The sequence below is a fragment of the Oncorhynchus clarkii genome, chromosome 5 (genome assembly GCF_045791955.1).
Source record: "Oncorhynchus clarkii lewisi isolate Uvic-CL-2024 chromosome 5, UVic_Ocla_1.0, whole genome shotgun sequence".
In the NCBI taxonomy this organism is placed as follows: domain Eukaryota; kingdom Metazoa; phylum Chordata; class Actinopteri; order Salmoniformes; family Salmonidae; genus Oncorhynchus; species Oncorhynchus clarkii.
The window spans coordinates 13,701,587-13,917,830 of NC_092151.1; the positions used below are offsets into that span (position 1 = coordinate 13,701,587).

Sequence of the window (216,244 nt, forward strand, 5' to 3'; positions counted from 1 at the left end):
TAGGGAGTCCCATTGAAGGGGTCGAAGGGTCCACGTGATGTCAGACTAGGGGACACACTCACTTCAAGCCACTTTGATATAAAGTGATTTTGAGAGCATTTTCCTAAACTTAATTTAAGTCTCCTAACCTGCTATGTTAATTATCTTAGCCTGCTGTGTAAATTTCTTCTAACCTGATACGAAAAAGTCACTTCGGTATCAGTGTTTCATGTCAGACTAGATGAGCCGGAGAGCAGTTCAGCCAGTTGGCGACTTGGCAGAAGTGGACAGAGAGGGACAAGAGTCAGCACCGACAGGACAGGTGGCACTGACTTCGTGCAGAAGGGATGAATGAATAGGCCTACCCACATTATCTGCTTCAAAGGCAAAGACTGTCCAAAGCCTAAAAAGTTCCTCTTTTTTTTTATTAATGAAGAGGTGAGCCTGATGAGGTGAACAGCAAGTGAGGTAAACATTTGACAACAACAAAAACATGTTTTTGAAAATGACACTTTTTGGCGGGGTCCATAGGCTAGGCCTACAGAATAGAGCGCAGTCTAGCACAAAGATAATTTTGAAATAATAATGTTTACATTTCTTTCTTATATTATGTCTATAATGTGGTGTGGGGGCTGTGCTTTGGCAAAGTGGGTGGGGTTATATCCTTCCTGTTTGGCCCTGTCCGGGAGTATCATCGGATGCGTCCACAGTGTCTCCTGACCCCTCCTGTCTCAGCCTCCAGTATTTATGCTGCAGTAGTTTATGTGTCGGGGGGCTAGAGTCAGTTTGTTATATCTGGAGTACTTCTCCTGTCTTATCCGGTGTCCTGTGTGAATTTAAGTATGCTCTCTCTAATTCTCTCTTTCTTTCTCTCTCTCGGAGGACCTGAGCCGTAGGACCATGCCACAGGACTACCTGGCATGATGACTCCTTGCTGTCCCCAGTCCACCTGGCCGTGCTGCTGCTCCAGTTTCAACTGTTCTGCCTGCGGCTATGGAATCCTGACCTGTTCACCGGACGTGCTACCTGTCCCAGACCTATTATTTAAGAACATTTCAACATCTTGGCCATGTTCTGTTATAATCTCAACCCAGCACAGCCAGAAGAGGACTGGCCTCCCCTCATAGCCTGGTTCCTCTCTAGGTTTCTTCCTAGGTTTTGGCCTTTCTAGGGAGTTTTTCCTAGCCAACGTGCTTCAACACCTGCATTGCTTGCTGTTTGGGGTTTTAGGCTGGGTTTCTGTACAGCACTTTGAGATATTAGCTGATGTATGAAGGGCTTTATAAATACATTTGATTTGGATTTGATTTGAATGGATTGGAACTTCAATATTTCTCCAAGCTTGCTATGCAGTCAAATGTACTAGTTTTGACCACCTTGACCAACATGCAGCCTACATTCTCTTGTAGGTCTATTTTGGTTCAATTACATTTTTATTACATAATCGCATTCATATTTAGTATAGAGCCCTTGATAGACTTCTCATGATTTTCATTTAATCTCTTGAAATAACTGAATTAAAATGCATTCCCAAACATACTCAAGACTTGCCTCTTGTATTAGGCTATTTACCCATTAAACAGGCAAAAATATGCCATCATATAATATGCATTTTGTTTTTACATCAACCCAACATTTAATGCCCCCCCCCACCTCCCTCCCCCCACAAACTCTATTTCAAGATGAGCATGTCTATTCTCGGATTACCCTACTTTGCTCATCTCTCTTTCTGTTCAAAGTGTGTGTACCCATCTTCTTAAGGCACACTAATTGTGTGGTAGGCTGCTTAACCAGCTCAGACCACAGCAAAGTAGTGTCAATTGTCAGCTGTGCCTCTTTCCTGGCCAGGCTGGATTAAAGGGTTGGCTGGATTAAAGTAGCATAAACATAACCACATGTAACATATGGATTTGCATTAGTATACACATCAAAAGTCCCAATACAAAGTTACACCTCACATTTCTATTTTTGGAGTTACTTAAAACCGATCATAATTCCCGAAGAATGTGTGATGTAATAGGGAGGACCCGGCAAGCCAGCCAGTTCCCTATAATGGTATAATGTAAACTCTAGCAAAAATGACTCCAAATTAAACCAAATTGTTTGCACTCATGACTACTGGTTTCAATAACATTTTCAGCCAATTTATAAGCAAATACTTTATGAATTTGTTACAAATTGACTTGCAAGGTTAAATACAAAATAGATAGATTTCAGATGTCAGTCAACTCTAGCACTTAGCCAAGATGGAAAAAGTTACAAAAGTCCCATAGCCTACTTCACAGAGAACTTGCCGAAAAGTTGACAAAACAAAAAGGAGAACCTACGAGGTACGTTACACAATTAGAGCAAGCAGGTATGAATTGTATTTAATTTGTTTTGAGCCCACGGCAAGAACGTACCAAAGGGTTCCCACTAGATAATACAGCCACAAAGTCTGTGAAGCGCATGAGGTGTGGCTAATGTTAGCCTGCTTGAGCTAGCCACAGAGGTAGCATACAAACTCAATAGCACAGAGTAGATCCTCCATATGACGTTGAGAAATACTGCAATGTTGGTAGTTCGGAAGATATCCGGGAAATAAGTTAATAAATAGGTAAAAAATAAACATAACTATGTTTGTAGTGTTAGGGCAAAAACCAAATCGTGCACCCCTTGCGATCCCGAGGACCGAGTTTGGGAAACGCTGATCTAAGACATTGGTTGCTCCCGTGGGAGACCCGGGTCTATATTCCACGTGTTACACATGCAAGCCAGGTCCCTTGGAGAGGGCGATTAGTAGATTTGAGGCTTCTCCACGGGTAAGTGGTTCAATGGCAAAGATGGACTGTCCCTCTCGTCATATCGCGTGGTGAGGACTGTGTTCCTGCCATGAAACATGCAAAGCTTCATCAGTTCAGTTCCGAGCCGTAAAGCCTCTCCCCAATGATAAGAACCTCTGCAGCAATAACCGGTTGGCTTTGACAGGCAGCTGTTTGTCAGATGTATCATGGTCTATCGCTGGAATCTGCCAGTGTAAACAGAAATTCAATCTGGCAACAATCTGCAGCGAATCCATACAACATAAGCACATTTTTATTTTTATTTATTTCACCTTTATTTAACCAGGTAGGCAAGTTGAGAACAAGTTCTCATTTACAACTGCGACCTGGCCAAGATAAAGCAAAAAACTTTGTGACATCTGCTGATGTCAAAAGGGCTTTATAAATAAATTTGAACAACATATGACATTATACGATACAACATAGGCCTATGCCAAACGTAAAATGCCCATATGCCCATTCCTAAAAAATCTGAGCGTGTCTAGTAGCATGATACACAATGACCCCCATAAGGTGTCACTGTAGCTTTAAGTCTCTTTCATAACCCCTTTAAATCATTGTTCTATCAGTGACCTACTTACAAAGGTGGAACATTTTTTAAATACAGTGAGCTTCAAAGGTATTGGGACAGGGACACATTTGTTGTTGTCTTGGTTCTGTACTCCAGCACTTTGGATTTGAAATGAAACAATGACTGAGGTTAAAGTGCAGACTGTCAGCTTTAATTTGAGGGTATTTCATCCATATCGGGTGAATCGTTTAGTAACGACTGCACTTTTTGTACACAGTCTCTCCATTTTAGGGGACCAAAAGTATTGAGACAAATTCACTTATGTGTATTAAAGTAGTCAAAAGTTTAGCATTTGGTCCCATATTCCTAGCATGCAATGATAATATTAAGTGTATGTTTCTACAAACTTGTTGGATGCATTTCTATGTTTGTCTCTGTAACTTTCTCACGCATCATTATTTCTCACTGTCCCAATACTTTTGGAGCTCACTGTAGTCTACCGTGTATAACAACAAAGTCCTTCTGTTATAGATTAATCTGGGAGGGATAGAGACAGGTGGGATGGGCTTTAGCCAACCGGGGCTTTTTTGTTCTGATGATTTTCTGCATGGTTTAGTTATACATAGAACCTCAAAGGTACAAACCTCAGAGTTACGGAGACACTGAAGCCCTGTGCCCAGGTAGTAGGAGAAGCACTTGGATTAGCACTTGGAGAAGCACTGGATTATTCCTTTGAGATGTACCCTGCCAGTCAATATCTTATTAAAATGGGTACCATGCAAACATTTTATTTCTCATAGGCCTATACTCTTGTTGAAGTCAACTGGAAAATCTAAAGGTTTTCTTTCAATAGCCACACACATCCCTGGTGTTTATTGGAAGATACTTTAGTGCACATTTTGTCAAGCTCAATTACCCCCTTGTTTTCAAGCATGGTGGCGGATGCATCATGTTATGGGTATGCATGTCATTGGCAAGAACTAGGAAGTTTTTTAGGATAAAAAGAAACCGAATAGAGCTAAGCACAGGCAAAATCCTAGAGGATAATTTGGTTCAGTCTGCTTTTTAACAGACACTGGGAGACAAATTCAACTTTCAGCAGGACAATAACCTAAAAGACAACGACAAATATACACTGGAGTTGCTTACTAAGTCAACATTGAATGTTCCTGAGTGGCCGAGTTACAGTTTTGACTTAAATCGGCTTGAAATTGATGGCAAGACTTGAAAATGGCTGTCTAGCTATGACCAACAACCAACTTGACAGAGCTAGAAGAATTTTAACAAGAATAATGTGAAAATATTTTACAATCCAGGTGTGCAAAGCTCTTAGAGACTTACCAAGAAAGACTGCAATCATTGCCAAAGGTGATTCTAACATGTATTGACTCAGGTGGTTGAATACTTATCTAACCAATATATATTAGTGTTTTATTTCATTTTTTTTTTACAATGTTAGAATTTTTCTTCATTTTTGATATTACAGATACTTTTGTGTAGATTGTTGACAAAAAATGACAAATCCATTTGAATCCCAGTTTGTAACACAACAAAATGTAGAAAAAGTCAAGGGGTGTGAATACTTTCTGAAGGCACTGTATATAGAGAGAGAGAGAGAGTACACGAGGAGGAGTGGCTCCTGTTGCCAGGGGTGAACAGTATCAACACATTCCCGGCTGGCCACACACACATACTGTATACACACACTCCCTCCTCTCTTCCACCCTATTCCCAGTAGGGTGTTCCAGCAGCAGCAAGCCAGGATTGCAGGAAGCAGGAGTAACACGGCTGAGTGGTTTACAGGCTACAGCCCTCCTCTCTCCAGACTCATCCTGCTACGCCGAGAGGAGAGACTAACGCTACTGCTGCTCTTTCATAGTATTCTTTGCCTTTTCCTGATCGTTTTTTCCCTTATTTTTCTATAATTCCACGTAATTTTATGTCTGCTACTTGAAGGGCAAGACTTCAATAAGTATTTTTTTGATTATATATATATATATATTTTTTAAATGGTAATGAAGGTGGCAGAACTGGGAGTCTTTTAAAGCACGTGGAGAAAGGCTTAAAGGCATATGCTTAAACTATGGGGAAGTCCAACAGCAAACTAAAGCCTGAAATGGTGGAGGAGCTGACCAGGAAAACCTACTGTAAGTATAGCACTCTCTTTCGATATCTTTAAGTTAGACTCCTTTTATTTATCCCTTTCTTTTCTGCCAGTCTGTCTTGATATAGCAGACCGTTTTCCTTTTTTTTAACACTAATTTATTTTTAGACTTTCTTATTCCCTCTCCAACCGCCACTAGTAGTGTGTGCTGTCTTTGATGGCCCAACCTTAAAAACATTAACATTTGATTGCTACAGAAGAGGATGCCTTGAAATTAATCTAGCATTTTACAATAGAGCCTTAGGTAAAATTACATGACTTACACGTTGGTTGCGATCCTTGACTTTAAAACAGGCTATCAGCACACTGTTGTTGAGAGACAGCCAAGTGATCATCAGGTAAAGTGCTTTGTCCAAGTCTTGGATAGTGATTAATTGTATGCAAAAGCCAAATAAATAGAAAGAAAGACACATTTGTAATGGCGATCCTATGGTGGGAGACAATTATGCAACTTTCTTTGCTATGTAAACTTTTCAGCTACTCCTGTCATACAACATTTGGACATTAAGATGTTAACGAGCAAATCTCAAATCCCCAACTAAAGAGAGACTCATTAAATCATATATATTGAATATCTGAAAAGTATTTCAGTTTATTACACTGTTGTAAATTGGTCGTCCAGCCTTTGGAAGGTGATAGCCATTCGGTAATGTGGTTTGAAGACATGGACACAGCAACCATTGTAGTACATCTTCCTCTCAGATTGAATGGCTTTCCCTCAGGTGGGCTAATACACGTTAGAGACTCAGTAGTCACTCGAAATCCGTTTAGCGCTTGATGCAATACTTCTAATGAAGATTATGAAGCCATGCTCTAGAACAATGTCGACCAAATAATATGCTGCACTAAATCAGAGTAGGCTAAATTGTAATCAAGTAAAGCAATAACTAAATAGCTGTATCTGTCCTTTTGAGAAACCTTTACAGGCTATAGATATGTCTACATGGTGTCCGTGGAATGATTTCCCCTACAGTAGTGTGTGTGGCTTATTTATCAATCACCACCATACTAACAGAGATAAACTCTGACCTTTAGCAGGGTCAAAGGTTGAACCAGACCTCGAGGAACACCCCCACGGAGTGAAGGTAAACTCTTGCGGATAACGATAAAAGCCGACTACCATGTCTGTTATGTCTCACTGTTTCTCTGGTCAAGAACACTCAATGAGATGGCTGAAATTCTCAAAAGCTACCTTCTTTTGTATCTTCTGAAAAAACACAATATTTAAAGCTGCAATATGTAACTTTTTGGGTGACCTGACCAAATTCATTCAGAAATGTGTGATGTGTGTTATAGATCTGTCACTCTCATTGCAAGCAAGTCTAAGAAGCAGTATATCTGGCCTATGTGCGCTATTTCTATGCTTCCCATTATTAAAGAGCTGTTTAGATACAATCATTCTCTACAGCAGGGTTATTCAACTCTTAACCTACGAGGTCCAGAGCCTGCTAGTTTTCTGTTCTACGTTAATTTTTTTTGTCTTTATTTAACTATGCAAATCAGTTAACAACAAATTCTTATTTTCAATGACAGCCTAGGAACAGTGGGTTAACTTGTTCAGGGGCAGAACAACAGATTTTTTAACCTTGTCAGCTCGGGGATTCAATGCTAGTCCAACGCTCTAACCACTAGGCTACCTGCCGCCCCAATTAATAGCACACACCTGGTGTCCCAGATCCAAATCAGTCCCTGATTAAAGGGGGAAAATGAAAAAATGCAGTGGAACCAGTTTCGAGGTCCAGAGATGAGTTTAAAGGCGCCCTAAGTTTTCTGAGCAAAATAAAAAAATATGTACAGTGCCTTGCGAAAGTATTCGGCCCCCTTGAACTTTGCGACCTTTTGCCACATTTCAGGCTTCAAACATAAAGATATAAAACTGTATGTTTTTGTGAAGAATCAACAACAAGTGGGACACAATCATGAAGTGGAACAACATTTATTGGATATTTCAAACTTTTTTAACAAATCAAAAACTGAAAAATTGGGCGTGCAAAATTATTCAGCCCCCTTAAGTTAATACTTTGTAGCGCCACCTTTTGCTGCGATTACAGCTGTAAGTCGCTTGGGGTATGTCTCTATCAGTTTTGCACATCGAGAGACTGACATTTTTTCCCATTCCTCCTTGCAAAACAGCTCGAGCTCAGTGAGGTTGGATGGAGAGCATTTGTGAACAGCAGTTTTCAATTCTTTCCACAGATTCTCGATTGGATTCAGGTCTGGACTTTGACTTGGCCATTCTAACACCTGGATATGTTTATTTTTGAACCATTCCATTGTAGATTTTGCTTTATGTTTTGGATCATTGTCTTGTTGGAAGACAAATCTCCGTCCCAGTCTCAGGTCTTTTGCAGACTCCATCAGGTTTTCTTCCAGAATTGTCCTGTATTTGGCTCCATCCATCTTCCTATCAATTTTAACCATCTTCCCTGTCCCTGCTGAAGAAAAGCAGGCCCAAACCATGATGCTGCCACCACCATGTTTGACAGTGGGGATGGTGTGTTGCTTTTACGCCAAACATAACGTTTAGCATTGTTGCCAAAAAGTTCAATTTTGGTTTCATCTGACCAGAGCACCTTCTTCCACATGTTTGGTGTGTCTCACAGGTGGCTTGTGGCAAACTTTAAACAACACTTTTTATGGATATCTTTAAGAAATGGCTTTCTTCTTGCCGCTCTTCCATAAAGGCCAGATTTGTGCAATATACGACTGATTGTTGTCCTATGGACAGAGTCTCCCACCTCAGCTGTACATCTCTGCAGTTCATCCAGGGGCCTCTTGGCTGCATCTCTGATCAGTCTTCTCCTTGTATGAGCTGAAAGTTTAGAGGGACGGCCAGGTCTTGGTAGATTTGCAGTGGTCTGATACTCCTTCCATTTCAATATTATCGCTTGCACAGTGCTCCTTGGGATGTTTAAAGCTTGGGAAATCTTTTTATATCCAAATCCGGCTTTAAACTTCTTCACAACAGTATCTCGGACCTGCCTGGCGTGTCCCTTGTTCTTCATGATGCTCTCTGCGCTTTTAACGGACCTCTGAGACTATCACAGTGCAGGTGCATTTATACGGAGACTTGATTACACACAGGTGGATTGTATTTATCATCATTAGTCATTTAGGTCAACATTGGATCATTCAGAGATCCTCACTGAACTTCTGGAGAGAGTTTGCTGCACTGAAAGTAAAGGGGCTGAATAATTTTGCACGGCCAATTTTTCAGTTTTTGATTTGTTAAAAAAGTTTGAAATATCCAATAAATGTCGTTCCACTTCATGATTGTGTCCCACTTGTTGTTGATTCTTCACAAAAAAATACAGTTTTATATCTTTATGTTTGAAGCCTGAAATGTGGCAAAAGGTCGCAAAGTTCAAGGGGGCCGAATACTTTCGCAAGGCACTGTATATATATTTTTGTTTGTTCAATTTTCATTGTTGGACATAAAAAATGTTAAAATCACTAGGAAATCAGCATCAAGTGATTTTAATTTGGCAAATCTGTTCCCATGTATTTCCACGAATAATAGAAACACACATGATCATAAACAAATGTAAGTAAGGTTTGAAATTATTATGTTTTATTCCAATATTATATCTGTTTGGGCTTCTTGCGCTTCATTTGCAGTCTACAAATTATTTGTAATTATGTTCCGGCCCCCCGACCATTTGCTCAAGAAAAAAAAAATTGCCCGCAGCTGAATCTAGTTGATGATCCCTGCTCTACACTATACTTCCTTGTTTTGTCACTAAACTGAAATTAGTCAAATTATTCTAATTTTAAGAACCAGGAAATGACGGTGCGATTTCTGCATAGTGCATCTTTAAAGGTGCTGTATGCAACAATTTCACCTGACAATAGTAATACATTGGGCGGTAAGGATGTCACCATAATCGTTGTTGTTATGAAAAGTGCTTTTTAAATCAAATATATTATTGTCATAATTAACTATTTGGAGTTTACATTTATTACCAGACAATTACTGATGTACAGTATATGTCCTGCTAGTAGTGATAGATATTAAAGCTGAAATATGTCCCTTTTTGTGCAACCCAACCAAATTCACATAGAAATGTGTGTTATAGACCTGTCATTCTCATTGAAAGCAAGTCTAAGAAGCTTTTCTGGTTAAATAAAGGTGAAAAAATAAAAGTCTAAAAACGGTAGATCTGTTCTTTGTGCACTATTTCTATCCTTCCCGTTATTTCATTTTTGCATTTACATTAGGTTTTTAACACCAGCTTCAAACAGCTGAAAATAAAATGACTTTGGTTATGGAAAAGATATTTCACAGCAGTTTAGATGGTACAATGATTCTCTAAATTGAGCGAACTATACACATTTTTGCAACCAGGAAATGGAGGAGCGATTTCCGCATAGTGCATATTTAAGCTTCTCTACTCAGCCTTGATAATTTGTTAGCTAATTAGAATTCAGAAGAGATTTCACAGAAATAAATCAGAATATTATGTTCCTGTGTTTGAATGTGTGTAATGGCAAGATACATCTTTCATGGTGAGGTGTAGTGTGTGAACTAGTGTGTGTGTGTGTATGTGTGGATGAAGACGCCCCCCATTGAGAAGGGAAGTGAGCATGTCAAACGGGCTAATTTCATGCTCTCACACGGGGTCTCGCGTTTCCTAATTATAGCAGTATGTGTGCCAACCTAAAGTGCTGTCGAGGAGAGGGTGCGGTTGAGACATCACTCTTTGGTTCTGAATGCAACTTCATCGCAGGGAGATAGATCACTTCCATTTAGTCTCATTGCCTCAGCAATTAGCATTCACCACAGTCAATGTTTCAGTTTTAATACAGGGTGATAGCGATATGACGAGAAGCACTTAAGATGGCTCTCATATACTCTGGAGAGTGAATGTGTCATGGAAGTCTATTCAGTCCTGAGGAGGAAAGGGCTGGGCATGCAAAAAGGAATGACGAGAAAGCAGCTTTTGTTTACTACACATCTCTCACTGAGGTAATTTAGTCTAGGGTTTCCCAAACTCGGTCCTGGGGTCAGTACCAAATCAATGTGCAGGGTTACTGGTGATAACCTAGGGGGCTGGCGTAAATGCGTTTTGAGTTAGCTGATTTAGTTGGTTGACTTGTTGAAATCAGTGAAATGTATTTATAAAGCCCTTTTTTGCAGCCTTGCATGATCTTGCTGTTGTCAGATTATGCAAGCTTCTCCTGTTTTCTGCTCTGTTTCTTTTTACTCTGTAATTGTTTTTCCTTGAGAAATGGAAGGGTATAATTAGGTTCTCATTGGCATAGCTCTAAGAGCCAGCCTCCGCTAAAGCCATTAACACGCCCACCCACACACACAGTACACACACTCTCTCCATACTGCACACACACAGTACACACATTCTCTCCATACTGCACACACACAGTCACACACATTGGCTCAAATGATCATATTGCCTCAATCCATCAGCACAAGCAACAGTCAAACTCACTATACCATGCACACGTGCACACACTCATCCACAAAGCTTTCGATAGCTCTGCACTATGCAGGTTCTAGGTCTAGTCCTCCTTCCTGCTTCTAACTCCCCTTCTCCCCTTTCCATCTAGCTCTTCCTTTGTTCTTCCCTTTTTCTCTGTCTGCCTCTTTGTTGTTGCTTCCTCTCCCTACTCTCTTCCACTCTGTCCTCTTCTTCTTTTCAGCATGACTGCAGCTCGTCTTATTGCTCTGCCCTTCGCTTGGAGAGGCTCACTCCATATCTTTTCTCCTTTTAAACCCTCCCTCTTTCTTTGTTTCCCCCTACTGTCCTCTTCCCTTCCTCCTCCCCCTATTTTCCTCCTCCCAGTACTCTCCTCCTCCCAGTACTCTCCTCCTCCCAGTACTCTCCTCCTCCCAGTACTCTCCTCCTGCCAGTACTCTCCTCCTCCCAGTACTCTCCTCCTCCCAGTACTCTCCTCCTCCCAGTACTCTCCTCCTCCCAGTACTCTCCTCCTCCCAGTACTCTCCTCCTGCCAGTACTCTCCTCCTCCCAGTACTCTCCTCCTCCCAGTACTCTCCTCCTCCCAGTACTCTCCTCCTCCCAGTACTCTCCTCCTCCCAGTACTCTCCTCCTCCCAGTACTCTCCTCCTCCCAGTACTCTCCTCCTCCCAGTACTCTCCTCCTCCTACACTCTTAGGGAAAAAAGGAGCTATTTAGAACCTAAAAGAACCCTTTTTGGTTGCAGGTAGAATATATATATATATTTGACCATAAACAGTGAGTATTGTTTAACAACAGCATAACATCCCACTGCTGCCACCAATTGCACTCAATACTCTCTCACTCATATACGTTCTGCACTCACTCACAGTCAGAATATTTATTATTGTCTACTACAGCTCTACCTTTTGTTCCCCCTGGTATGTATATGTTCTCTGGTTTCCATGGAGATGAATTGCTTCCGAGAGCCCACAAGGCTTTTTTTCCCCGGACCCAAGGTAGTAGATTTTATTTAATGAAGTTGGATGTTTTTTTTCTTCCACCCGTACGTACGACTGAGTAAAGGAAATTAGGGAGTATGGAGATCTGTTATTTTAAGGTAGATCTCGCATCTCTATGAAATCATGTCAGAAATGTTCACATTTGAACTGTAGTGTATCCAATGGCAGTGGGTTTCTGTTTTTTGGGGGAGGGGGCAATGAAGTTCCTGTTCCACTGTTCTTGATCCACTATTAGCTCAAGTGCTGTCTCAATATCTCTCTTGAGTTTTAAACACTCTGATGCTATGCAAACTGGCATCTGCCTCTTTCTGAAGAACAGAGGCAGCCCATTAAGTTGATTTCATCACGATCGTTATAAGAAGTAGACCAAGATGCAGGTATGTTTCCATCCTTTATTTTGGAATAGAAAACAACAAAACGAACAAACAAAACGTGACGCTAATATAATGCTCACAGGCAACTATACATAGACAAGATCCCACAAAGCACAATGGGAAAATGGCTACCTAAATATGATCCCCAATCAGAGACAACGATAAACAGCTGCCTCTGATTGGGAACCATACTAGGCCAACATAGAAATATAATTCACCTAGATAACCCACCCTTAAATCACACCCGACCTAACCAACATAGAGAATGAAAGCTCTCTATGGTCAGGGCGTGACAGTACCCCCCCCAAAGGTGCGGACTCCGGCCGCAAAACCTGACTCAATAGGGGAGGGTCCGGGTGGGCATCTAACGTCGGGGGCAGTTCCGGTGCAGGGCGAAGTACCCACTCCGCTCGTGGACACGTCATCGGAGGAACTGGACCGTGGCTCGTTGCCGGAAGAACCGGACTGTGGATCGTCTCCAGAGAAACTGGACAGTAGATCGTCGCCGGGGACTCCAGACCGTAGATTGTCGCCGGAGACTCCGGACCGTGGTTCTTTGCCGGGGACTCCAGACCGTAGATTGTCGCCGGAGGCTCCGGACTGGGAACCCTCACAGGAGGCTCCTGCCTGAGAACCCCCGCTGGAGGCCCTGGACCGCAGATCGTCTCAGGAGGTTCCGGACCGCGGACCGTCTCAGGAGGTTCCGGACCGCGGACCGTCTCAGGAGATTCCGGACCGCGGACCGTCTCAGGAGGTTCCGGACCGCGGACCGTCTCAGGAGGTTCCGGACCGCGGACCGTCTCAGGAGGTTCCGGACCGCGGACCGTCTCAGGAAGTTCCGGACCGCGGACCATCGTAAGAGGTTCCGGACCGTGGACCGTCGTAGGAGGTTTCGTACCGTGGACCGTCGTAGGAGGTTCCGGACCGTGGACCGTCTCAGGAGGTTCCGGACCGTGGACCGTCTCAGGAGGTTCCGGACCGTGGACCGTCTCAGGAGGTTCCGGACCGTGGACTGTCTCAGGAGGTTCCGGACCGCGGACCGTCTCAGGAAGTTCCGGACCGCGGACCATCGTAAGAGGTTCCGGACCGTGGACCGTCGTAGGAGGTTTCGGACCGTGGACCGTCGTAGGAGGTTCCGGACCGTGGACCGTCTCAGGAGGTTCCGGACCGTGGACCGTCTCAGGAGGTTCCGGACCGTGGACCGTCTCAGGAGGTTCCGGACCGTGGACTGTCTCAGGAGGTTCCGGACCGTAGACCGTCTCAGGAGGTTCCGGACCGTGGACCGTCTCAGGAGGTTCCGGACCGTGGACCGTCGTAGGAGGTTCCGGACCGTGGACCGTCGTAGGAGGTTCCGGACTCATGGCGAGTGCGGGGAGGAGGCACAGGACGTACTGGACTGTGGAGGCGCACTGGAGACACAGTACGTATGGCCGGCGCAGGATATACTGGGCCGTGGAGGCGCATAGGAGGTCTGGAGCGTAGAGCTGGCACAACGCGTCCTGGCTGGATGCTCACTTTAGCCCGGCAAGTGCGGGGCGCTGGCACAGGACGCACTGGGCTGTGAAGGCGCACTGGCGACACAGTGCATAGAGCAGGCACAGGATATCCTGAATCAAGGAGACGTACTGGAGACCAGGAGCGCTGAACCAACCCAGCCCGTCCTGGCTGGATGCTCACTTTCGCACGGGAAGTGCGAGGAGCTGGCACAGAACGCACCGGGCTGTGGATGCGCACTGGAGACACATTGCGTATCTCCGCAAAACTGGTCCCTGACTGGTCCCACGCTAGTTTCCATCCTTTATTTTGGAATAGAAAACTTTAAACAACAAAACAACAAAACGAACAAACAAAACGTGACGCTAATATAATGCTCACAGGCAACTATACATAGCCAACATAGAAATATAATTCACCTAGATAACCCACCCTTAAATCACACCCCAACCTAACCAACATAGAAAATAAAAGCTCTCTATGGTCAGGGCGTGACAGCTGCCTGTGCTGTCAACAGAATGGTGATGGAGGCCCGTGCAAGCCCATCCAAATAGTGGACTTGTGGTGCTGTTGCTTCGCCATTTGTCAGGAACTAATAGTTTGTCAGAAAATACCTATGTTTTAACAAATGCAGTTGACTCCTGATAAATACAATTGGTGCACGCTGATATCTGGAGTAATAACAGAATAATAACAGAATATACACTTGTTGACAGTGCACATGGTGTTAACATTTATGATGTATTGATGTTCGTTCTTATAGGGGGGAAACACAGCTATGGTAAACCAGGATGGTATAGAGATGTATGGATGGTATGTATGTATGGATGGTATAGAGATGTATGGATGGTATAGAGATGTATGGATGGTATGTATGTATGGATGGTATGTATGTATGGATGGTATAGAGATGTATGGATGGTATAGAGATGTATGGATGGTATAGAGGTGTATGGATGGTATGTATGTATGGATGGTATAGAGATGTATGGATGGTATAGAGATGTATGGATGGTATGTATGTATGGATGGTATAGAGATGTATGGATGGTATAGAGATGTATGGATGGTATAGAGATGTATTGATGGTATAGAGATGTATGGATGGTATGTATGTATGGATGGTATAGAGATGTATGGATGGTATAGAGATGTATGGATGGTATAGAGGTGTATGGATGGTATGTATGTATGGATGGTATAGAGATGTATGGATGGTATAGAGGTGTATGGATGGTATGTATGTATGGATGGTATAGAGATGTATGGATGGTATAGAGATGTATGGATGGTATGTATGTATGGATGGTATAGAGATGTATGGAGTTATATTAGTTGCACCAGAAATCAAATCTGAATTTCTTCATTTTGAATTTGTGTTAAGAAATAGACTTTCTGTTGGCACTAAAATCACTCCATAGGGGGGTTTCATTATTCATACATTCTCTACCTTTTATTTTGGCTTTTTATGTTTATATATTATCTTTAAATTATTAAGATGAGCAGGGTTACACACAGCATTTCACTCCCAGCAGATGTAAGTTATTTCAGCGACTGAATAACATATGAAGCCGCCATCAGTGAAAACCTCCTGTCGGTCTTGTGTGTTGTCTTTATGTCAATTATTTTTCTTCTAACAATCTCCTTTTCTCTGTTTTCTGTCTGCAGTCACAGAAAAAGAGGTACAACAATGGTAAGTTCCTCTTATTGTCTCAGCTAACAACTAAGTCAACCCCGTATTGCAAATGCTCCATTATACTTGTGTACTGTCAGTCAACAACAATGCAACACATCTGTGAAAACCTCCGGTTCAACTGCAAAGCTGCAATGCACCCCTGGAGCAGGTTAGGGGTTAAGTGCCTTGCTCAAGGGCACAACAGCTGTAGGTGGTGAGTCAGCTGGCATTATAGTCGGCACCAGAACTCAGTGACACTCTGTTTTGTCGATTTTGCATCAACCATATTTGTGGAACACTAAAAACTTCAGCAAACTCCTACAGTGTTTATGTTACAGCAACCTTCCTGTTCAGCCCTCGTTACCATGGACACCCAATGCATCACCGGGCTTTCATAACCACATCTTGAAATAGAAGGCTCTTTGTAAGGCGTTACAGCTTTCAAAGTATTGTAGCTGATGCCTCGAGTTGAATTTGGACAGACACCGTCCTTCGAATGAAACGTTAAATTGAGGTGGTTGGTAAAGATCCTGTGACATCTCAAGACAATGGGTGTCCTTTCTACATTTCATACCTGGCCTGTCACAGTAATGTAGTAGCAATACCCTATAACTATCCCCTGCCTGCGAAATCACTGCTTTCTCCTCCACTATAAAGTGTGGTGAGCGCTCGGGCACAAAATGGCTGCCGTGTTTTAAAAGAACACTGTGAAGCCTAGTGAAAAGGGCTTGATGAAAACAATCTATTATTGGCCATCCTCTGAGGAATGGTGGTGGGCTGGCCAGGCTCTGTGCCCAGACTCAGTGTGTTGGCTGAGGTGTCAGGCCACACACATATGTACGTGGGCCAGGTACCACAACAGAGCCCAGTGGCACAGCTCTCCTGCCTGAGACTTTGCTGGCACCGCCACTAGTTGTGGCAGCTGCAGACATAACCTCGCTAGACCAGCCTGGCCCTCAGCCTGTAGCCAGAGGTCCACACCCTGAGAAGCTGCTGCCTTGGTAGCCGTATACAACCCTGTTGTTATCTCCTCATAGTCATTATAACCTCTGGCTAGTCTCTGGGGTTACGAAGGTGGTGCCGTGTTCTGATGTTGCGGCTAGCTTCCGATTGGTTACCCATTTTGCCGGTCGCCAGATTCATTACTATATTTAGGCAGAACTCACTGTTTAAAAAAAAAAAAAAAACATGCACGATTGGCCGTAGGACAACGTAAATAAGTAAAAATATCAACGAGTATTGAGTGAAGTTTACAGACACCTGCAATGCGTTGAAACTGCCCATAAGAGCAGAATATAAGAGATGTGGTGTCGCAAAAGCAGCTAAACATTTATGTTCGACATAGCCAATCAAAACAAAGGACGTTTCTGTCACAACGCATCACCTCAGACCAGTGCTAGGTTATTTTGACCTCATAACCTTTCTGTGCCAAGTTCCGTGGCTCCCCCTCTTGTGGCTCCCCGTACACACCACAGATGGAGAGCTGTTGACACTGGGTCGAGTTCCCACTCTGATAAGAAACTTATCGAGAACCGCGGAGAGACATGTTACTGAACGACATGACATGTAGACTCAAAGAAGGAAGAGCAGTCAGAAGGAGGAGAGAGAAAATGACCCCTCACAGCTTTTACTCTGATGCTTCCCAGTCCCCACTCATGCCCCCATCCCCAGGCATGCCCCCATCCCAACTCATGCCCCCATCCCCAGTCATGCCCCAGTCCCAGTCAAGCCCCCATCCCCAGTCATGCCCCCATCCCCACTCATGCCCCCATCCCCGGTCATGCCCCCGTCCCCACTCATGCCCCCATCCCCGGTCATGCCCCCGTCCCCAGTCATGCCCCTGTCCCCAGTCATGCCCCAGTCCCAGTCAAGCCCCCATCCCCAGTCATGCCCCCATCCCCACTCATGCCCCCATCCCCGGTCATGCACCCGTCCCCAGTCATGCCCCTGTCCCCAGTCATGCCCCAGTCCCAGTCATGCCCCATCCCCGGTCATGCCCCCGTCCCCAGTCATGCCCCTGTCCCCAGTCATGCCCCAGTCCCAGTCATGCCCCATCCCAAGTCATGCCCCCATCCCCAGTCATGCCCCAGTCCCCAGTCATGCCCCAGTCCCCAGTCATGCCCCTGTCCCCAGTCATGCCCCTGTCCCAAGTCCCCAGTCATGCCCCTGTCCCAAGTCCCCAGTCATGCCCCATCCCCAGTCATGCCCCAGTCCCAGTCATGCCCCCGTCCCCAGTCATGCCCCAGTCCCAGTCATGCCCCAGTCCCAGTCATGCCCCAGTCCCAGTCATGCCCCGTCCCCAGTCATGCCCCATCCCCAGTCATGCCCCTGTCCCCACTCATGCCCCATCCCCAGTCATGCCCCATTCATGCCCCCGTCCCCAGTCATGCCCCTGTCCCCAATCATGCCCCTGTCCCCAGTCATGCCCCAGTCGCAGTCATGCCCCAGTCCCAGTCATGCCCCATCCCCAGTCATGCCCCATCCCCAGTCATGCCCCAGTCATGCCCCTGTCCCCACTCATGCCCCATCCCCAGTCATGCCCCAGTCATGCCCCCGTCCCCAGTCATGCCCCAGTCATGCCCCTGTCCCCAATCATGCCCCTGTCCCCAGTCATGCCCCAGTCCCGTCCCTGTCCCCAGGCATGCCCCTGTACCCAGTACCCATTCATGCCCCTGTCCCCAGTACCCATTCATGCCCCTGTCCCCAGTCATATCTTTGTGAGTTGGGCTAGACTGAAATGTGTTTGTCTCTGTCTATAGCTGCAAAAAGGCCTACGAGAGCTTCTATCTCAGCTCACAGATCATACTGTGAGAGGAAGCCATTGGAAAGAGACAACACACCCACACACAAACTTCTCTGCCTGCCACCAACCACAATACCCTGCCGATCCCTATTTTGCCTTGCTTGTCTTTGAAGTGATTTTGCATCACCCCGTGCTGTGAAGTCAGTGCTGGAAGAAGAAGACTCTCACCCAAAGTGTTTACAGTGCTAGCTAGCTGACATGAATAGAGCCGAGCGAGAGATTACAAATCACAATGCCAGGGGATCGTTCTGTCTGCCGAGTAGGCAAACAACACATCAAACGGTAATAAAACAGGGGCTGTCGCTGTCATCCACTAGTGAGCCTACTGCTTACACCCTTGTGTGGGAGCAGTGTCAGTCCCTCATCTCTTCCTCGTTCAGATACAGTGTGGGAAAGTAAAAGAACTGAACAGTGTGGTTTTGGATGAAAGACTGGTCTTTCTCAAGGCTGGGGGTAGTTTTGTTTGAGTAGCAGTAAGGTAAGAGCGCCGGGAGTTTGATCAACTGCATTGGCACTTGGTTTAGAACCAGTGCAAGGGTGACATGAACATAGAGCTCTTTGGCCAAGCACACCAGTGGTGGGTTTGGCGTTGAAAAATAGAAGCTTATGCAGAAAAGTACCTCACTCTAGGTTCGAGCCCAGGCTCTGTCGCAGCCGGCCGCGACCGGGAGGTCCATGGGGTGACGCACAATTGGCCTAGCATCGTCCTGTTTGGCCGGTAGGGATATCATTGTCTCATCGTGCACTAGCAACTCCTGTGGCGGGCCGGGCACAGTGCACGCTAACCAGGTCACCAGGTGCACGGTGTTTCCTCCGACACATTGGTGCGGCTGGCATGGCTTTCGACCTTCGTCTCTCCCGAGCCCGTACGGGAGTTGTAGCGATGAGACAAGATAGTAACTACTAACAATTGGATACCACGAAATTGGGGAGAAAAGGGGGGGGGAGAATTACAATTCTAAAAAAATCTGGTGGTGGATCTTTGATGTAATGGGGCTATTTTGCATCCACTGGTTCTGGGGGTCCTTGTTAAGGTCAACGGCACAATGGACTTTACCAAGTACCAGGACATTTTAGCCCACAACCTGGTTGCCTTTGCGAGGAGGCTGAAACTACCAGCAAGATAATAACCCCAAGCACCAATCAAAATCCACAAAGAAATTGTTAATTGACCATAAAATCTGCATTTTGCAATGGCCATATCAGTCTCTGGACTTGAACCCCATTGAAAACCTGTGGTTTGAATTGAGGAGGACAGTCCATAAGAACAAACAAACGATGAAGGATCTGAAAGTATTCAGGATGGAGGAATGGTCTAAGATCCCTCCCAATGTGTTCTCCAATCTCAAAACATTTTAGAAAAGGGCTCAGTATCATGCTAGAGGAGTGGTTCTCAATCCTGGGCCTGGGGACCCAAAGGGGTGCACATTTTTGTTTTTGCCCTCGCACTACACACCTGATTCAAATCATCAAAGCCTGATGAGGAGTTGTTGATTTTAATCATGTGAATCACTAGGGTCCCCAGGCCCAGGATTGAGAACCACTGTGCTAGAGTATTGAAAAAAGGGGTGCAGTACAGTATTTCTTTAATCATTTTATTTTAAATGCTATTTCTTCGTAGTGAATTTCAGAAAAATTCAAAATATCAAATATTTTTGGGATATTTGATTTGTTTATTATGCCTCCTTTCATGCAGACAACACTCTTATCATTGTGCTACTTGATAGCAGGACGTTCTTTATCCGATCTTTCTAGCAGGCCTCAGGGATCCTTACTTTAGGAATGAGTTTCATCAGTCACACTGAATGCAGTAATTGTTCCATTCATCGATTCACCGCTCACCACCTCTCTCTTTTCTCTCCTCCCTCCCCTCTTCTTCCTTTCCTCATTCCTCCCTCCATCCACCCCCAGGTATAAGGGTTTTATTAAGGACTGTCCTAGTGGTCAGTTGGATTCAGCTGGCTTCCAGAAGATCTACAAGCAATTCTTCCCCTTCGGTGACCCCACCAAGTTCGCCAGCTTCGTTTTCAATGTGTTTGACGAGAACAAGGTAACAGGCTGCCTGCGGAACGCATTTATGTTCACTTTATTTTCTTAGAAACTAGGACAACAGTAAACCAATTAACAACCTTACTGGCTTAGTGTATGAAAGGACATCACTTAACATCCCTTATAAAATGCTTGGATTGGGTTCCATTGCATAACTGAAATGTTTATGTCATGGCTAATGTACTGGTCCTCTGTAGCGCAGTTGGTTGAGCATGCCGCTTGCACTATGGGTTTGATTCCTGGGACCACCCAAAAGTAAATGCTGTATGCACGCAAGACTAAGTCTCTTTGGATAAAAGCGTTTGCTAAATGGCTTACATTTTTTTTGCTTGCTTTAAGTGTCTTCTCAGTCTACAGTCATTTCCATTGAGAAGCCAGACTAGTTCTTTCCTAGAGATTGAATGGTTGGTCTCTCTCACTCTTCTGTGGAGAAAATAGCCTGTTTCTGTGTCTGGTCGATTATTTTCTCCTGTCTGGCTGTAACTGTTTCTTTGGTTATGCGTCTATCACTTTCATGTTCTTCTCTCTATATCCTTCTTCCCTCTTTCAAACATGCTTTACCATAGTCGGGGGGGGGGGGGGCTATATCGGTCCACTAAAACAGGACTATTAAAGACCCAGTTTACTGCTTTTTGAACAATTTCATTGTGTTTTTTTTGGAGAGGGGGTGCACCCTGAGCTCCCCTACTTCTTCCCTCCACGGTCTCTCTCCTTCCCTCCACTTTTCTTGTACTAACTCTTTATCTCCCTCTTTCCTTCGGTTTCTCTGCAGGATGGACGTATTGAGTTTGCCGAGTTCATCCAGGCCCTGTCGGTCACCTCCAGAGGGACCCTGGACGAGAAGCTCAGATGTAAGCCTGGAGAAAATATCCTAGGGCCTAAGCTTTAGCTCAGCAGGCTAGCACAGTCTTGAGGTGCGCAATCGACCCAGGTTCAAACCCAGTCAGCCACAGCATTAAAAATAACACACCAATTCACACTCTTTCTCTTTCTCTCTCCCTATCCCATTCTCTCACTGCTTTGCATTACCATTTCCTCACACTGACCTTTGACCTAGTCATGTTGGCTCCTGCATCAACAAGGTGATCTCTAATCTTCCCAGACGCCTGTATGTGGTCACAGCTGTCGTTGTAGATGAACGGCAGGGATAACAGGAATAAACGCTATGTATGCAGTGTCGAGATATACTGACACACACCCTGTTTCACACATGCTGATACTGTCACACACCCCTGCACGCCTCAGGTCATTAGCAGGAGTTGATCAACTGCTGACAATTGTTGATGCAGTAATTGGCTAACAGGTAGAGAGGTATTAGAATGCATTTCAATCGTAGTGAAATTAGGTGTCACCTTACTGTATATATTAGCAGTCCTAAGGAATATATAACAAGTTTCCTCTGGGCCTCCCGAGTGGCGCAGTGGTCTAAGACACTGCATCGCTGTGCCACTAGATTCTAGGTTTGAGTCCAGGCTCTGTCGCAGCCAGCCGCGACCAGGGGGCGGCGCACAATTGGCCCAGTGTCGTCCGGGTTAGGGGAGGGTTTGGCCGGCAGGGATGTCCTCGTCCCATCGCGCACTAGTGACTCCTGTGGTGGGCCGTGTGCCGTACATGGTCGCCAGGTGCAATGTGTTTCCTCTGACACATTGGTGCTTCCGGGTTAAGTGGGAATTGTGTCAAGAGGCAGTGCGGCTTGGCTGGGTTGTGTTTTGGGGGATACACGGCTCTCGACCTTTGCCGAGTCTGTACGGGAGTTGCAGCGATGAGACAAGACTGATACTACCAATTGGATACCACGAAACTGGGGAGAAAAACGGGGTTAAAAAAAAGTTTCCTCCATGTGCTGTTTATGGCTTTTGCAGGGGCCTTCAAGCTTTACGACCTGGATAACGACGGTTACATAACTCGGGACGAGATGCTGAATATTGTGGACGCCATTTACCAGATGGTGGTAAGTTCTTCCTCGGTTGTCTCAAATTCAAATATTCAGCTTTGATCTATTCTCGTAATTTAGTTGATGGGTACGGAGCATCATAATCAGTATTTCAACATTTCAATGGGAACGTCTGGTTGTTGCTCTTAAGTGAGCCATTTTGAGACAGTTTAGATGATACCTTGTCCCGTGTAGTGTTTAGCATTTAAAGAAATATTCCGTAATTTCATGCAGGTAACAGGCATTTATGTGTGTGTGTGTGTTTGTTTGTTTGCGCGCAGCCGCGCGTACAGGGGAACACGGTGGGTACAACGTCAACATAATTTACCAGGGACCTCTTTTTGTTTATTTGCAGCTATGGGCAGCGCTCCGGGCTTATGGTGCACCATGGGGAACAGAGCTAACTACGAATCCTGTAACAAAAAACTATACTTGATCAACTGCTCATTGGATTCAGTTCGATCTCACTTTGTCAATTATGCACCTTTTAAAGGCAATGTTTCCGGATTTGCGGAGACTACATTCAGGTAAATGCTGCATAGGTCGGCTCAATTGGAAATTAGGACTACCTTTAAAATGTCAAGCGTTCTATAACACAGCTCTTCCTCTGATCGGATTGAATCCCAGCCTTAGTCTATAAATTATATACATACTTTCTGACAGCTGCAAATAAACCTCTATCCCTTAACACACAATGGTGTAGGGCTCTATCCTTACCAGACTGCCATCAACTGCTGCTCGGTCTGTTCCAACATCTCATTATCATCAAGAAATCACAATCATCAGATGACGGATTTTTATTTCATACATCGACTATACACCACACCACGTAAAATATTTCAAATTAAAATCATTCCCGTACCAAATTGTTTGCTCTTTCCCCCATGGTCCCCAAGGCACTTTCTTGCATATGGTTTCATGAATGTCCAGAGGTCTCCTCATTTTCGAATCAGGTTTTGATGTCTTTATCCACCATTGTTGCAAAAAAATATTCCCTTTTCACCAACACCACTACTGTCAATCACTGTTCTTCCGTGGCTCTTACTGTTTGTGAAAAGCGAATATGTCTTGCCAGAATTACAGCAGCGCAAAAAATGATTGCTTTACGTTGGCAGGAACTTTACTCTCTGCCATTATGTCAATGTGTGCTTTCATTTCTGAACATTGCAAACTGGATCTTTCTGTGTCCTGCATGCATGGTGCTAAAGAGGCAAATGTAGAGTTATTAACTTCTGTTGTTAAAAAAATAGAATTGTTATGACCTGCAATTTGTGATATTTTCTGTAAATGAGGGCCTGTGGGGGGGGGGGGGGGGTTGTCTGTTGTCTGTGTTACCATGCATATGTTAAATGAAATAAAATGTAACATTTGGTCACAAAAAGGGGAACACGGTGGAATTGCCTGAGGAAGAAAACACACCAGAGAAAAGAGTGGACCGAATCTTTGCCATGATGGACAAGGTAGAGTAAACCAATCACACACACCTGTCTAATGCATGTGAAAGATAGGCCAATGGCTCCAATGTATCTTCCTAGCCTCCTCAGTAGGATACATGTGCCCTGTGCGGCTGGCACTGCTCACATAGAAGGCCTGTTTTCAGTCGGAAAACTCTGATGCCCCCCTCAAGGAGGCACTAGCTAGCCCAAGCCCCGAGGCTTTTTGTCAGAGAGACTCCTTATCAAACCCAATGGAGAGTTAGATACTCTCTCAAGAGGCATTCGGAACTGGGCCAGACCAACGCTGACTGATTGGGTTGTATAAGGGTGCATTAAATAGGCTGAGACTATGCTACACTATACAGAGACTGACGAAGAGTGCCCTCTACTGGCTTAAATATTGAACAGCAGTCCAGCCATTATCCATTCGGTAATATGTAATAAAGTATTATTCAAATGTGAGGATTTGTCGTTTTTCAGAACGCAGACGGATTGTTGACCCTGAAGGAATTCCAGGAGGGCTCCAAAGCAGACCCGTCCATCGTCCAGGCTCTATCGCTGTACGACGGGCTGGTTTAGCAGTGAGTACACTCCCCACAGTGAGTACCGCATCCTCTCAAATGATGATTTACATGAACATTTTACAGTTTCTCCTCGAATACATGTATCTCTTTTCTTCCCACGACAGTTGTCCGTGATGGCCTGTTAACGTGGTGTTACCCTGCTAAGTGAGTGATGGAGTCTGCTACCTGTCTCGTCCTCTGACTCCTGCTCAGCCTTTTAGGGAAGCTGACAATGGTGGGCCGCTGCTGTCAATCATTCATCATCATCATGGTTTCCAGGATTAGAGTAAATTCAACAACCACAAACTCGTTTGCCTTCGCAGAAGCTAGTGCCGTCGATGTGCTTACAAGACATTTCTCTGAGAGACAGAAGGAAGTTAGGTACTTTTCTGTGGGAGGAAGAAGGGCCAGGGTTCATTAGGCACCAAACAGGAAAAGTAGACAAACAGGGCGGGACTACCTGGACTTTGTCCAATAAGAAATGTTCATTTTGTTGCGAAACATCTTTTTAAAAATTCCATTGCAAAGCCTAATGAACATTGAACAACATGGGACTGAACACAGGCTACTAGTCTACGGACCATGGATCTAAGCAGTTACCATCTTTATATATTTATGTTCTGTGATACAGATCATCAGTTTAATATGCTGCAGCCAACGACAAGAAACTGCTAATGACACGCTGACTGTCTTTTAGAACGCTTGGGAAAGTCAACCTTATTTATTTAATTGGATTTAAATAACAGCAGCTCATGTTTGACATCAGCATGAATTAATATTGATTCTGTGTTCCTGCCGCACAAAGCTTTAATTGTTGAAGTACGTTTTTGATTTCAACACCAACTAAAAACTGCAAAGCGAACAGGGCCCAATTACAGATGCTGTATGAGTTTGAGCCAACTATTACATAGAGATGCATAGAAATTAAATGCTGAGCAGTTGCTTATCTATGAGCAGTCCTAGAGGCTTACACTACTGAATTACGGACACTATAATCAGTGTATTCTCTCAAATTCCCATCATAACTGAACCGTTGTGTGGTCATGCGACATACAATATAAATTTATGAGATGGAAAAGGGTGGAACGGCACGGATTGTGGATCATTTGAAACTTGATTGAAATCTTGAACGCTAGGTCAACAAGTACGATGCAAAATAAGTGTTCAAATAGATGACTTCAAATGCATGTTAGACGCATTATGTTTGTGTGTAAATACTAAGGTGATGCACTGTCGCCATAATCGTCAGGTTGGTTATTTTAAGTCAGTACCCTGATATGTAAAACATCCTCTGTGGTAGAAAAGCATTTTGCGACCCTTTTCCTTATCACTCCATTGAACTAGACAATGCACCGACAATGAACATTTCACAACAAAGAAAATGATTTCCCTCCCTCTATAATGGGTGTTGTTCATCGCTCTGTGGTAATGACTGGGGCACCATTTGCTTGTCATTCCATCGCTACTGCTTCAGTGAAATAGATTTTCCTTTGATTTTTTTTGTACTGGGCACAAACTGTTCTCTCACAAATATCAATTGAATAGGTGTTTTTAAGAGTTTGAGAGAAGTTGCAACTGCTGTAGTCGAGGGAATGGTGAGAGAAGTGTTTAAATTAGCTGTATAAAAACTAATCTTACCTGTACATAGATAAACCTGTTGGCAAATTTAAGGTCTTTTGATTGGCCTTGTATGTTGATATCCTCAAATTGCAGATTTCATTCAGTATTTTTCACCATGATGCATCTCGAGTGACCCAATGTACAGTATGTGGCATGCTGTGTGATTAGAAACAAGCTGCAAGTCATGTAGGCTTAATCAGTATGAATTTTAGTTTATCGCTGTTGACAAATTTTTCAATTAAATTCAGTATCATATGATTAGACAGGGTTTGTCTTGGTATCAATTGCCTTGGTATCAAACCAATTCTCACAGCATTTAAGGACACTATACTGTAAATAATATAAACTGTTAACCTCACAGTATACATAAAAGTGCTCATTGTTGACAAGACTATGAACAGACTATTCTTAATATTGAAAGTGAAAACATTGACTGACCATCCCAAATCCAAATGGCATACAAATGTAAATGTCAGTTGGTCTCCTTACTCAGTACATGACAGAGGTAGTTGTTTTTGTCTTCAGTGCTTTTGAAATAAAAGAGCTGCTTTCCTTCATTTGCCCCATGCTTTTGAATGCACCACTAGCTGATTCCGTTTCCACTAGCATTGCTGTAAAAATGCGACCCAGAAGATTTTGGACGTTGCTAAATAACCAGCAAACTTTAAAAAATAAAAAACGTTCAAAAACCTGGGTGTCAGAAATAAGCTACAACTTCAAAAATGTGAACACAAAATCCATATTTTAAAGTTACCACCCAAACCTCGAAAAGGAATTCTGTGAGACACTAAGAAAATAAATGAACAGTATGGACACATACTTTTATTTTGGTAGGTTACATTAGCTGTACACGGCGTAGCCTATTGAACAGAAAAATAGTCTAAAAAAACTCAGCACATCTGCTACTATGGAATAATTATTAGAATGTTTCAGTGGGAAGAGTTCAACCAATCGGACTAATGCAATATGAAGAATACCCACAATGTCCCAATTGGCCTGGATGTCAAACTAACTCAGATAAAAAAAAATGTTTTAATTTTATTTAACTAGGCAAGTCAGTTAAGAACCTATTTTTATTTACAATGGTGGCCTAGGAACAGTGGGTTAACTGCCTATTTCGGTTACTGGCCCAACGCACTAACCTACCTGCCGCCCCAAAGAGAAGAGGCCCAGAATTCCCAAAGTTATGAAAATAGTTCACCCTCTCCTATCTACAATAGTAGCTTCCTATTTACAACCAATCTGTACATCATGTTCATTTTTACAATGAGCAGGACGGTACCTGAGGGAGTAAGAGCACATAATCTCTCTAGGTGGAAGGATGGAAAGATATGTATTGCAGTGATAACTGATGTGATGAAACCGTTCTCTCGTACTGTGTAAATAGAAATCTCATAATTCAAACCAGTTTGTGGTGCATTCAAAAGCATTGGGGAAGAGCTCTGCCTTCCATATCCGTATGCTTTTGAAGGCACCGCTAAAGTTGTGGCTAGGAGTCCAGCTACCGATAGGTTTACCATTAAACTACCGCAAGAGTTTGAACTGAGTTTGAAGCCAGATGTTAAGTCGGAGTGGATTTCACTGTTAGTTTTATTCCAAATAGTTGCAGTTTTAAAACTGACGATTGTTTATTTTTGATGAATGTCAGTGTACTGTTGCTTGTATGCGCCTGTTTGTTGTCGTCCTGGCTATAATAGCTACGATACGCGCCTCGGCGTAACTGAACTGCGGGAAAGCAGTATTTGGCAAACGGTAGCTGTAAACAGTTCGCTTTTACAACATTGTTACTACATCCTATTTTAAATACATGTGAAATGATCTTATGATGATGCTCCAGCTGTCTTCCCAATATTCACTTAGGTAATCAGGGCTCTAATGGTTTTCAGTTTGCGTTACAAGCAAAAGCACAGAATAATGACATTAATAAAATAAATGATATCACACACTGTTGAAAGATATTTGGAAATGTTTTGAGTTGAGACAGAGTCATCTTAGCTGAATCAAACACATGCTTTTTGATTCAGAGCGTTGTAGTCACCAATCCTGTACCTTTGTTGCGGTAGCCAACATGACAGTTAGCCTTGTCTGGTTTTAAATATGTTCCCAACACCATTGCTGCGGTCACTAGAAGACAGAAAACGAGGATATGATGAGAACAGTGAAAACATGACCTATCACCTCAAATATGACAACCATGGTAAAATGTTCAAATTCAAAATCTGATCTAGTGGCTAACACTACCGCATTTCAGAAATTATCTGCCTGTTTCCGCTTGGGAACGAATCATGGACCAGCCGCTATTTTGGCACAAACTCTCCTCAGTTATAATAACCTAACTGGTCAATAAAACATCTTTAAAATAATAGTTGGAAACAGATGAGCTGTCACTCCGTATACACCGGCACACATAGGTCTCGACAGTCGACCACCGTGCAGAGTTCCGCACTTCACAGTTTTGCTGGTTGGCTCGCCCTTGACCCACTCCACCCTTTACTGCCACATAGATCCACAAGAACCTGCAGACAGAAGCTACTGAATCAGCCCAAATAATGGTAGTTCTTCTTTTGTTCCTTTACTAGCTCTAAACAGGGGTTGGATTTATGATGTATAAAAATCCTAGATTGCATATGTTATCTATTGGACAATGCGAGGCATTTAAACTACCGTCCACCATACTGCTACTCAGTCCTCCATAAGAATTTGTATTTATTTTATTAAACCTTTATTTAACTAGGCAAGTCAGTTCTTACTTACAATGACGGCCAACCCCGGCCAAATGTGCGCCGCCCTATGGGGACGCCCGATCACGGCTGGTTGTGATACAGCCCGGAATCAAACCAGGGTCTGTAGTGATGCATTAGACCGCTGTGCCACTCGGGAGCCAAATTAATGGCATTCTACAGTATTTCAATTAAATATTTCAAAGGACACGATTACATGTATTAAAGTTTTGTTTTTTTGTCGTGGGGAAACTAACATTAGTACTTCCAAAAAAGTATATTTTAAGGAACATTTAAATATATATATATATTTTTTAAACATTTTATAATAAAAATAAATTAAGACTTCTAATGGAATATACCAGATCTCTATATTCCATTAGAAGCCTTAATTTTTTTTATTTATTATAAAATGTGAAAAAAAACCATTAAAATAAAAATAAAAAAATGTTCCTTTAAAATATAATTTTTTGGAAGTACAAAACTTTAATACATGTAATCGTGTCCTTTGAAATATTTAATTGAAATACTGTAGAATGCCATTAATTTGGCTCCCGAGTGGCACAGCGGTCAAAAACAAATGTAGACATAAATAAATGCATTTATATAGCTTTAAAAAAAAAATTGTGGTGGAGTACAAAAATGCTGGCGCAGTGGCTTCAAAACAGCGCCACCACCAGTCATCTCAAATCAAATCAAATTGTATTGGTCACATGGCTAACAGATGTTATTGCGAGTGTAGCGAAATATTTTTCTAGGGTTTGTATACAGTACCTTCGGAATTCAGCCCTGTTGACTTTTTCCACATTTTGTAACGTTACAGGCTTATTCTAAAATCGATTAAATAAATACAAATTCTAAATCTACACGCAATACCCCATAATGACAAAGCAAACAGGTTGACATTTTTGTATTTAAAAACAAAACAAAAATAAACGTATTTACATAACTATTCAGACCCTTTGCTATGAGACTCCAAATTGAGCTCAGGTGCATCCTGTTTCCATTGATCCTCCTTGAGATGTTGGACTTGGAGTCCACCTGTGGTAAATTCAATTGATTGGACAGGATTTGGAAAGGCACACACCTGTCTATATAAAATCCCACAGTTGACAGCGCATGTCAGAGCAAAAATCAAGCCATGAGGTCGAAGGAATTGTCCGTCGGCTCTGAGACAGGATTGTGTCTGAACTTTTCAGATGCACTGTATATAAGATATAAAAAAGTACAAGCAATTCAATGCAGACCAGTCTACACGTTTTAAAGTTTGAATGTCGTTTCTAACTTAAACGGTCTAAGAGGAGTTGAATACTAAATAATAATAATAAGTACTTAGAAGATTTAAGTGGGGGTCTTGTTTTACAAGCCCACAATAATAATAATATGAGTATGTAAGAAATCTAGAGTTGTGCATTGCTATGCAAAACTACATTGCTTTGCATCCACACCTAATTGGTATTTTGATTCACATGATTCAATTCACCGCGAATGACTCAAATCACTATTAATACTATGGGCAAAGTTCATTTTTAGTTTCCTAAAAAATAACTGTTTAAATGAATCGTCAGAATAAGTTAAACTTTATGGCCTTATTCGTGCGTGTCGGTGGAAAGTTTTTTTGGGACATGACGAAAACATGAATACACACTAATAATAGCGTAACAGTTAACTACAGTGTACAAGATACAGTATGTTTTGAATTGGCTACCAAGTTATTACATGCTGACCACATCGCTCGCGTCACGTTCAAGGATTAAAAAATAAATGCACACATACATGTTATTCAATCATTGCACCTACACTGCTCGCGAACGTCTGCGTAGCCAGGCGCTAAAATAGAACTTTATTCTATTTGTGATGCTTAACACGCTGCAAGTCCCGCCTCTCCCGTCTCCTCATTGGTTTTTAGGAGCATATACCCACGTGGGTGATTGAAAGATGAACTGAGGTCCAGACTCCAGTCCAGTCGGTAGTGGTAATGCAGCTTAAAGTTGGTTGCCAACCACCATATAAAGTCCAAAGACGAAGAAGTCTGAAGTAGGAGAGATTACTAGAAACTCGGTTTACCATATTATCTGTGGATTAATTTTCAGATTAGAGGACCTTGTACATTTCTGGTAAAATAACAACTCAATGTTAATATCCCAGGACAAATTAGCTAGCAACATCAAGCTAGCTAGCTAAATGGCCATAAATGTTTGCTTATCGACCTGTCCCCAAATTAATACAATTAGTTCAGAGTTCATTTTGATATTTCAACCTGCGTGTCCTGATCGCATCGGGTGTGGGGGGACAAAATCAATCTGCGCGTGCGGTCTAGTCTGTTTTATTATATTTTCTAGGCTAAATTACATGCTACTGCAATGTCCGACTGTCTCTCTCTCCTTGAGCAACGGCTCACTCATCTCGCACACATGCAAGTGATGCGCACAAACACAGATACAGTATGTTGATTTTTATTTGGTTGATCAAATATTTTTTAATAAATTACATTAATTCCCCCAGGTCTTCTGAGCAAAAAAAGTCATGTGGAATTTTCAGTGTGAACATAAGACTAAAAACACCAGGAAATCAGCTCAAAGGGATTTTAATTTAAGAAATCTGTCCAAATATTCTCACACATAACAGAGACACGTGATTGTATACAAATGTAAGGAAGGTTTGAAATGATTATGTTTTAGTCAAACATATCTGATGGTCTTCTTGCGGTCAATTTTCAGTATACAAATGATTTGTAATTATGTTCTGGCCCCCAGACCATCCGCTCCAGAACAAAATCGTCCCGTGGCTGCCACACCCTTTGCTGACAGGTGTATAAGATCGAGCACATAGCCATGCAATCTCCATAGACAAACACTGGCAGTAGAATGGTCTTACTGAAGAGCTCAGTGACTTTCAACGTGGCACCGTCATATGATGCCACCTTTCCAACAAGTCAATTCATCAAATTTCTGCCCGGCTAGAGCTGCCCCGATTAACTATAAGTGCTGTTATTGTGAATTGGAAACGTCTAGGAGCAACAACAGCTCAGCCGCGAAGTGGTAGGCCACACAAGCTCACAGAACGGGGTCGCTGAGTGCTGAAGTGCATAGTGTAAAATTGTGTCTGTCCTCGGTTGAAACACCCACTACCGAGTTCCAAACTGTCTTTGGAAGCAACGTCAGCACAATAACTGTTTGTCAGGAGCTTCATGAAATGGGTTTCCATGGCCAAGCAGCCACACACAAGCTTAAGATCACCATGCACAATGCCAAGCGTAGGCTGGAGTGGTTTAAAGTTTGCCGCCATTGGACTCTGGAATAGTATAAACGCGTTCTCTGGAGTGATGAATCACGCTTTACCATCTGGCAGTCCAAAGGACGAAATCTGGGTATGGCGGATGACAGGAGAACGCTACATGCCCGAATGCATAGTGCCAACTGTAAAGTTTGGTGTAGGAGGAATAATGTCTGGGGCTGTTTTTACATGGTTTGGGCCCCTTAATTCCAGTGAAGGGAAATCTTAACACTACAGCATACAATGACATTCTAGACGATTCTGTTTGGGGAAGGCCCTTTCCTGTTTCAGAATGACAATGCTCCCATGCACAAAGCGAGGTCCATACAAAAATGGTTTGTGTGGAAGAACTTGACTGGCCTGCACAGAGCCCTGACCTCAACCCGATCGAACACTTTTGGGATGAATTGGAACGCCGACTGCGAGCCAGGCCTAATCGCCCAACATCAGTGCCCGACCTCACTAATGTTCGTGGCTGAATGGAAGCAAGTCCCTGCAGCAATGCTTCAAATTCTAGTGGAAAGCCTTCCCAGAAGAGTGGAGGCTGTTATAGTAGCAAAGGGGGGACCAACTCCATATTAAGTGAGAAGTGGTAGATCTGTTCTACGTGTGTGTTCTATTTCTATGCTTCCCGTTCTTAAGTTTGGTTTTTGCATCTTTACTTTAGGTTTTGTCCACCAGCTTCAAACTGAAAATACAATTTCACTGTGCTTTAGATGGTACACAATGACTGCTTGTTTTGTCATAAACTGAAATTTGGCAAACAATTCGAATTTTATCAAACAGGAAATGCCGGAGCAATTTCTGCATATTGAACCATTTATATAATAAATTAACAACACTGACACAAAAATTAAACAAAAACAGAGTTTAATTTTGGTAGGTTACATTAGCTGTGGTATGTACAAGGTGTATCGGACAGAAAAGGCATCTGGTAAATCTCAGCACCTATGCTTCTATGGAAGAATTAAGGTTGGTATGTCGTTTCAATGGGAAGAGATCAGAGTTGAGAATACTCCTAATATGCCTGGATGTCAAAACAACCCAGAGAAGAGGCCCAGAAAATCCCAGTCCTGAAAAGAATTCACCCTCCTATCTACAATAGTAGCTTCTTATTTACAACAAATCTGTACATCATGTTCATATTTACAATGAGCAGGACAGTACCTGATGGAGTAATAGCACATGATCTCTAGGTGGAAAGATGGGGAGAAATGTACTGCAGGGAAATGGGGTGGGGTGGGGAGGGGTTTCAGAGCTTCAGATCCGTTGAGCAGCTTGAAGGAAGGTAAGAACCATTATTGATAACTGAAACTAGACATTTGATATACACTGAGTGCATCCCTTCAGGGCAGCAGTGTATCCATCTGCGAATTGATTATTTCAGCAGGAAAATGACCCATGCTACAAGGCTAGGATTGTCCAGGAATGGTTCCACAAACAGTGGCCTGTCCAGTCACCAGATCTAAATCCAATTGAGCATCTGTGGGATGAGATGGAGCTATTCAGAGCAGAGATCCACTACCAGCCAACTTGACATAACTGTGGAAAGCATTGGCGTCAACATGGGCCAGCATCCCTGTGGAACGCTTTGGACACCTTGTAGAGTCTATGCACTAAATAAATGAGGCTGTTCTGAGAGCTAAAGAGGGTTCAACTCAATATTAGGAAGGTGTTCCTAATGTTTTGTACACTCGGTGCACGTGGGAATTGTTAGGTAATTACAATTTCAAAGAAACCTGGTATGGTGACAATAGTTCTCCCAAATCTCAGAATTCAAACCAGTTTGCGTTGCATTCAAAATAATTGGGAAAGAGCTCTGCCCTCCCTATTTTCGCATGCTTTTGAATTCACCGCTAAATGGTTTCATCCTTTTCCATAAGTATTACTAGCTATGCTCCAAAAAAGTAGCAAGAGTATGGGTGTTGTTAAACCCTGCTGTCCTGGCTAAATTCCCAGTCAGGCCTTCAGACAATCATGCCCACATAATCCCCCGATTCTTAATTTGTATGATGCACTTCCTCATCTGTCCACTGTGACAGCTGGGTCATGTTCAGTAGGTAACACGGGTGGTAAAATGTTTTGAAACAGAAAACAAGTCTAGGTAGTGTCTCCACGTTTCAGTCTTTTTCTTCTGTTTCATGCCTACTGAACTCGAGCGTCATCATCCAGGTGGAAGTAGTGGATAATAGTAAAACCATTTGAACACTTGCTACACAAATCCAGTTCATTATTATTATTATTATGAATAAAATAAGAAACCATGAAAATGACTTCTCCTGCCTTAACTTCAGTTTCAGCCGTAAACCAATACATTTTCTGTAATGGGCCTTCTGGCATCTGCATGGCTAAAATCTGGCTGTGCAACACATTAGCAGAAAGCTTATTGAGGAAAACAGAAAGCAATAAATTATCAAATAACATAAACAAAAACACTTGTTTAAAAATTGGAGCCTCTTGTTTTGTCCAAGTGAAATAGATGCCCTAGACTTAACAGTGTACCAGAACCCTGCAATCGTTTCATTTTAGTGTCAAAACATACCAAAATGGCCCCACAGCAGTGTTGTATGAATCATAATCGTTGCAAAACTTTGTCCATTTTCTCTCTCATTATACAATGTAAATAAACAATTTTGAAGCAAGTTATCCTCCATTAAAACCAACCAGGACAATACACGCTCTCTTTATTTTGTGTGTATGTGTTTTATTATGGTACAAGGTCTGCATGTGTGTGTGTTTTATTTAGTGCTTGTGCATGTGTGTGCAGTACTCTATGTGCAAACATAGTGTTTGAGGATGTGTATTTGAAGAGGTGCACATACTGTCAATATTCAGTATGTTTTTGATTGTGTGATGCAGCGTTTCAGAGTGGGCTTCAGTTAACTGGTTTCATAGGCCTGGCTGGACACTCAGCCTTCACGGACCTCCACATGCTCATCTTCACTCTCTTCTTAGGTCAATGTGGTTCCCTGTGGCTCAAAGGTTGAATCATGAATGGCACAAAGACTCCCAGGCCCTTCTGAAGCATTCAAACTCCCAGGCCCTTCTGAAGCATTCAAACTCCCAGGCCCTTCTGAACCATTCAAACTCCCAGGCCCTTCTGAACCATTCAAACTCCCAGGCCCTTCTGAACCATTCAAACTCCCAGGCCCTTCTGAGGCATTCAAACTCCCAGGCCCTTCTGAACCATTCAAACTCCCAGGCCCTTCTGAACCATTCAAACTCCCAGGCCCTTCTGAACCATTCAAACTCCCAGGCCCTTCTGAACCATTCAAACTCCCAGGCCCTTCTGAACCATTCAAACTCAGGTTGTTTTCTCCCAGTCTGGGTGACTCAGAAGTCACTTGATTTCTGATTCTGTAGTTAGTCCATCCTTCCAGCTCCTCCTCATTTTAGTAACCGCAACAAGCAGATAATTTATTATTAAAATCCTGAGGACTGGATGATAAACCTCCCCCCATCTCTGCCTCTCCCAGTCAGAGACCTTCCTCCCCACTCTCTGCCTCTCCCAGTCAGAGACCTTCCTCCCCCCTCTCTGCCTCTCCCAGTCAGAGACCTTCCTCCCCCCTCTCTGCCTCTCCCAGTCAGAGACCTTCCTCCCCCCTCTCTGCCTCTCCCAGTCAGAGACCTTCCTCCCCCCTCTCTGTCTCTCCCAGTCAGAGACATCCCTCCCCCAGTCAGAGTTCCATGGTGGGTGTGACCACCACGGGTGGGGTTGGTGGGTGTGGTAGAGATGGGACAGAATACAGTTTCCCGGAGGATGAGTCTTTACCACACTAGTCCAGAAGGCTGCGGTAACACCAATAAACATTAGCTTGCACACCGCCGTTAAAACACCAAAGAAGAAGAAGCATCCCCGCCCATGGCCCATCATCACGCCTTGTACATGTTGATGGGGCTGCTAAGCGCCAGCTGGCCGTTGGGCGCCACCTCCATGCTGGCCTCTTCCTCCAGCAGGCCCGACACGTCCCCCATGTTAGGCAGGCTGTCGTGGTAGCTACTGATGCTGATGTTATCCTCTTTAAGTTCGATGGTCCAGAACGGAGCGTTCAGCTTGCGGTTGCGGTACTCGCGGTAGGTATAGACACCGCCCGCCACGCCCATCAGCACCACCACTGCCACGATGATCACCGCGAGGACGATGACATTGAACTGGGTCCAGGAGACCTCGGAGATGGCGGCCGTGGTGTTGGCGAGGAGACCTGGTGTGGTGCTGGAGGCTGTGGTGGTCAGCTGAGTGGTGGTGGCGTTGGAGGTGGAAGTCATAGTGTGGCCACTAGAGGGGGTGGAGCGCAGGGTCAGGGTGGTGGTGGTGGTTGTTGTCGTGTTCTGCTCAGGGGTGGGAGTGACTATAGCTGGGGAAGAGAGGCAAGTGTGTCTGCTTAGCACAAGGAACACTTCACTGTCTTGTCTCTTGATAAAGGTCAGTGCTAATTGTTTTACTATTATGCATCCTCAGCTTTGTTTGTTGATTTTATTATACATCTTTAATATTACAGTGGAATTATTCAATGGTGATTACAGGAGAATATCAGTCATAGAAACGTTGTTAATGTATATTTAAGTCCATGTGAAATTCAACACTTTCACAGTGTACATATGAAGCCATTGTTATAATCTAGTATTATATTACGCTTACAAGCGTGATGACAAAATAACACTGAATTAGAGATACATTGTCAGAATGTTAATTTAACACAGACAGTAAGCAAGATGAAATGTAACACTACCAAAGTTCATTCCTTTGAAGCGCTTGTCATCCACATGAAAGATTGTTCTACTGACTAAGATTAGGATTATTATTGAATGATTCTGACCTTTGCAGCTGTGGATGATGGCACTACCCACGTATCCTTCAGCGCAGCGCTCGCAGTGTTTCCCCGACGTGTTGTTGACGCAGCTCAGGCAGTGACCCGTCTCAGGGTTGCAGATGCGGGGCGAGGTCCCGGGGTCGGCGTTCCCGCTGCAGTTGCAAGGAAGGCAGATGCTGTCCGCATTGTAGAAGCCGCCCCTGCACTGGTCACAGTGGGGCCCCTGGTACTCTGGCTTACACTGGTCACACACAGATTGTCCTCTGGGGTCTGGGAGGAAGATATAAACATCACAGCAAGGTTCAGTGTGGGGAGTCAAGAAGAGCTTCTACCACTAGGTGGTGGTAGCAATCTATGGGATAAACATTTTGGAACACTTGACTGTAGCATGGGTTGTGCTTGTATGATAGACAATTGAACACTTCAAACGGAAAAATAGAAATTATGCTTTACACACCACAATAAGAGCTTTTTTGTGAGAACAAAACGCTAATATTACGACGTCCTTTTATTTATTTTTTGGACGGCAAATCTCTGCACAAAACAACTTTTCTCAGGATGCATAAGCACAGTGGCAGAGATGTAACATTACAGTTCCACCAGAGACAACTTCAAATGTGAAACATTCAGGAATGTGCAGGGTAAAGTTATATTGACGGGTTTCATTTACTCTCTCTGTGGATAAGAAGTCAACACACAGTACGTCATGGTCTTGCTCAGTTGGTAGAGCATGGCGTTTGCAAAGCCAGGATAGTGGGTTCAGTTCCCAGGACTGTCCATATGTAAAATGTATGCACTCATGACTAAGTCACTTTGGAATAAAAGCATCTGCTAAATTACATATATTATTGACAAAGATGCTAGGATACCATCAAGAAGCTGAGTACACTAGCTTTCAATGCCAATCCCGTCACACCAAGATCCCGTCACACCAAGATCCCGTCACACCAAGATCCCGTCACACCAAGATCCCGTCACACCAAGATCCCGTCACACCAAGATCCCGTCACACCAAGATCCCGTCACACTAAGATCCCGTCACACCAAGATCCCGTCACACCAAGATCCCGTCACACCAAGATCCCGTCACACCAAGATCCCGTCACACCAAGATCCCGTCACACCAAGATCCCGTCACACCAAGATCCCGTCACACCAAGATCCCGTCACACTAAGATCCCGTCACACCAAGATCCCGTCACACCAAGATCCCGTCACACCAAGATCCCGTCACACCAAGATCCCGTCACACCAAGATCCCGTCACACCAAGATCCCGTCACACTAAGATAGTGATTTGTCCTCTGCACATACTGTACACCTAGTTGACCAGAAACATCCAATGTCCCTCTGTGGCTACAATAGTATCACCAGATGCATTTTTACAACCAGAAGTACACAGGGCCAAACAGTCTAGAACAAATAATATCAGAAAGAGAGGTGTTGTGTCCATTCTCTCATTCATGCACCTCCTAAATGGTGGAATTGCATGAGCAGCGTGTCCTGTACTATTAAACTGAATCCCCTACATATGACTGACACATTTCTGTTCTACATCGGAGCTCCACAATCTGTGCGGTTGGTTCCACTCTTGCCTTTGTTTCTGTGCCATCTTTACTCCGAATCTAATGAAAAGAGGATTAACAGAAGTCGCTGTTATCCGCCAGAGGCGAGTCGTGTTCAAACTAACTGTGAAAACAAACCATAACAAGATTTCCTCAAAATGCATCGTCTTTGTTTTTTATGCCCTGAATTTTAAATCCCTAAGCTCAAAATGGATGTGTCGTGGCCAGAGAGACTGTGCGTACAGTAATCTCGTTCCCAGACACTTCTGCCCACTGGGGGTACTGTATTTTAATAGCTTTCAGTAAGAGTGAGTACTGACTTCAAATGTATTGTCAGATATCAATTCATCGATCAGTCACTTGCTCTTATGGCAACGAGAGGTAATTAAAGAATGCAAAAGCACCATTTCTTCTACTGTTTTACTATTTGAGTTAACTTTACCTTATGATTGTTCAATTGTGAGGAAGATAAACAAAAAGGTGTGAAATTTGCTCTGGTGCAAAGGCTTGGTGAACGGTGACATATAAATCTAAAGCTAAGCACTAGAACCCCTCTCTGTACCTTCTCTCACTTTGCCTTCTGCAATGGACTGCCAACAGAATGTAAACCAAGCAGATCAAAGAACCTCGACTCCTCAGATGATTGCCACTCAGGAGGAACACACTTTGAGCTAAACCAATTTCACAGGTAATGTGCAGAGTAACAGGCTAGGAGGATAATGACCATCATCAGTCACAGCAGGGAAATAGAAGGCGGTGACAATTAGTGAAATATTAGAGGGGCTCATTTAAAAGCATTTACTGTTGGCAGCAGAGAGGCTGAAAATTAATTTCACACACACGCTTATGCACACAATGACAGGTTAGTGACGCATGCTGGAAGTATTCAGGTTCCTCAGACACTCCTTGAAACCTGTGTGGTACATGCCAGACAATTAAAACCTGTGTGGTACATGCCAGACAATTAAAACCTGTGTGGTACATGCCAGACAATTAAAACCTGTGTGGTACATGCCAGACAATTAAAAACCTGTGTGGTACATGCCAGACAATTAAAACCTGTGTGGTGCGTAGGGAGCCTAATGACACTACATTCTCTAGTGAAAAAGTGTCATATGACAGAAAGAGAAACGGTTTCCTCTTTTAGCATGGGCCCTTTTACCTTTCGCCTAATAAACATCCAGCCTCAGTGTATTGGTGAACCAGAGTGTAAAATGATTTGCATTGCAAATGTGATAAATCCTTCATGGGCAATTCATTTGACCTTTGCCACAGGGGAGTCCCATTTTAAACATACAGAACTGCTGTATTCATGTTGGTCAAAACACAGACTTGTTTCTGTCTGCAGAAATTGCCTACAAGGTCATGGCCATAACTAAAGCAAAACTGGAACCTCTGACGCCCCCTTGTCCCACCATACCTTATTTATCTCGGTGTGCAGCTTCCAGTGAACAGCAGAGGGGAAATTGTGTTACTTCGATTTTGACCTTACATCGATTAGGATAAGCAGAGTAAGGTGTTTTTTACATGACTAATGCCATACTCAGCCTACTGCCATAATCAGTTTGATATCAAATGATTAATGTGCATGTAAACGTACTCAGTGTTTCATATACACTGGTTGTTAATACTTTTTGGGGATATAGAGTGGCCCTGGAGGGGGAAACAAAGCAGGGGAACCTCTGGTCTGAAAACTACAGGATGACAGGACGTTGTACTGTTGGTCTGCTCCTGTGTTGTGGACGGAAACAGCAGGGTGGCTGCCAGCTGGACGCGTGGCCCCTTAATAAACTCATCTGTCAGCACCACTGACAAGGAACTAACAAACATATACAGGAAACACAGCATGCGGAGTCTACCTTTCAAAACAAGGACAAACCATTGTACATTACATGTATGTACAGTACCATGTTGATAATTTATCTAGTGAATTGTTTAATTATTAACTGAGTACCAGTGTAGAGGCTTCTTCCCAAAAGACATTCAAAGGCCTTCGAGTAGTTAATTAAAACCTCAAAGTGACATATTCATAGATTTGGGTCATGTGTACACAGGATGGCCCAATTTCTGACCCGTTAGCAAATTAATGGAGGAAGGATCCTTCCCTAGATGGCAAACGCTCACAAAACTACAAGAGTTAGCATTGGTCTGAAATCTATGAGGTTCTGTATTTATTGTATATTGAAATTCAGCATTTAGCAGCATATGAATAAACTAAAAATGTTTTTTTTTGTTGCAGTTTCCTTCTATCACATCATATTAAAAATGGCTTTGGATTTCCATGGGTCCGGGGTGTTGTGAGGTGACTGATAGAGACCTCAACCCACACAACCCTTATATTATACATCTCCAAGCCTGTTTGCTTGATAGTGTTATACTGTAGCCTAGTCTATCGCTTACAATTCTCTCAGCGTCTTGGCCAGTGACGCTATGACCAATGCTACCCATGCTAGACAGAGCATGTGAAACGAAATCAAGATCTGGGACACACGAGCGAGGAGGCATGTGGTAGCTAGGGGGCTCCCCCCAGTTTCCTTCACTGCTTAGTGGATGACAAGAATCTCAACTCCCTCCCCTCTCATCCTTCTCTCCTCCACAGCAAACACATACACTTCAATCTTCTGAGTCAGTGGAGAATGAGATGAGACGTGCCGAAGCACATTTATTTTATTTTTAAAAATGTTTTAGTCATTTAGCAGACGCTCTTATCCAGAGCGACTTAAAAGAGCAATTAGGGTTGCCTTGCTCAAGGGCACAGACATATTTTTCACCCGGTTGGCTGAGGGATTCGAACCAGCGACCTTTAAGTTACTGGACCAACGCTATTAAAAGCTAGGATACCTTCCACCCAAAACACGCTCAAGGGGTCAAGCTGTTGCCCCCACTGCACATCCAAATCTAGGGACCAGGTTGTAAGTTTAACAGGAGAAGACATGCTCCTAAACGTGCTGAAGAAGCAGTTATGCATAAGTTTGTTGTAAAAATGTGAATGGGGCATGAAATACCCATCCAATATCGGCATAGCCATATAATTAGATTTTATGATTGGTAGGCGATAAAATGCAATAAAATGCTACATTATCCTTCTTGGATTTACTAACTCAAATAAACAAACATAACACGCAGAATTCCATTCAGTATGCTGCTGTCGTATACAGTCAGTGAAGTATTGGATGAATGGATGCAATAATCTCTGGAACAAGCAAACCAAACTAATTCTAAACGCTTTAACAAGAGCAGGGTATTTTGTTTCATTTGAAACAGCATAACATTTTATTAAAGAAGATACTAGCCTATTTCATAGTCAGCAGCCAGGCGTTGCTCAGTTGACAATAGCCCCCCAGGACGCACTGTATCTGATTGACCCTCCATTTGTATGCATTGGACTGCAGGAGCATTTATCCCCATCATCAACTTAGCCAGAGGGGCTTTCACAGCCCTCCCAGCCTCCCAGTGCATTATCAGGGGTACAGGCATTTTAACACTTGTTGGCGTTGCCAGGGCAACCAGTCTCCTTCTCTGTGGTCCCTTCAGTTTGGCTGTCAATCATTCTTACTGTGCATTAAACACTGTGTGAGTGAGTGAATAGTAGTAGTAGTAGTAGTAGTAGTAGTAGTAGTAGTAGTAGTGTGTGTAGTTAAATGACAGACAGACGGGGAGTTGGATCCATCAATAGATACTAAAAGGATTGAATGAAGACTGAACGGTGCTAAAACAGCTGTGACGTTTCCACATCAAGGACAATCTAGGTACATCTAATATATTGTGCCATTATATAGGTAGAGTATGAAGGACAAGAGTGAATCAATTGCCATTAAAGGTGGTGGTAAGTAATTAAACAATTTGATGGTATACTGTTACATGCAATAACTTTTAAAAAGGTCCAATGCAGCCGTTTTTATCTCAATGTCAAATCATTTCTGGGTAGCAATTAAGTATCTTACTGTGACTTTAAAAAAATAAAAAATAAATACATTTTAATTAAATGTTTAATATGTGGTTCTTAGTCAAGAGCAATTTCTCAAGCAAGAATTTAGCTAGGACTGTCTGGGAGTGGTCTGACTGGGGAGGGGGAGTGGTCTGACTGGGGAGGGGGAGTGGTCTGACTGGGGAGGGGGAGTGGTCTGACTGGGGAGGGGGAGTGGTCTGACTGGGGAGGGGGAGTGGTCAGACTGGGGAGGGGGAGTGGTCAGACTGGGGAGGGGGAGTGGTCTGACTGGGGAAGGAAAAACTGAAAACTAGCTGTTATTGGCAGAGGTTTGGAACTCTCTTTCTTATTGATCTATTAACTAATTTACAGCCTGGTGATGTCACCACGCAGGGCAAGACTTCATCCCACTAAAACCGGCTTAAATTTCAGGTGGTCTTTTCAAACAGCTCTTACACTAAAAGGGCATTATCATCCTTTCCACAATTTCACAGTATTATTTCAAAATCAAGTTTTTGACTGCACCTTGCCTTCAAATATACCATTGTAATTCCCCCCCCCAAAATGTAGGCTAAAATCATCATAATACCTTCAAACCAAGTTGTTTAATGACACAATCCCTGGCAGAGTTGCTATTCCTCAAAGTGATTGTGTAATAACTTGGTTTGAATTCATTGAGAGATGGCACGCCTACAGTCTGAACAGCATTCCAGGGCAGTGACTAAGTAACACATTGGAACTGTCTCTCCTTGCCCATAGACTCATTTTAAGGTATGACATTTGTTAAATATTTTATCATGTGTGAACTATCCCTTTAATCCTGAGTTCATATGCAAACTCTCATAACCCAGATTAGGCAAACTCCTGCACTAAAAAGCCTGCTCAATGGAAAATTTAAATCTCCAATGAAAATGCTTTTCAAGTCATTCCATGAATGGCCTTATGAGCAGGGGCGCAACTTTGGTTTTAGAAGTGGGGGGGACATAGTATTTTTTTCCTCTCGGATAAACACTCCAAAACAGCCTATCTGACCGTCCAGAGGCGTTCGCATGGTCCTAAAGCACACAGTAGCCTCATTTTGTATCACATTCCAATGATAAAACTGGTAGGGGGCACAAAAATGCAATTTCAGAATATGGAGGGGCCTGGTGAAAGTTGCACCCCTGCTTATGAGCACAACCTGTGTTTATTTAATCCACTTTTTATCCTTGTGAAGGTCACTAATTGCCTACTTACCCTGCAGTCCAAACAGAGCGCTTAATCACTGTGAAATGGCTGCTTTTGCAGTCTCTCCTTCACAAGAAGGAAGCATCAGGAGTAATTTCAAGGAGGATAGGATGTATATTGGATGCATGTATCACTTTGATAGATGACTTAAGCCTGCTTGTAAGAGAATTGTTCTGCAGGGCATTGATCCCTATAGAGTGCCATCTCCTTCTAGAGAAAACTACTTTAAATCAGGGATTGCTAAATAAACCTTGCGGGTTAATTGGGGCTAACGTTATAAGGCTTCATAAAATGAAACAAACCCCCAAAGGCTATGGTGGGAAAGGCTATTTGATTGGTAGGTGGTAGATTATGGTGAGAAGATGGCCTGGGATCACCAGACAGAATTTTGCTTCGCTAAATATCAGTCTAGAATAGGTCTTAAAGAGAAGCCTTTTTTTTTAAAACAGATCAGAAAACACCCGGTCTGATCAGTGTCCTCTAAAGAGCCTTTATATCAAGTATGTTATGCAACGTGGAACCCCCCCCCCCACAGAGAGAGAGAGAGAGAGAGAGAGAGAGAGAGAGAGAGAGAGAGAGAGAGAGAGAGAGAGAGAGAGAGAGAGAGAGAGAGAGAGAGAGAGAGAGAGAGAGAGAGAGAGAGAGAGAGAGAGAGAGAGAGAGAGAGAGAGAGAGAGAGAGAGAGAGAGAGAGAGAGCGCGAGAGAGAGAGAGAGAGAGAGAGAGAGAAGAAATTATAAAATATACACAGACTTAAACACAAACATCATCCTCAGTTCTGGAACCAAGGACTGATCATTCCAATCCACAAAAGTGAAGACAAATTTGACCCCAATACCTACCATGGGATATGAGTCAACAGCAACCTTGGGAATATCCTCTACATCATCATTAGCAACAGACTCGTACATTTCCTCAGTGAAAACAATGTACTGAGAAAATGTCAAAAGTATGTGGAGGTCAAGGTTCTGTGCAGGCCAGTCAAGATTTCCCTTCACTGGAACTAAGGGGGATAGCCCAAACCATTATTCATTCCTCTTCCACCAAACTTTACAGTTGACACTATGCATTCGGGGAGGTAGTGTTCTCGTGGCATCCGCCTAACACAGATTCGGCAGTCGGACTGCCAGACGGTGAAGCATAATTCATCACTCCAGAGAATGCGTTTCCACTGCTCCAATGGAGGCGAGTCCAATGGCGGCGAGTCCAATGGCGGCGAGCTTTACACCACTCCAGCCGTTGCTTGGCATAGCGCATGGTGATCTTAGGCTTGTGTGCGGCTGCTCGGCATTGGAAACCCATTTCATGAAGCTCCTAACGTTGCTTCCAGGGGCATTTTCGTAGTGAGTGTGCGCTTCAGCACTTGGCAGTCCCGTTCTGTGAGCTTGTGTGGCCTACCACTTCGTAGCTGAGCAGTTACAGCTCTAGCAGGGCAGAAATTTGATGAACTGACTTGTTGGAAAGGTGGCATCCTATGACTGTGCCACGTTGAAAGTCACTGAGCTCTTCAGTATGGCCATTCTACTGCCAATGTTTGTCTATGGAGACTGTATGGCTGTGTGCTAGATTTTATACACCTGTCAGCAACGGAGTGGCTGAAATAGCCAAATCCACTAATTTGAAGGGGTGTCCACATACTTTTGTATTTATAGTGTATCAATGAATTGGCGAGGGCACTAGAACAGCATGCAGCACCCGGCATCAACCTACTAGAATCTGAAGTCAAAAGTCTTCTGTTTGCTGATGATCTGGTGCTTGGTCTGCAACCAAGGAGGGCCTACAGCAGCACTTAGATCTTCTGAACAGATTCTGCCAGACCTGAGCCCTGACAGTAGATCTCAGTAAGACAAAAATAATGGTGTTCCAAAAAAAGGTCCAGTTTCCAGGACCACAAATACAAATTCCATCTAGACACCGTTGCCCTAGAGCATACAAAAAACTATACATACCTCGGCCTAAACATCAGCACCACAGGTAACTTCCACAAAGCTGTGAACGATCTGAGAGACAAGGCAAGAAGGGCCTTCTACGTCAACAAAAGGAAAATAAAATTTGACATCCCAATTAGGATTTGGCTAAAAATACTTGAATCAGTTATAGAACCCATTGACCTTTATGGTTGTGAGGTTTGGGGTCCGCTCACCAACCAAGAATTAACACAAATATGACAAACACCAAATTGAGACTGCATGCAGTATTCTGCAACAACATCCTCCATGTACAATGTCAAACATCAAATCATGCATGCAGAGCAGAATTAGGCCGATACCCGCTAATTATCAAAATCCAGAAAAAAGTAGTTCCAATTTTACATCCACCTAAAAGGAAGCGATTCCCAAACCTTCCATAACAAAGCCATAACCTACAGAGAGATGAACCTGGAGAAGAGTCCCCTAAGCAATCTGGTCCTGGGGCTCTGTTCACAAACACAAACAGACCCCACAGAGCCCTAGGACAGCAACACATTGGAATTAACCAAAAACACTGAGCCAACTGGAATGCTATTTGGCCCTAAACAGAGTACACAGTGGCAGAATACCTGAACACTGTGACTGACCCAAAATTAAGGAAGGCTTTGACTATATTTAGAGACTCTGTGAGCCTTGCTATTGAGAAAGGCCGTCGAAGGCAGACCTGGCTCTCAACAGAAGACAGGATATGTTCACATTGCTCACAAAATGAGGTGGAAACTGAGCTGTACTTCCTAACCTCCTGCGAAATGTATGACCATATTAGCAACACTTATTACCCTCAGATTACACAGACCCACAATTTTGATAAACTCCCAGATCTATTAGGTGAAATACCACAGCAGCAAGATTTGTGACCTGTTGCCTCAAGAAAAGGGCAACCAGTGAAGAACAAACCCCATTGTAAATACAACCCATATTTATGTTTATTTATTGTCCCTTTTGTACTTTAACTATTTACACATCGTTACAACACTGTACATAGCCATAATATGACATTTGAAACATCTCTATTCCTTTGAAACTTTTGTGAGTGTAATGTTTACTGTTAATTTCTGATTGTTTATTTCACTTTTGTTTATTATCTATTAAAAATAATAATAAAGCCTGTTGAATTGAATTGAGAGGGGGGGTGATAGAGGGAGGGGAGAGTGGGTGAGAGCGAGAAGGTGAGAGAGAGATCTCCACTGAGATAAAAACACACCACTCTGGCATGGAACAACTGACTGCACTGACAGACAACAAGCTATTACAACCGGGGCTATTACAACACTTGCGAACATGATGAAACATTGAAAATGTTGAAATTGTTCTCATAGACGTGGTTTGTTAACAAATCTCAATAGGAAACAGAAAATGGACTAAGAGGGAGATAGAACATTGGTCCTTTACTGAATCCTAAACCTTCTCTAGTCAAAAGGATCTAAACTCTGCTGTTTGTTAGTACAAGATGTCTGTCGAAAATTATAATGGCTGCTTCTTGGCAGCTACTATTACATAATTAAGCCAGTTAGTCAGTCTTGTAAACCAAAACAAATGTAGGAGCACTTCCCGCTTTGGCCTCCCTGCTTCCTGCCCACAAAGGGGAGAGACACAGCCAGCCAGAGTTGGCAGAGTTATTAAATGAGGTGGTGGTCAGTGGCGCAGTAGATTCGGAGACTCACCAAGGTGGCAGCTGCCAGAAGAGGTGACGCTGGAGCAGGGGCAGGGGACGCAGACTTCAGTAAGGGCAGCGCTGGGCCTCCGGTAGAAATTATACTTGCATTCCTCACAGCCGGGTCCTTTGGTGTTCCCTTGGCAGTTCAAGCAGATGCCTGAGAGAAAAAGAGGAGGGACAAGGGGTTAAGTAAACAGTTGACTGTGCTGTCACAGTGTTGAGCGACTGAGGTAGAGTCACAACGGTAGAAGGGCGGAAGTGGCGCTAGTGCGCAGGGCAGTGGAGAGTGAGTTTCTGACTGAGTTGGAAAAAGACAGGCAGAGGGCTGTAAAAAAACTCAGCCGGGTAACTGGAAGTGCAAAAGAGTTCATGTGACTGCAAAGCTCAGAGGACCAGGAAGTGACTCTATAGGGGGAGGAACAGTGTTCAAACTGTGTATGCTTTATAGGGCTGACCCCATTTAGTAAACTGGTCGATTGTTTGGTCAAGAGGCTTTAAAAAAAATTCAAAATAAAAATGATAATAATACATTTAAAAATTGTGCAGTTGTAAATATATCATAGCACAAGAGACACCTGTTTGAGCCTGTCTCAGTGGACTAATCCATTGAGGAGGCTGCGGGGATGACACAGTCCAAGAATAATGGCAGTGTGGCTCAGATGCAGAATGGACTTCTCCCTCCAGAATGCGCTCTCTCCCGCCATTTCCTGTGTATTCATTGTTTCATAACTTAATTGTGTGCATGGTTTGCTGTGTCTATCAATTCCCCATAGCATATATCACCAGTAGTAGCCTACATTTACTGTTAATTCCAATAATTTCTAATCTGCAATGTTTGGATACGATAATTTGTTAATGCATTCAATATATTATTATTATTATTACAGTCGTTTACCGTTGTCATTGTCAGAGTGGACATTATGTTTGCAGAACTCACAACCTATGCTACTCAAGTTTTTTTTAAATGTCATTCCATTTACAAGTCATAAATGTATTCATGGTCTTTTGTTTGAAATGCTCCTGTCAATGTTGAGTAAGGACTCACACCTGATTACGCATATAGATGTAGGACTAGTATACCTGGCCTGCGTGCAAATGTAGGCCTATACATGAGCTGATTTGGGGTTGTCTGATAGTATTTGCGATTGTCTTAACTTACCACCAATAATAAACTGTGGAGCTTCTCAAAGAAAGGTTTTCTTCACCTCAAAGAGCAAGTAAACAAAGTCTGTTTTTAGAATCAATTGAGAATGTCAATACTTCCTCAAAGTATTTAAAACATATTTTCAGCTCTCTCCCTTTCTAAAACCACTCAGCATGAAAGGGCAAAATGTAATGCTCTGATCCAGTGGAAACGTCATAAAATACCTGATTACTTCTTATCCCTTGCATAAATAGCCTACAGTTGTCTATCCAAAGCTCACTGGTGCAGGAAACTCTTCAGGGCCCATTTATACAATGTTGCAAGTTTGCTCATGTCAGTCTCTGGCCACCTAGTTGACACAATGTTTCAAGTTCATTGCAGACAGGCCATGGGTAGCCAATGTGATTGATAGGATATTCATTTTTATCAGGACGTTTTTATTTGTTGGCTTTATGTAGGCTATTTTTACATAGTTGGCAATGGCAATAAAAGTTACGTTTAGATTTGTATAATTTTCATTTAGATATAATGTAAATTAACCATAGAAAATGATTGAGATACAAAGATTATTATACATTTAATGAAACTGTTCCGTGAAAAGTTGCATATGAAAATCATAACTGGCATGCAGAAGGGTAGAAATATTTAGCTAAATTGGCAATCCAAATGGAAAAGGTTGTTGACGGCTGGTGTAGCCTATTACCAGCAACTTCAAGATCTTAATCTCTGGTTTCCTCAAGTAATTTGTGGGTCTTAATTATTTAATCAAACAGTGTGGTTATTAAAGCATCAGAAAAGTTCAGTAGCCTACATATAGTTGATTTTATTAAAAACACCTAGGATGTGTAAAAATAGGTAGGATATGGAAAAATACGTTTTCATTTTGACCAATCGATTGTCGTTGAAAGAAAAGACACGGGGACAGCCCTAGTGCTTTCATTAGGATCCCAACAGGAGAACTTCTATAATGTTACATACAGTCTGAACATAAACTAGCCTACGGAATATGGCAAGTATAGGCAGTACTAAGTAACAAGAATTTTCCCACAAAGTAACAGTCATTTTCAAGGTGAAATCGAATTTCTTGGGAAAAACTGGATTTTTGCATACTTTCCCCCCTTCATAAGAGACGGTGAATTAATAAGTGAACCTAATCAAATTAACATAATCACTTAGTGATGAGCTGTTGAAACAAGCCCGCCCTGCTATAGGCCTGATATTCCCCTCACAGGCATTCCACTACAACTCAAATCTAAATTTGATCTATTGTTTAGTTCTAAGGACCCCATTAAACTTAAAACTGTAAAATTACATTATTTTCTAGAAGCAAGAAAGCATCTCAACTACGAGGAGCAAGTATCATGCTAAATTAGCATTGTTAGCAGTAGCGGGTTTAGGTTACTCGCCACGCCGACGGCGGTTCAGTGCTTAAGCACCTTTTTCACCACAACAAATCCCTCTGCTAATATATATCTATTTAACACCTGATTGCTTCGTGACAGTTGGCCTTATCTGACTGACCTAATTGTGGACAGGATGACTTCATTGTAGACAGGTATATTGATTTGGACAGAGGCTTGGCAACAGCCACATGATTTCATGCTACTCAATCAGGCCACTGCTTTCAGCATAGGGCTAAGCCTCACAGCAGTGGCTGGTGAGGTGGTGGGATTACAATTTTCTGTTGCTCTTGAAAGTGAATGAATGCCAATAGAAAAACCCACATCAGTTGAAGTCGTAAAGCTGACCAGCTGGCTCGGAAAAAGTTTTGCTCTTTGGGCCCTATGGACCCCCTAAACGAATAGCAGTCGTTTTTAGTGTCAGACTTTGCTGTTAGTTTACTCAGTTGAGCTCTGTATATATCAGAGCATTTTATTTCACCTGGTGTGCCAGGGGACAGGGTTTGCATGTGAGGGACTTATTAATTGGTTCCATTGCAACATGCAAGCTCAATCAAGCACCACTGAAGTAGACTACATATACAAAAGTATGTGGACACGCCTTCAAATTAGCGGATTTGGCTATTTCAGTCAAACCTGTTGCTGACAGTTGCAAAAAATAATAATAATAATAAAAAAATCGAGCACACAGCCATGCAATCTCCATAGACAAACATTGGCAGTAGAATGTCCTTACCGAAGAGCTCAGTGACTTTCAACATGGCACCGTCATAGGATGCCACCTTTCCAACAAGTTGGTTTGTCAAATTTCTGCCCTGCTAGAGCTGCCCTGGTCAACTGTAAGTGCTGTTATTGTGAAGTGGAAACGTCTTGGAGCAACAACGGCTAAGCCGTGAAGTGGTATGCCATACAAGCTCCCAGAACGGGACCACCGAGTGCTGAAGAGCATAGAACATAGAAATGGTCGGTCCTCGGCTGCAACATTCACTAGAGTTCCAAATTGACTCCGGAAGCAATGTCAGCACAAGAGCTTCATGAAATGGGTTTCCATGGAAGAGCAGCCGCAGGCAAGCCTAAGATCACCATGCGCATCGCCAAGAGTCGGCTGGAGTGGTGTAAAGCTCGCCGCCATTGGACTCTAAAGCAGTGGAAACGCGTTCCCTGGCAGTCAGACAGGAGAACACTACATGGCCAAATGCATAGTGTCAACTGTAAAGTTTGGTGGATGAGGAATAATGGTCTGGGGCTGTTTTTCATGGTTTGGGCTAGGACCCTTAATTCCAGTGGAGGGAAATCTTAACGCTACAGCATACAATTACTTTTAAGAAGATTCTGTGCTTCCAACTTTGTGGAAACAGTTTGGGGAAGGTCCTTTCCGGTTTCAGCATGACAATGCCCCCATGCACAAAGTGAGGTCCATACAAAAATGGTTTGTCGAGATCGGTGTGGAAGAACTTGACTGGCCGGCACAGAGCCCTGACCTCAACATCATTGAAACCTTTGGGATGAATTGGAACATGGACTGCAAGCCAGGCTTAATCACTCAAAATCAGTGCACAACCTTACTAATGCTCTTCTGGCTGAATGGAAGCAAGCCCCGCAGCAATATTCCAACATCTAGCGGAAAGCCTTCCCAGAAGAGTGGAGGCTGTTATAGCAGCAAAAACTCCATATTAATGCCCAGGATTTTGCAATGAGATGTCCGACGAGCACGTGGTCCACATCCTTTTGGTCATGTAGTGTATTTGAAATTATTTCAAATAAACTCAGCAAAAAAAAAACGTCCCTTTTTTAGGACCCTGTCTTTCAAAGATAATTCGTAAAAAATGTAAATAACTTCACAGATCTTCATTGTAAAGGGTTTAAAATCTGTTTCCCATGCTTGTTCAATGAACCATAAACAATTAATGAACATGCACCTGTGGAACGGTCGTTCAGACACTAACAGCTTACAGACTATAGGCAATTAAGGTCACAGTAATGAAAACTTAGGACACTAAAGAGGCCTTTCTACTGACTCTAAAAAACACCAAAAGAAAGATGCCCAGGGTCACTGTTCATCTGCCTGAACGTGCCTTAGGCATGCTGTAAGGAGGCATGCGGACTGCAGATGTGGCCAGGGCAATAAATTGCAAAGTCCGTACAGCGCTACAGGGAGACAGGATGGACAGCTGATCGTCCTCGCAGTGGCAGACCAAGTGTAACAACACCTGCACAGGATCGGTACATCCAAACATCACACCTGCGGGACAGGTACAGGATGGCAACAACAACTGCCCGAGTTATACATGGAAAGCACAATCCCTCCATCAGTGCTCAGACTGTCCGCAATAGGCGAACCCACCGCCGTTGGACCAGAAAGGACTGTCAAAAAGTGCTCTTCACTGACGAGTCACAGTTTTGTCTCACCAGGGGTGATGGTCGGATTCGCGTCTATCGTCGAAGGAATGAGCATTACACCGAGGCATGTACTCTGGAGCGGGATAGATTTGGAGGTGGAGGGTCCGTCATGGTCTGGGGCAATGTGTCACAGCATCATCGGACTGAGCTTGTTGTCATTGCAGTTAATCTCAACGCTGTGCGTTACAGGGAAGACATCCTCCTCCCTCATGTGGTACCCTTCCTGCAGGCTCATCCTGACATGACCCTCCAGCATGACAATGCCACCAGCCATACTGCTCGCTCTGTGCATGATTTCCTGCAAAACAGGAATGTCAGTGTTCTGCCATGACCAGCGAAGAGCCCGGATCTCAATTCCATTGAGCACGTCTAGGACCTGTTGGATCGGAGGGTGAGGGCTAGGGCCATTCCCCCCAGAAATGTCCGGGAACTTGCAGGTGCCTTGGTGGAAGAGTGGTGTAACATCTCACAGCAAGAACTGGAAAATCTGGTTCACTCCATGAGTAGGAGATGCACTGCAGTACTTAATGCAGCTGGTGGCCACACCAGATACTGACTGTTACTTTTGATTTTGACCCCCCCTTTGTTCAGGGACGCATTATTCAATTTCTGTTAGTGACATGTCTATGGAACTTGTTCAGTTTATGTCTCAGTTGTTGAATATTGTTATGTTCATACAAATATTTACACATATTAAGTTTCCTGAAAATAAACGCAGTTGACAGTGAGAGGATGTTTCTTTTTTTGCAGAGTTTAGTAGTTGAACCCACATCTGGTATTTTGGCTTACATAGTAGGACTAACTATGCCGATGTCATTGCATGTGGTGATGGGGACGACAGGTTATAGTTGTGGTATATTTAAAGTACAGTAGTGGGAGTACATTATACCGCTGTGCAACCTCCTTCCCTGGTCTCCACCACCAGGTTTTAATATTTTTAAGGGAAATGCTCTGAGTCCATAAATTGTTAAGAATAACATTATATTACTATTATTATCGCAGTGTCTTGTTCACATCTGCCCACCTGTCATTCTGATATTGTCCTCCATGGTAGGCTCTAACTGGTAGCATCAGTTGGGTGGCAGGTGGCCTAGTGATCAATGAGTTGAGCCAGCAACCGGAGGTTTGCCAGTTCAAATCCCGGGAAAAATCTGGCGGGACGTGAGCTGGCAACCAGAGGGTTTCTGGTATCAAATCCTAGATGCCATTGCCTGCCATTGTTTCATTGAGAAAGGCACTTAACCCCCCACAACAGCCCCCAGCAACTCTCAAAAAACCTGTATGTGTTTGCATGTGTGCCTTTCGGAAGGGTTGAATTACAAGCGGAAGTCAAATTACAGTTTGACCTTGAGTGCAATTGACCAATAAAGTGATCTTAAAATCAGTAGGTTTTTACAATGGCAAACCATTCTGAGATTTTGTTTGATCATGGCAAGAAAATGCCTGTGTAAATACCGCAATGGAGGTTCGATTGCTTTGAGCTTTCAGTCTTGACATCCAATTTTTCTTATACATTGGCCTCAAACTGCTTCTCCGTAGTAGTAGCAGCACACCAGATGAAGAGCATATTTCCCCGACAGTCTGACACACAAAGAGACATAATGGTATGAGCTTAGGAGGCACTAGGCAAGGGTGTCTTTTATTCCAATCCGTCTTTGAAGGCAGGGATCAAAGGGGCTGTGTCTACCAAGACAAACCCCCTTGTAAGACACCTCCGCTGGGGATTTTCCTACACAAGGCCCCCTGGCATCCCCTGGGACCCAGAACAAAGATGGCGATGGATCATTAGGTCTCCTGTTCATGTCCTGTATTCAAAGATGGTGACTGCCCTAGGCCCACTGAGGCAACCAGCTCTCCGGAGAGTTCTGCTATTCTGACCTGTGCTCAGAAGGCCTGGTGTGTTTGTACTGTATAGCCAACTCCCATGGCATCAGATCTGGGACCAGGCTAGAGGTCACGGGTGATCTGAGAGTGAGAAAGATGAGTAACTGGACCGTACAGTACACACCCTATTCTAAGGCTGGGGCGGCAAGCAGTCGAAATTCTGGTGAGAGGAGGAGTCCCTCCCTTCTTACTCCCTCCTCATTCCAGGAATCCTCCATCTAGGATTTCTAGATTTTTCAACCCTCGTGAAGAATATTGATTGTATGACTCAAGACTAGCATTCAAGCATTGAAAAGCATTGCATAAGCTTGAAATGTATGCTACTTCATGGTAGTCAACATGAGCTGGGAGGGTATCGGTTCTACTTCCTCTTCTGTATAGATGCAGTTATCGTTGTCCAGATCAACACTCACAAAACAGTATCGTTACCATGGCATTAACTTGGCTACTGTCTCTAAATTGACGCATTTCTCTATTTGACAACACTGTGTGTGGCCAATGCCCAATATACACAGAAAGTCAAAACAGGTCCATAATAGTCGTAGACCAGTGATGTGTTATAAAGGGCGTTATGAATGACACTGCAACACTCACATGACTGGTATTATGAGTGCCTTGTGTATACCGTAGGGCTGGGTGATACAGTATGGCCGAAATATCAGAGTTTTTTTTAACTTATGGGCGATTCATGATATACAGTACCTTCGGAAAGTATTCGAACCCCTTGACTTTTTATATGTTTTGTTAGGTTACTGCCTTATTCTAAAATGGATTAAATTGTTTTCCCCTGTCATCAATCTACACACAATAATGACAAAGCAAAAAAAAAAAAAAAAAAAAAAAAAAAAAAAAAAAACTTTGGGTAATTTATAAAAAAACTGAAAAATCACATTTACATAAGAATTCAGACCCTTTACTCAGTACTTTGTTGAAGCACCTTTGGCAGCGATTACAGCCTCGAGTCTTCTTGGGTAGGACGCTTACAAGCTTCGCATAGCTGTATTTTGGGAGTTTCTCCCATTCTTCTCTGCAGATCCTCAAGCTCTGTCAGGTTGGATGGGGACCGTAGCTGCACAGCTATTTTCAGGTCTCTGCAGAGATGTTCGATCGGGTTCAAGTCCAGGCTCTGGCTGGGCCACTCAAGGGCATTCAGAGACTTGTCCCGAAGCCACTCCTGCAGTGTCTTGGCTGTGTGCTTAGGGTCGTTGTCCTGTTGGAAGGTGAACATTTGCCCTAATCTGAAGTCCTGAGCGCTCTGGAGCAGGTTTTCTTCAAGGATCTCTGTACATTGCCCCGTTAATCTTTGCCTCGACCTTGAGTAGTCTCCCAGTCCCTGCAGCTGAAAAACATCCCCACAGCATGATGCTGCCACCATGCTTCACCAAGGGGAAGGTGCCAAGTTTCCTCCAGACGTGACGTGACGCTTGGCATTCAATCTTGGTTTCATCAGACCAGAGAATCTTGTTTCTCATGGTCTGAGAGTCTTTAGGTGCCTTTTTGGCAAACTCCAAGCAGGCTCTCATGTGCCTTTTACTGAGGAGTGGCTTATGTCTGGCCACTCTACCATAAAGGCTGGTGGTGGAGTGCTGCAGGGATGGTTGTCCTTCTGGAAGGTTCTCCCATCTCCACAGAGAAACTCTAGAGCTCTGTCAGAATGACCATCGGGAACTTGGTCACCTCCCTGACCAAGGCCCTTCTCCCCTGATTGCTCCGTTTTGCCAGGCAACCAGCTCTAGGAAGAGTCTTGGTGGTTCCAAACTTCTTCCATTTAAGAATGGAGGCCACTGTGTTCTTGGGAACCTTCAATGCTGCAGAAATATTTTGGTACCCTTCCCTAGATCTGTGCCTCGACACAATCCTGTCTCAGAGCGCTACGGACAATTCCTTTGACCTCATGGCTTGGTTTTTGGCCTGTGTCCAATCAATTGAATTTACAACAGGTGGACTCCAATCAAGTTGTAGAAACATCTCAAGGATTATTAATGGAAACAGGATGCAGCTGAGCTCAATTTCGAGTCTCATAGCAAAGGGTCTGAATACTTATGTAAATAAGGAATGTTTTTTATTTTTAATAAATGTGCAAACATTTCCAAAAACCTGTTTTTGCTTTGTCATTATGGGGCATTGTGTGTAGCTTGCTGTGGAAATTGTTTTATTCAATCCATTTCAGAATAAGGCTGTAACGTAACGAAATGTAGAAAAAGGCAAGGGTTTTGAATACTTCCCGAAGGCAATGTATATCTCGATAAAAAAAAAAGTTCTATATATTAGCTTTGTTGTACAACTAAAAGTCAAATACACTGCATTTAAAACAGTCGTCAATAATCTAATGAATTCAGGGCTTGTGAAATTATACCTAGGCTTAATATAAGCCTTCCACAACCATAAGACCCACTAATAATTGAATTATACTGAACAAAAATATAAAAACAACATGCAACAATTTCAATGATTTTACTGAATTACAGTTCATATGAGGATATCAGTAAATTGAAATAGATGAATAAGGCCCTAATCTATGGACTTCACATGACTGGGCAGGGGCGTAGCCATGGGTGGGCCTGGGAGGGCATAGACATACCCACTTGGAAGCCAGGCCCACCCACTGCCTGGTTACACGTGGTCTACGGTTGTGAGGCCTGTTGGACATAATGCCAAATTCTGTAAAACTACGTTTTATTGAGCATTCAGTTTTCTGGCAACAGCTCTGGTGATAATCCTGCAGTCAGCATGCCAACTGCACGCTCCCTCAAAACTTGAGACATCTGTGGCATTGGGTTGTGTGACAAACTGCACATTTTAGAGTGGCCTTTTATTGTCCCTGATTATAAACTGGGTGGTTCGAGCCCTGAATACTGATTGGCTGACAGCCATGGTATATCAGACCGTATACCATATGGGTATGATAAAACATTTAGTTTTACTGCTCTAATTACATTGGTGACCATGCGTTGCGTTGTGCCTAAGAACAGCCCTTAGCCATGGTATATTGGCCACATACCACACCGCCTCTGACATTATTGCTTAATTAAATCATGCTGTTTAATCAGCTTAATATTCTTGATATTCCACACCTGTCAGGTGTGCACAACATTTGAAATATGCTTCTTGAGCGTATGGAACATGTCTGGGATATTTCAGCTCATGGGACCAACACTTTACATGTTGCATTTATATTTATGTTCAGTATATTTTATCAAAATAGTTTAAGCTGCTTTTTTGAACCAAGCATAATGCACATTCTCTAACAGCCCAATTCTAACTTCTTGTGGAAGGCATTATAGGAAATTAACACAGGTCTCAAACAATATCTGAAGCACAAGCCCACGTGATAGCGAGTAGCCAAATAATATTTATATTTCTAGTTTAGCCAACTTTGATCCATTTGATAGCTAACAAGGCAGAACAGTTGAATGGTTATGAACACACCCTTCTGTCCGTCTCAAAGTGTTTAAAAGGATGCTAACCTGTACACTTTGTTCAGATGTTGAAATCAAGTGGCCTACCTTATTTCTCAGAATGAGAACGAGTTGCCAATTCCTTATATAATTGTGTTTAAAACACAGACTAGACAGCTAGTATAACGGGTACGTGGTACCGCAAAGCCGTGCGCGACAAAGTGAGCATTCATTTTCGAAAATCAAAGTTGTTTGATACTCCCGTTTTAGTAGTGTCTGCTCGGCATGTAATCTGATGAGTTGAGACGTAAACATTCGTTAGAAAGGTTAACTCTAATACAGTAAAATAATGACAATGTGTTTGGGTCTCCATATGACCGATTCTGTTCGACCAAATCTCAAATGCAAATAGTGAACTGAAACCATTTGTCAGAGGGGAAGAAGTGATCTCTCATCTTTGTTGCTGTGAGTGGCGGGGGTAGGGGCTCGGCATGTGTGTGTAAACAGAGAAGATGTGTGTGTGATTTCACTCTCGCCAAAATCTGTCCAAAAATATGCCCAATGCGTTTCTATGGGCTTATTTTGGCCCTACAATTGTCACCTGCCTTTCCGCCTTTGGGACAACCACTCCCATTGTTAGGGCATCGGCATCTCGTCATTATATACAGATCTATACTCATTAATGTGTGTAGGAGGAAAGGTGCGTAATTTGCTTATCATGCTGCACGTACTTAGGCCTGCCATTCTGCCCAGCTGTGAACCATGGAAAAGCGAAAGGGAACAGGCGAAAATGCTTATCACAGTGATTGCAGCGGAGTGATGACTCTGGCATTTCCTCATTAGCGGAATGGGAGCTACGTTGGCTGTGGTCGACAAACTCATTTTAACAGCCGACAGATTTTTTCTTTTTTCTTTTAAGGCCAAGGCAATATCACACAGTGTGAATACAAATCAAATCACTGCAACTCCCCAAACAGTCTGTCAGCAGGCAGCATGGGAGTGAATCTCTCCGGAGGAGAAGTCAATATGGCAGTTTTTTTTACCGTTACATTACAACTAATGCTGTTTCGTGTTAACTGCATAAACAGCTCTGTTGGGGACATGTTACGAATATGATTTCATGGAAAATGCTTACCTAGAGTTAATTTGATTAATAAAAGTTAGTTTGCTTAATGCATTTCTGCATCTGTGCAAATGTGTGGCTTCTCTGCAGTCTGCACAGCCCTGGCATAGAGTAGAGGCCATGGCAGACATTTGTTTCAACCTTGGGCACAGCGAGGGTGACTCACCTGATTGTGGGTGGCAGTAGCTGGAGTGATTATTGCACTGGCATGGCTGGCAACCCGTGCTGCTGAACCGGAAGAAACCTGGGTGGCAATCGTCACACTTGTCACCGTATACGCCTGTCTTACACACGCACATCCCAGAGCTGTGGAAAGAACAGAACGCTGGTGACACTTCAGTCAGGACCCCTGGGTTCTCATAATGCCTGCTTAAAATATACACTACAATGGTGTAGCCAAATTGAGCATGTCACAGTTACAGACACACACTTAAGCACATTACTCACATTTAATGAGAACACTGGTTGAATTCCTGAAGTAACAGTGAGTCCGGGGTCCCATATAGAAGGACTGAAGCTTAGTTCTGGTGACTTTTTAAACAGACATTCTACTCAAAATGTATGAAAATAAAATTATGATAACACTTAAAACATAATGATCAGCTCCAGAAATGAGCCCAAAAACATATGGGTAAAAATTACTTTAACTTCTTGATGCACCCATCCCGTTAGCAGGATCATTTTCGTCAACATCCGCCGAATTGCAGAGCACCAAATTAAAATAAAATGACTAAAAATATTTAATTTTCATGAAATTACAAGTGCAATATAGCAAAACACAGTTTAGCTTGTTGTTAACCTCTTTGATCTCTAGGGGCGCTATTTCATTTTTGGATAAAAAACGTTCCTGTTTTAAGCGCGATATTTTGTCACGAAAAGATGCTCGACTATGCATATTCTTGACAGTTTTTGAAAGAAAACACTCTGAAGTTTCAGAATCTGCAAAGATATTGTCTGTAAGTGCCCCAGAACTCATTCTACAGGCGAAACCAAGATGATGCGTCAACCAGGAAATGAGCAGAATTTCTGAAGCTGTTTTCCATTGTCTCCTTATATGGCTGTGATTGCGCAAGGAATGAGCCTACACTTTCTGTCGTTCCCCCAAGGTGTTAGCAGCATTGTGACGTATTTGTAGGCATATCATTGGAAGATTGACCATAAGAGACTACATTTTCCAAGTGTCCGCCTGGTGTCCTGCGTGGAATTCGGTGCGCAATTGCCAGCTGCTTGTACTTTTCCATTTGATTGAGGGGAGAAACCATGCTTCCAAGAACGATATATCAATGAAGAGATATGTGAAAAACACCTTGAGGATTGATTCTAAACAACGTTTGCCATGTTTTCAGTCGATATTATGGAGTTAATTTGGAAAAAAGTTTGCGTTTTGAGGACTGAATTTTCGGGTTTTTTTGGTAGCCAAATGTGATGTATAAAACGGAGCTATTTCTAATACACAAAGAATCTTTTTGGAAAAACTGAGCATCTGCTATCTAACTGAGAGTATCCTCATTGAAAACATCAGAAGTTCTTCAAAGGTAAATTATTTTATTTGAAGGCTTTTATGTTTTTGTTGAAATGTTGCGTGCAGGATGCTAACGCTAATGCTAATGCTAAATGCTACGCTAGCTAGCTACTTTTACACAAATTATTGTTTTCCTATGGTTGAGAAGCATATTTTGAAAATCTGAGATGACAGTGTTGTTTACAAAAGGCTAAGCTTGAGAGATGGCATATTTATTTCATTTCATTTGCGTTTTTCATGAATAGTTAACGTTGTGTTATGGTAATGAGCTTGAGTCTGTATTCCTGATACCGGATCCGGGATGGGGAGATCAGAGAGGTTAATCCACCTGGCGTGTCAGATTTCAAAAAAGCTTTGCGGCAAAAGCATACCAAGCGTTTATTTAAGGATATCTCTCTCAGCAGACAAAACATTACAAACAGCTAGCAGCCAAGTAGATTGGTCACAAAAGTAAGAAAAGCAATAAAATGAATAGCTTACCTTTGATGATCTTCGGATGTTTGCACTCACGAGACTCCCAGTTACACAATAAATGTTCCTTTTGTTGCATAAAGATTATTTTTATATCCAAAATAACTCCATTTGGTTGGCGCGTTATGTTCAGAAATCCACAGGCTCGAGCGGTCACGACCGGGCAGTTGAAAATTCCAAATAGTATCCGTAAAGTTAGAAACATGTCAAACGTTTTTTATAATCAATCCTCGGGTTGTTTTTACAATATATAATTGATAATATTTCAACCGGACGATAGCTTCTTCAATAGGAGAGAGAGAAAATGTCTGCTCCACTTCTGTTGGCGCATGCAAAACGCTGCTGGCACCCAGCCATCCAATGACGCGATGTGATCTTTCTCTTTGGTTCCTACCCTGTCACAATAACTCCTCCCTGGCATTTTCATTCGTTGTCATGTCAAAGACTGTATTCAAAGTGCCCACTATTAAATTAATTATATAATTATAATAATTATTATATTTTTATGATTCCAACAGTTCACCTAAGTGTCAAATCGCAACTGCAACATTTGGTTAAAAATAAGGCCTAGATTGTTTGCCCCATATCTTGCAGCCCTACATCGCAGTGTGGAAATTACCATAAATGAGCACAGGAAATTCAGAAATGTATTTAAAAAAATTGGGTTGAACAGTATAAAGAATGGAGAAAGACCCATTGAAAATCACTTAGAATGTATGTATGTACAGTTGAAGATGGAAGTTTACATACACTTAGGTTGGAGTCATTAAAACTCGTTTTTCAACCACTCCACAAATCTATTGTTAAAAAACAATAGTTTGGCAAGTCAGTTAGGACATCTACTTTGTGCATGACTCAAGTCATTTTTACAACAACTGTTTACAGACAGATTATTTCACTTATAATTCACTGTATCACAATTCCAGTGGGTCAGAAGTTTACATACACTAAGTTGACTGTGTTCATCTGTACAAACAGTAGTACGCAAGTATAAACACCATGTGACCACACAGCCATCATACTGCTCAGGAAGGAGACGCATTCTGCATCCTAGAGATGAACGTACTTTGGTGCGAAAAGTGCAAATCAATCCCAGAACAACAGCAAAGGACCTTGTGAAGATACTGGAGGAAACGGGTACAAAAGTATTTATATCCACAGTAAAACAAGCCCTACATCGACATAACCTGAAAGGCCGCTCAGCAAGGAAGAAGCCACTGCTCCAAAACCGCCATAAAAAAGCCAGACTACGGTTTGCAATTGCACATGGGGACAAAGATCGTATTCTTTGGAGAAATGTCCTCTGGTCTGATGAAACAAAAAATAGAACTGCTTGGCCATAATGACCATCGTTATGTTTGGAGGAAAAAGGGGGAGGCTTGCAAGCAGAAGAACACCATCCTAACCGTGAAGCACGAGGGTGGCAGCATCATGTTGTGGGGGTGCTTTGCTGCAGGAGGGACTGGTGCACTTCACAAAATACATGAGGGGGGGAAATGATGTGGATATATTGAAGCAACATCTCAAGACATCAGTCAAGAAGTTAAAGCTTGGACGCAAATGGGTCTTCCAAATGGACAATGACCCCAAGCCTTCTTCCAAAGTTGTGGCAAAATGGCTTAAGGACAACAAAGTCAAGGTATTGGAGTGGCCATCAGAAAGCCCTGACCTCAATCCTACAGAAAATTATTTGTGGGCAGATCTGAAAAAACTTGTGCGAGCAAGGAGGCCTTACATACCTGACTCAGTTACACCAGCTCTGTCAGGAGGAACGGGCCAAAATTTACCCAACTTATTGTGGGAAGCTCGTGGAAGGCTAGCCGAAACATTTGACCCAAGTTAAACAATTCAAAGGCAATGCTACAAAATACTAATTGAGTGCTTGTAAACTTCTGACCCACTGGGAATGTCATGAAAGAAATAAAAGCTGAAATAAATCATTCTCTCTAATATTATTCTGACATTTCACATTCTTAAAATAAAGTGGTGATCCTAACTGACCTAAAACAGGGAATTTTTACTTGGATTAAATGTCAGGAACTGTGAAAAATTTAGTTTAAATGTATTTGGCTAAGGTGTATGTAAACTTCCGACTTCAACTGTATGTGGTGTCACCCTAGGTTCACGTACTACTCATAAAACAAATGTAGAACTTTTATCAATTCAAAAAGATAAAATACCATCAAACCGTCATTTAAAAAAAATCCCCTTCATCTGAACATCGGAGTGTCAGCAACAATCATGCATGTCAGTTCAGTGCACACAGCTTAACAGACAAAATCAAATAGTTGATCATATATTTCGTAGATTAGACATGCTTCTGTCTACTCGGCTGTCATCTCCAAACCATAGGCTATAAAGATGTGATATAACAGCACTGTAGAGATAGTAGCTTGTAACAAGCATTTTGGTCTGATTACCCTACCACACTATAGCAAAGGGGCAGAGAAGTGATGCATTTTGTCCTATACTACACTACATGACCAAAGGTATGTGGACACCTGCTCGTCAAGGATCTCATTCCAAAATCATGGACATTAATATGGAGTTGGTCCCCGCTTTGCTGCTATAACAGCCTCCACTCTTCCTGGGAAGGCTTTCCACTAGGTGTTAGAATATTGCTGCAGGGACTTGCTTCCATTCAGCCACAAGAGCATTAGTGAGGTCGGGCACTGATGTAGGGTGATTAGGTCTGGCTCGCAGTCAGCGCTCCAATTCATCCCAAAGGTGTTCGATGTGGTTGAGGTCTTCCACACCGATCTCGACAAACCATTTCTGTATGGACCTTGCTTTGTGGGCTCCCAAGTGGCGCAGCGGTCTAAGGCACTGCATCTCAGTGCAAGAGGCATCACTACAGCACCTGGTTCGAATCCAGGCTGCATCACATCCGGCCGTGATTGAGAGTCCCATAGGACGGCGCACAACTGGGGTAGGACGTCATGACGATATGGGTTTAGCCGCCCTATTCCCATATTCCCACGGCCGGATGTGATGCAGCCTGGATTCAAACCAGGTGCTGTAGTAATGCAGTGCCTTAGACCGCTGCGCCACTTGGGAGCCCACAAAGCGAGGTCCATGCAGAATTAGTTCTTAACTGACTTTCCTAGTTAAATAAAAGGTTAAATAAAAAAAATACAAATATTTTGTCATGCTGAAACAGGAAAGGACCTTCCCCAAACTCTTGCCACAAGGTTGGAAGCACAGAATCGTCTATAATTTCCTACTGGAACTAGCCCAGCCTGAACCATGAAAACAACCCCACCAAACTTTACAGTTGGCACTATGCATTGGGGCAGGTTCTTAAATCTGCTTGGGGTGAAAGGAAAGCTCCAGATATGCAGACATGTAATATAACATAGGAGTGACGTATGCTACTACATGCATGTGCTAGTAATGACATTATACAGATCAAAATAAAGCAAGACGACCCAGAAACGGTAAGTGGTTGCGTAATCAAGGTCATGCCATTTCTTCATTAAAGGATCTTCTTCAGGCCTCATTACACATTACTGAAAAAGCCCTCTTCACCGCAAGCAAAAGGCACAAAGAGGTTTAAGATTTCAAGGTTCCTCCATGTCGCTGATCCTTAGCTGACAAAACAGGCAATGAAAAGGGAACAAAAATAAGGTTCCTGTCTCAAGTGCACTCTAAACTGAGAGCTGCAGTAGGCATGATCAATGCAAAGGGAAGAGACATGGGCCGCGTTCCAGGCTGACTACATTGCAGTCGCCTGCCAGATCGAAACATTGGTTGACGTGTGCAACGCCTGGAACGCCAACCGTATGATATTTTGATGCTGTTTAAATTGACCTTATGTCTTTTCTAGTGATACTACATTTTTGGCCGATACCCGATATTTTCCTTGCCAAAAAAAAACTATTCCGATAACCGATATTTACAATTTTAGCTGACTTTTAGCATTCTAGTGAAGTGAAATAGTTACACACGGACACAGAGGTCTAATGCACTGCATCTCAGTGCAAGAGGCATCACTACAGTCCCTGGTTCGAATCCAGGCTGTATCACATCCGGCCGTGATTGGGAGTCTCATAGGGCGCACAATTGGCCCAGCGTGGTCCGGGTTTGGTCGGGGTAGGACGTCATTGTAAATAATAAATTGTTCTTAACCGACTTGCCTAGCTAAATAAAGGTTTTAAACACACACACCACAAAAAGTTATGTTGTTGGCATTCGCAGATGTCCCCATTACCAGTAAAACATCATCAAAACGTATTTCTTTCACTTACTTGCAGTGCTGTTTTGTTCATTTGTTCAGTCGTTTTATTCTCAACCAGGATTTCATCATCAAATCAATGTGTCACATGCGCCAAATACAACAAGAGTACACCTTACCATGAAATGCTCACTACAAGCCCTTAACTCTTCTTGAACTGCAGTTGGTTAAGAAAAGATTTACAAAATAAACTAAAGTAAAAAAAAATTTTTAAAGTAACAATGAAATAACAATAATGAGGCTATATTATATATAGGGGTACCGGTACCGAGTCAGTGTGCAGGGGTACAGGTTAGTTGAGGTAATAAACAGCGAGTAGAAGCAGTGTACAAAACAAATGGAAGGGGGGGGTGTCAATGTAAGTAGTCCGGTGGCCACTTGATTAATTGTTTAGCAGTCTTATGGCTTGGGGGTAGAAGCTGTTAAGGAGCCTTTTGGTCCTAGACTTGGTGCTTCAGTACCGCGGTAGCAGAGAAAACAGTCTATGATTTGGGTGACTGGAGTCTGACAATTTTATAGGCTTTCCTCTGACACCACCTATTATATAGGTTCTGGATTGCAGGAAGCTTGGCCCCAGTGATGTACTGGGCTGTACGCACTACCCTCTGTAGTGCCTTACGGTCAGATGCCGAGCAGTTGCCATACCAGGCGGTGATGCTCTCGATGGTGCAGCTGTAGAACTTTTTGAAGATCTGACAAATCTTTTCAGTCACCTGAGGAGGAATAGGTTTTGTCGTGCCCTCTTCATGACTGTCTTGGTGTGCTTAGACCATGAAAGTTCGTTGGTGATGTGGACACCAAGGAACTTGAAACTCTAGACCCGCACCACTACAGCCCCTTCGATGTTAATGGGGACCTGTTCGGGCCCGCCTTTTCCTGTAGTCCACGATCAGCTTCTTGGTCTTGCTCACATTGAGGGAGAGGTTGTTGTCCTGACACCACACAGCCAGTTCTATGACCACCTCCCTATAGGCTGTCTCATCGTTGTCGGTGATCAGGCCAACCACTATTGTGTCGTCAGAAAACTTAATGACGGTGTTGGAGTCGTGTTTGCCTACCCTTACCACCTGGGGGCGGCCCGTCAGGAAGTCCAGGATCCAGTTTTAGAGGGAGGTGTTTAGTTCCAGGGTCCTTAGCTTAGTGATGAGCTACGTGGGCACAAATGTGTTGAACGCTGAGCTGTAGTCAATGAACAGCATTCTCACATAGGTGTTCCTTTTGTCCAGGTGGGAAAGGCCAGTGTGGAGTGCATGTCATACATGTCAAGCAGTGAAGTTTCAGCTCTGTCTGTCTGTGGTCTCTCTTCCTCTGTGCACACTGTCACTGTGTCTGTTTCCATCTTGTCCTGCTGTGTCTGTAACATTTCACTTTAACCCTGTTTCTTGTCTGCATCAAAGTAGCAGTCCTTGTACCTAGCATCGAGCATGGTAGCGACACAGTAAAGAGAGAATGCCACCGAATCGCTTGTTCACAGCCTGTGTCGGCAGTTTTGTTGAGCAGGCGTTTCAATGCCATGACAGAAGCTATCACATCTGCTGCAGGTGCAGTTAATGAGCTTATTTCTCGAGTCAGTTGTTCGAAAGGAGCTCGCTAGTGTGTTTCCAAGTTTCAAACATGTTCTCAAATGCCATTGAAATGGCAGCAGCGGTATGACAACCAGCACATTCATAAGCATGCAATATTACTTTTTTACTCTTTTAAATGACTGCTCGATCCACACAGCAGACATTGTGGGCTAGTTTAGGAATGCTGTGTTGCACGTGTAGCGCAACATTTTACGTGGTGTCATTACGTCATGTGAAAATAAAAGAGAGCCGCACACTCTTGGAGCTCAGATGCAAAAATGTAATACCAACGTTTCGACAGCCAAGCTGTCTTCATCAGGGTATAATCACAAACGTAGTGATGACAGTGTGCACACCTGTGTCTTTTGACACTATATAAATGAGTCATCCCGTAGTGATGACAGTGTGCACACCTGTGTCTTTTGACACTATATAAATGAGTCATCCCGTAGTGTTTGTGTGATTATACCCTGATGAATACGTTGAAACGTTGGTATTCAATTTTTGCATCTGAGCTCCAAGAGTGTGCGGCTCTCTTTTATTTTCTAGTTTCTACTCCGCTAGCCAGCACCTCGTCTTAATAGGTGTGCGTTTCTTTTTCTTCTAGATCGTCATTACGTCATGTACCTACGTTATATAGGTCTGCACATCAGCTTTGACATCCATTTTGCACGTCAGCGTTAAACTAGACATCGGGTCGATACCGATGTTGGCAATTTAAGCTAATATCAGACTATTCCGAAATGTTCACCGATATATTGTGCATGAACTGCCTGTAGAGAGTACACTTTTATTAGGCCTAGTTATATGGTTCGTCTCTGCATTGTCCTCATATATTATGTACTTTGTCTATTGCAGCATTCACCCAGTATAATGGAATTGCTCTTTCTGTGTAAATATGGAATACAGTCTTGGGACCAGGCTACAAGGTCAGTGGTCAGAGCTGAGCCAGATGAGCCTCATTAGGAGTGTTTGAAACCAGACTAAACTAACTGCTCCCAGTCTCAGATAGCCTGTCTTGAGTTTTACCTCCTCACTTCACCAGACAAATGTGTTCTACTACTACTACTACAGACTCATGCATAAAAGAGGGTGGGTTGGCCCACAAACACAGACATATACACACAAACACGGTGGAGACAGACCTTCAATTAATAAAGGGATCATAAATTATGTATGGGGCATCCTAGAGCGAGGAAGGAGATTCCCCCTCATTCAAGGAAAAGAGAGGAAGAGGAGAGGGAGAGGAAGAGGAAATGTGTTTGGCATCTTAATCCATCTTAAACTACAAAGTGCAGTGTTCTCACTAAACAGTAGTGTGGCTGTCACTGCAGTAGTCTTCATGGGCTAGGATACTAAGTACACAGAGCTGGTTTAAAATCAAGGTGCATCACTCTCTCCATATAAAAATACTACGCTAGCTCTAGTAGATTAAGTCTAGTAATTTACGTGGAGATTTCCACACCTTGTGTTTACTTGCAGTATTCACTTAAGTTAGGCCAGCACTTCCACTCCAGATGTTTGAGCAGTGAGTACACCTAGGCAGTTCAAAATATTTGGAGATACTATTTCAGATACAATATCTATTCATTAACATTTCAACATGGTCAAATCTATTCATATGAAGGTGTTAATGAAATAGCTTTGTCCTGTATTGTTGGTGTTTGTATGGAGTGAGTCCACAGTGGTAGAACAGAGGGGTGTTCAGCTTATTATTACAGGTCTGCTGCTCTGACACTGATCTGTCACAGGCACCGCCAGTCCTTTGATCCTTTTCTCTCTCAGCCATGTTAAATATGTAGGGAGCTGCAGAGCACAACGTGTCATGGTGATAATGTAAACAGATGCAATGTTTGGCACAACCCCCAGCAAAACATTATGTTCCTACATTCTGATGCTTACGCAAGTCTTCGCTGGTACACACGGTGAGATATTTCACTTTTATGTGGAGAGAACAGACCCTATTTTAATGTGGGGAGAGCAGACCCTATTGTAATGTGGGGAGAGCAGACCCTATTTTAATGTGGAGAGAACAGACCCTATTTTAATGTGGAGAGAACAGACCCTATTTTAATGTGGAGAGAACAGACCCTATTTTAATAAGGGGAGAACAGACCCTATTTTAATGTGGAGAGAACAGACCCTATTTTAATGTGGGGAGAACAGACCCTATTTCAATGTGGGGAGAACAGACCCTATTTTAATAAGGGGAGAACATACCCTATTTTAATAAGGGGAGAACAGACCCTATTTTAATGCATCTTGGGCATAATCCCCAAACCCTGCAGAGCCACAACTCACTCCATCCTATCCCCACAGGAGCAATAGGGGTTGGGGTTTCCATGGCAACAACACCATGGCCGGCGCTGGTCGCCCTGCACTGTGATGGCGGCTGAGAGCGGAGACTGATTGGGGGATGGACACAGGGATACGGGGGCGAGCAACATGGCCAATGGCCAGCCATAGGTTGTTATTCAATTGGGAGACCATGGTGTAGTGTAGGGTATACGCCACATACCCACTTATTTTTCAGTGGGCATTCAATGTACTCACTTCTTAATCCCCACGATGTGTATCAAAGTAGTGCAGTGGAGGTATACGCTGTATCAATTAATAGGGCTGATGGAACAGATCAGAATTTTTAGCTTCAAATGTTGATAAACTATTATTTCTTCACATTTAAAGTGCAGCAATGTGCACACAGCGTTAGGCCTACGCGTGAATGTTCCCAAATGCAATTTGGGGGAAAACATCTTTCTAAAATGCTCACCACACAACCACACACGGTTTAGAAATATCCGTAAGGAATTTAGAAAGAGGTGAGATCTAAAGATGCAACAACTATTATCGGTTGCTAATATGACTAGGATGCCTTTGGCTGATAGACAATAAAAAAGGAAGTTGGAAGAAAACCAATAGAACAGCAGTACGCATACGAGGAAGTCTTTATAAAACAATTGCCTCCATGTTGCTATGGTGGGATTTTGGCTATAGGCTACTTTGAAGCAAGGTAAGACATGCCTCATAATATGAAGTAAAATGTCAGTTTCAAGCAGGAAAAATAAAACCATGTTAATGATAGGCCTACAGTGCCTTCAGAAAGTCTTCACACCGCTTGACGTTTTCAATTTTTTTTTGAGTTAGACTGAATTTAAAATTGATTTAATTTAGATTACATTTTTTACATTGGCCTACACACAATACCCCATAATGTCAAAATTGAATTATGTTTTTACACATTTTTACAAATGAATACAAAATGAAAAGCTGAAATGTATTGAGTCAATAAGTATTCAACTCCTTTGTTATGGCAAGCCTATATAAGTTCAGGAGTAAATATTTTCTTAACAAGTCACATAATAAGTTGCATGGACTCACTGTGTATAATAATAGGGATTAACATGATTGTTGAATGACTACCTCATCTCTGTACCCCACACACATCTGTAAGGTCCCCCAGCCGAGCAGTGAATTTCCAACACAGATTCAACCACAAAGTCCAAGGTGGTTTTCCAATGCCTCGCAAAGAAGGGCACCCATTGGTAGATGGGTAAACAAAACAGAAACATTGAATATCCCTTTCAGTATGGTGAAGTTATTAATTACACTGAATGATGTATCAATATACCCAATCACTACAAAGATATAGGCATCCTTCCTAACTCAGTTGCCAGAGAGGAAGGAAACCACTCAGGGATTTCACCATGAGGCCAATGGTGACTTAAACAGCTAGAGTTGAATCCCTGTGATAGGAGAAAACTGAAGATGGATCAACAACATTGTAGTTACTCCACAATACTAAAAAGAATGAAGCCTGTACAGAATAAATATATTCCAAAACATGCATCCTGTTTGCAACAAGGCACTAAAGTAATACTGCAAAAAATGTAGCAAAGCAATTCACTCTCTGTCCTGAATACAAAGTGTTGTATTGGATATGCCCCAAACATATTACTGAGTACCACTCTCCATATTTTCAGACACTTACCCAGAAAAACACATTTGACAGTTGAAATTGCTGTATTGACTCAGGGGGTTGAATACTTACCTAAAGATAATATATTTATGAAAAATAAAACACTACAAATGTTTGAATATTTCATCCACTTTGACAGAGTATTTTGTGTAGATTGTTGACAAACAAAATGACAAATTAATTTTAATCCCATTTTATAACAAAATGTAGAAAAAGTCAAGAGGTGTGAATACTTTCTGAAGGCACTATAACAGTCTTCTGGTAGATGGAAAGGCTTTCCCCCAAAAACATCTCTATTAAATGTTAACTACCTACAGTCATCTTCCACTGGGAACAGATGTCAATTCAACGTCTAATCCACGTGGGTTCACGTAATTCCATTGAAATGACATGGAAACAACACTGATTTAACCAGTGTGTACCCAAGTGAGAAATGTATACCTGGAAGAATGATATCAGGATTATTTGCATCAATACAGTGACCATTTGTTTTGCAAATGTGTTACAGAAACACTGCTAACCAAACAGTGCTAGGGGTCTGCTTTGGAATTAAAGGACACCTACACTAAAAACAAATGTACATTTCTAAAACTTCCCAGACTTCCAAAGTTGTCTCCTGATGTGGTTTAAGTATTGTTGTGACCTTAGAAAAACAACAAAATTGGATGTTCTATTAAAAACGTGTGACTGAGTGAAAACCCGAACATAATGGAAAAAATCTGAAACCTGTGAATTTCTGAGTCATTTGACAGCCTCGTTTATCTGTTTCAAAAGTAGGCCTACTATTAGCCTACTAGCACAGTACAGCTTAGATTGGCCTGACTGTGAAAGACCAACATGGGAGTTCTCATTGTAGATCATTCAGAGTGTATGTCACGGTGTTCTCATAGAATTTTTCCACACCTTTTCTTCGTTGGGTGGGCCGTTTGGGAAATTTGGGGCAAATTAAAAGTATACGCAGTTTTCCAGACACCACTAAACCACTGATGGGAGAGGTCTACGGAGGGAGCAGACGAACAAAGGCACCTCGGATAACGTATAAGCTGCCCCCCCCCCCAATCATCACCATGGGATAAGAGTACACCGTAACTCAGAGCTCTCCACATGCGTTTTATTACTTCAGTGTTCACACTGGTCCCAGAATTCAGGATCTTAGTGAGCAATCTGTCCAGCATCGAATGTGCAATTAAAATAATTATAAGAGTTGGCAATGTTATTTGCCTTTTGGTAGGCAGTTGGTCCTTTTCAACAAAGATCACAGATAAACGAACCGTATGCACATAAAAGGGCCCTATTAAACCAAAACAGTTCACTGAGGTTTCTAGGGTAAAGACTATGAGAAATTGTATTTGCAATTACATTAAAATTTCTCCACAGAAATATAATAATTTTTCTACTACGTTTTAAGGAAATCAGTCCAAACATATTCTAGTCATATGCCAGAAGCCTATAAGCTAGCCACAGACACAGTGAGGCATAATTAATGATTGATGTCCATGGAACCGACATGCAGCTGGCACGTAACCCACCTACTCACTTGGACAGAAATTGGACAACCCTGAAATGAAACGGACTGCTTTGAAAGCAGAGGACTGAAAGTATCCAGGAGGAGAGGATACATCTCTGTTCTATTTATTATTCACATCAGGTTTTGTGAACCCACAGCACCGGCAGTCAGGCCGCCAAGTGAATTTCACCTCAGACTGACGGAGAGTTCTTTATCTAACAGTTATTTTCTAAGCGATAATGATGCAAGTCCAGTTAAGATTAAGTCTACTGCCTACCCTCTATGGTATTTCACAAAAAAACAGATTTGTTAAAATTCTTTATAAACCAAGGGGCATGAATCCTAACATTCCCAACGGGGGGGGGGGGGGGGGGGGGGGGGGGGGGGGACAAGCCAGCCGACACAGAGAAGTCTGAGTTTTGGCCTTTAAATGTTACCAGCATATCCACCAACGCAGCAGAGCCTCAGTGGATGAACACAACAGTAGTCTGTCGGGAGGAGGGGGTAGAGAATGATGTGCCTGTCCTAATACTGTAGTGTACACCCACCAGCTCCAGTGTACTGCATAATTGATGCTGCATCTGGCAGCAAACAGTGGAACTTGTTTCTTCCAATCCCTATGATGAAGAGAAATGTCCTCCCTTCCCCATCTACTAAGAGTCAGTTTCCATTAGCCAAAGTAGCTGAGGGGCTGACGTTTGTCAGGGGCTCTGACAGGAGTATGGGTGGTGATGGGTAGAAGAGGGATGAGGGGAGAGACTGCACCATGCATGCACTAGTCCAGAGTCCAGACAGAGAGGCTTCATCATGAACTTATTGATCGGAGCCCCATCAGACGTAACAGCGTTCTGCCCACCTTAGCGTAGAGGAGAATGAAAGCACTGAGGGTAGAGGAGAATGAAAGCACTGAGGGTAGAGGAGAATGAAAGCACCGAGGGTAGAGGAGAATGAAAGCACCGAGGGTAGAGGAGAATGAAAGCACCGAGGGTAGAGTAGAGGAGAATGAAAGCACCGAGGGTAGAGGAGAATGAAAGCACTGAGGGTAGCGTAGAGGAGAATGAAAGCACCGAGGGTAGAGGAGAGCGTAGAGGAGAATGAAAGCACCGAGGGTAGAGGAGAATGAAAGCACTGAGGGTAGAGTAGAGGAGAATGAAAGCACTGAGGGTAGAATAGAGGAGAATGAAAGCACTGAGGGTAGCGTAGAGGAGAATGAAAGCACTGAGGGTAGCGTAGACGAGAATGAAAGCACTGAGAGTAGAGAAGAATGAAAGCACTGAGGGCAGCGTAGAGGAGAATGAAAGCACTGAGGGTAGCGTAGACGAGAATGAAAGCACTGAGAGTAGAGAAGAATGAAAGCACTGAGGGCAGCGTAGAGGAGAATGAAAGCACTGAGGGCAGCGTAGAGGAGAATGAAAGCACCGAGGGTAGCGTAGAGGAGAATGAAAGCACCGAGGGTAGCGTAGAGGAGAATGAAAGCACCGAGGGTAGAGGAGAATGAAAGCACCGAGAGTAGCGTAGAGGAGAATGAAAGCACCGAGGGTAGCGTAGAGGAGAATGAAAGCACCGAGGGTAGAGGAGAATGAAAGCACTGAGGGTAGCGTAGAGGAGAATGAAAACACTGAGGGTAGAGGAGAATGAAAGCACTGAGGGTAGAGTAGAGGAGAATGAAAGCACTGAGGGTAGAGTAGAGGAGAATGAAAGCACTGAGGGTAGAGTAGAGGAGAATGAAAGCACTGAGGGTAGAGTAGAGGAGAATGAAAGCACCGAGGGTAGCGTAGAGGAGAATGAAAGCGCTGAGGGTAGCTAAGAGGAGAATGAAAGCGCAGAGGGTAGCGTAGAGGAGAATGAAAGCGCCGAGGGCAGCGTAGAGGAGAATGAAAGCGCCGAGGGTAGAGGAGAATGAAAGCGCCGAGGGTAGAGGAGAATGAAAGCACCGAGGGTAGAGGAGAATGAAAGCACCGAGGGTAGAGGAGAATGAAAGCACTGAGGGTAGAGGAGAATGAAAGCACCGAGGGTAGAGGAGAATGAAAGCACTGAGGGTAGAGGAGAATGATAGCACCAAGGGTAGAGGAGAATGAAAGCACCGAGGGTAGAGTAGAGGAGAATGAAAGCACTGAGGGTAGAGTAGAGGAGAATGAAAGCACTGAGGGTAGAGGAGAATGAAAGCACTGAGGGTAGAGGAGAATGAAAGCACTGAGGGTATAGTAGAGGAGAATGAAAGTACTGAGGGTAGAGGAGAATGAAAGCACTGAGGGTAGAGGAGAATGAAAGCACTGTGGGTAGAGGAGAATGAAAGCACTGTGGGTAGAGGAGAATGAAAGCACTGAGGGTAGAGGAGAATGAAAGCACTGAGGGTAGAGGAGAATGAAAGCACTGAGGGTAGAGGAGAATGAAAGCACTGAGGGTAGCGTAGAGGAGAATGAAAGCACTGAGGGTAGAGGAGAATAAAAGCACTGAGGGTAGAGGAGAATGAAAGCACTGAGGGTAGCGTAGAGGAGAATGAAAGCACTGCAGGTAGAGTAGAGGAGAATGAAAGCACTGCGGGTAGAGTAGAGGAGAATGAAAGCACTGAGGCTAGAGGAGAATGAAAGCACTGAGGCTAGAGGAGAATGAAAGCACTGCGGGTAGCGTAGAGGAGAATGAAAGCACTGAGGGTAGAGGAGAGGAGAATGAAAGCACCATGGGTAGAGTAGAGGAGAATGAAAGCACTGAGGAGTTCATGGTAGTGTCCCTAGTGGCGCTATTTAAAGGCTGATAAAAATTATGCAAATTTTTCTACACTACATGCAGAATATACTGTATCATACAATGCATACAGTAAGCCCATTGATCAACATGTTCTACCACCACAACCCAACACACAAACTAAGAAATGAACATTTCTATCCACAAAGATCAAACCTCATATCATTACAAACAGAAATCAAGTATTTGCAGTACACAACTATGTTGGTCCGAATATGTGTCCTTGGACAAGTGTCTGGTGTGGAGTGTCTGATTGTGGGGGTGGGGGCACACAGAGGTCTTGGCAGCAGGCTTGAATCGTGTCCAACAGCCACAGCACAACAGGCCATCCACTGCTGGGACACCAGTGATAAAACACTGACAACATTCACACTGACATATTTGAAGATAAAATGTGTGTATAGTGTTTATTTTTAACATGTATACTTAATGTTTAAAGGGGAATGTCTGTGTGTAAGTGATGCACGATATGCATACCCAGATGCATGTCATGTGTACGACAATCCATAGAAATACTGTTTTCCAGCACAACATAAAAACCTATAATATTTTTCAAAGCAATAGACCATTATGAAAATATACATTAATATTTGACGATTTAAAAACAAAATAGCCTACCATTTAAAAACAGGCCTGAAACTCTGCCCTGCTTTGAATTGTAAATGACACATTCAGTGTGGATGCCCTGAAGGAAGCCTATGCTGAATTAACCAGGGGAGGTTAACTCCAGTAGCAGGCAGACCTGGGTTCGAATACCATTTCAAATCTTTCAAATTCTTTAAGTGTTTACTTTAGCCTACCTGGAATGCCATTTTCCAACTATCTATTGGTTCCATTAAGTCAGTCAAGCTCAACCAAGCAACGATAAAGTATATGAAATTATTTCAAATAGTATTTAAATTCAGGTCTGCTTTTGGCAGGCTGGAAGTGAATGTGTGCACTGGATCTAAGACATCACTGCATAACTGCCAGACCGGATTAGCCGCAGAGGCACTTAGCATTGGCCCGCTTCTGGGAGGACAAATCTGCTCACCATAAATACCTTCAACTTTAAAAAGAGTATTTACATTTTAAGCCATTTGAAAAAATACTTTGAATAGGAAGCAATGCTTTGCAGAATCGTTTTATATATAGGCTGATGACTAAGAGTTTCCGTTGGTAGAAATAATCCCAAGTGCCTGCCCACACACATATCTCTGAAGTTAAATCTGAAGTCTTGAATGGTCTCGGATTACATGTCTTTCCCTCTTTCCTTGAAAGTTGACAGCTGCTTTGGACTCCTAGATGGGGGTTTAGACCATATTTTTCTCTAATCTCACATCCTTTAAAAGCAGTGAAAAGGTATTGACGACCAGCCGAACCACTCAACCACTAAATTGATGCAAACGTGGGGACATCCATTTCAGTCCAATATGAAGCTCTTATCTCAATCCCTGCAAGTTCAGTGGCTATTTCAAAAGGGGCAAAAAGGCATCAACGACCACTCAACCACTAATTCAATACAAACAAGAGGACATCCATTTCAGAATTTCAGAGCAGTATCAAGCTTTAGTCATTGTAATTCCACATCACACAGCCAAAAAAGCAAAACATACTCAACAGGGCTGCGATCTTGAGCCACTCTCTCCATAGGTCTCTCTCTATGGGGACCCTGCAGGCTGATTTTGACATTTTCCATCTGGCCATAATGAAATTCTAGTTGACACGATTAGTAGCCGTGACTGGGGGCTACAGTGCACACAGGCAGTGTGACGGAAGGCTGCAGTGCAACACAGGCAGTGTGACGGAAGGCTGCAGTGCAACACAGGCAGCGTGACGGAAGGCTGCAGTGCAACACAGACGGCGTGTCGGAAGGCTGCAGTGCAACACATAAACCTTTTACCTTATCATAAGTAGACATAATTACATCCTTCCAATAGAAATAAAAAATATATATTTAGTGTCCACCTCTTGAACATCAGAGGCCTCATCTTCACTGTCACTTTCCAACCTTATTGAGGATGGCTCGTTGTCAGGCTCAAAAAGCCTCAAATTTGCCCGGATGGCCAACAACATTTCAACCCTTGTATTGGTCAGCATGTTGCGTGCTCCCAAACAAGGACCAGTTGCAGTCTGAGGCTGCTGATGTTGGTGGGATTTGGAGGATGATGGGGGCAACAGGGGAAAGAGCCTCAGATCCACAAAGTCCCTTCCACCAGGTGGCTGATGAGATATGTTGGCACGACTGCCATATTGCATCTCCAGCCCAAAGCCCTTGCTTGGAAGTGTACTTCGCGTCACACCAATAACCTTGCCCTCATCCAGGCCAAGGTGGAGAGACATGGTAGTGATGACACCATAGGCCTTGTTGATCTCTGCACCAGACAGGATGCTCTTGCCAGCATACTTGGGGTCCAACAACATGTACGCTGCGGCGTGTATGGGCTTCAGGCGGAAGTCTTCACGCTTTTTGATGCATTTCAGAACTGCAGTTTCCTCTGCTTGAAACAACAGTTAAGTGGGCAGGGAAGTACGGATTTCATCTCTTACATCTGCAAGCAGAGTCTGAACATCAGACAGGATGGCGTTGTCATCCCTCAATCCGTGCAATGGCTACAGCTATAGGTTTCAGGAGTCTCAGGCTGCTTACCACTGTCTCCCAAAATACACAATCCAGGACGATTCTCTTGATGGGGCTGTCCATATCAGCAGACTGTGATATGGCCATTTCTTGGAGAGACCTCTTCTCCTCCAGGAGATTGTAAAACATGACAACACCACCCCAACGGGTGTTGCTGGGCAGCTTCAATGTGGTGCTCTTATTCTTCTCACTTTGCTTGGTGAGGTAGATTGCTGCTATAACTTGATGACCCTTCACATACCTAACCATTTCCTTGGCTCTCTTGTCTTCAATGCATGAGCAGCACAGCCAATGGGTGTGATGTGAGGAAGGATTCCTCCACTTAAGACCAAGCAGCATTCATGTTCGCAGCATTGTCTGTCACCAGTGCAAATACCCTCTGTGGTCCAAGGTCATTGATGACAGCCTTCAGCTCGTCAACAAAGTAGAGACCAGTGTGTCTGTTGTCCCTTGTGTCTGTGCTCTTGTAGAATACTGGTTGAGGGGTGGAGATGATGTAGTTAATTATTCCTTGCCCACGAACATTCGACCACCCATGACAGATGATTGCAATGCAGTCTGCTTTCTCTATGATTTGCTTGACCTTCACTTGAACTCTGTTGAACCAGCAAATAAGTAGATAAAGCATGTCTGGTTGGAGGGGTGTATACTGGACGAAGAACATTCAGAAATCTCTTCCAATACACATTGCCTGTGAGCATCAGAGGTGAACTATTTGCATACACAGCTCGAGCAAGACATTCATCAGCATTTCTCTGAATACGTTCCTCCATTGAGCCAAACTTCTGATTGCAGGAGGACCATGAGCTGTTGCTATCGATAAGGTGTCTGATTCATCATTTTCACCTCAAATAGAAGCAGAGGGACTATTGTTAGAGGTTGCTTGTTGTGAGCACTGAAGGAACTTTATGCACTTGGCCAGATGATTCTGCATCTTTGTTGCATTCTTCACATATGATTTGGCACAGTATTTGCAAATGTACACAGCTTTTCCTTCTACATTAGCTGCAGTGAAATGTCTCCACACATCACATAGTGCCCGTGGCATTTTCCTGTAAAGATTTTTTTTAAATAAGTAAAAATAAAAACAAATACAATTCCACGTACAGATAAATAGTTAAGCAGTTAGATTAAACAACTCCTTGTGAGATAAATGTTTTAAAATGAAACATGTATGGAAACAGGTGAATTAACACTCAGTTAGCAGCAAGCAAGCTAAAACCCACATGCTAGAAAAAAACTAACTAGCAGAAATTGTTAACAAGTTAGAAATGATTTAAATCACACTTTGCTGTAGGCTACTATTTACTAGTTAACAAAAAATTATGTCATAAATATGTTCAGCCCACCCAGTATTGTAATCAAAACTTACCAGAAAGCATGTAGTCCCTGGCTCAGACAGAGTAGTAGTGTGGGCTCAATAGCATCTCATTAGTGTGCAAGATCTTGAGAATCAGCTGTACATGTGATGGAAAAGTACACTGCGCATGTGATGGAAGAACGCACTGTGCATGCAGAGGGTTGCAATTCCATTGAATTGGGGATAGTTTAACCAAAATATGACACACAACCTAGAATTGCCTTGTGTGTATCCCACAAAAAAAGGTTCACTGTTATAAGCTACGTTTTTTTATGAATTTAAGCAAAATTCCCCAAATATCCGGGCTTACCTTCCCATGGAAAATTTACCGGAAAGTTTCCGACCCTTTGCAACCTAGTCCGAGGTCCCACGCTGCTCAGCCTGTGACAAAAGCTTTTTTGGATGCAGAAACAGTGCGCTGGCCTGATGTCCACTTGAGCAAGCCCTTTGTTCTCTACAGAATGGATGTTTTATTTTCCTCCAAGCAGCAGGCTCAGAGATCTCCTCTTTTTGAAAAAGGAATTGTGACTAGTACTTGGAGAGGCAGCTTGAGACAGGGCTCCAGTCAACCATGAGAACCCAGGAACAGGGCTGAGATCAATTCCATTTCAATTGAGCAGATTTTCTGCAACAAACAGGGTGACATTTTGATCGTGCCTGCTGAAATGGCACCATAGTCAAAACAAACAGAATCAATTAAAAAATGCAGTGAAGCACTTATGCTACTTCAAAGAAAGTCTGCAATGAATCAGATTCAACTGCATTGCACGCATCACTTATCCAACTTCAAGCCTGGTGAATTATTGCTACCTGCTTGTGGACATAGTTTGTAAATAAACACAGGGAAAAATATTGACTAATTGTATCTTTGGACCGCTTGTTTTACATTATCAAACCGGACCAAAGAGGTCAACAGGTCAATGAGAGCATTGTGACCGTCAGTCAGTGGGTATACAACTAATTTAAAAAGAAGCCAGAGCAAAGTGTCACTTGGCAGCAGATACGCCCTTAAATCAGCGAACTCCAAACATGGAATTTGCCGCAGGTCTTTAAAAGCCAACCGCAGACACCTGCCTAACATTGCCCAGTGACTGAATAACATTTGAATAATATAATAGTTAAATCCCATTTCATACTGCCTTAAACCTAAAATATTCATGAGCCAGCAGTGCTAGGAGCTTCTAGCACCTGACGGTTTCTGGGCTAATTCATCCCCCTGACTTCCCTGTCCCTCCCCCTATTGTCTGGCTTTTCCACTTAATGAGAATGGTGGCCATTTTCACTGAACTGTGAAGCTCAAAAGCAGCGAGCGACAAGAATTTGAATGACAAGATAAGAGGGGAAGGAACCGTTGAAAAGTAAAACCTTTCTGCTAACTAATTAAGACACCCTGTTGAGGAACCATGAAGCAGATCCAAGGAAAAGAAAAAGGCCATGATTCTCTGATGAAGGTACAGATCACATTTTTTCCCACCCAAATGTCAAGCAGTGACATGAAATCATACAGCTAGATATGCTGTAAACAGATAATCAGTTAATGGAGAACAACAGAGTTCGACAGGGCCCAACGAGTAACTGGTTGAAAGGACGTCTTACAACCAAACTGGTTAGTTATGCCCGCAGGGGAAACAATCATGAGCTGCACTCCCACTGACACACCCTTTTCACAGTACTATTCTGATCTCGGCATTATGAGAGAAAGCTACTACAAACCTAATCTGTCCCGACAGCTGGATCCCTCTCTCTCTCTCTCTCTCTCTCTGTCGAGAAGTCTGATTTCAGAGAGCCTCAGAACGGGACTTGAAATGGTAGGAGCTGCTAAAATACAGCCACAGGTTTAAATTGGCTGATCTCTCAGTCCATCACCATCTAGCACCTCACCCTCTTTGTGAATTTCAAAGGGAGAGCAGCATAAGTAATGGGCTAAACAAGTGAGTGAGTTCAGGGAAATCAGAAAGTATGCATCTAAGAAATAGTTCACTTTATATGCCTGAACTCAGAATCAAAAACACATTGTCGCTGTGTTAGAACATTTATTTTGATTATCGATATCCACCATTTTTTAAAGTCCCATCTAACACAGCTGTAGCAGGCTTGCTCCCTCTCCTGTCTCGATTTTAACCACACCCCTTTCAAGTCCCACTTTGTTGCACAGCGTTACCAGGCACTATGCAACCACCGATTCAAGCCTTGGGACAAGGTTACTACAACCCTGACAGGTGGACTCCCATGTCCCACTCAGAGTCCTATAATCAATGTCATTATCAATCCCTTGAAACCTTTCTTTGCTGCACTTACTTACCAGGATCAATGAGTAGCCCTAGGAGGTCAGATATTGACCTATGTCCACTGACCTCCCTTTGTCCCCTTCATGGATGAAAGTCTTCATAAAATTCCCCCACAGCCAGTCTCCACAAGGCCCAGACCTAGGCTACAGCCTGTGGGTTGGTGGTGGCCAACCATACTGGTGCTGTTTTGAAGAAGCAGGCTATTCCTCACCATCCTCACTAACAGAAATGAATGGACTCCTCAAAGCTTCATGCAGATGGAACACACACAAGTGATGGGGTAAAAAAAAATGAGAGTTACATATTGCAATATTATTTTGGGACGATATATTGATTTGTCAAAAAATGCAATACAATTAAAAAGTTACTGTAGCTAGAGTTAAACTCCAGTATTTTTTTATCCTATAACTTATTCCCCATCTTCTTCTGAAATAGTGAGACAACACGTTTTCAGCACTTGTATTTCCCTGACTGATCAAAACTTCACGCTCTCTCGTCTCTGAGTGTACAAAAAACTAAGAACACCTGCTCTTTCCATGACAGACTGGCCAGGTGAAAGCCTTAATTCCTTATTGATGTCACTTGTTAAATCCATTTCAAATCAGTGTAGATAAAAGGGAAGGAGACAGGTTAAAGGATTTTTAAGCCTTCAGACACGTGAGACATGGATTGTGTATGTGTACCATTCAAGTGCCTTTGAACGGGGTATGGTAGTAGGTGCCAGGTGCACCGGTTTGTGTCAAGAACTGCAACGCTGCTGGGTTTTTCACACTCAACAGTTAATAAATTCAAAATAAATGTCCCTTTCTCTCTAAAATATTTCGTAAAAATCCAAATAACTTCACAGATCTTCATTGTAAAGGGTTTAAACACTGTTTCCCATGCTTGTTCAATGAACCATAAACAATTAATGAACATGCACCTGTGGAACGGTCGTTAAGACTAACAGCTTACAGACGGTAGGCAATTAAGGTCACAGTTATGAAAACATAGGACACTAAAGAGACCTTTCTACTGACTCTGAAAAACACCAAAAGAAATATGCCCAAGCTCATCTATGTGAAGGTTCCTTAGGCATGCTGCAAGGAGGCATGAGGACTGCTGATGTGGCCAGGACAATAAATTGCAATGTCTGTACTCTGAGATGCCTAAGACAGCACTACAGGGAGACAGGACGGACAGCTGATCGTCCTCGCAGTGGCAGACCACGTGTAACAACACCTGCACAGGATCGGTACATCCGAACATCACACCTGCGGGACAGGTACAGGATGGCAACAACTGCCCGAGTTACACCAGGAATGCACAATCCCTCCATCAGTGCTCAGACTGTCCACAATAGGCTGAGAGAGGCTGGACTAAGGGCTTGTATGCCTGTTGTAAGGCAGGTCCTCACCAGACAGCACCGGCAACAATGTCACCGATGGGCAAACCCACCATCGTTGGACCAGACAGAACTGGCAAAAAGTGCTCTTCACTGACGAGTCACAGTTTTGTCTCACCAGGGGTGATGGTTAGATTCTCGTATATCGTTGAAGGAATGATCATTACACCGAGGTCTGTACACTGGAGCGGGATCGATTTGGAGGTGGAGGGTCCGTCATGGTCTGGGGCCAGGTGTTACAGCATCATCGGACTGAGCTTGTTGTCATTGCAGGCAATCTCCACGCTGTGCGTTACAGGGAAGACATCTTCCTCCCTCATGTGGTAACCTTCCTGCAGGCTCATCCTGACATGACCCTCCAGCATGACAATGCCACCAGCTATACTGCTCGTTCTGTGCGTGATTTCCAGCAAGATAGGAATGTCAGTGTTCTGCCATGGCCAACAAAGAGCCCGGATCTCAATCCCATTGAGCACGTCTGGGACCTGTTGGATCGGAGGGTGAGGGCTAGGGCCATTCCCCCCAGAAATGTCTGTGAACTTGCAGATGCCTTGGTGGAAGAGTGGTGTAACATCTCACAGCAAGAACTGGAAAATTTGGTGCAGTCCATGAGGAGATGCACTGCAGTACTTAATGCAGCTGGTGGCCACACCAGATACTGACTGTTACTTTTGATTTTGACCCCCCCCCCCCCTTTGTTCAGGGACACATTATTCAATTTCTGTTAGTCACATGTCTGTGGAACTTGTTAAATTTATGTCTCAGCTGTTGAATCTTGTTATGTTCATACAAATATTTACACGTTAAGTTTGCTGAAAATAAATGCAGTTGACGGTGAGAGGACGTTTCTGTTTTTGCTGAGTTTATGTATATGTAGGTAGAGTTAAAGTGACTATGCATAGATAATAAACAGAGTAGCAGCAGCTTAAAAGAGAGAGTGGGCGGGAGGGGACAATTTGATTAGCTGTTCAGGAGTCTTATGGCTTGGGGGTAGAAGCTGTTAGGAAGCCTTTCGAACCTAGACTTGGCACAGAAAGAACAGTCTATGACTAGGGTGGGGGGGAATAGGTTTTGTCGTGCCCTCTTCACAACTGTCTAGGTGTGTTTGGATTAGCGGTCGATCGATTAATCGGAATGGCTGGTTAATTAGGGCCGATTTCAAGTTTTCATAACAATCGGAAATCTGTATTTTTGGGCTCCGATTTGCCTATTTTTTTACCTTTATGTAACTAGGCAAGTCAGTTAAGAACACATTCTTACTTACCAATGATGGCCTAGGAACGGTGGGTTAACTGCCTTGTTCAGGGGCAGGATGACAGATTTTCACATTGTCAGCTCGGGGGATCCAATCTTGCAACCTCAGTTAACTAGTCCAACGCAATAACGACCTGCCTCTCTCTCGTTGCACTCCACAAGGAGACAGCCTGTTACGCAAATGCAGTAAGACAAGGTAAGTTGCTAGCTAGCATTAACTTATCTTATAAAAAACAATCATAATCACGAGTTAACTACACATGGTTGATGATATTACTAGATATTATCTAGCGTGCCCTGCGTTGCATATAATCTGACTGAGCATACAAGTACCTAAGTATCTGACTGAGCGGTGGTAGGCAGAAGCAGGCGCGTAAACATTCATTCAAACAGCACTTTCGTGCGTTTTGCCAGCAGCTCTTCGTTGTGCATCAAGCATTGGCACTGTTTATGACTTCAAGCCTATCAACTCCCGAGATGAGGCTGGTGTAACCGAAGTGAAATGGCTAGCTAGTTAGCGCACGCTAATAGCATTTCAAACGTCACTCGCTCTGAGCCTTCTAGTAGTAGTTTCCTTTGCTCTGCATGGGTAACGCTGCTTCGATGGCGGCTGTTGTCGTTGTGTTGCTGGTTCGAGCCCAGGGAGGAGCGAGGAGAGGGACGGAGGCTATACTGTTACACTGGCAATACTAAAGTGCCTATAAGAACATCCAATAGTGAAAGGTTAATGAAATACAAATGGTATAGAAGGAAATATTATATATTCCTATAATAACTACAACCTAAAACTTCTTACCTTGGAATATTGAAGTCTCATGTTAAAAGGAACCACCAGCTTTCATATGTTCTCATGTTCTGAGCAAGGAACTGAAACGTTAGCTTTCTTACATAGCATATATTGCACTTTTACTTTCTTCTCCAACACTTTGTTTTTGCATTATTTAAACCAAATTGAACATGTTCCATTATTTACTTGAGGCTAAATTGATTTTATTGATGTATTATATTAAGTTAAAATAAGTTTTCATTCAGTATTGTTGTAATTGTCATTATGACACGTTTTTTTTTTAAAGAATCGGCCGATTAATCGGTATCGGCTTTTTTGGTCCTCCAATAATCGGTATCGGCATAGAAAAATCATAATCGGTCGACCTCTAGTTTGGATCATGATAGTTTGTTGGTGATGTGGACACCAAGGAACTTGAAGCTCTCAACCTGCTCCACTACAGTCCCGTTGATGAGAATGGGGATGTGCTCGATCCTCCTTTTCCTGTAGTCCACAATCATCTCCTTTGTCTGGATCACATTGTGGGAGAGGTGGTTATCCTGGCACTACATGGCCAGGTCTCTGACCTCCTTCCTATAGGCTGTCTCATCGTTGTCGGTGATCAGGCATACCACTGTTGTGTCGTCGGCAAACTTAATGATGGTGTTGGAGTCGTGCCTGGCCACTAGACCAAGGGTGAACAGGGAGCACAGGAGGGGACTGAGCACGCATCCCTGAGGGGAACCCGTGTTGAGGATGAGCGTGGCGGAGGTGATGTTACCTACCCTCACTACCTGGGGTCGTCCTTTTCAGGAAGTCCAGGATCCAGTTGCAGAAGGAGGTGTTAGGTCCCAGGGTCCTTAGCTTAGTGATGAGCTTTGAGGGCACTATGGTGTTGAACACTGAGCTGTAGTCAATGAATAGCATTCTCACGTAGGTGTTCCTTTTGTCCAGGTGGAAAAGGGCAGTGTGGAGTGCAATAGAGAATGCATCATCTGTGGATCTGTTTGGGCGGTATGCAAATTGGAGTGGGTCTCGGGTTTCTGGGATATTGGTGTTGATGTGAGCCATGACCAGCATTTCAAAACATTTGAAAAAATCGTGAGCCCCCTGGCAATTCCCATCCCTAACGTGTGTACACACACACACACACACACACACACACACACACACACACACACACACACACACACACACACACACACACACACACACACACACACACACACACACACACACACACACACACACACACACACAATCTGTTCAGCAAAGAAACAATCTCAGCCAACTGAACCCAGTCTGAATTATAAAAAGATAGAGTCAGACAAAGAACAAATGAAAGTGTGAAAAGATGTGGACATTCTGATGCCTCGTGTTAAAAATGGAAAGATTGAGTTTGGCTCAATTTCACCCTCTCCTTCATCCAATTGTGACTAAAGGAAAACCCATTGTGAAAATTCCTACTGAGGCACCATCTGAAATTCCCTCTGTTTTGTCTTGGAGACTCCAACCTCTCGCTCCATGACCAGGGGGAGGAATGCGAGTGGGTTCTCGCTCTCTCACTGGAATTTCCTCCCGGGTTATAAGTAGCCTCTAGCTCTATATGCAAGTCTCCCGGGCCAGCACTGTGGTCGGCAGGAATAGTTTGCTGTAACAGCTACTTAGCCCACTAGACTACAGACAGTCACAGATCTAGAGACGGCGAGCACACATGTATTGTATTTTAGAATACGTTCTAGACAAAGTCAATTGGTACAGTATATGTAGCCAGTCCTGGACTCACATACTTGGTGTTGACTGCATCATGCTGGAGTTACTACTATGCTCCATCCAACTCATCTGGGGTTAGACATGCGGACCAGAGTACAGAGGGTTGCTGGTTCGAAACCTGTGTCTGACAAGGAAAAGTCTGGCTGTAGTGTGAACCAGCAGCTGTAATGTTACTGATTACGGTTTCAGACGCTACCTATATTACAATCGTCGTGACCTTGAGTGTAGCAGGCCCTATGTACATCTGTACTGTATCCGAATCTCTAAACAGAAATCACTTACTCAGCCAAAGAAATAGCCTGATAGAACTGAATGTTACACAACAGTGCTTGTTCTATATGACTCCAAAGCATAACATAACAGAACTACCAAACAATAGACTGTAAAGTGTAGTAACAGAGGTCCACCTCCTCCCTGACCTCCCTAGACACCTACAATATAGTAGCGCCCCGAGATCCCAACGCAGCCTCACGTTCCTACTCAACCCTCCTTCTCGCCCCTCCTCCCCCACCTCACTGGAGACATGAACTCATATCGGAGAATACGAGCTGCTGCCGACAGAGCCGCAGAGCCGCCCCACAGCTTGCTGACCTGATAAAAACCAAACCCACAGACTCGGCATGTTCATTTCTCCCCCATCCGCAGAGAGAGAGGGAAGGAGCGAGGGAGCGAGGGAGGGAGGGAGGGAGAGAGCTGGGAAGAGCAAACAAAGCAAAAAACTAGGGGAGCGACAGCCATTGTCAGCAAATGTAGAGTTCTAGCACAGACAGAACACATGCTGTAAGGTGTAGGTCAGTTGGCACAGGCATGTGGTGTGCTGACACATATTGCGTGATGATAATCAATTTTCTTTGAGTGTATGGATGGCGGATGTGCCAGCGGACAAATGAATTAGTGTAATACGGGACCACAGGAAACACAGGATGCAAAGATTTACAGGAGGAGAGCAAGAGTAGCTAGAGATAACATGATTTATCTGTTGCAAACCTGTAAGCAACTAGCAGCACAGAGATGAATGCCCCAAACCCAAACCCCTTCTGTGTTTGAAGATCAGATATGTATTTGGGCCGTGTCTAGACATGACAGTTCATGCAGCGTTAGTATTCTGATCACAGAGTTCTGATCATGGAATTCAGAACGCGTCATGAGTGCACACCTACAATTAAATGGGTTTACCGTGTCCACACTGTGTCTGGATTCCCTTTTCCTGCACAATTTTCAAATGCCAGTATACAAATGGTGGAACAGGCAAAATATGATAACACAACAACTGATGGCAGTAGCTAACTACTGTAGCTAACTAGCCAGTTAAACCTTGTAGCAAATCTAGACACAACCTTGCTCTAGCTAGCTAGCTCATTAAATGCACAGTGAAAATGTGTAGATCATTTATAAAACATAGCACTAATTGTCTAACTTTTTAGTCCATTTGAGTCCACCTGAAAATATTGAGGAGGGGAGAAAACAGAGGATAGATGGCTACACTTCTAACACAGTTCAATTCATCTTCCAAGTTACTACAGGAGAGGGTGGTACCTGCAATCATCACAGCTGATTAATGACAGTGTCTTTAATTAAAATAGTGGAAAAAGATGAGTCAGTTCAAGGACACACCAGTGGGTGGGTTTGTGTACCACGACAGAGGGCACTGTACGTGCCAGAGCCACGGACGACCATGACACCATGTAGCCTCTCCACAGGACCTCCTGCTAAATATACACAGGGATGTGGAGACAGCCATCAGTTACATCTGCTTGCTGCCGCTAAGCAACAGCCTGATCTGCATCATTCACTCACTCCAGAGGTCAAATACATGAAAGACAAACAGGAGTACTGTAAGCCCACGCACGCGCAAAGCAAATACAGCCAACGGTCAATAACTGCACACCGGATAATTGCAAACTCAGTTTAATTTCTAGGCCAAACTGCTGCTGTCTAGTGGTGCTGCCTTCTGAGGACATAGTGATTAGAGATTATGGTGTCACTGTTCATCTCCAATCTCCTTCACAGCCACTTGGAAGTGCCACAGATTGGAAGGGTGCCGGCTGGTCTGACAGTGCCTGGCTGGCACACAGTGGTGTGTTAGAGAGGGTGCCATATGATTTGAGGTAGCAGCGTCCTCAATATTTGATACGGAGATAGTATTTTGTTAACATGTTGACCACACGGCGATATTAAGTCTTGGACAAGAAAACAACACTGAGAAGGACCAATGAAGAGATAAGGAAGCCAGGAACCACCTGGAATGAAGTCAAGAAAACTGCCCAGAAAAAGGATTCACTGGAGGTGTACCGTTGTACTTTGCTCAACTAGGAGCTGACAGAGGAGACTAGCTAGACAGGAGAATGTGTTCAACAACTAAGCAAATCTACTTTCACTGTTTTCACTCCCTCTCCAGGTGTTTGACATATGGGTAGATGCTAACACGGCATGCTGAAAGAATATCCTCGCCTGCTGAAAAGTATTTATGAATAGGAGTACGTCATGGCAAAACAACATTTCCTTTTTTCAGTAGAAACCGTTGATGGGAGGTTTCTGGGGAATTTTCTGGAAAGAGCCATTATGAGCTACAGGGAATAACAGAACATCACCTAGTCTGAGAACTTAAAGGGATAGTTCAGTAAAATATATAATACATAATTTCACTGAATTATACATTTAATTAGGCAGGCATGAATTATCTTTATTACCCCTGAAGTTTCCATCTACCAGGGTGGGCAAGGAAGGTGACATTTGAGATGGAGACCACCAAATACCCTGTAATAGCCGCTTCAATTTCAGTATAAATATTATATCTCAGTGCAGGAAGTGAGCAATCGGGAAAGGTTGCAGAATTCTGTAGGGAGATCGAATTCTTGGTGAAACAACCTTGGGAGTTGGGAAGGATGTTGGGATCACCTGGAATTAATTTGCCACCAACTGGGAACAGATGAGGGGGTGAGGCTGGGAGTCACACGACTACAGCATCTCCCATGTGCGTGCACTCACGCTCTTAATCACACACACACACACACACACACACACACACACACACACACACACACACACACACACACACACACACACACACACACACACACACACACACACGCACACACACACAGCGTGCATGCAAGGTGACACGCACACAGACACACAACAGCCGCACATCAAAGACGTGCACAACCATAGGCTCCTGGATAAGATCAATGTTTTCTCTTCAAAATGTCCTCCATTCGTCTTCAACAGTTTGGGCCCACTGAGCTCCTTGTGCATTGACTGGTCCATACAGGAAAGCCTGGACACCACTTTATTCGGGTGCCTGAAAGAATTACTCCCTTTGTCAAAGTGCCGTCACCACTGTCAGCATTTAGCTGGCTCGAGTATTAAGGGAGATGCAGTGCTAGAGTGGAGAGAGACAGCAAAAAAACACAGAAGGACAAAGAAAAAAAGATGGATGGAGATTGGAGGTCGACCGATTAATCGGAATGGCCGATTAATTAGGGCCGATTTCAAGTTTTCATAACAATCGGAAATCGGTATATTTGGGCGCCGATTAAATTTTTATATTTTTTTATTTATTAAACCTTTATTTAACTAGGCAAGTCAGTTAAGAACATTCTTATTTTCAATGACGGCCTAGGAACGGTGGGTTAATTGCCTTGTTCATGGGCAGAACGACAGATTTTCACCTTGTCAGCTCGGGGGAACCAACCTTGCAACCTTACAGTTAACCAGTCCGACGCTCTAACCACCTGCCTCTCATTGGACTCCACGAGGAGCCTGCCTGTTACACGAATGCAGTAGAAGCCAAGGTAAGTTGCTAGCTAGCATTAAACTTATCTTATAAAAAACAATCAATCATAATCACTAGTTATAACTACACATGGTTGATGATATTACTAGTTTATCTAGCGTGTCCTGCGTTGCATATAATCGATGCAACGCTGGGGGATGATTTAAGAAAAGCGCATTTGCGAAAAAAACACAATCGTTGGACGACTGTACCTAACCATAAACACCAATGCCTTTCTTAATCAATACACAGAAGTACAGTGCCTTGCGAAAGTATTCGGCCCCCTTGAACTTTGCGACCTTTTGCCACATTTCAGGCTTCAAACATAAAGATATAAAACTGTATTTTTTTGTGAAGAATCAACAACAAGTGGGACACAATCATGAAGTGGAACGACATTTATTGTATATTTCAAACTTTTTTAACAAATCCAAAACTGAAAAATTGGGCGTGCAAAATTATTCAGCCCCTTTACTTTCAGTGCAGCAAACTCTCTCCAGAAGTTCAGTGAGGATCTCTGAATGATCCAATGTTGACCTAAAAGACTAATGATGATAAATACAATCCACCTGTGTGTAATCAAGTCTCCGTATAAATGCACCTGCACTGTGATAGTCTCAGAGGTCCGTCAAAAGCGCAGAGAGCATCATGAAGAACAAGGAACACACCAGGCAGGTCCGAGATACTGTTGTGAAGAAGTTTAAAGCCGGATTTGGATACAAAAAGATTTCCCAAGCTTTAAATATCCCAAGGAGCACTGTGCAAGCGATAATATTGAAATGGAAGGAGTATCAGACCACTGCAAATCTACCAAGACCTGGCCGTCCCTCTAAACTTTCAGCTCATACAAGGAGAAGACTGATCAGAGATGCAGCCAAGAGGCCCATGATCACTCTGGATGAACTGCAGAGATCTACAGCTGAGGTGGGAGACTCTGTCCACAGGACAACAATCAGTCGTATATTGCACAAATCTGGCCTGTACGGAAGAGTGGCAAGAAGAAAGCCATTTCTTAAAGATATCCATAAAAAGTGTCGTTTAAAGTTTGCCACAAGCCACCTGGGAGACACACCAAACATGTGGAAGAAGGTGCTCTGGTCAGATGAAACCAAAATTGAACTTTTTGGCAACAATGCAAAACGTTATGTTTGGCGTAAAAGCAACACAGCTGAACACACCATCCCCACTGTCAAACATGGTGGTGGCAGCATCATGGTTTGGGCCTGCTTTTCTTCAGCAGGGACAGGGAAGATGGTTAAAATTGATGGGAAGATGGATGGAGCCAAATACAGGACCATTCTGGAAGAAAACCTGATGGAGTCTGCAAAAGACCTGAGACTGGGACGGAGATTTGTCTTCCAACAAGACAATGATCCAAAACATAAAGCAAAATCTACAATGGAATGGTTCAAAAATAAGCATATCCAGGTGTTAGAATGGCCAAGTCAAAGTCCAGACCTGAATCCAATCGAGAATCTGTGGAAAGAACTGAAAACTGCTGTTCACAAATGCTCTCCATCCAACCTCACTGAGCTCGAGCTGTTTTGCAAGGAGGAATGGGAAAAAATGTCAGTCTCTCGATGTGCAAAACTGATAGAGACATACCCCAAGCGACTTACAGCTGTAATCGCAGCAAAAGGTGGCGCTACAAAGTATTAACTTAAGGGGGCTGAATAATTTTGCACGCCCAATTCTTCAGTTTTTGATTTGTTAAAAAAGTTTGAAATATCCAATAAATGTCGTTCCACTTCATGATTGTGTCCCACTTGTTGTTGATTCTTCAAAAAAATACAGTTTTATATCTTTATATGTTTGAAGCCTGAAATGTGGCAAAAGGTCGCAAAGTTCAAGGGGGCCGAATACTTTCGCAAGGCACTGTATATATTTTTAAACCTGCATATTTAGCTAAAATAAATCCTGGTTAGCAGGCAATATTAACCAGGTGAAATTGTGTCACTTCTCTTGCGTTCATTGCACGCAGAGTAAGGGTATATGCAACAGTTTGGGCAGCCTGGCTCATTGCGAACTAATTTTCCAGAATTTTACGTAATTATGACATAACATTGAAGATTGTGCAATGTAATAATAATATTTAGACTTAGGGATGCCGCCCGTTAGATAAAATACCGAACGGTTCCGTATTTCACTGAAATAATAAACGTTTTGTTTTTGAAATGATAGTTTCCGGATTCGACCATATTAATGACGAAAGGCTTGTATTTCTGTGTGTTATGTTATAACACACAGCAGCAGGCTCGTTAGCATTCATTCAAACAGCACTTTTGTGGGATTTGCCAGCAACTCTTCGCAAGCACAGCGCTGTTTATGTCTTCAAGCCTATCAGCCTAATGGCTGGTTTAACCGATGTGAAATGGCTAGCTAGTTAGCGGGGTGCACGCTAATAGCGTTTCAAACGTCACTCGCTCTGAGACTTGGAGTAGTTGTTCCCCTTGCTCTGCAAGGGCCGCGGCTTTTGTGGAGCGCTGGGTAACGCTGCTTCGAGTGTGGCTGTTGTCGATGTGTTCCTGGTTCGAGCCCAGGTAGGGGCGAGGAGAGGGACGGAAGCTATACTGTTACACTGGCAATACTATAGTGCCTATAAGAACATCCAATAGTCAAAGGTATATGAAATACAAATGGTATAGAGAGAAATAGTCCTATAAACACTATATCAACTACAACCTAAAACCTCTTACCTTGGAATATTGAAGTCTCATGTTAAAAGGAACCACCAACTTTCATATGTTCTCATGTTCTGAGCAAGGAACTCAAACGTTAGCTTTTTTACATGGCACATATTGCACTTTTACTTCTCTAACACTTTGTTTTTGCATTATTTAAACCAAATTGAACATGTTTTATTATTTATTTGTGGCTAAATAGATTTGTATTTATGTATTATTATTTAAGTTAAAATAAGTGTTCATTCAGTATTGTTGTAATTGTCATTATTACAAATAAATAAATGTAAAAAAATATATTTAACATTTTTTAAAAAGAAAAGAAAATGTAAAAAGAAAAAAAAGAAAATAATAATAATAAAATAAAAATCGGCCGATTAATCCGTATCCGCTTTTTTTGGGGTCCTCCAATAATCGGTATCGGCGTTGAAAAATCATAATCGGTCGACCTCTAATGGAGATACAGGGTTCCCTGGTTCAGTTGCCTTGTTGTTCAAGTTAGAATATTTCAGCTAAAGTTGAGACTTTTGATATAAGAAAGAGTATTAAAACTAAGAAACTAAGAGTGGTAAAACTGGAATAATGCCCACGAGGCAGAGGGGGAGGACGTGACCCGTTCAAGGTTGACCCCGTTCAGAGTTGACGTTACCCCGGTCAAGGGTTGAGACGTGACCTGTAGGCTTGGGCGGTATACCGTATACCGAGGTATGATGGTTTGTCCAATAGTTATATTTTTTTAATAAATGTTAATATTTGCAGCTACTTTTTAAGTAAATACCTGCAGTTAACTTGTGCAATACATTATGTGATAAAGATTGCGTTGTTCATTTCACCTGTCAAAAAATGTTGCATTATGAAGCTTACCACTTGTCCCAGTCATCTGGTGTTTGTTTACAAGCACACGAGAGACCGGAGCCTTGTGAGTCACTCACTGTTGTGCAGCTCGCGCTAGGTGATCTAGTTACAGTATGGAATTCACAACTTAATGTTTGCCAGCTAGTTCTCTTATAACTATTAAGTTAACTGTTTAAAATGTGCTAAATGCTCTGCAGTTGTGCATTTGGTTTGCTAATTTAGTAGCTAGTTAGCCATCTAGAGTAAAGCTTCTTCCAAAATCAAACTTCGCTTGTTGTTACTTGTAACTTTATGAGCTGGGATGCCTGTCCTGCAAACACTGAACAAAAATATAAACGCAACATGTAAAGTGTTGGTCTCATGTCTCATGAGATTAAATAAAAGATCCCAGAAATGTTCCATATACACAAAAGGTTAATTTCATTCAAATTTTGGGTACAAATTTGTTTAGATACATGTTAGTGAGCATTTCTCCTTTGCCAAGATAATCCATTGACCTGGCAGGTGTGGCATATCAAGAATATGATTAAACAGCATGATCCCCAGCACAGGTGCACCATGTGCTGGCGAAAATAAAAGGCCACTCTAAAATGTGCAGTTTTGTCACACAATGCCACAGACGTCTCAAGTTTTCTATGGCGCGTGCAATAATCATGGAGACTGCAGGAATGTCCACTAGAGCTATTGCCAGAGAATTTAAATGCTAATTTCTCTTCCATAAGGCGTCTCCAACATCGTTTTACAGAATTTGGCAGTTCGTCCAACCGGCCTCACAACCGTATGGCGTCGTTTGGGTGAGCGGTTTGCTGATGTCAACGTTGTGAACAGAGTGCCCCATGGTGGCGGCGGGTTACGGTATGGGCAGGCATAAGCTACGGACAACGAACACAATTGCATTTTAAAATCGATGGTAATTTTAATGCATGGAGACCCGTGACGAAATCCTGAGGACCATTGTTGTGCCATTCATCCAACGCCATCACCTCATGTTTCAGCATGATAATGCATGGAAGCTGAAAATGCCCCAGTTCTTCCCTGGCCTGCATACTCACCAGACATGTCAACCATTGAGCATGTTTGAGATGCTCTGGATTGACATGTACGACAAGGTCAGTATGAAGGTATGACAATCTGGATACCACCCAAGCCTATTGACCTGTTTCTGGTGTCTTGTATTTTACACCATATCCAGTCTAGAGTTCAAAAGGGCAGCAGACAGCTGCTCCCGTCCCATTCGGGGCACATTTCACACAAAAAAAGTAAGTTTATTTAGAAAGATTTCTCACTTAGGTCAACAGGTCTACTGCATACTGTGCTCTGTTGAATGTAGCCCTCTGCCAAAAGTAGAAAACATTATGCAGTGAAGCACTTGACAAGAACTGTTCAGTCACCGTTCAACTGCATTGCTTGCATTATGTATTCTCCTTTCTTCAAATCTCCCCACCACTTCAATGGCAAAGAGGAAAAACAGCTCCGTCTCAATGCGCCACCACTGACCAGAGAAGAAGCCTTTGTTTTGGGGTTTGTGCCTTGAAGCAACAAAACCTTCAGAGGGAACTGAGTGGTGCTGAAGACTACTGCGCGGCCACGAGGAGAGAGGGAGCAGACAGTAAGCAACAGGGGGCCCATCTCAAAAGTGGGGAGCAATGATTTATATGGTAATATGATATTCTGGACTCAGCACGTCCCATCATCACTGCACTCCCCGTGACGCCAGCAGTCAAGACCTTGAGATGGAGATTTCTGAAGCACCATGGGCGTTATAGGTCCAGTTATGAGAGTAGGCATTTGTAATGGGCTTCCATGGTAATAGAGAGGTGAGTGGATATGCACTGGCGTGAACACATACCCGTTTTTTTTTAAAGAGGTAAGGGTCTATGTTAAAAGTGTTTAACAAAGTACACAGTTGTGCTAAGAGACCCATATGTTAACATGAATTCTGGTTGTTTCCAGGGATATACAACATCCTGAAATATATGTAGATATCTTTGATAGAAAGAAGAGTATATTTCCCTTGACAAGTGATGCCGAATGTAACAAAAGGCTCAACTCTCACCTACCCTTGATTCATGAAAACATTATTTTTTGTACACACCACATTATATTATGAATACCAAAGCCTTTCGCCTGCTTCCCAGTCTAAACAGTTTGTGCATATATTATGACGAAATGTTGATGTTTTTATTGCATTTGTGTTCGGCAAGATTTTTTTCTGGCTGTTTGAGCAAACATTTTTCTTGAAGTCAAAGTTCGGTAGCCGATACCTACGTCCCTTCGTCGGTGATTGTTCAACAGAACTACTCCTAGTAAGAGTAGGAATTATGGACAGGACTCTTCAATTAAATGTTTGTTGTCATTCAACGAGAGACTAATAGTTTTCATGCACATTTTTTCACTTGACAAATACTGCACCAAACATCGTAGTTAGATGTAAAATTCTGCGAGGTAAGACCTCTGTAAAAAGGTCCAAATTAATTACAGATTTCTTGATTTATCTTAAGATTCATTCTGAAAATTTTGAGGAAGTAATATTGGCATTTTTCAAGCGAAGGTCTTTTGGGAGTAAGCGAGCGGACATTCGTGCTGCCTACCCGAGTTCTGCTAGGAGCAAACCAAACCTATGTATGTGGACGCCTTTATTGACGATGAAGCAATTCACCTACACAGGCTAATACTTTCCTCTAATGCAAAGCTAGATGACAAGCAAACAAACATTTGAGCTTTCCTAAAAAGGACAAATGACATCTACACCCAAAGATGACAGCAGCTAAATCCAATTCAATTCAGCTGATTGGGCACCATTATTAAAAAGGACTAGTGCCACAGTTTCAGTCATTGTTGTTCAACCTTCCATCAGAGCCATATTCCCCATCTCTCTCCCCACAGACCCTCCCACTTCTGGAAACATGCACTGAGACAAACTAATGTGGGTCAGGGAAGCCTGCATGCTTGCCTAGCTGCCAGTCAGCCCGCCACATGAACCGCATACGTGGAGGAAAGGCCAATTGTGTGTGTGGGAGGGGGCTATAAGGAGCTTGGCTGTGTGTCTGGTTGTGGTGTTCTCACAATATGACCCACTGCTCAGAATGTGATACCCAGACTAAATATGTGCACGGGGTGCAAGACACTAAACACAATCTAGCTATGCTTTAATGTAGGGGTCAACAACCACAGGCATCCAATGGGGGATGAAACTTCTAACAAGAGTTTAATTGGCATTTTATTATTGAACAAAATATAAAAACACAACATGTAACAATTTCAAAGACATTGCTGAGTTACAGTTCATATAAGGAAATCAGTCAATTGAAGTAAATTTGTTAGGCCCTAATCTATAGATTCCACATGACTGGGCAGGGGCCTGGGAGGGCATAGACCCACCCACTTAAGAGCGAGGCCACCCTCTGGGTGCCAGGCCCAGTCAATCCGAATATTTATTACAGACAGAAATACTCCTCAGCACCCACCCCTTGACAATCCCGTAGGTGAAGAAGCTGGATGTGGAGGTCCTGGGCTGGCGTGGTTACAAGTGGTCTGCGGTTGTGAGGCCGGTTGGACGGGCTGCCAAATTCTCTAAAACGACGTCGAAGGCGGCTTATGGAAGAGAAATTAACAAATTCTCTGGCAACAGCTCTGGTGGACATTCCAGCAGTCAGCATGCCAATTGCAAACTCCCTCAGGGATGTAAACAAATTTGTGCACAAAATTTGAGAGAAATAATATTTTTGTGAAACATAGGACCAACACTTTACATGTTGCATTTATATTTATATTTTTGTTCAGTGTACATGTTACATTCCAACATACTATGGTGGTATTTGAGCTGAGGCCATTGTAAATGTACTGCAATACTGCCCACTGTGTTCAATGCAAAGCCATGTGCATTAACCGATTGTTCAATGACCTAATTCTGATTGACCCTGGTGGTGTTCGAACCCCACCCCCAATACACACACACTTTCACTCTCTCTCCCAATACAGAGACAGTGGGCTTTGGCTCACAGATGGTGGTCTACTGCAACCCCCATACCCCTCCTCCTTCACAGTCCTTCCCACTTTCTTGCTTCCCTGGACAAATTTCCTCATCTGCTTGTCACATTAACACTTTACTGGGGATGGGGATTGTCGGGGGGGGGGGGGTTCCATCCACGCTGCAGTTGCTAAGCAACCTCTCACATTTCCATTATGTGTCCCAACACTCCGCGGTAGGTATCTCTAATGAACAGAGAGAGCTTCCTGCTCCTAAGTCCCTCAGAGAGTTAACTCAAGGGCGCCAGCCACTGCATCCAGCTAAATAACATCTTCCTCAAGAGTCGTTATCATTATTTTTTAAATTTGTTTTGGGGGGGTTATAAAGTTAAAAGGGGGATGTAATTCCCTCCTGCGTTCTTGGCCCAGAGTATTAAAGTGGCTTTGACAGGGTAACCAACATCCCATTATCAAACTGTCAAAAGGTTACTTGATTTACAACCAGATAAAGATGGATTTGAATGATAGGAGATAATTGCGCATCTTATTCAGATAAATTGCTGCGTGTGTGTGTGTGTGCTGTCGTGCGCGTGTGTGCAGGCGTGTGTGTGTCTGCAGGTGTGTGTGTGTGCGCGTGTGTGAGAGCAAGAGAGGGAGTTTATGCATGATTGTGTGAATGTCTGTTTATATACAGTTGAAGTCTGAAGTTTACATACACCTTAGCCAAATACATTTAAACTCTGTTTAAATTCCTGACACTTAATCCCAGTAAAAATTCCCTCTCTTAGGTCTGTTAGGATCACCACTTTATTTTAAGAATGTGAAATGTCAGAATAATAGTAGAGAGAATAATTTATTTCAGCTTTTATTTCTTTCATCACATTCCCAGTGGGTCAGAAGTTTACATACACTCAATTAGTATTTGGTAGCATTGCCTTTAAAGTGTTTAACTTGGGTCAAACATTTTGGGTAGCCTTCCACAAGCTTCCCACAATAAGTTGGGTGAATTTTGGCCCATTCCTCCTGACAGAGCTGGTGTAACTGAGTCAGGTATGTAGGCCTCCTTGCTCACACGCTTTCTGTTCTGCCCACAAATTTTCTATAGGATTGAGGGTTTGTGATGGCCACTCCAATACCTTGACTTTGTTGTCCTTAAGCCATTTTGCCACAACTTTGGAAGTAGGCTTGGAGTCATTGTCCATTTGGAAGACCCATTTGCGTCCAAGCTTTAACTTCCTGACTGATGTCTTGAGATGTTGCTTCAATATATCCACATAATTTTCCCCCCTCGTGATGCCATCTAGTTTGTGAAGTGCACCAGTCCCTCCTGCATCAAAACATCCCCACAACATGATGCTGCCACCACCGTGCTACACGGTTGGGATGGTGTTCTTCGGCTTGAGAGTCTCGCAATTTTTCCTCCAAACATAACAATGGTCATTATGGCCAAACAGTTCTATTTCTGTTTCATCGGACCAGAGCACATTTCTCAAAAAAGTATGTTCTTTGTCCCTGTCTCAAGTTGAAGACCATAGTCTGGCTTTTTTATGGCAGTTTTGGAGCAGTGGCTTCTTCCTTGCTGAGCGGCTTTTGAGGTTATGTCGATATAGGACTTGTTTTACTGTGGATATAGATATGTTTGTACCTGTTTCCTCCAGCATCTTCACAAGGTCCTTTGCTGTTGTTCTGGGATTGATTTGCACTTTTCGCACCAAAGTAGTTGTCTCCTTCCTCAGCGGTATGACGGCTGCGTGGTCACATGGTGTTTGCGTACTATCGTTTGTGTACTATCGTTTGTACAGATGAACTTGGTACCTTCAGGCATTTGGAAATTGCTCCCAAGGATGAAACAGACTTGTGGAGGTCTACAATTGTTTTTCTGAGGTCTTGACTGATTTCTTTTGATTTTCCCATGATGTCAAGCAAAGAGGCGGAAGTTAGGCCTTGAAATACATCCACAGGTACACCTCCAATTGACTCAAATTATGTCAATTAGCCTATCAGAAGCTTCTAAAGCCATGACATAATTTTCTGGAATTTCCAAGCTGTTTAAAGGCACAGTCAACTTAGTACATCTAAACTTCTGACCCACTGGAATTGTGATACAGTGAATTATAAGTGAAATAATCTGTCTGTAAACAATTGTTGGAAAAATTACTTGTGTCATGCACAAAGTAGATGTCCTAACCAACTTTCCAAAACTATAGTTGGTTAATTAACAAGAAATTTGTGGAGTGGTTGAAAAACAAGTTTTAATGTCTCTGACCTAAGTGTATGTAAACTTCCGAATTCAACTGTAGGTTGATTAGTCTTTACGAATGTTGCAGCAGTTGTCCCGGGTTTCAGGTCTTCCATTTTTATTGGCTCTGTCAAACCAAGGTCATACCCATTCCATGTCAATGAGCTCAGTACATCAGGAGTCCAAGCCCCCCTTTTCCCACTGCAGATAGATAGAGGAAGGGTTGCAGACAGTACACAGTATCCAGAAAGATGCCACGGTACTTTTTCATCCCTCCTACCCTATTGCCTGGTTGAAAAACAGAAATATCCGAGGTACAGAGAATGCGGATGGAATTCAGACAAAACGGAATTCAGCAATATATTTTTTTAAATTATCAAACTTAATAGGGAACCAACTAAATATATTGAAAATGAAATAGTTTGCCCAGGTTTATCATAAGACAACGCGTCAGTGATTCGTATTTCCTGTAACTTAATGAAGAGGCAACGAGAATTCCACCTGTATGTGTGGTGCACGGAGCAGCTACCAGTTCGTGTAGTCGTTAGTGATGATGCTAATGAAAAATCTTCTGGTAGATGGAAAGGCTTTCCCAAAAACCTTCTCAATTAAAATGATAACTATGAAGTAGCCTATGCTTACCTGGCAGAAGGATATGATTATCAATCCAATGGATATTTGTTTTGCTAACTCATCATATGTGCACTACAAAAACACCACTAACCAACAGTCTTTTGCTTGGTGCAGAATGGAATTAAAGGGTAACAAGACCCCAAATTCTAAATATTTTTTCAAAAGTGGTCCCCAGATGTGGTTTAAGCATTGTTGTGGACTTAGAAAAACAATTAAATTGGATGTTCCACTTTTAAAGGCATGATTTAGAGAGCAAAAAATATATACATAAAAAAAATAAAAATAATAATAAAATGGAATTTGGGAAGACATTGGGAATACATTTAAAAGGATTTTATAGGGCCTTATAAACCCCAACTACTATGGTTGTTGGCCAATCTGAAGTCCCCTGAGATGGTTCATCTTGAGGCTGGATGGAGAAGTTCTCAGTTGCAGTGAAAAAAGCCAGAACTGTAAAGAGGAACCATTTCAGGACAGCAGGAATACTTCCCCATAAACACTATAGTCATTTTTGCAAACCCTCTTTTCCAGTTTACCTAGTACAACAAAAATATGTTGATAAGCCAATAGACAAAAGCAACAGAGTATGAGTGTGTCAGGGAGGGATCCCCTGGGAAACCGAGACAGGGTATGGGGGTGGTCGACATTGAAAGGTCCCGAGAGTACAGTAGTACTGGAGTGAACACAGTCGCTCGCTGGGGGCATAGCGATAGTGTTATGGGGCAGCTGATCGATGGATACAGATACAATACGATGCAGGCTCCTGTTTGAACTTGGTCTACATATTTTTCCATTCTATGTGTCACAAAGGTTGAGCCTTGACTTTTGGGGTCTTGACTTGCACTGTACTTATATAACATACTGCTGACTGCCTTCCCACTTTGGCTGTCAATTTGTTGCCATTCATTGTTCAACTCTGTGGTATAGTGATGTTGCTTGGTATAGGGAGGTTCTGTGGTATGGTGAGGTTCTGTGGTATAGTAATGTTCTGTGGTATAGTGAGGTTCTTTGGTATCGTAATGTTCTGTGGTATAGTGGGGTTCTGTGGTATAGTGGGGTTCTGTGGTATAGTCATGTTCTGTTGTATAGGAATGTTCTGTGGTATAGTGAGGATCTGTGGTATAGTGAGGTTCTGTGGTATAGTAAGGTTCTGTGGTATAGTGAGGTTCTTTGGTATCGTAATGTTCTGTGGTATAGTGGGGTTCTGTGGTATAGTGGGGTTCTGTGGTATAGTGGGGTTCTGTGGTATAGTAATGTTCTGTGGTATAGTGAGGTTCTGTGGTATAGTGATGTTCTGTGGTATAGTGAGGTTCTGTGGTATAGTGAGGTTCTGTGGTATAGTAATGTTCTGTGGTATAGTGGGGTTCTGTGGTATAGTGAGGTTCTGTGGTATAGTAAGGTTCTGTGGTATAGTAATGTTCTGTGGTATAATGAGGTTCTGTGGTATAGTAATGTTCTGTGGTATAGTGAGGTTCTGTGGTATAGTAATGTTCTGTGGTATGGTAAGGTTCTGTGGTATAGTGAGGTTCTGTGGTATAGTAATGTTCTGTGGTATAGTGAGGTTCTGTGGAGCTCAGCCACTCTCTGGTCTCATCGACATTCCTTTACCGTGCAGGCGGGTCAGCCAGGAATGTAGGAGAGTACCAATTTCAACAGTTTCCCAACTTTGTCCACCGCTGAGGAAAGCTGAGGATTTTTCTTTTCACTTTGGCACAACAGCAAGGTTATGAAAACAGTTTACTTCTGAGTTGCTGTTGCTACACAGAGACTAGCTGTTTTCTTGGCAGGGAATGACTGAATCCTGAACTTTCCTGCCATCATTGAGTTTTCCAATCATGACTACAGTGGCATCTTCCGAAAGTGACAACCTATTCTTCACAGGCCTTGAGATAGAACCTGAGATTGCTTGGGCAGGGAAAAGGATATGCTACTGTTTGTGTGTGTGTGTGTTTCACCTGCACTGAGGGATTTTTTTATCCTGCGGTTGCATTTAGGCAGGAATCCTAGAACATCCTCAGGAGATGAACTCACAATCTGTCCACAATCCAGAGACAAAATAGTCAGCGCAAAAACGCTGACAGATGCACTGGCATTTATAAATATAACAGCGGGAGAAGGTCACTGAAAGCACAGCAGGGGGATTGATGTCTGCCGCTGATGGCCACTCTTTCCAAACAAACTCAATATTGCACTATTTTACTGATAGATCCGTAAAGATGCCTGTCAGTAAGTCATAGACCAGGGATTCAAGCTTTATTATAAACTGGGTGGTTCGAGCCCTGAACTGTGATTGGCTGACAGACGTAGTATATCAGACCGTCTACCGTGGATATGACAAAACATTTATTTTTACTGCTCTAAATTAAGTTACGAACCAGTTTATAATAGCAATAAGGCACCTCTGGGGTTTGTGGTATATGGCCAATATACCACGTCTAAGGGCTGTTCTTAGGCACAGCCCTTAGAGGTGTTATATTGGCCATATACCACATCTCCTCGCACCTTATTGATTAAGTCTTTCATGTCTACATTAACCAGGTCTTCATTTCATGCTACATTAACCTGGGAGAGAAGTGTCACATGACAATGCATCATACACGGTCCATCAGCAATGGGGGTAGTAAGGGACAAGAACTGAAGACGTATGAAACAGCTACTCTAAAGAGATAAACAAAAACATTGAAAGAGTGTATGGTCATGGGCTTGAACACCATCTGATATTATGCTATATTATCAATGTATAGAATGCACACATCCATTGCATGCTCTCCCTCCGAAATACACACTTAAGCATGTACTGTATGTAGGAATGGTATGTCATCCCAACCCGACACACACACCACAAAAATACATGTTTGTAGGAGGGTATAAAGACTCAGGAAACTTGGTGGAATTGGTTATGATTGTAATAGTGATCCCAGGGATAATACTAAAGGGATGTGATTAAATTAATGTTAGAATCTCTGGCTACCGCACAATTCCTATAAGCAGTGAATGGAACTGGAACACCATTCATTCATCCGGACTGCTGATCTTCTCTTCACAGCCCCACTAGAATGGTGGGGTGTGTTACACTCTAACTACAGCTTCAGAGTCCTCAGTAGTTACGCTGTACACAGTTTCCCCAGTGTCAATACCAATCGGATAAACAACAACCCCTACAAGCATAGACTTTAAACAAAACTTTCTATAGGAGCCAGGGAAGTCAAACTGAAACTCCCAAAAGACCAACCATTGTGTCAGACTTACAGAGAAATTAGAGTTGTTATGAAAATTACACATCGTCTTCTGCCTTTCAGGTGAAAAATGACAGTTGAAACCAAGCAGAGGTCAATAGCCCCGGGGACACACAATTACTGCACTCTAAGGCACAACAACTTTGGACATTCTCGAGGGAGTATTTTCTCACACAAGTGAAGAGACAGAGACAGAACTCCCTGCCTCGTTGTGACTTTGCAGTGACATCATTGCGCTTATTTAACCTCTATTTTACCAGGGAATGTCTTGGGGTTGGTACCTCTTCCTTGGAGTTCATAAAGCACCAAATTAAAGAAAACAGACTGAAACAGGGAGGGACTTCCTGGACACGTCCAATAAACACTCAAATCCGGTTTCCGATGCAAAAACGTTTTCAGATGTGTGCCCTAAAGAACACAACCCTGGGTTCAGGTGAGTGAGTCACCAGTCTAACAGGTAGAGCAGGAGCACACAAAAGACAATATAGTACTGCAGACAATGTGATGTCAGATGACGCACCTTTTAGTTATCATACCTGTAAAAACATCTAAAGCGTTGTCCCATGAGACCAGACTGCTGGTCTGGTCCAACCGGGGAACTTTCACACGCTAACCTAACGTCTTACCCATAGATACCTCCACTACATTGGCAATCATTTGTAAACCATGAAGACACTGCTATGGAATACATTTTGCCTTTTGTCTGGAATACCTGGTAAACACTGATAACGCACACATTAATGAAAAGTCTCACCTGTCGCAGAGGGGTCCAAGAGCACCGTAGGAGTCGCAGCTACAGGGGATGCAGCCGGTGGTGCCGTTGTTGAAGTGGGCCTCCTGGCAGTCAGCACACCGCAGTCCCATGTAGCCCAACAGGCAGACACACTGCCCTGTGCTGCGGTCGCAGCGGTCTAGATCCAGAGATCCCTCGCTGCTACAGTTACACAGGAACTCAGCTGGGGACAGAACAGGTAGTGGGTTATTCAGATGAGGTTACTGTTGATATCACATAAAGGTGCTCTAGTGTTTGTGCGACATTTATATTCTGCCCTCAACCCGACCAACAGCTTTAAGACACTGCTGAAGTGGCTCAGTTGGTACGAGCGTGGGTTCAATCCCGGCAGGGATCATTTGTAAAAATTGTCACATCACATGTAGGCTGCCTGTTGTGTGTCACATACTTTACAAAGAAACTATGCAAACTTTCAATATCCTAATCAGCTAATTCCCAGTATCTCTTATGAAGAATCCTAATTGAGAAGCCAAGATACATATCAAATTGAGGTTCATCTCATTAACAGCCTGTTTAAATATTTAAAAAGGCCTGTATTACAAAGATCTCCCTCAGAAGAGCCTGGTTGATCATTATCTCTGCACTAGAGCCGGATGACCTTGATGTGCTGGGTTGTGTCGAGCAGATATCATTTTTCACCCGCTCCGCAGAAGACCAGAGCATATTTCATTAGCCATGGGATCCGTGTGATGCTTAACAAGACTGACTTGCAGATGCCTGGACAGAGAAGATCAGAGGAAATTTGGTAGCGAGCTTTGAGACTTACTCTCCCCCTCACTCTACCCAATTACTTTCTGTATAAAACAAAATGTCATGGAAGCCTGGAAGATTCCAGAGGCTTTGCCTTTCTTTAAACTCAGTGGGGAAAATAGCAACTTCAGAGAACACAAACAAACGATGTCCTGGAAGAAGGTACTTTGGTGAGAGGATAGCCCTAGTATATATTTAACACTGCAGTACAGGGAAAGGAGAGAATACATGCTCAGTGAGGGAAGAAAAATACACTGGGAGAACAGTCGTGTGTCCTGGGAGACACTCACTCGCTCTGTGAGGGGACTATAGGTCTATTGCCCATTGTGTTACAAGGTACATGGGTAAAACGTTGGGTTTGCTGCAATCTCTATTTAACTCTTTCATCCTCGGGTGTCTTTGTGAGCACACAGTGCTACCGTTGTCTGCAAGTGTGTCGTTCTACTATCATTATGAATGTAATATAGTGAGTGAGTGATTCAGCGTGAAAATTGTGTATGAAGTGATCCAGATTAAATCCAGGTGACCATGGCATGTGGATAAGTCCATTAAAAAGACTGCTAACTGAAAGTGACCACAGGCATCATATTGCACATCACAAGTGGACATATCGGTGACACGTTACTTGAACCCACTGTCGTCACACCAACAGGCTTACAAAAGTACCAACCTCTTTTAAATTGGATCAAATTCTGATTTTCTATGAAAACTGAGTTCTTAAATGGAACACATTGAAAGTAGTTTATGGACGACAACTTGTTGCTCTCTGCACATCAAAAACAGTCATATTTTTCTTCTCCCTCTCTGGCGACATGATTTTTAAAATGTTTCCTTTATTTAACTAGGCAAGTCAGTTAAGGAAAAGTGGGTTAACTGCCTGTTCAGGGGCAGAACGACAGATTTGTACATTGTCAGCTTGGGGATTTGAACTTGCAACCTTTCGGTTATTAGTCCAATGCTCTAACCACTAGGCTACCCTGCCGCATGATGAATGGTTAGCTGCACTCATTATTACATAATCAACTGAATGAATAGGAAGACACAAACAAAGGACGTCATGGACTGCAGTGACTGGGATGGCAGTTATTCTGCAATTGTTATACAATTACGTCAGTCAGCAGCGAACATGGCCCGGCGACGCAGTGAGAAAAATAGAGATGCATCAGGCAGATATCTAGCACCAGCTAACAGCACCGTTCGGCTGGAGAAACAGGAGCCTCTATCAGAGGTGACCTTGTTGCCACAGAGAAGATTACACAATGTGAAAATCTACCAGTGTGCACCTTTTTCCATCATTGCCTCGGACTGCTCAATCGTCCCGATGGTGGTAGATACAGGACCCTTGACTGACTGACTGTACATAAGCACTTTCTCCTCCTGTCAACGGCATGGCTTCATCAGGAGGACTATGATAAAGGATGGGTTTGGAGTTCTATACAAAATGCGAAAGGGGTATCCTGCTCTTTGTAGCAGAGTGTGATTATCATTATGTAATGTTGAACACAAGGCTCTTTCACTCTCCAAACAGCCACAACAGTGTGGGACTTATAAAGACATCCAAACAGGGGTATGAACTATTTCAGGGAACATAACTGAAAACCGTAAAATAAAAATTGAGGAACAGAAGCAGAACAGAAGTGATCTATACTGTTCCGGAACATAACACTGTACAATGTCCAATGTGCTTGAGGCTCTGGCATTGGAGGATGTGGACATTACCACCCATTTTTACATGAAACATATCAAGTTCCCCATTCAGCAGTGTTCTTTAGATAGAGCATGGTATGTACATTAGTACATCCAGGGACAGCACAGCAGTCACTGAAGCAGTAAGCTGGCAGTTCAGGTGGTGGCCTGGGAACGTTCATGAGGAGGCCTAGTGGCTTCCCAGTGTTACGTAAGAGAATGACTGCATGAATAGGACAAAGGAGAAAGAGGTCAGAACTAACTGTGCCTCCCACACTCCAAAGCCTGGTTCCTCTCAAAGTGTTCCCTTGTGCCCCCTGATCAAAAGAAACATTGGCTTTGTTGTGCAAAGTACTCTTTGACCAGTGGTTCTACATTCCAATAGAATTTGACAGGAGTTACGCAACCAGCCTGAGCAGTCAGAGAGTGTGAGACATGTCCCCGCTCCTGGCAGCAGAGCCGCTGACCCCCGGAGTTTGCTGTGCCACTGTCACCTTGCATTGCCCGACACTTTCATGATCCCCCTCACAGCTTACATCTCACGTGACCCTTACAGACAGAGCAGAGAATCTCCAATCCAGCTCAGTGTGGTTTAGGTCACTTTATTGTTCTTACTGGTTTCGGGAATTTGTCTTGCATCTCGAGCTCTTGAACTCTTAAGCACGCAAGTCAAAAATATCTTGAGAATATGGATTAAATCGTTGACATAATGCAAGAATGGAACTTCTGTTATCACTTTTCACAGTAGACATGAAGATACACAAAGCCCACAGGCACTCAGCACAGACATATCAGGGAGAACAAGGGAGACTGTATACTGCAGACACCCACAGCCCCACACGAAAAAAATGTATCTGAGAAGCAAAACAGTCTTGTGCTGTACAAGACACTGCTGCTGTGTCCACCAACTTTCCAGCTGGGGAGCTTGAACGGCGCACTACACTTTCTCCTGACCTGCGAAGCTCATTAAGGGGGACCTGCCAGAGGGGCTGCCAGGAGATGCTTGAAGAGCAACGCTGCTGTCTTACACGCAGACCTCTGCTGAGGTCATCCCTGGCCAACTGGCCGCTCTAAGCTCATTTTACAGCCGGTAGAACCATTACATATTCCCACGGATTCACAGCGTCACAAAATTGGATCGCATTCTTCTCCGAGAGAAACAAATCCTCTGGTTCAGCACAATTTCTGACCCTAAAAAGACACGCTTTCCGTTTGTCACCACACTGCTTGTTTAAGAGTAAAATACAGTAGATGAATATCCTAAAGGAGATCATTCTTCTCACAGTAATAGTTTAAACAAACCCAACACAATGTCAAACAGAATATACAGCGTTCATAAACTGAAAAGGCCAGATAAACATAATGGTGGACAAGAAGACAGGCACAGTAGACAAATTGGTTTCTCTCAGCAGTTCAGTGTGTTTATGGCAAGAGGGCTGTCCAAGGGTCTACTCTACAGCCTGGCTGCAGGTCGAGGGAAGTTTGACCAAGCAACCAATGCTAGTCTAACGGGTGGTCAGGGTCAGCAACTACCATGGAGCCTTTTCAAGTAAGGCACATCGAATGGCTTCCCAACGTCTAGGTAGAGCGAGGGGAAACGTCATCTTACTGCATCTGTGCGACATCACGGCAGATTCAGCAATGTCACCTCGTTTATTTTTATTTAACTCTTATTTTACCAGGTTGACTGAGAACACATTCTCATTTAAAGCAACAACCTGGGGAATAAGAGGGGAGGGGGGGTGAATGAGCCAATTGGAAACTGTTTGGGATTCTTGTTTTTGTTGTTATGGTGACCATTGGCACTGCATCTCTGTAGCCTCTATCTACTCGGTACAACTGAATGTGGCATATCTGTGGTGTGATAACAGCGACACGGTCAGATGCTTTTCATCTGGACAGGACGCCCTGAAGGCTTGGCTATCGATCAAATACAGCCCCATTACAGTAGCCCTCTAGTTACTGCCTATTGTGTCCCTGTGCATGGGAAAGGGAACAAATCAAAAACCAGGGAAAATAAATCCACCCGTAGCTGCAGTGGTAGTCCATCTACTGTAACACAAAAGCAACTCCAACCATATCTTGAATGAAACGTAGACACAATAAACAACATGAGAAGGTAATACTGTGTTCGCGGGAGTACTCTTTTTCGCCAAACGAAATCCACTCCTCACGCAACCAATAAAGCACAGTAAAACTTGTCATGAGAGTTACTCTAATATGAGCTTCCACGATTATTTAATGCAATCATCAAATAGTATGCCTAGAACTAGAAGAACTTACACTGCTTCTAACCTCACCCTCTCAAGGCATCTCTGTTCTATCAGTAGACATTTGAAAAAGAAAACTGTCAAGATGGAAAAATGTATTACAAAATAATAAGCAGAATTTGACAGTGAGATGAGTTAAAAGACCACACAATCAGACAAAACTGATTCAATATTTCTGAACTAGGGGGAGACCACAGAGGGGCAACATGGGCTGACAGGCAGCACTGTGACAAACATCTCCTGGATCTAGGAGTCTGCAATCCTTGCCATCACAAACCCATTAGCACAAAATAAATCAGTGCCAACCCACAATGTTCCATCAGGGCTTGGCAGGGTCTATGGGGAGCATTGGGGATGCTATCCAACCAGGTGCAGAGAAACCGGACCCTTTCAGCTGCCCTGAGCTGTGCAGAAGCATGGGAAGAAAGGATAGGGATCTCTGAATGTGAAGCAGGGCACGTGCAATGTCACCCACGCTGTGACTTGCAATCTCACTCCACACATGAAGATCACAGGCATATTAGTTCATGTTCATGTCACTCCCACAGACCTGCAATGATATCCATTTTCAATCATCGATGACTTCCTCCAATGTTACTTTATTAACACAAAACTACACAAAAACAAAGGTAGCCAGAAACATCTGACACATCTTTAGGCCAAAACACTCCAGACAGGATACATATACAGTTGAAGTCGGAAGTTTACATACACCTTAGCCAAATACATTTAAACTCAGTTTTTCACAATTCCTGACTTTTATTGTATGTAAATTGACTTTTATCCTTGTAAAAATTCCCTGTCTTAGGTCAGTTAGGATCACCACTTTATTTGAAGAATGTGAAATGTCAGAATAATAGTAGAGTGATTTATTTCAGCTATTATTTCTTTCATCACATTCCCAGTGGGTCAGAAGTTTACATACACTCAATTAGTATTTGGTAGCATTGCCTTTAAATTGTTTAACTTGGGTCAAACATTTCGGGTAGCCTTCCACAAGCTTCCCACAATAAGTTGGGTGAATTTTGGGCCATTCCTCCTGACAGAGCTGGTGTAACCGAGTCAGGTTTGTCGGCTTCCTTGCTCGCACACGCTTTCTGTTCTGCCCACAAATTTTCTATAGGATTGAGGTCAGGGTTTGTGATGGCCACTCCAATACCTTGACTTTGTTGTCCTTAAGCCATTTTGCCACAACTTTGGAATTAGGCTTGGGGTCATTGTCCATTTGGAAGACCCATTTGCGTCCAAGCTTTAACTTCCTGACTGATGTCTTGAGATGTTGCTTCAATATATCTACATAATTTCCCCCCCCTCATGATGCCATCTATTTTGTGAAGTGCACCAGTCCCTTCTGCAGCAAAGCACACCCACAACATGATGCTACCACCTCTGTGCTTCACGGTTGGGATGGTGTTCTTCGGGCTTGCAAACATGCTAATTTTTCCTCCAAACATAACGATGGTCATTATGGCCAAACAGTTCTAGTTTTGTTTCATCAGACCAGAGGACATTTCTCCAAAAAGTACGATCTTTGTCACCATGTGCAGTTGCAAACCATAGTCTGGCTTTTTAATGGCTGTTTTGGAGCAGTGGCTTCTTCCTTGCTGAGCGGCCTTTCAGGTTATGTCGATATAGAACTCGTTTTACTGTGGATATAAATACTTTTGTACCCGTTTCCTCCAGCATCTTCACAAGGTCCTTTGCTGTTGCTCTGGGATTGATTCGCACTTTTCGCACCAAAGTACATTCATCTCTAGGAGACAGAAAGCATCTCCTTCCTGAGCGGTATGATGGCTGCGTGGTCCCATGGTGTTTATACTTGCCTACTATTGTTTGTACAGATGAACGTGGTACCTTCAGGCGTTTAGAAATTGCTCCCAAGGATGAACCAGACTTGTGGAGGTCTACAATTTTTTTTCTGAGTTCTTAGTTGATTTCTTTGGATTTTCCCATGATATCAAGCAAAGACGAACTGAGTTTGAAGGTAGGCCTTGAAATACATCCACAGGTACACCTCCAATTGACTCAAATGATGTCAGAAAATTGTATTTAATTGTCACTTCACAATGATACAAAATACAGATAAAAAAATTAAGCATTGAGGACCACTCAGTTGGTCTATCAGATGCTTCTAAAGCCATGACCTAATTTTCTAGAATTTTCCAAGCTGTTTAAAGGCACAGTCAACTTAGTGTATGCAAACTTCTGACCCAATGGAATTGTGATACAGTGAATTATAAGTGAAATAATCTGTCTAAACAATTGTTTGAAAAATTACTTGTGCCATGCACAAAGTAGATGTCCTAACAGACTTGTCAAAACTATAGTTTGGTAACAAGACATGTGGAGTGGTTGAAAAATGAGTTTTAATGACAACCTAAGTGTAAGTAAACTTCCGACTTCAACTGTACCTGTAGAGTGTGATGTATGAGTTACTGTGTTGAGTAGGGGTGTATACATCTGGCAAGACAATGACATTCACAATAAAAATATATATTGGATTCATATCAGAATTAACCGATTCAATAGTAGTTTTGCTCAGTTTTCTTTTCCCAAAACCTGTAACTCAAGATTCTGATGTGTGCAGATGATTCGTGGAATGTGTTAAAACAGGGCTGGGACAAAACCCTGGCCTGATGGACATTAAATGAGTTTCCATGAAACAGGAAAACTGTCTACCACACAATTAATGCAAAATATATGTTGATGGTGTCATATACACACACACAGACACACACAGTCATTGGTTGATGCTACAATGAATGACCCTATTACAGTGGACGTCAGTCAGTAGTCACACTGGGCTAGTTGAAACAATGAACAAACTGGATGTAGAGTTCGAAAATTGTATTTAATTGTCACTCCACAATGATACAAAATACAGATAAAAAAATTAAGCATTGAGGACCACTCAAATTGAGTTGAAACATGGTACAGACATCGCCTATAATGCATTACAGCTATACACATGTAACGTTATGCATAAACAAAACAAAAAACGAAGTAGGCTAGAGTGGATAAAAGGACAATTAGGCACTTAACATTACATTTCCCATCGACTTTTCTGACTTGTCGTGTAACTGGAAAAGGGTTTTGAGACAAATGGCAGTGACAGTGCTCTGCCTCGTTTCATTTTCAAAAACATTTTTATTTCACGCTACACGGTGTTTGGACATGAAAATAATCTGGTTTCTAAATGAAAGGTCAACATCGTACTGCATTTCAATTTCCAAAAATGGGTAGAGCAGAGACTTACTTTGTTGCGTGTCAGTGGTGGGGACAGGTAAAGGCTGAGAGGTGGACGAAGAATGTGTCTTTGTTTCGGGAGTCCGCGATGGAGAAATTGTAGAAGCAGTTGGTGTTGTAGTTCGAAATATTCCTGTGTAAATTATCGGCGTTATGTCAACTGTACCATCATTGTTTTTTACTGAGGACTCCGATACGGACTCACTTATGGTGGTCTTTGCTGTTCGGGTCAACTTGTTTGTTTGGGAAGATTTAGTGGTTTTACCTGTAATCCTGTTTGCCGATGTGGTCGCGGAAAAAACTGGGGAGAGCGCTGAAATTGTGGACAACCTCACATTGTCCTCGGGTAAATAGTTTGGCATGGTAGTGCCGAGCTGCCCGAGTGTGATTTCGGACATGGCAGGTTGCTTTGATACAGACAGTTCATTGTTGTTGGAGGCGCGCGGTGCAGCACGATATAACCCAGCTGTCAATGAAAACAAAAGTAATTCCAACATCGTTGACCTTAACATAGTTCCAAGTTCACACTTCATGTTATTTCAACTCCCCACGTAAAAGTTTGAACAATTCCAACTAAACAGCACTTGAGATCAGTGCACCCATCACTGGTTCTGCTGCCACAACTGCTTTCTCGCGCTTACAACCAGCTCGAGTTCTACTATCCGTCGCACCAACGAGACAATGGGCAATATGATTGACAAGCGCTCCAACCAATGCAAAGAGCCCTGTTAAGAGTTGTACATTTTAGATGTCTCTGTAATTTATTACATGCCTAGCTAGACGTTTCCCCAATTTTTATTTTTTAAACACACGGTGGTCTACTCTGGCCTAGAGAGACTGCGAACACTGTCTACGACAGTTTTTTTTTGTTGCTGCAAAACATGGTAATTAATCAATTCACATGAATAAATAACGCGGGTTTTGGTTGATTTAGTAAAGAATAAATATAGTTTGCCAAAATAGATTAAAAGCCTATTCATGATTGACTCCATGACATATAGTTGACTTGAAGTGTCCATTACACGCGAACCTAGAGCACCATCTGGTGACGACTCAGCGAAACCAAAGGTCAGGACCTACTCCTACCTAAACTCTATATGGGAAATATTTAACCTAAAAGCCAATTTATGCTTGATTGGAAAGTGTGGTCGAAGGCGCCGTATGGAGGATGTGAGGCAATTGCGGAGCTTCCAGAAGCTGGCAGAGGCAAAATTGAACTCCATACTGCATCGTTGTGCGCTGCCCAAATACTGTAACAATGCGGAGGGCTCCATATAGCTCTGCATTGACATGATTGGTTGACGGTAGGTGGAGGCGGGAGGTCCAGTATAAACACAAACTCACATCCTTGACAACAGCTCTGCTATGCAAAGGCAAGAGGTATAAATGCCTTGACTTTTGCAGAGGCCTTATCGCAGTAAATGCTGTATGGCTCAGACGGAAGACAGGCATTTAGCCTTGATTGACCATGCAAAGCCCAACTTAGGAGTAGTGACAAAAGGTTTCTGGGTAAGATCATAGTCAACTTTTATACACCAATCCATCATAGTTTAAGATCAATGATGAAGAATGGAGAGTGCACATGTCACAGGGGAGGGAATGAGGTCACAGCATTATATTTGATCATTTCCCCCATGTTGTTTCCCTTGTTATTTTGTTGGTCACATCTTAAACGGTGTACCGCGTTCCAATTGTTTTAAAAAAAACAAATACTGTTAAAAAAAAGCTGTTCCCTGGGGATTCTGACAGATTTAATTCAAACACTTACAAGACAACATTATCTTTTTTCCTGGGAAAGGTCATTTATTTTCAATACAAAAAAAGGTACAGACTCAAGCCTTGACAGCGAACTTGCGAATAGTGTACAAGCGTGATTTCCTCTGCATCTTTTTGGTCATCAGACTCTCCTCATGTTTGTTCAGCCGCCTGCGAATGGCACGGGTCTTCCTGGGCCTCAGATCCAGGGGCTTGTACTTCTTACCCTGCAAAAGAAACAAAAAAAGTGTAAAGATTCCAATTTCATTCAATGCACTATTACAATTTCCATGATATCAGGGATTCAAGTATTTGTTAGGTACAACTGACCATGACATGTGTTCCAAAATGTAAGGCCAGAAATAATTATTTACAGGTAGAATAATTATTTACAGGTGGTTTATTTCAGGTAATTACAAATACATTTGACTATGTGTGGGAAAAAAGTACAGAATGGGGGCATTCCAGAAAGCAAGCTCAACTACTGTTCTTCGAGATTTTCTAGAAATATTAAGCTTTATGTCAGAACACAAGGATCCACAACAGCTGATGTTGGAATCAGTTCACCAAATCATATCCAGCTCTTCAAACCTGGTAACTACTAGTTCAAAGCTAATAAATCTAAAAAAACAGTCCCTTCCCCTCTGCCCTCCATTTGCATATTCACATGCTCTTCCACCATATGCACAAGTGTACCAAAGCTGAGGGAGTGAACATTATTCAAGGTGTAGGGGCTAATAAGACCCTCCAATAGCCAGTTTAACAGCTTCAGAACATCTTCCCAACACGCACAACTATTTAAAAAATAATGGAGAGGAGTGTATATATTATATGCCACATGCAACTGTTTGCATCTGAAGGCTTGACACACCTCCCAAATTAAAATGTTTAACTGCAGTTTATAACATTTAAAACGACTGGGGGAACTTGTTAATTAGAATTTCACCCTTGTTTTGTTATTTAAAAATGGAACACAAACTGCATCATTCAAGTCACAAGCATGTCCCGAAGTTGATGGGTTTATTTTATCCCCTCGGCACTTGAAGTCTCGTCAGCAACATGTGACAACGGAGTACCCTCTAAGTGAGTTGGCAGGGGCGAGGGGCTGGTTTGAGATTCAGCAACGCAGTGCCTGATGCAGGCAGTATGTGCCATTCTGCAAATGACCCCCTAGTCTTGGAACCCATAACCAAATCCAACGCTAGCTTTACTCCTTGGGGCTAGGGATGTGGCGGTCACATAATTGCATCAGCCAATGATTGTCAAGAAAATAAGTCGGTCTCACAGTAATTGACCGTTAACTAACAAACACACAGCCTTCAAGCCACTGATGTAGACCTTTGGAACATCGACATTTAAAAAGTCTAATAAATCCATTTAATATAGCCTACACCTTCACAATAAATCACATTTTTTATTTTAGACAGGTCTAAAGAAGCATGATATGAAGAAAATGTAGTCCATTTCAGAAGAACAGAATAGCATACTCTGTTGTCCTTATATTAGGTCCTGATCTGGCTATGCCGATTGGCTGTGGGTTACACTAGTTCATTTAGCAGACAATTTTTGCTTCGTATTCCGTGGCATTATTTTATAGTATCAAGAACACAAATAGACAAAGCTGAATAAAATATAAATAGTATTTTCTCCAAATGCTTTGAGAGAGAGCGCACATGCGGCTATTCTGTGTTGAGCGGTTAACAAAGAAATAGGTATTCCTATATGCTTAAGTGTTATTGATTTACCTTTAGTTGTCCTACAAACGTTGGACTATATGTTTTGATTTTTAATCCATTGTAAGGCTGCTTGATGCGACTAATGAGGATTTGAAAAACTCACTTGAAAGGCATGAGCTCTGCTTTGTTTTTTTGTGCGCAGGCTGTACACACTACATCAGTCTCTCATTCACAATTTGACAAGCACTTCATAATGCTTAGAATTTCATGGCGGCATCCCCTTTGTGTGGCCGTAATGCACCCCCCCCCAAAAAATCCATGCCTTTTGCGACCAGTGGACGTAGAAGCCCTTCTCCCCAGGTGCAGCGTTGTTGTGCCCATCACCTCGCACTCACATGGCTCTCCATCACATGATCAGGTCTTTCTCAAAGGCTACAAGTGAAGACCGACTTGTCGGGGACGCAACTGCACGTGTCCTTATGCAATTCCGAGGTGCATATTGAAGATATTGGAGGAACTGTCCAAATTTACAGCCAACAAGATGGGTAGGCCTAATGAACACCAAAAGCACTAGCCTATGTAAATCGACTATCCCCCATAGTACAAAAGTTGACCTATTCTATTTTGTGCGAGAAATAAATATTCCAAACATAGTCTGGGACAATTGTGGGATGCGATAGATCCCAAATGAATACAACCACTAGCATCAAAAAAATGTTTTATGCAATGTGGCTGACCCAACAGATGAGAATGTTTAGCTTAAAATGTTGATACCCTAATAGTTTATTTATTCACATTATAAGAGCAGCAATGCACACCTCGTAGTAGGCTATAAGCGTGAATGTTCCATTAGTGGAAAACACCATTATCAAAAGTGACCGCAAAGGCAATTATGCATGTATTGCTTTTATTATAAAGGTGCATTTTAATGGTGAACATTATCTTCCCCAAACTTGAAACCCCCGCGCTGCTTATGTATGCCAGTTAGGCTCTACACACATTGTAAAGCGGATGTGCTTAATTTTAAGAAGTTATTTGGCCACTTTAGTTGTAATATAGGCCTGAGGTGTGATTAGAAAAAGTCGCAAAAAAAAAGTATGTTTCTTACGCTAGGCACCAATCACAAGTGATATATAATTCACAAGTGATAGGCTAATATTGTCACCCATCAAACTACTCTTGATTTAATTTTGTCTTTACATATACGTGTGAAAATGTATTTGATTTAGAATGGACAATTATCATGCACCTGTATCGAAACAGGGCAGCTGGAAAAAATACACGTCATCTATGCACTTAAATAGCCAATGGAGGATGCTTTTCCCCATGGTTCATTTTCATGCCAGCCAGGTAGACTATACTCCTGTTGTAAATATAATGTGTTTAATATTAGGAAAGTTGGGAAATAAATATATTAGGCGTAACCTATAAAAAGCTGATGGGAGGCCATCAAAACTCTGTTTTCACAAGCAATTGCATAGCCTATAGAAATGTTGCACAACAGGAGCTGTCATGAAGTGTTTGATTAGATTTTCAATCACATTTGCATTGATGTCAGAGTGATTAGAGGGACAGTAGAGCGCTGAGTACCAGGCAGTTAGCAAGTTTGGTAGGCTACTAATGACCAGCAGCAGAATCAGAGCTTGGAGAAGCCTTATTACCATGACTAAAAGGTCATGTGGAATTTGACTGCCTTCATGACTCATGACTGCCGGTGTGGCGGTAATACGGTCACCGCAAACAGCCCTATTTAGGGCACCTGTGGCTGGATTTCAACTAGCGAAAACTCCACTTTCAAGCACCAACTCCACATCATGATTCAGCAAAAGAATCTAACACTGATGCACCAAATACGTGAAGACAATTAGAGCTCAGTATTGCTAGTGACCTCAGGATACTGTACCATCATGACGCATAGATACTGTGATTCTATACTATAACATACTATAACTTAAATCTATGAAGCCAGCAACAAAGTTTTAAATAAAAGGCCTACCTTGTAGAATTTCCTCAGGTTCTCCTTCTGGGTCTGGTTGACAACTGTCAGGACTCTGGCAATGGACTTCCGAACGACACGGCTGAAATAAAAAGGTGGGAATAAGTGAAATTACATGAAACATTGCACTTTCAACATATTATTTAAAACAACTTAAAAAGGTAGACTCCGCAATATGACGTAGATGCAAAAAGTAAACAGCATAGGTGGTCAATTTCCACAACAGAGCGTTAAAGCACGATAATCGACTTCTCCTGTGGCTCCCATACTGTAAGAGCGTGAAGCTAACACATCCATATGCGCAAATGCTGTGTGAAAGAAAATTCTTGAATCTCACTAATCTCAATATCTGCAATGCTGATCATGGCAACTAATGACATATTGCTATTTACAACGTTTTAATTCTATCTTTCAAATTGTGCCGATAAGATGTAGGGAAATGTACAATTGCTTTTCTGCCATATATCAATGTCCAACAATGTGTAGTACATTCAAGTTGAACATGTTTTACCAATCTGGCCATGATCTGGTTATGATTTTCCCTCATAAGCAGGGGTGAAAGGTGCTACGGTCCGGTACGCTGTACCAGTAAAACATGAGCCTATCACAAAACAAGATGTCAAGAAAACTGTAGGCTATAACACCATGAAACATTTGTGAATGAACTTGAACGGGTGGTATAGCCTACATTCCAAAATGCGATGTGGTTCGACCAGAACAGACATTTTTGCCAAGGCAGAGATGAATGGCGAACATAGAGATGCGCACGAACAGCAGTGGATGGATAAATGCTAACCTAATGACAATTGCCAAATGTTATGACACTTTGTGGTGTTTTGAATAAGATGTCTGTTTCCATTCACCACTGTTTGGAGGCTGGTAATATGTTGAGTGTATGAACGTAGGCAGGTAGCCTAGTAAAGGAGCCCTTTCACATGATTGTTTGATAATCAGATGAAAACATCATGACTGGTTGTGTTCAAGCCACAATAAAAGGGTCATAGCTTTTAAAAGTTAAAGATGCACTGCAGAAAACAATGCCATTTCCTGGTTCCTAAAATTATAGTTTCAGTTTGTGTGACAAACAAGTAAGTATAGCGTAGAGAATCATTGTACCATCTAAACTACAGTGAAATATATTTTCCAAAAACATTGTATTTTCAGCTGTTTGAAGCTGGTGTACAAAACCCAAAGGAAAAGACGTAAAAACAAACCCCAAGAACGGGAATAATAGAAACAGCACACATAGAACATATTTACCGCTTCTTAGATTTGCTTTCAATGAGATTGACAGATCTATAATACATTATGTCAATTTGGTCAGGTAACCCAAAAAGTTACATATTGCAGCTTTAAAATTACAAATCTTTTAAGACTAGGCACACAGAAATCCTATTGAATTAATAGGGATTCTATATAGAAAAAAATAATTGTGGCCTGTTAATTGTGGCCTGTGGAAGGTTGTCCACCTCTGCAATGGCTGTATTGGCAGGAACTGGAACACACTGTCATACACATCAATCCAGAGCCTCCCAAACCTGCTAAATGGGTGACATGCCTGGTGAGTATGCAGGCCATGGAAACACTGGGAATTATTCAGCTTCCAGAAGTTGTGTACAGATCCTTGCAACATGGGGCCGTGCATGATCATGCGGAAACATGAAGTGATGACGTTGGATGAATGGCACGACAATGGGCCTCAGAATCTCGTTCACAACAGCAAACTGCTCTCCCACACAACGCCATAAACACTGTCTGACATCAGTCCGGTACAGTTGAAACCGGGATTCATCTGTGAAGAGCACACTTCTCCAGCATGCCAGTGGCCATTGAAGGTAAGCATTTGTCCACGCTGAACTGCAATTAGGCCACCTTGGTGAGGTCGACGAACACGCAGGTAAGCTTCCTTGATACGGTTTCTGACAGTTCGTGCAGAAATACTTCAGTTTCATCAGGTGTCCAGGTGGCTGGTTTCAGATGATCCTGCAGGTGAAGAAGCCAGTGTGGATACACATGGCCTTAGCTTTCTTACATGGCACATATTGCACTTTTACTTTCTTCTTCAACACTTTGTTTTTGCATTATTTAAACCAAATTGAACATTTCAGCTCATGAAACATGGGACCAATGCTTTACACATTGCGCTTATATTTCTGTTCACTGTATATGTAATTCTATGGTTAAGCGTGTGTACACAGGAGGTCCCGTACCGGGAATAAATTCAATCAACTTTCACCCATGTCATAAAATACATTTTAAAGTTCACTTTAAAATGCTCAAATGAAGGTTGTTGAAAAACCTTCAGGGCCAAGCTTCCCGAGATTACTTCATTCTAAGGTCAACAGGCTACATATGCCTCCATATTTCAATAACAATCAAATACAATTTAGTTCTATTTAGCTGTTGTGGCCTAGTCATTTTGCCTCAATATACTTCCTGTGTAACAACATGCACAATGATGTGAGAATTAAGATTTAATGCAATAGAGGCGACAACAGAATAAAACACCTCAATATTTGTAGCCACAGGTGACAGTCTCTCTAGGAGCTGATCCGTTGTCAGTAGTGTGTACGACTACTTATGTTAGGTAAGAATTTTTTAATAGAGAACGCTGATCTGAGAGCAGCACTGCCTTCCTTTCGATCCTAACAGTATCGACACATGCTTCAATGACCTACTTAGTGAACATTCTTTACGCAGAGTTTTGGGAAACGCATGTGACATATTTGGACGTTATAGGAACGATGCGTCGCTAAACACTTCTAAGCTTAAGTTCGATCACTATCAGGAAACACAGAACCAGGTCAACAACATACAGTTCATTACCTGAGAGTTCAGGTTCTACCAAGAGCGGCAGGTAGCCTAGTGGTTAAGGGCCTTGGGCCAGAAACTGGTTTGAGGGTTGAGCGGATAATGATCCTGTAAAAGTGCGCGGTTGTGATCTCACCTAGCCTACGTGCACCCTCTCAGAAATGTGTGCATTGAGAACCCATATAGACGTCAAGCGTGGTGAATTGGACACAGTAATTAACATCTGTGAGCATTCCATCTAAACTCCTGACATTGTTGTCCAAAGGTGAGGAAATGCTCAAAAGGGTGCAGTTGTGTTTACATTCAATGCCTAATGTCTGCTTGTAATGATGCCACTAGACACTTCTGCATATGACCTGTCTGCAAAACATTGTGGGAGGAAAGGTAAAATGAACTGTTAGCAAGTGCAAGTGATTCTAAACAATACTCACATCTTGGACAGTTTGGATGCAGCACCACCCGTAACCTTGGCAACACGGAGCTGAGATAGTTCCACCTTGAGGTCTTCAAGCTGTTTAAGGAGCTCCTCCTTCTTCTTGCCCCGCAAGTCTCGAGCCTTGATTTTAGCCTGAAAAAAATCATTGATCAACAAATCATTAATTAGGAAGGTAGTTCTTTACTGATAACTTCAAACTAACATGGAATATTTTGCAATCTGCCTAATCATACAGATCTAACAGGATTAAAGATCCCATGGCACTTATCGTGAGAGTAGGGGTATTAACCCCGGTGTTCTGGCTAAATTCCCAATCAGGCCTTAAACCATCATGGTCACCTAATAATCCCCAGTTTACAATGGGCTCATTATCCCCCTCATCTCCCCCTGTAACTATTCTCCAGGTCGTTGCTGTAAATGAACACGTGTTCTCAGTCAACTTACCTGGTAAAAGAACGAATAAATAAAATAACTACAATAACATTGTAATTTATCGGAGTCAAGTGTATGACAATGTTCACCTTAGAGGGAAAACCAACACACAGCCATGGCCTCCTATAAATAACGACCGTGTCCTAGGCTACTTAAATTACGATTGAGAATGGGCATCTTGCCTGAACCAAACCCTGAACCTTGAAATGCAGCACTCACATTTGTAGCACTAACACACATACCCAAAAGAAAACTTAAATCTGACAAGTGCCTAATTATGTCAATGCCTCAAAATACTTCACACCAGACAACATATTTGCAAGATGGTCTACCTAGCGACTAATACTTAAAATTGCCAACTAACTACACTATGTGAGATAAAAGTTACCTAGTTGACAGTCGATGTCATTAATTTGTCTCTCTCGTAGTACTAATGTAAACCTGACCATCTGAGGGGTTAGCCCCAAAAAAGTACCACTGGATTCTGAACGTGCAGGACATTCTAATCAACGAATACGAAGGCGGACTCAATCAAAAAATAATCACGCGAAGCCCAGAGATTAGTGCCAACTATTTTATGAATGTTACTATATACAAATTGTCTGGATGATGGAGGATTGTGTTAGATTGATTTATTGTCGATTATTGCTTACCATCGTCGTCACTGATAGCTCACCAAAAAGGAAGTTGAGGGGCCAGGTAGGAACATCTACCGGGTTATTATCGACCAATCAGAATCTTCGTAATCCTGACAAGAACTGGTATCATTTAGATTTCCGGTTTCAAAATAAAATCTCCCAGGAAAAGTTAACTTAGTAGGATAAGTGATGGACATATTTTTTGACAGTTTCGTTGTACAGTAAATAGTATTGCAATAGTTAATGAATTTGGGGGGGGGGGGGGGATGAAAACAAAATAATTGAAATATTGCTACCACTTGATACACATTTAGCAATAATTTAGAGTATGTTGAATGCATAACATTTTTCAAATGTGTTATTATAATTGGTTAATATTCAGAGTGAACATTCAAGCTTTATTCACTGTGAACATTCAAACAGCATTAAATAAATATCTCACACATAAATAGCTATATAATAACCAACAAATGTTTAGACAGAAAATGAACCATAGGGTTGTCTGTCAAATAACACACTGTGGTACTCCATAACATACTCTCAGCATGTTTAATGAAATTGGCCTGAGCACGGAGCTGCTCCAAATCGACAAGGAGCAAAGTGTTGTAACTGTGGTGGAGAACATGAGGTGACATCCCTGGAATGCCCGAGTAGGGTGAAAGAGACTGGTTTTGCCAAAATCAGGGCAGTTGAGAGAGTTTCCCTATGAGGAGGCTATCAAAAGGGTAGAAAGATTATCTCTGAAGGTCTCTTGAAGTGAATCACCAGCAGGACCCAGAAATTCTTAATGTGAAGAAAGTGAACTTTGTGTATTCTATAGCGATCGTGTGAAACGGCACTGCACAAGTTGAAAAGAAGTCAAGAAAGATCTACATCATTGTTTCTGTACCTGAAATATTTCTGGGATTAAAAGATCTCACATCTGAGGAGCTACCTTGATTACTTATGTTTCAAGTTATTTAGCAAGTCAATTATCTTGTGTGATTTACAGTAGTGAGTCCATACATTTCTTTCATACTGAGGCCCCTTGGCAATCAAATCCACAACCCTGGCGTTGCAAGCGCCATGCTCTACCAACTGAGTCACACTGATTGCAGGTGTGTTTAAGTTTTCAAATTACCGAAGGAGTGGGAATACGTCATTTGAAAACTTAAATACCCTGCTTAGGCTCTGAATCCTCAGAGAGTGGGATGACACTAGACAGTGTGGCTCAGTTGGTAGAGTATGGCGCTTGCAACACCAGGGTTGTGGGTTTGATTGCCATGGGGGTTCAGTATGAAAGAAATGTATGAAAATGGATGGGCTCACTACTGTAAATCACTCTGCATAAGAGCGTCTGCTAAATAACTTGAAATGTAAGTAATCCAGGTAGCTCCTCAGAGAGTGGGATCATACATGTATATATATATATGCAATACCAGTCAAAGGTTTGGACACATCTACTCATTCAAGGGTTTTTCTTTATTTTTACTATTTTCTACAATGCAGAATAATAGTAAAGACATCACTACTATGAAATAACACATATGGAATCATGTAGTAACCAAAAAAGTGTAAAACAAATCAAAATCTACTTTAGATTCTTCAAAGTAGCCACCCTTTGCCTTGATGACAGCTTTGCACACTCTTGGCATTCTCTCAAACAGCTTCATGAGGAATACTTTTCCAACTGTCTTGAAGGAGTTCCCACTTATGCTGAGCACTTGTGGCTGCTTTTCCTTCACTCTGCAGTCCAACTCATCCCAAACCATGTCAATTGGGTTGAGGTCGGGTGATTGTGGAGGCCAGGTCATCTGATGCAGCACTACATCACTCTCCTTCTTGGTCAAATAGCCCTTACACAGCCTGGAGGTGTGTTGGGTCATTGTCCTGTCATCAAGGCAAAGGGTGGCTACTTTGAAGATTCTAAAATATAAAATAGATTTAGATTTGTTTTACACTTTTTTGGTTACTACATGATTCCATTTGTGTTATTTCATAGGTTTTGATGTCTTCACTTATATTCTACAATCTAGAAAATAGTAAAAATAAAGAAAAACCCTTGAATGAGTAGGTGTGTCCAAACTTTGACTGGTACTATATATATATATATATGTATATGTGTGTATATATATATTTTTTTATATCTTTTTTTTAATCATTTTTTTGTAGTTTATGTGGATTGATGTTATTTCTCCCTTCCCTCTAATGAAATTACCTTTCTTTGACAAATTTTTCACCCCTGTTCAGTTGGTGGTGGCAATACACCATAAAATGATGTCATCTGTCGCAAAACCCCACCGAATGAGAAAAATCTGATAAGGGCTGTTCTTATGCACGACGCAACATGGATACAGCCCTTAGCCATGGTAAATTGGCCGTATACCAAAACCCCCGAAGTGCCTTATTATATTATAAACGGTGGGGTTTTTACCAATGTAATTAGAACAGTAAATAGTACTTTTTGTCATAGTACACTGTCTGATATACCATGGCTTTCAGCCAATTAGCATTCAGTGCTCGAATCCCCCAGTTTATAAAAAAAATATTTTAGCACCTCAACTCATTATGTCAACATTAGTGAATCTACACAGCACCTTGCTCAGATGTATCCCCTCAAACATGAGGTTACACGTGGCTCCTCTAATATTGGTTCTTGAAGAATTTAACTAAACATTTTCAGTCCTGTCTTACCCTAGTAATAACAAAAAGTATAGGCTACGGTTGTTTTACTCCACTTTTCATGTTTTGGTTGTCACCTTTCTTTTGACTGTTGGTCTGAGTCCTTGCATCCATAGACCTATATTTCTGTCTATCAGTACATGTAAAATAATCTGTTTAGATTGCAAGATGATCTGTAGATCATTTATTCTGCACAGTCAGACTAATGTAGTTGATCTTAAAATGCAGTATATGAATTTGAGAGTGGTAATTTATGCTACATTTTCCCAACAGCCCCATCCCTCAACTTCACAGCCAACCAGAGCAAAAGCATCCATTGAACTACAGGAATCATAGAGATAAATAGAGGATTCATTTTTGTATCTGTGCTACTATACTGTAGCGTCTGTGACAGGATAGGCAGCGCCGTTGAGACAATCTCCATTTTGAAGTGGTACATTTTCTTCTTCACGATTGGCTGATCCCTCCCGATGACCCTGTTGGACATGACTCTAACATGGTCACCAGGAGGGTTCAGCCAATTAAGTTGTAAAGGTGTCAGCATGCTTCAGGTCAACTGGTGCCTAGCCAAACTCGGCTAGCCGAACCGAACGAGTGTGCTCGCATACTGCCTTAAAAGAGCATCGCTTGAAAAAGCGGCAATAGTACTGTTTGTCCATTTTGAGACGCCGTAGTCAGTATACACTTCCTCAAAATAGTCTCAAACTCTCCCAAATTGTTTCGGCTGGGAAGCCTTCGGATGCCTTTAGTCCCACCCAGCTGACTACATTAAAATGGTGGAAGCCCTCAATGGTGCTGCTGTAACAGTATAACTTCAGACCGTCCCCTCGCCCATACCCGGGCGCGAACCAGGGACCCTCTACACACATCAACAACAGTCACCCTCGAAGCATCGTTACCCATCGCTCCACAAAAGCCACCTACTTCAAGGTCTCAGAGCAAGTGACGTCACTGATTGAAACGCTATTTAGCGTGCACCACCGCTAACTAAGCTAGCCGTTTCACATCCGTTACACTGCCCTTGATAACATAGGCTTTTGGACACTAGAGGCCTCTATCATTCTCTATGAGAGGAATATAAGCGGCAGAAAGGCCAATGGACTGAAACAAAAAAAATCACATCGTTTTTTTACAAATGTATTGAGTTTCATATCACTTATTCATATATCCTTATGTACATATTCTTTATCCCCTTACACTGTGTACAAGACAGTAGTTTTGGAATTGTTAGTTAGATTACTTGTTGGTTATTACTGCATTGTCGGAACTAGAAGCACAAGCATTTCGCTACACTCGCATTAACATCTGCTAACCATGTGTATGTGACAAATAAAATTTGATTTGAGTTTGATAACTAGAATAATATATAATGACAGTGATGTACTGTAAACCGTACTGCTTTTTTTGCAATTTATATTTTATTTCCAATAATTGTCTAGGTTGTTGTGAAATTGTTAGGTTGTTGTGAAATTGTTAGATTACTTGTTAGATATTACTGCATGGTCGGAACTCCAAAGCAAGCTTTTCGCTACACTCGCATTAACATCTGCTAACCATGTGTATGTGCCAATACAATTTGATTTGGTTTCAGGGCAGCACACTTATTGTGAAGGATTTTTCTAATATTTGACCCGGAAGTGACAGTTTATGCTGCTGGCTTCACGTAGGTGAAAATGATTCTGACAACAACACTATCGCGTGTCAAACTAGTTAGCTAGATATTTGGTTGAAAAGTAATGATTGTGTAACACTGGCAGATAAATTACAATCAAAACACCGTTAGATTGTCACATCTGCGTAGACTGTGGTTGCTAGCAATAGCACCGACAGGGCAAGTACACTGTACTACGCTCGCATCAACTCAACAACAGCGCCGTGGAGGACTAGCTCGCTGGCTTGCTAGCTACTGTTTCCTCCAGCGAAGTGGCTCCGATGGCGAAAAACACTCTTTCGTCGCGATTCAGGAAACTCGACATAGATGAATTTGATGAGAACAAATTCGTGGATGATCACGATGAGGCTGTCGACAATCAAGGACCCGACGGCGCGGAGATAGACAACCTCATCAGGCAATATCCTTTACGTTCATGCGCATGCCCCCCGTGTTAACTAGCAAGCTAGCACATTTAGCTATCAGATAGCGTCGGCGATTTTGTTTTTCATTCAAAAACCCAAATGTTCAACAGTTGATTTTGTGTTCGTACTGACAAATGTATCTTGCAAGTTAGCTTAGTTGATGTTGTGTAAATGTGTCGTTTTAGGTTGTTGGCTAACTAGCCAATGGAGGATATCCCTGGCTGAACCGTCCTTAACTCTGGTCCAGACCAGGGCGCCCTCCAGAGCTATCTAAACCCGACACTCTTGGATGTCCTAACTTTTTGTTAGCTCGGTAGTTACGTCTAAACATAGTTGGCTATAACTAGCATGCAAAGTACAAGCAGTTGCTCTAGTATCGATGGGGGAATCACTGAGCCATTTGATTTGGGTGAGGCAGGAGTATCAGTGTCAGTAGGGTCAACATGGCCCCCCTTAATAAGGGCCTTATTTCGAGTGAGACGCATTCAGGTCAGGATTTGCTTAAATATATATACCCTCCCCCCACCACCTTGTCTAGTGGTATAGCTATCCATCGCTCTGCGTCATCCTGCTCCATTTGAAGGGAATATGGTTGGTCTGGTCAGGTGAGATGGAACTGGATGTGTGTGATCGGACACCTCTATGCCTGCGTTTTACAAAGGCAGCCCAACTCTGATCTTTTGACCAATCAGATCAGCTCTGAAAAAGATCTGACGAAAGACCAATTCCAGGAAAAATATAATAATTGAGCTGGCTGTGTAAATGCAGCCTACGGTATTTGTATTTTATTATGGATCCCCATTAGCTGCCAAGACAGCAGCTATTCTTCCAGGGGTACAGCAACATTAAGGCAGTTTATATCATTTTAAAAACAGTGCAATACATTCAGATTTCACCACACACTGTGTGCCCTCAGGAAAGAGATCTCACATTGGATGCCGCCATCAAAACCCTCCCTGATATTGGTCTGTTTGTTGGTGGAAAAACATTTGCTTGTGGAGATGCATTGTGTTCCTGCCCCTTAAACCTATTTAGGATATGGCAATAGGAAGTATTAAATTCCTTAACCGACTGTAGTGCACAGGCGACATGATGACAGCTTTTCACATTGCTCTCCGGAACCCTCCTGTCAACACTAAGAATCCAGCAATAAAGGTAATGGGCCAAGATGTGCATCAAATCTGAAATTGTACTCTTGCATCATGTAACTTTGTGGGGAGCTCCTTTTGTCAATATTGGCATTGGTCTAGAATACTAGTATTACAGAGTTAAGAACATACCATAAGCTCACTCCACAGCTAGCTTGAAATGTTGCGGCTGGAGCCATCCAATTGGTACTTTTCCTTGTGGCTCAAACCATTGGAATGTTGTCAAGTAGGGCGGTCCCGAGTTCAAGCCAGGCATGAGCCGAATCAGGTGGAAGTGGTACTCACTAAGCAAGCAATGTGGCATCCATAACATGGCAGGAGAGGCTTAGCAGGTATCCATAAAATGTTGCCTCTCTCGTGGCAATCTGCAGTTGTAAATAACTTCCTTTAACATGCTCTCTCCCTTTTCTCTCGCTGTCTTGCTCTGTCTTTCAGGAAAGGGCTCTGGCAATAGTGCTGAGAGTGTTGACGTCATTCAAGTCCAGTGATATCGAGCCAGCTGTCAAGTCGCTAGACAGAAGCGGGGTGGACCTGCTTATGAAGTACATATATAGAGGCTTTGAGAAGCCCTCTGACAATAGCAGTGCCATTCTCCTACAGTGGCACGAAAAGGTGTGAAAGCTCTCTGAACTTTAAACTCTAAGCCACCTAATACAGGGATGGGTAACTGGTGGCACCCTCTTTGAAGGCCCTCTGACTTTTTATTTTTAGGAAGGGGGGCAACTTGTAATAGTATAATACTTGAAGTGCAATTTTGAAGTTTAGTTGTGCATCAGCAGTTTGTCACTCAATCAGCAAAACGTCTTTGGATTGGTCTAGCGGCTAGCCATCTTGGTTGAATTACTGGCCCGGGGAGCCCCAATTGATTTTGTTAGTCAGTCTCACTCAGATATATTAAAAACAGTAAACATTTCTCTCCACTGTATAGCAAAATGTGTAGAATTGCAGAAAATTAGCTATAAAACAGCACATTTTCCCCTTCGCCCCATTACAATATTTGAATTGCATGAAACTTGTTATAAATTTGCTAAATTGTCTCTCCGGCAAACTGGCTTTAAAACGGCAACATTTTCTCTCAGCTGTCAAGAGGGGTGCTGCTAAAAAGTTTCTCACAATGTGATTGGGGGGAGGGGGGGGGTATGCACACCCACGAGCAACTGTGGCCCCTCATGAATTCAGATGTGGCACCCACCCCATCAAAGTTGCCCATCCCTATCATGTGTGTATGATATTTGTTCATTTGTCTCTTCCCCTCGTTTTTTTCACTCAGGCTTTCGCAGTTGGGGGCTTAGGGTCAATCGTAAGAGTTCTGACCGCCCGAAAGACAGTTTGAGGGGACGTGCTTTATCACATGGAGCATCTCCTGCATGACCACTGACAAGAGGATTGACTGCCTTCTGTATAAGGGAAAGTAGCTTATTACCACAATACATTTCTTCCTGAGAATAAAAACCCTTACACTACATAAGTTAAAGACAAAAAAAACCAAAGGGAACATTATTTTCTGTTAGAAAATATTTAGCTGTAACTAAGGAAATTGATATTTGTTCATGTATAGGATTATCATTTTTACCTAATCACGAGTTTGTCGTTCTTTCGCCATTGCATTTCTTTCTAATATTCATAAGTATCAGCATGTTTCTTTGAGGGTGGGGGAAGGAAAATAGTTTCCCTAGTGACATGAACATGGCAGGTAAAAGGCTGTGCATCAACTGTTACTTGGTACCAAAGGTACCTTTATACCTGTGTGTGTGTGTTGTGTGAGCTTGCGAGTATGTCCTTTGGCTCAGTGTTGAATATTTAGATTTACGTTTTTCTCATTGTCAGTTTTGTACAGACAAAAGTACATTTAATATAAAGAGACAGATTCTTTGAATTCAATTAATTGGTGGGTGGGGGATTTCATTGTAAAGTGCCTGCTGCAATAAAACTCATGGATCATCTTAACTGGGAACAAGTGTCCTTGTCATTTGCCCTCTAGTCTGCAGGTGAATTTGGCTGTGGAACCTGTATTCCTGTTCAGATTGAACACAATGGTACGTGTGAATCTACAAACTAGTTCCAGAGAAACACCTCATCCAAATAGTATATTTGTTGTTTTTAATAGGATTAGCTATGCAAGCACAAAGGAGTCTTCAGTAACCCTGTCATATGCACTTGGAGAGCTGTGAGAATTCCGATTTTGGTCTAGCGGAAGGTAAAGTGGAAACCAGTAGGGAGGGGCTAGGGTATACGTGCACTATCAATTTAAGAAGTCTGGACCTATCAGGAGGCAAGGTTGAATTTATATTTAAAAAGGTAAAGCAGTGTTGGTGGCAGTAAAGGTAATTTTCAATTGAGCCGACATGCAGCGTTTACCGTGAATGTAGTCTCCGCTGACGCGGGAACATTGCCTTTAAATCACACTGAACTTCCGCGATATGGATTGAATAGAACCCTAGAACATTTCTGGTTAAGTAGCTATAAAAGTTAAGCTCGAAGTGACATCTCTTCATACAGGGTTTTAAACAAGTACACCTTACAGCCACCCAGAGAATGAACCAATGCCCCCACAAGCTAGGTGTCTAATTGTAATAGACATAACAGGTAAATTATCTTTATACAACCATCACTGACGTCTACAACATATGTTGATAAATCAGATTACTTAATTATGCTTTCAGCAACAACTGAAGACCATCAAAACACAGTAAAGACTTTTTCCCTTTTGATAGCATGCTAGTGAGGTACATTGGTTTTGGTTAGAAAAAAATCTTAAAATTGGAGTGGTGTCTAAATTCATTCAGGGGCATTTTCCACATTGTTAATGTCTTCAGTCCAAAGGCATCTCTTGATATCTTGCCTATGCCTACTGTATTGTTGATTGTGTGTGAAATAAATGTTTGAGTGATGCTTTTGTAACAGGTCTTTTCTTTTGAGGAGTCAAAGCAATCACCTATATAAAATACATTTTAAACAATAGATTATTCAATAAAGACAATACATCTCACACAAATTAAAACAAAACAGTCAAACTTTTAATTTTCTTAAAGCATTCAAAAAAGCTTGCATGTTTTGGTCAACTTATTTTTCCTTCATACTTAACATCAAATATAATTGGCAACAAATGGGACAGAACCGTTTAAAGGATATAAACAAAGAATGCCAAATAATGTTTAACTAGCATCTCTAGAAACCCTTAACTTATAAAGAAAGAGTATTCCGACCAATATTTCACTTTGAAATCGTTCCCTCCCACAACAGTAGGAACCGGTAGAAAGAACACCCTTACTCTCAAAGTAACATTTTAGATTTAGGCCCAAGAAATTAATGTTCATACTTAAATATATTTTTGTTCCATATCATTGTGTTACTCATCTAGGGCTTATCCAAATGGTGCGAAACGTTCAAAGCATTGCAGATAGAAATGTATTGCACAGAATTGACATGACTTTCAAATAATAGATACGTAATTTATAGAATGGACATTCCTTTGTTTCTCAACATTTCACCCTATTAGGGGCTTCAACTACATGCCAACAGGGGAAAGAGGTCAGCCACATCCTGTCACAATTTACAAGTATTATAACATAAATAAATGGTGTCTAGGGCTTTGTCATTATGCATAAATATCATATGTACTTTACATATACTGTACTATCCTCACTAGTAAGACCTATTTTGGGTTGGGGATACACGGTAAAGGGGCAGCTTCACTTCAGTTTGCACAGGAAGCTTTGACACTTTTCTATAAGAATATGAGTGCTTTTTGTTCCCCTCTTGCTCCTAACTACAATGCACAATAACACACTACATGGAGGAGAGTAAAGTCACCACGAGATTACAACGGGCTGTAAACAAAGGCCCAAAGACAAAGCAGGAAAACATGTCCCAAAATGGTTTTACTGCATACAATTCACAGTGTATGATATGACACGGTCACAATGCGTCAACCTTTTTGAATCAGGTTTAGTTAAGTATGGGTGCTCCGTCTTTTCCTCTTCCCTTGAGGACTTCGTCATGTTTGTAAATTCATGAATCAAGGATAGTCCAAGAAAACATGGGTGATATGCTCAACTGGACAGTAATTCTTCATGGCCTTCCCCTGAAAGCTCATCAGTCAACTTGTTTTGGCAGTGATAACTCTTATGGAAATTGGAGTGGTCCATAAAAATGGTGGCAATTAAAAATTGGACTGTGACGCCGCGGTCATGATGTGCTTGAAGAAAAAAAACTGGATAAAACCAAAAGGCAGTTTGAATGAAACAGTCCACAGAGGCTTTGTAGATATACATTTCTATGAAAGTGGGTCCCCTAAGTGAAGAGAAGATGAGCTACGGTAGTGTAGCTCGTTGCACTAGCTTGTGCTTCCCAGTGAGCTAGGATGCTAGTCTTGTGTGATCTGGATGATCATGCCCTGTGCTGCCATCCCAAACATGGACAGACATGCATGCTCTAATGAAATAACACAGATAACATCATATATCACAACAATTAAGGTTTTTACAAAAAATATGGACAGTGTTCTTGTCCATTGTCATTGACAAAAACATCAAATATCTAAATGTGTATTACAATGATCGTGGGGTGGCATAGGGAATAATGGATTGGACGTTCTCTGGCATGCCTTTATACTGACAGCACAACAAATAAGATTAGGTCATAATTCAATACAGTAAAGTGCAAGGCTACTATTGTTTTTATCATCATTATTAATCATATTATCTTTGTCAACAAATAAACAAAATATGATTATAAATTGCCATGGGGAGTAGTATTTCCCATGTTGAAATGGTCCACTTTTGTTTGTTTCAATGGGGAGAACCGTGTCAGTTTCCCCGACTCTCTCAATGTCCTTGGAATGTATGCTGGCTGAATTTGACCAAAACAACTGATGGGGGGGTTGGGGGGAACAATGTGCAGTTCCATTCATTAAAATTGCTGTGCCAACTGCATATATTTTTCACAGCTTCTACAATTAACAATTCAACATACGTACTAAAGACCAAACATCTCTCTGTATCACATACTGTTATTTTCAATTAAACATAAATATACATTTAAAATTGTGATTTCTTACTTTTGAAATTCATTTTTTCTCTTTCAGTAAATACAAAAAACAAAATGATTTGGCTATTTTTGTTCATCACCACACACATGTACTTAAAACTGGTTGCCAGGAGTCTGTTTCAGCTCTACCCGGTTCCATTGCTTCAAGCCCCCATCAATATAAGGAAATTAGATGACGCTTGCTGCCATGCAGGGCACTCACTAGACGGCTAACGCTGGAACTGACCTGCAAACAGACTAACATGAACTCGACAGAGTAAACTCTATGGACAAGAATACTGATAAGACATGCAAAGAAAGAGAAACAGCAGCATGAGCTCTCTCCAGTAAACCACCATGCCTAAGACAGAGGAATGCCATTATGGGGGCTTAGTTATAATGAATGACACAGGGCCTCTCAAAGTCCTACATTTCCAGAAACCAATAGTTGTTGAATCAGGAGGGGTGAATCTCAGAATCTACCCCCTTTACCTAATTTCCTTAATCCCCACTGGTCAGGAGAAAGCCGGTTAAGTAGAGAATACGTAAGACTATAATTGCCATGGGATGCAACCCCCAAAACATATAGGCTACAGCATAGAGAGGCCTTTTCCATCCCTACAATGTCTCAAAAGATATGCAGCCAATGATATGCTGCCAATCAAGGTCAAAGCTAAATCTTTTAAAAGATCCACCCCAGAAGGAGTGTTACCCTGGTTCCTCAAGTGATTTCTTTGAAAAAGCAGAAGATTGGGAGAGATGTGTCTATTTATCTATTTTGATTGGCCTGTGAGGGGCTGGGCAGCTGTGTACCTGCAGGGTGCTTAAACATATACCGGTGGTTAACCCAGTCCAAAAACCTGCTCTGATACAAGGAGTAATAGACAGTGAAAATAGATTAGCGACCTCCCGCTTGCTCAGTCACTGTACTAAATGAGCGGATATGTTTGCAGATCATTCAGAGCTGCTGACACCGCCACCGTATGTTAGTACCTAGATGTTAGGAGCTGGTACCTAAACGGGTCAGAGCTGGTGCCTAGAGGGTAGGAGAAAGTAGTTGTTTCTGAACAGGGCTAAACTGTTCATGAGGGTCTGCATAGGCAGGCACTCTGTTACTTTACCCATCCAGGCCTCAGTTTTACAGAAAAGACTACTGAAATTAAACAAAAAAAAAGCAACTTCCAGGCAATTACATTAGAATTAGATGTGTTAAAACCAGCAGATCTATTTGGGTAAACAAATATGGAGGTTAGTCTCACTCTAAACTCTACATCCAGTAAACTTGGCCAACACATCTACCCATGCACAGAAGAAGAGACTTCCCTACAGCTTGCATTGAAGTTCATTTGCAGTTCAGATAGCTGGAAGCATCCATCTAGAACCCATTGCAGGCAGTGCTGTCGTAAAACTATGTTCATTTATTTTCTGTCTTTTTAAGTGTTAAAGCCATCGATAGCTTCACGTGTCCTCCTGCCACCCTCAGACTAAAATAGCTGCACCATGTCTTCATTTGAGTGCTTTTTTTATAGTAACAACACGGTAGTACATGCTCAGCTCATGTGGATATAAGTAGCTAGGTAACTTGTTCATGTTTGCATTGTACATAGTTGACTTCCACAAGTAGCTGTATGAATGTACTTAAAATAAGTATAGCTGATAGGGTAAAGTAAATTAGGTAGGGGAAATAAGTATAGCCGATAGGGTAAAGTAAATTAGGTAGGGGAAATAAGTATAGCCGATAGGGTAAAGTAAATTAGGTAGGGGAAATAAGTATAGCCGATAGGGTAAAGTAAATTAGGTAGGGGAAATAAGGGGATCTTGGGTTAAAAAGAAACAGACACTATTGCAGTGTGTTCAACCAGTAACTTAATTACCTCTGAAAGATGAGGACTCTCCCTTGTGCGAATGTGTATAGCGGTGGTCTGCGTTTGTATAGTTGTGGTGACTAGCTGGGCAGCTGAAGGTTAGTAGTTCACGTCCAGCGTTCCGTCCCAAAAGAGGCTCCGCACATCCAACATGGCGGCCAGCTCCAGAACGTGCTTCTGCAGGAGGCTGCTCTCCACCGTGTCCTGTTTGGGTAGCTGAGGGTACGATTCCGGGAAGCTCCTGGACTCCTGCAAAAGGCAGACAGACAGAGAAGGGACATTACATTTGACCCCCTAATTACCGTAACTACAATGAATAACTATGGGAGATGTAACTCAGTACCAAGGGCACAATAAAACTGATTTACCCGGAAGAGCTTGTGCAGTCTCAGTGTAGCCGAGCAAAACACAAAGCGGATCAGTAACAATCGGAGGAACTCATCACCGTAGAACTGTAGAAAGGCTTGGTCTGTGAAGGAGAAATTCCACCATTATGGTTGTGATATTTGCACTTAAAATCTATTTTTTTTCTCTCCAAAAAACACAAAACATACCTATAGCTTGTGAGCGTGTAATCATCTGGCCGATGTCACGGTACACCTTGTGTAGAAACTCCTCGGCCTTCTCCCACAATCCTTGGCGCAGGCTGCTCAGGCCACACACTGACAGGAAGGCCAGAAGGGGGCAGTACAGGAAGAGTGTGAAGAGGCTGCCGCGCTGAGACTGGTCTGAGAGAAGGAGACCAGTTTGAGAGACATTCATAGAACAGTTTCTCAGAACACCCACAAAAACAATGTCTCATCTTACGTGGCTTATTCGGTCCACACATTTCTAAACCAATCAATAAAACAAATTTAAATAATTGCAGAATCCAATGGAAAATAATCAGCCACATAAAACGGCCTAAATGAGTACAATAGCTGGTATCAATAGGCCAACGCATTTGAGAATTAACTGACAAGCTCTAAGAGCTATTTTCTAGAATAGTTAAAGAGTATGGCATAGTGTAATTGCCGACTTCAACATGGAAAGTAATTGACGGTTGCCTGTAACACGCTAATTAAGAGGAGTACAGAGGCGTAAAAACTATAATAATAGTGACAAACTAACCTTGCATGCTCTTTGGATAGACTGTGGGAGATAGCAGGCACACCAGCGGCTGACCAAAGAGATTGGTGAAATTCTACATGGAGATACAAGGCATTAAATATTAACTTTAGTAAGAATCACGCCAGACTGAATTCCCAAAAGGAATAGTCCACTTTTCCTTAAATGCATCTTAAAATTGGAGGGGGGTAGTGAGGAGTATTTCTGTCTGCAATAAAGCACTTTTGTGGGGATTGGCTGGGCCTGGCTCCAAGGCCCACCCATGACTGCACCCCTGCCCAGTCACATGAAATCCATAGATTAGGGCCTAATGATTTTATTTCAATTGACTTATTTCCTAATATTTTTATTGAATTATTAATTAAGTCAGTTACGAACAAATTCTTATTTACAATGACGGCCTACCCCGACCAAGCCCTAACCCGGACAACGCTGGGCCAATTGAGCGCCACCCTATGGGACTCACTGCCGGTTGTGATACAGCCTGGAATCAAACCAGTGACACCTCTAGCACTGAGATGCAGTGCCTTAGACCGCTGCGCCACTCATGAACTGTAACTCAGTAAAAACGTTGAAATTGTTGCAATTATATTGTTGTTCAGTAAAATAATGATGAAAATCCAGTTGAGTGTTTTAGCAATGTATGAAAAGCCCCTCAAAGTTATCATTATCCTTCTCTTAACCCCAAAAAGGTGTAATTGTGATGAATGTAATTCTCACCAACCTTATAGGCTGTGCTGTTGGAAGAGTCCACAATGACAAAGAGAGGCTTCCGGGTGAAAGGGAACAAGTCCCCAGGGTGAAGGCTAAGGCATACAGGAGTCAACAGTCATTGCATGTACACACACACATTACAAACAATTTGGGTGAATATTGTAGTGTGTTAATAAATAAAGTGGGCTGTGCAAGAAGTTCTATGTAACTTTTTAAACACCAATACTGTACATGCATCTCATGTCTGCCAAAAAACACAGAGGACAGTGGATTGCCAGAGCCTGTTCCTTACCAGTGCATCTCTTTTTGGGCTTGGTTCCTTTTCTGTACAGTCTCCCCGTTCACCACATCACGGTTTGTGTTGGTGAGAACTCCTCCAAAGTCATATGGTCCTGATAGAAAATCAATCAAAATTTTTGAATACATTATCAGATGAATTTCAGCTGCAAGAACGTGACCAGTGTATGAACTAGTGAGTGTGTGTGCGTTTACAGAATTTAAGGGGGTGTACCCTCATAATCCAAGCGTCCGGTAGGGAAGACTCCAGTAGCTGAAAGATAGACGAGCAGCACACTGTTCGCTGGCAACTCCTACAAAACAACACCTAAAATCAGCCAATACCATCCAAAAATCGTTAATGTATTAAAATATACACATTTTATTGATATTTTATACAATTCTGATGGGACTCCATTAGGATGTACTCTAGAACAGGATGTAGATTTCTTTCTGTTCAGCGTTTTCATTGGGTAGGACTAGGACTGTGGTGGTCATGAAATTTTGTTAACCGTCACGCAATCGGGTCTTTCTCACAGGTGACAAGTGAAGACCGACACATCGGGGAGACAGTTGGAGACTGACCTTAAAGGAGGCAGACAAGAAGGTGTAGAGCTGGCTGAACGTTGGCTTGTACAGCAGGTACTTGTGAGGGTTCTCTCTCTTGGCTGGCTTCTCGCTGGGTTCCTGTGAAGGAAGACATGGGGTAAGGGCCTGTGAAGGAAGAAACGGAGTAAGCAGCTGTTTATAGGACAGGTTTCATGTAGGGTTTCCGGCGCTGCCTTTCTCCCATATCACATTCGAGACTTTTACATTTGCAATATTCTGTCTATGTTGTTGCCCACAACACAGTGTAAGATGCGTTTCCAGTATTCCCCCTCACCAATGTTCCAGGTTTAGAAGTTGTAGTAGCCAGGTTGACTGGTTCCCGCTCCAAAGCTTGGAGTATGCGGAACATATCGATGGTTAGCTCACTGAATTTTACCTGACAAACACAAATTATTATAGTTTAGAATGTGGGTCCCCAGACTGGTCAAGAGGTTGTTTTAGAGCTGCACTTTAGACTAGAATCTGTGTTCACACACCTGGTTGTTGCAGTTTCCAATGATTAGTGCATCTGCCAGGGTAAGCTGGCCAACTACCATTCCCTGTTCCAACTGAGGCACGCCCCCCTCCTGTAGCCGATTGGATGTGAAGACCACAGTGTTTTCATCGTTCAGCACCACCACTGGGTCTGCCTGCTCACAGAAACAAAACATTCATAGCTTCACTTTAACTCCATTGTGCACACCATTCTAGTAACACTTTTGTGGTATGTAAAATCTTTCACACAAAATATCACAGCTTGACATAAATATACAATGATAATTTCAACCCCATAATCCTGAATTAATTAAATTACAGTACTTCAGTAATGCTTGGTGGAAACCCATCCGATTTTTGCTGACTTGTGGAAGCCTCCTTTAAGTGTTGATATATCTTTCATTCATAAGTTATGACATTTCCCCCTTTTGTAGTAGGAAATTGGCAGTAGGCACAGAAAGATAAAAGTAATCAAGAGATCGTGACGGGATACAGTAAGTTCATACCAATATCGTTAAAAATCTAAACCTTTGCTTATAATGACATAAGCCAAACCCATCCTCAAAGCTGATCATTTCTCTCAAGACTGCAGAAGGTTACTCTGAGAATCTTTATGAAATATCATATAGCATATAGAATGTCCATTAAAAGGGTCATTTTGGCAATGAAGCTCTTACTCTACTTCCCCAGAGTCAGATGAACTCGTGGATACCATTTGTAGGTCTCTGCATCCAGTTTAAAGGAAGTTGCTAACTAGTGTTAGCGCAATGATTGGAAGTCTAGGCAAACTGATAACATACACGCTAGTTAGCATTGGCTAACTACCTTCATACTGGATGTAGACATAAAAATGTTACCCATGAGTTTTTCATCTGACTCTGGGAAAGTAGATGAAGGGCTTCATTGCCAAAATCCCGAAGTATCCCTTTCAAATCTTTAAGAGTCTACGTACGTGGGGGTTCTACTAAGTGAACATATGGTCATACCAAGAATCATTTAGCTGTTTGATTTGAAATTTCAGAACTCCCTAAGGTAAGAAAAAAAGGTTGTTTTTTAAAGCTTACTATTAGCCCATAGCAATGCATAACAGCTTCATGGAATAATAGATAGTCCCCAACAAAAATCTAAAGGAAGTTTGTTCTGAAGTGTCTGTCCTGTATCTGAGAGATATACAAAAGATCAGGACTCTTACTTTTTTGACAACCCCTTATTTTAGACACTGAACTAGTTTCTCCATATACACTACCATTCAAAAAAGTTTGGGGTCACTTGGACATTTTTTGTCCATTAAAATAACATCAAATTGATCAGAAATACACTGTAGACATTGTTAATGTTGTAAATGACTATTGTAGCTGGAAACTTTATGGAATATCTACATGGGTGTACAGAGGCCCATTATCACCAACCATCACTCCTGTGTTCCAATGGCATGTTGTGTTAGATAATCCAAGTTTATAATTTTAAAAGGCATATTTATCATTAGAAAACCCCTTTGCAATTATGTTAGTACAGCAGTAAAGTGTTGTTCTCATTATAGAAGCAACAAAACTGTCCTTCTTTGGACTAGTTGATTCTGGCCAATAAAAATAAGATTAAGATAGGCAAAAGAACACAGACACTGGACAGAGGAACTCTGCCTAGGCCAACATCCGGGAGTCGCCTCTTCACTGTTGACGTTGAGACTGGTGTTTTGCAGATACTATTTAATGAAACTACCAGTTGAGAACTTGTGAGGTGTCTGTTTCTCAAACTAGACACTCTAATGTACTTGTCCTCTTGCTCAGTTGTGCACCGGGGCCTCCCACTCCTCTTTCTATTCTGGTTCTGTGAAGGGAGTAGTACACAGCGTTGTACGATATCTTCAGGTTCTCAGCAATTTCTCACATGGAATAGCCTTCATTTCTCAGAACAAGAATAGACTGACAAGTTTCAGAAGAAAGTTCTTTGTTTCTGGCCATGTTGAGCCTGTAATCGAACCCACAAATGCTGATGCTCCAGATACTCAACTAGTCTAAAGGAGGACAGTTTTATTGCTTCTTTAATCAGAACAACACTTTCAACTGTGCTAACATAATTGCAAAAGGGTTTTCTAATGATCAATTAGCCTTTTAAAATTATAAACTTGGATTAGCTAACAATGTGACATTGGAACACAGGAGTGATGGTTGCTGATAATGGGCCTCTGTATGCCCATGTAGATATTCCATAAAGTTTCCAACTACAATAAGTCATTTAGAACATTAACAATGTCTACACTGTATTTCTGATCAATTTAATTTAAAAAAAAATGGACAACAAAAAACATGTGCTTTTCAAAAACAAAGACATTTTTAAGTGACCCCAAACTTTTGAACGGTAGTGTATATTTTCATTCATTTTTTAAAACTGGTACCCGGCTATCTTCAGACTATTCTTGTAAGCTTCCTAGTGCAAAACAACTGAAATATACATGTCTGTGAGAGACTCGCCTTTCCACAGAGGGGTCATAGAGTGTAGCCCAAACTGTTTGGACGCTACAGACCGAAGTTGGCAGATCGGCTGTACCGACTTCAGACGAGTCACGTGAGACTTGTGGAGGCCATGGAGCAAAATGGAGAACTATCGTGTTCATTAGTCTCATCTTTCCATGAAGTTTGTAGGTCAAACTGTTCGGACGCTACCAACGTTTTTGTGAGTAGACTGATTTTCAGGATGTCTCATGGCCACCTTTCACCGCAGATGCGGAAGGGCGACATCGACAGATGAGGTGGATTGAGACGCAGCCAATGCAAATTTACTCAAGGGGGTTAACTGCCAATCATTAGTGAGTAAAACACTCCTGCAGTGTTTCTTTATATACAGTCAAGTTATTCTTTAGTATTTTATTAGGATCCCCATTAGCCGTTGCGAAAGCAGCAGCTACTCTTCCTGGGGTCCACACAAAACATGAAAGAACATTAATAGACAAGAACAGCTCAAGGATAGAACTAAATCAATTTTAAAAAGGCACAACCTCAAAGGCACAATATCAATACAACCACACAGCCGATTTGGAATCTGACCTCCACAAAAGCTGCCACCTCTTGTAAGACAAGATTCCATTCTAACTGATCTTCTGTGTTGAAGCGCTGTGTATAGTCCTCGATTTCCTCTGACAGCTCCTGCAGGAGGGTAGACCAATGTTATACACACTATACACAGCACACTAATGCATGCAAGTTAAATATATGTATTTTTGTAAGAGTAACAAAATTAAACATTTTCAGGCTGAAACTTCTGCACTCCACTTTATACTAAACTCCAATAATAAAATACAACAAAAAGTAAATAAATACAAATGAGATTGAGAACTTCCTCTGGTAATCGTTTGTTTATCCTCAGATTTCTTACCTTGACCAGCACCTTCACTAGGTCCATCTTGTTCAGAAGTAAACAGACTACTATGTAGCGGGCATAATACCGGAGCTTCTTCACTACCAACTCAGGCCTAACAGGAGGGGGAAGATAATGGAAGAAAGAAAAGTTGTGTTACAATCTATCCCTGGCAAGCACAAACACACACAGAGTAAAATGTTCATGTGTTTTGTTCCAGCAGCACCAAATAAATGGAGCTGTTGGAACATTCACAACAATTTTGTTAATTGTGATTATGTAATTTGTCTCAGTCTACCATAAACACCTTCAACAAATATCATATCATAAAAATAAACTTCTATCATTATCTCCCCATGTGGAATGTTGCTCCTCATTGCTCGCTAAATCACTCACCCACCTTTCCCAGCTCGTTTAGCTGGGTTTTGAAAAATTTTAAAGTGCATAGTTCAGTTGTTTTGCTATGTTACAACAGCCTCTGGCTAGCATTAACCTCCTGGGACGAAAACTGAATGGAATGTTCAGAGCGCTCAAAATAATTTCTTAAATATCAATAAAATGCCATGCGTTGGCACTCACCTATCCTCTTTGTTGACCTGATAGTAGTAGGACCGCTGACGGATGGCCGAGTAGAACGAGAAGGCCTCATTCAGGTAACTTGTTTCTGAGGTACGAAGACTACAACACAAAAAGAGAAAATGGTGTGCCAAGAACTCTCTGTATTGAGTGTGACACTGGTACCCTGGTAGTTCCTGAATAAGTGTATTAAGAACAAAACAAATTTGATCAACTTAAATTAGAACACTTTAGGAAACACAAATTCTGCATGTCAGCTTGGTTTTATATCGTAAAAATCACGAACCTCACACCACCACATTGGATCACATGATATTTAGGTATTTATTTTGCCACCTGTTTTTTTTATTTTGTTTTAGTCAGTCTTTCCAAAATTCAGTTATGCCAGACATATTATATACACCTGAGTCTTTCCAAAAAAGTAAGTAATTTTAGTTGACAAGATTTTCCTCTTGTTTTTAGTCATTGTACCTTTTATATTGCTTAATTCACAGGTGCACACAAACAGTGCTACATGTAGCAACCAAATAGCTAGAAATGGCAGCAAATACTAAATGTTTCAGAATTATTTTCCCAATTTCACTTTTTGTGCACATCCGAATAACAGATTTAGAGTCGGGCCCACTCCTAGATACTGTACCAACCTCTCCATCAAGTACCATCAATTGCTTGAACCAGGAATTGTTTTCACACAAGTTACCAGAGTTAAAGCACAGATCAGACCAACAAAATATTCCAGGACATGAATGATAAGGATATGTGACAGTCTGTGTGTGTGAGCACGTGCAGTTGGAGGAACCTTACTAGTAGTGGTAGTACAGCTGGCCTATTTTGGACGCCACCTCCCCTATCTGCCATCTCTTCAGGCCATACCGATTGTCCAGGACCTGCCTGCTCCCAAGAAAGAACAGAAAAAAATAAGCAATGCTGCTTTTAAAATGAATGTTTAAGCCAACAGATTTCTCCATCTCATCCACTAGGCTCAAACGTTGTTGATCTATCTGGGAAAATGTGTAAAAAAAAATGTTTTGTCTATTTGGGAAAATGTGTCAGAGAGAACGGAGCCGTCAGTGACCAGCTGACCTGTGCTGCTGCTGAAACTTCCACAGCTTGGTGTAGACGTCAAAGGTGCGGCCGAAGTAGGACTGCCACTGCTTGTGTCCGTACTGAGGAAGATCTCTGCAAGAGACAAGAGGGTGAGAAGAAGGAAAATGCAGCCAAGTAGAACAGTCTCACACCTTCTCTCCTGATTGGAGAAAGGGAAACCTTCCAGCCTTCAACCACATAACAAATGACGACATTGTGATGTGATTACACCGCTTTATTAGAGCTTAGTGCCATGGGGGCGGCCTTTACTACTACAAGTATGACATTTAACGCTTTTTGCAGGTGCGCACATATCACCTTTATTATGTTTTTATTATTTGGGGGAATTCTATGCGACAGCTTTTTAATGATTTTATAATTTCTAAGTGTAAATCTGTCTGCCTCAGAGCCACTACCCACTGAGTGTCCCAGAGCTACACCTGAGTATATTATGATGCAGTGTCCCAGAGCTACACCTGAGTATATTATGATGCAGTGTCCCAGAGCTACACCTGAGTATATTATGATGCAGTGTCCCAGAGCTACACCTGAGTATATTATGATGCAGTGTCCCAGAGCTACACCTGAGTATATTATGATGCAGTGTCCCAGAGCTACACCTGAGTATATTATGATGCAGTGTCCCAGAGCTACACCTGAGTATATTATGATGCAGTGTCCCAGAGCTACACCTGAGTATATTATGATGCAGTGTCCCAGAGCTACACCTGAGTATATTATGATGCAGTGTCCCAGAGCTACACCTGAGTATATTATGATGCAGTGTCCCAGAGCTACACCTGAGTATATTATGATGCAGTGTCCCAGAGCTACACCTGAGTATATTATGATGCAGTGTCCCAGAGCTACACCTGAGTATATTATGATGCAGTGTCCCAGAGCTACACCTGAGTATATTATGATGCAGTGTCCCAGAGCTACACCTGAGTATATTATGATGCAGTGTCCCAGAGCTACACCTGAGTATATTATATTGCAGTGTCCCAGAGCTACACCTGAGTATATTATGATGCAGTGTCCCAGAGCTACACCTGAGTATATTATGATGCAGTGTCCCAGAGCTACACCTGAGTATATTATGATGCAGTGTCCCAGAGCTACACCTGAGTATATTATGATGCAGTGTCCCAGAGCTACACCTGAGTATATTATGATGCAGTGTCCCAGAGCTACACCTGAGTATATTATGATGCAGTGTCCCAGAGCTACACCTGAGTATATTATGATGCAGTGTCCCAGAGCTACACCTGAGTATATTATGATGCAGTGTCCCAGAGCTACACCTGAGTATATTATGATGCAGTGTCCCAGAGCTACACCTGAGTATATTATGATGCAGTGTCCCAGAGCTACACCTGAGTATATTATGATGCAGTGTCCCAGAGCTACACCTGAATATATTATGATGCAGTGTCCCAGAGCTACACCTGAGTATATTATGATGCAGTGTCCCAGAGCTACACCTGAGTATATTATGATGCAGTGTCCCAGAGCTACACCTGAGTATATTATGATGCAGTGTCCCAGAGCTACACCTGAATATATTATGATGCAGTGTCCCAGAGCTACACCTGAGTATATTATGATGCAGTGTCCCAGAGCTACACCTGAGTATATTATGATGCAGTGTCCCAGAGCTACACCTGAGTATATTATGATGCAGTGTCCCAGAGCTACACCTGAGTATATTATGATGCAGTGTCCCAGAGCTACACCTGAGTATATTATGATGCAGTGTCCCAGAGCTACACCTGAGTATATTATGATGCAGTGTCCCAGAGCTACACCTGAGTATATTATGATGCAATGTCCCAGAGCTACACCTGAGTATATTATGATGCAGTGTCCCAGAGCTACACCTGAGTATATTATGATGCAGTGTCCCAGAGCTACACCTGAGTATATTATGATGCAGTGTCCCAGAGCTACACCTGAGTATATTATGATGCAGTGTCCCAGAGCTACACCTGAGTATATTATGATGCAGTGTCCCAGAGCTACACCTGAGTATATTATGATGCAGTGTCCCAGAGCTACACCTGAGTATATTATGATGCAGTGTCCCAGAGCTACACCTGAGTATATTATATTGCAGTGTCCCAGAGCTACACCTGAGTATATTATGATGCAGTGTCCCAGAGCTACACCTGAGTATATTATGATGCAGTGTCCCAGAGCTACACCTGAGTATATTATGATGCAGTGTCCCAGAGCTACACCTGAGTATATTATGATGCAGTGTCCCAGAGCTACACCTGAATATATTATGATGCAACTGAATAACGATTCATAAAAATAAAAATGTACAACAAAATAGGGGAAGCAAAGAGAGATTTGGTCGAACTAAAATATGAGCTGGGAAATCAACACATGAAACAGCAGTGTTGTCTTTGGAAGATAGTTTTAGTAACTGTATTTTTTAATAGCGAAGTATACATATGCAAAACTTACATCCAGGTCACCTCAGCTGTCAAATCAACTCATTCACACAACAGCAAAGCAGAAAGGCTATGTTGAGACCCTCTGAAGGTCTACCTCAGACATTCTCTGGACATTGAGCTATTTTTTGCTTTCCTAATAGCCAACGTTGTGCCTGAGGAGGTGTGTGTGTGTGGTGGGGGTGGGGGGGGGGGGGGCTATGCTGCATGCAGTAGTGAGTCAGAAGGGTGGGGATGTGATGGAATCGGATGAGGTCTGCCTGTCAGCTTGGGTGCAAGTCGGCCACTTTGCCTCTAATTTCCCGCTGAAGCTCCGGGCCTCGTTGTTATCATTGAAGCATTGCCATGACAACATGTCTGGAGACTGAGGAGAGGAACGGGCAATGGTGGCTGTGGCGGCAAAAGTGCAGCAGAAAACGCACGCATAGCCTGAAAACACCCAATACGATACTGGTCAACACTACACAGCCAAAATCCTTCCCTGCACATCATTTTTGCCACAATTCTCCATCTGTCAAATTTCTCACCCAGACTGGCATACAGAATATGGAATGCAGATACACTAAACACAACAGACAGACCAACGATACATTTCAAACTCTAGTCTTTGTACTCAAATACTCAAAAGGGGAGATGTATGGTGTGCACTTCTTTTTGAAAACACATCGAGTTAAACGATACAGGCTGCCTTCCTAAGATATTTAAAGGAGACTGGATAGAGGATTCATTCGTTAACATGACACAAAGAAAACGTGTGCTCCTATATACTGGTACGTAACACTGAGGCCTACTGATTTCTCAGTTTTTCCCCGTGTGATTATCTCTTACCCTAATGCCCTTCCTGGTGGTGGGAAACAATGGCATGACTGTTAAGTCAGGAATATGGGGCAAATAATCAAGCAGAATTCAACTTAGCCTAATTCCAGCCACCATTAATTCCGTATCGCTATGAACAAGATACATACCCAAAATACTTATTCCCAAGCAGAGTGAAGGGATGGAGAAGGAAATCCGCTTAACCTGCTCTGTTGTTTCCGGTCAAACTAATAAGATACTGGATAACCAATACAAATGTGGGTGTCGTTGTGTAAAAAGGGGTGGGTCTTAAGTAAATGAAATGCTATTTATTTAATCATCCACTTAAAATGTTCTTACTCACTTTACATAAAGCTATTCCAATACCACGGAACAGGGGCATTTTTAAACACCAGCAAATCAGCACCAAGTATTTTAATAGTGAATATCTGTTCCAAAGTATTCCCATGCATAATATAGAGAATGTGACCCCGTTCAAAGGCACTTAAATATTTTGTCTTGCCCATTCACCCCTGAATGGTACACATACCCAATCCATGTCTCAAGGCTTAAAAAACCTTCTATAACCTGTCTCCTCCCCTTCATCTACACTGATTGAAGTGGATTTAACAAGTGACAACAAATAAGGGATCATAGTTTTCACCTCGATTAATCTGGTCAGTCTGTGTCATGGAAAGAGAGCTCCTAATGTTTTGTACACTCCATGAATGTGGTTTATTGACAACAAGTATCTTTTCTAATATAGGCAGATGCCTGCCTAGTGATTGCAACTCTCCGATGTGAATAGTTGTCAACGATCTTTTGTTTCGAAGTGCTACTGAATAAGCTCAACTGAAACACTCCCAGTGGCGCATGATACACATTATACAAGTCTAGCAATCCATTCCAAATCTTTATACTATACATGATACGGCGGCATATGTTGATCTTGCCTAGGACGGCAGCAGAACTTCTAGGACCGGGTCTGACGAAAACAATCATTTGCATCCAATTGACTTGCGTTTGCAGTGGACCTTGGCCTGCTCAAAGTGAGCCGCTGCTGTTGGGAAGTTTAAACTGTCCAACTCCTTGGAGAAGCTTGATGAACACTAGCTAGCCTCGTTATTTTGTCCTCAAGACGGTGCGATTTTGAAGCCGATTTTACTCTTGTTTTGGAGAAAGAATCCACACCAGTCAGGGTACATTTAGCTGAAGTCCCTTATGAGGACGTCCAGTCTTTTGCATGAGTAACAATATAAACACACACCTAAAACTACTTTCCAAGCAGCTTGAGTATTTATTAGCCTATGAAGTATATTTGATTTCGAAATTGGAGCACATCGACTGGTATTTCGATCAATAAATAAAAAGCATTATTTTGCAATGGATACATTTTTTTTATCCAGGTCGATTTGGCCAGCAACAATTTTATGTATCGGCCTTTCATTTATTTTAGTCGGCCAAAAGCTGGCATTTACAGACTAACGGAAACCCTGTGTTTTAAGCAAATAAATCTGTCTGGGCTTAGATTCAATTTGCAGTCTACAAATGATTTGTCATTATGTTCCATCCCCCTGACCATCTGCTCAAAATAATAACAAACACACACAAAATTCGGAAAGTATTCAGACCACTTGGCTTTTTCCAGTTACATTACAGCCTTATTCTAAAATTGCTTAAATATTTTCCCCTACATCTACACACATCTACACACAACACCCTATAATGACAAAACCTAAACAGGATTTTAGAAATGTAAGCACTTTTTTTTTTTTATAAAGTGAAATATTACATTTACATAAGTATTTCAGACCCTTTACTCAGTACTTTGTTGAAGCACCTTCAACAGCCTCGAGTCTTCTTGGATATGACAACAAGCTTGGCACACCTGTATTTGGGGAGTTTCTCCCTTCTCTGCAGATCCTCAAGCTCTGTCAGGTTGGATGGGGAGCGTCGCTGCACAGCTATTTTCATGTCTCTCCAGAGATGGACATTGAGACTTGTCCTGAAGCCACTCCTGCGTTGTCCTGGCTGTGTGCTTAGGGTCATTGTCCTGTTGGGTGGCGAACCATCACCCCAGTCCACGGTCCTGAGCGCTCTGGACCAGGTTTTCAAGGATCTCTCTGTACTTTGCTCCGTTCATCTTTCCCTCAATCTTGACTAGTCTCCCAGTACTTGCAGGCTGAAAATGATCCCCACAGCATGATGCTGCCACCACCATGCTTCACTGTAGGGATGGTACCAGGTTTCCTCCAGACGTGATGCTTGGCATTCAGGCCAAAGAGTTCAATCTTGGTTTCATCAGACCAGAGAATGTTGTTTCTCATGATCTGAGAGTCCTTAAGTTCCTTTTGGTAATCTCCAAGCAGGCTGTCATGTGCATTTTACTGAGGAGTGGCTTCTGTCAGACCACTCTACCATAAAGATCTGATTGGTGGAGTGTTGCAGAGATGGTTGTCCTTCTGGAAGGTTCTCCCATCTCCACAGAGGAACTCTAGAGCTCGGTCAGAGTGACCTTTGGGTTCTTGGTCACCTCCCTAACCAAGGTCCTTCTCCCCCGATTGCTCAGTTTGGCCGGCGGCCAGCTCTAGGAAGAGTCTTGGTGGTTCCAAACTTCTTCCATTTAAGAATGATGGAGGCCAGTATGTTCTTGGGGACCTTCAATGCTGCAGAAATGTTTTGGTACCCTTCCCCAGATCTGTGCCTTGACACAATCCTGTCTCGGTGCTCTACGGACAATTCCTTCGACCTCATGGCTTGGTTTTTGCTCTGACATGCACTGCCAACTGTGGGACCTTATATAGACAGGTGTGTGCCTTCCAAATCATGTCCAATCAATTGAATTTACCACCAGTGGACTCCAATCAAGTTGAAAAAACATCCAAGAATTATCAATGGAAACAGGATGCACCTGAGCTGAATTGAGTCTCATAGCAAAGGGGTCTGAATACTTATGTATATAAAAAGGTATGTTAATTTTTAATACATTTTAGGCAAAAATGTAAAAAAAAATCTGTTTCACTTTGTCATTATGGGGTATTGTGTGTAGACTGAGGATAAAAATGAATGTAATCAATTTTAGAATAAGGCTGTAACGTAACAAAATGTGGAAAAGGGGAAGGGGTCTGAATACTTTCCGAATGCACTGTAATTACAAAGTATTTTCTATTGTGAATGGAAGGGTCCTTATTTACAATGTGTAAAAAGGCAAGCTTTGTTGCATTTGACATGTCTGCAGTTACCATATATAAAATGATAAATCCCCTAGTTTATTCATAACAATTCCAATTATTTAATTGAAATCAGACACAGAGCACCAAACAAGCTAAGTCCCAAAGAAGAACTAGGACACTGATCCCAATCTTTGGTCTGATTCTAATAACCAAACCTCTGTAATTAGCGTGGAGGAACAGAGCACTGCAGCAGGGCTGGCTTTGGTTCATTCCAGGATGGGACCAAGCCTCCAGAGACAGGGTCACTGTGCCCCAGATTTCACACGCAGGCCTCGTCCAAAAAGCTACGCTGCCTGGACCCATCAGGATGATAAGAATCCTACCACAGGAGGCTCCATGTGGGGAGGACGGCTCATAATAATGGCTGGAATGGAATGAAGCACATGGAAACCATGGGTTGGATGTGTTTGATACCGTTTGATTTATTCCATCCCAGCCATTACTCCTCCTCAATGAATTAAGGTTCCACCAGCCACCTGTGAATCCTACCAATTACAAAAGGTTTCCAGGTACAGGGCTACAGGTATCACACTCCATGTGGAACCAAGTCTGGAGCTATAAAAGACAACAGCTGTCTTTGAGCCATTGAGTTAATGTGATCAAAATAAAAAGAGAGACACCAAAGCTGGAGGGAAATTGCCACGCTCTACAGCAACATGAGTTCGTTTCTTTCTAAATAATTTTCATTCCTATACTGGAAACATACATACTGATCACATGGAGTGCAACATAAAATAATGTGATTTCTTTATTTTTTAAACATCCATGTCAACATTTAGGCCAATCAATTCCATTAGTTATCGTCCCACCCTCATCTCTTTGCATGAGTCATAGATTCTACTACACACACAAACCCTTGGAGCTGTTTCCCTGGTAACTCCCAAATTCTAAGGTGGAGGCTGTTTGTCGTGTGTTAACAAATCGCCCGGCTACTATAGGACCAGTGTGCAGAGTAGGGATGGGCATTTGACATTATTTCACTATTCAAATAATAATCATAATATTTTTTCCAGATATCCGGATAGTCAAAATACACTGAGTGTACAAAATATTAGGAACACATCCCCCTTTCGCCCTCAAAACAGCCTCAATTCGTCAGGGCATGTACTACAAGGTGTCAAGTGTTCCACAGGGATGCTGGCCCATGTTAACTGCAATGCCTCCCACAGTTGTGTCAAGTTGACTGGATGTCCTTTGGGTGGTGGAGCATTCTTAATACACACGGGTAACTGTTGAGTAGAGGTCGACCGATTATGATTTTTCAACACCAATACCGATTATTGGAGGACCCCAAAAAATCTGATACCGATTAAATCGGCAGATTTTTTTAAATGGATTTGTAATAATGACAATTACAACAATACTGAATGAACACTTATTTAGATAACTTAGATAATACATAAATAAAAATCAATTTTGCCTCAAATAAATAATGAAACATGTTCAATTTAGTTTAAATAATGCAAAAACAAAGTGTTGGAGAAGAAAGTAAAAGTGCAATATGTGCCATGTAAAAAAGATAATGTTTAAGTTCCTTGCTCAGAACATGAGAACATATGAAAGCTGGTGGTTCCTTTTAACATGAGTCTTCAAATATTCCCAGGTAAGAAGTTTTAGGTTGTAGTTATTATAGGACTATTTCTCTATATGATTTGTATTTCATATACCTTTGACTATTGGATGTTCTTATAGGCCCTTTAGTATTGCCAGTGTAACAGTATAGCTTCCGTCCCTCTCCTCGCCCCTACCTGGGCTCGAACAAGGAACACATCGACAACAGCCACACTCGAAGCAGCGTTACCCATCGCTCCACAAAAGCCGCGGCCCTTGCAAAGCAAGGGGAACAACCACTCCAAGTCTCAGAGCGAGTGACGTTTGAAACGCTATCAGCGCGCACCCCGCTAACTAGCTAGCCATTTCACATCGGTTACACGAGCCTAATCTCAGGAGTTGATAGGCTTGAAGTCAAACAGCTCAATGCTTGAAGCACAATGAAGAGCTGCTGGAAAAATGCACAAAAGTGCTGTTTGAATGAATGCTTAGGAGCCTGCTGCTGCCTACCACCGCTCAGTCAGACTGCTCTATCAAATCATAGACTTAGTTATAACATAATAACACACAGAAATACGAGCCTTAGGTCATTAATATGGTCGAATCCGGAAACTATCATCTCGAAAACAAGACGTTTATTCTTTCAGTGAAATACGGAACCGTTCCGTATTTTATCTAACGGATGGCATCCATAAGTCTAAATATTCCTGTTACATTGTACAACTTTCAATGTTATGTCATAATAACGTAAAATTCGGGCAAATTAGGCAGCCCAAACTGTTGCATATACACTGACTCTGCGCGCAATGAATGCAAGAGAAGTGACACAATTTCACCTGGTTAATATTGCCTGCTAACCTGGATTTATTTTAGCTAAATATGCAGGTTTAAAAATATATACTTGTGTATTGATTTTAAGAAAGGCATTGATGTTTATGGTTAGGTACACATTGGAGCAACGATACGCACCGCATCGATTATATGCAACGCAGGACACGCTAGATAAACTAGTAATATCAACCATGTGTAGTTAACTAGTGATTATGATTGATTGTTTTTTTATAAGATAAGTTTAATGCTAGCCACCTTGGCTTACTGCATTCGCGTAACAGGAAGGCTCCTCGTGGAGTCCAATGAAAGGCAGGTGGTTAGAGCGTTGGACTAGTTAACTGTAAGGTTGCAAGATTGAATTCCCCGAGCTGACAAGGTAAAAATCTGTGATTCTGCCCCTAAACGAGGCAGTTAACCCACCGTTCCTAGGCCGTCATTGGAAATAAGAATGTGTTAACTGACTTGCCTAGTTAAATAAAGATTAAATAAAGGTGAGGAAAAAAAAACAAAAAAAAACAGCCAAATCGGTGTCCAAAAATACAGATTTCCGATGGTTAAGAAAACTTGAAATCGGCCCTAATTAATAGGCCATTCCGATTAATCGGTCGACCTCTACTGTTGAGTGTGAAAAACCCAGCATTACAGTTTGACTCAAACCGTTGTGCCTGGTACCTACTTTAATACCCCATTCAAAGGCACTTCAATATTTTGTCTTGCACATTTACCCTCAATTTCACACATACACAATCCATGTCTCAAGGATTAAAAATCCTTCTTTAAAATGTTTCCTCTTCATCTGCATGGATTGAAATGGATCTAACAAGTGACATCAATAAGGGATCATAGCTTTCACCTGGATTCACCTGGTCAATCAATGTCATGGAAAGAGCAGGTGTTCCTGCTGTTTTGTATAATCAGTGTACATGTGTTTTAATGTATGTTTGTGTTTTAAGTAACTTTAATGGAGACTTGCTTGCACGACTCAAGAGATCCGGTGAGCTACACTCTGCTTGTTAAAGCTGGAAGGTGGAGGGGGTGCGAGAGAGGAGCAGGGGCCGGTGTACGTGACAGTGTGTGGGGCATGGAGGGAGAGAGCGAAAGTAGCCAAACCAAATAACACGTTAGAGACAAACTCGTTGATCCCATAGGTTATGAAACCATACCATCTGGTAGTGCCTGTCGTGAATGCATCAAATCGTTGTAAAGAAGGTTGATAGCTAGTGACCATATCCCCCGTGCATCCCGCAAAGGCGGAGGTGTTGCTAACATTTACGATAGCAAATTTCAATTTACAAAAAAAAAGACGTTTTCATCTTTTGAGCTTCTAGTCATGAAATCTATGCAGCCTTCTCAATCACTTTTTATAGCTACTGTTTACAGGCCTCCTGGGCCATATACAGCGTTCCTCATTGTGTTCCCTGAATTCCTATCGGACCTTGTAGTCATAGCAGATTTTCTAATTTTTGGTGACTTTAATATTCACATGGAAAAGTCCACAGACCCACTCCAAAAGGCTTTCGGAGCCATCATCGACTCAGTGGGTTTTGTCCAACATGTCTCTGGACCTACTCACTGTCAGTCATACTCTGGACCTAGTTTTGTCCCATGGAATAAATGTTGTGGATCTTAATGTTTTTCCTCATAATCCTGGACTATCGGACCACCATTTTATTACCTTTGCAATTGCAACAAATAATCTGCTCCTACCCCAACCAAGAAGCATCAAAAGTCGTGCTATAAATTCACAGACAACACAAAGATTCCTTGATGCCCTTCCAGACTCCCTCTGCCTACCCAAGGACGTCAGAGGACAAAAATCAGTTAACCACCTAACTGAGGAACTCAATTTAACCTTGCGCAATACCCTAGATGCAGTTTCACCGATAAAAACTAAAAACATTTCTCATAAGAAACTAGCTCCCTGGTATACAGAAAATACCCGAGCTCTGAATAAAGCTTCCAGAAAATTGGAACGGAAATGGCGCCACACCAAACTGGAAGTCTTCCGACTAGCTTGGAACCGTGCAGTCATTTTTTAGTACTATATCTCTTGACACAATGATGAAAATAATCATGGCCTCTAAACCTTCAAGCTGCATACTGGACCCTATTCCAACTAAACTACTGAAAGAGCTGCTTCCTGTGCTTGGCCCTCCTATGTTGAACATAATAAACGGCTCTCTATCCACCGGATGTGTACCAATCTCACTAAAAGTGGCAGTAATAAAACCTCTCTTGAAAAAGCCAAACCTTGACCCAGAAAATATAAAAAAACTATCAGCCTACATCGAATCTCCCATTCTAGAAAAAGGTTAGAAAAGGCTGCTGCGCAGCAACTCACTGCCTTCCTGAAGACAAATAATGTATACGAAATGCTTCAGTCTGGTTTTAGACCCCATCATAGCACTGAGACTGCACTTGTGAAGGTGGTAAATGACCTTTTAATGGACAAGGACAAGTTCTGGCCTGGTTTAGATCTTATCTGTCGGAAAGATATCTGTTCGTCTCTGTGAATGGTTTGTCCTCTGACAAATCAACTGTACATTTTGGTGTTCCTCAAGGTTCCATTTTAGGACCACTATTGTTTTCACTATATATTTTACCTCTTGGGTATGTCATTCAAAAACATAATGTTAACTTTCACTGCTATGCAGATGACACACAGCTGTACATTTCAATGAAACATGGTGAAGCCCCCAAATTACCCTCGCTAGAAGCCTGTGTTTCAGACATAAGGAAGTGGATGGCTGCAAACTTTCTACTTTTAAACTCGGACAAAACAGCTTGATCTAGGTCCCAAGAAACAAAGAGATCTTCTTTTGAATCTGACAATTAATCTTAATGGTTGTACAGTCATCTCAAATAAAACTGAAGGACATCGGCGTTACTCTGGACCCCGATCTCTCTTTTGACGAACATATCAAGACTGTTGATGTGATCTTCCTGTCTGGGTTGTGGGGGAGATCTTTGTGGGCTATACCCGCCCTTGTCTCAGGATGGTAAATTGGTGCTTGAAGATATCCCTTTAGTGGTGTGGGGGCTGTGCTTTGGCAAAGTGGGTGGGGTTAATGGGGGTATCATTGGATGGGGCCAGTGTCTCCTGACCCTTCCTGTCTCAGCCTCCGGTATTTATGCTGCAGTAGTTTATGTGTCAGGGGGCTAGGGTCAGTTTGTTATATCTGGAGTACTTCTCCTGTCTTGTCCTGTGTGAATTTAAGTGTCTCTCTCTCTCTCTCTCTCTCTCTCTCATGATGACTCTCTACAGTCCACCTGGCCGTGCTGCTTCTCCAGTTTCAACTGTTCTGCCTGCGGCTATGGAATCCTGACCTGTTCACCGGACATGCTACCTGTCCTAGGCCACCCTTCATAGCCTGGTTCCTCTCTAGGTTTCTTCCTAGGTTTTGACCTTTCTAGGGAGTCTTTCCTAGCCAATGTGCTTCAACACCTGCATTGCTTGCTGTTTGGAGTTTTAGGCTGGGTTTCTGTACAGCACTTTGAGATATCAGCTGATGTACGAAGGGCTATATAAATACATTTGATTTGATAGCTAACTAAAGTAGCAAGGCTAATTAAGGCAATTTTGCTGCGCTCCTCTTAGCTACAACAACGCAATTCATATGAAACAGAAGCCTACCTGTTGGTTGGTCATTGTAGCCTACTCCTTCTCACTTCTCAGCCAACCTAATCCCTTATTTTTTTTTACTTAATGGTCTATCCCTGTAGGCTATGTAGCAAAGTCACACAGATAATTTTATTTAAATTTAGACATTATTTTCATTATGCCTATTTTTTATATATACAGTGCTTTCTGAAAGTATTCAGACCCCTTCCCCTTTTCCACATTTTGTTACATTACAGCCTTATTCTAGAATGTATTAAATTAAAACATTTCCTCAATCTACACACAATACCCCACAATGACAAAGTAAAAACAGGTTTTTAGAATTTGGGCAAATTTATAACACACAAAACAGAAATACCTTATTTACATAAGTATTCAGACCCTTTGCTATGAGACTCAAAATTGAGCTCAGGTGCATCCTGTTTCCATTGATCAACCTTGAGATGTTTCTACAGCTTGATTGGAGTCCACCTGTAGTAAATACAATATACTGGACATGATATGGAAAGGAACACACCCATCTATATAAAGGTCCCACAATTGACAGTGCATGTCAGAGTTAAAACCAAGCCATGAGGTCGAATGAATTGTCTGTAGATCTCCGAGACAGGATTGTTGAGGCACAAACCTGGGGAAGGGTACCAAATTTATTTTTGCAGCAATGAAGGTCCCCAATAACACAGTGGCCTCCATCATTCTTAAATGGAAGAAGTTTGGAACCACCAAGACTCCTAGAGCTGGCCACCTGGCCAAACTGAGTCATCTGGGGAGAAGGGCCTTGGTCAGGGAGGTGACCAAGAACCCGATGGTCACTCTGAAAGAGCTCTAGAGTTCCTCTGCGGCGATGGGAGAACCTTCCAGAAGGACAACCAATCAGGCCTTTATGGTAGATTGGCCGGACGGAAGCCACTCCTCAATAATATGCACATGACAGCCTGCTTGGAGTTTTCCAAAAGGCACTTAAGGACTCTCAGACAATGAGAAACAACATTCTCTGGTCTGATGAAACCAAGATTGATCTTATTGGCCTGAATGCCAAGCGTCACATCTGGAGGAAACCTGGCACCATCTCTACAGTAAAGCATGGTGGTGGTAGCATCTTGCTGTGGGGATGTTTTTCAGTGCCAGGGACTGGGAGACTAGTCAGGATCAAGAGAAAGATGAACAGAGCAGTACAGAGTACAGAGAGATCATTGATGAAAACCTGCTCCAGAGCACTCAGGACCTCAGACTGGGGCGAAGGTTCACCACCCAACAGGACAACAACCCTAAACACACAGCCAAGACAACACAGGAGTGGCTTCGGGACAAGTCTCAATGTCGTCGAGTGGACATTATTTTTCCAAAATGCTCTCCCAATTAATCTAATACTAACGTCAGTTCAGATATTTTGAATAACAGTGCCCATCCCTAGTGCAGAGAGCTTATTGCACAGTGCAAGATGCTCCAGTCCTTTGGGGTCATTTGGGATTGGTGAAACCATGGTTTGTTGAGTGATAAATCTTGTTGATGTTGGCTTGAGAGGACAAGCACAGGCAATTATCATAAACACACCCCCGTAAAGCCCTCCCATGTCAACACAACGGGCTTCTATGCAGGACAACGCCGATGCAGTGAGACAGATTTCACCAATGCGTCAGCCAAAACAGTCATGTTTGACAACATTGTTGAGATGCATGTTTCTCAATTACTACCAGCCACAACACTTTTGTCTGACAACACCGTTGCAGTGAGTCGAGCTGCAATTAGGGTATGCAGTGTTTCCCGTCTCTTCTAGGAAAGCGTTTGTTTCATAGTGGGATGCCAGTCACGCCACTTCAGTTTCTAGCCATACATCCCAGGGACGAGCGGAATGGAGAAGTAATGAAGCGACCAATTCCAAGCTCTCAGACAATCATTCAGGCACGCGTTGTTACTACTGTACACACTTGTTAGGGACAGAGGGATAGAGCGGGGGAGGGAGACAGAGAGAGAGAGCGAAGGGAGGCCTGCAGCTACTGACATACCCAGACTAAAAATAGACGAGAAATTACTGATTAACTCAAACACAACCCGTTGGCCACATGGGATATGGCGAACACATGGTCTGACATGAATATTTTTCCATTTTAATGTATGCGTGATTGCATGTGTGTATTCTGTGTATGTGATGTATTGAAAAGAAAACATCTTAACCCAACAGTAAGGGTTGGCAAAACAGACAAAGTGACACATTAGAAATCACATGGCTCCACTCTTCAAATTGGGGTTGATACAAAGAAATTGTGTAATGCAGCTTCATATTTTTATTCACCTTAATTCTAAGTGTGTGGACCTTATTTTCAACACTGATCATTTCAGGTCTAAGAGCCATTTACTAAATATAACGTGTGCAGGTGAGGGATTGGCATTTGACATTTTACTATTTAAATAATATCATGGCATGTTTTCGGATATCCGAAATGCAAAATTTTTTTTTTTATAAATATTGTTCAACAAATCAAAACGAAGCAAATGCACATGGCAGAGGTAAATGGGAAAGACTGATTTAATCCGGTAGTTTTGGCTAACAGCAATGTGACAGATTTTAATGCGAATATTCTAAAATCTGCATTAAAAAATATGCCCATTTTCCTACCAGAGGTGTGTTTCAACTAAACTGACCCGGTGCACATAAAAAGCACTTAATCGTATAACGTTTACTTTATCGAAAAGGGAAAAAAAGAAAGTTGTTTCCATTTGATTTTTTATCGCCGTTAATGATTTTGGCACAAAAAGTCTGCCATAAACAGCAAATGTGCCCATGCTGATCTTGGTACTTGAGCTCCAGCCAACCACTTGCAGATACAGTCCAGACGATACATGACGAGATTATGGATAAGAGCAGGATCATTTTTACTTCTCAATTGGCAGCTAAGCAACGATCATCATTTCACCACCACCTCAATAGTTTGGAAAAGAGCACCAAGCTCATCACTGTGCACTTTCACCACCCTGTGAAGTTGTTCACAACTTATTTTGTCTGTAGCCTAATAAACTGTTCATGCTTTTCCAAGTCGCAGTGGGAGGACCACACAACATAACTTGCAGTAACACGATGCTTACTTCGCCGTGATGGTTATGTCAATCTTTGCATACAAAAGCATTTCTACCTCAATTGTAGCATAATCTATTTCCTCAACAAAAACATGATCCCACCTTGTCTACAGTTTTGTTTTGTCAACATTTGGAAAGTTTACCCTCAAATGATCTGTTTCCATCAGGCCTGGCGTGACATTCTTTAACTGACGTACTTTACTTGCAAAAAAAGGTTGGATGGAAACCTGGTTATTGACAAGAGAAGTCTCGGTCTCGAGACAAGACTGCATGGCTAAATGCACAGAAGAAGCTCAATGCACTGTTACAAAAACTACATTCAAAAGTTTATTTTATTATACACTGCTCAAAAAAATAAAGGGAACACTAAAATAACACATCCTAGATCTGAATGAATGAAATATTCTTATTAAATACTTTTTTCTTTACATAGTTGAATGTGCTGACAACAAAATCACACAAAAATTATCAATGGAAATCAAATTCATCAACCCATGGAGGTCTGGATTTGGAGTCACACTCAAAATTAAAGTGGAAAACCACACTACAGGCTGATCCAACTTTTATGTAATGTCCTTAAAACAAGTCAAAATGAGGCTCAGTAGTGTGTGTGGCCTCCACATGCCTGTAATGACCTCCCTCCGACGCCTGGGCATGCTCCTGATGAGGTGGCGAATGGTTTCCTGAGGGATCTCCTCCCAGACCTGGACTAAAGCATCCGCCAACTCCTGGACAGTCTGTGGTGCAACGTGGCGTGGGTGGATGGAGCGAGACATGATGTCCCAGATGTGCTCAATTGGATTCAGGTCTGGGGAACGGACGGGCCAGTCCATAGCATCAATGCCTTCCTCTTGCAGGAACTGCTGACACACTCCAGCCACAGGAGGTCTAGCATTGTCTTGCATTAGGTGGAACCCAGGGCCAACCGCACCAGCATATGGTCTCACAAGGGTTCTGAGGATCTCATCTCGGTACCTAATGGCAGTCAGGTTACCTCTGGCAGGCACATGGAGGGCAGTGCGGCCCCCCAGAGAAATGCCACCCCACACTATGACTGACCCACCGCCAAACCGGTCATGCTGGAGGATGTTGCAGGCAGCAGAACGTTCTCCACGGCGTCTCCAGACTCTGTCACGTCTGTCACATGTTCTCAGTGTGAACCTGCTTTCATCTGTGAAGAGCACAGGGCGCCAGTGGCAAATTTGCCAATCTTGGTGTTCTCTGGCAAATGGCAAACGTCCTGCAAGCACAACCCCCACCTGTGGACGTCAGGCCCTCATTACCACCCTCATGGAGTCTGTTTCTGACCGTTTGAGCAGACACATGCACATTTGTGGCCTGCTGGAGGTCATTTTGCAGGGCTCTGGCAGTGCTCCTCCTGCTCCTCCTTGCACAAAGGCGGAGGTAGCGGTCCTGCTGCTGGGTTGTTGCCCTCCTACGGCCTCCTCCACGTCCCCTGATGTACTGGCCTGTCTCTTGGTAGCGCCTCCATGCTCTGGACACTACGCTGACAGACACAGCAAACCTTCTTGCCACAGCTCGCATTGATGTGCCATCCTGGATGAGCTGCACTACCTGAGCCACTTGTGTGGGTTGTAGACTCCGTCTCATGCTACCACTAGAGTGAAAGCACCACCAGCATTCAAAAGTGACCAAAACATCAGCCAGGAAGCATAGGAACTGAGAAGTGGTCTGTGGTCACCACCTGCAGAACCACTCCTTTATTGGGGGTGTCTTGCTAATTGCCTATAATTTCCACCTGTTGTCTATTCCGATTGCACAACAGCATGTGAAATTTATTGTCAATCAGTGTTGCTTCCTAAGTGGACAGTTTAATTTCACAGAAGTGTGATTGACTTGGAGTTACATTGTGTTGTTTAAGTGTTCCCTTTATTTTTTTGAGCAGTGTATTAAGAATTTTAAATATCATGGTATATCCTTGAAGGTAAAAATGTCACAAGGATCATTTACATTTAGAGCTTTTTCAATGTTAATATAGGTCTACCATGTACAGCTTTTTCAATGTTAATATAGGTCTACCATGTACAGCTTTTTCAATGTTAAAATAGGCCTACCATATAGAACTTTTTCAATGTTAATATAGGCCTGCCATGTAGAGCTTTTTCAATGTTAAAATAGGCCTACCATTTATTTTCTTCAAAGATGAACACTCACTCAAGTAATCTAATACTAACGTCCGTTTGGATATTGGATTGATCAGTTAACCGTGCCCAAACCGAACGCATTTTTAAAAATTATACCTTACTGCATTGAATGTCACATAACTTAAGAGTATTCCATTGAGAAGTAAACATTTAGAAACGACTCAGCCATAAATCAAAACACAATACAGAAACCTCAAGAGACAGACAGAGACTGACCTTAGACCATTGAAGAGTTGTTTGGACTTGTCCAGCAGGTAGCAGAAGTCTGTGACCGTCTTCCTTTCACCCAATGGGATGTCATCCTCAGCCCCAGCTCCAGTCATGTCACCTGCTTCTCTCCCCTGAAAATCCACAGAGCATCTATGACTTGATAGAAACTAAAGAGCATTTTGTCATGTATCATTCTTTGTTGTAGATAATATTCATCTGACAAAAATGGCTGTAAGCTAAAACTAAAATCAAGCCTGCAAATGCCATGTCTGTGGAATACATATTGTTTGGAAGACTACAAAAAAAAGGTGGGAACTTGTGTCTTTTAGACAACTGTGGAAAAAGGTAAAACCATACCATAGGGAAGAACTGCAAGCCTCATCACAGTGAGTAACCTATTATGAGAGGTTTGGTCCTGGTTAAAATGAAGGTTGTGTGTGGGAGGCCAGTGGGGCCAGAGGCTAAATAGGCACTGTTCATCTGCTAAGTCATGCAACTGAAGAGGGACAAATCAACATGCACACTGTCCCTCACACAGACACTGAAATATCCTCTGTGTGTGAGCCTTTTCTGCATCACCAGAAAACCCAAGGGCTCTACACTGTCCAACAATTCACTGTCAAGCTCTGGTAATCACACTCTGGCAAACAGCATGTAACTTGCTAACCAGCACATGCATTCAAGGTGTGTGTGTGTAAGATTGGGTCATACACGCACACTGAAATGTAGCACGCAAGCATCTTTTCTGCATCACCATATGACCAGAGGGCTCTACACTGTCCAACACTTAGGCTAACGACTGTCAAAGCCAACCAGCTCAGGCATATTACTCCCCCTTTTGCAGAATAGGAGCAACCAATTATAAACAATTTAACAGAAAAATATATTGGATTTTTTTAAAGAAAAAGTATATATATAAAGCCACTAATTCATGAACTTGTGCGAGAATACAAGGCTTGCCAAACTCTAGACCAACTGTACTCCACACACAGACGCACGCGTCCAAAGCTCTCCCTCTGCCTTAATTTGGCAAATCTGAACATAATTCTATCCTCCTGATTCCTGCTTACAAACAAAAACTAAAGCAGGAAGCACCAGTGACTCGGTCAATTAGGAGGAGGTCAGATGAAGCAGATGTTAAGCTACAGTACTGTTTTGCTAGCACAGACTGGAATATGTTCCGGGATTCCTCCGGTGGCATTGAGGAGTACACCACATCTGTCATTGGCTTTATCAATAAGTGCATTGATGACGTCGTCCCCACAGTGACCACACGTACATACCCCAACCAGAAGCCATGGATTACAGGCAACATCTGCACTGAGCTAAATGGTAGAGCAGCCACTTTCAAGGTGCGGGACTCTAAAGCTTATTAGAAAGCTTATAAGAAATACCGCTATGCCCTCCGACGAAACTTTAAACAGGCAAAGCATCAATACAGGACTAAGATTGAATCATACTACACCGGCGCCGATACTCGTCGGATGTGGCAGGGCTTGCAAACTATTACAGACTACAAAAAGGGAAGCACAGCCGCGAGCTGCCCAGTGACACGAGCCTACCAGACGAGCGAAATTACTTCTATGCTCGCTTCGAGGCAAGTAACACTGAAGCATGCATGAGAGCATCAGCTGTTCCGGATGACTGTGTGATCACGCCGATGTGAGTAAGACCTTTAAACAGGTCAACTTTCACAAGGCCGCAAGGCCAGACGGATTACCAGAATGTGTACTCCGAGCATGTGCTGACCAACTGGCAAGTGTCTTCACTGACATTTTCAACCTGTCTGAGTCTGTAATACCAACATGTTTCAAAGAGACCACCATAGTCCCTGTGGCCAAGAACACGAAGGTAACCTGCCTAAATGACTACCGACCCATAGCACACACATCTGTTGCCATGAAGTGCTTTGAAAGGCTGGTCAAGGCAATTTGCAACAGATCATCAGATGCAATCTCTACTGCACTCAACACCCTTTCCCACCTGGACAAAAGGAACACCTATGTGAGAACGCTATTAAAATGCTGTTCATTGACTACAGCTCAGCGTTCAACACCATAGAGCCCTCAAAGCTCGTCACTAAGATAAGGACCCTAGGACTAAACACCTCCCTCTGTAACTGGATCCTGGACTTCCTGACAGGCCGCCCCCAGGTGGTAAGGCTAGGTAACAACTAGAGGTCGACCGATTATGATTTGTCAACGCCGATACCGATTATTGGAGGGCCAAAAAAGCCGATACCGATTAATCGGCCACATTTTTTATTTACTTATAATAATGACAATTACAACAATACTGAATGAACACTTATTTTAACTTAATATAATACATCAATAAAATCAATTTAGCCTCAAGTAAATAATGAAACATGTTCAATTTGGTTTAAATAATGCAAAAACAAAGTATTGGAGAAGAAAGTAAAAGTGCAATATGTGCTATGTAAGAAAGCTAACGTTTCAGTTCCTTGCTCAGAACATGAGAACATATGAAAGCTGGTGGTTCCTCTTAACATGAGTCTTCAATATTCCCAGGTAAGAAGTTTTAGGTTGTAGTTATTATAGGAATTATAGGACTATTTCCCTCTATACCATTTGTATTTCATTAACCTTTGACTATTAGATGTTCTTACAGGCACTTTAGTATTGCCAGTGTAACAGTATAGCTTCCGTCCCTCTCCTCGCTCCTCCCTGGGCTCGAACTAACAACACATCGATAACAGCCACCATTGAAGCAGCGTTACCCATGCAGAGCAAGGGGAACAACTACTAGAAGGCTCAGAGCGAGTGACGTTTGAAACGCTATTAGCGCGCGCTAACTAACTAGCCATTTCACTTCGGTTACACCAGCCTCATCTCAGGAGTTGATAGGCTTGAAGTCATAAACAGCGCACTGCTTGACGCACAACGAAGAGCTGCTGGCAAAACGCACAAAAGTGCTGTTTGAATGAATGTTTACACGCCTGCTTCTGCCTACCACCGCTCAGTCAGATACTTAGATACTTGTATGCTCAGTCAGATTATATGCAACGCAGGACACGCTAGATAATATCTAGTAATATCATCAACCATGTGTAGTTAACTAGTGATTACAATTGATTGTTTTTATAAGATAAGTTTAATGCTAGCTAGCAACTTACCTTGGCTTACTGCATTCGCGTAACAGGCTGTCTCCTTGTGGAGTGCAACGAGAGAGAGGCAGGTCGTTATTGCGTTGGACTAGTTAACTGTAACTGTTGCAAGATTGGATCCCCCGAGCTGACAAGGTGAAAATCTGTCGTTCTGCCCCTGAACGAGGCAGTTAACCCACCGTTCCTAGGCCGTCATTGAAAATAAGAATGTGTTCTTAACTGACTTGCCTAGTTAAATAAAAGGTATAAAAATAATAATAATAATACATTTAAAAAAAAAAATCGGCACCCAAAAATACCGATTTCCGATTGTTATGAAAACTTGAAATCTGCCCTAATTAAATCGGCCATTCAGATTAACAACATCCACCACGCTGATCCTCAATACGGGGGCCCCTCAGGGGTGTGTGCTCAGTCTTCTCCTGTACTCCCTGTTCACTCATGACTGCATGGCCAGGCACGACTCCAACACCATCATCAAGTTTGCCAATGACAACAGTGGTAGGCCTGACATCGACGAGACAACCTATAGGGAGGAGGTCAGAGACCTGGCCGTGTGATGCCAGGACAACAACCTCTCCCTCAACGTGATCAAGACAAAGGAGGTGATTGTGGACTACAGGAAAAAGAGGACCGAGCACGCCCCCATTCTCATCGATGGGGCTTGAGTGGGGCCGGTTGATAGTTTCAAGTTCCAAACTATCATGGTCCAAACACACTAAGACAGTCGTGAAGAGGGCACGACAAAACCTATTCCCCCTCACAAACCTGAAAAGATTTGGCATGGGTCCTGAGATCCTCAAAAGGTTCTACAGCTGCACCATCGAGAGAATCCCGACTGGTTGCATCACAGCCTGGTATGGCAACTGCTCGGCCTCCGACCGCAAGGCACTACAGAGGGTAGTGCGTACGGCCCAGTACATCACTGGGGCCAAGCTTCCCGCCATCCAGGACCTCCATACCAGGCGGTGTCAGAGGAAGGCCCTAAAAATTGTCAAAGACGCCAGCCACCCTAGTCAGACTGTTCTCTCTGCTACTGTACCTAAGTCTAGGTCCAGAAAGGCTTCTTAACAGCTTCTACACCCAAGCCATAAGATTCCTGAACAGCTCAAAGGCTACCCAGACACCTCTTTTATGCTGCTGCTACTCTGTTTATTATCTATCCAGTCACTTTAACTCTACCTACATGTACATATTACCTCAACTAACCGGTGACCCCGCACATCAACTCTGTACTGGTACCCCCTGTATATAGCCTCACTATTATTATTTTACTGCTGTTGTTTAATTACTTGTTACTTTTATTTCCTACTTATCTGAAAAATATATATATACTAAACACAATTCCTTCTTAACTTCTTAAATCATTGTTGGTTAAGGGCTTGTAAGTAAGGATTTCACTGTAAGGTCTACTACACCTGTTGTATTCAGCCCAAGTGACAAATATATATTTTTTTACTAGCTACACCTCCTTGTTAAGGGAAGTGTCGATGGTATCACTAATGTAGCCTAGTATATTGTGGCAGCATTGAGAACTTAGCTAGTGTCTGGGGCAATCAAACATAATTGTTGATGTTATCCACATATTAAAGCATGCGATGGTAGCATCATGTTATTGGTATGATTATTATTGCCAATAACTGGGGACAGGACCAAGAGGAGAGTTGATTGTCAAATCATTCTGGTCCATAAAACAACCAAAAGGGGCTGTATGCTTTCAAGGGGCACTGTATAGTCCAAAAAGTAGGTTATATTTAAATGAATGACTCTCTCCCCAGACTGGAGCTGGAGGTAGTGGAAAAATCGTCACAATTTGCTTCATTGCCATCATTTCTTTTCAGTGGACATTTTGGACGCAATTGCATTTCAAATCCCCAGAGTATAACGTGGATCATATCATCATCCGGCTACAGAAATCATATGAAATGTACTCACCTCTCAGAACAGGACAGGCTTGTGTCAAGTCCGAATCCACTTGAAACAGTAGAGGTTGACCCTATAGGTGCCTATACGTCTTAAAATGAGACATTGGTTTGACATCAGTGAAGAGGTAGGTATTGATTAAAACGACAATCTGTGCACAAATTAACCGGCCACAGTGACAACGCACTGCCAGTTACTAGCGTGCTAAGCTATCGTAAGTTCACGATTTTATGTGGGCAATTTAACGTTGTGCAAAAAACTACATAGCTAGCTAAACAGCTTATAAGGTATAGGTGCACTCATGGCGGCAGGTAGCCTAGTAGTTAGAGCGTTGGGCCAGTAACTGAAAGGTTGCAAGATCGAATCCCTGAGCTGACAAGGTAAAAAATCTGTCGTTCTGCCCGGAACAAGGCAGTTAACCGCTGTTCCTAGGCCGTCATAGAAAATAAGAGTTTGTTCTTAACTGACTTGCCTTAAATAAAAGGTCAAATAAAATTCTGCAAATTAATAATGCATGTACCTGTAAACTAGTTAAGCCTAGGTAGCTAGTTGGTAACGTTGAGGTGTTAAGGTTATTAGCTAGGTAGATTTGGAATCGTGCATGAATAAAATTGCCTTTCAACTACTTGGCAATGCAAATCCGTTATTGTATCTCGATTCTTTTGTCTTTACAATCAATGCATGTAGTTAGCTAGCTATTAGCAATGCATCAATCTAAGCAGCTTGCTAATGATGTGCAACCAATTTCACCCAGCTACTAGTTAGCTGCGTAAACAGCTGGACAGTTGGATACGTAGCTATTGTAGCTAGCCAGCTAAAGAAAATATAGCTAGCTAGCCATTTCTCGACTTCTCCAAATATACTAGCTATCGTTAGCTAAACTGGCTAACTACCTGACTCAGTCCTGATGTCTCCACCCTGTCGTCCTGAGAGCAACCGTATCCAGGTGTAAATGTATGAACCCTTTTAAGTCAGAGCCTCCAATGCAGTGCCGCACTGTCATTTACAGTGGTTTTACACTAGGAAAAAGAAACGGAACCGTGGTGCACCAAGCCGATGGCAGTCAAACTAACTGCGGGTGGTTGTATATGTGTGTGCTCAGACTGTGGAAGGAGGAGGGTGAATGGAGAAAAAACGTAAACGTTCTGCACGAGGGGCACGTTTTCAGTCAGTCGTCTTTGCTACCTGGTTAAAAGCCTGTCTAAGAGTTCCAGTCATTTCAATAAATGAAATAAACACCCTGATTTTGAAGTATGAACTTGTACTTTCATGAGATACTTGAATTAGTCAAATTGCCGAAGGTTATCATAATCATAAACACAAGGATATAATATATTCCTTTAATTTTGATAGCTTCAAATCATGTATGAAAGTAAATTATAACCAAAGTGTTACTTAGTGTAACCACTGCAGGGCTAAAATCCTGACTTCAAATCAACTGAAGTATGCTAACCACAATCAAAAGAGAGTTCGCACTGTTGCAGGTAGTTGCGCCATCCCACTTCTGACATCCAATCGAATTGTATTTGTCACATGCTTCATAAACAACAGGTGTAAGCTAATAGTGAAATGTTGAATTAGAGCCCCATCCCTACAAAGCAGAGAAAAATTGGAAAAATAATAGAAAAAGAATAACATGAAGAATAAATAACACTCAGAGTAATGATAACTTTGGTATAATTAATATACAAATGTATATACACACACACACACACACACACATACAAGCTACCTGTACCGAATCGATGTAGGTAATTGAGGTAGATACAGTATGTATCTAACTTAGGTTGGCGTCATTAAAACTCGTTTTTCAACCACTCCACAAATTTCTTGTTAAACTATAGTTTTGGCAAGTCAGTTAGGACATCTACTTTGTGCATGACAAGACATTTTTCCAACAATTGTTTACAGACAGTGAAATAATCTATCACAATTCCAGTGGGTCAGACGTTTACTTACACTAAATTGACTGTGCCTTTAAACAGCTTGGGGAATTCCAGAAAATAATGTCATGGCTATAGAAGCTTCTGATAGGCTAATTTGAGTCAATTGGAGGTGTACATGTGGATGTATTTCAAGGCCTACTTTCAAACTCAGTGCCTCTTTGCTTGACATCATGGGAAAATCAAAAGAAATCAGCCAAGACCTCAGAAGAAAAATTGTAGACCTCCACAAGTCTGGTTCGTACTTGAGAGCAATTTCCAAACATCTGAAGGTACCACGTTCATCTGTACAAACAATAGTACGCAAGTATAAACAGCATGGGACCATTCAGCGGTCATACAGTTCAGGAAGGAGACGCGTTCTGTCTTCCAGAGCTGAAAGTACTTTGGTGCGAAAAGTGCAAATCAATCCCAGAACAACAAAGGAGCGTGTGAAGATGCTGGAGGAAACCGGTACAAAAGTATCTATATCGACATAACCTGAAAGGCCGCTCAGCAAGGAAGAAGCCACAGCTCCAAAACCGCCAATAAAAAGCCAGACTACGGTTTGCAACTGCACATGGGGACAAAGATCGTACTTTTTGGAAAAATGTCCTCTGGTCTGATGAAACAAAAATTGAACTCTTTGGCCATAATGACCATCGGAGGAAAAAGAGGGAGGCTTGCAAACCGAAGAACACCATCCCACCCGTGAAGCACGGGGGTGGCAGCATCATGTTGTGGGGGTGCTTTCCTGCAGGAGGGACTGGTGCACTTGACAAAATAGATGGCATCATGAGGGGGGGAAATTATGTGGATATATTGAAGCAACATCTCAAGACATCAGTCCGGAAGTTAAAGCTTGGTCGCTAATGGGTCTTCCAAATGGTCAATGACCCCAAGCCTAATTCCAAAGTTGTGGCAAAATGGCTTAAGGACAACAAAGTCAAGGTATTGGAGTGGCCATCACAAAGCCCTGACCTCAATCCTATAGAAAATACACGGGTAGAACTGAAAAAGCATGTGCGAACAGGGAGGCCTACAAACCTGACTCAGTTACACCAGCTCTGTCAGGAGGAATGGGCTAAAATTCACCCAACTTATTGTGGGAAGCTCATGGAAGGCTACCCAAAACATTTGACCCAAGTTAAACAATTTAAAGGCAATGCTACCAATACTAATTGAGTGTATGTAAACTTCTGACCCACTGAGAATGTGATGAAAGAAATAAGCTGAAATAAATCACTTATGCTGACATTTCACATTCTTAAAATATAGTGGTGATCCTAACTGACCTAAAACAGGGATGTTTTACTAGGATTAAATGTCAGGAACTGTGAAAAACTGAGTTTAAATGTATTTTACTAAGCTGTATGTCAAACTTCCGACTTCAACTGTATATGTATGGGTAAAGTGACTAGGAACCAGAATATTTAAATAAATCAACAGTAGCAGCAGCATATGTGATGAGTTAAAAGAGCAAAAAAGGTCAATGCGTAGCTACAGTGCCATCAGAAAATATTCACACCCCTTGACTTTTTCCACAATTGGTTGTGTTACAGCCTGAATTTCAAATGGATTACATTCAGATGTTTTTGTCACTTGCCTACACACAACTCATGTCAAAGTGGAATTATGTTGATCAAAATTGACAAATTAATAAAAAAAATGTAAGATGTAAAGCTTAAATGTCTTGAGTCAATTAGTGTATTCAACCCATTTGTTATGACAAGCTTAAAAAAGTTCAAGAGTAAAAATGTGCTTAACAAGTCACATAATAAGTTGCATGAACTTACTCTGTGTGCAATTATAGTGTTTAGCATGATTGTTGAATAACTACCTAATCTCTGTACCCCACACATACAGATAATTGTAAGGTCCCTCAGTCGAGCAGTGAATTTCAAGCACAGATTCAACAACAAAGACCAGGAAGGTTTTCCAATGCCTCAAAATGAAGGGCACCTATTGTTAGGTGGGTAAAAATAAACAGACATTGAATATCCCTTTGAGCATGGTGAAGTGAATAATTTCACGTTGGATGGTGTGTATTAACACACCCAGTCACTACAAAGAAACAGGTGTTTTTCCTAACTCAGTTGCCTGAGAGGAAGGAAACCTCTCAGGGATTTCACCAGGCCAATGGTGCCTTTAAAACAGTTAGAGTTGAATGGCTGTGATGGGAGAAAAGTGAGGATGGATCAACAATGTAGTTACTCAACAATTACTAACCTAAATGACAGAGTGAAAATAATGAACACTGCACAGAATACACATTCCAAAGCATGCATCCTGTTTGCAACAAGGCACTAAAGAAATACTGCAAAGAATTTGGCAAAGCAATTCACTTTTTGTCCTAAATACAAAGTGTTATGTTTGGGGCATATCCAATACAACACAGAACCACTCTCCATATTTTCAAGCATAGTGGTGGCTGCATCATGTTGTGTATGTCACTCGTCATTCAGGGCACCTTTAGGTAAAAACTTATTTTTTTGCCCGTTTTGCTTGTTATTTTGGCATTAATACAAGTCACATATCAGTTTGCAAAAAAAATGTTAAAGTCTGAGTTAATAAAGCCGCATACAAACATGGTCTCATTTTTGCTTTCTTGAGTAAGGCAGCTCCAAAATGCAGGTGTTCCAGCCTAGCTCAGTGCTTTGTGGTGGTGGGGCTGGCCAGCAGAAAATATGGTGTGGCTTTCAGGATATATATATTTTTTTACAATAAGCACATACGAAAACCTAGTTCAGTCTGTTTTCCACCAGACACAGGTAGATTAATGAATATTTCAGCAGGACAATAACCTAAAAAACAGGGCCAAATCTACAGTGCATTCAGAAAGTACTCAGACCCCTTGACTTTTTCCACATTTTGTTTCGTTAAAGCCTTATTCTAAAATTGATTAAATTATTTTCTCAATCAACCTACACACAATACCCCATAATGACAAAGCGAAAACTTTTTTTTTTTTACAGGTCAACACTTAAAACAACCTTTAGTGATATGTTTTAATTGTTTTACAAGAAGCCTTGCCTCAAATACAGTAGTGTTGTCAACAGAAACATCAATGTTACAGCTGTGTTGCACTGCAACAGTTTAACACTCCCCTCCCTATAAATGCAAAGCCAGTAGGATCTATCAGAGAAGCCAGGAGTCCTAGTCTGAAGGCCGTAGTCTTGGGATGGAAGTGGTTTAGCTCTGGCCTCCCAGGGTGTGCTTGTCAAACAGGTACTCTGCCATCTTGTTTTTGACAGCATCCATCTTGGTGAGGTTGGTGATGTGGTCTCCCAGCTTCTTAATGGCCTCCACCTGCTCATTCAGGTAATGGGTCTCCAAGAAGTCACACAGATGGGGGTCAACCTTGTCTGAGGCAATCTTGTGCAGGTCCAGCAGGGCCTGGTTCACATTCTTCTCCAGCTGCAAAGCACACTGCATGGACTCCAACCCATTGTCCCACTCATCACGTTCTGGCTTCTTGATGTCCTGGAGTAAAATGCGTCCACCTCGCTTGTTCTGGAAGGAGAGTAGCTTCTCGGCGTGCTCCCGCTCCTCGTCGCTGTTCTCCTTGAAGAAATGCGCGAACCCAGGCAGAGCCACATCGTCACGGGAGAAATAGAAAGCCATTGAAGTGTAGGTGTAGGAGGAAAACATCTCCAAGTTGATCATCCGGTTGATGGCAGCTTCGCAATCGTCGTGATAGTTCTGGCGGATCTGAGACTCCATTTTGGCAGATTTTCTCTTATATCAAAATTAACGGTACAAAAATAGAGTTTCTTCGACTATTTCTCTATTATACTTCAAGAAAGTGTTATGTTATCAATCCGGAATGTTCGATAATGCGGGACGAAGGCAGAGGAGTTCCGTTCAATCACTGTTGAAGCAAGAACTTCTCCATGCGTCTTCTCAGACTTGTGAAAACAGGTTTTTTAGTAATGTTAGCAAATGTTTAAAACATTTAAATCAGAAATACCTCATTTACATAAGTATTCAGGCCTTTTGCATGAGACTCATTATTGAGCTCAGCTGCATCCTGTGATCATCATTGATCATCCTTGAGATGTTTCTACAACTTGGAGTCCACATGTGGTAAATTCAATTGATTGATTTTGAAAGGCACACACCTATCTCTATAAGGTCCCACAGTTGACAGTGCATGTCAGAGCAAAACCTTGAGATTGAAGGAATTGTCCGTAGAGCGCAGAGACCGGATTGTATCGAGGCACAGATCTGGAGAAGGGCACCAAAACATTTCTGCACCATTGAAGGTCCCCAAGAATAGTGGCCTCCATTTTTAAATGGAAGAAGTTTGGAACCACTAAGACTCTACCTAGAACTGGATGCCCAACCAGTGAGCGATCGGGGGAAAAGGGCCTTGGTCGGGGAGGTGACCAAGAACTCACTGTGGAGATGGGATAATCTTCCAGAAGGACAACAATCTCTGCAGCACTCCACCAATCAGGACTTTATGGTAGAGTGGCCAGACGGAAGCCACTCCTCAGTAAAAGGAATATGACAGCCCACTTGGAGTTTGCCAAAAGGCACCTAAAGGACTCTGACCATGAAAAACCAGGTTTGCCTGAATGCCAAGTGTCACATCGGGTGAAAACCTGGCACCATCCCTACAGTGAAGCATGGTGGTGGCAGCATCATGATGTGGGGAGGTTTTTTAGCGGCAGGGAATGGGAGACTAGTCAGGATCAAGGGAAAGAAGTATGGAGCAAAGTACAGAGAGATCCTTGATGAAAATCGGCTCGAGTGCTCAGGACCTCAGTCTGGGGTGAAAGTTTACCTTCCAATAGGACAACAACTCTAAGCACACAGCCAAGACAATGCAGGAGTGGCTTCGGGACAAGTATCTTAATGTCCTTGAGTGGCTCAGCCAGAGCCCGGATTTGAACCTGATCAAACAACTTTGAAGATACCTGAAAATAGCTGTGCAGCCACGCTCCCCATCCAACCTGACAGAGCTTGAGAGGATCTGCAGAGAAACTCCCCAAATACAGGTGTGCCAAGCTTGTAGCGTCATACACAAGAAGAATCGAGGCTGTAATCGCTGCCAAAAGGTGCTTCAACAAAGTACTCAGTAATACTTAAATACTTAGTAAATGGGAAATTTCGGGGGGGGGGGGGTATACATTTGCCAACATTTCTAAAAACCTGTTTTTGCTTTGTCATTATGGGGTATTGTGTGTATATCGATGATAAAAAACTATTTAATCCATTCTAGAATAAGGCTGTAATGTAGGGGTTTGAATACTTTCTGAATGCACTTGTTGCTTACCAGAAAGACAGTGAATGCTTGAGTGGCCTAGCTACAGTTTTGACTTAAATCTGCTTGAAAATCTATGGCAAGACCTGAAAATGGTTGTCTAGCAATGATCAACAACCAATTTGACAGCGCTTGAATAATTTAAAAAAAGAAAATGTTGCATAATCAAAGTGTGGAACGCTCTTAGAAACTTACCCAGAAAGACTCACAGCTGTAATCGCTTAAGCTAAACACTTATCTAATAGAGATGTATTTTTCATACATGTTTTTCAAATGATAGAATCTTTCTTCCACTTTCACATTCAAGTATTTTGTGTAGATCGTTGTAAAAATAAATAAAGACATACATTTTAATCACATTTTGTAACATTTTTGGGGGGAAAAAGTCAAGGGGTGTGAACACTCTGTAGGCACGGTATTTTGTGAACTATTTAGCAGTGTTATTGCTTGGGGATAGAAGCTGTTCAGGGAAACTGTTTGTTCCAGACTTGGTGCATCGGTACGGCTTGCCATACGGTAGCAGAAAGCAATGACAATTTCAGCATGCAAATCTGGGTGGGGCAAACTCAACAAAAATTGATGCATGCCAACAAAGCCACTAAACAATAAATGATTTGCACTATAGCGGTGACAAATGCTGCCCACACTGTTAGGACCCACATAAAGCTGTCCCAACAGCAGAGCTTTCTTTTCAGCACCACAGTGAATCCTTGTCTGGCAGCGAAACAGTTCATTCAGCCTCATTTACTGCCCCCCCCCCAAAAAAAAACATGGCTGACTTGCTTAAACAAATGTGGTTTCTACTAACATTCAGATGTACAAACTATGGCATAAGGGGACAACAAGCGGACAAGAGATAATCCGTAATTTCGATTGATAATGATCGAGCTAGGACGGACATAGTCAATATAACTATTAGTTAAGCACTTTTGAAATATACAGCAATAGAATTCAGAGCATGGGCCGTTCTTACAGTATTCTCCCTGTACACCAAGTCAGAACCGTAGGATAAATAAAGGGGGCATATAAGCAATGAAAGCTATTACAATATTTTATGATTACATTTCTCTAAAACAGGCTATAGGCTACATGTGCACCACCAACCAAATCAGAACAGTAGGCTAAGTTATGTGGGGGAAAGTGACCAAATTATTAGGGTGAGGCACATGGGTTACTAACAGCTTACTACACAACATACTTAGTATTATTTTCTTAGCTACAGTATACATATCTCCCTGGAATATTACATCATTTATGCAGCAGCAAGACATTTTTGGACTCACCTCACTTGAACAGGAACGTGGCGCAGCGGTCATTCTGGGCAAAATTTGTCAAACTGTCATCAGTCTGGCATTCTCTGGACTTATGGTGCTTTCAAGACAACTGGAAACTTGATGGCAGGGACCTAGCGAGCTCCCTGCCCCAGTGATGTACTTGGCCATACGCACTACCCTCTGTAGTCCCTTGCAGTCAGATGCCAAGTAGTTGCCATACCAAGCGGTGATGCAGCCAGTCAAGGTGCTCTCAGTGGTGCAGCTGCAGAATTTGAGGATCTGAGGGCCGATGGCAAATCTTTTCAGCCTCCAGAGGTGGAAGGGGCATTGTCGTGCCCTCATGACCATGTTGATGTGTCTGGATCAGGAAAGAGCCTTAGGGACGTGGACACGGATTTCAGTTTCCCTGCATTAAAATCACCGGCCACTAAAAGCACCGCCTCTGGGTGTGCATTTTCTTGTTTGCTTATGGCCCTATACAGCTCGTTGAGTGTGGTCTTAGTGACAGCATTGGTTTGGTGGTGGTAAAATGGACAGCTACAAAAAATAGATGAAAACTCTCATGGTAAATAACATGGTCTGCAGCTTATCATGAGGTTTGGGGACTCAAGCATGCAAAAACATTAACATTAGAGATCATGCACCAGTTGGTTAACAAAGAGACAGACCCCCCCCATCTTACCTGAGGATGCTGACCAGTCTTGACAATGCATGGAAAAGCCAGAAGTATATTATCCATGTTCTTGTTCAGCCAAAATGCCATAAAACATAGAATATTAAAGTTCTTCAGGTCCCGTTGATAGAATAGTCTCAAACGGAGCTCATCCAGTTTGTTCTCTAGTGACTGGCGGTTTATTTGCACACCAACGTATTCTAGTCAGGATACCAGCTGGTCTGCCACAAATGCAGCAACCACCGTTGGATATTTTAACAAAATAAACAGGTACTTAAGTTAAAGGCTTTTTATTTTCAATTGGTAGGTTGATTGCGGTCTACAATAATAAAATACAACAAATCAGAAAAAAATAGGAGAAATAATCAATACAATTATTTCAATGTACAAAAGCCTAATCGCCCACTCAGTCCCCAAGACTTATCCCCTCCCCAATCACCCTGATCTGGTTTAAAAAACAGCAGCAGCATACTTAAGTTGCTGTCTTCTGTGGAAATAATATCTGTGAAGAAATTACGGCATGAGGAGAAAACTGTTTTCTTCTATAGATTACAGCTGAGAGTTCATAGTATCAGGTCTGACATGCCTTTAGCGTAATTGCAATATCGACCCAGTTGGAACGATAAAACTCACATCACTGAATTCCATTCAATAGTTAACATGGAATTCTGAGACACAGTGCAATTCAAGGAATTCATTCCGTGACAGCCTATGATAATATCCTTATAAAGAAGCAGAGTAGATGAATGACCGTTGAATGTGCACAATGCTGCAAAAACATATTCATACAAATACACTGTTGGCTACAATTACATTTAATAGGAACAGCGTGTCCCATTTACTCACATCAAATAGAATTTGAGGGAGTAGAAATTAAAATCAGGAGTATTGGGGTGAAGTATAAAGATAGGGCTTCAATTGAAATGAAGGGCCAACAGTACTATTGAGTCAATTCATCCAATGCAACAATGTTAATCTACAAAAACAAATATGCATTTGGCAACATCAAATACTATCAAGGGAATGAGGCAGGACTGAGGTGGGATATTTCAAGAAAGAAAATGTTCAATAACAGATCGAGAAATGCAAGTCCCGTTGGGAGAAGCTTGGGGGGTGGGAGGGGGTTGTTGACAGTGGGGACAATAGCCCAGTCCCAAAACCACTAACCCTTTGCAGATGACAACAAACCAGATGGGTTTAAGAAATATAGATAGATCCCCTAAACGTATTACAAGATTCAGTCCAGAAGCATCAATCACTTAGGTTTTTGCAGATCTAAAGGGATGAGACGGATGTAAACAAACTAGTGACAGCTCAACCTTTCAATGAGGCTTAGGGGAGCTTACATCATGTTGCTTATACACATCTCATTCCTTCAGATCTGTAAACACTGAAGAGGTAAGAGCTATGATTAGTTCTGGACCAGACCAAGGTGAAGCCATTGTATTGTCATTTCTTAGTTACACCTATCCACTTCCTTAAGACTGCAAACGGGAAATGGGTGAGGGAAAGAGGCAACAGGCTATTTTTGGAGTGAACAAAATGGCTCTTGTGATTAGAGAAAATAAGGTGTTGTTGTTCTGGGAGGGATGACCCGCTCCGAGTCGGGCACGGCGCGGAACAGCTTGGGCTCCCGGGTGTTCACGTCTTTGAAGACCATGATGGAGGCAATGTTTCCACAGCGGTAACAGTAGTTGGGCGCGGACCACACCGTCACCAGCTTCTCGTCAAACATGAACTTGTAGCCCTCGTGGACCAGCTGGTGTGCACGGCAAATCAGCTTCAGATTATTGATGTGAACAAACTGAAATGGGTCAAACAGAACCACAGATGAGCTCAGTATTCAACATAGGCCTCTCTTTCAAATTGAAAAAGAAAAAATGCACAAAACAAATTGGGCAGCAGGGATCTTGATCCAGGAGGTGATTGTCTCTGCTATAACCAAGAAGCTTGAGCTTACAAGCTAGCAAGTTAGAGAACCAAATGCATAACTGTAGCCCTGAACTGGAGATAATTTATTTGGCACATCTTAGATAGTTAACTTATATTTTATAAGCAGTGGCGTAGCATGCAAACCCCAAGCATTTTTACTGTATTGAAAATCATACCTTTGGTATTTCAAAATATCCCGGTATACTGTATATACCACCCGAGCCTACCGTCTAGGTCTATTCATATCATCATTATAAGCTGTAGTAGTTAGCCCTCTACTCAGGACAATTTGATGCGTTTACCTCATTAGTGACCTTGGCGCCAAACAGCCAGCCTGCACCTCGCGGACTGATGGCCCAGGTGTCCACATCCTCTGGGTCCGACCACACCAGGTCACAGAAGGCCCCCTTGTGGGGAATCTCTTGGTTGCGCTCGATTGTTCGGATCTGGTCCAGGGTCTTGATGTCAGGTGAAAGACCACCATGCACACAAAGGACCTGCTCGTCTATCAACTGTGGTAAGAAACTCTGTAAGTGATTGATTCATATGTGTGGGAAAATGTAAGATAGATAAAGCACATGTATTCAAAGAAGTGTGAATGGTCATAGTGATTGGACTTACAGCCGCTACTGTTAGCATGTCAAACACTTTAGTGCAGTATCGCCACGCATTTGCATTCCCATATTTAGTTTGGCACTCATCTGCAAAAAATAACAGGTAAAAATCGAGAACACTTTACAAATCTGGCAGCACTTATTTTATTTTTATTTTTTTACACTGAACAAAACTATAAGCATAACACGCAACAATTTCAAAACTTTAACTGAGTTACAGTTCACATTTATGTGTTCCCTAGTGGCACAGAGGTCTAAGGCACGGCATATCAGCGCTAGAGGCGTCACTGCAGACCCTGGTTAGATTCCAGGCTGTGTCACAACCGGTCGTGATTGGGAGTCCTATAGGGCGGCACACAATTTAACCAGCATTGTCCGGGTTAGGGTTTGCTGGGGTAGGCCGTCATTGTAAATAAGAATTTGACTGGAACTGACTGGCCTAGTTAAATAAAGGTTAAATAATAAAATGTAGGGAAATCAGACATTTGAAATTAATTAATTAGGCCCTAATCTATGGATTTCACTCGACTGGGAATACCGATATGCATCCATTGGTCACAGATAACTTTTAAAAACAATTGGGGCGGGGATCAGAAAACCAGACAGTATCTGGTGTGACCACCATTTGCCTCATACAGTGCAAAACATCTCCTTCGCATCGAGTTGATCAGGCTGTTGATTGTGGCCTGATGAATGTTGTCCCACTCTTTTTCAATGGCTATGTGAAGTTGCTGGATATTGGTGGGAACTGAGACACGCTGTGGTACATATTGATCCAGATCATCCCAAACATGCTCAATGGGTGACATGTTGGGTGAGTACGCAGGCCATGGAAGAACTCCAAGAATTGCAGTGTTCGTACAGACAGTGGCAAATCAAATTCAAGGACTTTTTCAAGCACTAATATTTTCAAGGGCCATCCATTTGTAATACTTAATGTTATAGAATTGTTTCTGGTCACCACCAGATGGCAGTATATCGCCACAACCGCATGAAGAAAAAAAAACAACTACCATAGTATTTATCACTACCCTATAAGTTCTACTCAATAATACATTGTTTCACTACTTATTTACTCAATACGTGAGTGGTAAGTCAGTACGGATTATTTTGTCATCTGAATAGTGACGAATCTACACTTGCCCGGCATTTTAGCCATTGATGTGAGGTTTGGCGGCGTCGAATCAAATCTAATTTTAATAGTCACAGTGAAATGCTTACTTACAGACTCTTAACCAATAATGCAGTTGAAAAAAAAACAGATAAGAAAAAAAATTATAGTAAAAAGTACTTAAAGAGCAGCAGTAAAATGACAATAGCGAGACTATATAGAGGGGGGGTACCGGTACAGAGGGCACCGGTTAGTTGAGGTAATATGTACATATAGGTAGAGTTAATAAAGTGACTATGCCTAGATGATAACAAAAGAGATTAGCAGCGGTGTAAAAGAGGGGGAGAGGTGGGACAATGCAAAAAGTCTGGGCAGCCACTTGATTAGGTGTTCAGGAGTCTTATGGCTTGAGGGTAGAAGCTGTTTAGAAGTCTCTTGGACCTTGACTTGGCGCTTCGGTACCGCTTGCCGTGCGGATGCTAGGGTGGCTGGAGTCGAACAATTTTTAGGGCCTTCCTCGGACACTGCCTGGTATAGAGGACCTGGATGGCAGGAAGCTTGGCCCCAGTTATGTACTGGGCCATTCGCGCTACCCTCTGTAGTGCCTTGCGGTCGGAGGCCGGGCAGTTGCCATACCAGGCAGTGATGCGCAACCAGTAACCAGATGCTCTTGATGGTGCAGCTGTAGAACCTTTTGAGGATCTCAGGACCCATGCCAAATAAGTTCAGTCTCCTGAGGGGGAATAGGTTTTGTCGTGCCCTCTTCACGACTGTCTTGGTGTGCTTGGACCATGTTAGTTTGTTGGTGATGTGGACACCAAGGAACTTGAAGCTCTCAACCTGCTCCACTGCAGCCCCGTAGATGAGATGCTTGGTCCTCTTTTTCCTGTAGTCCACAATCATCTCCTTTGTCTTGATCACGTTGAGAGGTTGTTGTCCTAGCACCACACGGCCAGGTCTCTGACCTTCTCCCTATAGGCTGTCTCGTCGATGGTCAGGCCTACCACTGTTGTGTCATAAGCAAACTTAATGATGGTGTTGGAGTCGTGTCTGGCCGTGCAGTCATGAGTGAACAAGGGAGTACAGGAGTAGTCTGAGCACACACCCGCGGGGCCCCTGTGTTGAGGATCAGCATGGCGGATGTGTTGTTACCTACCTTTACTACCAGGGAGCAGCCCGTCAGGAAGTCCAGGATCCAATTGCAGAGGGAGATGTTTAGTCCCAGGGTACTTAGCTTATTGATGAGCTTTGGGGGCACTATGGTGTTGAACGCTGAGCTGTAGTCAATGAATAGCATTCTCACATAGATGTTCCTTTTGTCCAGGTGGGAAAGGGCAATGTGGAGTGCAATAGAGATTGCATCATCTGTGGATCTGTTAGGGCGGTATGCAAATTGGAGTGGGTCTAGGGTTTCTGGGATAATGGTGTTGATGTGAGCCATGATCAGCCTTTCAAAGCACTTCATGGCTACAGATGTGAGTGCTACGGGTCGGTAGTCATTTAGGCAGGTTACCTTAGTGTTCTTGGGCACAGGCACTATGGTAGTCTGCTTAAAACATGTTGGTATTACAGACTCGGACAGGGAGAGGTTAAAAATGTCAGTGAAGACACTTGCTAGTTGGTCAGCGCATACTTGCAGTACACGTCCTGGTAATCCATCTGGACCTGCGGCCTTGTGAATGTTGACCTGTCTAAAGGTCTTACTCACACCGGCTGCGGAGAGCATGATCACACAGTCTTCCGGAACAGCTGGTGCTCCCATGCATGTTTCAGTGTTATTTTCCTCGAAGCGAGCCTAGCTCGTCTGGTAGGCTCGTGTCACTGGGCAGTTCACGGCTGTACTTCCCTTTGAAGTCTGTAATGGTTTGCAAGCCCTGCCACATCCGACGAGCGAGCGTCAGAGCTGGTGTAGTACGATTCAATCTTAGTCCTGTATTGACGCTTTGCCTGTTTGATGGTTCGTCAGAGGGCATAGCGGCATTTCTTATAAGCTTCCGGGTTAGAGTCCCGCTCCTTGAAAGCTCAGTGTGGATGTTGCCTGTAATCCATGGCTTCTGGTTGGGGTATGTACGTACGGTCACTGTGGGGGTGACGTCATCGATGCACTTATTGATGAAGCCAATGACTGATGCGGTGTACTCCTCAATGCCATCAGAGGAATCTCAGAACATATTCCAGTCTGTGCTAGCATCTGCTTCACCTGACCACTTTTTTATTGATCTAGACTGGTGCTTCCCGCTTTAATTTTTGCTTGTGAGCAGGAATCAGGAGGATAGAATTATGGTCAGATTTGCCAAATGGAAGGCATGGGAGAGCATGCGTCTCTGTGTGTGGAGTAAAGGTGGTCCAGAGTTCTCCCCCCTCTGGTTGCACATTTAACATGCCGATAGAAAATTTGGTGAAACGGATTTAAGTTTTCCTGCATTAATGGCCCCGGCTACTAGGAGTGCCGCCTCTGGGTGAGCGTTTTCTTGGTTGCTTATAGCGGAATACAGCTCATTCAATGCTGTCTTAGTGCCAGCCTCTGACTGTCGTGGTATTTAGCTATGAAAAAAAAATAGATGAAAACGCTCTAGGTAGATCATGTGGTCTAAAATACATAACCTTCTGCCCCTTGTCTTACCAGACGCCGCTGTTCTATCCTGCCATTACAGCGTATAACCAGCCAGCTGTATGTTGATAGTGTCATCATTCAGCCACGACTCTGTGAAGCTTAAGATATTGCTGTTTTGAATGTCCCGTTGGTAGCTTAATCTTGCGCCTAGGTCATCCGTTTTATTCTCCAAAGATTGCACATTTGCTAGCAGAATGGAAGGAAGTGGGGGTTTATTCGATCGCCTACGAATTCTCAGAAGGCAGCCTACCCGTTGGCCCCTTTTTCTCCACCTCCTCTTCATGCAAATCACAGGAATCTGGGCCTGTCCCCGAGAAAGGAGTATATCATTTGCGTCTGGTGCGTCAGACTCGTTAAAGGAAAAAAGGATTCTGCCAGTCCGTGATGAGGAATTGCAGTCCTGATGTCCAGAAGTTATTTTCGGTCATAAGAGACGGTACCGGCAACATTATGTACAAAATAAGTATTAAAAAAAACAAAGTCAGTTCAGCCCGAATTAGAATTAGCAAAACCAATAAATTTTTCCAATGTTTTTCATAAATGTATTTGATCATTATCTGTTCTCCTCATTTTAATTCAAGTACCAACTTGAGAAAATGTCTGAGTACTTACATTTCAGAATGCCAAATTCACATACTTTAAGCACCTCAAGCTCCTTTTGCAAACCCTGGAATTGTGTACAGATCCTTGCGACATGGGACCGTGCATTATCATGATAAAATATGTAATGGCGGCGGATGAATGGCACGACAATGGCCCCAGGATCTCGTCACGGTATGTCTGTGCATTCAAATTGGCATTGATAAAATGCAATCATGTTTGTTGTCCGTTGCTTATGCATGCCGCTGCCATAACCATAACGCCACCATGGGGCACTCTGTTCACAATCTTGATATCAGCAAACAGCTCGTCTACACGACACCATACACACGGTCTGCCTGGTACAATTGAAACCGGGATTCATCCGTGAAGAGCACACTTCTCCAGCATGCCAGCGGCCATCTAAGGTGAGCATTTTCCCACTGAAGTCGATTACAACACTGAACTGCAGTCAGGTTAAGACCCTGGTCTCAGAAGAGCATGCGGATGAGCTTCCCCGAGAAGGTTTCTGACAGTATGTGCAGAAATTCTTACATTGTACAAACCCACAGTTTTATCAGCTATCCGGGTGGCTGGTCTCAGACGACCCCGCAGGTGAAGAAGCCAGATGTGGAGGTCCTGGGCTGGCGTGTTTACACGTGCTCTGCGGTTGTGAGGCCGGTTGGAAGTATTGTCAAATTCTCTAAAATGACGTTGGAGGCGCTTTATATTAAAGAAAGTAACATTCAATTCTCTGACAAAAAATCTGGTGGACATTCCTGCAGTCAGCATACCAATTGCACACTCCCTTAAAACTTGAGACATCTGTGGCATTGTGTTGTGAGACAAAACTGCACATTTTAAAGTGGCCTTTCATTGTCCCCAACCCAAGCTGCACCTGTGTGATGATCATGCCGTTTAACGTTTTTGGGATAGGGGGCAGCATTCTCACTTTTGGATGAATAGCGTGCCCAGAGTGAACTGCCTCCTACTCCGTCCCAGATGCTAATATATGCATATTATTATTAGATTGGATAGAAAACACTCTGAAGTTTCTAAAACTGTTTGAATGATGTCTGTGAGTATAACAGAACTCATTTGGCAGGCGAAAACCCGAGAAAAATCCAACCATGAAGTGGGAAATCTGAGGTTTGTAGTTTTTCAAAGCTTGGCCTACCGAATACACAGTGTCTATGGGATTAAGTTGCACTTCCTACTTCTTCCACTAGATGTCAACCGTCTTTAGAAACGGGTTTGAGGATTCTACTATAAAGGAGGGGCACATGAGACCAGTTTGAGTCAGTGGTCTGACAGACTGTCTCAGGCTCGTGACGCGCGCTCCCGACAGAGTTACCTCTCGTTCCAGTGCTTTTCTTCAGACATAGGAATTCTTCGGTCTGAATATTATTGATGTTTTATGTTAAAAACATCCTAACGATTGATTCCATACATCGTTTAACTTGTTTCTACGACCTGTAACAGAACTTAGAGTTTTTGTCTGGATGAAGTGCTCGCGCTTCATAAAGATAAATTACTGGGCTGAACACGCTAACAACAAGTGGCTATTTGGACATAAATGACGGACTTTATGGAACAAATCAGTAATTTATTGCCGAACTGGGATTCCTGGGAGTGCCTTCTGATGATCAAAGGTAAGTGAATATTTTGTGTGTTATTTCTAACTTCTGTTGACTCCAAAATTGCAGATATTTCTCTGGCTGGATTGGTCTCTGAGTGCCATTCTCAGATTATGCTTTTTCTGTAAAGTTTTTTTTAAATCTGACACAGCGGTTAAGGAGAAGTCTATCTTTCATTCTGTGAATAACACTTGTATCTTTTATCAATGTTTATTATGAGTATTTCTGCAAAATCACAGGATGTTTTGGAATCAAAACATTACTGCACGTAACTCCGCAATGTAAACTGAGATTTTTGGATATAAATATGCACATTATCGAACAAAACATGCATGTATTGTGTAACATGATGTCCTATGAGTGTCATCTGATGAAGATCATCAAAGGTTAGTGATTAATTTTATCTATATTTCTGCTTTTTGTGACTCCCATCTTTGGCTGTAAAAATGGCTGTGTTTTTTTGCTTGGCGGTGATCTAACATTTACATACAGGTGTTGCATCTCAAGAAGCTGATTAACCTTTCTAGCGCAGGCATTCCGCTAGCGGAACCCCTCAACAACATTCCGCTGCCTTCGGCAGCGCTCGAAATTTACAAATATTTTTTTTAAATATGTAACTTTCACACATTAACAAGTCCAATACAGCAAATGAAAGATAAACCCATCGTGTCCGATTTAAAAAATGCTTTACAGCAAAAGCACAATGTTGCTGTAAAGCATTTTTGAAATTGGACACGATGGGTAGATTAACAAGAAGTTTATCTTTCGTTTGCTGTATTGGACTGGTTAATGTGTGAAAGTTAAATATTTCTAAAAAATATTTTTTAATTTCGCACTCTGCCTTCTCAGCGGAATGTTGTCGAGGGGTTCCGCTAGCAGAACGCCTGCGCTAGAAAGGTTAATCAGCTTCTTGAGATGCAACACCTGTCTGGTGGATAGATTGTCTTGGCAAAGGAGAAATGCTCACTTTGATAGAAATAAGCTTTTTGGACATATGAAGAATTTCTGGAATCTTTTATTTTAGCTCAAGGTTAAATGGTAATTACACCATAATAACTTAGAAATTCAGCTACTTGTTTGCTTCTTGGTACCAGGTTAGTTACCAATTGTTCCCTATAACTATGGCACGATACCCTACAAGGATACATATGGTCTTATGTGTTGTTAGTGTTAATGTCCCCCCAGCAATTAGGCATGTTGCTCACCGTAAAAGCCGTACACCTGTGTTATCTGCCTGCTTTCGTGATTTCCTCGTAGAAGCGTGATGCGGTCCGGCCACTTGGCTTTTAAGGCTAGCAGGTACGTGAATGTCTCCAAGCTGTAGTATCCCCTGTCCACAAAGTCTCCCTGGGCAAAACAGACAGGCATTGGCCAGGGTTCAGATCAATCGCAAGTCAGATCCAGCTTATGTTCTAAATTCATTTTTTTTTATGCAGAGCATAACAATATAATACAACTTCACACTTACCATAAAAATGTAGTTTGTGTCTGGAACTTGTCCGCCAGTTCTGAAGAGTTCACATAGGTCATAAAACTGGAGACAGTGTTCAGAAAGAGAATTTCACATTTACTATAAATATGGGGATATTCAGAATGTGCACAGTAGATAGATTTGTTTGATAATTTAAAACAAAACAACCACACATTGGGATAATGCATTTAAAATCATGGACGATGATTTTTAATGTAGAAACAAAACAAAAAAAGTTAAAGAACCAATTCATTTGGGAATGGTATCAAAAAGAACATTGGATATTACCTGGCCATGAATGTCTCCACAAACAGTGACTGGAGTGGATACTGGTTGAACATTTGATTCCTCGAGTAGCAAATCACATACATAATCACATAATCTCTGAGAGGGATGAGACATGACAAAATTATTAGGCTGAATAATAAGGCTTGCACACTGGACCTACTTCTATTTCTAAACGAACATCTTTGAATTGGCCAATTTTCGAATATTTGGCCATATCATCAGAAACTCTCTCTAAATGGGAGGCATCTTCATAGGTATCCAGGTTTCTCAACCCAGCCTCTTCACATGTTATTTGTTAAAACTAGGTTTGCAATGGTAGTTAGCTACAACTTCCTGGGCCCTGATTGATACGTCTCACATTAGCTAACCAATACTGAAATAATTTTGTGGTTTCAGGTCACAACGTTACGTTTTCGAAAGACACCAATATTTGCTCTGTACTATACTAAACTGGCTAGCTGACTATAAATGTATGTGCTGAAAGCTAGTATCCTTCCTATATAGTAATCTGCTACATAGCTAACGCGTTAGCCTGTTAGTTCACAAACCATGACTGTAACTGACATTAGCCCACGAACGTTAGCTACCATTAACGTTAGTCATCTGCATATCTAGTTCACAGGTTGAACTAGTTAGCAAGATCTTTAATGGCAATAATATACATCTATTCTATCGTGGTTATCCCAAGGTTTGACGTGTTCGGCTAACAGGCAAGCTACTGTACTGGCTAACGTTAGCTGCTTTCATTTAATTGAAGTCGGAAATCATGCTAGCTTAGCCAGCCATATTGATGTCGCAATATGATTGATATAGTCAGAGCGAATGTACTAACATATGGGCATTGGTTAAGTACACGAATAAAAATAATATTAATGCTCACCTTTAAGTCGTTTTCTGGTAAATATTTGCACTGTCTTGCAATCTCAACATACTTATCCAAGTCTAACGGCGCCATTTTAAAAACAAGAACTTCAGAAAAATAGGAAGTATATGCGCATCTCGAGCAATGGGCCAGGGTTCCGGTCTAAAGGACGGTTTCGACTGCTCCTACAGTTTTGCTTCGGTACTGCGGTTTAATTGACGCCCGGCCAAGAAATACAATTTCCAAAAACAGTCACATAGAGATTTAAGACACTTTAGTCATCACCTGTGTGCACAAATCATCCATTGAATAATTCAAATAATTGTCGCTGAGGGCGACTTGTTTCCATCACTCACAAACGAAGATGCTAACATTTTATTTTTATCCAATGTCTGCAATGTTTTTGGATAACTTGACAACGTAGACGCTGCTCACCATGCTCCCTGTGCACTGTGCTAGTGCGCATGTGATGTTTGTCTGTATAAACAGGTCTCCCACCAGCAAGTGGCGCTTTTGTTGTTTCGTCCACCAAGTAAGGATTCAAGGAGAGTGTTGAATTTGGTCAACACATTTTTTTTAATATCTTACATGCTACTTGAGGTTTATTTGATCGAATATACGTTTTGCAATGCTTAACTTGTTATGAGTGTACTGATATAAGTAGGCCATTTTGAGAAAAAGCTATTTATATCGGAGTTCTCGCGAGATGGCTATACATATTCATGAATGGGCTAGTAGCATATCTTCTCATATCTACAGGCGTTTGACGTCAACAACCCTCATCGCATATTCAAAATGAGATTACAATAATGAGATGTATCCACCAATCCAAAGAAAAGAAAGGTATGAGCTGGACAGCCGGCCCGGGGGGCTCGGGTCAGTCTGTCATATCTGGTATGATTCTCCTATCTTATCTGGTGTCCTGTGCGATCTTAAATTAAGTATGCTCCCTCTCTACCCCGTTGCACCCTCTATAACAGTGATCACCAACCCACTATTCAATCTCCAAGGATTTCCTAGTCGATCACCAAACATTTATGTGGGGAAAAAAAGCCTTGCGTTCCTATTTTTCGCGCTATTGGCAGTCTGTGCACTTGATTCAGCAGTCCTAGTGCCGGGAAGGCAAAGTGTTCCCAATTTTAACAATTTCATGTGTCTGAAGGTAGATATCTGCCTACCCAGCAGGCTCAGAGAGCAAATCATGTGCACTTTTAGGCCTACGGCTACAACCAGCACTGCAGCTGCAAAGAGCTCCGATAAGCTTGCGTTGATATTATTAGCTGCTTGTGTCTTTTTTAATATCGATGAATTGGTGCATGAAGCAGAGATACTCAGTGGTGTGTATTCATGGATGCCAACGGAAGCCAGGCTTTCCCCAAAAATTTACCAAGAAAATACATTTTCTTTAGTTTCTCTGTGTTTTCATGATTTTCCTTCCAATTCGCAAGAGGCTGAATGTATCTCACAAGAGAAAGCATTCCGAGCGAGCGGGGAAGTTAGTTTGGATTTGCGTTCACTCCTATCATATCGCATCAAGATAAATATATAATTGACAGAAACAACTTAAATTGTTGCATCTCATTGTGTTGTTGTCCTCCGGTGTCTAGCTACCTAGCTAAAAGTGTCCCTTTCCTAAATTAGCCATGGGTGGAGATAGGGATTTGGACTTGTGGTTTTACTTAATTCTCTGTACTGGCCGGTGATTGTAATCCAACCATAAATTCATACAACATTGTGCCCTTTGTGCCCTACATTGTGCCCTTGGATTTAAAGGATGGAAGTTCAATATGTAGCTAGATGTAGAAGGCTACAGATTCATGGATGCCAAGGGAAGCCAGGCTTTCAACAAAAAATGACCAAGAAAAAACATGTAAAATAATTTACCTTTCCTCTCTCTGTGTTTTCATCATTTTCCTTCAATTCGCTAGAGGCTCGAATGTATTTTACCAGAGAAAGCATCAGAGCAAGCAAAACAGCGCCCCTCTGTACGTGTAGCCCATCTATCTGATGCACTCTGGTCATAAAGAGTATGACATTGTTGCCACCCATAGCAGAGGGAGGGAGAGTGGAAGCCTCACCACTGTTCCCTTCCCTCACACATGCTTCCTCCCCTCAGACTGACCATCAGATGCAGGCAATACTGCCCTTTCCCACTTGGACAAAAGGAACACGTACGTGAGAATACTGTTCATTGACTACAGCTCAGCGTTCAATACCATAGTGCCCACAAAGCTAATCACTAAGCTAAGGACCCTGGGACTAAACAACCCTGGGACTCCCTCTGCAACTGGATCCTGGACTTCCTGACAGGCTGCCCCCAGGTTGTAAGGGTAGACAACAACACATCTGCCACGCTGATCCACAACACTGGGGCCCCTAAGGGGTGCGTGCTTAGTCCCCTCCTGTACTCCCTGTTCACCCACGACTGCGTGGGCAAGCATGACTCCAACACCATCATTAAGTTTGCTGACGACACAACAGCCTGATCACCGACAAGGATGAAACCGCCTATAGGGAGGAGGTCAGAGACCTGGCAGAGTGGTGCCAGGACAACAACCTCTCTCTCAATGTGTGCATGATAAAGGAGCTGATTGTGGGCTACAGGAAAAGGAGGGACGAACAAGCCCCCATTAACATTGATGGGACTGAAGTGGAGCGGGTTGAGAGTTTCAAGTTCCTTGGTGTCCACATCACCAACAAACTATCATCGTCCAAACACACCAAGACAGTTGTGAAGAGGGCACAACAACACCTTTCCTCAGGAGACTGAAAAGATTTGGTATGGGTCTCCAGATCCTCAAAAAGTTCAACAGCTGCACCATCGAGAGCATCCTGACTGGTTGCATCACAGCCTGGAATGGCAACTGTTCTCGGCATCTGACCGAGAGGCAATACAGAGGGTAGTGCGTAAGGCCAAGCTTCCTGACATCCAGGAAATATATACTAGCCGGTGTCAGAGGAAGGCCCAAAAAATTGTCAAAGACTCCAGTCACCCAAGTCATAGACTGGCTATGACTTGGGTGACTGGAGTCATAGCCCTTTGTTTTTACACTGCTGCTACTCGCTGTTTATTGTCTATGCATAGTCACTTTACAAATTACCTCGACTAACCTGTACCCCCGTAAATTGCCCCTGTACAGAGCCTTGTTATTTTCATTTACATTTATTGTGTTACTTTTTGATTGATTAGATTTGTTTTAAACTTTATTTAATGGCTCAAGATATTTCAGCTTTACATTTTTTATTAATTTGTAAACATTTCATAAACCATAAATCCACTTTGACATTATGGGGTATTGTGTGTATGCCAGTGACCACATTTAAAAAAATATATATATATATACAGTGGGGCAAAAAAGTATTTAGTCAGCCACCAATTGTGCAAGTTCTCCCACTTAAAAAGATGCGAGAGGCCTGTAATTTTCATAATAGGTACACTTCAACTATGACAGACAAAATGAGAAAAAAAATCCAGAAAATCACATTGTAGGATTTTTAATGAATTTATTTGCAAATTATGGTGGAAAATAAGTATTTGGTCAATAGCAAAAGTTTATCTCAATACTTTGTTATATACCCTTTGTTGGCAATGACAGAGGTCAAACGTTTTCTGTAAGTCTTCACAAGGTTTTCCACACACTGTTGCTGGTATTTGTCCCATTTTGGCCCATTCCTCCATGCAGCCACCACCAACGTCACCATTGGCCTCACATGCTGACCACACCGCTCGCTTTGCAAAATAAATGTACACATACTATTCAATCATGTAATCTAAACTGCTCATGCTCGTCAACGAGCGTATGCGTAGCCAAGCACTAAAATATAACTTGGTTCTATTTTTGACACTTGATGTGGCTGCAAGTCCCACCCATATGGGTGATTGAAAGCTGAACTGAGGTCTACATTCCAGTCCTATTGGTGGTGGTATTATTTATGTAGCCCTTCGTACATCAGCTGATATCTCAAAGTGCTGTACAGAAACCCAGCCTAAATCCCCAAACAGCAAGCAATGCAGGTGTAGAAGCACGGAAACCCTAGACCCATTCCAATTTGCATACCACCCCAAGAGATCCACAGATGAGGAAGTCTCTATTGTACTCCACACTGCCCTTTCCCACCTGGACAAAAGGAACACCTATGTGAGAATGCTATTCATTGACTACAGCTCAGCGTTCTACACCACAGTGCCCCCAATGCTCATCAACAAGCTAAGGACCCTGGGACTAAACATCAACAGTGGTAAATCTGATCACTGACAACAACGAGACAGCCTACAGGGAGGAGGTCAGAGACCTGGCTGTGTGGAGCCAGGACAACAACCTCTCCCTCAACGTGATCAAGGCAAAGGAGATGATTGTGGACTACAGGAAAAAGAGGACCGAGCACACCCCCATTCTTCTCGACGGGGCTGCAGTGAAGCAGGTTGAGAGCTTCAAGTTCCTTGGTGTTCACATCACCAACAAACTAACATGGTCCAAGCACACCAAGATAGTCGTGAAGCGGGCACGACAAAACCTATTCCCCCTCAGGAGACTGAAAAGATTTGGTACGGGTCCTCAGATCCTCAAAAGGTTCTACAGCTGCACCATCTGGTTGCATCACTGCCTGGTATGGCAACTGCTCGGCCTCTGACAACAAGGCACTACAGAGGATAGTGCAAACGGCCCAGTACATCACTGGGGCCAAACTTCCTGCCATCCAGGACCTCAATACCAGGCGGTGTCAGAGGAAGGCAAATTGTCTAAGACTCCAGCCATCCTAGTCATAGACTGTTCTCTCGGCTACCACACAGCAAGCGGTACCAGAGCGCCAAGTCTAGGTCCAAGAGGCTACTAAACAGCTTGTACCCCCAAGCAATAAGACTCCTGAACATCTTGTCAAATGGCTACCCAGACTGTTTGCATTGACCACCCCTCCCCTCTCCACACCACTGCCACTCTGTTGTCATCTATGCATAGTCACTTTAATAAACTCTACCCACATGTACAAACTACCTCAACTAACCTGTGCCCCCACACATTGACTCTGTACCGGCACCCCCCTGTATATATTGTTATTTTTTACTGCTGCTTTTTAATTACTTGTTACTTTTATCTCTTATTCTTATTCTTAGAAACTGCACTGTTGGTTAGGGGTTCATAAGTAAGCATTTCACTGTAAGGTCTACTATACCTGTTGTATTCGGTGCATGTGACTAATAACATTTGATTTGATTTGAAAATGGTGTGCAAAAATAAAACAGCCAGAATGCAATACCATCAACCAACCACACCATGTCAGTTAAGTACCATAAATGAAACCTGTCAATTGGCATAATTGAAACTAAGACATGTTGAAACCTGAACTCAATAACATGAATTCAATGCTGATGAATTTTTTTGGGCAAAATTCACAAATAAAACAGGATATATTTTCCTACTCTGTTACATATGCACTATTAGAACCTGGGTGGTTTGAGCCCTGAATGCTGATTTGGCTGACAGCCGTGATATATTAAGCAATAAGACCCGAGGAGGTGTGATATATGGCCAATATACCATGGCTAAGGGCTGTTCTTGCGCACGACGCAACGCGGAGTGCCTGGATACAGCCCTTAGCCGTGGTATATTTGCCATATACCACACCCCCTCGGGCCTTACTGCTTAAGTATACCACAGGTATGACAAAACATATATTTTTACTGCTCTAATTAAGTTGGTAACCAGTTTATAATAGTAACAAGGCACCTCGGGGGTTTGTGGTATATGGCCAATATACCATGGTAAGAACAGCACTTAGCGGCGGTGTATTGGCCATTATACCACACCCCCTCGGGCCTTATCGCTTAAGTGTAAAACTGATGTTACAGTCAAAAAGAAGCATAACCTATGAAGGTGCTATGATGACGTTCTGTGGTCAGATCCATGGCACTTGTTGCAAGAAGGGTGTCCTGACAACATTCCCAACTCAGCCCATCATTTAGGGTGTATGATATGTATTAATACATGCAAATATATATACACTGCCGTTCAAAAGTTTGGGGTCACTTAGAAATGTCCTTGTTTTTGAAAGAAAAGCAAAACAATTGTCCATTAAAATAACATCAAACTGATCAGAAATACAGTGTACAGACATTGTTAATTTTGTAAATTACTATTGTAGCTGGAAACGGCTGATTTTTAATGGAATATCTACATAGGCGTACAGAGGCCCATTATCAGCAACCATCACTCCTGTGTTCCAATGGCAAGTTGTGTTAGTTAATCCAAGTTTATCATTTTAAAAGGCTAATTGATCATTAGAAAAACCCTTTTGCAATTATGTTAGCACAGCTGAAAACTGTGGTTCTGATTAAAGAAGCAATAAAACTGGCCTTCTTTAGACTAGTTGAGTGTCTGGAGCATCAGCATTCGTGGGTTCGAATACAGGCTCATGTAGATATTCAATTAAAAATCAGACGTTTCCAGCTACAATAGTCATTTAAAACATTAACAATGACTACACTGTATTTCTGATCAATTTGATGTTATTTTAATGGACACAAATTGTGCTTTTCTTTCAAAAACAAGGACATTTTTAAGTGACCCCAAACTTTTGAACGGTAGTGTATATACACACTGAACAAAGAAGTTTGGAACCACCAAGACTCTTCCTTGAGCTGGCCGCCTGGCCAAACTGAGCAATCGGAGAAGAAAGGCCTTGGTCAGGGAGGTGACCAAGAACCTGATGGAGAACCTTCCAGAAGGAAAACCATCTCTACACCACTCCATCAATCAGGCCTTTATGGTACAGTAAGTGGCCAGACGGAAGCCACTCCTCAGTAAAAGGCATGACAACCCGTATGGAGTTTGCCAAAAGGCAACTAAAGGACTCTCAGACCATGAGAAACAAGATTCTCTGGTTTGATGAAACCAAGATTGAACTCTTTGGCCTGAATGCCAAGTGTCACGTCTGAAGGAAACCTGGCACCATCCCTACGGTGAAACATGGTGGTGGCAGCATCATGCTGTGGGGAGGTTAATCCGCGGCATGGACTGGGAGACTAGTCAGGATCAAGGGAAAGATGAACGAATCAAAGTACTGAGAGATCCTTGATGAAAACCTGATCCAGAGCGCTCAGGACCTCAGACTGGGGCGAAGGTTCACCTTCCAACAGGACAATGACCATAAGCACACAGCCAAGACAACACAGGAGTGGCCCAGCCAGGGCCCATAGCACTCTCTCTCTCACATGTATTATATGTCAATCACTACTACACAACATTATAAGAATTGGTAAAAGATGGGTGTCAACAGAAGTTGTGTAGTGTGGTCAGGTACTTTATTTTTCTGCAACATTAATTTGTTGAGCATATAAAAATGTTACCTGATATAATATACAAAAGGCGTAGTAAGATTTTTTAGGCCAAATAAAATGCCTTTTTTTTTACTGTAGTCCTATTGAGATGCACCATGCTAGAACCCTTAACCGTGTAACTCTTTTGTCTTCAATCCAGACATTCAGATATTGTGAAGCCAAATCAGTCAGCCAAATTAAGAAGATGAAATGAGGTAATTGGCTGGTGGACATCCTTTACCCCCATCCTGCTTGCCCCCCCTTCTCTTGTCAGAAACCGTGTCCATGACTGTCACCACTGAGCCCACCTACAGTTTCTCCATCCCCTACAAAAGCATATAAACAAGCCAGCAGTGATGTGCAGACAGCTCATAAAATCACAGGGTTTGTTGTTTTAAGATTCTAATCTCTTATGGAAGGATACACGTCACGTCCTCTCTCCTCGTCTCCCTCTCAAAACCCATTGGAGGTCATAGGGTAGGGACCTCTGTTTTCTCATCCAATTAGTTTTGAGCAGGGGACCTGAGGTGTATACAATTGAGTCCTTCCTTAGGTCTCTGGTTTCATACAGGTAATTGCCAAAAATAAATGGAAACACTTCGAGTAAATGAGGGATACAAAGCATATTGAAAGCAGGTGCTTCCACACAGGTGTGGTTCCAGAGTTAAACAGCAATTAACATCGCATCATGTTTAGGGTCAAGTATAAAAATGCTGGGCAGGACATTCATTTGCCCATTATTTTGGCTACTATGTCTAAGCCCCAATAGGATGACAATGCCCCCAATCCACAGGGCACAAGTGGTCACTAAATGGTTTGATGACAATGAAAACAATGTAAACCATATGCCATGGCCATCTCATGTACCAAATCTCAACCCAATTTAACACTTGAGAGATTCTGGAGTGTTGTGTGAGATAGCGTTTTCCACCACCATCAACAAATAAAACAAATGATGGAATTTCATATGGCATCTCTCCAATAGGTCCAGACACGTGTAGAATATATGCCAAGGTACATTAAAACTGTTCTGGCCCAACACCCCAAATAAAACACTTTATGTTGGCGTTTCCTTTATTTTGGTAGTTACCTGTACATACCACCTTAATGGATACGTGTGGCATACAGACACTAACTCAAAAGGTATTAGACATTGGCCCTCTCCTCAGGCTCCAGTTTGGCTAGTCAGAGCATCTAATGATAGTAATGAAGGTAGAGACTGGTCTGCTCTCATAATCAACCCACTGCCTGTGGCTTGCCATCACAGACAGTCTATTCTCCGGCTCCATCCGCAAAAGGACAGAGAAACTCAATGGGGCGTCTTGCTCCTCTTCCAGCAACTGCCGCGTGTCAAAGGCACTGGCAAACTGGTCCGTACGCTCCTGGTAGGTGAAATCCAGCCGTAGCATTAGGTCCCTGGTGTCATTCCCTGCTGGCAGCTTAAAGGTGGCTTGGACAAAGACCACATACCAGCCTGCCATGGTCACCTGGATGTGGGTCCTGTTCTTGGTCAGGAACATGCTGCCAATCTCCTTCCCCTCCTCTTCCCACTCCAGCTCACCAAATATCTGTTTGGTCTGTTTTGTGGGGTGAGAGGCTGTTGGGAACCAAACAATAGAGACAGCAAGGTCAACAAACGGAAGTAAAAAAATTACTAAAACAATCAAACGGTCTGGGTCAAACAACAACATCCAAGGTAAGTAGAAAAGGGTAAGTAAAGAACATCTGTATTTATATTTTCCTTTTTTAGTTACTTATGAACTGACGCAGTAGGCCTATCAACAATGCAAAGTAATGGCTGGGTCACCTTTAAGGAACAAACTGGAATTGGAGGAGGGACTGAGAAATTTCCCCAAGTCTGTGGGACATGGAAGATGGTTTTTGTTTAAATTTTTCACAACAACAAAAGACACAAACATGCTCACTCAAAATATATTGTTATTCTAATGCCAATGAGGCTTCATCAAGCTTCCAAAGTATGGGTCATTCCCTAAACTTGAATACTGCAAACAGGTGCATTCACAAAATCTCACACAATCATCAATTGTCACACCCCCACAGTATGATGTAAATATACGCAATCACGCACACACACAAACACTTCCTGCCTTAGTGTGGGGGTGCAGTTTCCTGTAACTCCAGGCTCAGTAATAAACATGTTAAGTGTCAGAGAGGAATGCTGTAGCATCGTTTTGACAAGAAAATATCTGTGCCTTCATACAAAAATTATGGTTGTCTTTTTAAATGGCTGTATATATGTCTAACTTTCATTTCCATCCACAGAATGAAGCTTACCATGAATTAGACCTCCACCAGCTCCTGACGGTGATTCAACCGGCTAAAATTAAAAACAGGAAAACCAATTTAACATCCTCTCATGTACCGTTACACCTCAAATAATATAACAATTATAACCTAAATAGGAAAACATGTTGATGGAATATATTGTAGACAATTCTCAATGTTTTCCATTATTTATTTAAAGTGTAAAGTTTGAATCAAACTAATCTTTTGATTTTGCTGTTTTGGCAAATAGGCTATATAGAACCCTAATCATTTTAACAGATCTGTGCTCAAATACAGCTTTGTATGTCTTGAGTCTGACTCTGGGCTTTGAGATGTTAAAAATAGTTCTCACCTCAAAGCCCAGTCAGGCTTAAGACATGCAGTAACAAAGCTATTTTCTTTTCAGACTGAGCAAAAACAGTAAACTATCCAGCACTAGAGAAGTAACTACATAGAGTAGATACTGTAATACTTATAACCCACTGTCCTCTAATTGAAAATTAATTCAAATAAATATCCGTTCCATGTTGGAAGTATATGGTCTGTACAGCATTACTCAGCATATAATTTACCTTAGCAGAATAAATCCAGATCAAACACGCTGCATTGACAATCAATGCTGCAAGGACAACCCCGGCAAGTCGAAAGCCTGTGAGACAAGTGTCTTGTGCCATCCCCTCCAGCCAGGCTTTTGCAGAACTGTTGATGTGACTGGAAATGAACCAGTTGTGATCAGGTCTCTGACTTTAAGCTGCTATAGGATTTCCTATTCTGTGTTGGGGATTCCAGTAAAAGAGAGAACTGACGCATGAGGGGGGCGTGTTGCAAGTGTGATCATGTCAAATGCATGGGGGGGGGGGGCTGACTCGTATTTTTTTTATTAATTATGTATTATTTTTTAGTCTTGCGCAATCTGATTGGGTGGGCCTGGCAGGGTCTGTGTCCACCCAGGCATATGCCCCTGGGTGTCTCCAATGCTTCCCACATCTAAGTTGGCTGGATGTCCTTTGGGTGGTGGACCATTGTTGATACACACAGGAAACTGTTCAGCGTGAAAACCCCAGCAGTGTTGCTGTTCTTCACACAAACCAGTGTGCCTGGCACCTACTACCATCCCCTGTTCAAAGACACTTAAATATTTTGTCTTGCCCATTCACCCCCTGAATGGTACACATACACACTCCATGTCTCAAGGCTTAAAAATCCTTCTTTAACCTGTCTCCTCCCCTTCATCTACACTGATTGAAGTGGATTCAACAAGTGACATCAATAAGGGATCATAGCTTTCACTTGGTCAATCTATGTCATGGAAAGAGTGATTTTAATGTTTGTATACTCTGTGCAGACCATGCCTTCAGGGTTGTTCGTGGAACATTTTTCTGGTGAACAATATTTGTTAAAGTTGCCAATGTGGTTAACCCTCATCCCATCAAGAGAATAAGGTCATAACATATCAGTGTCTAAATCTATGTATGACCTGACAGGTGTGGGTGTAAGCAAACACTTGCATCGTACATGTTATTGTTGGAAGACCGTCACAATGAAGTGACTCATATTGGTCACAACAACCATGTCAACTTTCCCCTCTGGAAGGAATCTATAAAAAGTAACCCACCAACTAAGCCCTTTCTTAAGTAACCCATCGTGGTTTTCCACTTGCTTTTTCCTTAAGTACTCTATAACAGTAGTGATGTCAATAAGCCCGTTCCTGTGATTATTTAAATAATAAACATGAATTTATAACATGCAGGAAGTTACTTAGTGGTTATGAGGCTCTAACCACACAAAACAGTAGATGGGTGGGCTTTGCCAGGAAATAAGATAATGGGGTTAAATGCATTTACACATACAGTGCCTTCGGAAAGTATTCAGATCCCTTGACTTTTTGCACATTTTGTTATGTTACAGCCTTATTCTAAAATGGATTAAGTTGTTTTTTTCCGCTCATCAATCCACACACACAATACCCCATAATGACAAGCAAAAACTGGTTGAGAAATGTTTGCTAATTTATTGAAAATTAAAAATTGAAATATGACATTTACATAAGTATTCAGACCCCTTAATCAGTACTATGTTGAAGCACCTTTGGCAGTGATTACAGCACTGAGTCTTCTTGAGTATGACGCTATAAGCTTGGCACACCTGTATTCTCACGCTCTGTCAGGTTGGATGGGGAGCGTTGCTGCACAGCTATTTTCAGGTCACTCCAGAGATGTTCGGTCAGGTTCAAGTCCAGGCTCTGTCCGGGCCACTTAAGGACATTCAGAGACCTGTCCTGAAGCCACTCCTGCGTTGTCTTGGCTGTGTGCATCTTTGCCTTGATCCTGACTAGCCTCCCAGTCGCTGCCACTGAAAAACATCCCACAGCATAATGATGCTGCTGCCACCACCATGCTTCACCATAGGGATGGACACTTGGCATTCAGGCCAAATAGTTCAATCTTGGTTTCATCAGACAAGAGAATCTTATTTCTCATTCTCTGAGTCTTTAGGTACATTTTGGCAAACTCCAAGTGAGGGGTGGTTTTCCCCAGATCTTCCCCAGATCTGTGCCTCGACACAATCCTGTCTCAGAGCTCCTACGGACAATTCCTTCGACCTCATGGCTTGGTTTATGCACTGTGGGACCTTATATAGACAGGTGTGTGCCTTTCCAAATCATGTCCAATCAATTGAATTTACAACAGGTGGACTCCAATGAAGTTGTAGAAACATCTCAAGGATGATCAATGGAAACAGGATAGACCGGAGTTCAATTTCCAGTCTCATAGCAAAGGGTCTGAATACTTATGTAAATAAGGTATATGTTTGTGTTAAATAAATATACAAAAATGTCTAAAAACCTGTTTTTGCCTCGTCATTATACGGTATTGTGTGTAGATTCTGTAGACACACAAGAATGTAACGTAACAAAATGTGTGAAAAGTCAAGGGGTCTGAATACTTTCCGAAGGCACTGTATAACACAACCACTCAATGACTGAAATAATACTATAGGCTACACCAAGGCAGAAACAAGAGTTATAGAAAAATTTACAATGTTTATTAAAGTACAACACAGGTGCACCTGAATGTCCTCAAATAAAGAGGATTGTTATTTGCACTGGGCCTTCACAGCAAGCAGTGAAAATGTTCTCATTAGCTAGGTTTCCATCCAATTGGCGACAGATTTTCATGCGAATATTGAAAAATCCACAAAAGCAATATGCGCATTTTCCCACCAGAGGTGTTTTCATCAAATTGACTTGTTGCAGATGAAAGGTTGTGTGTGATGACGGAGAACACATAATACCTTCTGTGGATATATTTCCATGTACCGAATTAAAAAAATAAGTTAAATGGGTTTCCATCACATTTTCAACTCTACTGATGGTTTTCTCACAAACATTTTGGCCTTATATAGAGAGTGTGTCCACCATATGCACGCTGTTGGCTAGAGCTCACATTTAGCCTACATGATAACATTATTATGAACAAAAGAACAAAAAATATATATTTGTCAAAATGGCAGCCAAGCATCGATGATCATGTCACCAGAATAAGACCCTCAATATTTATTGGAAAGAAGCATCAAGTTCATCACCGTGCACTTTCACCTCCCTGTGAAGTTCATCGTAACTTATTTCATCTGTAGCCTAATAAATTGCATGCTTTCCCAATGAGTCATAGTGAGAGGGCCACACAACATGTAATCGTGTGACTTCAAGTTTACTTTTATATGATGGTTATTATATCAATATTTGAGCATAAAGGCGTTTTCACAGATGTTTCTCGTATAATTGATTTTACAGACACAAAAATATCCCACTTTGTCTAGCGTATTTTGTTTTGGCAACATTTGGAACATTTACAAAAACATTTTCCGTTACCATTAGGCCTGTCATTATGTTTTTTATCCAACATGTAATTTATGCATAAAAGGGTTGGATGGAGACCTAGTTAATGAGTGAATGTGATGATTCTCGGAGTTGATCAGAGTCAGAGTTGATTTAATAAAATAGAATGACACACCAAATGTTCCGTCCCTACAGCTCTGAATGGTTTGCCGAAACAAGACATTTTCAGGATCGTTAGCGAGTTGCAAGCCTGTGGAAGACTGTAGTATGTGGATCATGAAAAGAGTGCTGGAATCCATCCAGAAAAATGCAGTTTCACATTTCCATCTTGATGTGCTGTCTACACAGTTGTTTCTGCTCAACATGATTTGTTGTGGCTTTATGGTGTTTCATTTGAAAGCTTAAAAACAGAAAATGTATATTATAAGGGGATTGAAAAAACAGGACTATAATCAAGTATGATGACTTTTGGCCAAAAGGGCTGAACAGGTACAATTAACAGTATTGAACAGGTCATTCTTAAATTAGAAAAACTATTACTCACCAATTGAAAGTCATCAACATAAGAGTATTTCTCTTCGTTATAGATGTTTTTTTTCGTCATGCATGTCAGCACAATCCAATCACAAACAACAGTCACCTTCAAAGAGTATAAACTTGCAATTATTATAAATAAACAATCGTATGCAACGGACCATGTTCTAGTGATACCATCTATAAACCCTTTATAAAGGGTAACATTTTACCCATTTAACATATGTATACTGTTGCCATAACGACAACACATACAGCATGTGATAGAAGTACTATATTTACCAAGCCAAGGAGGGCAAGACCAGCACCAACATTCAGCAGTGTTGGCACTATGTTAAATTTTCCAGCCTGAAGCAGAGACATTTAACCAGTTTAACTAGAATACCAGGATTTTATAACTATAACACCATTTCATTCATTATTTTATGACATTAAAATAATCATATCAAAGTTAAAAATGGCTTAGATTGTTTCTATGAAAGCTCACCTGACCAAAAACCATGACATCAAAACGTATTCCGAATCCTTTGATTAATGTCCTTGTCTCTTCATTGTTACCATTTTTGTAATATTTGGCAAATCTGTGGGAAAAGAAAGGCACACAGAGTGTTGCCAAAAATCGTCTTAAAAAACAAATGGACATTAATATTTACACTACCTATGGTTGTAATAATTTGGGGTCAGCGATAAATCTGATAAATCTATCGATGTGGTTGTAGTCTAAAAACTAAAGTTCAACCCCTATACCTGAAGTTGTATCCAGGCGCCACATTGTTTACTGGGTCCTTGTTGTCCAGGCGACGGAAGGTGTACCTAGGCACACACCAGCTGCTTGGCATGTCCAGATCACATTCCCAACGGATCTGGACACCCATAACCCCACCCTAGACAAAGACAATCAATGTAGATAAGGAGTATACAGTTTACATGGATTTTACAAATGAAAACCAGCTGAGACATAAGATGCTATGATGCATGTTAGATAACTCCACATGCATCAAAATGCCATAAGATATATCATGACATTTTTACTAATATACACTGAGTATACCAAACAGTAGGTACACCTTCCTAATACTGATTTGCAACCCCCCCCCCCCCTTTTTTTCCCACAACACAGTCTCAATTCGTCGGTGCAAGTACTCTACAAAAAGCATGTGGAAAGCATTGCGCAGGGATGTTGGCCCATGTTGACTCCAATGCTTCCCACAGTTGTGTCAAGTTGGCTGGATGTCCTTTGGGTGTTGTACCATTCTTGACACACACGGGAAACTGTTGAGTGTGAAAAACCCAGCAGCGCTGCAGTTGTTGACAGAAACCGCCGTGCCTGGCATCTACTACCAAACCACATTCAAAGGCACTTCAATATTTTGTCTTGCCCATTCATCATATTAATGGTACACATACACAATCCATCTATCAATTGTCTCAAGGCTTAAAAATCCTTCTTTAACCTTTCTCCTCCTCTTCATCTACACTGATTGAAGTGGATTTAACAAGTGACATCAATAAGGGTTCAAAGCTTTCACCTGGATTCACCTGGTCAGTCTGTCATGGAAAGAGCAGGTGTTCTTGATGTACACTCAGTGTAGACCATGCCTTTAGGGTAGTTTGCAGAAAAATATTCTGGTGAACAATATTTGTCAAAGTTGAATCATGTGGTTAACCCTCATCCCATCAAGAGAATACGGTCATGACATATCAGGGTCTAAATCTACGTATGACCTGACAGGTGTGGATGTAAGCAAACACTTGCATCGTACATGTTATGGGAAGCCGTTTTTTAGGCTGAAAGACAGTAAGTAACAATGTTCTTAATGTTTTGTCTACTCAGTGTATATCCCCATTTTACCAAATGTTAAATAACTTGGGAGTTTTTAAAAAGAAGCAGGTACTTACATGGACAGCCATGGTCTGAAAGTCCTCATTGGCCTCTGTGACCATGTCTTTGAGTCTGAAGATCGGGCAGTCTGGGTCAGTGATGCGATTGAATACACATTGTTCCAAGTAGGTCTTGTTGACATAGGGTAAGATATTCCTTCTGTATAACAGACAAAAATATCATAGTTATAGTGTTACATGCAGTTGTTCTGACTGCAATTCTACATTGTTTATTACTGGATGGCCCAATGCAACAAATCTTGGTATTGCTTTATTTGGATAGTCCATCTGTAGATCCTCTACAGACTATCAGTAACATTTCAACTACACTATATATACAGAAGTATGTGCACACCCCTTCAAATTAGTGGATTCGGCTATTTCAGCCACACCCGTTTATGACAGGTGTATAAAATTGAGCGCACAGCCATACAATCTCTGTTGGCATTAGAATTGCCTTACTGAAGAGCTCAGTGACTTTCAATGTGGCACAGTCATAGGATGACACCTTTCCGACAAGTCAGTTGGGCAGATTTCTGCCCTGCTAGAGCTGTAAGTGCTGTTATTGTGAAGTGGAAATGTCTAGGAGCAACAAGGACTCAGCCGTGAAGTGGTAGGCCACACAAGAACACAGAACGGGACTGCCGAGTGCTGGAGCACGCAGCGCGCTAAAATCGTCTGTCCTCGATTGCAACACTCTCTACCAAACTGCGTCAGGAAGTACTGTTCGTAGGGAGATTCATGAAATGGGCTTCCATGGTCGAACAGCCACACACAAGCACCATTGGACTCTGGCGCAGTGGAAGCATGTTTTCTGGAGTGATGAATCACGCTTCACCATCTGTCAGTCTGACAGACGAATCTGGGTGTGGCGGATGCCAGGAGAACGCTATCTGCCCCAATGCATAATGGTAACTGTACAGTTGGGTGGATGAGGAATGATGGTCTGTTTTTTTTTTGTGTGTTTTTTTTTCATGGTTCGGGCTAGGTCCCTTAGTTCCAGTGAAGGGAAATCTCATCGCTACAGCATACAATGACATTCTTGACGATTTTGTGTTCCTACTTTGTGGCAACAGTTCGGGGAAGGCCCTTTCCTGTTTCAGCATGCACACAGCAAGGTACATACAGAAATTTGTCGAGATTGGTGTGGAAGAACTTGACTGGCCTGCACAGAGCCCTGGCCTCAACCCCATTGAAAACCTTTGGGATGAATTGGAATGATTGGGGGACCAACTCCATATTCATGCACAGGATTTTGGAATGAGATGTTTGACGAGCAGGTGTCCACATACTTTTGGTCATGTAGTGCATCTACTTAGCCTAACCCTAAACTTAACCCTTATCCTAACTTTAACCCTCACACTTATTCTAAACCTAAACTTAGCCCTTATCCTAACTTTAACCCTCACACTTATTCTAAACCTAAAATTAACCCTTATCCTAACTTTAACCCTCACACTTATTCTAAACCTAACCATAACCTTAGCAAGCAGTTAATTATCCAGAATATGCAAATAAAATGTGACCCAAATCTTAAATGGAATTTAGCTCGTAACATATTTATCAAGTCAAAGAAATGTAAAACCTTGACTTACTTATTGAAGTTGAATTTGGGGTACCGGATGCTGTTCTTTATAAGCACTGTGAAGTTCTCTGCATCTGCCAACATTGGAGGACTAAAGAAAATTATATTGTGAAATTATTCAAACATTCTATATGGATTATGTAAAATGAAAGCAAATACAACCTTTTCCACCTTGGTACTCAATAGTTCTTACTTGGGAGGTTCCTTATCTAACTCCAGCGGGCACCAAGCCAGAACCTCACATGTCTTATCCACAGCTGAGTACTTCACACATTTCCCAGTCTGAACACCTGAGGGGAGACAGTCACTTTAAAGGAGAACGTCAGTGAAAAACAATAATGTGGCTCTCATTCTACAAGTAAGTGGTAGACTGTCTTTAAATCTAATTAACACATTGAGAGCTTGGGACTATAAGGTTCTATCTGCAAAAATATGACTGAGATAATTGGCTTTACATTTCCAATGTTGTCAGCAATTTGTATAATGTATTATTTTGAACTTAACCTGAATTGGGGTATTTAGAGTACTATATATAGTTGAATTCGGAAGTTTACATACACCTTAGCCAAATAAATTAAACACAGTTGTTCACAATTTCTAGTAAAAAAATCCCTGGTCCCTAGTCAGTTAGGATCACCACTTTATTTCAAGAATGTGAAATGTCAGAATAATAGTAGAGAGAATTACTTATTTCAGCTTTTATTTCTTTCATCACATTCCCAGTGGGTCAGAAGTTTACATACACTTGGTAGAATTGCCTTTAAATTGTTTAACTTGGGACAAGCGTTTCGGGTAGCCTTCCACAAGCTTCCCACAGTAAGTTGGGTGAATTTTGGCCCATTTCTCCTGACAGGTGGGTGGGATGACCTGAAATATTCTGCTTTTACAAAATGTAATGCTGTTTTTTTGCTTTTTAAAGGCACAGTCAACTTAGTGTATGTAAACTTCTGACCCACTGGAATTGTGATACAGTGAATTAATTATAAGTGAAATAATCTGTCTGGTAACAAATGTTGGAAAAATTAATTGTGTCATGCACAAAGTAGATGTCCTAACCAACTTGCCAAACTTTAGTTTGTTAACAAGAAATTTGTGGAGTGGTTGAAAAACTAGTTTTAATGACTCCAACCTAAGTGTATATAAACTTCCGACTTCAACTGTAGGTAGAGAACATTGAACAGAACAAGGCTATGTCCCCCCAAAATTGTTTTAAAAAAAATGCAGATAGAACCTTACAGTGCCTTCAGAAGGTATTCACACCCCTTTACTTTTTCCACATTTTGTTGTTTTACAGCCTGAATTTAAAATGTATTAAATTGAGATTTGGTGTCACTGGCCAACACACAATACCCCATAATGGCAAAGTGGAATTATGTTTTTAGAAATGTAATTTTAAATGAAAAGCTGAAATATATTCAGTCAAAAAGTATTCAACCCCTTTGTTATGGCAAGTCTAAATAAGTTCAAGAGAAAAATGTGCTTAATAAGTCACATAATAAGTTACATGGACTCTGTGTGCAATAATAGTGTTTAATAATGATTTTTGAATGACTACCTCATCTCGGTACCTCACACATACAATTATCTGTAAGGTCCCTCAGTCGAGCAGTGAATTTCAAACACAGATTCAACCACAAAGATCAGGGAGGTTTCCCAATGTCTAGCAAAGAAGGACACGTATTGGCCGGTAAAAAAAAAAGCGTACATTGAATATCCCTTTGAGCATGGTGAAGGTATTAATTACCCTTTGGGAGGTGTATCAATACATCAAATCACTACAAAGATACAGGCGTCCTTCCTAACAGTTACAGAGTTTAATGGCTGTGATAGAAGAAAATTGGCACTAAAGTAAAACTGCAAAAAAATGTGGCAAATAAATTAACTTTATGTTCTGAAAAGAAAGCATTATGTTTGGGGCAAATCACATCAATGAGTACCACTCTTCATATTTTCAAGCATGGTGGTGGCTGCATCATGTTATGGGTATGCTTGTCATGGGCAAGGACTAGGGAGTTTTACTAAGCACAGGCTAAATCCTAGAGGAAAACCTGGTTCTGTCTGCTTTCTAACAGACACTGGGAGACAAATTAATTTCACCAGGACAATAATCTAAAACAGTGTTTCCCCAACCCTGGTCCTTGAGTACCCCGAACAGTACACAGTTTTGTTGTAGCCCTAAAACACAAGGCCAAATGTACACTGGAGTTGCTTACCAAGACATTGAATGTATGGCCTAGTTACAGTGTTGACTTAAATCAGCTTGAAAATGTATGGCAAGACTTGAAACTGGCTGTCGAGCAATGATCAACAACCAACTCGACAGAGCTTAAATAATGTGTGCAAAGCTCTTAGAGAGACTTACCCAAGAAGACTTACAGTTGTAATCACTGCCAAAGGTGATTCTAACATTTATTGACTCAGGGGTGTGAATACTTATGTAAATGAGATATTTCTGTATTTCATTTTCTATAAATTTGCAAAAACGACTAAAACATGTTTTCACTTTGTCATTATGGGGTATTGTGTGTAGATGGGTGATTTTTTTATGTAACACATCAAAATGTGGAATAAGTCAAGGGGTATGAATACTTTCTGAAGGCACTGTAGTACCAAGCTCTCAACATATGACATGGTACTGTAATGATTATTGAATGGTAATGCTCAGTTGGTAGATCATGGCACTTGCAATGCCAGGGTTGTGGGTTCGATTCCCACGGGACCAGTATGAAAAAAGTATGAACATGTATGCAGTCATTACTGTAAAGTTGCTCTGGATAAGAGCGTCTGCTAAATTACTAAAATGTCAAATGTAATGCTACCCTCTAGTGACAACACAAGGCCTTTTTCTTTTACAGAAATCCTTATAGTCTACATCTCAAACGTAGAACAAGGATTAGATCATAATATATGATAACTCAGATATAGAAATGGATCAATGACGATTTTCCCAATGTCAAAATCTTAATATCCTTACCATTGCCTCGGGTATCACGTGAGCCAGCCTTGCAGTCCCTGTCTGAGGTGCAGTCAAAACCAGTTTTTGGGACCTGAACGCATGACAGCATGAGTGTCATTTTTTAAAGCTTAAAAATACATCTTAGACACAGTACAGAACTTCAACCTCTATGAGAACCAAAAACGGGTCCCCTAAAAATGTTTTCCAGAAATGACCTCAATGGACAGAAAGGGGTACACCTCCCTAGACCCAAGAACAAAAGCATGTTTTCCTAAAACAGGATGTGTGATTTAATGAGACACAACATAAAGCTAATAATACATTGCTTATGTATATAAATCATACAGCCAATTTTCTAAGAAAAATTTGACGTAAAACATTTGCAAATAGATTTTTATAGTGTATCTTTAACTTGTCTATCATGCACATGACTCGAGGGCTGGACTTCATCCAATAGAAAGCATTAGTAATGGTGTCTTTTTGTAGGCACTAATGGAGGCTTACTCGTTGGCCAAAACCTATAGATTCTGACCGGTCAGATAGCGAACAACAATGACAAGAAGCTGAGGAATCGTAGGTGGCTTGTTTCAGCTCGTGGGTATCTTATTATTTATACCATGTCTTGTTATGGTGTTTTTATTTATGTCCAGACCCGGTGTCAGAACCAAATCAGTTGGACGGGCATTTGATTTCCAAAGGTGGGCCCGTTTCCATTTCACGGGACCTCCTATGTGTGCACACACTTTTTACATGAGTGTTATAGTAAAGTCCATAGGCAGCTCATGAGTGTTATAGTAAAGTCCATAGGCAGCTCATGAGTGTTATAGTAAAGCCCATAGGCAGCTCATGAGTGTTATAGTTAAAGCCCATAGGCAGCTCATGAGTGTTATAGTAAAGCCCATAGGCAGCTCATGAGTGTTATAGTTAAAGCCCATAGGCAGCTCATGAGTGTTATAGTAAAGCCCATAGGCAGCTCATGAGTGTTATAGTTAAAGCCCATAGGCAGCTCATGAGTGTTATAGTAAAGCCCATAGGCAGCTCATGAGTGTTATAGTAAAGCCCATAGGCAGCTCATGAGTGTTATAGTAAAGCCCATAGGCAGATCATGAGTGTTATAGTTAAAGTCCATAGGCAGCTCATGAGTGTTATAGTAAAGCCCATAGGCAGCTCATGAGTGTTATAGTAAAGCCCATAGGCAGCTCATGAGTGTTATAGTAAAGCCCATAGGCAGCTCATGAGTGTTATAGTAAAGCCCATAGGCAGCTCATGAGTGTTATAGTAAAGCCCATAGGCAGCTCATGAGTGTTATAGTAAAGCCCATAGGCAGCTCATGAGTGTTATAGTAAAGCCCATAGGCAGCTCATGAGTGTTATAGTTAAAGTCCATAGGCAGCTCATGAGTGTTATAGTAAAGCCCATAGGCAGCTCATGAGTGTTATAGTAAAGCCCATAGGCAGCTCATGAGTGTTATAGTAAAGCCCATAGGCAGCTCATGAGTGTTATAGTTAAAGCCCATAGGCAGCTCATGAGTGTTATAGTAAAGCCCATAGGCAGCTCATGAGTGTTATAGTAAAGTCCATAGGCAGCTCATGAGTGTTATAGTAAAGCCCATAGGCAGCTCATGAGTGTTATAGTTAAAGCCCATAGGCAGCTCATGAGTGTTATAGTAAAGCCCATAGGCAGCTCATGAGTGTTATAGTAAAGCCCATAGGCAGCTCATGAGTGTTATAGTAAAGCCCATAGGCAGCTCATGAGTGTTATAGTAAAGCCCATAGGCAGATCATGAGTGTTATAGTTAAAGTCCATAGGCAGCTCATGAGTGTTATAGTAAAGCCCATAGGCAGCTCATGAGTGTTATAGTAAAGCCCATAGGCAGCTCATGAGTGTTATAGTAAAGCCCATAGGCAGCTCATGAGTGTTATAGTAAAGCCCATAGGCAGCTCATGAGTGTTGTAGTAAAGCCCATAGGCAGCTCATGAGTGTTATAGTAAAGCCCATAGGCAGCTCATGAGTGTTATAGTAAAGCCCATAGGCAGCTCATGAGTGTTATAGTTAAAGTCCATAGGCAGCTCATGAGTGTTATAGTCAAGCCCATAGGCAGCTCATGAGTGTTATAGTAAAGTCCATAGGCAGCTCATGAGTGTTATAGTAAAGCCCATAGTCAGCTCATGAGTGTTATAGTAAAGTCCATAGGCAGCTCATGAGTGTTATAGTAAAGCCCATAGGCAGCTCATGAGTGTTATAGTAAAGCCCATAGGCAGCTCATGAGTGTTATAGTAAAGCCCGAAGGCAGCTCATGAGTGTTATAGTAAAGCCCGAAGGCAGCTCATTAGTTTTGGGTCGATGGTGGAAGTGGTTGATGAGTTCGAATTAAGCAGCGTGTTGAGTAAATTTGGTAAAGACGAATGTTCTGAATGGACAATAGTAGTGTCGAAAACTGGAACAAAAAGTTAATTGTCTAAAATTACAGTGGAGGATACGTGTTGTGGCGTACAGCAGGTCAGCCACCAGGGAGAGACTCGTCGAGGCCTGGTGACAGACGGAGTATACATCACGAGGCGATGGCTCCCTCTGCTGGACGTGCCAGGTCCTGAAGCAGGAAGTGGAGGCTATGCTGAAGATGGGGGTCGTTGAAGAGTCCCACAGTGCATGGTGCAGCCCCATCGTGTTGTTGCCCAAACCGGACGGTAGCCTGCGCTTCTGTAATGATTTCCGGGGTGTGAACAAAATCAGCTTGTTCGACGCCTACCCCATGCCTAGGGTGGACGAGCTCATCAACCGATTGGGAAAGGCCTGGTACATCAGCACTCTTGACCTGACCAAAGGATATTGTCAGGTACCGTTGGCAGCCTCCTCCGGGGAGAAGACGGCGTTGTCGACACCGGACGGATTATATCAGTACTGGGTGCTCCCGTTCGGTCTCCACAGAGCCCCGCCCACATTTCAGCGCCTGATGGACAAAGTACTTCGACCCCACCAGCAGTACGCAGCGGCCTATTTTGGATGATTTCATCATCCACAGCCAAGGTTGGGAAGTGCTCAGGCAAGCCAGCGAACCCCAAGAAATGCAAAGTTGCGTTGGAGGAGGTGGAGTACCTTGGGTATTTGATCGGATGGGGGAACGTCAAGCCCCAGGAGAGGAAGGTTCACGTGGTACTTGACTGGCCCATTCCACGCACCAAGACACAGGTCAAGTCCTTCCTGGAACTGGCAGGATACTCTAGCCGGTTTATCCCCAACTTTGTGGCTATAGCTTCCCCCCTCACCGATCTTACCAGGGCCCGCCTCCCGAAAACAGTGAAATGGACGGGCGAGACAGAAGCGGCGTTCAGGCACCTGAAGGAAGTGCTGTGCTCCCATCCGATTCTCGTAACGCCTGATTTCCAGGTGCCGATGTTGGTCCAGACGGATGCATATGACATGGGACTAGGGGCCATTCTGTCCCAGATGCACGATGTGGAAGAGCACCCCCTCATGTACATAAGCCAAAAGCTGATACTCAGAGAGAAAAAGTACTCTATTGTTGAGAGTGTCTACCGGTGAAGTGGGTGCTAGACACCCTCCAGTATTACCTGCTAGGTACCCACGTCACCCTGGTTACAGACCAGGGGAAGGGGCACAAACGATCGGGTCACCAGGTGGTTCTTGTCCCTTCAACGCTTCTCCTTTTCTGTTGTGTACAGGTCAGGGGCGAAGCATGGAAACACACTGTACAGGTCAGGGGTGAAGCATGGAAACACACTGTACAGGTCAGGGGCGAAGCATGGAAACACACTGTACAGGTCAGCGGCGAAGCATGGAAACGCACTGTACAGGTCAGCGGCGAAGCATGGAAACACACTGTACAGGTCAGCGGCGAAGCATGGAAACACACTGTACAGGTCAGCGGCGAAGCATGGAAACGCGAATGCCCTATTGAGAAGGGAGACATACGTCGCACTGATGACAGCCCCCTCCCTGACAGAGCTAAGGGGGGGTGGAGTACAGCAGGTCAGCCACCAGGGAGACTCGTCGAGGCCTGGTGACAGACGGGGTCTACATCACGAGGCGATGGCTCACTCTGCTGGACGTGCCAGGTCTCGATGGGCTCTCCGGCCAGGACTAATTGAGGCTGATTGTGGTTTGAGAGTAATCAAGGGCTGATTTCTCACCAGCTGGACGAGTCCCACAAAGCTGCTAGAAGGGCAGCACACGGGAGAAGGGACTGGGAGAAGGGACTGGGGGAAAAAAGGTTACTCCCGTATAGTTGGGGACGGTACGAGAGATAAAAGTAGAGAGCTCAGTTTTTGTTCCCCACAGGATACAGCAAGACCCGGAGCCCAGAAGACGGTATCCCGGAGAGGGTCTCATATGGGAGACCTACTCTTTTCTTTTGGTTTGTTATTCAAATAAACACCCTTGAAACCGGGCTAATCCTACACTGTCCGTGTCTGATCTGTGTAAACGTTTTGACCAAACCCCCTGGTCTGCCACAGTGTGTAAATTATAATGAATCGCTTCTTGTTGGGAAGCGGTTGTTGAGTAACTGAGGCTTGGTGAAAGAGCAAAATATGATGTTGGAAAAACTAATTAAATACGGAGGAACTACAGTATCATTCACAATGGATGTTAAAAACAGACTTTGTTGACTTGTGTGAGGCGAAGAAAAAATGTGTGGTGTATGTGGTGAGTTAAGACAATCAGAAATAAGATATATGCAATGCATTCTGGAGACTCACCATGTCTTCGCCACACCCCCTCCCCTTCTTCTTGATGCAATATTTTAAATTATGCTCAAGACACGTTATCTTCACACGCTTTTCACAGACAGCCACAACTCAAATCAGCTAGACCTATTCAGCTAGACCTATTGCCCAGCGCACTCCCCAAATAGAGGATTCCTAAACACACTTGTGATTTGAAATTATCCACAGCTATTTATTTTTTTAAAGAAGGTAATGATTGATGAGTCTTTCTGTTGGCGCACGTCTTGGCCATCATCGACTCAGTGGGTTTTGTCCAACATGTCTCCGGACCTACACTACAGGTCAAAAGTTTTAGAACACCTACTCATTCAAGGGAATTTCTTTATTTTTACTATTTTCTACATTGTAGAATAATAGTGAAGACATAAAAACTATAAAATAACACATACGGACGAATGTAGTAACCAAAAAAAGTATTAAACAAATCAAAACATATATTTGAGATTCTTCAAATAGCCACCCTTAGATCTTATCTGTCGGGAAAGATGTCAGTTCATCACTGTGGATGGTTTGTACTCTGACAACTTGACTGTAAGTTTCAGTGTTCCTTAAGGTTCTGTTATAGGACCACTATTGTTTGTATAATATATTCTACCTCTTGGTGATGTCATTCAGAAACACAATGTCAACTTTCACTGCTATGCGGAGGACACATCTGTACATTTCGATGAAACATGGTGAAGCCCCAAAATTGCGCTGGAAGCCTGTGTTTCAGACATAAAGAAGTGGGTGGCGGCAAATATTTTACTTTTAAACTCAGTCAAAACAGAGATGCTATTTCTAGGTCCCAAAAAACAAAAATATCTGCTGTCGGATCTGAAAATGAATCTTGATGGTTATACAGTCATCTCAGATAAAAAACTGTGAAGAACCTTGGCGTTACTTTGGACCTCTCTCTTTTTATGATCATAAGCTTTACTGTCTGGTTACCCGGATAAAGCACTAAATAAAACTTCAGTTAGTGCTAAACACGGCTGCTAGAATCTTGACTAGGACCAAAAAAAATTATCATATTACTCCAGTGCTAGCCTCTCTACACTGGCTTCCTGTTAAGGCTAGGGCTGATTTCAAGGTTTTACTGTTAACTTACAAAGCATTACATGGGCTTGTGCCTACAGTACCTATCTCTCCAATTTGGTCCTGCCATACATACCTAAAGGTATGAGACTACTGTCACAAGACGCAGGCCTCCTTATTGTCCCTCAAATTTCTAAACAAACAGCTGGAGGCAGGGCTTTCTCCTATATAGCTACATTTTCATGGAATGGTCTGCCTATCCATGTGAGAGATGCATGTGAGAGACGCAGACTCTGTCTTGACCTTTAAGTCTTTCCTTATATTTTGTTGTTGTGCTTTTTCCCCTTTTTCTCACCAATTTCGTGATATCCAATTGGTAGTTACAGTCTTGTCCCATTGCTGCAACTCCCCTACAGACTCGGGAGAGGCAAAAGTCGAGAGCCATGCATCCTCCGAAACACGACCCTGCCAAGCCGCACTGCTTCTTGACACACTGCTCGCTTAACCCGGAAGCCAGCCGCATCAGGAATACATGGCCTGATGACTCCTGGTTGTGCCCAGTCCACTTGGTTGTGCTGCTGCTCCAGTTTCAACAGTTCTGCCAACGACTATGGAACCCTGACCTGTTAACTGGACATGCTATCTTGTCCCATTAATTTCTCCCATAAGAATGGCCAACGAACCAGAGGTAGAAAATGAAAATTGAAAAAAAATCAATTTTCTAGGACTAAAAGCTGTCCAGCAAAATTACAAGACAATAAAACAATATTGAGTAATGACTAGCTGCTATGAAAACCTTAGGAATGCATACTGTTAGCCAAATAGAGGCTTTCTGTTATCCAAGTCACACATAAAAATGTTGGCTTTAGCCATTGTCCTTGAAAATATCCATTCCGGGTGCACACAGGCACAAGCACTCAGACATTCTCACTTCCCCAAAGTCATTGGATAACTTATCCTAGATCCCCAAAGTCAATTAGAAACTACATTCTTATAGCGCATCTTTAACTTCTCTATCATGCACATGACTTGAGGGTTGGACTTCATCCAATAGAGAGCAATAGTAATGGCGTCTTTTTGTAGGCACTAAACGGAGGCTTACTCCGCTATGGCTCGTTGACCAAAGTATATAGACGAATTGGCTGACCAACATCATGACAATGAAGGCACACATCGATGTGGCCCGGAAGGCGTGTATTGTTATGATTCTGAACGGTCACATAGCTAGCAACAATGACAAGAAGCTGCCATGTGGGGAATAGTAGGTGTCTCGTTTCAGCTCATTGTATCTTGTTATTGATACCATGTCTTGTTTTGAGACATTTTGACTGACGTCATGTCTATGCTAATATGGCTAAAATTGGCTAGCTAGCTAACCAACAACTGTAATTAAGTATTTGAGAGACAAAAAGTGCTCATTGTACAAATTAATTTAGGTTTTCAATAAACATTTGGACATGAAATATAGTTTACATGTTGTCGAAATTCTAAGCCAACCCTGTCTATTTTGCCCCATAGTTGTGCACGTGTCGGTTTAGTTGCTAAACAACCAACCAGTCTATTGGGAAATTAATGGGTTTTTGTAGGATTTGGGGATAGGACACCGAAAATAAAGTCTATGGTAAACACAGGCTAGGAGATCTTATATTTTTTGTTCTATGAGATGATCTTAATCAACTAACACCGCTTTTTGTGCTTATTTTGAAGCGTTGAATCAAAATAAGCACAAAGCACATAAAGGCTTCAAAATTCATGAAGGTCATGTTAACTGACTGATATTATCTCATAGAACAAAACATATAAGATCTACTAAGCCTGTGTTAACCTCAGACCTTATTTTCTCTGTTAATCCCAAAACCCATTCTTTCCACATTCATTTCCCCCAAAAGGAACGGCCAACAAACCTGAGTTAGAAAATGCAAAAAAATGTATAATAATTTAGGACTACAAGCTGTCGAGCTCTATTACAAGACAATAAAACAATAGTGAGTTGCAATAAAATCCTTTAGGAATGCATACTGTTAGCCAAATAGAGTCCTTCAGTTATCTAAGTCACACACATACATTTAGGCTTCAGCCATTGTCTTTGAAAATATCCATTCCGTCTGCACACAGGCACAAGCACTCAGACATTCTCACTTCCCCAAAGTCATTGTACAACTTATCCTAGATGTTGTAATAAAATTGAAGTTTTAAATCAAAATGTATAAAGTAGAGCCTTTTCCATTAACATTAACGTATCTTCAGGTGGATGGGATATTCAGTATGTTAGATAGGCCGTCATTGTAAATAAGAATTTGTTCTTAACTGACTTGCCTAGTTAAATAAAGGTTCAATTTTAAAAAATGTCTTACCTCTGGACAGTGCGACTGAGTTTGGTTCAGAGTGATGAGCAGGTTCGTCAACACAAAGAAAGAGTTCTCCTCCTGCCACAAATCAAAAAACTAATTACTTCTCTCAAACATACAATCATCAATGGGTTTGGCCTATTCACATGGCTTTTGCTTGAAATAAAGTTAGTAGGACACAGTTGTTTCATCTCTGACACACATTCCATGTTTTAGTCTGAGCAGCGGTATACCACTCCCAATGGATTTTCTATTTTCTTTTTGTACAAGGTCACCCCAACTGACCCAAAAGCCCAAATGTGCACAAAGCTAAAGTGAAACAAGCAGGAACCATAAATCACCACTGTGCCAGTGAAGTTGAGGTCACACCCACCATGATGGGTGTCAGTCAGCCTGGCATCAGGTGACTGGGGGAAGTAAGGGTCCCCGTATTTGGTGGTGGTGATTGCAATAGATCAGGCCTATACCTCATCTTCTATACGTATGGGTGATACCTGTGGTGGGATGACATAGTCTGCCACATCCCAGATTCGCAGGCCCAGGTCAGAAGTGTTGGTCAGGGCGATGCCCTTCACCTTGGTCGTGACTGAGCTGAGGACTGCATCCGTGTCCTGGTAGCCTTTGTTCAGCACACAGACATACCTGCATAGGTGTGCAAGGGGGATGCAAAGAGGTGGTCAATGCATTATGGGCTTACCTTTATTCCCAGGTCCATGGGGCTTAAAAGTATAACATGGGGTGAATCACAGAGATATGTATTTTTTAAATATAAAATATATGAAAATAAATGAAATATTGCCCAAAACATATTGTGGCTATGATGGCAGTATAGGAAGGGGTACTGACGAAACCACTTTGTTTGATTAGTAAACATAGGTCAATATGAAATTGTTAGAATGTCATGTGGTCTTTATGCAACACTTACCCGATCACATATGCAATCACTAAAGCCTGCGTTATTCTGTTGAGGGTTCCAACCTTGAAGCTCCTAATTACAAGAATTTTCGGTGTTGAATATTCGAAAAAACATTGACAGATGGACGCACAACATCCCCTCGTTTTCATCATGTTTGCTGCCTCCGAAAAAAAGGGATTAAAAACGCTATTTTGTATCCTCTTAAAAAAACGAGATAGCCCGACCGGTTTAAGGATATCTTCCCTGTATGTCACGGGTTTTCGAAAAAACAACAGGCAAATTAAACAACTTTCACGGTCCGTACTACCCGGGATCCTTGGGACGTCCCGAACCCCAGTGAAGTTGAAATGTAAAATGGTTGAGGGTTATGCTTAGGTAGCCTAAAGGTTGTGGTTAGGGTAAGGGCTTATGGTTAAAGTAAGGGTTTAGTGTAGGGAAGTCCCAAGGATCCCGGACAGCACTAACCGAACTTTAACCCCACTGTAATTTCCTTGTCTTCCGCACACGTTTAGATTGAAGCGGTTCCTTTTTTATTTCCCAATAATGAAACAAGCTACTTTGAGCTGACGCATAATTTTTCATATTTAGACCTACCACCTAGTATGGCAAATGAGTTCACAGAGCAGTACAAGCAGAGAGTTCATTCGTTTTTTTAATACTCTGGTAAAAGTCCGACCTTTGGTACCTTTTGCCAAACTGTTGGTGGCAGGGGCGCCACTTTGGTTTCAGAAGTGGGGGGCACATAACCTGGCGGGGGGTCCTCCTACCGAATTTTTGGGGCCATCTAAAGCTAATTTCCTGCCTTTTTACACAGGCCAATATGCCATCTCTATTTAGAATAAAAAGTAAGCAAAAATGCCCACAGTCATCAAGCTAGGTAGGAGATTGTTATTAAATATGTTTAAGTGGTT

At 42.3% G+C, this 216,244-nt stretch overlaps 9 protein-coding genes across 17 annotated transcripts; 2 read left to right on the plus strand and 7 right to left on the minus strand.

Annotated features, from left to right (window-relative positions):
- Positions 1–5,131: 5,131 nt before the first annotated feature.
- On the plus strand, positions 5,132–26,416 carry LOC139408379 (neuronal calcium sensor 1a). Of its 5 annotated transcripts, none has more exons than XM_071152173.1 (9): positions 5,132–5,459; positions 15,449–15,473; positions 20,170–20,308; positions 21,080–21,158; positions 22,170–22,258; positions 22,522–22,542; positions 23,623–23,700; positions 24,157–24,275; positions 24,365–26,416. In XM_071152173.1, exons 1-8 carry the CDS (start codon positions 5,396–5,398, stop codon positions 24,253–24,255), a joined length of 594 nt encoding a protein of 197 aa, XP_071008274.1. In that variant the 5' UTR covers positions 5,132–5,395; the 3' UTR covers positions 24,256–24,275; positions 24,365–26,416. The 5 variants fall into 5 exon arrangements, with proteins under 5 accessions (XP_071008274.1, XP_071008278.1, XP_071008275.1 ...); XM_071152174.1 differs by having other exon boundaries at positions 5,149–5,459; positions 24,157–24,257; XM_071152176.1 differs by having other exon boundaries at positions 5,149–5,459; positions 22,534–22,542.
- A 9,031-nt stretch (positions 26,417–35,447) lies between these two features.
- On the minus strand, positions 35,448–112,606 carry LOC139408380 (multiple epidermal growth factor-like domains protein 9). The gene is made up of 6 exons (XM_071152179.1): positions 111,969–112,606; positions 103,968–104,169; positions 58,527–58,666; positions 47,019–47,168; positions 36,673–36,936; positions 35,448–36,210 (listed from the first exon to the last, which is right to left on the minus strand). The coding sequence occupies exons 1-6, from the start codon at positions 112,489–112,491 to the stop codon at positions 35,729–35,731; spliced, it is 1,761 nt and encodes a 586-aa protein (XP_071008280.1). The 5' UTR covers positions 112,492–112,606; the 3' UTR covers positions 35,448–35,728.
- Positions 112,607–113,735: 1,129 nt separating this feature from the next.
- LOC139408381 (ribosomal protein L35) lies at positions 113,736–121,806 on the minus strand. The gene is made up of 4 exons (XM_071152180.1): positions 121,718–121,806; positions 120,628–120,764; positions 117,386–117,467; positions 113,736–113,940 (listed from the first exon to the last, which is right to left on the minus strand). Exons 1-4 carry the CDS (start codon positions 121,718–121,720, stop codon positions 113,791–113,793), a joined length of 372 nt encoding a protein of 123 aa, XP_071008281.1. The 5' UTR covers positions 121,721–121,806; the 3' UTR covers positions 113,736–113,790.
- Positions 121,807–126,008: 4,202 nt separating this feature from the next.
- LOC139408382 (actin-related protein 2/3 complex subunit 5-like protein) lies at positions 126,009–129,536 on the plus strand. The gene is made up of 4 exons (XM_071152181.1): positions 126,009–126,435; positions 127,522–127,594; positions 128,023–128,199; positions 128,858–129,536. Exons 1-4 carry the CDS (start codon positions 126,296–126,298, stop codon positions 128,918–128,920), a joined length of 453 nt encoding a protein of 150 aa, XP_071008282.1. The 5' UTR covers positions 126,009–126,295; the 3' UTR covers positions 128,921–129,536.
- A 1,046-nt stretch (positions 129,537–130,582) lies between these two features.
- LOC139408383 (suppressor of cancer cell invasion) lies at positions 130,583–166,764 on the minus strand. 5 transcript variants are annotated; one of them, XR_011634280.1, is made up of 19 exons: positions 166,561–166,764; positions 165,680–165,758; positions 160,624–160,748; positions 142,674–142,769; positions 142,395–142,481; positions 141,594–141,692; positions 141,033–141,129; positions 140,705–140,803; positions 137,663–137,815; positions 137,461–137,562; positions 137,163–137,291; positions 136,813–136,891; positions 136,594–136,693; positions 136,312–136,393; positions 135,591–135,663; positions 135,035–135,208; positions 134,849–134,949; positions 134,490–134,729; positions 130,586–132,021 (listed from the first exon to the last, which is right to left on the minus strand). XR_011634280.1 is itself a non-coding variant. In XM_071152182.1 (18 exons), exons 3-18 carry the CDS (start codon positions 160,728–160,730, stop codon positions 134,580–134,582), a joined length of 1,728 nt encoding a protein of 575 aa, XP_071008283.1. In that variant the 5' UTR covers positions 160,731–160,748; positions 165,680–165,758; positions 166,561–166,764; the 3' UTR covers positions 130,583–134,579. The 5 variants fall into 5 exon arrangements, 4 of the variants coding, with proteins under 4 accessions (XP_071008283.1, XP_071008287.1, XP_071008284.1 ...); XM_071152182.1 differs by having other exon boundaries at positions 130,583–134,729; XM_071152186.1 differs by having other exon boundaries at positions 130,583–134,729; positions 137,163–137,264; positions 166,561–166,725.
- Positions 166,765–170,733: 3,969 nt separating this feature from the next.
- LOC139409854 (ferritin, middle subunit-like) lies at positions 170,734–171,331 on the minus strand. Its single transcript, XM_071155241.1, has one exon. The coding sequence runs from the start codon at positions 171,310–171,312 to the stop codon at positions 170,782–170,784; it is 531 nt and encodes a 176-aa protein (XP_071011342.1). The 5' UTR covers positions 171,313–171,331; the 3' UTR covers positions 170,734–170,781.
- Positions 171,332–175,079: 3,748 nt separating this feature from the next.
- LOC139408384 (serine/threonine-protein phosphatase 6 catalytic subunit) lies at positions 175,080–186,367 on the minus strand. Its single transcript, XM_071152187.1, has 7 exons — positions 185,932–186,367; positions 185,052–185,147; positions 184,761–184,826; positions 184,498–184,639; positions 177,359–177,438; positions 177,040–177,249; positions 175,080–176,609 (listed from the first exon to the last, which is right to left on the minus strand). The coding sequence occupies exons 1-7, from the start codon at positions 186,004–186,006 to the stop codon at positions 176,361–176,363; spliced, it is 918 nt and encodes a 305-aa protein (XP_071008288.1). The 5' UTR covers positions 186,007–186,367; the 3' UTR covers positions 175,080–176,360.
- Positions 186,368–194,409: 8,042 nt separating this feature from the next.
- LOC139409637 (uncharacterized) lies at positions 194,410–196,202 on the minus strand. Its single transcript, XM_071155058.1, has 4 exons — positions 196,087–196,202; positions 195,524–195,566; positions 195,036–195,086; positions 194,410–194,825 (listed from the first exon to the last, which is right to left on the minus strand). Exons 1-4 carry the CDS (start codon positions 196,186–196,188, stop codon positions 194,410–194,412), a joined length of 612 nt encoding a protein of 203 aa, XP_071011159.1. The 5' UTR covers positions 196,189–196,202.
- Positions 196,203–198,537: 2,335 nt separating this feature from the next.
- On the minus strand, positions 198,538–216,006 carry LOC139408385 (purinergic receptor P2X, ligand-gated ion channel, 4a). The gene is made up of 12 exons (XM_071152188.1): positions 215,343–216,006; positions 214,912–215,059; positions 214,424–214,495; positions 206,327–206,399; positions 203,546–203,642; positions 203,363–203,443; positions 201,786–201,927; positions 200,634–200,770; positions 200,374–200,467; positions 200,169–200,234; positions 199,897–199,992; positions 198,538–199,752 (listed from the first exon to the last, which is right to left on the minus strand). Exons 1-12 carry the CDS (start codon positions 215,483–215,485, stop codon positions 199,732–199,734), a joined length of 1,170 nt encoding a protein of 389 aa, XP_071008289.1. The 5' UTR covers positions 215,486–216,006; the 3' UTR covers positions 198,538–199,731.
- Between the last annotated feature and the right edge of the window lie 238 nt (positions 216,007–216,244).

What these genes read in the sequence shown, in the direction of transcription:
- LOC139408385 (XM_071152188.1), bottom strand. Translation starts at nt 215,485, where the DNA reads ATGATGAAAACGAGGGGATGTTGTGCGTCCATCTGTCAATGTTTTTTC. An exon ending in ACTATGTCATCCCACCACAG is followed by an intron (nt 214,496 to 214,911) that starts GTATCACCCATA and finishes GATTTGTGGCAG; the next exon opens with GAGGAGAACTCTTTCTTTGT. An exon ending in ATGTTGATGACTTTCAATTG is followed by an intron (nt 199,753 to 199,896) that starts GTGAGTAATAGT and finishes TCTGTTTTTAAG; the next exon opens with CTTTCAAATGAAACACCATA.
- LOC139408383 (XM_071152182.1), bottom strand. Translation starts at nt 160,730, where the DNA reads ATGACTGGAGCTGGGGCTGAGGATGACATCCCATTGGGTGAAAGGAAG. An exon ending in CTTCTAAACCTGGAACATTG is followed by an intron (nt 137,292 to 137,460) that starts GTGAGGGGGAAT and finishes CTTCCTTCACAG; the next exon opens with GCCCTTACCCCATGTCTTCC. An exon ending in CGGACGCTTGGATTATGAGG is followed by an intron (nt 136,694 to 136,812) that starts GTACACCCCCTT and finishes ATTTTCTATCAG; the next exon opens with GACCATATGACTTTGGAGGA.
- LOC139409637 (XM_071155058.1), bottom strand. Translation starts at nt 196,188, where the DNA reads ATGGCACAAGACACTTGTCTCACAGGCTTTCGACTTGCCGGGGTTGTC. An exon ending in TCTGGATTTATTCTGCTAAG is followed by an intron (nt 195,567 to 196,086) that starts GTAAATTATATG and finishes TTTTAATTTTAG; the next exon opens with CCGGTTGAATCACCGTCAGG. An exon ending in TTCCAGTTTGTTCCTTAAAG is followed by an intron (nt 194,826 to 195,035) that starts GTGACCCAGCCA and finishes GGTTCCCAACAG; the next exon opens with CCTCTCACCCCACAAAACAG.
- LOC139408382 (XM_071152181.1), top strand. Translation starts at nt 126,296, where the DNA reads ATGGCGAAAAACACTCTTTCGTCGCGATTCAGGAAACTCGACATAGAT. An exon ending in ATAGACAACCTCATCAGGCA is followed by an intron (nt 126,436 to 127,521) that starts ATATCCTTTACG and finishes ACTGTAGTGCAC; the next exon opens with AGGCGACATGATGACAGCTT. An exon ending in CTAAGAATCCAGCAATAAAG is followed by an intron (nt 127,595 to 128,022) that starts GTAATGGGCCAA and finishes TCTGTCTTTCAG; the next exon opens with GAAAGGGCTCTGGCAATAGT.
- LOC139408384 (XM_071152187.1), bottom strand. Translation starts at nt 186,006, where the DNA reads ATGGCGCCGTTAGACTTGGATAAGTATGTTGAGATTGCAAGACAGTGC. An exon ending in GTGGAGACATTCATGGCCAG is followed by an intron (nt 184,827 to 185,051) that starts GTAATATCCAAT and finishes CACTGTCTCCAG; the next exon opens with TTTTATGACCTATGTGAACT. An exon ending in ACATGCTAACAGTAGCGGCT is followed by an intron (nt 177,250 to 177,358) that starts GTAAGTCCAATC and finishes TTCTTACCACAG; the next exon opens with TTGATAGACGAGCAGGTCCT.
- LOC139408379 (XM_071152173.1), top strand. Translation starts at nt 5,396, where the DNA reads ATGGGGAAGTCCAACAGCAAACTAAAGCCTGAAATGGTGGAGGAGCTG. An exon ending in CCTGGACGAGAAGCTCAGAT is followed by an intron (nt 21,159 to 22,169) that starts GTAAGCCTGGAG and finishes TGGCTTTTGCAG; the next exon opens with GGGCCTTCAAGCTTTACGAC. An exon ending in TCTTTGCCATGATGGACAAG is followed by an intron (nt 23,701 to 24,156) that starts GTAGAGTAAACC and finishes GTCGTTTTTCAG; the next exon opens with AACGCAGACGGATTGTTGAC.
- LOC139408380 (XM_071152179.1), bottom strand. Translation starts at nt 112,491, where the DNA reads ATGAAGTGTGAACTTGGAACTATGTTAAGGTCAACGATGTTGGAATTA. An exon ending in CTTGGACCCCTCTGCGACAG is followed by an intron (nt 58,667 to 103,967) that starts GTGAGACTTTTC and finishes TTCTTTCCACAG; the next exon opens with CTCTGGGATGTGCGTGTGTA. An exon ending in CTACTGCCACCCACAATCAG is followed by an intron (nt 47,169 to 58,526) that starts GTGAGTCACCCT and finishes TTTTTCTCTCAG; the next exon opens with GCATCTGCTTGAACTGCCAA.
- LOC139408381 (XM_071152180.1), bottom strand. An exon ending in GCATCCAAACTGTCCAAGAT is followed by an intron (nt 117,468 to 120,627) that starts GTGAGTATTGTT and finishes TTTTTATTTCAG; the next exon opens with CCGTGTCGTTCGGAAGTCCA. An exon ending in ACCTGAGGAAATTCTACAAG is followed by an intron (nt 113,941 to 117,385) that starts GTAGGCCTTTTA and finishes TTTCTTTTGCAG; the next exon opens with GGTAAGAAGTACAAGCCCCT.
- LOC139409854 (XM_071155241.1), bottom strand. Translation starts at nt 171,312, where the DNA reads ATGGAGTCTCAGATCCGCCAGAACTATCACGACGATTGCGAAGCTGCC.